This window comes from Mesoplodon densirostris, chromosome 5 (genome assembly GCF_025265405.1).
Source record: "Mesoplodon densirostris isolate mMesDen1 chromosome 5, mMesDen1 primary haplotype, whole genome shotgun sequence".
NCBI classification, from domain to species: Eukaryota; Metazoa; Chordata; class Mammalia; order Artiodactyla; family Ziphiidae; genus Mesoplodon; species Mesoplodon densirostris.
The window spans coordinates 58,713,605-58,957,397 of NC_082665.1; the positions used below are offsets into that span (position 1 = coordinate 58,713,605).

Here is a 243,793-nt window from a genome sequence, read left to right on the forward strand (position 1 = left end):
CACTCCCGGGGAGTCTAATAAACTCTCTCTAGGAGAGTCTGGAAATGCAAAGCTTGAGACTTTTTATCTCTGTGAAATATTCTGTGACCATTATAATTAAGGAAGAAAAAAAACACATGTTGGATTTTTCAAAATCTTACTCTATATTGTGACATTTTTTGCATGCCTGTACTTTTTAACATTTTTGTAAGATCCTGGAGGAAGTCTGTCACTCACATAAGCAAGGAGAAATTGTCATTGGATGACATCATTGTTGATCATCTTGGGATCAAGTTCAGAAAGCAGGACACCACAGCAGGGACAGGTTGTAACCAAGTTGTGGGTTTCACTGAAAAAAATCTGAGCGAAGTAACTCTTTGAGTTCTGAACCTTTCAAGCCACCTTTGCATAAAGAGAGCCTATGAATTATTTGGGGGTATGGCAATAAATGGATCTTCCAGATCTTTGGCGAAGAATTTCCCCCAATAGCAGGTCTAGACTGTGGAACAGGAACCTGCATTTGTAAAACTATTTATTTGATTCTTGTGCACACTCTGAGAAACACTGCTAGAGAAAGCTCACTGTGTGACATGGTCTGCAACGTTCAATTATTTTTTTTTAACACTCTGTTAACAGTCATGTAGTGATTTTCAAACTGTACTTGAGAGCCTTGTGGCTCCATAGATGTGTCTCTGGAGCCACCCACCAGAAGCCAGCAAAGAACCTAGAGGCTCTAGTTCTCTGTACCTTGATCCCACATCAGAACGTCTGAGCTTTTACTTATATATTTATTCATAAAGGGGTAGCACCTAGGAGTTCATTTGAAAAAAAAGAGTGCCCTGTTAACAGCAAAGCAGAACACCAGTGTGAGCAATAACAACATCTGAAAGCCACTGTAAGCTCTCTGAGTCAGGCTCTACCTGCCCCTCTGCCTTGTCTTTCCAGCCTGCTGAAGCGGGGTTCTCTGTGCGCCTCACCTGAAGGCCAGGCTCGCTGGTGCCACTGCCAACCCAAGCAAGGAGCTTCTCCGCTGCCTCAGCACCATCCCCTGGTGGGTACTGGATTCCATGGTGCTGCCCGCAACAGTCCCTGGGCCATGTGGTCACCAGCAGGTGACTGTGGTCCCTAATGACAGGCTTGGGTGGGTGCCCGGTTTCCTGGGGAGAGACAATGAGGCTTAAGGAAGAGAGGAAAGGCTTTGAAGTCAGACAGATTTGGAGCCTAGCCCGGACTCTGCCATTTCTTAACTCTTTGGTCTTGAGCAAACCGTCTCACATCTCAGGTCTGCTTTTCAAGTATGAGCATAAGAGTATTCACCTTTCAGGGTTGTTATGAGGATCCAATTAAATCTGTAAAGAGGCTAGCATAGAACCTGATATTAGAGGCTGCTCAATGAGGGGAAACGTCTTTTTAATCGCAGCTCAAGGTTTGTGCTGCCAAAGTATCCTTGTTGCTTGATGTAACATGACGGGGCATTCCAGACTTTCCAGGGGGTTTATATTTCGTTTCAGATTGGAATTTGAAGTTATTTGGGGGTAAAAGATATTTTGTGTGATGGCACTTAGTTAAGCGTAAAATATTTGACAAATGTCTCATCATAAAAGATCTTGAAGGAAAAAAGCTAGCTGGAGTTTGAGCAAATAATGGAGAAGTTTGGGGAAATCAGACATCAGATAAGAGTTTATTGTCTATCCTAGATTTGTAAAAACATTTCCCCAAATTAGCATCAACTCTTACCCTAGTTATAAAATACATAGTGCCAATAATACAGCATTTCAGTTTGAATTTCCTGCTTTAGCTCCTTATAAGGAATTCTGCAGTAACATTAGACTTTCAGATTTCAATTGCAAGGTGACCTACTTACTATTATCATCGTCATTATTATCTACATTTTATTGAATGCTTAGATCGCAAGGCATTGTAATGCATTTTAAACACTAATTTCATGTAAACACCAGTGACTCTCTGTACAAGGCAGTATTGCTATTTTCATTTTACAGGGTGGACCCTGTGGCCCAGTGGTAAAGAACTTGCCTAGGATAACAAAGCTAGCCAGTGGCCGCCTCCAAGTCCACATTGCAAGGTAGTTAACACGAAGCCACTGGGTTACTTTCAGTCAAGGCTTAGGCGGAAAAGGAAAAACAGGGCTCCAGCCATAGCCCCTCTGTGTCTCTTTTTCGTCTAGTCAATCTATCCTCCCAGAGAGCAACAATTCAACTCTCAGTGTTCAAGTATTTGAAAAATGAAAGAAAGGCAAAATTATTGTCAATTGATTCTGAAGCAGGGGAATGAGTGCTTATATATTCCAAGACTGAGATCATTTCCCTCAACATAAACATAATAGCCATCATTATTGAGTGCTTTCACCAAGTGGATGACATGTGTGATTGCATGTAACACTCATGTCACCCTATGAGATGTCATCACCCCCATGGGAACAGGGGCATAGAAATTTTGAGTTACTTTAGTACGGTCACTTTGTAAGTGGTGGAGCCACTAACAGGATTCTAGCCCTGTTGGATCTGATTCTGAAATTTGTGCACTTAGCCTCTATACCACACTGTCTTTAGATTTTGTAAGGGATTTGTACGTTCCGCATCACACTTGTCTTCATCAGATAAGTACCTTAAATCCTCTTTTCTTTTTTCTATTTCCTTTCGCTTTCCTGCAGGGCCCAGTTCAGAGTGGTCCACAAAGCAAAGGCTGAGTGACTTCTAAGATTTTCTGCTATCCAAAGGGGGAAGACGGAGGTACATTTATAAGCTGAATAATACCATTGGCTATATTTCTGTTGCTCTGCTGATTTTTGTGGATCAACCCTCTCCTGTGGAGCAATCTCATAAAATGTGTGATTAAGTCTTCATTGGGTGGGTAGTTTATCAGTCTGCTTTTGTATCTTTCTGATAAGTGTCAGCTGATTTACATGACTATCTCTGAGAGCAATGAGTTAACTAAGAAACCTAGAAGGTGACTTGAGTTTCTCTGGGTGGAAACACACCAGGCTATGATCCATGCCATCTTGTTTACTCTTCACTCTAAACATTCATCAGCTGAAAGGCAGTGCTCTTGCTTTATAGGATACAAATGTTAGTATCTGTCTCTGCATTCCTTGCATTTATATTGTCCTGGTTAAAAGCCACAAGGCAACAAAGGAGACTGTATAAGTGTGCCTTTTTATGGCATTGAAACACATACACAAACAGTTTAGTCTTTATATTATCTTTATACCGTTAATTAGTAAAATTTACTAAGGTTTTCTACATAAATCCTTTCTCTTAATCCTCAAAACACACAGGAAGTAGAGATTACTGCTAGACAATGTATAGATAAGGAAAATTAGGTTTTAGGGGTCAATAACTCACCCAAATAACAGAGCTAGTAAGTGGCATGATTGGGATATTAACTCACATTTTCAGCAGAAAAGTCCATTGTCCTTTCTTAGTCGAAGGTGACATCACTTTAATGTTACTTCAAACTGGTATTTACATTTTTCCTTGACTTTTAGGATCTTTTCATCTTGTTTCTCCATATTGTACTGTGTGTTTATAGATCCCTTATACATAATTGTTGACACAACACTCTGAGAGTCAAGCTAGCTAAGACTTTCATCCATTTGGATTATCCTCTATTTTCCATCTCAAAAACACACTCGCTGGAGCTTATCACAGTCCTTCTTTGTGATCCATCAAAGTCTTCTAGGACTACTTGTATGATAGTTATGTTTATAACTATCTGTGAAAAAGATTTAAACCTCTGTTGAAAGTTGTATGTTTTTAAAATGTAGTCATATGACAAAATTCTCAGGTGGATTTAACCGTGTGATAGAGATGATGGTTTTTATTTACATTTGACTCATTTAAAAATGATATTAGACTAGTCCAAAAGAAGATGTCTTTATGCAATATGAGAGCATCTGTAATGTGTTCTCTTGAGCCCTCCCTGTGCAATAGAGAAGAAGGAGAAAATAGATTGGCAGATGAAATTCTAAACACTGTGAAGGATCTTTTGAATCCTTCTAACTTGACCGTGTTTAAAAGGTCACCATTGTAGGGACTGTGTTAACATTGAGAAGAGCTTTGCTAAAATAATAGTCCAAATATTACTGAAAACTTAATAATAACTATAACACACTTAGTAACATTTAAAAAGTTACATGAAATAAATTATGTGAGGGTTCCCATGTGTTCCTGCGATGACATTTGATAACATGTACCAGTATCAGAATGAAAATATAGATTTCTGCTGCAGTCAATGCTTTTGAAGCAAGATAGATAAATAATAATTTAAAAAATTAATTTCTCTTGAAGTCAAACTGGCTAACATGCCTGATTCAGAATAGCTATTGGCTTTTTGTAGCTCATGTGGAATGAATATTCTCTAATTGGAACTTGGCATTTGAACCAGTTGATAACAAGAAACTGTTTCATAATACTGTGAATTAAGATAACTCTAGGTGATCTCAATTATTCTGAAAGGGCATCGAATTTATCAAAGTATATTTACTGTGCATCTACTATAGGCATAGATATGATGTTTTAATTGTATACAGTTTGGATATGATGTTCTTTTTATTTTTTTATTTTTTTTACATCTTTATTGGAGTATAATTGCTTTACAATGGTGTGTTAGTTTATGCTTTATAACAAAGTGAATCAGTTATACATATACATATGTTCCCATATCTCTTCCCTCTTGCCTCTCCCGCCCTCCCACCCTCCCTATCCCACCCCTCTAGGTGATCTCCCTGTGCTATGTGGCTGCTTCCCACTAGCTATCTATTTTACGTTTGGTAGTGTATATATGTCCATGCCACTCTCTCGCTTTGTCACAGCTTACCCTTCCCCCTCCCCATATCCTCAAGTCCATTCTCTAGTAGGTCTGTGTCTTTATTCCTGTCTTACGAGTAGGTCCTTAATGACATTTTTTTTCTTAAATTCCATATATATGTGTTAGCATACAGTATTTGTCTTTCTCTTTCTGACTTACTTCACTCTGTATGACAGACTCTAGGTCCATCCACCTTGTTACAAATAGCTCAATTTCGTTTCTTTTTATGGCTGAGTAATATTCCATTGTATATATGTGCCACATCTTCTTTATCCATCCATCTGATGATGGACACTTAGGTTGTTTCCATCTCTAGGCTATTGTAAATAGAGCTGCAGTGAACACTTTGGTACATGACTCTTTTTGAATTATGGTTTTCTCAGGGTATATGCCCAGTAGTGGGACTGCTGGGTCATATGGTAGTTCTATTTGTAGTTTTTTAAGGAACCTCCATACTGTTCTCCATAGCGGCTGTACCAATTCACATTCCCACCAGCAGTGCAAGAGTGTTCCCTTTTCTCCACACCCTCTCCAGCATTTATTGTTTCTAGATTTTTGGATGATGGCCTTTCTGACTGCTGTGAGATGATATCTCATTGTAGATTTGACTTGCATTTCTCTAATGATTCATGATGTTGAGCATTCTTTCATGTGTTTGTTGGCAGTCTGTATATCTTCTTTGGAGAAATGCCTATTTAAGTCTTCTGCCCATTTTTGGATTGGGTTGTTTGTTTTTTTGTTATTGAGCTGCATGAGCTGCTTATAAATTTTGGAGATTAATCCTTTGTCAGTTGCTTCATTGGCAAATATTTTCTCCCATTGTGAGGGCTGTCTTTTGGTCGTGTTTATGGTTTCCTTTGCTGTGCAAAAGCTTTGAAGTTTCATTAGGTCCCATTTGTTTATTTTTGTTTTTATTTCCATTTCTCTAGGAGGTGGGTCAAAAAGGATCTTGCTGTGATTTATATCATAGAGTGTTCTGCCTATGTTTTCCTCTAAGAGTTTGATAGTGTCTCACCTTACATTTAGGTCTTTAATCCATTTTGAGCTTATTTTTGTGTATGGTGTTAGGGAGTGATCTAATCTCATACTTTTACATGTCCCTGTCCAGTTTTCCCAGCACCACTTATTGAAGAGGCTGTCCTTTCTCCACTGTACATTCCTGCCTCCTATATCAAAGATAAGTTGAACATGTGTGCGTGGGTTTATCTCTGGGCTTTCTATCCTGTTCCATTGATCTTTCTGTTTTTGTGCCAGTACCACACTGCCTTGATTACTGTAGCTTTGTAGTATAGTCTGAAGTCAGGGAGCCTGATTCCTCCAGCTCTGTTTTTCGTTCTCAAGATTGCTTTGGCTATTCGGGGTCTTTAGTGTTTCCATGCAAATTATGAAGTTTTTTGTTCTAGTTCTGTGAAAAATGCCAGTGGTAGTTTGATAGGGATGGCATTGAATCTGTAGATTGCTTTGGGTAGTAGAGTCATTTTCACAATGTTGATTCTTCCAATCCAGGAGCATGGTATATCTCTCCATCTATTTGTATCATCTTTAATTTCTTTCATCAGTGTCTTATAATTTTCTGCATACAGGTCTTTTGTCTCCTTAGGTAGGTTTATTCCTAGGTATTTTATTCTTTTTGTTGCAGTGGTAAATGGGAATGTTTTCTTGCTTTCACTTTCAGACTTTTCATCATTAGTGTATAGGAATGCCAGAGATTTCTGTGCATTAATTTTGTATCCTGCTTCTTTACCAAATTCACTGATTAGCTCCAGTAGTTTTCTGGTAGCATCTTTAGGATTCTCTATGTATAGTGTCATGTCATCTGCAAACAGTGACAGCTTTACTTCTTCTTTTCTGATTTGGATTCCTTTTATTTCCTTTTCTTCTCTGATTGCTGTGGCTAAAACTTCCAAAACTATGTTGAAAAATAGTGGTGAGAGTGGGCAACCTTGTCTTGTTCCTGATCTAGGTGGAAATTCTTTCAGTTTTTCACCATTGAGGACAATGTTGCCTGTGGGTTTGTCATATATGGCCTTTATTATGTTGAGGAAAGTTCCCTCTATGCCTACTTTCTGCAGGGTTTTTATCATAAATGGGTATTGAATTTTGTCGAAAGCTTTCTCTGCATCTACTGAGATGATCATATGGTTTTTCTCCTTCAATTTGTTAATATGGTGTATCACGTTGATTGATTTGCATATATTGAAGAATCCTTGCATCCCTGGAATAAACCCCACTTGATCATGGTGTATGATCCTTTTAATGTGCTGTTGGATTCTGTTTGCTAGTATTTTGTTGAGGATTTTTGCATCTATGTTCATCAGTGATATTGGCCTGTAGTTTTCCTTCTTTGTGACATCCTTGCCTGGTTTTGGTATCTGGGTGATGGTGGCCTTATAGAATGAGTTTGGGAGTGTTCCTCCCTCTGCTATATTTTAGAAGAGTTTGAGAAGCAGAGGTGTTAGCTCTTCTCTAAATGCTTGATAGAATTCGCCTGTGAAGCCATCTGGTCCTGGGCTTTTGTTTGTTGGAAGGTTTTTAATCACACTTTCAATTTCAGTGCTTGTGATTGGTCTGTTCATATTTTCTGTTTCTTCCTGATTCAGTCTTGGCAGGTTGTGCATTTCTAAGAATTTGTCCATTTCTTCCAGGTTGTCCATTTTATTGGCACAGAGTTGCTTGTAGTAATCTCTTATGATCTTTTGTATTTCTGCAGTGTCAGCTGTTACTTCTCCTTTTTCATTTCTCATTCTATTGATTTGAGTCTTCTCCCTTTTTTTTCTTGATGAGTCTGGCTAATGGTTTATCAATTTTGTTTATCTTCTCAAAGAACCAGCTTTTAGTTTTATTGATCTTTGCTATCATTTCCTTCATTTCTTTTTCATTTATTTCTGATCTGATTTTATGATTTCTTTCCTTCTGCTAACTTTGGGGTTTCTTTGTTTTTCTTTCTCTAATTGTTTAGGTGCAAGGTTAGGTTGTTTATTCGAGATGTTTCCTGTTCCTTAAAGTAGGGTTGTATTGCTATAAAATTCCCTCTTAGAACTGCTTTTGCTGCATCCCATAGGTTTGGGGTCGTCGTGTCTCCATTGTCATTTTTTCTTGGTATTTTTTGATTTCCCCTTTGATTTCTTCAGTGATCACTTCGTTATTAAGTACTGTATTGTTTAGCCTCCATGTGTTTGTATTTTTTACAGCTCTTTTCCTGTAATTGATATCTAGTCTCATAGCGTTGTGGTCGGAAAAGATACTTGATACAATTTCAGTTTTCTAAATTTACCAAGGCTTGATTTGTGACCCAAGATATGATGTATCCTGGAGAATGTTCCTTGAGCACTTGAGAAAAATGTGTATTCTGTTGTTTTTGGATGGAATGTCCTATAAATATCAATTAAGTCCATCTTGCTTAACGTATCATTTAAAGCTTGTGTTTCCTTATTTATTTTCATTTTGGATGATCTGTCCATTGGGGAAAGTGGGGTGTTAAAATCCCCTACTATGAGAGTGTTACTGTCGATTTCCCCTTTTATGGCTGTTAGTATTTGCCTTATGTATTGAGGTGCTCCTATGTTGGGTGCATAATTATTTACAACTGTTATATCTTCTTCTTGCATCGATCCTTTTATCATGATGTAGTGTCCTTCTTTGTCTAATACTCTTTATTTTAAAGTCTATTTTGTCTGATATGAGAATTGCTACTCCAGCTTTCTTTTGGTTTCCATTTGCATGGAATATCTTTTTCCATCCCCTCACTTTCAGTCTGTATGTGTCTCTAGGTCTGAAGTGGGTCTCTTGTAGACAGCATATATATGGGTCTTGTTTTTGTATCCATTCAGCCAATCTGTGTCTTTTGGTGGGAGTGTTTAGTCCATTTACATTTAAGGTAATTTTCGACTTGTATGTTCCTATTCCCATTTTCTTAATTGCTTTGGGATCGTTATTGTAGGTCTTTTCCTTCTGTTGTGTTTCTTGCCTAGAGAAGTTCCTTTAGCATTTGTTGTAAAGCTGGTTTGGTGGTGCTGAACTGTCTCAGCTTTTGCTTGTCTGTAAACGTTTTAATTTCTCCATCAAATCTGAATGAGATCCTTGCTGGGTAGAGTAATCTTGGTTGCAGGTTTTTCTCCTTCATCACTTTAAATATGTCCTGCCAGTCCCTTCTGGCTTGCAGAGTTTCTGCTGAAAGATCCGCTGTTAACCGTATAGGGATTCCCTTGTGTGTTATTTGTTGTTTTTCCCTTGCTGCTATTAATGTTTTCTTTGTATTTAATTTTTGACAGTTTGATTAATATGTGTCTTGGCATATTTCTCCTTGGATTTATCCTGTATGGGACTCTCTCTGCTTCCTGGACTTGATTAACTATTTCCTTTCCCATATTAGGGAAGTTTTCAACTATAATCTCTTCAAATATTTTCTCAGTTCCTTTCTTTTTCTCTTCTTCTTCTGGGACCCCTATAATTCGAATGTTGGTGCATTTTATGTTGTCCCAGAGGTCTCTGAGACTGTCCTCAGTTCTTTTCATTCTTTTTTCTTTATTCTGCTCTGCAGTAGTTATTTCCACTCTTTTATCTTCCAGGTCACTTATCCGTTCTTCTGCCTCAGTTATTCTGCTATTGATCCCTTCTAGAGTATTTTTAGTTTCATTTATTGTGTTGTTCATCATTGCTTGTTTCATCTTTAGTTCTTCTAGGTCCTTGTTAAATATTTCTTGCATTTTCTGTATTCTATTTCCAAGATTTTGGATCATCTTTATCATTATTCTGAATTCTTTTTCAGGTAGACTGCGTATTTCCTCTTCATTTGTTAGGTCTGTTGGGTTTTTACCTTGCCTCTTTATCTGCTGTGTGTTTTTCTGTCTTCTCATTTTGCTTATGTTACTGTGTTTGAGATCTCCTTTTTGCAGGCTGCAGGTTCATAGTTCCCGTTGTTTTTGGTTTCTGTCCCCAGTGGCTAAGGTTGGTTCAGTGGGTTGCATAGGCTTCCTGGTGGAGGGGACTAGTGCTTTTGCTCTGGTGGATGAGGCTGGAACTTGTCTTTCTGGTGGGCAGGTCCACATCTGGTGGTGTGTTTTGGGGTGTCTGTGAACTTATCATGATTTTAGGCAGCCTCTCTGCTAATGGATGGGGTTGTGTTCCTGTCTTGCTTGTTGTTTAGCATAGGGTGTCCAGCACTGTAGCTTGCTCATCATTGAGTGAAGCTCTGTGCTGGTGTTGAGATGGACATCTCTGGGAGATTTTTGCCAATTGATATTATGTGGAGCTGAGAGGTCTCTTGTGGACCAGTGTCCTGAAGTTGGGTCTCCCACCTCAGAGGCACAGCACTGACTCCTGGCTGCAGCACCAAGGGCCTTTCATCCACACAGCTCAGAACAAAAGGGAGAAAAAGTAGAAAGACCAAAAAAGAAAGAAAGAGAGAGAGAGTGAGAGAGAGAGAGAGAGAGAGAGAGAGAGAGAAAGTAAAGAAAGAAAGAAAGAAAAAGGAGGGAGGGAGGAAGGAGGGAAGGAAAGAAAGGAAGAATGAAAGAAAGAAGATAAAATAAAATAAATAAGATAAAATAAAGTTATTAAAAGAAAAAATAATTATTAAGAAAAAAGAATTTTAAGAAAAAAAAAAAACGTACGGATAGAACCCTAGGACAAATGGTGGAAGCAAAGCTATACAGACAAAATCTCACACAGAAGCATACACATACACACTCAGAAAAAGAGGAAAAGGGGAAAAAATCATAAATCTTGCTCTCAAAGTCCACCTCCTCAATTTGGGATGATTCGTTGTCTATTCATGTATTCCACAGATGCAGAGTACATCAAGTTGATTGTGGAGCTTAATCCGCTGCTTCTGAGGCTGCTGGGAGAGATTTCCCTTTCTCTTCTTTGTTCTCACAGCTCCCAGGGCTCAGCTTTGGATTTGGCCCCACCTCTGCGTGTAGGTCTCCGGAGGGCGTCTGTTCTTTGCTCAGACAGGACGGGGTTAAAGGAGCAGCTGCTCCGGGGACTCTGGCTCACTCAGGCCGGTGGGAGGGAGATGCACGGAGTGCGGGGTGAGCCTGCTACGGCGTGACGTTGCACCAGCTGAGGTGCGTCTCCTGGGGAAGTTGTCCCTGGATCCCAGGACCCTGGCAGTGGCAAGCTGCACAGGCTACCCAGAAGAGGGGTGTGGATAGTGACCTGTGCTCGCACACAGGCTTCTTGGTGGCAGCAGCAGTAGCCGTAGCGTCTCATGTCCGTCTCTGGGGTCCGCCCTTTTAGCTGCAGCTCACGCCTCTCTCTGGAGCTCGTTTAAGCAGCGCTCTTAATCCCCTCTCCTCGCGCACCAGGAAACAAAGAGGGAAGAAAAAGTCTCTTGCCTCTTCGGCAGGTTCAGACTTCTTCCCGGACTCCCTCCCGACCAGCCGTGGTGCACTAACCCCCTGCAGGCTGTGTTCACGCCGCCAACCCCAGTCCTCTCCCTGCGCTCCGCTCCGAGGGAAGCCCGAGCCTCAGCTCCCAGCCCCGCCCACCCCGGCGGCCGAGCACACAAGCCTCTCGGGCTGGTGGGTGCCGGTCGGCACCAATCCTCTGTGCGGTAATCTCTCCGCTTTGCCCTCCACACCCCTGTTGCTGTGCTCTCCTCCGCGGCTCTGAAGCTTTCCCCCTCCGCCACCCACAGTCTCCGTCCACGAAGGGGCTTCTAGTGTGTGGAAACCTTTCCTCCTTCACAGCTCTCTCCCACTGGTGCAGGTCCCGTCCGTATGCTTTTGTCTCTGTTTATTCTTTTTTCTTTTGCCCTACCCAGGTACGTGGCGAGTTTTTTGCCTTTTGGGAGGTCTGATGTCTTCTGCCAGCGTTCAGTAGGTGTTCTGTAGGAGTTTTTCCACGTGTAGATGTATTTCTGGTGTATCTGTGGGGAGGAAGGTGATCTCCACGTCTTACTCTTCCGCCATCTTTGGTCACCTTCAGATACGATGTTTTAATTGCATACAGTTTGGCTGCTGCAACGACACTCACCTTCCCATTGATTTGATAAGCTATCTTTAAACTTTCTGTAGGATCAGTGCTTAGAATGTCAGCAAATCTAACCCATTATCTGTCTGGATACATTCAACTTCCTACCGACATAAGTGCAGTGTTCTTTTAAAACCAAGTAGGGGCTTTCCATGGTTATACATAGTTTCTGGTCAGAAACCCATTGGCTCCATTCTTTCCCAGTAATTGCATTCTAAAGCAACTGCAAACTTCTTCTAATTATGTGTTCTCCTGATTCCCAGATCTTGACATGTTTTACTTATACTTTCTGACTCCTTTTAGTTCTGAGTTGTAGTTTCTGTGTTTCCTCTGTATTTCTTCCTATATCACCATCCATAGCATTAAAAGGATCATTCATTTTTGACATTTGTCAACACCTTGACCAACTAATTATAACCTCATACCAAGAGTTACAACTAAAGGCTACCATTTATTGAGGGCTTATTATATGCCAAGCTGTATACCAGGGAATTACAAATTTAAATTAGTAGAAATATAATAGTAATTTAAATTATTATTTGATATTTTGTTTAATAAGTATTAAATATTATTTACTATAAATTATTATTGTTATTAATTATAAATTATTCATGTAATCTACATAGTAACCTGGTGATGTACATACTCTTATGATTCCCATTTTACAGATGAGAAAGCAGAAACTAAAAAGATTGAGGTGACCAGTTACATCACAATCACTGTGATCTCGAGAATCTGTCTAAATTTAAGGAGCTATGTGACTAGGAATCAGTTGACTGTTATCCACAACAAAAACAGCAGGAGTTCAGGTAAGAGAGAATTTGTTTGTTTGTTTGTTTTGCGATACGCAGGCCTCTTACTGTTGTGGCCTCTCCCGTTGCAGAACACAGGGTCCGGAAGCGCAGGCTCATCGGCCATGGCTCACAGGCCTAGCTGCTCCATGGCATGTGGGATCTTCCCAGACTGGGGCACAAACCCGTGTCCCCTGCATCGGCAGGCAGACTCTCAACCACTGTGCCACCAGGGAAGCCCAAGAGAGAATATTTTGACCTTGGTTTTGGAAAGCTTTTTGGAGGTGGCAGAATTAAGCTGAGTTCACAGTTCAAATTGAGTGGTGGATAAGACATAGTCCTCATTAAATTTTTGCAGATTTATTCATATAAATCCTGCACATTTCTTTTAAATCTTATTTTTATTATTATATACTTTTGAGTTATTGTGAATGATACCATTTTTTCATTATATTTTCTTCTAACTGGTAATTTCTAGTATATAGAAAATATGTTGATTTGGGGATATTTATTTTATAATCTGCAACCTTGGCGAGCTCTCTTATTCTACTACTTTTGCATCTGATTTTCTTAGGTTGTCTGAGTAGGCAACAATCATATTCTCTTCAAATTAAGATATATTTGGTTCCTCTTTGCCAAAATAGATATCTCTTAAATTCCACTACAGCATTAAATAATTTTTTAAAATTCATTTATTTATTAATTTATTTATTTTTGGCTGCATTGGGTCTTCTTTGCTGCCTGTGGGCTTTCTCTGGTTGTGGCAAGCAGGGACTACTCTTCATTGTGGTGCATGGGCTTCTCATTGTGGTGGCTTCTCTTGTTGCGGATCATGGGCTCTAGGAGCACAGGCTTCAGTAGTTGTGGCATGCAGGCTCAGTAGCTGTGGCTCACGGGCTCTAGAGTGCAGGCTCAGTAGTTGTGGTGCATGGGTTTAGTTGCTCCACGGCATGTGGGATCTTCCCGGACCAAGGACTGAACCCGTGTCCCCTCCATTGGCAGGCGTATTCTTAACTGCTGTGCCACCAGGGAAGCCCCTAAATAATATTGGTAATAGCTAGCATCCTCATCTTACTCTGGATTTTAATAGAAATATTTTATAACTCTACTATAAATATAATATTGACTATTGTTTTAAGGGGAAAGTCCTTCATCAAGTGAGGGAAGCGTCCACCTGGTCGTAGGTAACTGAAGGTTTTAACCAGTAACAGATGTTGATTTAATCCTGTTTTGTTTTTTTTTTTTTGGCATTGGTTGGGTAAGATGTAGATAAGAAAGAGTTGTTTGACTTAAAAGTAGAAGAATGGCATACACAAAGTAGTGCTGCAGTATAAATGCACATGCATACCTAAGTGGACAAATTTGGTTGAAGAGGTGAATTTATGTTGATGAAAGATACGAAGAGATCAGAGATGCAGACCTGAGTAGAAACTTTGAATTCTAGGCTGAGGAACTTGGGCTTTACTCTGTAGAATACATTGTGAGAAGATGGTGAAGAATTTTGAAGAGAGAGATGATGTGAACAGCAACGTTTTTTGTTTTTTCTTTTGGGAAGTTCGAGCTCCCATCTTTGTTCAGAATCCACTGGCTAGGAACTTGTATGAAGGCCATTATAAACATTAAGATATAAGATAATGGGGGCCTGACCAGGCAGCTACCCCATTCCTGGCAGCTGGGAAAGAGTCTGACCAGGAAACAAGTCAGTTAATTCTATGGGCATGGGGGGTTATCTACCTGGTCTACAGTACCATGCAGAAATAGAAGGATGGTATCTGCTATACGGAAATGGCAATTTGAGCCATAATAATATGTAAAGAGAGGATTATAGGAGTAGTTTTAAATCTAAAAAGCGGTCAGAGAACCAAAGAAAATAAAATCAAGGTGTAACAAGTCAGAAATAGAAAAATGAAAGGTGGTAACAAGTGTGAAATCAAATTTTCTTAAACTGATTGAACAAAACTGCGATGATCTTGAACAGAATTAAATACAATTTAACTGTGGCTTAGGAGAAAGGTACAGGCTGGAGATATAGGTCTGCAAAGAGTCCGAATAACAGCAATAACTCACATATTGAGAGTTAATGCACTTTCCAAGGGCCAGGGCCAGCTAAATGAACAATAAGCTTGAGGATGTTTTTCTCAAGAAGGTGGAGATCTGAACATTTTTGAAGATAGAGAGCCAAGAAAGAAAAATTTTGAGCAAACCAGACTTAAGGAATTATTGATAGAGAAAAATCTAGGGTTTGGAAATGGAGAAAGGAATATAGGACCAGGAGGCAGATGCAGAAGTTAATCTAGGAAAGAGGATGAGTCTGTAGAGTACATAGGAATGTACCCAAAGTATGTACATAGATATTTTCTGGGAGAGAAAAAGGAAAGTGGCCTCAAGCTTCTCAGTGAAATAAGAGATGGGGTTATCTGCTAAGAAGATGGAACTAGACATAAGGATAGAAGAAAAGCATGGCAACAACTACAGTGTGGAATTTTTCAGAGAATTAATTAGGGGAAAACAATTTCTGAACATTAATTAGGAGCAACTGTCTGAATCTATCAAGGGCTGTTGGGCTAGCAGATGAAGTTTACTCAGTGTGTGACCCTCTCTAGCTGTTTTGTGGGGCATGGGGTGATCAAGGGTTGAGGACTAGCATGGAGAATGAATGGGAAAGAAGTCCAGGGAGGCAAAGAGATCAGGGGTTCATAGTGACTCCACCATCAAAGGGCTGACCAAAGCATCAAGCCTGGGAAGAAATTCAACAACAGTGTAATAGATTATTAGAGATTACATTTATTCAGCATTTTTTTATGGCAAAGTAATAGGAGAGAAACCGACATAATGGCTAGAATCTTTAACTGGGTAGTCCCAATTTAGACACACATCAAAAAGGCTGGCCCTTGAGGTACCTAATCTCAGCAGTAGGAGTTTAGTTAACCATGGTTTGTCTTTGAGTTGACTCTCTCATGGCATTGCTATGTATATCTTTTTATCCCTGCCCAGTAAAGTGAAAGTGAAATTGAGCTAGAAATCAGTAAGTCTAGATTTTTATCCTTACCTCTACCACAGAGCTGTGTGATTTGGACAGATTGTATCACCTTTGTGGATCTCAATTCCCTCATCTGTTATAAAAAAGGGGATGGGGAGAGAGGGAAAGGGAGAGAGACAGACAAGACATTAAAGTCGATGTGTTTAAAAGGTGTCTTCCCAGTTCTAACAATCTAACCATAAACCCATGAGCATTTTCTATGGTTTAAGATCCTTTTTGAACAAGATCCTTTTCTTCCTCTTTAATTCTTCTCCATGAAAATTGTCCAGCTTGTCTCCAATCATTTTCTTCTTTATTTAAAAAACTCTTCCTCTTCCTTCTTCCCTCCTCCTCCTCTTCTTGAGCTTCTGTTTCAACAGCACTAAAAAAGATTAAGACTGTGGTTTCTCTAATTGAAATTATTTATACAACCTATTTCCATTTTTACTTCCATGGTTCCCTCTTCTTACTGGGGTATCACTTCACTATTTTAAAAAGATAGAGGAATAATTTTTATTACCATTATCATTATTACAACATTGATGCTGCTACAATACCTTGTATATGAAAATTATTCTTACCTCTAATATCTCATTTAGTTGGTTTCCTACTAGGGAGATTAGCAGAACTCTGCAGGGACCCCCAAGTTAAGCTTTTACTTCAACAGTCGCCCAGTGAATGTTGCCATTCTTCAATTAAGAGGAAAAGAAAGTGAACTGATTCCAAGTTCCAATTAAGAGCAAAAGGAATACAATGCTTATGCTGCAGATGTTTATTAATTAAGGAACCAGGGATTGATTGGTCACCTTATTGTAATGCCTCAGGCAAAATATGTTATCTTCAGTGTTATTTCAAGTTAATGGGTGACTATAGGTATATTCCTAAATGTACCTAAATGTAGAGTCTCAACGCATGTACGAAGACACAGGCACAGAATTAAGTTCACTTACGAAGTTGTAAGATCTAACCCAGTCAAAGCAAGATCAAGGACTTAAGTGTGTCTCTTTAATTTTGTTTCAACTTATTTATTTATATCTTATATCTTCCTTCCACCACACCCCCCCCAAAAAAAACCTCAAAGCAACCTAACAAAGGTAATAAAATATAACATGATAAGGTAAGTCTAGATGTTCATATGCTCATACTGCAATTATGTTACCAATGATTATCTGAGTGATGGGATAATCTTTAATTTTCTTTAAAAAAATGTTGTCTTTCTGTATTCTCTAAATTTCTCAACAATGAACACGAAGCAACACTATAATATAAATAATACATATAAAGGTTAAAATCAAAGAGCAATAACTTAAAATGTAGTCAAAAGTGAAATTATATGGGATGCGTACTTTGACGTTGTGTATACTTGTTAGATGCCAGCCACAAATTTAACTGTTTTCTGGTATCCAGTGCAAAAAGGGAAACAACCAATTCCATAATCCAGAAGGTACATTAGGTTAAAAACCCATCCCTTTCTCAAGAGAGACACACGTAATCCTGTTGTTGATACATAAGAAACATCCTATGCCTGAATTATACTGTGTAATGTGAGAAACAATAACTCCAACAGCATTCTTCTGGAAAACACAGTGATGAGTTTCATGGAGTGGTCTGTATATCCCTCAATTCAGACTAGTGACAGTTTACCAAAGAATAATTTGGTATAAAGCAGTTGTTTAGGAGGTTGGCGTGATGTCCATAATGTGTTAGATCAGATGACCTGATTCATTTCAGACTACTAGATTTTAGAGCACTAGAGGAATGGATATACTGCATATCCTTCAAGCAATCCTACCTAAATATAGTTTCTTTCATTCAAACTTTGAATAAATAAGCAATAATGAATTTGTTATTGTCCTTCCTGGCAAGCCTTAAGAAAATGATAATCTGATGAGATTAGTTAATACAGAGACATGTTTTCTTTAATAAAATAAGGTAGTGGAAGGATGAATACCTTTCTGTAAAAATTTAAGGATCTTAACAAGAACAGGTGCATGAATAGATGGCCACCCCATCTCTCTCAGATGTTGTCAGAAAGAATACCTGTGGAGAGAACCAATGGTCTGCTTACAAAAGGATCTCCCTGAAATGGGAATGTAGCTTTTTTTGAATGTGCAAAGTTAAAAACTAAGTTTAAATATGTTATTTTTTTAAGTTCAAACTTGATACTACCTTCATCCAGCGTCCCATAATGTTAACGTATTAGATAAATATTGTACATTTGTCAAAACTAAGAAATTAATCTTGTTACAATACTGTTACCTAAATGACAGACTTTATTTGTATTTCACCAGTTTTTTTCTGCTAACGTCCTTTTTCTATAGAAAGATTTGCTCCAGGATAACACATGCATTTAATCAGCATGTCACCTTAGTCACCTCTAGTCTGTGATAGTTTCTCAGTCTTTCTTCATTTTTTACGTATCGAGAATTTTGAAGAGCGCTGGTCAGATATGTTGTAGAATGTCCCTCCGGTTGGGTATGTCTGGTGTTTTCTCACGATTAGACTGGGGTTATGTGTTTGGGGGAAACATACAAGGAGGTGAAATGAACTTTTCATTGCCTCATATCATATTGGGTACATTATTATCAACATGATTTATCAGCAGTAAAGTTAACCTTGATTCCTTGGTTAACGTGGTATCTGGCTTGTCTTTCCACTTTAAAGTTACTCCTTTTTCCTTTTTATACTCTATTCTTTGGGAGTGAGTCTCTCCTAGAGGGGGCAGTATCTAGAATTCTTTTTTTTTTTTTTTTTTTTTTTTTTGCGGTACGCGGGCCTCTCACTGTTGTGGCCTCTCCCGTTGTGGAACACAGGCTCCGGACACACAGGCTCAGCGGCCATGGGTCACGGGCCTAGCCGCTCCGCGGCATGTGGGATCTTCCCGGACCAGGGCACGAACCCGTGTCCCCTGCATCGGCAGGTGGACTCTCAACCACTGCGCCACCAGGGAAGCCCTAGAATTCTTATGTAAGGAAGATTCGTCCCTTTCCTCCCATTTGTTTCTTACCCAGTTATTTACTTACATTAATATGGACACATGGATATATATGCAATACGTTGGTTTTTAATACAGGGTTATAGTTCGTTATTTTGATGCTCAAATAGTTCTAGTTTTGGCCATTAGGAGCTCTGTCCGTTTGTTCCTGTGTCCTTTTGACATGAATCCTTTTTTCCTGTTTCTTTTTCTTTCATTTTTAAAGCAGTTTCTTTCTCACACTGCAAGATGCTCCAGGCTCATCTTTTTCTCTGCCCCAGCCTAGGAATTAGCCACATCTCCAAGGAACCCTGTTAACTAATTTTTTATTCATGCACTCAGAATTTTAAAATGCAGTTTACTTTTACTTAAGTGTCTGAGGTTGATGCAAATTTGCAGATGGTCAATCTTATGCATATGGAACTTCCCTTGCTCTTTTAACTTTATAGTGTCAGAAATTGTACATGCAATTGAAAAACTTACCAGTTATCCGAAAGCTTATTGTTGTGGTTTAAGCCAGATAAATGCCATCTATACAAGAACTGAAATGGTGAATGTTATTCTTGTTCAGTCAGATCTTGGGTGACCAGGAATGATTTAGTTAAATTCTTCTCTAAGAAATAGTGCAATGGCAGTTTATACTTTTGAACTTAGTGGAGGAGATTAGTGTAAATTTCTTAGCTTGCACTTTCTAAATATTTCCTAGTTTATCCGTCCTGAAATATGTTACCAATGTTGTTGAGCTCTGGACAGCTGGTCAGAGTTAAATGCAAGTGATTTCCCTCCATGAACCATATGTTCTGGGAATCACTCTGCTGATAGATTTATAACCCTTTGCAGTGATCAGGAGGAAGGTAGGTGTGTCCCTAAAATATACTACGCACAATCTAGGCACAACCAGGGCAAGCAACGATTTATTGCCACTTCTCTGGTCTTACAAATATAAAAAGGACAGAAGGTAGATTGTCAATGTGGAAAAAGACAGATTATAGTGTTTTTTCCAGGAGACCACATTTTTCCTAAAATATTCTTTTGTTTAATCCATATCTTCCCTCAAAATATTATTGCAACCTTCCTAGATAAGTTGAATTTGCTTCTCTAATTCCCACATCAAAACATCTCACAGGGCAACATCCTAATATTGAAAACTTAAAACTAAAAATCTTTTTCTTAATAACCTTGTAGTCTCCATGATGAAGTGGTTACTTGATATATTTAGTGCTCCAATATGTTATCTTTAATGATAAGTTTCTTTGGTAATGGTCAAAAATCAGTAGTTTCATTGTCATGTATCTTAATTTTAATGGCCTGTATACTACTAGGAGACATAAACTAGACGTTTACAACAGTAAAATTATGTTGGGGAAGGAACTAACTCATGCTTATGTTTGAACATGGGGAACTAGTCTGGGCTTAAGAAAACTAATTCATCGAAATATTTGTTTCAGCAATTCTGCTTTTGCATTATTAAAAGAAATTTCTGATAATTTCATTTCCTGTGTAGTCTAAATGGGCCACACTGGTCAAGTTTGCATTCTGTCTCATCATTAACGATGTCTATAGCTCCATGGAAACAAGCAAAACACAGAAAACAAGGAAACGTAGGATGCAATAATAATGATAACTATAGGGCCTCCCTGGTGGCGCAAGTGGTTGAGAGTCCGCCTGCCGATGCAGGGGATATGGGTTCGTGCCCCGGTCTGGGAGGATCCCATATGCCGCGGAGCGGCTGGGCCCGTGAGCCATGGCCGCTGAGCCTGCGCATCCGGAGCCTGTGCTCCGCAACGGGAGAGGCCACAACAGTGAGAGGCCCACATACCGCAAAAAGAAAAAAAAAAAAAATAATGATAACTATATCACCAGGTTTTATATTATGACAGAATACCTTCTTATGCTCCATCTCTCTTTTTTCTTTTTAACATCTTTCTTGGAGTATAATTGCTTTACAAAGTTGTGTTAGTTTCTGCTGTATAACAAAGTGAATCAGCTATACGTATACATATATCCCCATATCCCTCCCACTTGTGTCTCCCTCCCACCCTCCCTATCCCACCCGTCTAGGTGGTCACAAAGCACCAAGCTGATCTCCCTGTGCTATGCGGTTATTTCCCACTAGCTATCTGTTTTGCATTTGGTAGTGTATATATGTCCATGCCACTCCCTCACTTTGTCCCAGCTTACCCTTCCCCCTCCCTGTGTCCTCAAGTCCATTCCTATCTCTACGTCTTTATTGCTGTCCTGCCCCTAGGTTCTTCAGAACCCTTTTTTTTTTTACCTTCCATATATATTTTTTAGCATACAGTATTTGTTTTTCTCTTTCTGACTTAACTTCACTCTGTATGACAGACTCTAGGTCCCTCCACCTCACTACAAATAACTCAGTTTTGTTTCTTTTTATGGCTGAGAAATATTCCATTGTATATATAAGCCACATCTTCTTTATCCTTTCATCTGTCGATGGACACTTAGGTTGCTTCCATGTCCTGTCTATTGTAAATAGAGCTGCAATGAACATTGTGGTACATGACTGTTTTTGAATTATGGTTTTCTCATGGTATATGCCCAGGAGTGGAATTGCTGGGTCATATGGTAGTTCTTTTTTTAGTTTTTTAAGGAACCTGCATACTGTTCTCCATAGTGGCTGTATCAATTTACATTCCCACCAACAGTACAAGAGGGTTCCCTTTTCTCAACACCCTCTCCAGCATTTATTGTTTGTAGATTTTTTGATGATGGCCATTCTGACTGGTGTGAGGTGATACCTCATTGCAGTTTTGATTTGCATTTCTCTAATGATTAGTGAGGTTGACCATTCTTCCATGTGTTTGTTGGCAATCTGTATATCTTCCTTGGAGAAATGTTTGTTTAGGTCTTCTGCCCATTTTTGGATTGGGTTGTTTGTTTCTTTGATATTGAGCTGTGTGTGCTGCTTGTAAATATTGGAGGTTAATCCTTTGTCAGCTGCTTCATTTGCAAATATTTTCTCCCATTCTGAGGGTTGTCTTTTCATCTTGTTTATGGTTTGCTTTGCAGTGCAAAAGCTTTGAAGTTTCATTAGGTCCCATTTGTTTATTTTTGGTTTTTTTCCATTACTCTAGGAGGTGGGTCAAAAAGGATCTTGCTGTGATTTATGTCATACAGTGTTCTTCCTATGTTTTCCTCTAAGAGTTTTATAGTGTCTGGCCTTACATTTAGGTCTTTAATCCACTTTGAGTTTATTTTTGTGTATGGTGTCAGGGAGTGTTCTAATTTCATTCTTTTACATGTAGCTGCCCAGTTTTCCCAGTACCACTTAGTGAAGAGGCTGTCTTTTCTCCATTGTATATTCTTGCCTCATTTATCAAAGATACGGTGACCATATGTGCATGGGTTTATCTCTGGGCTTTGTATCCTATTCCATTGATCTATATTTCTGTTTTTGTGCCAGTACCATGTTGTCTTGATTACTGTAGCTTTGCAGTATAGTCTGAAGTCCAGGAGCCTGATTTTCCCAGCTGCGTTTTTCTTTCTCAAAATTGCTTTGGCCATTTGGGGTCTTTCACGTTTCCATACATATTGTGCAATTTTTTGTTCTAGTTCTGTGAAAAATGCCATTGGTAGTTTGATAGGGATTGCGTTGAATCTGTAGATTGCTTTGGGTAGTAGAGTCATTTTCACAATGTTGATTCTTCCAATCCAAGAATATGGTATATCTCTCCATCTATTTGTATCATCTTTAATTTCTTACATCAGTGTCTTATAGTTTTCTGCATACAGGTCTTTTGTCTCTTTAGGCAGGTTTATTCCTAGGTATTTTATTCTTTTTGTTGCCATAGTAAATGGGACTGTTTCCTTAATTTCTCTTTCAGATTTTTCATCATAAGTGTATAGGAATGCAAGAGATTTCTGTGCATTAATTTTGTATCCTGCTACTTTACCAAATTCATTGATTAGCTCTAGTAGTTTTCTGGTGACATCTTTAGGATTCTCTACATATATTATCATGTCATCTGCAAACAGTGACAACATTACTTCTTCTTTTCCAATTTGGATTCCTTTTATTTCCTTTTCTTCTCTGATTGCTGTGGCTCAAACTTCCAAAACTATGTTGAAAAATAGTGGTGAGAGTGGGCAACCTTGTCTTGTTCCTGATCTTAGTGGAAATGGTTTCAGCTTCTCACCATTGAGAGCGATGTTGGCTCTGGGTTCATCATATATGGCCTTTATTATGTCGAGGTAATTTCCCTCTATGCCTAATTCCTGGAGGGTTTTTATCATAAATAGGTGTTGAATTTTTTTTGCATCTATTGAGATGATCATATGGTTTTTGTTCAATTTGTTAATATGGTGTATCACATTGATTGATTTGCATATATTGAAGATTCCTTGCATACCTGGGATAAACCTCACTTAGTCATGGTGTATGATCCTTTTAATGTGCTGTTGGATTCTTTTTGCTAGTATTTTGTTCAGAATTTTTGCATCTATGTTCATCAGTGATATTGGCCTGTAGTTTTCTTTCTTTGTAACATCTTTGTCTGGTTTTGGAATCAGGGCGATGGTGCCCTAGTAGAATGAGTTTGGAAGTGTTTCTCCCTCTGCTATATTTTGGAAGAGTTTGAGAAGGATAGGTGTTAGCTCTTCTCTAAATGTTTGATAGAATTCGCCTGTGAAGCTAAGCTATCTGGTCCTGGAGTGTTGTTTGTTGGAAGATTTTTTGTGTGTGTGTGATACGCAGGCCTCTCACCACTGTGGCCTCTCCCGCTGCGGAGCGCAGGCTCTGGACGTGCAGGCCCAGCGACCATGGCTCATGGGCCCAGCCATTCTGCAGCATGTGAGATCTTCCCGGACCGAGGCATGAACCCATGTCCCCTGCATTGGCAGGCGGACTCTCAACCACTGCGCCACCAGGGAAGCCCCTGTTGGGAGATTTTTAATCGCAGTTTCAATTTCAGTGCTTATGACTGGTCTGTTTATATTTTGTATTTCTTCCTGGTTCAGTCTCGGAAGGTTGTGCATTTCTAAGAATTTGTCCATTTCTTCCAGGTTGTCCATTTTATTGGCATAGAGTTGCTTGTAGTAATCTCTCATGATCCTCTGTATTTCTGCAGTGTCAGCTGTTACTTCTCCTTTTTCATTTCTCATTCTGTTGATTTGAGTCTTTTCCCTTTTTTTCTTGGTGAGTCTGGCTAATGATTTATCAATTTTATCTTCTCAAAGAACCGGCTTTTAGTTTTATTGATCTTTGCTATAGTTTCCTTCATTTCTTTTTCATTTATTTCTGATCTGATCTTTATGATTTCTTTCCTTCTGCTAACATTGGGTTTTTTTGTTCTTCTTTCTCTAATTGCTTTAGGTGTAAGTTTAGGTTGTTTATTTGGGATTTTTCTTGTTTCTTGAAGTAGGATTGTATTGTTCTAAACTTCCCTCATAGAGCTGCTTTTGCTGCATCCCATAGGTTTTGGACATTGTGTTTTCATTGTCATTTGTTTCTATGTATTTTTTGATTTCTTCTTTAATTTCTTCAGTGAACTCTTGGTTATTTAGTAGTGTATTGTTTAGCCTCCATGTGCTTGTATTTTTTACTGTTTTTTTCCTGTAACTGATACCTAGTCTCATAGCGTTGTGGTTGGAAAAGATACTTGATACAATTTCAGTTTTCTTAAATTTACCAAGGATTGATTTGTGACACAAGATATGATCTATCCTGGAGAATGTTCCATGAGCACTTGTGAAGAAAGTGTATTCTGTTGTTTTGGATGGAATACCCTATAAATATCAATTAACTCCGTCTTGTTTAATGTGTCATTTAAAGCTTCTGTTTCCTTATTTATTTTCATTTTGGATGATCTGTCCATTGGTGAAAGTGGGGTGTTGAAGTCCCCTACTATGATTGTGTTACTGTTCATTTCCCCTTTTATGGCTGTTAGCCTTTGCCTTATGTATTGAGGTGCTCCTAGTTGCATTCATAAATATTTACAATTGTTATATCTTCTTCCTGGTTAGATCCCTTGATCATTATTTAGTGTCCTTCTTTGTCTCTTCTAATAGTCTTTATTTTAAAGTCTATTTTCTGTGATATGAGAATTGTTACTCAGCTTTCTTTTGATTTCCATTTGCATGGAATATTTTCTTCCATCCCCTCACATTCAGTCTGTATGTGTCCCTAGGTCTGAAATGGCTTTCTTGTAGACAGCATATATACATGTATTTTTTCTGTATCCATTCAGCTAGTCTTTGTCATTTGGTTTGAGCATGTAATCCATTTACATTTAAAGTAATTATTGATATGTATGTTCCTATTCCCATTTTCTAAATTGTTTTGGGTTCGTTATTGTAGGTCTTTTCCTTCTCTTGTGTTTCCTGCCTAGAGAAGTTCTTTTAGCATTGTTGTAAAGCTGGTTTGGTCGTGCTGAATTCTCTTAGCTTTTGTTTGTCTGTAAAGGTTTTAATTTCTCTGTTGAATCTGAATGAGATCCTTGTTGGGTAGAGTAATCTTGGTTGTAGGTTTTTCCCTTTCATCACTTTAAATATATCCTGGCTCCATCTCTTTTGATAACTCCTAATCACTTTTGCCCGGACAATGACTTGGGCAGAGCTTCTTGGGTGTCATTTCAAACATCTAACTGCTTTCATTGAGAGCAGGACCAGAGCACCATGTAAGGATGAATCTCCAGGTCTTCTTTACACATCCAAGCAGCCTGAGGATTTCCAGGGAATACAGCACTCCCTTGACCCAGATCTCTATAAAGTGTGTTTAGTCAGAGAAACCAGCAAATAAAGTGTGCATGAATACAGTGGGGGATTACTAGGATGGCAGCACCTGCACTGAAGAACTGAAAAATAAGATGACCCAAACATAAGGATACAAAAAGTCATAGTTGCTGTTATTGTTTCCAGTTTTATCAGTTAGGAGAATAGCCCAAGGAGAGAGACTTTAGCTAGAGCAAGAAAAGTGCTGTGGTGACAGAGATCTCAGGAAGTAGCCTAAGCTCCCCCATCCCAACAGTATCAACTTCCCAAAGATACACCTAGTATGACGGAAGTATCAGTTTTCAAAGTGAGAAGGAGCCTTAGATATTTCCCCCATTTAAAAATTTTGAAATAAGTTTGAGAGTTACATAAGCTTGTCCAACCTCATTCAGGCAGATGGTCTCTCCTACATTTAAAGACTCCCCAGAAAGCTACGGAACCCTTTCCTCTGTAACCCCTTCCAGAGTTTGTCTTTGTAATTATCACAATATTTTCCCTAGTGTGTAGCTGGAATCACTCAGGCTGCCGTTTATGCCCTTTCCCTTGAGACATAGGATAAAACAAAATACATACATTCTTGTTTGTGCATTGTTCTATTTTACTGGGAAATTCTTCAATTTAAGGAGATGTGATTTGGGAGAATTTATTTTTAGAACTGACCAAAAATATATCTTCTGATTTATACCCCATTAACTCTACTTTTTCATGAAAGTTCTTTTTCTACTACTTCGCTGAAGCTGAAGCATTGCTTTTCACAAACAGACTGTTCTCCTAAAATAATATCTTTGTCGTTAAATACTAAATGTTAGTAACTATTTTCACAGACTTTTGATTGTCAAAACTATATGAAAAGTATCAAAAAATACCTAATTTTTAGGCACTTCCCTGGTGGCGCAGTGGTTAAGAATCCGCCTGCCAACACAGGGGACATGGGTTTGATCCCTGGCCCAGGAAGATTCCGTATGCCGCGGAGCAACTAAGCCCGTGCACCACAACTACTGAGCCTGTGCTCTAGAGCCCGTGAGCCACAACTACTGAAGCCCACCCGCCTAGAGCCTGTGCTCCACAGTAAGAGAAGCCACCACAATGAGAAGCACATACACCACAATGAAGAGTAGTTCCCACTCACCACAACTAGAGAAAGTCCACACACAGCATGAAGACCCAACTCAGCCAAAAATAAATAAATAAAAAATAAAATAAATTTATTTTTAAAAAAATCTAATTTCTAAAATATCTCATAAGTTTGCTGATTATCCTTCTGCAGCTTGACAACATTAACTTTATAGAACAATGGAAATTAAGACCCTACAGGGGGAAGTCACCATTGGAAAGTTCTCCTTGAAACCACATCAGCACAGGGAATGCTTGGCAAAAGTTTATCTGTGGATAACAATAGAACACAATTGTTATGCAAAGCTGTGGTTACCTAAGTTAAATTCCCCTTTTCAGGAACGTGTAAGCTAATGGATGCAGGTATTGGTTTATACGTTAGACCATATGTTTTTAGAATGGAAATAAAGAGATTTTTTTTCCCTGTGGAGATAATCTGCCAAGTTATAAAATATGTTTTTTAAAAATATATATTTGTTAAGCATTAACACATGCAGTACAGAGGACCTGCCGATTGACCCTACACACAGTAGGCATTCAATGAAGGTGTGCTGCTCAAGTTGACTTGTAGTAAGGGAAATCAAACAGCTTCCAGTTACCAAATTATCGAGGTATCCAAAAGTGGCCACTTAACCCCTTGGGTGCCTTTTTTATCCAAATTCACAGCTCTTGAGAACAGAATCTTGTTGGCTAAAAGAATGATTTTGGAGCCTTGTGGGTATTCTGTCTTTGTCATTTTCCTTCTATAGTAAAAGCTCATTATCTGGCATTATGCAGCTCATGCTAATCTGGTGCTCAAGATTATGTGCTGAGCCTTTTTGACAACTTGGATAATGAGTGGAGCTTCCCTAGGTGTGGCCATGGTTTATACTGCTGGAGGCGAAGTCCTTGCGTGACATCCAGTTCAATCATCCTTTTTCTCAGATAGGAAATTCAGGCAGATTGAGGTACTTGGTCAGGACACCTAGCTTGTTAATGGCAGAGCTTCAAAGAAAGCCCAGGTATCCTGATTATCACCTTTGTGCTATCTGACCACAGTTCACAAAACTACCCCTTGAGCCCCTAAATGGGAGGTGGGGGAACTACTACTTCAAAGTCATGATGGCACCATGTAACATTCAATGTGTTGTAACCCCAAACACTGAAGGGGGTGTGGAGTAGGACCTGGGTCTCACAATGAATGCATGCAAAACACTAGGGAGGGCTGCCCAGGAGATCCCATGGACGTGGGGGTGAGAGAAAAATAGGAAAACCCCTGGGGTTGTAGGGAACATTTGACCTAAATTTTGTTTGTTTGGGTTTTTTTTTGGTCTCATCCTTTTGTATTAAAAGTCAACCAATCCTCAAGTAAGGCCTTCAAGGTTTAAATTTCAGTGCGTTAAATAACAACAACAACAAAAACCTATCACTTATGCGTCAGAAACGATGTTAAATACTTTAATTGCCTTATTCAATTTAATCACCACAAAATTTCTGTGCAGAAGGTATGATCTATGCTGTCATCCTCAGACTGCACCTCCATCCTTCCATCCTGGAATTTGCCTTTCCAGAACTTCATCTCTAGATTCTGCCTGTTTTTCCAGCAACTGGACTGGGTTTGGCTCTTCAGTCTGGCTACATTCACTATGGATAGTCAGACTGAGGACCAATCTCTCCAATTCTGTATCCCACTCAAGCTCCAGAAACCCTTCACAGTCTGGCCTCTAGACCAGATGGAAGGTTGCAGGTACATCTTGGAGATCATAGCTGCCAGCCCTTGGAACTAGAGCATCCATTGTGAAGCTCCTTCTCCCTGAAAACTGAGAAAACCCATTTACTCCCTGGCCCCTTCTTATCTTTCAGATGAGTGTGATTTAATGTTGAGTTTTTTTTTTTTAAACCAAGAAATTCCATGTCAATTCAGGGTTAGTGATGTGATGTGATAGTACACGTTCATTAGCCTAACACTGTCATCCTGGCTTTGAGTTCCCTTTGAGTCCCAAACTAGCTCTTGAACCACAGTTCAAATGCTCCATGCTAATTTACTCCTCTGTGGCTTTGCACCTGCTGTTTTCTCCATTTAGGACACCTTTCTTCAGTCATCTACCTGGAAATGATGCACTCATCTTTCAAGGTGCAGCTCAAACATCCACTCTGTTAAGACTTCTCTGATCCTTTCCTTCCTTTCCCACTACCGGGAGGTTGTATTTATTGAGGAAGAAAAGAAATTGTGAAGACATAGAAGTCTAAAGTTGTCAGGAATCTTAGAGATCAATTAAAGTTCTAATTTTACAGGGTAAATGATCCAAGAAATACAGGAGGGCTAAAATGACCTATGAATGAAGACTTTTTGGTGCAGAACAGAAATTATGATTTAGATTTCCTTACTTCTAATCTGAAGCTGTCTTCATCACACTAGGTTGGGGCTATATTAAATTGTGAATTTAACATTCTATTCAAAGCAGATACATTTGGTTGGCTGCCTCAACACCCTTCTGTGATTGCAGTGCACAGAGCAGTATCAACTCTTAAAAATGAGGTTGAGGTGAACATTTCACTTTGCGTTTCTGAACTGAGGTACATTAATGGAGCAGCCTGAATGTTAGATTAATGTCATCAGAAAGGGGCAGCTCAGGAATATGTGCAACTTTGAAGAATCAGGGAAAAGAAAGAAGGACCAATGAGGACAGGAATCACTGAATAAGAAAGACAATGACAAATTGATCTTTTGAATGCACACCTAAATAAAGGATTTCCTGCATACCAGTTCTTCCAAGGTTGACAGGTTAAATGTCTACCTGTTGGTAGAAAAATATCCACTAGACAGTAAAGTGACCAGTAATGCTTGAGAAAATGAAAAACTATTAAAAAGGAATAATAGTATCAAACAGGCAGTGAGAGGTTCAGAGAACCTCATCAACAGAAGGAAAGCAAGCCACTTGCTACAGATAACACATTCTTGTATCCAGAGGGGGGAAAAATTGAGAACAAATTCTTTAATAATTGAATTTATGGTAATGGAATGTAAGTGCATCAGCCCACCAGGACAAAGCACTCAACAAATAGAAGAGTAGGACAAAACTAGCTTTGCCCTTCAGAAATACAGTTTTAAACTTTAGGTAGCAGGAATTGAGAGATTTCTTGATGAAAATGCCTCAAGTCCTGCTATTCCATTAGCCTTTATGGTTGGGAATTGGAGGATTCACAAAAAGCACCCTGAGATCAAAGCAGAAGGTGAATGCCCTGAGTCTGATAGAGTGTCAGACACATGAGGAGAAGCAAAGGCAAGGTTTCTGTAAATGCCAAGTGCCTGTTCCCCTGGGTAAATGGGAGGACAGCTGTTGCATTGCTCCCTGACGGGGTTAATCTTGACACGTTTTTTTTTTTTGCAGTTGTTTCATTTTATACCACAGGATAAAAATAGTAATGTCTGTTAGGGCTTCATAGTTTTTTGAATGCTTCAAATTACATGATTTTTAATAGCCTATGCTCACATCCTGTGAGTTAATGCATTTTTATTGTCTGAGCTGTTTGGTGGCAACTCACAGTCCCTTCCACTTTGTCCCCAGCAGTTACCCACTTCCAACTGATCCTGAGCCTGTTCTCTCCCACAACCCCTGTTAAGGCCTGACTTGGTCTCCAACCCTTGTCTCTGCCTCCCCATTTTCTCGCCTGCCTCTGTCTTTGAACTTTTTAAAATGCTCATGGGTGCACAGCCAGACTCTATTCCCTCCAAACGTTGAAATCACTCATTCAGTAGCTTTTCACCACCAGCCCCTCCCCCAACCCCCATCCCCCACCCAGGTAATTCTCTCCTTAACTTATCAAGTTGGTGGGAAATAAACCCTAGTACATCCCTAATTGCCCAGTATTCTAGCTGTGCCCATTTTTAGGCAATGGAATTGAAGTTGAGAGAAGTTACCATATTCCTCACAAATGCCTGAGTTACAACCCAAATTCAAGCTACCTCGAATCATCAATAGATTATACATTAACCGTCCATATTTTACTCTCCCATCACATATCACTCAATAGCAAATGCTATTTAAATGTAAATTAACAGTTCTCTAAGGATTTTAAGACTGGAGCTGCCTCCTACTTGTCAACTGTGCAGGTTTAGAGGCAGTGCCATGGGCTTGGTTGCTTTGGCTTGGTGTAAGTAATATAAAGATCCACATAGAATTATACAGTAAAACTATAACTACAGTTAGGGATGTGTGTGTGCTCATATGTGTGCATATACATGTAACTTGGAGGGGAAGTTGGGAAGGAATAACCAGTGATGAAGTTAAGAAATTGATCAAAGATCTTGTCATGGAGGGTCTGTATTCCATGTTAAATTTTGCCTTCAAGGAATTTAGGTTTTGCCTTGAAGATCTGAATGAGCCTCACAATGATTTTAGGCAAGAGAGTAATAGAATCACATTTATATTATTCATATTACATTTTATGGCTTCACCCTTCTGTGTACCACATATATACTCCCAGCAGACTTAACAGACATGGACAAAAAAGAGGTCAAAGTCCTAAGGGGCTTCTCAAACCATAAGCAAAGCCAAAGGATCATCTTTCATCAAGCAAATTAATTCCAGCATCTATGTTTATATCTTCTTGATAACTTGTAAATTTCATACAAGACAAAGATTAAATTAAATTATATGCAGAAAAGATATTTTAAATCAGATATCAGCTCCAGGATTATTGAACCATTTTCCAACTCATTTTAGAATATAATTCAAGAAAACAGATTCTGTGTTGTACACCATTTAATTTCCATTAATAACAGTACCCTTTTGGAGATGTCCTTGGCTGACCTAGTATTGTCTCCCCAAAGCAGAAGATAAATAACAAGTTGATTGTTCATCAAGTGGCATTGCTTTTGTCTAGAAACATATCCCATTGCTGTCAGAGGTTTAAATAAAAAGTTAAAAGTCCTGAGTTGCAGTTTTCTCACAAGAATATATAATAAATCATCCTCAAAGCCTGACTGTATAAACAAATAGTTTCTGTTCTAGAAAGGGCTTGCTCTGAGGCCCAGAGAATCAAAGCAACTTTCAGAGAAAATAAAATAATATTGTCAGCCTTTATAAATTATCCCTTGGTTTGTAATAATAAAATAGCAATGCTTAGACCCAGATAGTGGCATTCGCTGTGGTCTATACTTCTACCTACAAGTACCAGGGGTGTTCCATAAGGCAAATAATCAGCATCGCAGGCAACCAATCCCTGAGAAGTACAAGATGAGTAATTCCTAGTAGCTATCCAGGCTTACAAACATAGACAATTGGCCCTAGCACAGAGGGACTGCAAAAGACCTCATTAATAATGAATAAAGCAGGAAGCCACCACTGGATATATTTCAAGAGCTGTAACTTCATAAGAAACTTAAAGCAGAGTTTGATCATTGTGCTAGAAACTGAACCAGAGATCTAAGTCAGAACAACTAATGCCAGGAGATGGAGGATTTAGAGGACTTAACACTGAAAACACTTGTCTCTCATTTACTGCAGCTCCCATGTTACTGTGCAGTTTGAATAGTATCGTGATGAAGATCTGCACACGTCTTGTGCGTGTCCCAGACAAGCTGTTAATGGGGTAACCCTTAAAACTGATATATTTTTTAAAAAAAATCATGGTTCACACAACACTGTAAAGCAACTATACTCCAATAAAAATTAATTTAAAAAAATCATGGTTCACCATTTATTTGTAGGAATGACTCAGGTGTATAAAGGAAAAGAGGGCTCCATTGGCAGCCCCAATTCCATACTCCACTTGGCAAGACAGAAGGCTAGTATTAACTTGCTTGATTCTCCTTAGAACACAGTTTAGGTACCATCTGTTGATACATATCCCTTGAGGGTTTACTCCTTCACTCTAAGTGGCTTATCAACATATTCATTCCAAACACATACAAACCCGATCACCATCTCTTCCCACCCAGTAGTTCTGGTAAATAAACTTTTCTCCCTCCTTTTACATTTTATATGACATTTTAACACTCCAATCAACTGCCTAGTTGACCTGGATTTGGTCACATTTGGATGCCGTCCATCTGAAGAGCAACCACACACAGTCAATGCAGTTTATTGCTTTGTAACATATGTATAAGTTTTTCAAGCTTATTCAAATACATTTCTTCATGTTCATACCCTTCTGAGCAAAAGAGAGAGAGTAAATGGCACGCCCCAAGTCATACAGATCATAAATGGCAGTGCAAGAAACTCAAATTCATGTCCTCTGACTCTAAATTTCATACTCTTTCCATTAAATCATGCTTCTAGATTGGGCCTTAGAGCAATTCTCTGTGCCTAGTAGTCATTGCAAAAGAAAAAATATAATAGCCCTTGACTTAGGTAGTTATGGTATAAGTGAAGAAGGACTTACAATCTAGGTCAATATGTATGGTGTCTTTGATGATATTACAGAATGTGTATGATGGTATAAAACAGACTTTTTGATATTGTCATCATGTCTCTGAGAAGCAAAGATACTGAGAGGTAAAGTAAATAATCCCTGAAGTAAACTGTATAGTTTACGGGCTCCGTTAACCCCTGTGTGTCTATTGACAATAGTGGAAATTTTATTATTAACTTACTATTTACTGATATGAACAAGCTGAAAGTTTTACCATATATGTTGTGAACAATTTGGTAGAATGAACTAAAGGAAACTTTTTTGTTTTTAACATCTTTATTGGAGTATAATTCCTTTACAATGCTGTGTTAGTTTCTGCTTTATAACAAAGTGAATCAGTTATACATATGCATAAGTTCCCATATCTCTTCCCACTTGCATCTCCCTCCCTCCCACCCTCCCTATCCCACCCCTCTAGGTGGTCACAAAGCACAGAGCTGATCTCCCTGTGCTATGTGGCTGCTTCCCACTAGTTCTCTATTTTACATTTGGTAGTGTATATATGTCCATGCCACTCTCTCACTTTGTCACAGCTTACCCTTCACACTCCCCATATCCTCAAGCCCATTCTCTAGTAGGTCTGTGTCTTTATTCCCGACGTACCCCTAGGTTCTTCATGACCTGTTTTTTTTTTCTTAGATTCCATATATATGTGTTAGCATACGGTATTTGTTTTTCTCTTCTGACTTACTTCACTCTGTATGATAGACTCTAGGTCCATCCACCTCACTACACATGTCTCAATTTCGTTTTTTTTATGGCTGAGTAATATTCCATTGTATATATGTGCCACATCTTCCTTATTTTATTTTATTTTTTTACATCTTTATTGGAGTATAATTGCTTTACAATGGTGTGTTAGTTTCTGCTGTATAACAAAGTGAATCAGTTATACATATACATATGTTCCCATATCTCTTCCCTCTTGTGTCTCCCTCCCTCCCACCCTCCCTATCCCACCCCTCTAGGTGGTCACAAACCACCGAGCTGATCTCCCTGTGCTATGTGGCTGCTTCCCACTAGTTCTCTATTTTATGTTTGGTACTGTATATATGTCCATGCCACTCTCTTGCTTTGTCACAGCTTACCCTTCCCCCTCCCCATATCTTCAAGTCCATTCTCTAGTAGGTCTGTGTCTTTATTCCTGTCTTACACCTAGGTTCTTCATGACATTTTTTTTCTTAAATTCCATATATATGTGTTAGCATACGGTATTTGTATTGCACTTTCTGATTTACTTCACTCTGTATGACAGACTCTAGGTCCACCCACCTAATTAAAAATAGCTCAATTTCATTTCTTTTTATGGCTGAGTAATATTCCATTGTATATATGTGCCACATCTTCTTTATCCATTCATCCGATGATGGACACTTAGGTTGTTTCCATGTCCTGGCTATTGTAAATAGAGCTGCAATGAACATTGTGGTACATGAATGTTTTTGAATTATGGTTTTCTCAGGGTATATGCCCAGTAGTGGGATTGCTGGGTCATATGGTAGTTCTATTTGTAGTATTTTAAGGAACCTGAATACTGTTCTCCATAATGGCTGTATCAATTCACATTCCCACCAACAGTGCAAGAGTGTTCCCTTTTCTCCACATCCTCTCCAGCATTTATTGGTTGTAGATTTTTTGATGATGGCCATTATGACCGGTGTGAGATGATATTTCATTGTAGTTTTAATTTGCATTTCTCTAATGATTAATGATGTTGAGCATTCATTCATGTGTTTGTTGGCAATCTGTATATCTTCCTTGGAGGAATGTCTATTTAGGTCTTCTACCCATTTTTGGATGGGGTTGTTTGTTTCTTTAATATTGAGCTACATGATCTGCTTGTAAATCTTGGAGATTAATCTTTTGTCAGTTGCTTCATTTGCAAATATCTTCTCCCATTCTGAGGGTTGTCTTTTTGTCTTGTTTATAGTTTCCTTTGCAGTGCAAAAGCTTTTAAGTTTCATTAGGTCCCATTTGTTTATCTTTGTTTTTATTTCCATTTCTCTAGGAGGTGGGTCAAAAAGGATCTTGCTGTGATTATGTCATAGAGTGTTCTGCCTATGTTTTCCTCTAAGAGTTTGATACTGTCTGCCTTACATTTAGGTCTTTAATCCATTCTGAGTTTATTTTTGTGTATGGTGTTAGGGATTGTTCTAATTTCATACTTTTACATGTACCTGTCCAGTTTTCCCAGCACCACTTATTGAAGAGGCTGTCTTTTCTCCACTGTATATTCTTGCCTCCTTTATCAAAGATAAGGTGACTATATGTGCGTGGGTTTATCTCTGGGCTTTCTATCCTGTTCCATTGATCTATATTTCTGTTTTTGTGACAGTACCATACTGTCTTAATTACTATAGCTCTGTAGTATAGTCTGAAGTCAGGGAGCCTGATTCCTACAGCTCCATTTTTTGTTCTCAAGATTGCTTTGGCTGTTTGGGGTCTTTTGTGTTTCCATACAAATTGTGAAGTTTTTTGTTCTAGTTCTGTGAAAAATGCCAGCAGTAATTTGATAGGGATTGCATTGAATCTGTAGATTGCTTTGGGTAGTAGAGTCATTTTCACAATGTTGATTCTTCCTATCGAAGAACATGGTATATCTCTCCACCTATTTGTATCATCTTTAATTTCTTTCATCAGTGTCTTATCATTTTCTGCATACAGGTCTTTTGTCTCCTTAGGTAGGTTTATTCCTAGATATTTTATTCTTTTTGTTGCAATGGTAAATGGGAGTGTTTTCTTAATTTCACTTTCAGATTTTTCATCATTAGTGTATAGGAATGCCAGAGATTTCTGTGCATTAATTTTGTATCCTGCTATTTTACCAGATTCATTGATTAGCTCTAGTAGTTTTCTGGTAGCATCTTTAGGATTCTCTATGTAGAGTATCATGTCATCTGCAAAGAGTGACAGCTTTACTTCTTCTTTTCCAATTTGGATTCCTTTTATTTCTTTTTCTTCTCTGATTGCTGTGGCTAAAACTTCCAAAACTATGTTGAAAAATAGTGGTGAGTGTGCGCAACGTTGTCTTGTTCCTGATCTTAGTGGAAATGGTTTCAGTTTTTCACCATTGAGGATGCTGTAGGCTGTGGGTTTGTCATATATGGCCTTTATTATGTTGAGGAAAGTTCCCTCTATGCCTCCCTTCTGCAGGGTTTTTATCATAAATTGGTGTTGAATTTTCTCAAAAGTTTTCTCTGCATCTATTGAGATGATCATATGGTTTTTCTCCTTCAATTTGTTAACATGGTGTTACATGTTGATTGATTTGCATATATTGAAGAATTCTTGCATTCCTGGAATAAACCCCACTTGATCATGGTGTATGATCCTTTTAATGTGCTATTGGACTCTGTTTGCTAGTATTTTGTTGAGTATTTTTGCATCTATGTTCATCAGTGATATTGGCCTGTAGTTTTTTCTTGTGACATCGTTGTCTGGTTTTGGTATCAAGGTGATGGTGGTCCGTAGAATGTGTTTTGGAGTGTTCCTCCCTCTGCTATATTTTGGAAGAGTTTGAGAAGGATAGGTGTTAGCTCTTCTTTAAATGTTTGATAGAATTCGCCTGTGAAGCGATCTGGTCCTGGGCTTTTGTTTGTTGGAAGATTGTTAATCACAGTTTCAATTTCAGTGCTTGTGATTGGTCTGTTCATATTTCCTGTTTCTTCCTGATTCAGTCTTGGCAGGTTGTGCATTTCTAAGAATTTGTCCATTTCTTCCAGGTTGTCCATTTTATTGGCACAGAGTTGCTTGTAGTAATCTCTCATGATCTTTTGTATTTCTGCAGTGTCAGTTGTTACTTCTCCTTTTTCATTTCTCATTCTATTGATTTGAGTCTTCTCCCTTTTTTTCTTGATGAATCTGGCTAATGGTTTATCAATTTTCTTTATCTTCTCAAAGAACCAGCTTTTAGTTTTATTGATATTTGCTATTGTTTCCTTCATTTCTTTTTCATTTATTTCTGATATGATTTCTTTCCTTCTGCTAACTTTGGGGTTTTTTTTGTTCTTGTTTCTCTAATTGCTTTAGGTGCAAGGCTAGGTTGTTTATTTGAGGTTTTTCCTGTTTCTCAAGGTAGGATTGTATTGCTATAAACTTCCCTATTAGAACTGCTTTTGCTGCATCTCATAGGTTTTGGGTCATTGTGTTTCCATTGTCATTTGTTTCTAGGTATTTTTTGATTTCCCCTTTGATTTCTTCAGTGATCACTTCGTTATTAAGTAGTGTATTGTTTAGCCTCCATGTGTTTGTATTTTTTACAGACCTTTTCCTGTAATTGATACCTAGTCTCATAGCGTTATGGTCAGAAAAGATACTTGACATGATTTCAATTTTCTTAAATTTACCAAGGCTTGATTTGTGACCCAAGATAGGATCTATCCTGGAGAATGTTCCATGAGCACTTGAGAAAAATGTGTATTCTGTTGTTTTTGGATGGAATGTCCTATAAATATCAAGTAGGTCCATCTTATTTAATGTATCATTTAAAGCTTGTGTTTCCTTATTTATTTTCATTTTGGATGATCTGTCCATTGGTGAAATTGGGGTGTTAAAGTGTCCTACTATGATTGTCTTACTGTTGATTTCTCCTTTTATGGCTGTTAGTATTTGCCTTATGTATTGAGGTGCTCCTATGTTGGGTGCATAATTATTTACAATTCTTATATCTTCTTGGATCGGTCCCTTGATCATTATGTAATGTCCTTCTTTGTCTCTTGTAATAGTCTATATTTTAAAGTCTATTTTGTCTGATATGAGAATTGTTACTCCAGCTTTCTTTTGATTTCCATTTGCATGGAATATCTTTTTCCATCCCCACACTTTCAGATTGTATGTGTCTCTAGGTCTGAAGTGGGTCTCTTGTAGATAGCATATATATGGGTGTTGTGTTTGTATCCATTCAACCAGTATGTGTCTTTTGATGGGAGCATTTAATCCATTTACATTTAAAGTAATTATTGATATGTATGTTCCTATTCCCATTTTCTTAATTGTTTTTGGTTTGTTATTGTAGGTCTTTTCCTTCTCTTGTGTTTCTTCCCTAGAGAAGTTCGTATAGCATTTGTTGTAAAGCTGGTTTGGTGATGCTGAACTCTCTCAGCTTTTGCTTGTCTGTAAAGGTTTTAATTTCTCCATCAAATCTGAATGAGATCCTTACTGGGTTAGAGTAATCTTGTTTGTAGGTTTTTCTCCTTCATCACTTTAAATATGTCCTGCCACTCCCTTCTGGCTTGCAGAGTTTCTGCTGAAAGGTCAGTTGTTAACCTTACGGGGATTCCCTTGTGTGTTATTTGTTGTTTTTCACTTGCTGCTTTTAATATATTTTCTTTGTATTTAATTTTTGACAGTTTGATTAATATGTGTCTTGGCTTTTTTCTCCTTGGATTTATCCTGTATGGGACTCTCTGTGCTTCCTGGACTTGATTAACTATTTCCTTTCCCATATTAGGGAAGTTTTCAACTATAATCTCTTCAAATATTTTCTCAGTCCCTTTCTTTTTCTCTTCTTCTTCTGGGACCCCTATAATTCGAATGTTGGTGCATTTAATGTTGTCCCAGAGGTCTCTGAGAATGTCCTCAGTTCTTTTCATTCTTTTTTCTTTATACTGCTCTGCAGTATTTATTTCCACTCTTTTATCTTCCAGGTCACTTATCCGTTCTTCTGCCTCAGTTATTCTGCTATTGATCCCTTCTAGAGTATTTTTAATTTCATTTATTGTGTTTTCATCGTTGCTTGTTTCCTCTTTAGTTCTTCTAGGTCCTTGTTAAATGTTTCTTGCATTTTGTCTATTCTATTTCCAAGATTTTGCATCATCTTTACTATCGTTATTCTGAATTCTTTTTCAGGTAAACTGCCTATTTCCTCTTCATTTGTTAGGTCTGGTGGGTTTTTACCTTGCCTCTTCATCTGCTGTGTGTTTTTCTGTCTTCTCATTTTGCTTATTTTACTGTATTTGGGGTCTCCTTTTTCAGGCTGCAGGTTCGTAGTTCCCATTGTTTTTGGTGTGTTTCCCTAGTGGCTAAGGTTGGTACAGTGGGTTGCATAGACTTCCTGGTGGAGGGGACTAGTGCCTGTGTTCTCGTGGATGAGGCTGGATCTTGTCTTTCTGGTTAGCAGGTCCACGTCTGGTGGTGTGTTTTGGGGTGTCTGTGGCCTTATTATGATTTTAGGCAGCCTCTCTGCTAATGGATGGGGCTGTGTTCCTGTCTTGCTAGTTGTTTAGCATAGGGTGTCCAGCACTGTAGCTTGCTGGTAGTTGAGTGATGCTGGGTCTTGCTGTTGAGATGGAGATCTGTGGGAGATTTTCGCTATTTGATATTACGTGGAGCTGGGAGGTCTCTTGTGGACCAGTGTCCTGAAGTTGGCTCTCCCATCTCAGAGGCACAGCACTGACTCTTGGCTGCAGCACCAAGAGCCTTTCATCCACACGGCTCAGAATAAAATGGAGAAGAAGACAGAAAGAAAGTGGGGGGGAGGGAGAGAAGAAAGAAAGAAAGGAAGAAAGAAAGAAAGAAAGAAAGAAAGAAAGAAAGAAAGAAAGAAAAGAAAAGAAAAGAAAGTATGGTAAAATAAAGTTATTAAAATAAAAAAGTAATTATTAAGAAAAAAAAACGGACGGATAGAACCCTAGGAAAAATGGTGAAAGCAAAGCTATACAGACAAAATCTCACCCAGAAGCATACACATGCACACTCACAAAAAGAGGAAAAGGGGAAAAAATAATATATCTTGCTCCCAAAATCCACCTCCTCAATTTGGGATGATTCGTTGTCTATTCATGTATTCCACAGATGCAGGGTACATCAAGTTGATTGTGGAGATTTAATCCGCTGCTCCTGAGGCTTCTGGGAGAGATTTCCCTTTCTCTTCTTTGTTCGCACAGCTCCCGGGGCTCAGCTTTGGATTTGGCCCCGCCTCTGCGTGTAGGTCGCCGGAGGGCATCTGTTCTTCCCTCAGACAGTACGGGGTTAAAGGAGCCGCTGATTCAGGGCCTCTGGCTCACTCAGGCCGGAGGGAGGGATGGGCATGGAGTGCAGGGCAATTCCGCGGCAGCAGAGGCCGGTGTGACGTTGCAGCGGACTGAAGCATGCTGTGTGTTCTCCCGGGAAAGTTGTCCCTGGATCATGGGACCCTGGCAGTGGCGGGCTGCACAGGCTCCTGGCAGGGGAGGTGTGGATAGTGACCTGTGCTTGCACACAGGCTTCTTGGTGGTGGCCGCAGCAGCCTTAGCGTCTCATGCTCGTCTCTGGGTTCCGCGCTGTTAGCCGCGGCTCGCGCCCATCTCTGGAGCTCCTTTAAGCAGCGCTCTTAATCCCCTCTCCTCGCGCATCAGGAAACAAAGAGGGAAGAAAAAGTCTCTTGCTTCTTTGGCAGGTCTAGACTTTTTCCCAGACTTCCTCCCAACTAGCCGTGTTGCACTAACCCCCTGCAGGCTGTGTTCACGCCACCAACCCCAGTCCTCTCCCTGCGCTCCGACCGAAGCCCAAGCCTCAGCTCCCAGACCCCGCCCGCCCCGGTGGGTGAGCAGACAAGCCTCTCAGGCTGGTGAGTGCTGGTCGGCACCAATCCTCTGTACGGGAATCTCTCCGCTTTGCCCTCCACACCCCTGTTGCTGTGCTCTCCTCCATGGCTCTGAAGCTTCCAGCATGTGCCACCCACAGTCTCCGCCCGCGAAGGGGCTTCCTTGTGTGTGGAAACCTTTCCTCCTTCACGGCTCCCTCCCCCTGGTGCAGGTCCCGTCCCTATTCTTTTGTCTCTGTTTTTTCTTTTGCCCTACCCAGGTACGTGGGGATTTTCTTGCCTTTTGGGGGGTCTGAGGTCTTCTGCCAGTGTTCAGTGGGTGTTCTATAGGAGCAGTTCCACGTGTAGATGTATTTCTGATGTATCTGTGAAAGTCCCACGTATAAGAGTAACAAATTGAATATGGCCAGGAAACTTTATTTGCAGTTAACAAGAGCACAATTTCCACGTCTTTTAAAATTCCCATTTATTTACAAGTTACGTTTTCAACTAGAGTAAGATTTGTACAAGTTAACAAAAATCTGAAGTATAGATATATTTTTTACATGTGAGTTTTATCACTTTTATGTAATCATTGTATCCAGAACTAGGATAATGTAAAGTTCATAATTAGCATATTAAAGTAAAAACCAAGGACAGCTTCACTTTGATTTTACTCAGTTCTAAATCAAAACATGTTTATTGGGCACTTATTCAATAAAGAGCCCTGAATATGATATATGAGTCCCTGCTCTCAAGGCACTTAAGGTGTGGCTTCATTGTGCAAATATGGAAGTTATATATTATAGTAACAGGCTTGAAATGTTTATGACAGCTCTCCCAACTTCTCATTAAAATATCCATGAAAATACAAAAAAAAAAGTTTAAAAAAAAGTTTAAAAAAAATCTGGCAACATCACTGTAAACCTAAGATAAGACCATATGCCAAATCCAGGTGGAATTTCAACTAATTGCATCAGCCATGGGGATAAATTCAAGAAGTACATTCTTGAACTGCACAACACATGCTCTAATCTTTGAACCAGAACAGACCAGATGGACCTAGTAAGGTTAGAAAAGGCTGATTCACCTTCTCTGTAAGTGCTTCATTCTGAAACAGTGAAGATGAACTGACTAGAAAAATAAGTGGCCATTCTCCAATTCTAGAGAAATTAATTCTGTAGCCAGATAGAGCCAGGGTCTTAACCCTTCCCATTTATTATTTATTATTTCAAAATGGTAATTCCCAGAACAAAGCAGAGAAGAAAGTACATAGGGATAAGAGACTTGATAACCATAGGATGTTTTAAACGTCTGGACAGAGATAAGAAGAATGTTAGAAGTGCAGGCTGAAGGCTATGGTCTTTTATGGATTCTACTGTTTGATATTAAAAATTGCATTACACCTTCTTGTTTACTGAAAGAATATAACAGAACAAAAAAATTCCAGAAAACTTGCACTAAATCCCTACCTTCTAAAATGATAAATTGAGTAAGAACAAAACTTGAGATTTGACTTAAGAGAAACAAATTCCCAGACCTTCAGAAGATGGTGATGGAGTCCTAGAACTTACCATCTATCCTTTCTGATAGCAATCCTAAAACTTACTTTATATATTCCTTGACAACAAAGGATTAAAAATGACCATCATTAGGTCCGTTAAAATGTAGCAACAAAGGGCATTGTTGCAAAGGTTCACAAGGAAAAAAATCTTAATATGATTTTCTGTAATACACCTATGAAAATTTTAGAAGCCTCTACTTTGAATCCTGAAAATATGGTGAAAGGAGAGTACTTCCAGTTTTTAAATGACAATAAAAGATAGGTTTCTCCTTTCCACCCTTAGATATCACACAAAACTCAAAGAAAATGGGTAACAGAGCACTATCTCCATTATTAACAGCTATAACTTACTAAACGGGAGACTGTTAAAACTTGCTAAAATTTCTGAGAAACGATGACTAATTATAGTAAAGATCTAATGGCTTTATGGAAGGAATCTAGAACATATGCTCATATCTGTAAATGTCCGACAAAGTTTTCAGAGCATAGATCTTCAAAGTAGTTGACACCCCTAACCAATGAGCTCTGGTTTGGGATGATGAGAATGGGAATATTGTCTGGTAGCAAACACTTTTCTTGACTTTTTTTTGTCACAGTATTTCAAGCAACAAGGAAATCAAGGTTAAGTAAGAAATCACACAGAGAAGCCATATTTGTTGGAAGATATCTGTTGGTAAGGCAGGGGATGAAAGCCTTTGCATATAGTAAGCCATCCTGATAGGTTGATCCCAGCGGGTTCAACCTATCAAGAAAGTAGAGGCAACCCCCACCCACCCATGCATGCGTGTGTGCACACACACGCACACACTTCTGTGTCATAAGGTGAATTTCTACAAGCTTGAAACATGGTCTTTAAACCATAGGAAGCTTCAAAGTGAGTAGCAGGTCCAAGAATTCCTAATATGAATTACATGAATAGTAGTCAAAAGAACTAACACAGCATCATTATAAATATATTACAAATAAACAGAGGAAAGGAATACAGAAGAACTTATAGATAAAATTTACTCATTTAAAAAATTTTTGATGAAGCAAACAACAATTGTGTGCAAATGTACTCCCATAAAATAAAAATTAGAAGTCATAACCTTCATTGTCTCTTAATTATCTTTAAAGAATTTCTCTAAATTCTGTGGGAAAACGTCACAAGGCAACAGAAGGAGATAAAATTTGAGCTTTCACCAGGCAAAAAGTAAACAAAAAATATTTAAAACCTTAACAGGAGTAAAGGACACACTAGAAACAGAATATTAGAAATTGCTGAAAACACAGTAAAAGGGGTAAATGATAGGCTTCAGGAAAAGAAACAAAATGAAATAAAAATAAGTAAAATGAAACTTACTAGGTTATCTTTATGGAAAACAGACAAGGGAAATCCAACATAAGTACAATTTGTATCTCTTTCTGTGCCACCCCAACCTCATAAAAGAGATCTGAAATAATAACACAGAAAGTATTTAAAGATATTTAGAATATTGCCCCTTCCAAACCCAACCTTTAATCTATAGACTGTAAGGGCACATCATACCATGGGAAAAATGTCTACACAACCATCCAAACTAAGAAATATGGGTACAGGTATATGGGAACTCTCCATACCATCGTCTCAGTTTTTCTGTAAATCTAAAACTATTCTAAAAAACGAAGTTCATTAAAAAATTTAAAAGGCAAAAAAAAAAGAAAAACCTAAGAAATATGTTCTGGTAAAATTATCAACTTTAAGGATAAGAAAGTAGGACTTCGACCATTGAAAACTAGTCATCTGTTATGGGAAAATATAAGATTTGTTTTAGATGTTTCTGCAGCAACTTTAAAATCTAAATTCTATAAAATCCTCAAGGGAAGAAACTGCGATCCAAGGATTTTATACTTAGCTAATCTGTCATTAAGCTATAAGGGTAACAGACAAATAGTTTTAAACATGCCAAGTTTAAGATCCTTTGAGCCTGTCTTGAAGGCACTTGAAGCCACAAGGAAAATTTAAGCCAATCAAGGTATAAATGCATAATCTTACAGAAAAAGATCTACCTGTGAGCATTTGATTCATTTAGCTATAAACCTGAAACTAATGCAAATATGGAGATAATGATTACAGAACAATATATAGAGCTTTAAGCCCAGACAGTGTAGAAATGAAGAATCTAATCAATAAATTAGAAAAAGAATTGCAAAAAATATAATAATAGCCCTAAGTAAATGAGTAGGAATTAATGTGTTAGAAATCAGTAATTGGCTGAATAAATCTAAGAGCTGATTACTTGATAGTAGTGAAAACAACAATAATAAAGTAGATAAATTGGTAGACAGTTTTTTAAATGGAGATAGCACAAATTTACAAAATAATTATAATAACTATAAGGAAGATTTTATCAACTTTAAGGGACTATATTTTAAGACCTGGGTGAAATGGCTAATTTTCTAGGAAATCATAAATACCAACATTGACCTAAAAAAGAAAAAACTTGGACAGATCAATTACCAAAGGGAAAACAGAGAAAAATGTCGAGGAGGTAACCTTAAAAAAATGAACCAGTCCCTAGATGGTTTCACAAGGGAGTACTACTAAAGCTCTAAGAAAAGGATAACTTCAATGCTGTTTAATATGTTCACTAAGATAGAATAAAAAGGAAATCTACTAAATTCTTTTTACAAAGTGAGTATGATATTGATGCCTAAACCCCAGGCAGCAAAATGAAAACAAAAACGTTATTTACAAAGGAAAAGAACCAGATGAACCTTAAACTGCTTTGACACTGAACACCAGACAACCACAGAACAGTAGAAAACCTGTGACCCAAGAATTTGAGTCAGAAAATGTGGTCATTTAGGTGTGAAGGCAAGAGAAAAACAATCTTTTAGATATGCAGTGGCTCAGAAAATATACTACTTATCTACTGTGCCTGTGAAATCTATTTCAAGATATTTTAACTAACACAGGTAAATGAAATAAAGAATTAAGGAATGGAGGAAATAATGGTATAAGAAGATTATCATTAACACTGAAACCGGTTATAAGATTTAACTTCTTTATATGAGATATATGTGTTCACTTAAATGTATATCTATATATGTATATAGATGATAGATATTGTGTTTAGAAAGTCCGATGCCAAATGGAAGTATGTGTGTGTATACATAAAGTTTAATGCCAAATGTTCATCTGTGGATCTATTTAATAAGTATGGTAATAAATAAAAATTTAAATAAAGAAATGCTTTCTACCCACTGAAAATGAAAAAAAATTCTGTAAAACTTCTGGATTAAACTAAACCAAGGATACATTTATAAGCTTTAGGGTTTCTGTAGGTCAATTGCAATTTTCTAATCCAAATCTCTCCACACAATGGCAAAAAAATACAGATCCACATGGACAGTAAATAAAACCACCCACCACTCATTCTTACAGCAAAACTAGAAGATAGTGTGTAGTGCATCAAATTACATGTATATATGGGGAGTTAATAACCCCAAATATTCTAAAGCCAGCTCTAGAGTCATGCCATATTAGAGAGTACATAGAAAAACAAAATATAAATGAGAAACCAGCATAAGCAGAACACAAATAAAATCACCCTCATGAAAGAAGTCCCCATCCTGAGTTGTGAAAACAGTTAGAACTGTTTCACTGCCATCTAGGTCTAAGGCTAGATAGATCAGAGTGCGAGCTACTGGAAGATCAAAAGGAAATGATTTTGGCAGTCTTGCTAAGATACAATTTCCAGGGAAGAGGAAGCAACTTGCAAAGGAGAGGCCTCCGTTGGAGGCTTGGGGATAAATGGAAAGAAGGAAGCTGCAATACAAATTAAGATTAGAAACAAGAGAATTCCCAAATTTTCTAATGTGTTTTCTAACACATCAGCCCATCCTCTACCCCAAAAATATGCTACTAATTTAAAATATTTTGAATCACTATACCAAAAGAAGAAAGCCCTCTTGAAGCAAGAAACTTAGTAAACACCCCCAACCACTTTACCCCTTCACATTATGACTGATTAGAAAAAATTAGACATTTCAATGAACAAAAATGTCTGGTAGTATCCATACAAAACTGCTACAGGGAAATATAATGAGAAGAAAAACTGATGAAAAATTTACCCAAAGAACTAACTACAAAGTGGAGGAGACTGTGAAACAGTTCCTCACCCTGAATTAAATATCTTTAAACATTTTACAAACAGGACTTCTTTTTTTTTTTTCTGCTGCACTGTGCAGCTTATGGGATCTTAGTTCCCTGACCAGGGATTGAACCCCAGGCCCCAGAAATGAGAGCATGGGGTCCTAACCACTGGACGGCCAGGGATTCCTTTTTTTTTTTTTTTTTGGTCAGAAAAAAATTTTAATCAGAAAAGCAGAATTAAATGAACAAATAAAGTAATATATGATGAACAATAAATAAAATGTAGGAGAGAAATTGAAGAAAAAGGCAATATCATCTTATATAGGAAGAATAATTTCCAAGTCCTCAATAAAAAAAAAAATGGATTTCCCTGAAAACATAAGGAGAATTGAGAAAATAAGTAGAAAATTTCAAGAAAACAAAGAAAAAGATAAAAAATATCATAGAGAAAATAATATAGAAGGTACGTAAGAAGATTAGACATATATAATTCAGATTTCTGAAAAAGAAAAACAGAACAATGGACAACAGAACTAACATTTAAATTATAATCCAAGAAAGTTTTCTATAAATGAAAGAAAATTTGGATCTGTGATTAAGGAGGGCCCTTGTGTACACGGGGAAAATGACCCAGAATGGTTAAGTCTAAGATGTAGTCTTATAAACCTATTAGACTTTAAATATATAGAAACAAGCTTCTGGGTATCTATGCAGAAAGGCCAAGTCACTTTTTACAAAGGAAATAAGATCATAAAGCAAGAAAACAGTGGAAGAATAATTTTAAAAACTCAAAAAAAAGAAAATGTGAGCCAATGATTTTTATATATAGGCAAGCTGTCTTTTATCTATCAATCCTATGGAAAACAGTTTGATATAGACAAAAACTCAGTAAATACTCTATTCATAAACTCTTCCTTAGAAAGTTTTGAGATATAATTAAAGGAGTGATTAGAGGAAAATGCATACCTCTACACACTTGCGATGCTTAGGTAAATAAAAATTAAAAACTGAAAATAAATGAATGAAATCCCCACCTTAGAAAGGCAGGGGGAAAAAACTGAAGAAAAAGAAAATAAAGATACAGAAGTAGAAATCAATAAAATAGGAAGCTGAAAAATGGTAAAATTAATTAAAAATCAAAATGCTAGTTCTTTGGGAAAAATTAACAACAACAACAAAAAAAAATACAAACCAACTAGCTAATCTAACCCAGTAAAAAGAAGAGAAAGCACAGTTACATAAAATAAAAAATTATTTGGGGGAAATAACTTTTGAAACAGTAAATTTTAAGTCATGACAGACTGTTTGTACATCTCTATGCAAACATATTTGAAAAATTAAATGAAATAGCTTCCTACAAAAATACAGTTTGCCAAAATTGACCTCAATAGAGATAAAAGGATTAATAAGATAACTTTTCAACAGAAAAAACAGTGACCTATGAAAAAATTACCCCACAAGAAGCACCAGGTCCACATATTTTCTCAAGGATGTTTTAGCATCCTTGCTCCTGAGCATGGAAAAATCAAGGAAAATTCCAATTTTCTTAAATGGAGCAAGTATGACATTGATGTCTAAATCACATAAAATATAAAAAGGAAACTTTAAAAACAGTCTCATTTTTTAATATGGATGCCAAAATTCTATGTAAAACATCAGTAAACAGATTCCAGTGATATATTAGTAAAATATACTGTTTTAATAGCCAAAGAGAAATAATAAATGATTATTTCTCTAGACACTAAAAAGGCCTTGACAAAATTCAATCTCCATCCTGATTTTAAAATATACACTCAATAAAATAAGAATTGATTCTTCTTTAACACTAAATATATATAACTCACCTCTAAAGCCATATTTTTATTTAATAGGGAAACTTTAGATGTAGTCCCAATAGGGTCAGGAATAAGCTAAAGATGCCCACTGTCTCTTCCATTGTTTAACAACATACTATATGATTTAGCCAATACAATTAGGCAAAAGAAAATGATTCAACACATGAAAACTGGAAAAAGAAGTAAAACTACATCTTTCTTGAGACACTATGATAAAATACTTATAAAACTCAAAGGAATCATTGATAAAACTAACACAAATAATAAGAACATACGAAGATACAAAATTAATATCTGCAAAATAGCCTTCAGTTGTATAAGTAATAACAAAAGATATAATCATATAATGCAAGAGCAAACCCATTTTATATTGACAAAAAATAAAATTCTTAAGAATAAGCTTTAAAAGAAGTAAGCATATTGGTTCCAGTCCTGACATGATAGTGTAAGTCTGCTATGGTCTCCCTTTACAGCTGATTACAACTGAAAATCTTGGAAAAAATAGAAAAATTAATTACCTATGGCCTCTAAAATTAAACAAAAGCAAGCAGATTGTGGAGGAAAATCAAAACTTAAAGAAGGTACCACACAAGTGAGTTTGCCAACTTGCTTTTTGATGGGCTTTGCACTGAGTACAGAGCCCCCATTCACAGTGCAAGGTGATAAAGCACTGAAATACCAGTAGTAACCCTATCTTTCTGGCTAGAGGAATCAGGAAAAGGAGATCCAGGGGCAGGAGCACAAGAAGGGAAAAGTCTCATATCGGAAAGGGATCTCTAATTATTCATATAAATCTGCAGACCTTAAGCTCAACCCTGAGTTATGCATGTGTGAGACAGACCCAAAGCAGCATAACAAAGTCTTAGAGAACTCAACTGAGATGTGTACCACAACCAGGGAAAAGTGATAGTACTTGGGATCTGAACTTACATGGGTTGCTGCATTCTTAAACAAATCATTAACATTCACCAGAGGATTACAGCAGGTCTCACGGTCCAAAACAACATAACATTCCACAATTTACCAAATACAGTCAGAAATTGTCCAGAAAATGTGAACAATTCTCAAGAGAAAAGACAATCAACAAATGCCAACCACAAAATAACTTGGAGTTTAAAATATGAGAAAAAGATTTTAAAGCAGCTCTTATAACTGTATTCCATGAAGTCATGGAAAACACCCTTGAAAGCATAGAAAGAAGCTCATTGAACCCCAAATGGGGTAAAACAACAACAAAAGGAAAATTATCATTCCTAGACATAGCATAATCAAACTGCTGAAAAAAAACAAATATAGACAAAGACATGTAGGAAATTATGAAAGCAGCTACAAAATGATGCATTACATTGACTTTTACTTCTTACATATGCAAAACTAACAAAATAAATTATAGGACTAAACATTAAAATTAAAATTATAAAACTTTAAAGAAAACAAAGGAGAAATTCTTTGCAATTTTGGTGTAGGAAAGACACTTCTTAAATAAAACACAAAACCATAAAAAGTAATTTGGACATCTTCAAAATTAAAATCCTCTGCTCTTTGAAAATCATAATTAAGGGGGAAATAAAGGCAAGCCATAATATGGGAGGGTATATTCAGAATTCGTAAGTCAGCCAAAGGACTTGTATCCAAAATACATTTTAAAAAACCTCTTACAACTTAATAACAGAAAGACAAACAATCCCTATCTTCTTAGCTCTCCAAAAAAACTGGGCAAAAAGTATGAATGAACACCACAAATATACCAAAAGCAGATAAGCACATGAAAAGATAATCACTAATCATTATTAAAATACAAATTAAAACTACAAGATTTCACCACACGCTCATTAGAATGACTAAAATTAAAAAAACTAACCACACCAAGAATTGACAAGAACGTGAAAAAAGTAGGACTCTCATACACTGCTGGTGACACTTTAAAACAGTAAAACCACTTTGGGAAACTTTGGCAATTTAGGAAAAAGTTAAATACACACCTACCAAAAAACCTAGCCATTCCACTCCTAAGTATTGACTTAAGAAAAAAAAATGTATTCACACAAAATCTTCTATCCTTATGTTTATAGCAACTTTATTTGTAATAGTCAATAACTGAAAACAACCCAAATGTTGATCAACAGGTGAGTGGGTAAATTGTGGTTTAGCTAAACAATGGAATGCTACCCAGTAATAAAAATGAACAAACTATAGATACATGCAACATCATGGATGAATATCAAAATTATGTGAAAGAAAGGCAATATTGCTAAAATGTACATACTCCCCAAAGCCACCTATGGATTAACTGCAATTCTTATGAAAATTCCAATGCCATTTTTACAGAAATAGAAAAAAAATCCCAAAATTCATTCAGAACCATGAATAGCCAAATCAGCCTTGAGAAAAAAACAACAAAATTGGAGACATCACACTTCCTGATTTCAAAATATATTTCAAAGCTACAGTAATCAAAATGGTATGATACTGGCATGAAGATAGATATATAAACCAACAGAATAGAATAGAGAGCCCAGAAATCAACCCACACATACATGGCAAATTGATCTTTAGCAAGCGTGTCAAAAATACACAATGGGCCTAGATAGCCTCATCCACCAGAGGGCAGAGAGCAGAAGCAAGAAGAACTACAGTCCTGCAGCCTGTGGAAAAAAAAAAACACATTCACAAAAAGATAGACAAAAAGAAAAGGCAAACGGGTATGTACCAGAGGAAGGAACAAGATATAACCCCAAAAAAGCAACTAAATGAAGTGGAGATGGGCAACCTTCCCGAAAAAGAATTCAAAATAATGACAGTGAAGATGATCCAGGACCTCAGAAAAAGAATGGAGGCAAATATCGAGAAGATGCAAGAAATGTTTAACAAAGACTTAGAAGAATTAAAGAACAAACAAACAGAGATGAACAATACAATAACTGAGATGAAAACTACACTAGAAGGAATCAATAGCAGAATAACTGAGGCAGAACAATGGATAAGTGACCTGGAAGACAGAATGGTGGAATTCACTGCTGCAGAACAGAATAACGAAAAAAGAATGAAAAGAAATAAAGGCAGCCTAAGAGACCTCTGGGACAACATTAAACGCAACAACATTCACATTATAGGGGTCCCAGAAGGAGAAGAGAGAGAGAAAAGAGAGAGATTATAATCAAAAACTTCCCTAACATGGGAAAGAAAATAGCCATCCAAGTCCAGGAAGTGCAGAGACTCCCATACAGGAGAAACACAAGGAGAAACACACTGAGACACATAGTAATCAAACTGGCAAAAGTTAAAGACAAGGAAAAATTATTGAAAGCAGCAAGGGAAAAATGACAAATAACATACAAGGGAACTCCCATAAGGTTAACAGCTGATTTCTCAGCAGAAACTCTACAAGCCAGAAGGGAGTGGCATGACATACTTAAAGTGATGAAAGGGAAGAAGCTACAACCAAGATTACTCTACCCAGCAAGGATCTCATTCAGATTTGATGGAGAAATCAAAAGCTTTACAGACAAGCAAAAGCTAAGAGAATTCAGCACCACAAAACCAGCTCTACAACAAATGCTAAAGGAACTTCTCTGAGTGGGAAACACAAGAGAAGAAAAGGACCTACAAAAACAAACCCAAAACAATTAAGAAAATTGTCATAGGAACATACATATCGATAATTACCTTAAACGTGAAAGGATTAAATGCTCCAACCAAAAGACACAGGCTCGCTGAATGGACACAAAAACAAGACCCATATATATGCTGTCTACAAGAGTCCCACTTCAGACCTAGGGACACAAACAGACTGAAAGTGAGGGGATGGAAAAAGATATTCCATGCAAATGGAAAACAAAAGAAAGCTGGAGTAGCAATACTTATATCAGATAAAATAGACTTTAAAATAAAAAATGTTACAAGAGTCAAGGAAGGACACTACATAATGATCAAGGGATCAATCCAAGAAGAAGATACAACAATTATAAATATATATGCACACAACATAGGAGCACCTCAATACATAAGGCAACTGCTAACAGCTATAAAACAGGAAAACGACAGTAACACAATAATAGTGGGGGACTTTAACATCTCACTTACACCAATGGACAGATCATCCAAAATGAAAATAAATAATGAAACAGAAGCATTAAATGACACAATAGACCAGATATATTTACTTGATATTTATAGGACATTCCATCCAAAAACAACAGATTACACTTTCTTCTCAAGTGCACACGGAACATTCTCCAGGATAGAACACATCTTGGGTCACAAATCAAGCCTCAGTAAATTTAAGAAAATTGAAATCATATCAAGCATCTTTTCTGACCACAATGCTATGAGATTAGAAATGAATTACAAGGGAAAAAATGTAAAAAACAAAAACACATGGAAGCTAAATAATACAGTACTAAATAACCAAGAAATCACTGAAGAAATCAATGAGGAAAACAAAAAATACATAAAGAGGGGCTTCCCTGGTGGCACAGTGGTTGAGAATCCGCCTGCTGATGCAGGGGACACGGGTTCATGCCCCGGTCCAGGAGGATCCCGCATGACGTGGAGCGGCTGGGCCTGTGAGCCATGGCCACTGAGCCTCCGTGTCCAGAGCCTGTGCTCCGCAACGGGAGAGGCCACAGCAGTGAGAGGCCCACGTACTGCGAAAAAAAAAATACATAAAGACAAATGACAATGAAAACACGACGACCCAAAACCTATGGGATGCTGCAAAAGCAGTTCTGAGAGAGAATTTTATAGCTATACAAGCCTACCTCAAGAAGCAAGAAAAATCTCAAATAAACAATCTAACCTTACACCTAAAGGAACTAGAGAAAGAAGAACAAACAAAACCCAAAGTTAGCAGAAGGAAAGAAATCATAAAGATCAGAGCAGAAATAAATGAAATAGAAACAAAGAAAACAATAGGAAAGATCAATAAAACTAAAAGCTGGTTCTTTGAGAAGATCAACAAAATTGATAAACCATTAGCCAGACTCATCAAGAAAAAGAGGGAGAGGACTCAAATCAATAAAATTAGAAATGAAAAAGGAGACGTTACAACAGACACCACAGAAATACCAAGCATCCTAAGAGACTACTACAAGGAACTCTATGCCGATAAAATGGACAACCTGGAAGAAATGGACAAATTCTTAGAAAGGTATAACTTTCCAAGACTGAACCTGGAAGAAATAGAAAATATAAACAGATCAATCACAAGGAATGAAATTGAAACTGTGATTAAAAATTTTCCAACAAACAAAAGTCAAGGACCACATGGCTTCACAGGTGAATTCTATCAAACATTTAGAGAAGGGCTAACACCCATCCTTCTCAAACTCTTCCCAAAAATTGTGGAGGAAGGAACACTCCCAAACTCATTCTGCGAGGCCACCATCACCCTGATACCAAAACCAAACAAAGTTACTACAAAAAAAGAAAATTACAGACGAATATCACTGAGGAATATAGATGCAAAAATCTTCAACAAAATACTAGCAAACAGAATCCAACAACACATTAAAAGGGTCATACACCATGATCAAGTGGGATTTATCCCAGGGATGCAAGAATTCTTCAATATACGCAAATCAATCAATGTGATACACCATATTAACAAATTGAAGAATAAAAACCATATGATAATCTCAATAGATGCAGAAAAATCTTTTGACAGAATTCAACACCAATTTACAATAAAAACTCTCCAGAAAGTGGGCATAAAGGGAACCTACCTCAACAGAATAAAGGCCATATATGACAAGCCCATGCAAACATCATTTCAATGGTGAAAAACTGAGAGCATTTCCTCTAGGATCAGGAAGAAGACAAGGATGTCCACTCTCACCACTCTTATTCAACATAGTTTTGGAAGTCCTAACCACTGCAATCAGAGAAGAAAAAGAAATAAAAGGAATACAAATTGGAAAAGAAGAAGTAAAACTATCAGTGTTTGCAGATGACATGATACTATACATAGAGAATCCTAAAGATGGCACCAGAAAACTACGAGAGCTAATCAATGAATTTGGTAAAGTTGCAGGATACAAAATTAATGCACAGAAATCTCTTGCATTCCTATACACTAATGATGAGAATTCTGAAAGTGAAATCAAGAAAACACTCCCATTTAGCATTGCAACAAAAAGAATAAAATGCCTAGGAATAAACCTACCTAGGGAGACAAAAGACCTGTATGCAGAAAACTATAAGTCACTGATGAAAGAAATTAAAGATGATACAAACAGGTGGAGAGATATACCATGTTCTTGGATGGGAAGAATCAATATTGTGAAAATGACTCTACTACCCAAAGCAATCTACAGATTCAATGCAATCCCTATCAAATTATCAATGGCATTTTTTACGGACCTAGAACAAAAAATCTTAAAATTTGTATGGAGACACGAAAGTCCCCGAATAGCCAAAGCAGTTGTGAGGGAAAAAAACGGAGATGGAGGAATCAGACTCCCTAACTTCAGACTATACTTGAAAGCTACAGTAATCAAGACAATATGGTGCTGGCACAAAAACAGAAACATAGGTCAATGGAACAAGATAGAAAGCACAGAGATAAACCCACACACCTACTGTCAACTAATCTATGACAAAGGAGGCAAGGATATACAATGGAGAAAAGACAGTGTCTTCAGTAAGTGGTGCTGGGAAAACTGGACAGCTACATGTAAAAGAATGAAATTACAACACTCCCTAACACCATACACAAAAATAAACTCAAAATGGATTAGAGACCTCAATGTAAGGCCAGACACTATAAAACTCTTAGAGGGGGCTTCCCTTGTTGCACAGTGGTTGAGAGTCCACCTGCTGATGCAGGGGACACAGGTTTGTGCCCCGGTCTGGGAAGATCCCACATGCTGCAGAGCAGCAGGGCCCCTGAACCATGGCTACTGAGCCTGCTCATCCAGAGCCTGTGCTCTGCAATAGGAGAGGCCACAACAGTGAGAGGCCCGCATACCGCAAAAAAAAAAAAAAAAAAAACTCTTAGAGGAAAACATAGGAAGAACACTCTTTGACATAAATCATGGCAAGATCTTTTTTGATCCACCTCCTAGTGTAATGGAAATAAAAACAAAAATAAACAAATGGGACCTAATGAAACTTAAAAGCTTTTGCACCACAAAGGAAACCATAAACAAGACAAAAAGACAACCCTCAGAATGGGAGAAAATATTTGCAAATGAAGCAATGGCAAAGGATTAATCTCCAAAATTTATAAATAGGTCATGCAGCTCAATATTAAAGAAACAAACAACCCAATCCAAAAATGGGCAGAATACCTAAATAGACATTTCTCCATAGAAGACATACAAATGACCAAGAAGCACATGAAAAGCTGCTCAAGATCACTAATTATTAGAGAAATGCATATCAAAACTACAGTGAGGTTTCACCTCACCCCAGTTAGAATGGGCATCATCAGAAGATCTACAAACAACAAATGCTGGAGAGGGCGTGGAGAAAAGGCAACCCTCTTGCACTGTTGGTGGGAATGTAAATTGATACAGCCACTATGGAGAGCAGTATGGAGGTTCCTTAAAAAACTGAAAATAGCATTACCATATGATCCAGCAATCCCACTACTGGGCATATACCCAGAGAAAACCATAATTCAAAAAGACATGTGAAAAAAAAAAAGACACATGCACCCCAATGTTCATTGCAGCACTGTTTACAATAGCCAGGTCATGGAAGCAATCTAAATGCCCATCAACAGACAAATGGATAAAGAAGATGTGGTACATTTATACAATGTAATATTACTTAGCCATAAAAAGGAACGGTCTTGGGTCATTTGTTGAGACATGGGTGGGTCTAGAGACTGTCATACCGAGTGAAATAAATCAGAAAGAGAAAAACAAATACCGTATATTAATGCATATATGTTGAACCTAGAAAAATGGTACAGATGAACCAGTTTGCAGGGCACAAATTGAGACACAGAAGTAGAGAACAAACGTATGGGCAGCAAGGGGGGAAAACGGTGGGTGGTGGTGGTGGTGGTGTGATGAATTGGAAGATTGGGATTGACATATATACACTGATGTGTATAAAACTGATGACTAATAAGAATCTGCTGTATAAAAAAAAAGAATACACAATGGGGAAAGGATCAGCTCTTCAACAAATGATGGTGGCAAAACTGCATATCCACATGTAAAAGAAAGAAATTGAGCTCTTGTCTTATATCACACAAAAAAATCAACTCAATGTGGATTAAAAACCTAAAGGATAGACCTGAATCTGCAACTAGAAGAAAACATAGGGGAAAATCTTCTTGATGGTGGTCTTGGCAATGATTTCATGGATATGACACCAAAAACATAGGCAACAAAAGCAAAAGAAGTAAGTGGGAATACATCAAATTTAAAACCTTCTGCACAGCCAAAAAAACAATCAAGAGAGTGAAAAGGAAATGAACATAATGGGAAAAAATATTTGCAAACCATGTGTAATAAGGAGTTATTCTCCAATATATATAAGGAACCCCTACAGCAACTCCTATGAGCAAAAAACCTCATAACCTGATTTAAAAATGGGCTAAAGACTTGAATAGACATTTTCCCAAGGAGACATACAAATGGCCAATTGACATATGAAAAAAAAAAATCAGTGTCACTAATCATCAGGAAAATGCAAATCAAAACCAGAATGAGATGTCACCTCTTACTTATTAGAATAGCTATCATCAAAAAGACAAGAGGTACTGAGCGTTGTCAAGGATGTGAAGAGAATCCTTGTGCACCATTTGTGGATATATAAAATGGTGCAGCTGTTATGGAAAATAGCATGGAGCTTCCTCAAAAAATTAAAATTAGAAGTAGCATATGATCCAGAATCCCACTTTGCATATTTATCCACAGCAATTAAAATCAGGATCTCAAAGAGATATTAGTAGTCCCATGTTCATTGCAGCACTATTCATAATAGCCAGTATGTGGAAATAACCTAAATGCCCATGGACAGATGAATGGATAAAGTGAAGATTTATATATACAATGATATATTATTCAGCCTTTAAAAAGAAGGAAAATGTGACAACATGCAATAATCTTGAGGACATTATGCCACACGAAATAAGCCAGTCACAGAAAAGACAACTACTGCCTGTTTCTACTTATTTAAAGTATCTAAAATGGTGAAATTCACAGAACTAAAGAATAGAATAGTGGTTGCTAAGGGCTGGGGGGAGAGGGTAAGAGGGAAGCTACTAATCTACATGCATAACACTTCAAATAAGCAAGATGAACACGTTCTAGAGATCTGCCATAAATCATTGTACCTATAGTTAACTATCTGTTCAGTTAATAATCTCTTAAGGACTTCCCTGGTGGCACAGTGGTTAAGAATCCGCCTGCCAATGCAGGGGACATGGGTTCGATCCCTGGTCCGGGAAGATCCCACATGCCACAGAGCAACTAAGGCTGTGCACCACAACTACTGAGCCTGCAATCTAGAGCCTGCGTGCCACAACTACTGAAGCCTGCACTCCTAGAGCCCATGCTCCGCAACAAGAGAAGCCACCACAGTAAGCCCGCGCACTGCAATGAAGAGTAACCCCTGCTCACTGCAACTAGAGAAAGCCCACATGCAGCAATGAAGATCCAGTGCAGCCAAAAATAAAATAAATACATAATAAATAAATAAATAAATAAATAAATAAAATACATAAATAAATTTATTTTTCCAGAGTTAAAAAATACTTTTAAAAATTCCCTAATTGTTTGACTATCAATATTAGTAATGCCCATCTCTCCCAGTGACATTGGCAGGATTAAATTAGATAGATGTAAAAATGATTCCCACTACATCAACTTACGTAAAGGTGGGATAGAGAAAAGATTTGCAAGAGACTTCAAAGTATTCTTTGTTTTTCAGATTTTTTTTTCCTTTCAGATTCAGATCTTACACATCTTTAGGTTAAGAGAGGAAGGACCATGAGCTGCTTCTACTAAAATTGCTGCTCATGTCTGTCATTAGGGTCAGAAAGGAGGCTATGGCGTGGTATGATAGCATAGGACCTCCAACTTAGATCAGAAAGGAGAGAATGAGAGAATATAATGATATGTAACCAAGCTATAATAGAAAACTAAAATGAGCTCATCTTTCTCTCCCTGTGTTCCTACTAGTAGTCACAGTTTATTTGGGGTTTACTTTGAGCTTCCTGTTAAGGACATTACATTCTGTTTAGAGACTTCTCTATCTTTACCCAGGCTTTGATTTCAATGCAGAAAAATCAAACTTTGAGTTTCTTGAAGGGAATCATGTTTCATTCATTTTTTCTCTCCAGCACTTAAGAGTGATTAGCATATAGGAGACCCCATAAATGCTTAATATTTGGATAAATAAACAAGAAAAAATATTGTGAAAAATTATGCAGAGAAATCTTTGATTTTTATTTTTCACTAAGGAAAAATTTACACCTAAAATCTAAGTCTTTATTTAAACACACCTGAAGATGAGATGGAATAAATTAAGGATAGATGAGAAATAAAGGATGGTAACTTTCATTTGCAGGAAATGACATCACTCTGGAGAAGTTTTATTTTTCCTGTTCTTTATTCTTTACTTTCAATGATTGTTTCAACAAGTTATGCTGCAGAGTCCCTGATGATATAGTCAGTTACAGACTTGAGCTGTGCTAAATAAAGGAACAATTATAAATTTCATAGTGAAGGTCTCTCTGACATACCATTCTTTTTGTGGGGAGGTAGATGAGAGAGGAAGGTGGGGGAAATATCATGGTTATTTTTTCCTCATTGGCTCCTTTTTCTTCTTGCCCAGTGTGTTTTACTACCATCCATCAGAGTTATGTCAACAACAGGCTTTACCTAAAATAGCTGAAAAGTACCATAGTCTATCACTTACCCCCATCAGCAAGTCAATGTGAAACTTACTGTCTTCTACTAGGTCAAAAGGAATTGCTAATATTTTTAGAGAACATGATGGATTACAGTTAGGATTCTTACAAAATACAAAAATAAAATATCAACATTATTTTCATTTTTTAATTCAATGGAAGAAGAAAGGGAAAAGCATAGATGAAATTTCTCTCTCAACCTTATTTGCCATTTATTTTGAAAGGGAGGGAAGAGAGCAATGGGGATAAAGTCCAAGCCATCATTTAAAAATGTGGCCACAGGCAATTGTTATTGATGTGTCATTGCATCATGCTACTTGATAAAATTTAAATGCATTTTCCTTTTCCTGCATCTGATTTAAGGTTGTCTGCCCAAAACTCCTCCAGGGATGCTCTCCTCTTTGTGTCTTCATTTTTCAAGGAGTGTGAAGTTGACACAAAACTCTCATGAAATTTGGCCTTGAAATCATAGAGGAAAGAAAATTAGTGCTTTGTGGACTCAGTGCCCTCTCATATAGGGCACCACTGTGAAACTGTTGTTCTTCCTAGCTGACTCCTTAACTAACCAGAACCACTGGTACCCCAATCTTGTGCTACATTCAAGATTTGGCTTTTAGTTCATCACTTCAAGTGCACCTAGTTAGTTTCTAGGGCTTTAGTGCCCACTTCCCTAGTACCAAAGTTCATAAACTGGTGTCTATGGAACACTAAAAGGGCCAGCAGGAGGACAGAGGAGAGTACCAAGGAATTGTAAAATCTGCCTTCCACCCAAAATTCATCCATAAAACTTCTGCCTTTATTTGTTTTATATGTTAAGGTTAATCCATATACTATATGGATTAGTATAAGGAAACCACTTGTTTAAAAAGTTGGAAAACCATTGCTCAACCCAATTTAGAATAGCAGAAGAAAAGCAGAATCATAGAAATTTAGAGCTAAAAGGGATTTAAGTGACAGTATAATCCAATTCTGTGATTGCATGAATGAGAAAATTAAGTTGGGGAGAAGTGAAGAGACATATCCGAGGGCTCATGGTTATTTGCCGACATAGATCTATTGATTTGTCATCCAATATTCTTTTTGTTCTATCATGTCAGTGATACTTGAAGAATGAAAAGTGAGGAAACATCCTTCCAATGGCTAACTAAACTCCATGATGTTGTTAGCTACTTTGAAGATACTATGGAGTATTAAAACTAATTAGTCCCCATTCACTTATCCTTCCATCCTTCCTCCCATCCGTCCATTAATCTTTAGCGAAGCAAATGTAGGTTAACACTAGAAGCCTGATTCTGATTCCTGACTATATATAAATAAATAAATATATATATATATATATATATATATATATATATTTTTTTTTTTTTTTTGTGGTACGCAGGCCTCTCACTTTTGTGGCCTCTCCAGTTGTGGAGCACTGGCTCTGGACGTACAGGCTCACAGGCCCAGCCGCTCCGCAGCATGTGGGATCTTCCCAGACCGGGGCACGAACCCGTGTCCCCTGCATCGGCAGGAGAACCCTCAACCACTGCGCCACCAGGGAAGCCCTGATGCCACTTTTTGTCATGAGTAATCTGTGTGTCTTCAAGCCACTCGTTCTCTCTCTTGATGTGTGTTACTGTCTAGAAGACCATAAGACAAGGGAATTACAGTGATGTTAAAAACCTGCTTTTCACTGGCTCTTATTGTTATCTGCTATTGTTGTATCACCAACTCTCACACCAATCCCTCAGCTCTTAAGTGGTATCTCACATGTGCTTCAAATAATTCTTTTAGTGACAAAAAGGCACCTGCCCTTTTCTTGGTCTTCTGTTCCAGACTCATTCAGGGACAAGTGAGTGAGTCTGCCAAGGCATCCAGTGGGTGTGGACCCATATAAAGGTGCCCTGTATCAGCTGGCAGAGCCCACAGTGATTCTCTCTCTCACAGGGCACTCTCTATCATGGGTATTACCATCACCTCCACAGGGCCTGACGCTGCCACTGGGCATGACCTCTGCCTCTCCCAGGTACTGCTGCTTTCCAAGAGCGCTGTCAGGTGCTGCTGCCACAGTGTGCTACTAGTCTCAACATACTCCAGCCACTTGGGCTCCCATCACCTGCACTGGGGTGCTCTTGCATATAAATTCTGTCCAAAGGTATATGAGGCTCTATGGAAAACCATAAAGATTTCTTGTTTCCACCTGTGTTCCTCCCGTTAGGGTGAGATCAAAAAGGGGTTGTTTGGCTTTCAAACTCTGTGAGTTTTTCTGAAATGGCTGTGATGAAATGAAATTAACATATAGACATTCACAGCTTTTTTCCTTCCTTTCTTCCCCCACTACTTAGCTTTTTTGCCTCCCTCCTCTCTGAAGAGGTAAAGGACAAAATCTAAGTGGATTGTTTGAGAAAAGCAAAGAACCACATCCCCAGGTTGAGGAGGAGGAGCATATGGTGGAGGGATATGCCATGTCTGATGCATATTAGAATGCTCTGTACAGAGGAGAGAGGAGGCTGATGGACCAGGATGGACAAGACTGTGTGGATGGGAGAATTCTGTTAGGATGCAAGAATGAGAGACTTCCAGGTATCTGAGGATGCTCAAGAATGTGGAAAAGACAGGATGTTTTCACTAGAATAGCTATGAACTAAGTTTCTTTGTTCACCTAATGCTTGAAAGACAAAGAAATAAAGCCTTAACTTTCAACCTAGACTAGGTGCAGTTTTATATACACTGTGTAGTTACACCCGTATTTATATACCACACACCACTCTATCCCCACTCTATTTGTCTCCCCTCTATAGATTGGGACATGGGTTCATAAGGACTAGGTCAGGAGACAAATGTGAAGGAAAGACACCAAGACGTATACAGAATTCCGGCTGCCCCTTGAGGTTGAATCTTCACTGCAAAGCCAAGCTTGACTATCTCTCTTCTCCCCTAAGATGAATTCTCACCAAGGCTACTCTTAGTCTCATAAACTTCTGGTAGATCCACTGCTGAGTTGGCCAGAGTTGTCTTTCTAGCCTTTCCTGAGCCACAGCCAAAAAGGAATAGAGTTTAGGCTCAGTTGGGACCCCCACTATCCTTATTTTCAGTAAAAAGCAGAATTGTGTCTCGGACCCTGGCAAGTAACTCTTGCTCATGCACTTGAGTTCTTTGGGTGCCAGTGTAAGCTGACACTTTCATTGTTTCCTCATTCCTACATTCCAGTTTTATAAATCCCAAAATTAATTTGGAGCAGCTGAAGACGAATCTGCTTCAGAAGACTACGTACTTCCCGAAGTATACCAGTTGATTTAAGGGCTGATTTATTGGAGACTTGTGGGTTCACCAGCCTTTGACTTCATTTTGCTTCCCAGATCAGCATCTGTGTTTGTTTAACAGCCACTGGTTGACTCACTCTGAGAATCATGGATGCCATGTGGAAGGCCCAGGGGCCACATAGCTCATCTCCTGAAGTGACACTGCGGGTGTTTCTGTCACTCATCAAGTTAGGATTTGTCACGTGGAAATTGTGCTCAAGCATTGAGTCTACCAGTTCTCGGGAAAAATAAATCTCAGAATTCACAATGCCATGAAGTTTTCTCCAAGCATGTCAACATTCTTTTTTCCTAAAGCCAAAGCAGAGATGATTTCATTTCCTGATAGCAAGGAAGTTATATTTAATTCATGTTCTCACTGCATTCCTATCCTGTACCAGGCCCAGCACTAAGTACGGAGATCATGGAAGGATACACGCAGTCTCCATTCTCAACTCAAGGATGACACTGCCTACTAAGGGAGCAGATGGGTACCCCCCACAGGACAGAGTGTAATGCTAAGTAGAGGTTCACTCAAGATGAGTGGGCTATTAAGTTTGACTGTGGAGGGGGGAGCAGCTTACGGTAGAGCAGGGCAAGTTGAGGACACTTAGCTGTCATCTTTCACGTCACCTCATCTGTGCCAGGAGAGGCACTTGGTTTAGAAGCCCTCACACCTATCCTTTGTGCAAGTCCCTCCCATCTCCTGCCAATGCCCCTCCCCTGAGTTAGTGTGGTGGTTGCATATCAAAGTATTTGAGACACTTCTGAAAGGCAGAGATGCCCAAACCTCACCACGGACTGTCTGAAAGAAGATCTCCAAGGGAGGAGCCTGGGGATCTCTATTTCTTAAAGCTTTCTGTCCAGAGGATTCCCTAGTGGTGCAGCCAGCCAACCTGGCACAAGTCTTCAGACTCTTCTCTGAATACCATTGCTCTGAAAGTTTTCTCCAAAATCCCCTCAGTGGTGCTGAATGAGTATTCTCTGAAGTGTACCACATGACAAAATCTACCTTTAAAGATTTGACTGTGGGCCCAAGTTGAAGATGAGATGCCCAGGGGAAAGAAGGTATATGCTAAACTTGGAAGTCCCGCAAGTCCATTTTGATCCCATCCATCATGCCTAGACTCTCATATGCTACTGTGGGGTAGAGCTATTTAGGACATAGCCAATCAGACCACCATGGGCCATGGGGATAAGTGTATGAGGCCAGCTCTAGGTTAGATTCAAGGTTAGCTCTCATCTTTCCATAAATTCCAGAAGTATTTATTCGTTGGCCAGATCAAGTGCTCCTTTTTCTGTTGTGATTTAAGTACATGACAGGTTAGGCCATTTGCTCAGAACAAAGACTGAAAACTTGCAAGCATCCCTGTACCTTCAGGTTCCATGGGCATCCTGACCAAATGCACTTCTTATGTCCATCGGATGCGGTAGTATCAACATGGTAACAGGGGAGACTCTGGACTTGGGACAAAAGACCTGGCTTCAAGTCTTGACTGTGCTACCATGTACTTGTGTGTCTCACTTAACCCTTCTGTGTCAATTTCCTTGTCTACAAGATGAGGGAATTGATGATCATCTCAATAGATGCAGAAAAAGCTTTTGACAAAATTCAACATGAATTTATGATAAAAACCCTCCAGAAAGTAGGCATAGAGGGAACTTACCTCAACATAATAAAGGCCATATATGACAAACCCACAGCCAACATCATTCTCAATGTTGAAAAACTGAAACCATTTCCACTAAGATCAGGAAAAAGACAAGGTTGTCCACTCTCAACACTATTATTCAACATAGTTTTGGAAGTTTTAGCCACAGCAATCAGAGAAGAAAAAGAAATAAAAGGAATTCAAATCAGAAAAAAAGTAAAGCTGTCACTGTTCGCAGATGACGTGATACTATATATAGAGAATCCTAAAGATGCTACCAGAAAACTACTAGAGCTACTCAACGAATTTGGTAAAGTATCAGGATACAAAATTAATGCACAGAAATCTCTGGCATTCCTATACACTAATGATGAAAAAATGTGAAAGAGAAATTAAGGGAACACTCCCATTTACCACTGCAACAAAAAGAATAAAATACCTAGGAATAAACCTACCTAAGGAGACAAAAGACCTGTATGTAGAAAACTATAAGACACTGATGAAAGAAATTAAAGATGATACAAAGAGATGGAGAGATATACCATGTTCTTGGATTGGAAGAATCAACATTGTGAAAATGACCATAATACCCAAAGCAAACTACAGATTCAGTGCAATCCCTATCAAACTACCAATGGCATTTTTCACAGAACTAGAACAAAAAATTTCACAATTTGTATGGAAACACAAAAGACCCTGAATGGCCAGAACAATCTTGAGAAAGAAAAGCGGAGCTGGGGGAATCAGGCTCCCAGACTTCAGACCATACTACAAAGATACAGTAATCAAGAGAGTATGGTACTGGCACAAAAACAGAAATATAGATTAATGGAATAGGATACAAAGCCCAGAGATAAACCCATGCACATATAGTCACTGTATCTTTGATAAAGGAGGCAAGGATATACAATGGAGAAAAGACAGCCTCTTCAATAAGTGGTGCTGGGAAAACTGGACAGCTACATGTAAAAGAATGAAATTAGAACACTCCCTAACACCATACACAAAAATAAGCTCAAAATGGATTAAAGACCTAAATGTAAGGCCAGACACTATCAAACTCCTAGAGGAAAACGTAGGAAGAACACTGTATGACATAAATCACAGCAAGATCCTTTTTGACCCACCTCCTAGAGAAATGGAAATAAAAACAAAAATAAACAAATGGGACCTAATGAAACTTCAAAGCTTTTGCACTGCAAAGGAAACCATAAACAAGACGAAAAGACAACCGTCAGAATGGGAGAAAATATTTGCAAATGAAGCAACTGACAAAAGATTAACCTCCAAAATTTACAAGCAGCTCATGAAGCTCAATATCAAAAACACAAACAACCCAATCCAAAAATGGGCAGAAGACCTAAACAGACATTTCTCCAAAGATATACAGACTGCCAACAAACACATGAAAGAATGCTCAACATCACTAATCGTTAGAGAAATGCAAATCAAAACTACAATGAGGTATCACCTCATACTGGTGAGAATGGCCATCATCCAAAAATCTAGAAACAATAAATGCTGGAGAGGGTGTTGAGAAAAGGGAACCGTCTTGCACTGTTGGTGGGAATGTAAATTGATACAGCCACTATGGAGAACAGTATGGAGGTTCCTTAAAAAACTAAAAATAGAACTACCATATGACCCAGCAATCCCTCTACTGGGCATATACCCTGGGCAAACCATAATTCAAAATGAATCATGCACCACAATGTTCATTGAAGCACTATGTACAATAGCCAGGACATGGAAGCAACCTAAGTGTCCATCATCGGATGAATGGATAAAGAAGATGTGGCACATATATACAATGGAATATTACTCAGCCATAAAAAGAAACGAAATTGAGTTATTTTCTGTGAGGTGGATGGACCTAGAGTCTGTCATACAAGTAAGTCGGAAAGAGAAAAACAAATACCGTATTCTAACACATATATATGGAATCTAAAAAAATGGTTCTGAAGAACCTAGGGGCAGGACAGGAATAAAGATGCAGATGTAGAGAATGGACTTGAGGACACGGAGAGGGGGAAGGGTAAGCTGGGACGAAGTGAGAGAGTGGCATGGACATATATACACTACCAAATGTAAAATAGCTAGCTAGTGACAAGCAGCCACATAGCAGAGGGAGATCAGCTCGGTGCTTTGTAACCACCCAGAGGGGTGGGATAGGGAGAGTGGGAGGGAGACTCAAGAGGGAGGCGATGTGGGGATATATGTATACGTATAGCTGATTCACTTTGTTATTAAGCAGAAACTAACACACCATTGTAAAGCAATTATACTCCAATAAAGATGTTAAAATAAAAGGGGGGCGATTGGATTAGAAAATTGCCAAGATCCGACCCCTTTTCACTGGGATAGTGTATGATTGATAGGGCATTGAAAATTGTTATAAAGTAATTTACATAAATTTTTGTCTGTGCCAGTGCTCTTAGTAATTAGAAGTGCGACTTACAGAAACAATTTTTCAAAAGCTATATTTTATTAATTAAAATGGGAAGGAAGAAAATAGCCTAACACTTATTCAAGGTCTGACATGCATCAGGTATTGTCTGGAGTGTTTCTTCTTTTGTGATTTCAATCTAATCCCTGTAAAAGCCCAGGAAAATTCCTATTCCAGTCAGAAGACCCTGGAACATTCTCATTCCAGATAAGAAAGCAGACTTAGAGGTGAAATAGCTTGCCTAAGTTTAAAGCGCTAGTAAATGACACAAGTAGGGTTCAAGTTCAGGTTTTGTGATTCTAAACGCAGTGCTGTTGATAGCCGAAATTCTGTTATAATCCTGCAAATGCAAGAGCCCCTTCCCTGTAAATTAACCGGCTGGTCCACTTTAGTGGACAATGATTGAGAATAACAGCACGTGTGAGCAGGGCTGCTGTGTGCCCTTCATTTCATGCTTTTCTTCAGGGTCCTCCATACGGCTTAAGTTAGCCACTCAGTCTGACTGAATTACCAAATGAATGTCTCTCTCCTTTCTGCTCTCAGTAACTCTTCTTTCTTTGAGAGGAAAGATAAAAATAAAGCACAGTTAAGTATTAAAGCAAAATCAATGCTGTGTTTTGTTTTTGTTTTTTTTTCTTTGCGGTACGCGGGCCTCTCACTGCTGTGGCCTCTCCCGTTGCGGAGCACAGGCTCCGGACACGCAGGCCCAGCGGCCATGGCTCATGGGCCCAGCCGCTCCACAATGCTGTGTTTTTAATCAAGTAAATGCCAGCAAAAAATCCCAAGTTTAAAACCCCAAGGCAAACATATCTGAGCCCATTGTAGTGGCAGAGGAAGAAATTAAATACTATATAAGCTAATGAAAATTTTCAGGTATTTGCCAGGACATTGGATTGTAGGAGTACAGCGAGTCACCACTTTACATTTTCTGCCTTTCTCTGTGCTTAAAATACCGATCTTGAGGCTGTATGAATTTTAACCACGATTCTCTCCCAGTTTATGAAATGTTCTTTTAAAAATGCAGCATCATTATAAAGCATCATTATCAATTAATATTCATCAAAGATGAGCAGGCAGCTTGAAATGACTCTGAGGTCACACAGTAGGGCGCGTAGGTGGTCAAATCCCCATTCACACTTGGCACCTGGAAAACATTAAACCCTTAAGCAATGAGGCCTGTGAACCACTTAGCCATTCTTTTGAGTCACAGAAATGCCTCATAGGGAATCTACTCAGGCAGAGCAGGCAGCTGGGCAGGCATGCCAGATGTGCCATTCGCCGCATCGCGGCCGAGTGTTCTCCTGTGGTGTGGAAGACGCACCAGAAGTGCTTTCCAGGCTTAGCTGTCTCCTTCGCCCCAACATTCTGTCCTTTACTTAGTGTTCAATTTTCCCTCATCTCCTACCACTATCACCATCATCGTTTCCATTTCTTCTAGCTCAGAAAGAGTTGTTTTAATATTAATATCTAGATTGGTCTATTCCAGAAGCTAATAGTCCTTGCCAATTTTGATCTCAGGTAAACATATCTATCTATCCGTCTGTCTATCTATCCATCCATCTAGATTGTAAGCAGAGTTCTTTCAGTCTGGGGCTGTGAGATTTTCCAGGTATTTTACTTCCTATTTTGTTCTCTAGATTTCTCTGGTTTGGTTTCAATATAGGCTCAGGTATGGCCACTAGATAAAGTACATACAGTTATCACAGGCTTGTGAGAGTAATTGCTTTAATGAGGGGTCTGATGAGCTTCTGTTGGTCCCCCAGGAAGCATGTCAGAAGGGACTGTGTTTATAATTGACTCTAATCCGCTCTAATCTTCCACCTTAACCTCCCCAAGAATTAAGTGATTGATTTTTGGTCTCTTGAAAAGGAAATAAAGACCTCCTGGGATGAAACTTGGCAGCTGCCCAAAGACAAAGAGACTGTCCAGGGCTGGCACCATTTGTATTTGGATGTGAAGAGCTAACTGGACGTAATCAGGCAGTTTCCTCCCCCGTCCCCGTAGAATCCCAGTTTTTGGTTCCTAATTGAGCACTAGCATGATCCTGGGTCAGAGCTTAGACAGAATTTCGTAACCATTTCTTTACCTCAATGCCAGATATCCATAAGGCAAACATGGCAGAAATGGTGTCGGCAAAGGTTATTCTTTAGCACTCTGCTTCCTCTAAGAATCACCCCTCCCTCCCTGGCCCCCAAGTGCAAGGCCCGTGGTTCCCAGTTTGCTGCTCTTAGGCTGCAGGCACTACCCTTTTTCTCCTCACCCCATCAGGAAGGCCACAACTTGGGTAGTTACCCTCTAACAAAGTCCTTTTCCCCATATATTCTGGCGTCAGCTGCTACAACAATGAGCTGTTGGGATAAGGAGAAGCTAAATTTTAGATTGGATATTATTCACACAAGTTCTTCTTTTTTTAAAAAAAATCTACTAGTGAACATGGGGCCACAGTTATAAACCAATGTGAGTGGAGAACGATATATAAGCTTTGAGGGAAAGCGGACCTTCTTCTCTCTTACCTCGTGTCTTCCCTCCAGCCCTGTTCTCCCCACTCTGCAGCCATTTTTTGAGTTTCCATTTCTCCCTGTATAGACCACAGTCTGTCAGAGTCTCTTCCCTTTGTACCTCCACTCTCAACCTCCTGACATTACCACCTTGCTGGACTGCAACTTGCTGTCATGCTGACACCAAGGATTGTTGATTCTAGTCCAAAGTCAACCTGTCATCTTCTGCCACGTCCTCACGTCTGCTCAGGCATCCTTTTCCTCATTTCTTTGCCTTCCTGTCACCATCCTCCCAGTCCACAGTCCAAAACCCCATGTTCCCCTTTCCTCAGGGCTCCTCCCTCACTAATTTTCAGCAAATAACGCAACTTCTCTTCCATTTATATGTAAAGTTGAGGGCTCAGATCTGAATTTCTTCAACTTCCTTACTCTCCACATCCCGATTTTGCTATATTTCTTATCCTCCCTGTCAAAGCAGAAGCATTTCCCCCCGCCCCTTTATTCTTTGCTGTCTGATCTCTCCATCTGTGCTCTGGATCTCGGCCCTCTTAATCTTCTTCCAGACATTTTCCTGTAAATTTTCTACTCTTTCTTGAATTATTAGTCTCTTCTTCTTCATCTGCTTCCTCTCAGCCTAAAACAAATGCTATATTACCAAAAATCCTGTCGTACACATACTTAATTGCTTCCCCTCCTGCTACCAAACTTTTTTTTTCTTTTTCCCTCAAAAAAATCCTCTATTCAGTCAGCTTCCCAAATTCAAGTTTGGCCTCTGTGCACACTATTCTTCTGCCACTGCCTATCTGAGCTTTCTAGTGAGAAACAGAGCAGGGAGGAAGGATAGACAGAGAAGCAAAGAAGAAAGAAAACAGAATTTCAGGAAGACTAATATTATGGAGTGGAAGGTTGAGTGGCCTTCAAAGAAGAAGGAGAAAGGCCTGCCACAGAAGTGTGTGGCAGCGGGGGATGGGAGCAGAAGGGCACTGCCTTGGACTTGCCCACAGAAACCCGAACACATTTCACGGGGGCCCCACCCTCTGAGCAAGGGGAGTCAAGAGGGGAGAGAACCAGTGTTCCATTCCAGCCAGGTGAACCCTCAACACAGTCAGTTTGTGGGTGAGTTACTGGGACAGAACAGTGGAGTTCCCCGTGCAGCAGGTCCGGAGCTGACCTTGGCCTCTTGCTACACACTGCTGAGCAGAGGGATGAGTCAGCTGCTGATGTTCAGTCCTAGATGGAGCTGCTAGAGGGTGAGGGCATCTCCTGCTTAGGTGACCTGGTGCCCCCTCACCTCCCACCCACTAATCCACCCGTGCCGCTAGCCCCACGTACTTCAGGTTAAACAAAGCATTTACTGTTTTCCAGGTTGTGTTCTGTCTTAAGCGTGTTCACTCTTTTCTCCATGCCTGTGTCAGATGATGTTTTTTTTATTTAAATTAATGAAAAATGTTCTTGGTCTTTAACCTAACCAGCAAACTTCAGGACCTGTCATCAAACTTACGTGTACAAGAAGGAAAGCCAGACCAGGTTTGAGTATAATTCAAAGAGAAGAGGGTGTTTTATTGTTTTGTCCCACTGAGACCTTGAGCCATTCAGATCCAGTTTATGTCAGAAGATATTAAAGAACCAACTCTACAGCATGTGGATTTGGGGGCATATGCCATATTTGATATGGGAAAGAGAGGAATATCCCATGACTGGGTATAAGAGAAATGTCAAAGGCAAGTGTACTCAGCAGCAACCTAAAAGGAAATGAGAGAGAAAACCAGTGCTGAAAGAACCGTGAGTCTTTCTCAGCCAAAAGAAAAAAAAATCTCCTTGCTTAGATAGGCAATACTGAACCTGAGTAAGAATATTCATCTTTGTGTTCCTGCTTTCTTTTATGGTGTCATTATTCTAGGCAAGGATTATTCCTGTCTGGTTTCCACTGAGCCCCCAGAGTCACTGACACATAAACACTAACTTGCTTAGGGAACTCCACCAGCAGCAGAGCCCAGGGAAATTGTGTCATCCATTTGAGATGTCTCACATTCCAGACACACTGTTATCCCAGGCCATTGCTGGCTCCCTTGAAAGCAATAAGCAGACGATATAGGAAGCTGTCAGGAAATCCAATATCTAAACCCAATATGAGATTGTGGCCCCAATCTAATAAGAATAGATTCATTTTGCTTTATTCCTGTTTTGTCACCTGCTTTGTGGGGAAAGTGAAACATGATAAATCAGAACATTACGGTCAACTCGGAGTACATATTGACCCATCATTCCCTAAAATTTTTTGCCAGACATTTTGAACCATGTAAATTCATGGAGGCTGAGTTTCTTAGCGATCCCCTCCTTTCTATCACAGTATGATAACCTTCCTCTGCTAATGAAGCTAAAAGACTTCCTCAGGGTTAGCTTAAAAGACTTGATTGGGCTTCCCTGGTGGCGCAGTGGTTGAGAATCCGCCTGCCGATGCAGGGGATACGGGTTCGTGCCCTGGTCCGGAAAGATCCCACATGCCGCGGAGCAGCTGGGCCCGTGAGCCATGGCCGCTGAGCCTGCGCGCCCGGAGCCTGTGCTCCGCAATGGGAGAGGCCGCAACAGTGAGAGGCCCGCGTACCTCAAAAAAAGACTTGATTGCTGGATGATCTGGGACTAATTTAAATTCACAGACGAATTTAATAGAAACGTGCACATTCATCTGATATAGACTAAGTTGCCTCTGACCAACACCACTCCAGAAAGCAGCTGGGGCAGGTGCGTTGGCTAACTTGCCTGTGATTTTCATGGAATACACCGTTTTATTAAAACTTAAATTTGGTTTGAGAAAAATCACTAAGGAGGCAAAAGGATAGAGCAACTGAGATTTCAGACTCTTCCAATTTAGTAGTTTTTTTTAAAGTAGATTGATTTATTAATTCAATTTTAAGTATCTTTCATAGTGGCTCTATCCCCTAATCAGTACAATCTGTGTATTGGGTGGCTGTTTACTTTGGGCTTTGATGTAAGCCCTAGCAAAATCTTCCCGTTAATCCAATCACTACAACAGACTATGATTAGTTTACTGTAGCATTGATTTTTAAGGATCACAGAAAAAGCCTCCTTAGTCAGGGCATGGTGGGGGGAGGGCAGGGGAGGAGTATTAATGGATTATAGGCTGCATCTGCCAGAACACAGATATTCATCCATATAATTTATTGTAATTATTTATCATTTACATGGGCTATCATCTTCTGTATGTTTCACGAAAATCTTATATTTTATAACTTAATGGCAGGCCATGCAGACTACTGTGTTGGATCTCTAAAAGTCATTTAGTGATGACCATTAAACTTGTCTTGACTCAATAAACTTCCTAGAAGGCAGCTTTCATTTTTAGCAGTTTACTAATGAGGAAACGCCAGCCTGGAAAAGTTAAATGACCCGTCTGTCCAACCTCACTGAGTTGGAGAAGAGCTATGTCTAGAAACCATCTTCCTTCTCTTGACTCCCATCCTTTGTGTCTTATTTTTATTAGTATTACCGTGTAGCTAACCTATGGGCCAGGCTCTGTACCAAGTGCTTTCACATATGTGATCTCACTGAATTCTCACAGCAACCCTGGAGGATGGGTATTGTCATTAGCCTCATTTTATATGTAAGAAACCCAAGGCTCAAAGAACTTAAGTGACTTGGCCAAGGGCATTTAACGAATAGCTAGTGAATCCCAGACGTCAAATTAAAATTTGTTTCAATCCAAACCCTCAGTTCCTAACCATACCCCATACGTAACATTGCTTAGAAAGATGGCATTTCAGGGCTCTCTCATGCTTTTCTCATTTCCCCAGGGTCTGTCTCATGATTTGCTAAACTGCCCATGCTTGGAGCTCAAACCCTTGTCTGAAAATCATTCCCTTTGACCACCTTTTGCTCCATACATCACTGTCTGTTAGGGACTCAAAACATAGCTGGGAGCTTTAGTAATGATGGATGACACTAAACTAAGCACCAATCACTTTCCTCCAGGTCTTTAGAATCTGCAGTTGATACAAATAGAGAAAAATAAGTTAAAATTGTTTTCATCAAGGAAAGAATAAGTGCAAACTAACATTTTGACAAAAGGTTATTGTTGTCATTAGAAAAACAAAATTTAAAAAGTACTGTGCATTTTGTGTTGATAATAACTAATTTTGCAGGGGGTTTACTTTGGTGCTAGGTGCTTTACATGTCGTCACTTTGCACCCACCCTATTTTACAGACACAGCAGCTCAGAGAGGTTAAACATCTTGTTTAAGGTCACAACGGGGAAATGGCAGAGCCAAGAACTGAAGCAGATCTAACTGTAGAGCCCACATTCTACACTCAATTACTCCAAATTGGTAAAGGTATTTCTCCTTATGTCTATGTACAGGTTTAGGTGTGATAATCCTTGTGATTAGAAACATGAGGTAAGATGCTGGATACACAAAGATGAAAAGCATGAAAAAAAGTTTTTAAATAGAAATAATATTTTTCAGAAATCAAACTGAAGGCCAAATGGATGATTAGCAGTATTATGAGCAAGAGAAATTATCTTTAAAGATTAGAGAATATAGAGAAGATTTTGATTTATGATGTATTTAGTGGTATGAATGATGCCCCCCAATCCTGAAAAATACGTGCAAGTCTTAATCCCCAGTATCTGTAAATGTGACCTAATTTGAAAAAGGGTCTTTGCAGATGTAAATAAGTTAAAGATCTTGAGATGAGATCATCCTGGATTAACAGAGTGGGCCCTAAATTCAATGACTAATGTCCTTATTAGAAACAGACGAGGAGAGGACACGTTGGAGTGATGCTGACAGACCCCAGGAGCTCAAGAGCCAAGGAACAGATTGTTCCCTAGAGCCTTCGGAGGGAGAGAGGCCCTGCTGACACCTTGATTTTGGACTTCTTGTTTCCAGAATTGTTACATTGGGTTGACCAAAAAGTCCGTTCAGGTCTTTCCGTGAGATGATACAGAAAAACCCAAACAAACTTTTTGGCCAACCCAATAAAATAAGTTTCTATTGTTTTAAGCTACCAGGTTTCTGGTAATTTGTTACAGCAGCCCCAGAAAACCAATACAACATGTTATAGCATTTAATCTCTACATAAAAAACTATATTTTTTAAAAACCCATAGTCTCCAGTATCTCTGTCCAATGGATTTAGTGCAAACCATGACAACACGTCAGGATCCAGGACTGCATGGACACTCACCATTTACCTTCAGATGGTGGTACAGAATGTCTCGATAGATATTCATGGAAAAGGAGTCTTAGTTCACAGTTTGTGGCTGGGTCCTGCTACCCACTTTAAAACCAGTCAATTTCTGGTTTGCTTATTTCTCAGGTATTCATTTCCACTCCTAATAGGTCATGGGAGTATTTTCCTGGCCCCTGAGATTTCATGCCCCATATTATAAAGGTAAAGAATTCGTTGGAAAAATCCAAGGATTTTCCTAAATAAGGGTTTCAGGTTGATGCCTGTGCTCACTCTTAACTTGTCAGGGGAACTTGGTCCTACCTAGAATGTTGAGACCTAATGGAAAAAAGAAGTCTTTTAAATGGTAACACTCGTTCTCCCCAGGGAATGCTCTAGACATACAAGGAGGTGACAGAAATGGTGGAACAGAAGGGTACTGATCCTTCACCAGCCTTTAAAAGCAAGAACTAAATGCTATTCTACCACGGTTAAAATCTCAAAAGAATGCCTTAGTCACGCTATACACAGAACATAACCACGCACTCTCCTGATTGCAACTGTTTTCTTCCATGAAGTCTGGGATCCTCTTGCAGGCATTGCCAACAGGGGGAGCTCCTTCCCATGACAGAACATACCTCATTGCACAAGACTAAAGTGGCATCTTCTTTTTTTTTTTTTTTACATCTTTATTGGAGTATAATTGCTTTACAATGGTGTGTTAGTTTCTGCTTTATAACAAAGTGAATCAGTTATACATATGCATAAGTTCCCATATCTCTTCCCTCTTGCATCTCCCTCCTTCCCACCCTCCCTATCCCACCCATCTAGGTGGTCACAAAGCACCGAGCTGATCTCCCTGTGCTATGCGGCTGCTTCCCACTAGCTATCTGTTTTACGTTTGGTAGTGTATATATGTCCATGCCACTCTCTCACTTTGTCACAGCTTACCTTTTCCCCTCCCCATATCCTCAAGTCCATTCTCTAGTAGGTCTTTATTCCTGTCTTACCCCTAGGCTCTTCATGACATTTTTTTTTCTTAAATTCCATATATATGTGTTAGCATGTGGTATTTGTCTTTCTCTTTCTGACTTACTTCACTCTGTATGACAGACTCTAGGTCTATCCACCTCATTACAAATAGCTCAATTTCGTTTCTTTTTATGGCTGAGTAATATTCCATTGTATATATGTGCCACATCTTCTTTATCCATTCATCTAATGATGGATACTTAGGTTGTTTCCATCTGGCATCTTCTTAAACCCTTCTCAAAGGAGGAAAAGCTCCTCACCTGGCTTTCATCCATCATGCTGCTGAACGTTCTCTAACTGGTCGTTTCTGAGGTGCCTCCTTGCCAGTAGGCTGGGCACTCAACAGCAAGTCCTGTCCTGGTCCAGGTGGACCAGCAAAGGAAGCCTGCAGCCTTTCCTATTACAGTAACTGAGGACCATACAGCTGCTGTGCTGGATGTTGTCAGTTTGTCCCTCTGCATCCATCATGTTCATCGTCCTGGTAAGCTAAGCTGTGTGGACTGTATAAATGAGCTCCCTTGACCTCTGGGTCAGCCAGTTGGCGCACATAAATACCTTGATCTCATGCTCCTTCTCTCTATTTGACAAAATAAAAATTATATATTTGTCAAAACTACTTGAAAAAATAGAGGGAGGAAAGAGAGTGGGGTCAAGTTATTTACATCCCCAGGCCCCTTACCTGAGAGGTTGCCATGGCTTGGCTGCACTTCCGCACTGAAGGACACAATTCCTGTCAGGAGGGCCTCCCCCACAGCCATTCTCTCTGGTGATCCTCTTCCATTTCCCCTCAGTCCTAAGAAAGGAAATGGCTTCTTGGTGTTGCTAGTTCTGAGAACTGTGCCATCCCTTGTTGTTTCCCCTATACCCTACCATACCTTTATAAATAAACTGTATATTAAGCTCTACTCAGTTATCACTTTTGAGGGTGCTTTCTGTTTTCTGCTGGGAAAATGTTGGCTAACCAACTCTGGAGTAATTCAGCTCCCAGGGAGCAATTACTTCAGTAAATGCTAAGCCACCAGTGACAGCAAAAGTCACATGGTGGCTTTTCTGATATCTGAAAAATACTATGTGCCTGTATGTAAGAGACCTAGATTTTACCATGTTCATTTCCCCATAGTTACAGCATTATACCACTTAACTCTGACTATCAGAGAAAATCATTTTGTCATTGGTAGATGTAAGTTGCTCACACTTATTTCTATCTTAAGTACTGCTATTGAATTCCATGGCTCATGTAACTCGGATTTATGTATTTTCTACGGTTGATTTGAGCATTTGGCAAGTCAGCCATGAAATGTCTTTAAATTTGTATTCACTTTGTCAAGGTATATATTGTCTGCTCTTTTACGAACTGCTAATTTCCTTAGTCTAATATACTTCATAGGGGACCTAAAGGTTGTGATTTGTGGTATATCCAGTGGGGGTCCTTGAACTGCTGATTCTTAGAGTGGTCACGCCTCTCCGTGATAATCTGAAAAGACATCAGGGGAGAGAAAAGGTTCTCTATCTTTGCTCTGTAGATCAACCCTAGTGCCTGACATACATAGAGTTGGAGCCCAGTATTTGTTGAGAAGTCCATCAGGGTGAAGGATATCTTATTTTTAGGATGACTTGACTAGTCTTTTTCAATTCTGTGTATGTTGTGAGATGAATATGGGAAGTGGTATTTCTTAGTCAAGAGAGTTTCACCCAAAAACATTCATATAGTATCCATGGGGGCTGGAGATAGAACAGTGAGCAAGGAGACAGCCTTTGTACGCGTTCCTCCAAAAGCACAGCTGAGATCAGGGCCTTCTTACAGTTACTTGAGGATATTATTCTCTGGAGCAGGAATCGGGGACTGAAAAGAATAAAGTAAAGAAGGAGGGAAAGCCAATCCAAGGGTGCCTTATCAAGCAGCTAACACTGCGGACGAATGTGGCAGGGGCCCTCTGGGTGCCCTCTGAGGAGTTGGGTAGAACACCTGAGAATCATCCCCTTGAACGCCAGAAGAAGAGGGATTTATGCACCAGCCCCTGCTCCCCATTGGTCAAGTGACACCCCGTGGGGCATTAACTCCCTTGTACTGCCAACGTTGTGCATGTGTCAGAGTGGATGACATACTGTGTCCCGGCCCTGGAGATGCCCAACTCAGAAAGTAAGAGGTGTTCAGGGCAGCTGGGGAGAGGTGCCTTCAGGCTGTAGATGTGAACTGTCGGTTGCCGCCACAGCAGCTGGAGGGCAAAGGCGGATAGAGAGGACATTTGCCAAGGTACAGAGTCCCTGTCCTCACAGAGCTTGCATTCTAATGGAAAGTGACAGTATACCTACGAGAAAATAAGAAACTTAACCTACAGTGATAAGCATGATGAAGGAAACGCAGCTATTGATGTGACAGAGACCCATGGTGGGAGGAAGGCACTTGGCGGGGGAAGATTTAGTCACAGGGGTCGGGAAAGGCCTCACAGAGGAAAGGGCATTTGAACAACCCCAGAATGAAAGAATCCAGTCATGTAACAAGCCTGTGGAAGAGCGTTCCAAGCAGAGAAAATGGTAAATGCAAACATCCTGGAGTTTAATGACCATGAAGAGCCTGAGAGACAGAAAGGGAAGAGGGGGCAGGACTGTGGTGAGAGAGGGAGTGTTGAGCGGGGTGGGGGGTGTAGGCGAGCTGCGGTGAGGTGCTGGGTTCCTCTCAAGCATGTGTATGACCTAGACGCATATGAATAAAGGAGCTTGGACATTTACAGAACTGGCATTTGAGGTTTGCACCTCTCACAAGTAACTCTCAGGGGTCTCTGAGCAGTTTTCTGTCATAGAGGCATGCGTCTGAGTTACGTGTGCTGTGAGGTTGGCATGGGTGGGGATGAATTGCTTTGCTGGGAAGTGAATCTGGTTGACAACCCAGCATCCACATTTCAGCCTGGTTTTGTTGTCTTTTACTCATGGCCACGTACATAGCAACATCTGTGATATGATTAATCTTTGTTTCTGTGGGGGAAAAAAAGGTAGCCCAAGGTAAAGCCAAACCCTGGAGTTCAATATTTATGGTATAAATAACTCTGTGACTTCAAGTTCATCATTTCCCTTTCCTGGCCACCAGATTCCTCATATGCAAAATAAGGCGGTTGGTTCTTCTGAGGTTTCTTTGTTCTGTGACTGTGGTTAGAGTGTGAAATTGATACAAATACTCCTAATTTCAAGTAGACTCTAAATTTCTCAAAAGCAATGAAGCATGATTCTGTTTTAGGGGAAAGAAAGCTTTTCTAACATTCTCAAAAGTGACAAAACATGATTTTGTTTTAGGGGAAAAAAAGGTTTGAGGATCTTCAGCTTCCTTCAGAGGGCTCTCCACACACAGTGTTTTCCACATACATTTGTTTGCATCAGTGTTCTCCTAGAGATGTGCCTCCCTAGCCAGGTGCTGGGTCATTAGAGCAGCTTCCCCATTCAGCACTGGTTGAGTGTATTGGGATAAAGGAGAAACTGAAAAGAGAAAGAGAATTGCTTGGAGATGTAAATAGGAGACCTGTAGTTGTTCCCTGAGAAAAACCAGAGGGGAAAATAAATAATAAATGGCTAAAGAACAGTGAAAATAGGTTAAAACTGATGCTGAATTATATAACACCAGAGTGAGGTTAATTCAATAACTTCCATTAAAAAATAGCATGCCTGGTCTCACCCAAAGAAGTAGTCAGAATTCCTCCAGGAAATTAACTTGAAAAGCAAGCAAGCAAACAAATACACAAACAGACACTTTTAAAACAAATATATATGTATGTGTTTATATATATGTGTGTGACTATATATATATATATATATACACACACACACACACATACGTATACAAATATATACATATAAATCACTCACTATTGTTTCCTCTGTGACATACAGGTGCAGGTTAGTAGAGAAAAATGTCATGGGAATTAAAAAAAAAAAACTATGTTTTCTAGATTGTTGCTTCCTTGTCAAGATGTTGAAGTTTAATCATGTTGAAATAAGACTCAGTATAACAAGTAGTACAAGATTCTTTATAACAAAACATTTGACCTTGGTCAAGGCAATTTTACCTCTCGAGCCTCAGTTTTTTCATCTGTAAGATGAAGGGTTCTGTCTATACTGGATGATCCTACAGTTACTTCTAGCTCCAACATTTTATAGATCTTGGCAGAAAATATACAAGCTTCGTGTGCGTTCATGCCTCTGTTTTTGACTCTTCCACAAAAGAGGCAAATCTTTCGAAAGTTAGACGTCTTCTCTAGAAGAGGGAGTAGATTTTTATTTACAACTATCCTCTATATTCTATGTTCCACGCTGGGGTCTGAGGTTCAGAACAATGTCCCTGGTCTCTGTAAGAATCTCAATCACCAAATAAAATGAAATAATGTACATTACAAAGTTTTTATTGAGCCAGAAATGAGAAGGAATACCTTTTAAAAAGATGTTCAGGGGCTTCCCTGGTGGCGCAGTGGTTGAGAGTCTGCCTGCCGATGCAGGGGACACGGGTTCGTGCCCCGGTCCGGGAAGATCCCACATGCCGCGGAGCGGCTGGACCCGTGAGCCATGGCCGCTGAGCCTGCGCGTCCGGAGCCTGTGCTCCACAATGGGAGAGGCCACAACAGTGAGAGGCCCGCGTACCGCAAAAAAAAAAAAAAAAAAAAAAAAGTTCAGCAATGAGGACTATCTTTCTATCCCACCATTTCCTCTCCCCATTACAATTGTTCCTCCTCCAAGAAAATAATTTGGTTTAGCTCTCGGTTACCCTGGAAATGCTGTTAATCATAATCTCCTATTTCCCGTTAGCATTACTTAATTAAGGTTGCATTAAGCAACATCACTACAAGAAAGAGAGAAGGGAAGGGAGGGAAGGAGGGAGGGAGGAAAAACACCAGCATGGTCTCTCTCTCTCTTTCCCTTCCTCACTTACTCTCAAATTTAGAACTCCATTTAAAGACAAATTATTGGGGAAAAGGAAGAGGGGGATTACTGACAAAGGTCAGATCCAGTCCTTGGCTGGCTTTCCCTAGCCTATTGTTTTCACCAAGTGTAGCAACACAGTATCTCTACATGAATCTATAGTTGTAAAAATATAATGTGGTTAAGAATATGTTTGTAGCAGTCTACAGAAAAACCAGGGTGTGTGATTTTTGCTCCACACTATCTTTTTTTTAAGCTCTAAAATCAGTTGAACACTTCTCGGTTTTTCAAGGTGTTTTTAAATTTCTCCATTGAATGTGAAGGCACATTTGAAATAAATTTCATTGCTTTGAAACCAGGTAGAATGTAGAATTTAAAATATTTCTTCTAATGCTCACTATGCTAACTTAACCCTAGAGATGTTAATGGTTTTTCAAGTGTTTTTCTGCAAAAGTCACCATTATTGAGTTATTATTGAGTCATTAGTTTCCTAGGGCTTTGGCAAAATCAGGATCGATCTCTCTCTCTCTCTCTTTCTCTCTCTCTCTCTCCCTCCCTCTCCTTATTTCAACTTGCCACTGAAAAGAAAAATTCAAAGATTACTTACTATAATTATTCAATTGGATTTTGTAATTCTATTTCTCAAAGTAAAATATATTCTAAAATTTCTCTTACTTAAAAAATATTTTTCTGGACATCTGTAGAATAATATATTATGCAACTATTTTAAAGGAAGAAGTTTATCTTTGTTTTATAACTTGTATATGGGTCTACCATATATTATGAAGTGAAAAAAAGCACAGGTTAGAGTACATGCGGTAAAAATAGTAAAAATCCAGTTTCTTCATATAACATTTATGTAAATGTCTAGAAAGATATAAGACAAAATATAAGTCCTTTGGTTGTCTTTAGGTGGTTACGATTCCAACTGATTTTTATTTTCTTTGTTATCCTTTTAAAGTATTTTCTTGTAATGAGCAGATATTGATGCTGTCATTACAAAAATGTATTACATTAAAATCAGTCCTTACTGGATGGATTGAGCATGGTGGAAATGATGGTGATAAAACAAATTGCTGTGCGGAAAGTCTCATGAAGTTCTTTCTCTTCCATTAGATGATAATTCTTAAAATTCATAAAATTTGAGTGAAAACCAAAAGGAGGACCTTCATTCTCATGGAGGCAGGGCCTCTACCTGTACCTAATATGTCATCCCTCACTTCTAGTTCAAAGTCCAGTGATCCCTGACGATTGCTCCTGGGGTAGGGAAGAGAGCAGGAATCCATTCTTCCATCAGGAATCCAGCTCTATGATGGTTTTTCTTTCCTCCTAATTCTGATGCATGAAAATTCAGAGGAGATTTTGATTCCATGTCCAACTGGACACCAAGCCTTACCTCCTCTTTCTTTGTAATGTCCATGCCCCCATCATACTTTACCATGGCAATTGCCAGTAGGAAAGCTCCCATCCTCAGGTGCCTAAACAAATACAGAATTCCTAACAGGCCTCCTGACTCTTTTTTTCTCCCTTTTTTTGCAGTACGCGGCCCTCTCACTGTTGTGGCCTCTCTTGTTGCGGAGCACAGGCTCCAGACGCGCAGGCTCAGCGGCCATGGCTCACGCACGGGCCCAGCCGCTCCGCAGCATGTGGGATCTTCCCGGACGGGGGCACGAACCCGTGTCCCCTGCATCGGCAGGCGGACTCTCAACCACTGCGCCATCAGGGAAGCCCTTTTTCTCCTTTCTTTTATTCAATCTTCACATGTCCACCTACTAATTCACCTAATTCATCCTACTAAAATGTTACTTTTAAATATGTTACTCTTTTGTTGAAAATCCTATAACTCTCTCTGACATGAAGAAAAAAAAATCTATAGCCTAGAATTCGAAGCCCTCCAGAATCTAAGCTCATCCCTAGCATGACTTTGCCCCAAGCCCCCCAGTAAAGCCTCTGCTTCATGATAACAGCTGACTCACTGAATTGGCCTTGAACTTCAGTACTCCCAAGGGTTGGCTCTGCCTGGAATGACTTACCTCATGGTTTCCACCAGACTCACTTCTACAATATAAAGCCAAGTTAAAATTCCACGCTTGAGATGTTCCTAGCCCACCTGATCCCTAGGAGATCATCCCCTTTTCTAAAGACCTGTGCTACCTACTCATTTACTTCTGTGCTTTATGTTACCTGACTCTTTGGTGCACATGGATATTTTCTCCCCAGCAAAATGATAAGTGCCTTAAGGGCTTATTTCCTCATTTGTATTTAAAATCAATTAGAACTATGCCTCTTCAGTAATCCCTTAAGAGTTGGCACTAAATACATATTTTTTGATTAACTGAAACATCAAGCAGCATGTTTTCTAAACATTTTGGGAAAGAAACATGTACAACAGTATAACACTCCACGTTCTTATTTTTTTATATAAGCAGTTAAACAGTAAAATCCAAGACAAATCAATAATATTTGAGTTAACCTCTCTGAAAACCACAAAAATAAGATTACCTTTTGCCCAACTTCCTATTTTTGAAAATGTCCTTACTCTCATTGAGGGTAAGTGTTTAGATGGAGCATTAAAAAGTTTGTCCAAAACACACAGTTATGTCTTGCCTGTAGCAGAAATAATGTGTGCCCCTGCTTCACTTTGTCAATAATTGAATTTGCCTCTGAAGTTCAAGATTTCTTTCTGTGTGTGAAACTGGCTGCTTCTGTTTTCTCTTTATATGCAGTAGACTCTAAGGCAGAAGAAACACTATGCAGTTGGGATTTGGTGAGCAGTGAGGATAATAGAAGAGATTGACATGACTTCCATAGAAGAGTTATTTTTAAGTATAGAGAATGCCTATCCTCATGCTAAAAGGGCCTTGAGAAAATATTCCCAGGATTGAAAAGCAGTGAGGGCAATTTCCATCACTGGGCTAGCAGTACCGGTCTGTGGGGTGTTGCTGCCACCTGCTGCATGCAAACAGCCACGGAGGGGCTGGCGCTGGGCTCTTAGCTGCAGGATGCCAGGTGAGCACAATTAATATTCTGTGGGCATCTGAAACTTTTCTTCTGTTAGAGCCTGGGTGAATCTCAAAGGAAAATCAGTCCAATCTGATGACTCCAGGCCACAGAAGTATAAAAACAACACTCAGGACGGGCACCTTTGCCCAGTAGCCACTCAATGGGGCCCTGGGCATCCAAACCCCAGGCATGGATTCCATTAAAAGTTACTCTGTAGCTCTGGAAAACAAGTGAGGATTTCCCTTTTTCTGAATCTGAGGGATTTATTTGAAGAGTTGCTTCACCTTCAGGCAATAAGAGATAAGAGACCTCTAGATGATTCAAGGGAGAGGATATTTTCTTAGAGAATTCAATAAATTTAGATTCTTATTGGTTTCTACTTAGGTAGATTCCTCTTAATATGACAAGTGGAGTAAAGTAACTGAAATCCCCCCAGGCTTGTAATGTCTCCCAGTTTAATAGGGACACCAACCTACAGATCAGGGTCTTCTTACTATATCTTCTGGCCTGTTTTTGCCTCTATTACTCCATCACCGTGATTTACCAGAATTTCTAGGAGGAAAGGGGCAGAGATGAAGGCATCGAGAGCAGTGATGTTTCTTCCTGCCTTTCAATCAAAGACTTTGAACTCCCCAGCCCTCCCTGAAAATATCCCTGTCAGCCCCAACTGACCCAACACCTCCAGGGACCTGAGACCTACTGGGGAGGTGGTAGTGGGGGATAGGAATAAAAGTTTGGGAGCCCTGGAGTAGGAAATCGGTAACTCCATTTTCTGACCTTTGCAGAAAACATCATTAGCTGAGTAGTAATGAGAATGACAATTGTCATGGCAAATATTTGTAGTGGTGGTGTAGAGGGTAGCCTGGACGTCCAGGAAGACAGTAGCCCTATTTCACCATATGCAAATGTCTTCTCCCAGGTAATTCTAATCCCCTGAATGGCAAGAGTGATGCTTTATATTTTAGCATCATCCATATTCCCCCCCCAAGTCCTTGCATAGGACAGATCAGTACCCACATGATGTCATGATACATGATGACATGATACATGATGATGACCTGGTTAGAATTATCTCTCTCTGACCTCAAAAGAGTAACCATCTCAGGAATACAACTCAGTCTTCTCATTTGTCTTTAGCCTTGCTGGTAGTAATGAGATTAGGGTCACAGAATATTTCATCAATTGTTCATAAGATGGTATATATTAATTCATTTTTATTCTTTGTTCATTAAACTTATGCTGTAGTTCCAGCCTAATGTTTCTTTTCTTAGTGTTGGCCAGTAAAGACGGCCTGTTTTACCCCAAGGTAGAAAACCAATACAGTCGTATCTGACAGGGAACAGTCATCATGTCCTTCTGCGAATAACCAGGGATTTTTACCAAGGAGTCACTTCCCTGAAATCCAGTCCTCGGTAAATGGAAGTAAGTGGGTGGATGTAACAGGGCCTAGTAACCAGCTGAGGTGGGAGATTCTCTCTGCCTTTGGATTCTGATTGTTTCTGTCTTATTCTACATGATTTTTGCTGAGGCAAAGACATGATTTTCTGTCATCATCAAAACAGACCTCCCACCAGCAGGGTGGGAGAATTCCCTACTTGACTACCAGCCTATCCCGGACACAGGGTGGAAAAGGAGCCCTCGCTTCCTCACCTCCAGAGAATGTGGGTTTCCCTGAAAGAAGGGAGATGTTAAAATTTCATTTCATCTCTGGAGCTACCCTCTGTTACTTCTCAGATTTTATTAAAATTAAACGTGTTAATTCTTTGTTCTTTGACCCTGAAGCAATTCTGGAAAGAAAACGTATTTGAACAGAAAAACTGTTATGAAAGACACTGAGCTCACATTTGTTAAATGACTTTGTGCTCTTGAAAAGAAATGTATAAAAAGTAGATTATGAACTGCTCTGCATGATTTCCTTTGTTTGGATTTTAGAAGCAGCTTGACTGACACAGAGATCCTGAAGGAGAGGATCTTTGGATACTAAAAATGCTTTTAACGAAGGTGATACACAAGATTTCAGAGAACAATTTCCACATTGTTCTGTTGAAGGTTATACTTAGCTCTGAACCACATTACTTTCGTATCTACGTTTCATTTCCTGGGATGTTCCAAGTGATAAACAGACACAGGCATGTGGTAGATGTGGCGTTTTTTCAGCACGAACAGGGTGGCTGGAGTTTGCTTAGTTAAAGGCATCTATTGACTTCTGTGATCATTATGGAAATGCTGGTGTGAGGCCTTCAGGAGACTATGGGGAAAAAATGGACATACTGTGCTGTCTATTCCATCATCCAGATACATTTTGTCAGGGGTAAGGCTTCTGGTTGTCCTTTCTTGTCAGATCGGCTGCTTTGGGGGGAATGGGGCCTCTGTTTATTTAAAATGCCTTGTGACTACTGCCGAAATTGATCACCAAAGGCAGACTGTTAAGGTTTTCAGTTATGTATTTAAGTGGCAGCTCTCAGAGAAATGTTAAGAGTCTAGAAAGGATTACAAATGAGCACTAAAAACAAGAAGGAAATGGGTGGTTTGTGCCACTGCTCTGAGACATTTTCAGCCATTTTCTTTCTAAGAGGGTCTCTTGGGGAAACTGGGAAATTGTGCTTCTTGCAAATGAAATGCTCTCCAAATGGTAGTCAGAATAACTCCGGAATACTAGAAAAATCACAAGCCATCAAGACTCAGAGCTCCTGGCTCAACTTTTTCTCTTTCTCAAATACTTTCTCTTTTGGATATAGCAAGAGTTTCTCCTCCAGATACTAAGATCTTTGGGAGTTAAACATATGTTGAATTTTTTTTTTTTTTTTTTTTTTTGCGGTACGCGGGCCTCTCACTGTTGTGGCCTCTCCTGTTGCGGAGCACAGGCTCCGGACGTGCAGGCTCAGCGGCCATGGCTCACGGGCCCAGCCGCTCCACGGCATGCGGGATCTTCCCGGACCGGGGCATGAACCCATGTCCCCTGCATCGGCAGGCGGAGTCTCAACCACTGCCCCCCCAGGGAAGCCCCATATGTTGAATTTTAATGAGGCATGTGTAGGTATGGACCTGGGAGACAAAGTAGGGTCCTTATGACAGCGGAGACTAGTGCCTAAAGGGCATATTTAAAAGTAGCAGGAGGAGAGATTTGTTCTGCATTCCGTAGCACGGGGGTATTAGAGTGAGCCTGAGTGTCTTAAGAATTAACTCTGCTTTTCAGATATAGTGATGAAGATTTTAAAGGAGAATTTCTAAATCAAGGGAGACTTTGGAATATAATGCTGTAGATAGGATCAGAGATATATTACCAGGCAAAGGTGAGCTCACAGGGAGCTACATTAAACTGTACTAACCTCTGCCTACCCAAACTTTTGCATTCATAAAAGTGTAGTAACTCCCATTTGTCCAGTACCTTTGGAGCCTGGTTTTTTCTCAGTTGCTTGTCATCTTTCTATCTTTTTCCTTTGTGAGCTTCAGTGGTACTTGTCACAATAATATATCATTCCTGTAACAGTATTCCATGTTAATTCTAAAACTGAGACCTACACTACTGAAGGCATGTCAAAGGCTCAGTGCTTAACATATTGTAAGTGTCCTGTACCATTTGGTCAGAGAGCTGATGGGAGGGAATCTTCTTTTATGTCTTTCAGTGTTGATTATAGATGATGCTGACCAGTGGGTTATCTTTAGTGGAAACCTCTACCGCTGTTTTTTCCCCATCCTTTCCTCAGGCACCCTAACTACCTGGAAATGATGGCCCTTTTGATCCTCTGATATTGAATGTCAAATTTCTTACTCTTCTCAACCAATTTGGAAGGCAGTTTGGAGGTCATGAAAGTTATAGAAGGAGCACAGACTCTAGACAACCAAATTAATGTTCTTTTACTGAGGTGTGACTTTAAGCAAATCACTTAATCTCTGTGTGCCTCAGTTTCCTCTTTGATAAACAGTGTTAACAAACATCACCCTTTGGACTTCCCTGGTGGCACAGTGGTTAAGAATCCGCCTGCCAACGCAGGGGACACAGGTTCGATCCCTTTTCTGGGAAGATCCCACATATTGCAGAGCAGCTAAGCCATGTGCCACAACTACTGAACCTGCGCTCTAGAGCCCGTGAGCCACAACTACTGAGCCCGTGTGCCACAACTGCTGAAGCCCACGTGTCTATAGAGCCCATACTCCACAACAAGAGAAGCCACCACAATGAGAATCCCGCACACCTCAACAAAGAGTAGCCCATGCTCACGGCAACTAGAGAAAGCCCGCACACAGCAACAAAGACCCAACACAGCCAAAAATAAATAAATCAATTAATTAATTTAAAAAACAAACAAAAAAATCACCCTTTGGTGTGTGCAGAGGATTAAACAAGATGACCTATGTAAAATCCTCTTGTAAACATGTATTTTTAAAAACATACGCATATTAGTTATTTTTCAGTTTCAGAAAATAATATTTGTATGTTATTATATGTTATGTGCTTTTGATTCATAAACATAAAAAAGCCAATTATGGGGGCTTCCCTGGTGGCGCAGTGGTTGAGAGTCCGCCTGCCAATGCAGGGGACACGGGTTCGTGCCCCGGTCTGGGAAGATCCCACGTGCCTCGGAGCGGCTGGGCCCGTGAGCCATGGCCGCTGAGCCTGCGCGTCCGGAGCCTGTGCTCCGCAACGGGAGAGGCCACAACAGTGAGAGGCCTGCGTACCGCAAAAAAAAAAAAAAAAAAAAAAAAAGCCAATTATATTCATTGTAAGAGTAGTTGTCATAATAAACTTGCTAGTGGGCTCCAATCTTTAAATAGGCTTAATTTTATTCACAGGTAGTCAGAGAACTTACATTATTTTTTGGACAGACCAATAGACAAAGTGATAGGCATTCAAAAGTCAATAATTTCCTCTATTGTCTTTAAGCAAATGCCTCCTTATTTGTATTGAGTCTTATGTTTCTCTATCTAGATCAGGAACAAGCTCTCTCCAACCCCTAAGTCAGCCAGGGAGGAAAGTTCCAGCTGCTCCCTCACTTCACCAGAGTAACCAAGGTTTCTCATTGAGTCACTCTGTGTGAATCATACAAACTGATGGCTCATGTCCTTCCATTTCAGGAGTATTGGAAGAAACATTCAATGCAGAAGAAGACATTTATGCATTCCCTGGTTCTGATGTCAACCGGACCTGCCAAACACAGAAGAAAGGCTTCTTGGTGCAGATGCAGTGGTCCAAGGTCACTGATAAGTTGGACCTGATTCCCCTTTATCATCCCCAACGTGGCTTTTACTGTGCCAGTGGGAGCCCCTGTGAGTCGCTGGTGGCTTTCAGAGAAGCTCCCAGGAATGTGTCAAAGTAGACTCTGCAATTAAGGAACATGTCCTCCTTGCTCACTGGGAAGTGGAAGTATGAGTGTAGCTTCACTCTGTACCCAGAGGGCATTCAGACGAAAATCTACAACCTACAGATTCAGACAAATGGTAAGCATGACTGGGAGGGGGAAGGAAGCACATGCACTCATTCACCTCTCATTTGTTCAACAAGTATGTGTTCTGAGCCAGCCATGTGCCAGAATACATGTAAAATTGCACCAGTGATAAGTGGTAAAGACTACAGCGGTTTTGTGAGAGCATATAATAGAAGTCAGGAAAATTGACTCTGAGAAAGCAACACCTGAGCTGAGGTCTGAAGATTAGTAGATATTAACACCATTTGGGAGGTGGAAGGTTTGTGAGTGATCCAGAGACAGGGAACAGCTGATATGAAGGGCTGTGTCGTGTTTGAGGACATAGGAAAATGCCAGTGGGACTTTGGTACAGAATTAAGGGATGAGGTGGGAGATACGGTAAGGACCAGATCATGCTGAACTTTGTCAGCCATCTTTGAGGCTTGGATTTTTATCTGAGTGCCTTGGGAAGACATCAAAGTATTTTCAACCAAAGGATGGCATGACATTTAGAGCCTGATTGAATTTGTGTTATAAAAAGCTGGTGCTGGCTTCAGTATGAGACTGAAGTGAAGGGGGATGAGAAGGAGAAGGTGGAGACAAGTTAAGGGACCAGTAGCCCAGAGGAGACAGAGTGATAGTTTGGGTAGATGTAGAAAGAAGATGACAAATTTGAGCTTTGAGCGTTAAACAGGTAGGACTTGGTAATAGAGTGAATCTAGAACAATGGCAGTATGAGTGAGGGAGAGAGTTTTTTCATACATGTGTCTGGCAAGCACACCTGAATGGTGGTGTCATTCACTGAGATGGGAGGCAAAGGAATCAGAGCAGTTTGGGTGGGGGGCACTTATCAAAGTGGCTTTGGATATATTTAGTATAAGGCAGGGAAAGGTACCAAGGAGGCTGCTGAACGTGTAGCATTCACTCATTCTTGCTTTAGAAGGCTGTGTTTGGAGGCAGGGATCCTAGGTTAAAGTTCTAGTACCTTTCTGGCTAGAAAAGAATTTCACCTGGCATGTACATTCTCTGAGCCCATCTGGAAAATGATGACAGTCATGCCTACCCTAAATTAGTTGGTCCTAAAATAAATGATCTCCGTTTATACTAATGGAAAAGATGAAAACGAAAGCCAAATGGAAAGTGCACTGGAAATGGAATGTTTTTAACTCAGGGGCAAAGTGACCTGGTGGTATATGAAAAAAGCACAGCAAAAACTAACTCATGAACGCTATGCTAAAGAAGGCATAGAGCTGCCCGGGACAAACAACAGGTATGGATTTATTACTTCCTCTCCACTTCTCAAGAGATAAGACCACGCATGGTGTTGGGCAGTCCAGCTATAGAGCAGGACCTCTTCTACCTCTACCTTAACAATGCCCCATTCCCATTGCTGTTTTCCAGGAAAAAATACTTCATTTGGGGATAGGTTGGGATGGTGGGGTTGAGTGAAGAGAACTGAGAAGACCTGTGTAGAACAGTGTTTACCTACATATATTTTGGCGTCAGGTGGCCTGGATTTGAATGTTGGCTCTGTCATTCACTATATATTTCATCTTCACCGGGTTATTCTAAGTCCCTAAGTTTTTGTTTCCTGATATAACAAATATGGATAATTATAGGAACTCCTTCACAGGTACCATTATTTTGATGATTAGATGAGATAATCTGTGTAAAGCACTTAGCACAGTTCCTGCCCAAGAGTAAGAGTCTGGAAAATGGTACTTTTCATTATGAATAGTAAAAATAATAATGAGTGAACTCTCTATCTCAGGTCTCATTAAAAATGAATCTTCCTCCTTCTCTTTTTGTGTCTGCCTGATATGGAGCCCAACAAAACATGTGCCACACGTTAGCAAAGTACACACTGACCTTGGCTTTAGACAAAGATTTTGGGTCTTCTTCCTAAAACTGTAAACTATGCGACTGCATGTGTGAGGACCTAGTGTTTATTCCATGGAGAATTGACAACATGGATTAATGTGCCGTATAGGAAATAGGAGGTGGGAATGGCTCAACATAAAGACAGCAGTGGAGAAGAGGTACAGTGTCATTCAGAAAGGAGAGGTGTGTTGCCTTTGAGGGAAAGTGTATTTCTTAAAGGGCCAAGCTTGTAGCTACTAAAAACTGCAAATCACTGGGAAGGCAGAAGCCAAGTATACATGCTTTGTGGTTGTCAATTTCCCAGTCTTCTGACTGTAACTTTGCTCTTGATCTGCCGGACCAGAAGGAAAAAACAATGGCCTCGATGTTAGAGAAATGGTTCTGGTATTGTGTATTTGGGTACAAAGGGAGCAAAAGAGAAAAGAGAAAAAGAGAAAGGGAAATTTCACCACAGAGTGATCGAAAATGTAAGCCTGGTATAAAGCTAAGGGGCAGATACTTAGATGGGGAGTTGTCACTCAAAAGCCCTGTCAAATTCCCCCTCATGACATCTTTTTCCCCCTTATTCTTTTGATCTTCACTCCTTCTCCTCTCTCTCTTGCCATTTCCCTCTCACAACCCTGGGAGATCTTCAGGTTTACAGGCTGGTTGGGTAAGCAAAGCACACATGAGTGCAAATATGTGCAATACACGAACAAATGCAAATTGAAGTGGTGTATGAGAATCTAAATATGAAAATGCTGAGGGACCAATGATGGTTGGGACCTCTTTCTGTTTCCTTTCTGTTGTCTGCAGAGTCATTCTCCTCCCTGCCTGCTCACAAAACAGTGTGTCTAAATCCTGTCCCCATGTTCCTGGAGTGCCTAGCTGAGAAGGGACTCTTGTCTTCACTATACCTTGTTCCTTTGTGTGAGCTAGTGCTCTGAGGCTGTGGATGAGGGTAGAAATGTAACACACTGTTTGGCATTTGCTTCTTTTTTCATTTTCACTTGACAGGGTTTCCTTTTAGGTTAGTTTTAGGGTTATTCCAAGAAACGCAGTTCTCTGAGTCAAGCCTTGGGTTATTGTCATCCAGGTTTCCATCATTTGACGCTACTGGATCCCACAGTTCTTCAGACTGTAAGACTTTAATGTGTCTGAAATGTGTAGCTGTTAGGATTAGTTATAAAAAGTACAATGTGGCTTTGATTTCCCAGATTACAACAAAAGCCTTGGGGGCGGTTAATGTCGTTAGAAGCAGTAGTAGGAAAAGAAGGAGGAAAGGTAGTAGAAGGAGGAGGAGGTGTGGTAATAGAAGTAGTATAGACTATAATAACAGAGTAATAGAGCTTCCCTGGTGGTGCAGTGGTTGGGAGTCTGCCTGTCGATGCAGGGGACACGGGTTCGTGCCCCGATCCGGGAAGATCCCCCATGCCATGGAGCGGCTGGGCCCGTGAGCCATGGCGGCTGAGCCTGCACATCCGGAGCCTGTGCTCCATAACGGGAGAGGCCACAACAGTGAGAGGCCCACGTACCGCAAAAAAAAAAAAAAAAAAAAAAAAGAGTAATAGTACTGGTAATAGAATGGAATAATCTGGATAATATAATCTTGATAATCTCAGTCTAACTACATGCTACTTCCCTGTCTAAAGGCATAGTGTGTTCTTTGACCTTTTTTCCCAGTTTTATTGAGATATAATTGACATATAACATGGTATTCATTTTAGGTATACAACATGATGATTTGATATATGTATATATTGTAAAATGATCACCACAGTAAGTTCCATTAACATCCATCACTTCACACAGTTAAAATTTTTTTCTTATGATGAGAACCCTTAGTATGTGCTCTCTTAGCAACTTTTAAACACATTTTTAACTTTAGTTACCATGCTGTACATTACATCCCCAGAATTTATTTATTTTATAACTGGAAGCTTGTACCTTTTGGCCACTTTTCACTCATTTTGCCTACTCCCCACCACCTGCCTCTGACCAGTCTGTTCCCTTTTAATCTGAAGGCTGTCTTACATTTCTTATTTTTCTTTTCCAATGCATTTGTTGAGCAAATTTAATTATTTGTCCTGTAGAATTACCCACAGCCTGGGTGTTGCTTTTCCCATCTCATGGTATCTCCATGTTCCTCTTTCACCTTTTAGTTAGGTATACAGATTTGATCACATTTATTTTTATTTTCTGGCAAGAGTATTTCATAGATGATATTGTGTAGTTACATCAGAGCTACATAATGTCTGATTGTGTGATGTTAACAGCCACTGATAGGTATTGCCTAGATCCATTCATTCATTATGGGCTGCCAAAGAGTGATGTTCTAATTCTATCATTCCTTCATTTATCAGCTGAAGTGTTCTTATAAAGAGAAATTCCTCCAAAGAACCAATTATTTACTACATGTACAATTTGTATAAGAAAAGCAGAATAGACACTTGGTTCTTTCACTTTATTTACCAGATTTAAAAATAAGTTGGTTCACTAGCATTCTTAGGTCACAAATAAGTATTTGTGTTAAGTATCAAGAATTTATATGAATTTAAACATATTAATGAGTTTTAATTCATTATAGTTATTATCCTTATTAGGCTGAAAATGTCCCACATATAAAATCTATTAACCATTTATAGTATAAATTGCAAATATTTTCTCAGTTTGTCCTCTGTCCATACTTTCTTATGCTACTGTTTCCAATGCAGCATAATTCTTACTTTTATGACATAAAATCTATCACTTTTTTTCCTTATTGGTTCTAATTTTGAGTCATAGTTAAGAAAAGTTTTCCCCATTCCGAGATTATACAGAAATTCACTCATGTTATTTCTCACACTTGCATGTTTTTTTTAAATTAGCATTTAAATTTGTGATGTTAGGTTTCTAGTGTTAAAAATTGTAACTAGGGCTTCCCTGGTGGCGCAGTGGTTGAGAGTCCGCCTGCCGATGCAGGGGACACGGGTTCATGCCCCGGTCTGGGAAGATCCCACATGCCGTGGAGCGGCTGGGCCTGTGAGCCATGGCCGCTGAGCCTGCGCGTCCGGAGCCTGTGCTCCGCAACGGGAGAGGCCACAACAGTGAGAGGCCCACATACCGCAAAAAAAAAAAAAAAAAAAAAAAAAAAAATTGTAACTAAATATATTTTTTATGATGTCTAATACTTTTTTTTCTGTATTTCCTACTTTTTTTCCTTCCTGTGGTTCAGTTTAGAAATTTTCTATTGACCTATTTTCCAATTTACGAATCTTATTTTTCTTGGTATCCAGTAAGTTTTCAATCTCATCAAATTCATTCTTAATTTCTGATGTTACATTTTTAAGTTATTGGGTTTTTTTAGATTTTTAATTCTTTGATGAAATTGTTCATCTTTTCATGTAGTTCCTTCATCTTTTTGTCTATCCTTGAATATGTTAAGAAGAGTTAATGTCCTTGTTGGTTAACTCCAATTTTTCTATTTTTTCTATATATGCAGTTTATTATACGTATTACATATATAAAGAATATATATTGTGTTATTATTGTCAATAATAACAAAAGGAAGGGATGTGCTGGAGTAAGTTGTGAAAAAAGAAAAGAAAAAGTAGACAAAAAACAGACACATGGGGCTTCCCTGGTGGCGCAGTGGTTGAGAGTCCACCTGCTGATTCAGGGGACACGGGTTCGTGCCCTGGTCCGGGAAGATCCCACATGCTGCAGAGCGGCTGGGCCCGTGAGCCATGGCTGCTGAGCCTGTGCGTCCGGAGCCTGTGTTCCGCAACGGGAGAGGCCACAACAGTGAGAGGCCCGCGTACCACACAAAAAAAGAAAAAAACAAAAAAAACATACACATGAATGATCTCCTATAACGTACCCAACAGAACAGTGCCACAATTAATGGTTTAAAGAATTTCATGTTCTTAAAGAAATTGAGACGAAAAAAGAAAAAAATGTATGTATTTTATATTGACCCATATATTTACCATTTCCTATGCTCTTCTTTCCATCCCATGGAATGAAGTTACTATTTGGTGTCATTTCCTTTCAGCCTGAAGGACTTACTTTAGAATTTCATATAAGACGAATCTACTTGCCATGAATTCTGGTTTTTCTTTTTTTCATTTTTATTTTTGAATGATATTTTCAATGACTGTAGAATTCTTAGTGGACTGTTTTTTCTTTCAGTATTTTGAATATGTCTTCTGATCTCCATTGTTTCTAGTGAGATGAGAGCCATTAATTCTACTATTGGTCCCTGCATGTGATAAGTTTGGGGCTTTTTCCTTACTGATTTCAATCACTGCTTTCCTAATTTTCTCTTTGTTTTGGCTTTCAGCAGTTTGATTATGACATGCCTAGTTGGGTGTTTCTTTGTATTTATCTTATTAAGGTTTTAAAGTTCTTGAATGTGTAAATTTGGGGAAATTAAAAAAAAATCAAATATGAAGTTTTTGGTCTTTGTTTCTTCAAATATTTGTTCTGTCCCCCTCTGTTTCATCTCTCCTTCTATGACTCTAATTACATATATATTAGGACACTTGATATTGTCCTATATGGCTCTGAAACTCTTCGTTTTCCTTCAATCCTCTTTTCTCTCTGCTATTCAGATTAGATAATTTATATTAATCATCATTCAGATATACTGATTTTTTTCTTCTGCCATCTCAAATTGGCTGTTGAGAATTCCCAGTGAATTTTTTATTTTTATTATTGACTTTTCAACTCTAGAATAACCATCTGGTTCATTTTATCCTCACTAAAATTCCCTATGTATTGAGTCATTGCCATCATATTTTGCTTAATCCTTTGAACATACTTTTAATAGCTGCTTTGAAGTCTGTTAAATCCAATGTAGGATATGCTCAGAGTCAGTTTCAATGAACTGCTTTTTTCTTGAGTATGGATCACACTTTCCTGTTTCCTTCATATGTCCTCATTTTTTATTGAAAGCTAAACATAAACAAACAAACAAAAACCATAATGCAACAACTCTAGATTCTGTGGGTTTTTCAAAATTTTAGTAACTTACCCATATTTAAATTGCAAAATCTGTCTCCTCTGCAGTGTGTGGCCATTGAAATGCTTAGCTTTTTACTATAATTCTTATGTCTTTAGTTTGACTTCCAAGGAGTTACCCCTACATTGGCAAAGCCCCTTTGTTGGTCCACAAATGAATTTGGCAAAAATTGTGCTCAAATACCTCAAGCCCAATAGGCTTCCACCCTCTACACATAGATGTCTGTGGAGGCGAGGTTAGGGAGTGCATTCAAAGTTGCGACAGTAGTACCTCCCTTGGCTTTCACTTTTCACTGGGCTCTCTCAGGTCCCCCCCACTCATGTGTATACTTTCCCAGTCAGCCTGAGATATGTAGAGAATTTATGTCAGCTATTATATGACTCTCTGATTTCTAGAATCTCCATGTTAACTGTCTATCTGGTCTGCCCCTCATCCCAAATGAGACTGCAAACCCACGCTAACCAAGCGTCAGTTTTTCTCTGTTTCCTACCAAGTTTGTCCCTGTTAGCTGACAAAGTGAAGGATTTTCATGCTCAGACCTAATTTAAGTCTTCCTCTTTTGGAAGAAAAGCTGCTGGGTTTCGTAGCCAGCTCTAAGATGGTGAAACTACCTTTCTCACCGACCTAGTCGGGAAAGGGGATAGAAGAATCCCTAAGCAAGAAGGCTAAAGACTCCTACTGTTCTTATTGAAACTCTAGTGGTTTTTCAGGAAGAATTGCTTCCCAATTAAATGTTTGTCTTTGGTCAGTTTCCAGGGCCCTGAAAATTGTGATTTTTTTTTAACACATTTGCTCAGTTTTATGTATATCTTTTTTTCACTGACGTCTTCATGCCCGCAAAACCAGGAGTCAGCCCCTCAATCCCCACCTCATCCCCGTTTTTGATACTTATACTGTATCTTTATTTAAAAATACATATTCATTACTACTCTCTTATAACAATTATTTATTCTTAGTGCTAAAGGTAAATATATATTCAACACTTACTCCTAGCCTTTATGTGAATGTCTCTCCAGTTTGAAGTATATTCTATTGGAGAATCCTCAGGAAATGTTCATGGGGCAATATTCCCTGAGTTCTTGCATGACTCTAACATGTTTTTTATAGTCTTCATATTAAAGACTGAATGTAATATCCTTAACTCATATTTTCTTTCCTTGAGTATATTCGATATGTACTATATTATTTTCTGACATAAAGAATTGCTGTCCAAAAGTTAATAACAATTTGATTTTCTTTCCCCAGAACTGACTTTGCTTAATACTTTTATAAGAAAATGCTTTATGTCCACTCTGAGACTATTTTCCTACTTCTGCAGTATAATCTTTTAATATGTATTTTCTAGTCATTTTATTTTAAGAAATTGTACTTGAATTATAATTTTCAGTATTTTTTCTATTGTTTATTTCCTTGAGTATCTTCTATTAAACATACTTTTTATCTTCTTTGCCTCTTTGTCTCTTTCTTTGAATCCCTTTTACCTCTTTTTTCTTTTAAAATTCATTATTTATTAACTTATTTCATTTTAAAATTTCCCTCATTCTATTTTTTAAATTTCTTTTAATGCATTAGCTTTTGTGTTAATATGTTCTCGGTTTTGTTCTAGTTTACTCTTAATTTCTGAAATGATTTTCAAGACTTATTATTTCCAACCCTTTCCTGAATTCTCTCACTTATCTTTTATAAACTTTCTTCTCTCCAATTGACTCATTTACATCTTTCTAAATTTTTTCATAGCTTATATCATTTTCTTTATTTCTTTTAGTTCAGTTTGAATAAGTAGGCTATAGTTTTTATTTATTTTGAAGTCATGTCTTTCTAATATGCTGTTATTGTTATAGGAATGTTACTTTGTTCTCTTTTTTTTTCTTATGGTATCTTTACATGTGATTCTACCCCATTTCTTTTCTATTGCTCGATCTAAGTTTGTTTAAGTTAAATGGATTTTGATTTTTATCATGGAAGAGTGGGCCAGGCTATCTTTTCTAGAGTCTTCAGTTTCTCTAGAGCTCTTTCTTCTGTTATGTTCAAGGTAAATTATATGCCACTGTACTTTGTGAGATGTACTTCCTTTCCTCCTATCCCTCACTTTATCTAAATTGCCTCTTTGCTTTCTCCTGTTGGGCCTGTCCTGTTTAATTTGGATTCTACTCCCAGGGCTTTCTTCTCAGTATGGGATATGTCTGAAAAGTCCCCTCTGCTCTAACACTGAAAAGCCTTTTCTTCTTTCCCTAGAAGGCTCTGGTAATTTGGTGCCTACATACTTCTTTCTGCATTTCTGCTGCTATTCTCAGATTTGTCTGCCTTTTTCCCCAGTGATTGATTGCCTGTTGGTTTTTTTCTGGGGCAGGGGGAGAGTTCTCTAGTTCTAAGGGCCATCAGGAGCCCAGTTGATTTTCCTGTTTCTTTTTGCACAGTTGCTGATATCACAGTGGTCTAGTGGTTTGTCTCCACCTATTAATGGTGATATATTGTTATTTAGTGTTCCCGTAGAAAATATTGCTGTAGATATTGTGTTTAGTTTTGCTACTGTAGTTAGTCTGTTTTTATTAGGAATTTCAGGAATATTCAAAGAGTTATGCTACTTGTATTTCCAACTTCCCAGAATCTGGACAAACTTTACAAAAATTTAATACTTTTGTATTTGGGTAATGCACATTAAAATAGAGTTAATGTACCAAGTGGATTTCATAAACTACACAAATATGTGCCTAGGTCAGTCTCTGTTTAAAATAAACTGATAGGGACTTCCCTCATGGTGCATTGGTTAAGGATCCACCTGCCAATGGAGGGGACATGGGTTCGAGCCCTGGTCCTGGAAGATCCCACATGCCACAGAGCAGCTAAGCCCGTGCACCACAACTACTGAGCCTGCGCTCTAGAGCCCGTGAGCCACAACTACTAAGCCCGCATGCCACAGCTGTGCACCTCAACGAAGGGTAGCCCCCGCTCGCCACAACTAGAGAAAAGCCCGTGTGCAGCAATGAAGACCCAAAGCAGCCAAACAAATAAATAAAATAAAATAAAATTTCTCTCATTAAAAAAAATTTAAAAATAAAATAAACTATATAAGTCGAGCAATTACAATATTCTCAAAAATAAAATTAATAATATTAATGGTGGTATGCAAACATGGCAAAAAAGTTTCGTGGTGATATACAAGTAACTCCATTTGGAAGTACTGTTATAGTTAAATGCCTTTAACCATAAAAGACAAGGGTTTTGTTGTTTTGTTTTGTTTTTTCTTTTAAATTATGGGGTTGGAGTAATATTTTGAAGCGGCAATAGAAAGCAAAGAAGGCACTGATCCCATCTCCTGATCTTGAGGAAATAAGGGTATAAGAAAACACACAACCACTGTCTGAGAATGATGCAGGGAAGACGGGCCCCAATGGGGAGGCCTGGCTTCAATTAAGGAAGTGGGGGGAGGAGAGAGTTATCAGTGAAGAGGACAGCTGATACTGATGAGAGCTTGAAACACAACGAAGTTCTAAAGGCTAGGTATAACTTTCAAAATATCCAATTTAAAAAAAAATGTGCTGTTGATAATAATGAGGATGTTCATACCCCATGATCCATTAGTTATACTTCAGAGAATTTATCTTAAGTAGCTGAATGATCAAAAGAAACTGCTAGTTTAAGGATGATCCTTACTCTAAAGATTGTAATAGTTTAAATAAGGTAAAAACCCAAACTGAAAAAGCATATGCTTCAATAATTGAAAATTACTGAACAAATGATGATGTGTATATATGACATAAAGCATCTAAAAATTTCAACCACAAATAACTTAAGAATCATGCAAAACATTTTAAGTAAAAATATAGGTGACACTTTTTGGTTAATAAAATTGCAAGGTATAAAAAAATACATGCATACAAATAAGATTTGTATAGATATAGAAAAAAAGAAATAAGATTTTCAGGATATTAGGATGATAGAATTGTTTTCATTTATACATTTTTTAAATTTTTTAAAATTTATTTTTGGCTGCATTGGGTCTTCATTGCAGTGGCGTGGGCTTTCTCTAGTTGGGGCGAGTGGGGGCTAGTCTTTGCTGTGGTGCGCAGGCTTCTCATTACGGTGGCTTCCCTTGTTGCTGAGCATGGGCTCTAGAGTGCAGGCTCAGTAGTTGTGGCTCACAGGCTCTAGAGCTCAGGCTGAGTAGTTGTGGCGCACGGGCTTAGTTGCTCTGCAGCATGTGGGATCTTCCCGGCTCAGGGCTGGAACCCATGTTCCCTGCATTGGCAGGCGGATTCTTAACCACTGCACCACCAGGGAAGTCCTATAAGTTATTTCTGACATTATTATAGTTTACTTACATATGTGTGTATATATGTGTATATATATATATATATATATATATGTATATATGTATATCACCTTCCTAAAAAGAGAGACTACGAAACTATTCATCTAATACCACTTTAAAAATGAAAATAATTTATTAATGGTGCTTCCTTGGAGTTCCTTATGTGTTTTTCTGTGTCATTTCTTCTTCGGAGAAATATTTATAAGCTCTCAAATGACGATTAGGTATGAAAACAGTAAAACAATCAACATATGTCAGGAGTTTGGTAGGAGGAAGGTATGAACAGGCAGAGCACAGAGGATTTTTAGGTCAGTGAAACTATTCTATATGATACTACAATAGTGGATACATGCCAGACATTTGTCAAAATTCATGGAATGTACAGCACCAAGAATGGACCCTAATGTAAATAAACTATGGCCTTTGGGTGATGATGTGTTTGATGTCGGTTCATTGATTGTAACGAAGGCAACACTGTGGTTAGGGGTGTTAGTGATGGGGGAGGCTGTGCATGGGTGGGGCAGAGGGGATATATGGAAACTCTGTACTTCCCACTCAATTTTGCTATGAACCTAAAAGTTCTCTACAAGTAATTGTCTATTAAAAATTTTAAAAAGACAATTAGAGGCTAGATTATAACGTTTTATGTTCTACCTGATCCAGGAAGTGTGATCTGAAGCCTAAAGCACCAATTTGGGGTTAAAGCAGAGGAACATAACAAACTGTGAGCTGGATTCTGTTAGGGTAGTTTCCCTATAGTTTTTCAGTGAGAAACAACTCTGTGCTTCTCAGTGACTCTTTTGCCATTTATACGAGGACTGTAGGTGGGGTCCCCTTCATAGGTGTATCCTGAGGATAGATGAATCTCTATACTAAAACTGTTCTCATTTCTTGGATTAAAAGCACTTTACAAACCAATCACAGATCCATATCTTTTCTACCTTATGTTTTGTTACAGTTACACAGGATGAATGGAGATGCAACCATACAATAGAAATAGAGATAAATCAGACTCTGGAAATACCGTGCTTTCAAAATATCTCCTTAGAAATTTCATCTGAGCTCACCTTCGCGTGGTTGGTGGTAAGTGTTGCCCTTTTCAGTGAATAACTGCAATGATCTTTAAATATTAATGAAGTAAAAATGAATAACAAGTAACAATAGGGAAGGACACATGCTGGATGAGAGGCAGGCATTATGTGGAAGGTTGGGAAGTACCCAGGGGAGGGAAGGAAGGACACTAGGATTCCTTCCAACTCAGCAAGCCTCTGGGTCTGTGAATGCAGGAGCTTAGAAATTAGTTCCTCAAGGTTAGTTTATATTTCAAGCTATATACTAAACTGTGATTACAGAGAGAAAAAAGTGTGATGGTGCCCCCAAGAGGAGCCACATCCCACAGAAGCTCCTACTCACACATACTTGTTTACACACATGTGCAGAGGTGTAGACTACCTTTTCCCAGAACCCTTACTACTCCATTCTGGAAAATATACAACATTGCTTATATTGGGAAGCACAAACTCTAATGCTTATCAAATATAGGGAGAAAATGTGCATGAGAGAAGCAGGAGCTGAATAAGAAACAGTCACTGCCCAGCTCTATTATTGCCACAGGCCCGTAGTTGCCATGTTTCTGACTTAAAAGAATAAAACAAAACAAAACAGAAGGCAAGCCAGCCAAATGACAGCCAGCTCTTAACCAATATATACAGTAGACCTCTAGTACTACTGTTAAATCAGTTGATAACACAAGTCTTACACAATTATAAAGATAACCATAAACACACTTTGGAGAATCACGTAATAGGGTGTTTATTTAGGTGATCCAGAATATGACTATATTAATTTTTCATATCATCATCAAAATGAAAACACAAGAGTTAAAAATTCTTGCAGAACTAATAGAAGTCCGTGAATATAGCAGCTGATACCACCTGCAAAATACTGTACTCGCATGGTTGATCATTCATGTTACAAGTGAATAGATTTTTGTGGGCTGTCTTGGAAACTAGAACTTTCATATAAAAAGATTTCTCTGAGGATGTGCCAAATCCAAAATAATTGACTTGCAAGTAGGCCTTAAAATACAACCTACTGATAATTTTTTACTGTCTAGATATTTTTGGATAGTCAGTAGGATCAAAAGATATTATAAAATAACTTTCTCAAATTGTCCTAAAATCTACAATGTCTCCTTGTCATCTGTCAAAAAACACATTTTTCCCCCTTTTAGGGTTTGGTTTCCAAAATGTAAGACTTCCTGCCTGACATTATACCCATCATTTGTATAAGTCAATTGTTCTTAACAAATGTGATACAGTGTGGCTCTTAGAAAAAAAATTTTAAAGTGGAGATTATGTCAGGAAGTCAGAAACCTGCTGAACTAAACATTACTGTAATGAAAATGCAGTATCTATACCTTGTTTACATTATTAATATATACCACCAATGGGCGAAACGTTTCTACCCTAATTATCACAAATTCACTATCAATGGTAATAGTAAAATCTAATAGTAATAAATAAGACTAAAGTTTACAGAATATTGAGCAGAGTTCCCTGTGCTCAATATTCTGTAATAACCTAAGTGGGAAAAGAATTTGAAAAAGAACAGATACATGTATATATATAACTGAATCACTTTGCTGTACACCTGAAACCAACAAAACACTGTTAATCAACAATACTCCAGCATAAAATAAATTTTTTTTTTTTTTTTTTTTTTTTTTTTTTTTTTGCGGTATGTGGGCCTCTCACTGTTGTGGCCTCCCCCGTTGCGGAGCACAGGCTCCGGACGCGCAGGCTCCGGACGCGCAGGCTCAGCGGCCATGGCTCACGGGCCCAGCCGCTCCGCGGCATATGGGATCCTCCCAGACCGGGGCACGAACCCGTATCCCCTGCATCGGCAGGCGGACTCTCAACCACTTGCGCCACCAGGGAGGCCCAAATTTTTTTAAAGAATAATAATAAAAAAATAATAAAAAGTTTAAAAAGACTAAAGTTTAATAAGCTTTACTCTACAGATTTTTGCTGGCTAGTCAGTTGATCTGTAGTGGACTTGTCTTATCTGAAGGGTGTCTAATCTGTTTTTCCAAGCAATTGTTAAAGCTTTCAGTCAGCTTATGTCTTTTCTGTGACGCTGAGCTTCTCCAGGGCAAAAAGCTGCACCACTCATTTCAAAAACCCCTAGCATCTAATATACTGCCTAGAACATAGGCACTCAGTAAATATCTAATACATAATTGAATTGTTTCATTTCTCTTTGTCCCCTTCCCTCACAGTCCTATTCGTTGGCCTCATATTAAATGGATGATCAGTAAACCTCATGCTGGCTGTCTGATAGGTTAATGAGCAGCTCATTAAGTATCAATGACTAGATAACTGATAAGACATCCTCTATCTAACAGTTTTCTTCAAAGAAACTAACATCTGTGAATCCTGCCAACACATTTAGGATAAATAAGGGATGGAGAGATTGCACCTAAGGTCACACAGTGAGAGAATGAGTCCTTAACTTCTACTGGAACTTCGAGCCATGCTCTCAGTTTAAAGAATGCATCATAATTGAGACAAATTGAGGAATCTTTTTGAAAGAAACTTCTTTTCACAGGGAACATCGTATTGGCAAATGTGCTGATCAAATTCCAACTGTGCATTCCCTTTTAAAATGTCAAAATCTATTTGCTCCTCTAATTTACATCCGTACTCCATACTGCTGGCACTGTGGGATTCAGCAAGCCTGAGATGAAATCATCTAATCTCTCATTATTAAGGAATAAACTACAGTTCTTTATGTCATGACTGTTGTAGGTCTGCCGAGAACATAAATATCCCCTCAATCCATTTTTTAGTGCTTTAGTTTCTTGTTAAACTGGCAGTAGTAATCATAATGATAACTAATTGTTCTTAAGAGACATGATATAATGTGGCTTTTAGAAAAAAGTTAAAAAGTAGAGATGGTGAAGATGAGCACAGGAGGGTAGAAACCTGCTTTATTGAACTCAGTAACTCCGGGGAGCTGCAAAGTACTCCCACTTCAAGTGCTGCATTAAACCCTGGAAACAATTTGACAAACTAAAATTAGTTTAATCTAAGTCACTGGAAAGCAAAAGCCATGTCTTGTATGTGGAATTTTATAAAATCTAATTAATTCAGTTATGACCTTCATGAGAAAGGTTATTATTGGGATTCTCAGTTATCATAAAAATATTATTTGCTGTGTGTCTCTGATCCCATGCTAAGGCTGTGTTAATTGTGTTCATGGAGCAGATCCTTTGCATTTTGGAATGTTACATTCCAGGATCATGACTACACTGAAGTAGAAGGGCATCTGGTGCAAATTGTGTATCCAACATTTATCTAGAAAGAGAGGTAACTAAGTAAACACAAAGGGCTAACCCTCGGTGTCAGCTGAGGCTCCGTGTGCATGGTTGGATGATATAGAAAAAGTCATAGAATGTGTGTATTTAGATGGAATGCAGTTGGTAGAGAAAGGACAAATGATATTTTTCCTAGTTTATGTCCTGGGGCACAAGCATGCAGTCAACAGGGAAATTCTGCGGGCTTACTCTGGGAGCTTCTAAATACAGTCTAATCTGTGTTCATTCCATACTATCATCCTGATTTCCCCAGTATAAATTTCAGTTCAATCTAACAAACATATGTGAATCTGTTTTAAGTGCTAGGTCCTGCAGGGATACAAAACTATATTGAACATGTTTCCAACCATGAAATACAAGTTTAATAAAAATGTAAAAACTAGCAACATAGAGGGAAAATAATTTGATTCTGACTAAATGTACCTGGAAAAGCCTCTTAGGTTATGTCTGAGCTGGATAATTAAAGCCAGCAAACAACAGACAGGTACTACACCAAGACCCTGGGACCTGTGAGCACATAGTGGTAGTGGGAGTGGGGGAGGTGATGAGGGAATGTTTGTTCCCAAACTTGCTGGATAAAGAGAAATCCATGACTTTTCTCTTTAAAATCATGAAAAGAAAGTGAGAAGCATACCAGATTCACACAGTTCAATATTAGTGATAAAGGTATATAACTAAAACCTAGATGCTTATGCTTCTTTAAATTTTTATCTATAAATGTCTCTTTTCAATATTCTCTTCTTTATTATTTGTAATGTTTTATATGTAAACAAAAATCGAAATGGTACCATCAACAATATTGGTTTTCCATGCCTATGGGAAGCCTAGCTATTCAGAAAAGAAAGCTGTCACCTTCTACCTGATGGCAACTGACCCTAACTGTCTTCACCATAATCAAAAATGAAGTGTTAACAAATACCATATGCTAACACATATATATGGAATCTAAAAAAAAAAATGGTTATGAAGAACCTAGGGGCAAGGACGGGAATAAAGATGCAGGACTACTAGAGAATGGACTTGAGGACACGGGGAGGGGGAAGGGTAAGCTGGGACAAAGTGAGAGAGTGGCATGGACATATATACACTACCAAACGTAAAATAGATAGCTAGTGGGAAGCAGCTGCATAGCACAAGGAGATCAGCTCGGTGCTTTGTGACCACCTAGAGGGGTGGGATAGGGAGGGTGGGAGGGAGACGCAAGAGGGAGGGGATATGGGGATATATGTATATGTATAGCTGATTCACTTTGTTATACAGCAGAAACTAACACAGCATTGTAAAGCAATTATACTCCAATAAAGATGTTAAAAAAATAGTGAAGTGTTAGCCAACCTACAAAGTGTTGACCACCAATTGTGATGATTGGAAAAATATTGTTGTGGACTTCTATAAAATGGACATGGGGAGCTTTGCAAGGAGCCTACTTGGCAGCACTGAGTGGATGGAGAATAAATGGAGCAAAGTGAAGATAGGAAGCAGTTAGGAGATAAAGAAGTAGCAATCGACGCAGTTAACAGAGTTTATTGAACGGGCTCTGTACACCCAGCACCTACTTGTCCGGTGGCCACCACTGCCAGCTCTGACATGGAGCTCAGGGCAACCCGGAGATGAGGTCACCTCACTAAATCAAATGTGCCATGGTCTCTTCTCTGCATTGAAAATTCTGATTCTAGTACTAAAATAGGAACCCCTCTGCAAATTATTTTAGGGTTTGTCAGGTCATTAAGAGACATTCAGGAGGAGTTTTCCATGATTCAACATGAACTCTCCCAGCCCTCATCATGCTAATTATTCTATCCAACTTCTGATGTTATCATGCATTTATTTTTCTTCTATGGGTCCTGATTTTCTATTTGTTTTTCTTGTGAATTTTTCTTCTCCTCAAACAGACTCTCAGCAGAAAAGTCAAGGACTGTCCATTCTACTACTTTTGTGAAGCAGTATGTAGCAAAGGCATTAAATAGCATGGCTTTTCAAGGGAAATTGTTTTCAAATCCTGGCTCTACATATTTTTATTTCCCTGGCTCTACATTTAATAGCTGTGTGACCTAGGAGCTAGGATTAGGGTGAAGTGAGTAGGGTCCTCACCTTGGGTGCAAAATTTAAGGAAGTGCCCCAAGAAATCAGTAATCAAGATATATATCTTAATAAAATATTTTTAAAAATAAAAATTTAGGGAAAATCCATGATGGACAAAATGTCGAATTTTAAAATAAAGGCACAATGTTTTTTGTTTGTTTTGAGATCCTGTTGTGCTGTTCAAAGAACAGGATTTTCCAATCAGCCTGTGGTTCCTTGGTCTTCATGGCATCATGCCCCCCACGGGTGCGGGTTTGGAGGTTAACAAGGGTAGGAGAAAAGATTGAGCAATGCATGGCTTCATGGAGTCATTTTTCAAAATGTTAAATTGTAGAGAGTTTATTCATTTTTTCCACTGAGGCAAAATATGGGAGAATATTCTGATAAGTGCATTTAGGGATACACATTTTTCCTTTTGTCTCAGAATCCTATACAACCTTGGATACGTTGCCCAGCCTGAGTTTAAGTTCTATCATCCACAACAGGGGATAATTGTAGTTATATAATATAATTATAATTATATTATAATTATATAATTATAGCTTTATCATTATAATTATAGCTTTATAATTATATTATAATTATATTGTTGTAGTGCCGGCTCCATGGTGTTGTTGTGAGGTGCTAAATAACTTAGCACAGTACCTATGCTCAATGCATATTAAAAACTAATCTTTAAAGAGTTCATTTTAGGACTCTCCATAATTCTTCAGTTTAGTCGAGCAGAGAGTAAATACTCATGAATTCACAGCAGGCTGACTCAGTTGAGGCTGGAGGACAGTGATTTAGTATTAATTGAACATCTGTTGAGTGTTAGGACTCATGTAGGTGTATCATATACATTAGCTAGTTCAGTCTACATTCCTCATTCAGTTTTGTAAGGGTCTACCAAGTTGGAAATCCCATGAAGTTTTAGAAATATTTATTAATATTTTTTAAATTATCAAAAGAAGAAAAGAAAAACAGGCAAGAATAAAGGTTCTGTGCAAGATCCCCTACCGGTCTGTTTCCAGAAGAACAGGTGCCCTAAGGTCATTCCTAACAGGTAGGAGTTGAGGTGTATTCTCTGACCCCTATCACCAAAGGTAGATCAATATATCATAAAAGGCTCCTTTCAATCAGCAAATTGTCCACACCTCTAAAATCTCCAATTTATACAAAGACCTCTGGCTTCCTGGAATTTCTTATACATTTTTCAGTCGAGATAGTCCACAAAAAAAGTTTTATTTGTTTTGTGATGGCTTGGTTTTATTAAGATGTGCTGTCTCAGAGGCTTCTTTGTCCCTTTTTTGATGCTGTGACTTAAGTACCTTCTTTGTGTGACCTATGAGCAAGTTAGCTAAACTTGGTTTATTCCAGATCGTTGTAAGGAGTAAATAAGGTAAGACTTGGAAGAACTTGGCACAGTGCCTCAAACACAGTAGGTGCTAAATAAATTTATGCTATGACTAATAAGAATATAAAAATGTAGTCGTGGTCATCGTATAATGTTAGTATTGTCTCTCCCTCTCCCAGTCCTAGACATTTCATTGTTTCCCTGCATTTTGTCACCTCTCTTCCCATTTGCTCCACGAAGGCAGGTGCTCACATGCAGATTCTCGCCCCTTTATATCTGGAGACTCTGGAATCTCTCAGGCTGTCCTGATGTTGTAGATTACAGGGCACACTTTGCAACCGAATCCATCTTTCCCAATGAAGGAACAAATCCCTCCTCTACAACAGTCAAGCACCCAGAAAATCAAAAAACACTCTACATAATTTTTTTTTTTTTTTTTTTTTTTTGCTGTACGCGGGCCTCTCACTGTTGTGGCCTCTCCCGCCACGGAGCACAGGCTCCGGACGCGCAGGCTCAGCGGCCATGGCTCATGGGCCCAGCCGCTCTGCAGCATGTGGGATCTTCCCGGACCGGGGCACGAACCCGCGTCCCCTGCATCGGCAGGCGGACTCTCAACCACTGCGCCACCAGGGCAGCCCCTGCATAATTTTTTAAATATCTTTTCTCCGTCAGTTAAACTACCCTGGCCAGTCACCCCCAGCTATGCAGTAAAGGAGAAAGCCGTTTTCTCACCGATCTCCAACTTCAGCCTCTGACTGCCCTTCCACGACAGAGTGACAGATGGAAATGTTCCAAATGGCGAGTCATTTACTAAAAGATCAAGCATTTTGAAGCCCTAGATTCTCACCAAAACAGTCCCTGTGCATAAAACAAAAGCTGTAAAACGTAGCTTGTGCTGAAGAACCTGCAGGGGGAGCCTGCCTCCTTAATTACTGGCCTCCAGATCAGCAGACGCTGAGTGAAATGCCTTCCTGTTTCTTCTGCTGCCAGGGCTCCTTTTGGGGCCCCTGTCTCCAGAACATAAGTTCTCTCCCTTTAATTTTCTGTATCCTTCCTCGTTAGGAAGACAGTGGCACAGACTCCTAAGTCCTACTTTATGTGGGTATGAAGTTATGTTCTTTGCTTCAGGAGTAAGTCTGTGATTCTCTGCCGGCAGTACTACCTGTCTATCTGTAGGTAAAGCTGATCCCAATCCTCACCATGTTCACCTAAAAAATTGTCTTGCGTAAGAGTTTCTACTACGTATATTCTGGAAATACCTATATAAACTGTCTAAGAAGTCTGCCTTCCTGTTTTCCACTTCTTGCTCTGTTCCCAGCTCATACTTGAATTTTCTCCCTCACCTGGCTTCCCTTTCTTCTACCCTGAATCTGTCTCGGTTTTTAAACTAGAGATTCCAAGTCACAGACCTTTGTTTTCATTATTTCATGACTTCTTCCCCATCCGATGCATTCGTGTTCACCCTCCTCCTTTTCAGTTCCTTCCATTTTCCCCCGACCCCTACTCATAATGATTCATCTGTTGTTTGGAGTTAGACCAGTGGTTCTCAGCCCCCGGTCCTCTGAGGACCTTTTAAAAAATGTGCCCTGGGATGAGACTGATCCCAGAACATCCATTAGAACCTCCAGAGAAGAAGCTTGTGCATCAGAACGTGTTCAAAGCAAGTCAGTTGAAAATATTGAGCTATACTGAAGGAGGATAAGGACATAGCCCTTCCTCTCTGCTTATGCCCCTTAAGAGTCCCCTCCTCACTAGGCTCTTAGTCAGCACATTTACTGACCCTGCCCAACACTGTGACATCTCCGGGACCTTGTCCATGAGATTCAGGCTAAGGCAAGAATAATGAAGGCTTTTTTTCATAGACCCACAATAAGGATATGGACTAGAGGAATCAAGTACTCCAGTTAAACTCTGATCTCCAAATTCAGATGAACATTTACAGCCTATTCCTTATGTGTCCTTTTTGAAGGTCACAATCACAGAAATAAGAGCAGAAGGACAGCAACTAGGCTGAGGTAAGGAGGTAAGGAGATACCAAGGACACAAAATTTAAGGAGGCACTCACTCTCAGGTGCCCACCCTGCACTTAAAAGATCCTGGGAGTGACTGCTTCCTTAAATTTTGCATCCTAGGAGACTCTCTTTACCTCATTCTAGTCCTGGCTCCAAAGGGAGCTTAAAATGAGACCTTTTCTAAAGGAATGCTGGAATGCTGGGAAGCGAGGATGACTTTAATCATCCAGTTCAGTGAAGATTTAATAAGTCAAACTGATAGAGCCTCCTGAGCACATCTTAGCAGTAAGATTTCAGAGCTTGAAATGAGAATTATGATCTGACATTAGCTCCCAGGGCTGTACCCCACCCCCAATATGCAACTTATGGACGGTTATGAAAGGCAAGTTTTAGTCAGAAGAGCAGCAAGTTTCTATCTGTGTTAAGAGAGACTGACACTAATTTATAACTGAAAGTCAAGTGTAACGATACTTTCTCTAGTAACATACTCAGTATCTCTTAATTTCAATTCTTCATTCATCATCTCTATTGTTACAAGATACAAATGAACTACTGCCTGTGGAACATCTAGTCCAGAGCTGGCACAACTGAGTGCTCAAAGCTGGTAACCATTTTGTCTCATCAGGAGGATAATGGGACTCAGGAAACACTTCTCACCCAATATCACCCAATTTCACCCCATCAGCAATTCCACGTTATTTAAAGACAGAGTCAAGCCAGGTACAGACTACAGCCTCTACCTCTCTCCAGTCCAAATCCAGGATGATGGCCGGAAGTTCTCTTGCCAGGTTGTAGTCAGGTCTGGCAAAATCTTCAGGTGCTCCACCACGGTCAGGGTTTTTGGTAAGAGTTTCTGTTCTCTGGACTCCCTGCCGTCCTCCTGTCACTGTCTCCTGCTTTCTCTCCACTAAAGAGGAAGCACCCTGTTAGCGGGAGAGCAGCCACACAAGGGTCACTATTCTGGAGTTCTGTTTGCCTTGATACTTGTCATTCGTGTTAGGGCTGGGGACGAGGGTAGGAAGCTAAAGAGTGAGGGTTCGGGTGCCATAGATCGGTCAGTTTCCTGGGGACCACTACCTTATGTGCAATTTGAATGTTTCCTGAGAACACTGGAAGTCTCTTTAATTATAACTGGGTCTAATTGCTTAGTTGTCTAATTGCCTTAGTTGCTTTCTGGAGCAGAGTGGGATAAGGCCAGGGTGAGAAAAGGAAGATGATAAACACAGCTCCAAAGAAACTCTGCAGGACTCCTCTCACCCCTACCAAGGCCAGCTGGGGTGAGAGACTGTCCAGCTTCTCCAGCAAAAGAACCTGCTGGGATGGCCCTCTGACCCTGCATTCGCAGGAGAGTGGAGCTTAGGTGAAATATCCACTGTGGCCTCAAACGAATTGCAGAGACTCTGCAGGGTGTGAATTTAAGGGAAATGTGAAAATTCTATTTTGCTCAGTGATGCAAGGAAACATCAATAAACAGAAACCCTTGGCTTTGGATGTTTTTCATTTTTGCGACCAAGAACTGTGTTTTTTCATTTTTCATTTTAAATGAAAGGCAAAGAGGAAAACAGTGATGTGGATGAGCAATTAATTGTTTTTGAAATGCAGTAAACAAAGAGAAAATAATTCACAAAACCGAAGAGCATGGACTGGTAGATTTTTTCTCAGTTGTCTGAATGATAGGACAAGTGAAAAATCTTTGTTTTTACTTAGAATCTTATTGATAATTATTAGAGGTCACACAATTCAGTATTTTGAAGGAAATGCAAACCCTTTAGTTCATAAAGATGGGAAGAGCTACAGCCAAAATGTATTTAGTTTGAAGTCGCTTGCTTATAGCTTCTCCTGTATCTCTTTCTCCAGCTCTCACTCTCTTCCTCCTGCCCTCCCTCCCTTTCTCCTTCCTTCCCTCCCTCTTTCTCCATCTCTCCTCAGGGATGGGCTAGGAAATAATCAATTGCCCTTGATGATCAGGTTCCTTATGGAGCCTAGACAATGCCCTGTGATGAGTTGGAAAGGCTGTTCATCTCTTTTATTGACATCACCATTCACTCACTTATGGGGTATGACTGTCTTAGCACAAACATGAAGCTGACTCATCTGGCCTGACTATTGGCAAATCGATGGAGGCAGCCATCCGGGGTGTGAAAAAAAATAATTCTGCGTTAGGCAAACTGTATCCCATTTGACCAAGAGTTTTTGTACCATAACTCCATCTAATTGCCTTGTCAACATTTAAACCATGTCATGTATCTCTTTGCTGCATTAAAATACCTTCATCTTGGTCTGGAATGCTTTTTACTCTTTTACATCTCATCTTTATCACCCTGTCTCTACATCTCTCTGTCTCTATATTTCTGTTTTCTTCTTCTTTGAACTCCTTTCAGTGGATGCTTAAAAATATGAAACTCTGCCTATTTGTTCACAGACTTAGATTTTTCTGCTTCCTGGTTTTCTCCTTTAGCAAATGGGCCAGCTGTGTTGTGTTCGGACAGTCTTTAATCTATTTGGGAGTGTCACCCGAGTGTATATCATAGTGATCCTGGCAGAGGTATACACATATCATATTCAGGACCCACTCTGCGTGCCTGGCTGATTCCCCAAATAGAATAAACCAAAAACAAAAACATGAAAACCTTGAAATAAATACTCAAATGTATCACTGAACCATTCTCTAAGCCCTAAGTCCAGTTTATTTCTTCTTCCAGAACACCTTCATTCTCTGGCAGACCAGGGATCAGAAGCTTCCCCTCTGCTGCTTCCTGCATCCCTCTCACTAGCCTCCTTTGACTTTCCTTTCCTCAGTGGGGAGTCACCTGCCATCACAAGTTTGCTCTCCTGCACTCTTAAGCTCTATACGTGATTGTCCTGAGCCCCCCAAAGAATCTGTCTCTCTCAATCACCTCTGCAACTTTTAGTAATTGTTCTTTCTTTCAGGTCCTTCACTCTACTGGCATTTGTTGCTAATAGGAAATCAGAAATAGGCCCCCTCCCATAACTATTTTAGGTTGTATCTTGGTTTGGGTTCCCCTGAAAGAAAACTTTGAGACAAGAATTCGAATAAAATTAATTTATTTGACAGGTAGTCCTAGGAAACGTAGGAGTGGGAAAAATGTCAAGGAAGGGAGGAAGATAATAAAGATAATAAATGTACGTGATCAAGCCAGTTAGCACTATGGGCTTAGAGCTCATTCCCACTGGGAAACCCTGGGAGAATACACATCAGAATTACACCAAACAAAGGCGAGGAAGCTGGGGTATTATCCACCAACTCCCCACCTGTTGTCACCATTAACCCTCTGGGACTTCCAGTCTGCTCTACTTGTGGACTGAGTGTGTTTCCATAACCTCAGTAAATCTTCAGGAGAGGGTCGTATATATGCCCAGCAAGAGGCCTTCAGTAAGCAGAGGCTGAGTGGTTGTAGCAGACAGACACTGATGGCATCTGTGACAAGGGTCTTAATATTTTTTCCACTGGTTCATAGCGGGCTTTGTCTGCTATACTCAAGAACTTACTTGAGGGATTTCCCTGATGGCTCAGTGTTTAAGAATCCACCTGCCAATGCAGGGGACACGGGTTCGATCCCCGGTCTGGGAAGATCCCACATGCCGCGGAGCAACTAAGCCCGTGCGCCACAACTACTGAGCCTGTGCCCTAGAGCCCGTGAGCCACAGCTACTGAGCCCATGTGCCACAACTACTGAGCCCACGTGCCACAACTACTGAAGCCCACGTGCCACAACTACTGAAGCCTGCGTGCCTAGAGCCTGTGCTCCGCAACAAGAGAAGTCACTGCAATTTCTGGTGGGAATGAAGGAAAGCTGAGTTGACTCTAGAACCCAAATGGGAATCCTTATTTTCTGACTTAGGGCTCTCAGAACATGTGATCTTGTGATCCTTAGCCCTTAAATTTCCTGGAAAAATTGTCTCAATTGTTTAAATTTCTGTTTAATAAATATTGAAGTAGATAGTGAAGGAGAAGTAGGGGTGTGAATCCTGTTGTAAGAACGAGGTTTTTGCTCATCCTTTGACGTTTAATTTGTTCTAATCCATTTCCTATACCAGCTTTCCTAGTGTTTTTATTTTTAAGTGACAAGAGGAAATGCACCCTTCTGAACTCATTCAGAACCCTGGCTATTTCTTAGGCAGTACAAGGAAGGGCAGGAGAAAAAGGAAATTAGAATGGGGTCTTCTGACTTAAAATTCTTGTAGGTAGTTCCCAGCCTCTAGTCTCTGGGATCTGGGCTTATTTCCCAGCTCTTCCTCTTGCTGGCTGTGACCTTGAACTAATTACTTCACACCTTTGTAGTCAGTTTTCCCATCTATATGAAGGGGGTAAGGAGAGTATCAGCATGTTGTTGTTGTTTTTAGGAATTAAATGAAATAATGCATGAAAAATTCTTGGTATATTGTTTGGTATATATTAAGTGCTCAATAAGCATTTCGTTGTTATTACTACTAATGTGTGTTGATCAGCTGTCTTGTGGCATTATGACTGCATTGAAACTTTTCAAAATCCCAAGTTAAATAAATACGCTCCTAATTCTCAAACATTTCCTGTTACATGGGATGAGAGAAAATTATATTCCAGTTTCTTCTAGCCCCAAGAACATTAAATAACTTATGATTTCTTGTCATGTTTTCACTGAATATCAGTCATGTAATTTGACAGCTGCATACAAATCATAGCTCAGACTCTGTGGTATGGTTTTAGATGAGTATATTATCCAAGTCTTTTGATTTTATGAATTAGTCTCTTAGATTAATTGTTATTATAGTCCCAAGTACATAGGAAAGGTTTCCATTTTTTTGTTCTGCCACAATTAATTTTCAAGTTTATTAGTGGACTGCATTTCAATAGTTTAAGTAAAATAAATAATCTAATGATATAATGTTTGGTAGGTGTTTTGTTTCTTATCAGGATTTTTTTTGTAGGTTCTTGGGCCAATGTTTATAGGTAACATGGACTCAATCCAGTTATAGAACCACAAGGTTGGATCCAAGAATTCCAGTTTAAAAAGAAAAGGACTTTGTCTTATGTGTCATCAGATTTTCTCTTCTGCACCCATGCTTCCCTGGGCACTGACTAGAAAAACCAGAGAACTTTCCTTCCTGGGGAACTAGTTGGAATTAGTTGGTGTGGAATCACCAACTCCACATAAGCAGCTACAGGACACAGCTTGTCTGTGGATCTTTTAAGACCTTGACAAACATTGGTAATTCCTCACTCTGATATTCTTATAATCCCAATTATATTTTTCATAACTTATTAACTCTTCAAAGCCCTTTCACTTGCTTTTATCATGTGATGCTCCCAATAAGCCTCTGAAATAGGTAGAACATCTTGTTATTTCACAGATGAGAAATTGGGGCCTGGAGAGTCTAAACCATTGGCTGAGCCACTAATGAAGGGCAAAGGTGGGATGAGAATTTAGCATGCCTGTACCCAGGCAGGATGGTATAACGGAAGGAGATCATGCTTTAGGGGCAGATAGAACTCAGGTCAAATCCTAATTCAACCACCTACTAGCAACATAGCCTCATCTAGTAGTTAAGCTCTATGAGTCCCAACTAACTCATCTCCAAAACTGGGATCATAATCAATATTACACAGGGTTCTTAGGTGCATTAGATTTATGCACAGTAATGGAGTACATAGCACAGAGTGGATGTCTCAGAAATGTTTCTTCCCTTCCCACTATTTATCACTCACTCACTCTCTTTTCACTTATTCCTTCCTCTGCATGAATATTCATAAATCAGCTATGTGATTGATTCTCAGAGACAGTGGGAGTTAATGAAAAAACACAACAAGATAGGTTGTGGAATCTGATAAACCTGGGTCTGAATTCTCCTCCTTCACTATTAACTCTGGGCCTTGGACCAGATTAGATTAGATTAGATTAGATTAGATTCCTCATCAATGAACAGGGACAATGATCCCAACCTCACAATGGTGACATAAGGACCAAATGAGAGACCTGTATGCAAATTATCTACTATCTGGCAACCATTAGTGCTCAGTAATGGTAATTTCCTACCCTCTTCCCTTCATCTCTTAAAAATTAACCAAGTCAACCTGCATGTATTGATGCTTACTAGGTGCTACATGTTCACTGCACCAGCAGCCTTAAGTGTTAGAACAATAGGGGTTTGGTCAGCTGTGAACTGTGTCTTCCAGTGTTACTAGTTAAAATTACAAAGCTTATGGTTAATTTAGCTTTCCTGTAGAATAGAAAACCCCCCAGATTATTCTATCAATGATGTCTTTCAGGCTTAGACATGCTAGGGATGTCCACGGAGAGTGTCACCCCTATGGATGTCGTGTTCTTGCGTGTTTCCAAGGGCTCGGCTTTGCCAGGGCTCCAGCATGGCACACAGCCTCACCTCCACAGCTCCATGGAAAGAAAGAGTCTTTAACGTAAACTTCAGGGCCCCCCATGTAGCAGCTTTTTGCTCTAGAGCAAGAGATGCTGGGCCGAAGAGTCCCTTGGCCACAGCCCCTGGCCCTCTATACCCCTTACTCTGATGATACAGCAAAAGAAAGCACAGGAGAGATACACGAAAACTCTAGTTTACTCAACAGGGCAGTCTTTCCACGAGCCACATGTGTCTCTTTTTCCTGCCTGTGCTTTTACTAGATCATCTCCATGGGTCCTATCCTTGTCACTCTCTAGTATGTTTTACAAAATTTAGGAAAGAAACTAAAAAAACAAAACAAACAAGCAAAAAACAAAACTACCTCACATGAAATGTAGGAAACAAAAGCAGTTGGGATTAAAATGCCTAAAAAGGAAGAGAGGTTAAAATAATAAGACCCATGGAAAAAAGACGCTGTAATCTAAAAGCAAAACATCAGAGTTTAGCAGGACATTTCCAGTAGCTATTTACAGAATTTGATTGTTTCTGTTTATTTAATTTTGGTTTTGCAAAGCCTGAGTTTTTGTACATTCCTTGACCTTCTTAAGCTCCATTTCCTGTGTGTGTGTGCGTGTGTGTGTTGTGTGTGTGTGTTTAAGATTAGATATTGCAAGCTTTTTTTTCCCCTCATAGCATCTTTTGTAGCACATTAAGACTCTGAGTCCAAATCTCCAGCCGTGTGACTCCCAGCCGCCATCATCATTTGCAGCGGTGAGCCCCTGAGCCCCTGAGCTTTCACCACAGATGGAAAGGGTCCTAAAAGGGGCACCATGCCCCTGGGGGAAAACCATAAGGGAAGTGAAAGCTTTAATATCAGGCAGGTTTCTAGAAAAAAGGGGATTACAGGACTGCAATGCAGCCTGGGTTTTTCACAAGCCTGGTGTTTGGACTTGTGTCTTTTCACAAACAGCTCACAGGGAAGACAGATCTGACTGTTAGAGCTGCTGACATGTCTAAGAACAGCAGTAAAAAGGAGCCACATAGGTGGGGACCAAATAAGGCAAGACACGATTATTATACCAGGATCTTGTCTGCTTTGTCTCCTCTTGTCTTCCCCCGCTCTCACCATGCCCTCTTCCCCACTCCCAATGCAGTTTTTTTTTTTTTTTGCGGTACGCGGGCCTCTCACTGTTGTGGCCTCTCCCGCTGTGGAGCACAGGCTCTGGACGCACAGGCTCAGCGGCCATGGCTCACGGTCCTAGCCGCTCCGCGGCATGCGGGATCCTCCCAGACCGGGGCACGAACCTGTGTCCCCTGCATCGGCAGGCGGACTCTCAACCACTGTGCCACCAGGGAAGCCCCCAGTGCAGTTTTAAAAATAAATAAATAATAGGTTCTACAGGAATCATCCGAAACAAGTCAGCTCCAGCACAAAGGCCAGAGTAGTTTGTAGTTTGATTTTATTCTACTCCTGAGTTAATATTTTAAGCATATCCTCAGCAGCCCAGGGCATTTTCCTCTCCATATGGACTGCTGGATCCCTTTTCTCAAAGCATCTCTAAATATTTAAAGATGAACAGCCCTTAAAAAATCGGAGAACAAGGCATTGGCATGCAGTTAGTATCTAAAAGAGGAATATAATCTGAAACCTACTGCTCAAATGAATGAGTGGTCTGTGTGGTATGTGGGGACAAAACAAAATCTACTTATTAAAATTGACCTCAGAAGCTAAGAACATGTTCTCTGTCCTTCACTCTCTCAGACAGTCAAGGTCTCCTACCTTTCCATGGTGAATCTTCTCTAGGGAACTGTCTCTCTTACCTTCACATTTCTTCTCTATCCCTGTTTCTTTTTCGGTTTTCTGCCTCTGTTCTTTATTTCTCCTAATATACCCCAATCTCTCCACCTTTTTCTTCTTTTCTTTCTTTTTGAGGTTCTTTCATCTCTTCCTCACATACTCTTCCTTTAACAGAGCTTAAAATGAAATCAAATTATGCTTTAATATATATCCTCTATTCTTAATGTTTAATTCAAGTGAGTTGAAAAGTCTTTACTTATCTCTGTGCTAATTATGCATTAATTACTTATGTGTTAGATTGTGAGAGAGACTTACAGGATTCAGACAGGCTGTATTGATGAAACAGCTTTAATATAAGTGGGGCAATAATGGGAGAAAGATATGCATCAGAAGGGTCTGGAGATCTCAGGCTCAGGTTTCTTTGTCCTTCCACTGCTGGGTTGCACAGAACAAGCTTTGTATCCAGTTCTCAAATCAACACCAGCATGTGTGCAAACACCTCTCTCCCAGGAAGCCTAATCTCTGTTCATGGTGGGCTCTCAAGAGTGAGCTGGTCACATAGGCATATTCCAGCCACCCAACCAGCCTCAACCATCAAAACCTTCAGTTCCACCAAAACCAAGTGCTAGGCATAAATCCCATTATTTTCACTCATCAGTGCTGACACGCTGGTACATTCTGCCCCCAAATAACCCACAGACCCATGGTGGCAAGCTGACATTTCTCTTTAGTTAGTATATTTTAAACGAATCTTAATTTTTTTTTTCCCCAGTACGCGGACCTCTCACTGTTGTGGCCTCTCCCGTTGCGGGGCACAGGCTCCGGACGCGCAGGCCCAGCAACCATGGCCCACGGGCCCAGCCACCCCGCGGCACGTGGGGCTCACCCGGACCGGGGCACGAACCCGCGACCCCCGCGTCGGGAGGCGGACTCTCAACCACTGCGCCACCAGGGAAGCCGCGATCCAATGCGTTCTGGAAGCAGGAGGAGAAGCCTCAGGGTTCAGGCTGTTCAGGAGCCCCAGGGCTGGGGCCTCACTGGGTCTCCCTCAGCGTGGGTAGAAGCGAGCATAGACAGATGCTGATGTCGGAGACTCGCGTTTCCTCAGAACGGATGCAACGGGCTGTCCGGAGGCTACAAAGTCTGCCAGGGTCTGTGAAATAAAGTTCTCAATGTGAGGTTAGCTTGTCCCTAGGGAGGTCCCTCTGGGGCTGGGATTCTAGTCCACACAGCAGGCTTAGCTGTTTTCAGCGGGAGGAGCTGGCATGCCTGAAGGAGAGAGTGGTGGAGCGACTCTCCACAGACCTGGTTGTTCCTAGGTGTCCTCGGCAAGCAGCTCACCATCCTCCACCTACCCAGGCACCATTGCCTGCAAAGCCAACAGCTGATGAGAACTTCCTGACAGCAACTTACTCCAGATGTTTGGCTTATTTTAAGAGGTACCTCATTTTAAGAATAAATAAACAAAGGGAAAATTATAGTACATGTTAAAAACAGCCTGACTTCTCTGTCCTTTCTTGGGTCATTTCTTAAGTGATTGAGAGCCTATTCGTTAAGCTTTGCAACCCTGAACAGTTAGGAAGCACCTCCCAGCCACAAGTGGGTACTTACAGGCAAGCAAGGCTCTGAACTGGTCTCTGATGGCTCCGGTGCAGGGTGAGCACTCCTGCTGCCTTAGAAGGCTGTTAGCTGACTCCTATCCCTGGGAGGAGGGCACCTCCAGTTCCTGTTCCCTCCCACTTCCAGGGAAGCCTGCTTTCCAAGTGGGTGTGTCCCTGCCTGTAGGGTTTTTCTGCAACAAATGCAAAACTTTTCTCCGCCCCCCTCCACCACTGAAGAAAGTTGTCCCTGGAAAATATCATGTAGTAAAACAGTAAGTCGAGCACCTACAAGTCTTAGTTCTGTTTCCAGAAGACGAGATCATCTGGCCTGTCAAGCAAAGAAGGAGATTTAAGAGGGGGAATGGGCATATGGGCAGAGAAACCACATGCCTCAAGAATATCTGTGGTTTCAAATATTTTGTCCAATTTTCAGACCATGAGTCTCCATTTTTGGTTGGAAACTATTGATGTTATAAATACAGTCAGTAGAAAAGCCAGAGAACTTGCAGAAAGGGGAAGATTAAGTGAAAGGACTTCCCCCCCCCAATTTAGAGAAATATAGCAAATTTGGGGTTGCTTTTTATTATGTAACTAGAATTGGAAAAGCTGAGATATGTTGGCTTCTACTCTCAATTGGAATGAAATAAAGGGATAATCAACCTAAGCAAAAAATATGTATTTCAGATAGGTAGATAGATAGAGAGATAGAGAGAGAGAGAGATAGATAGATAGATAGATTTAGGAAGGAAAACCTACCAAGAGGAGACAGGCACATTTTAAAGAAGGTGTCCATGGAATAAAAAAATTTTGAGTTAATGGAAGAAAATATAGAAATGGTAGAGTAGAAAACATGTAGAGACTGAAAGTCGAATTTCAAGTGAAAAACAAATGTGTGGGGCATGGAGAGAGACCCCAAATAGAAATGAAGAGTTGGTAAACAAATAGGGAAACTTTTTTTTTTTCCTTTTTTTAGGTTTTCTCTTTCTAGACTAAACAGCTATTTTCAAACTGATTCTGTGAAAAGTCCTTTGGAAAAGGTTCTGTCCAAACTTCAGCAAACTGAATATGGGATAATTTACAAATGGTCACCATCTCAGTATTTCATCTGTGGAAATAAGGGAATGATCAGTCTTACAGCCAGATTTGGATTCATTTTTCCTGACTCATCAGTTTTATCCTGCTCCAACCTCTCCTTCCAAGACAACATCCCCAGCTCACTCCCAAGCCCATGAACCATTCCATCTGCCCATCTTTGTGAATCCCCCACTACTTTTCACCTGTAGGATCCAGGCCCAACTCTTGCCGGTCCACAAAATATAACTGCCTTCTAAGTTATTCCCAGATTTCATCCCTCTCTGTACTCCCACAGAACCCTCCAAATACTTTTTGACACTTACTGCAGAATTCTTTGTGCTACTGCTTACTTATCCCATATGTACTTAGAATAATATGCTGGAGAAACCAATAATTTACTTGTTTCATGAATGCAACAGACACACCGAGTGAGTGAATGATTTTGACTTCTCAGCAGAGTAAGGTGTGTGTGTGCGCGCGCGCGCATGCGTGCGTGTGCACGCACATGTGTGCTTATATGTATGTGTACGTAAACTCTTGTTCATATTTACTTCATTTTTTCCCCAAATTTAGCATGTTTTTCTTCTTAATTGTTTGGAAATACAGCTCTTCTTTCTCAGCAAAAACATATGTGCTTGACATTTCATAATATGTTCGACTTCAATTTGAACTAGTTTAGTCTGAAGCTTTTCAATTTTGGAGACTAAAGGAGTTTCGGGACAAGAACCATATCCCTAAACAAAATCTTGGAACACTGTCTGGAGCTGGTATAGAATATATAAAATCTGAATCATTCCATGAAATCTGAATTCAGAGAATCTACAAGAGTTAAATCTTTTTGATATTTTTATTAAGTTGACAGGAAATTTCTTCAGTGAGCCAGTTGCCTTTATGAAATAATGGAACCCCTACTTGTTCCTGATATGACCGTATCCTCATCTTTTGGTGGGTTGAATGAGCATGGAGAAAATGAATCATGAGAGGGGTTAAAGGTATGGGCATTAATACAAACCTTTACAACTTTTAAAAAACATTTTTTTCCTGTAACTCTTACATGGACGACCTGGAGATAAATATCAGTCTTTGGCACTTTATTGGATTAAATAAACTGAATTCTCTTTCCTTTACTTATTAAGAATACATTTCAGGGGACCTGGTTTTACTTTTAGGACAGAAAAAGACATAATTTCATGGGGCTGCATTCCTTTCACGTGCCTGCATCCCATTGGCAAGTGCTGAATGGGTAGGAAAGCTGGGGCTGCAGTGTTTGCTACTACCATTTTGGATACAACAGATGACCTCCTCTGAAAGTCTCATGATTTCCTTAGGGTTTTTGCCAGGATGTGATGTTGTGAGGGATGTTCAACTGCTCCTCAGTGGGATCTCACCAGAAAGATGGGACTTAGTATCCTTAGGTTTGGTTTCTCAGTTCTGCTCAAGACCAGACTCTTTGGGCATCACCATCCTGTGGGGAAATGGGCACACCAAGCATTAGATATAGTTAATTGTTCTTTACTAGTTAACTAGCATATTCATCAATATTCATGTTCATCAATGAAAAATATTTGAGAACTAAGAACTAGGGCTGGTCCTATGTAAAACACACATATCTCTGGATGAGAAAACAAGTAACTAAAAATGGGATTATAATTTTGCAGCGTCTCAGATAAAATAATGAAGATCCAATAAGTCTTATCAGATATTTTCACCAGGCTCTTGAAAAAACCACCATCTTACAAAGAACAAACACAGTGTTGAAAATAAAACATAACTAACCCTCCTCTAAGCTCCCGGGTTTTGTAACATAAGCTACCTCCTCTTCTACTTCTTTCTTATTTCAGTACAACGTGTTTTACCAGGAAATGTCTTGGACTGGGATTAAGGTAACTCTTCCAATTGTGCCATCAACTACATTCTACTCCTTTTGACCATTTTGTGATTCTGTGCCTTGATTTCCCCATCTGTCAAATGGCAATAATAAGGTGGTTCCTATCTAGCCTATAGGATTGTTTAGATGATAAAATAAAAAATTAATTAGGAAAACTCTTTACAAGTCAAAAGTGAGATGTTTATATTAAATGGTTCCTGTAACTGTTGCTACAAATAGTACTTTACATTATTTGGGGAACGAAAGCCACAAAAGTCTGGCTTTCTTTTAGCTTTCAGTCTAACAGAATATTCTTCTCTGGCTGCTGCCTGTTATAGCTTCTTCTTTCTATTCTTTGGTTTCCATTTATACAGTTTTATTCTGCCTATGTAGGGATGTAATTTTCCTTTTCCAGAACCCAGAATCCAGACTTGCAACATTAGTATAGTCCTAGATTCTTCTTAAATTGACCTTAAATTCTAACCATTAATTTATAACATCTCTATAGGAGATTGCCTGTTTATAGTTCACTCCTTAAACCTCTTAAAGGTAAACACTGCCTTGTTAAAAGTGGAAAAAATGGGCTTCCCTGGTGGCGCAGTTGTTGAGAGTCCGCCTGCCGATGCAGGGGACGTGGGTTCGTGCCCCGGTCCAGGAAGGTCCCACATGCCGGGAGCAGCTGGGTCCGTGAGCCATGGCTGCTGGGCCTGTGCGTCCAGAGCCTCTGCTCCACAATGGGAGAGGCCACAACAGTGAGAGGTCCGTGTACAGAAAAAAAAAAAAGTGGAAAAAATAACTTTGTGCCAATTCACCTTGTTTGAGGCTTGATGGAGATATAAAGGGTACCAATTCAGTTTCTTCTGAATTGGCAAATAATTCTTTCTGTATTCTGCCTTTAACCCCTTCCAGAGAATATTTACCTGCTCACTGCAGAATGTATTTCCCACAGCAAAATCTTACATGGTTTATAGAGAGAAGCTTCCCTCAAGGTGAAAGAGAAGGTAAGGAAATCAGTCAATGGAAGTGGGTTTGGCAAAGAAAGAAAACAAAGAACAACAGAAGTTGCCGCTGCCCAAGCTGATCTTGGCGTTTAAGAGCAATTCTCATTCCAAGAAAAACATCGCCTTGCCTACCAGATGCCATTTTCTGATACCTCATCTAGCTCCTCCAAGGGGTTGGGAGGTAACATTTCCCAGAATATAAGAAATATATTTGACTTGGTCCATTCGTATATAAACACTAACGTTGTATTTAACTGTCAGTAAATGCAAATCTTTTACATGAGTGCAAACAAGTTTAATTCAACATACATGAATTAATCATTTCAGTTAGTTCAGTGAACTTAGCATCACTACTTTAAACCAATAAACAAATAATTTCTACTTTTTCTTGCAAGGATCTGGGTGGGTTGGGGGTGAGGAAGTTTGGAGGAAGTGTACATAAAGGACTTGGCTCCATGGCAAGGAACATGTTTACCAAGAGGATTAAAAGTTCCTGGAGCAGGACACACGTCAAGGCAAGCTCAGGTGAGAACATACAAAGCGATATTCTCATAGGTGGTAAACATGGCAGCCTCTGCCAGAAAAATTCCAGCTGTCTCCTGCCTGGGACAGCAGCCCTTCTCCTTTCTCCTGAGTCATTTTTCCTCAGAGCTCAGTAAATTTTCAACAGTCACTGAGTCACATAGCTCTTGCTGCATTATGATCTTTAATTGATAAAATTTTAAGTCTATGTTGATGAATGATTGTATTGATCCACTTGATTCATTTTGAGACTATTACTGGTTTTGTTATTAGATCACTTTAAAAACAATTCACCCACAATCAGGACAGGATGCAATCCTGCAAATATCTTTTAAGGGTCATTATAGATATGTTCTGTTAAATAAGCTGTGATTTGATGTGCCCATTACCCTTCCAACCTTGAGGCCAGGGGCATGGCCAGAATTTTACCAGCACACAACTGCATTTAGTTATTATTTTGGCAAGTGATAACTTCAGAACTGGCATTTAGAACCCTCAGTGTCAAGAAACTGTGAGACAAAGTTCTGGCCTACAGGGATGGAGAGTTTTACATTCATTTCCTGCTACCATGTATGTATGCTATTTGGAGGTGGTACTAACAGTGGCAGTTAATATTTCTTTTCTTTTTTTTTTTTTTTTTTTGCGGTACGCGGGCCTCTCACTGCTGTGGCCTCTCCCGTTGTGGAGCACAGGCTCCGGACGCGCAGGCTCAGCGGCCATGGCTCGCGGGCCCAGCCGCTCCACGGCATGTGGGATCTTCCCGGACCGGGGCACGAACCCGTGTCCCCTGCATCGGCAGGCAGATTCTCAACCACTGCGCCACCAGGGAAGCCCAGTTAATATTTCTAAAGAAGACTTGCAGGACCCAGAATGACAGTGTTATAAGTCTACAGCTTAATTCAGGAAAAGGATATAATCTAGCAACAATATTCTTAAAGTAAGGATATGCTTCCCATGTACACATTTACAGCACTCAAAGTGGGGAGCCCAAAATGGACTCTCAGCTGAGGTTGTTTTATGTTTTCCTGGTCACTTAGGCATATTCCTGCTACTACTCACACTCCACAGAAGAGTCCTCCCAGGTTCTCACCTAGGCCAGGGGCAAATCATCAATCTCACTGTTATCAATAAGCAATGCTGATGAGCTGGGAAAACTTGTCCCTAGACCCACTAGGCCCATGGTTACAAATAAAGCAGCACTTTTAATCAATATATTTCATACCTTGACCATGGATCGATGCCATGCAGGAGCTTGAACAAAAGAGTTCAGGTTAATTCCAGGCCTTCCAGACAAACGCTCACTGCAAAGAAGCTGTGGTTTGACCACTTTAGATTCTATATCACCATAAACCACACTGCCTCTAGCCATACCTTGGCATCATTGTATGGCTCATATGGAAAACACTGGCGACTAACCTTGTTCTTATCTGCCTTGTAGAAATACACATACTAATGAAAAGAGAAAAGACAAAGGAGGATTTTGGGAACTGAAGTCTGTTTTGACAAGTGTGTATGATAATAAACCAGCCCAATCAAACAACCTAACCATCTGGTGTATGGCTCTGTCTCCGGTCCCTGGAAACAAAGTGTGGAATAGCTCATCCGAAAAGATCACGTTTTCCTTGGGTGAGTTGTCCATTTAATGAGATCAACAAGGGGTGGCCAAGACTCCCATAAGTTCAGAACATTTCTAACTGAAATGAATAGAATACTGATTATTTCCATGATATTTTTATCTCTGAAAACTCTCTCTACACAATTCAAAATTATTAGATTTCAAAGTAATGGACATTTTTTGGTTAAAGGAACTCTACTGAAAAGAATTTCTTCAAATAAAAAATAGCTGATTCCTATTTCTAAGAATTTCTGGTGAATACAGCAATTTTTTAATTCAAATTCCATTAATAATAACTCTAAACTAGCATTTTTGTTAATCTACAATATAATGAACATTAACACTAATATACTGATGATCAAGAGAGTTTTTAAATCCCTAAAATTACTTCAGAGTCTATAAAAAACATTCATTTATGTATAGGATATATAATTCTAATACTTAGGAATGGATAAACCATGTATGAGATATAATGATTTTATTTTCTTTTTATTGAAGTATAGTTGATTTACAGTGTTATGCCAACCTCTGCTGTTATAACAATTTTAGTATCCCTAGATTTGAAGCACAAAATCTGACACGGAGGATTTTTATGACTTGAAAATTTGTATGTGGGATCATTCTACTATTACAACATTAGATTAACCAGAATATTCATTACTCGGAACCAGATCAAAAAATAAAGATTTACTACATAAAAGATGTGAACAAATATCTCAACAAATACAGCAACAACAGATTGTCTATAGAATATAGAAGTGCATAATGACAACTGTCAAATATGCATATGTAACAGTAAAGTAATACCTATAAAACTTAAACAGATTTGCAAGTCATTATTATGACTCTGCAGAACCATTAACATCTTTTACCACCTTCCTAAAACTTAAACAGATTTGCAAGTCATGATCATGACTCTGCAGAACCATTAACATCTTTTACCACCTTCCTATTTTCAGAGATATTATAGTCTATAACATACTTATAAAAACCAGAATAATTTATGAGGGAAAGAGTTTCCCTTTGTTTCAAGGCTACAGTCTGCATATTGGGTCCTTCCCAGCCCTGTTACCAATGCTGTTAGTTGGTTCCTGCGAGCTTTGGATGGGGTATGTTGCTGTGTAAACCCATCCCTGTTATGCAGAAACAGGTGCCATTCAGACATGAGGACAGTAGCATCATCCCTGCAAGCCTGCAACCATGCCCGTTCACATCATTCTGTGAATTTTGAGTTCATCATTCAGAAATGGTCATGAAACATCCATACTCAACTTAGCCTAATTCCCTCAGAAATAAGTGCACCTCCTTTCCAGAAGACTCTCCAAGGTTAGGGCTGCAGTCTTGGAACAGTGTAAAGGTAACTGGTTCTCACATAGATTTACCAGTAGCTTTGGCAGAATCTAAGGACATGAGCTAAAAAGTTAACCTCAAATTCCTAAGGAGAATCCTATTCCCATCATAGACAGAGCCACGTTTGAAAAAACAATATTTTACGATGTTAAGACTGGTTCTTGTTTTTTTTTGTTGTTATTTTTTAAAGACTTTATTTTTTAGAGCAGTTTTAGATTCACGGCAAAATTAAGAGGAAGGTACAGAGATGTCTCATATACCGTCTCCCCACGCATGCATCCTCTCCCTCATTATCAACATAACTCACCAGAATGGTGCATTTGTCACCACTGATGAAGCTACATTGGCACATAGCAATCACCCAAAGTCCTTAGTTTACTTTAGGGTTTCCTCTTGGTGTTGTACATTCTACAGATTTAGGCAAATGATGTACTCATCATTATGGTTAGGTTAGGTCATTCAGCCCTATAATTTCACTGTCCTAAAATTGACTTCTTTCACTTAGTAATATGCATTTAAAGGTTCCTCCATGTCTTTTCATGGCTTGATAGATTTATTTTTTAGCACTGAATAATATTCCACTGAATGCGTATACCACAGTTTATGTATCCATTCATCTACAGAAGGACATCTTGTTTGCTTCCAAGTTTTGACAATTAAAAATAAAGCTTCTATAAACATTCATATGCAGGTTTTTGTGGGGCATGCATTTTCAACTCCTTTGAGTAAATACGAAGGAGCACAATTGCTAGACTGTAGGGTAAGAGTATGTTTAGATTTATAAGAAACCAAGAAACTGTTTTTCAAAGTGGCTGTACCATTTTGAATTCCCACCAGCAATGAATAAGAGTTCCTGTTCCTCCACATCCTTGCCAGCATTTTGTACTGTCAATATTCTGGATTTCAGCCATTCTAATAGGTGTAGCAGTATTTCATTGTTGTTTCAATTTGTGTTCTCTGATGGCATATGATGTGGAGCATGTTTTTATATGCTTATTTGACAACTGTATATTTTCTTTGGTGAGATATCTGTCTCTGGCCCATTTTTATTTTTTTAAAACTTTAAAAAAAATTTATTTATTTTTGGCTGTGTTGGGTCTTTGTTGCTGTGCGCAGGCTTTCTCTAAGTTGCAGTGTGCGGGGGCTACTCTTCGTTGCAGCGTGCGGGCTTCTCATTGCGGTGGCTTCTCTTGTTGCGGAGCACGGGCTCTAGGTGTGCGGGCTTCAGTAATTGTGGCACACGGGCTCAGTAACTGTGGCTCCTGGGGGCTCTAGAGCGCAGGCTCAGTAGTTGTGGTGCATGGGCTCAGTTGCTCTGCGGCGTGTGGGATCTTCCCAGACCAGGGCTCAAACCCGTGTCCCCTGCATTGGCAGGTGGATTCTTAACCACTGCGCCACGAGGTAAGTCCATCTGGCCCATTTTTAAATCAGGTTGTTTGTTTCCTTATTGTTAAGTTTTAAGAATTCTGGATATATTTTGATAACAGTTCTTTATCAGATATATCTTTTGCAAACATTTTCTTCCAGGCTTTCCTTCTCATTCTCTTGAACTGTGTTTGGTTTTAAGATCAGAAAGTAGTGAATTTTTTTTTTTTTTTTTTTTTTGCGGTACACGGGCCTCTCACTGTTGTGGCCTCTCCCGTTGCAGAGCACAAGCTCCGGACACGCAGGCTCAGCGGCCATCGCTCACGGGCCTAGCCGCTCCGCGGCACGTGGGATCTTCCCAGACCGGGGCATGAACCCGTGTCCCATGCATCGGCAGGCGGACTCTCAACCACTGCACCACCAGGGAAGCCTGGTAGTGAATATTTTTTAAGGTAAGAAGGAAGAGCACTGATTCTGATACTCAAAGCACACCATAATTTCAATTTTACAGGACAGCCCTGATCTAGTATAATTTTAGGCAATTTTAAATTGTCAAATGAGTCTTTATCCTTTACGATCAAATATTAAAGACAGTAAATCTCAAACAGTTCAGTTTCCCAAAATTATAGCTTATATTCTGCTCATATTCTGACATTTATCTTTTGAATGATTTAGAAGATACAGTTGAGGCTCTGCAAAGCGGTACCACTGCCATGTCCTATTTTCCTATTTGTTGTAAGTTCTTAAACATTTACTTCCAAACATGCTTTCTGCCTGCAGTAGTACTACTGCATGCTTTATAAACTCTGAGTAAAGTTCTGATGCCTTGTGTAAGAGTCATTGCCTTGTGGGACAGATATTGACATGAAAATGCAGGAGAAAAATCTGTCTCGTAGTGCTAAAGTAGAGAAATTCTAAGACTATTACAGAACAAAAAGGAGATTTAGGGAGAGAAGGGGAGGACTTTTTGCTCTCTTTTTTTCCCAGAAAAGAATAATGTTGGAAGGCTGCAAGGTAACAGCCCTCTGAGGTGCTTCTTTCCCTACCTTACCCCCCTGTCTCTCAGGACATTCAAGTGCTCAGTGATTCTTATTCTAGAAAACTCAGAAAGGGGAAGGGGTCAAGGTGAAGGTGGCTCGTCAGGCAGCTATTCGAGTACCAGGGCCTGAAAAATTGTCATGATTCAATAGTAACTTTAAAAAAGGCTCTTTCTAAAAATATTCTATCACGCCGACCTAGTCTGTCAGAATGTCTTATATTGTAGCATGGAGGAGTCAATGTTTTTGCATATACACAGAGTTGTTTTGTTTTTTTAGGGGGTAGAGGGAATAGTTTGTTTTTTTTTCAGTTCAAGAGTTGAGTGCAGGGGCTTCTGGTAGCGCAGTGGTTAAGAATCCACCTGCTAATGCAGGGGACATGGGTTCGAGCCCTGGTCCGGGAAGATCCCACATGCCGCGGAGCAACTAAGCCCATGCGCCACAACTACTGAGCCTGCGCTCTGGAGCCCACGCACCTAGAGCCCGTGCTCTGCAACAAGAGAAGCCACCGCAATGAGAAGCCTGCGCACCACAAAGAAGAGTAGCCCCCGCTCGCCGCAACTAGAGAAAGCCCGTGCACAGCAACAAAGACCCAACGCAGCCAAAAATAAAATAAATTTATAAAAAGAAAAAAAAAGAGTTGAGTGCAGATACCTCCTGGGGTGGGTAATATTCTGCCTGTCTTATTGATTAAATAGATTTTCAACTGGTTTTATGATTTCCCTCATACCATGACTGATCCCGGGAATAGTTGTGGCTCAGTAGCTCAGCAGTTGTGGCTTGTGGGCTCCAGAGCACAGGCTCAGTAGTTGTGGCGCATGGGCTTAGCTGCTCCACGACATGTGGGATCTTCCCGGCCCAGGGCTCGAACTCACGTCCCCTGCATTGGCAGGCGGATTCATAACCACTGCGCCACCAGGGAAGTCCTGAGGGTGTGATTTTAAAGAGATGTAAAAGATAATAGTCAGCATCAGGAAATGAAGATAGGAGTGTAATGCGGGATTAAATCGTGATCAGATTTGTGTGTCATGCTGAAGAGTTCAAACTTGTCCCAGATGGCATAAGGGGAAGAGAATAGTCATTCTGCTGACCTATTCACATACTCTCCATATAACTACCCCCCAACCTCCTCAGAGATTAATAGGAAAGGATCATTTATGATAGCAAGTCACAGCCAGCTGTGAGTACTACCTATAGCCAACAGCAATAACAGACTACCAATGAGAATAAAACATAGATGCATTTAGATCACAAAAACAAATTCCTTCCAATGTGCTACGTGCTATCAAGTGACATAACTTAAATTGTATATACTTATTCCTTAAAGTAAATTAAAGAATAAGAACAATAGTATAATTTCTAATTAAATGTCCACATAATTGATACAGCTCATCAGATGTGTTATACTGTACCCAGTGCCATGATATCTAGAAAAATCACAAAATCCCCTAGTCTGGAAATCATTTAATTATATTTAATCCACATATTCCTAAAGTCAATAGGTCCTTCTTACATTTGTAAATTGTTTTAAAATACTAATAGGATTATTTTACAGTACGATAACGGAGACTTATTAAGGAAATGACATGAATGTATAATGTGATAAGTAAAACAACGTATTCCAGCCTCTCTTTCATCCGAGACACCCCCCCACACACACAGAGAGAAAAGCTATAGCCAAATAAAAGTTTTATGAAAAAAATGGAAATTTTAGAAAGAGCACAATAATACCATCAGTCTTAGGTTTATTGATGTTGTGTCCCATTGGAGAGCTGTATCATTGTTTCTACTCTTAGTAATAAAAAAAGTTTGTGGGTTTATGGATATGTAAACTGTATGGTTACTTTTCAAATACCTCAAAACATTAGCTGCAGTAATTATTTTACCAGGTTTTGGTTAAATGTCTCTTTCTCCAGGAAGCTTTCCCTGACCTCTCAATGCTGGTTGGTGCCCCTCCTTTGCATTCTCGTGGCACCCTTCACTTCTGCTGTCACAGCACTAAACACAGTGCCTGGCTACCTATCTATTTTCTAGGCTGTATGCTCTTTAAAGAAAGCTCCATGTCTTTGTCATCCACCATTAAATTCCACTGCCTTGCCCATAGCAGGGCAATAATGATGGTTTTTAATCAATAATAATTTGTTAGATGAATAAGTAAAGGTTTGGGGGGAACTAAGTTAATACTTTATCTTCCTATCACAATATTTTGTTCATTACCCATGTCTATTTAATCCTTCCAGGCTCAGTGAACCCTCCAACAGATTTCTCTGCTTGATGCTACAGAATCTACCCATGGCACCCAGCCTTCTCCAGCCAACAGCATATCTCCTACAGGTAAGGATGTTTTCATACTGTTTTACTTCCCATGAGCTATTAATCCTTTAACTAAGTAGGTTGATAAAGAAAAACTTTTCAGAAAATTTGTATGATTCATGCCCTGTTCTTGCCTATGGTGTTTTAAGTAAATATGTTAAGTACTATTCTCATGGATTAAATGAATTAGCACAGTTTCCAAAGTCCTTCACTTGAAGACCTGGCAAAATCAGGGTCAATAAATCTTCAATGAGAAATTTAAGTTCTGTATTTATTACTAAATAAGTTAATAAATTGACAGTCCTCCTCCACATCTATGTTCTCAGTAGGGTGTTTAAGAAATTGGTTGTAAATGGGGATCCTGTGGGCCAGAGGTGGGTAGATAGTTTTAAATTTAAATTTCTTCTGGTTCATATTAATTTTGACAAAGTTCACTGGTGTGGACTTGAATTCAGCCTCCTAGTGGCATTATTAATAATGGAGTTCAGGCTGGGTCAGTGTTACTGTGACAAAGGGATAGCAGTGACTTTCAGAAGTTGGTATTGATGCAAACAAATCATAAATTTCCATATCTATGGCCTTTTTGTTTAACAAAGAACCAAGGTGACTTTCTCTAACACAGAAAAGGATGTTCTACATAGAGTAGAAGTATGCTTTTTATTTCTTATTTAATTAAACTATCAATTTTAGCTCAAAGTGAGAACTGAAAGTGGAATAAGACAAAGCAGTCAGTAGGAATGAACAATTCCTTTAGCCTGTAACCTTTAGCATATAGCCTGAAGTCACTGTCACAGGTTGATATTTCTCAGAAAATGAAGCATGTGGCAGGATGAGAAATGCCTGCAAATCACCCAATAGAAGTTTTACATCCATCTGATTGTTTCCTAGTTCTTTTTTTGTTTCAATTTAAAAAAAAGTTTTTTTATTGAAGTATAGTTGATTTACAGTGTTGTATTAATTTCTGCTGTACAGCAAAGTCATTCAGATATATATATATATATTCTTTTTCATTATGGTTTATAATAGGATTTTTTTTTAGATTTTTTTAAATTTTATTTTACAAATTTAATCAGTTATACATATACATATGTTCCCATATCCCCTCCCTTTTGCGTCTCCCTCCCACCCTCCCTATCCCACCCCTCCAGGCAGTCACAAAGAACCGAGCTGATCTCCCTGTGCTATGCGGCTGCTTCCCACTAGCTATCTACCTTACGTTTGGTAGTGTATATATGTCCATGCCGCTCTTTCACTTTGTCACAGCTTACACTTCCCCCTCCCCATATCCTCAAGTCCATGCTCTAGTAGGTCTGTGTCTTTATTCCTGTCTTACCCCTATGTTCTTCATGATATTTTTTTTTCTTAAATTCCATATATATGTGTCAGCATACAGTATTTGTCTTTCTCTTTCTGACTTACTTCACTCTGTATGACAGACTCTAGGTCCATCCACCTCATTACAAATAGCTCAATTTCATTTCTTTTTATGGCTGAGTAATATTCCATTGTATATATGTGCCACATCTTCTTTACCCATTCATCCGATGATGGACACTTAGGTTGTTTCCATCTCCGCGCTATTGTAAATAGGGCTGCTATGAACATTTTGGTACATGTCTCTTTTTGAATTATGATTTTCTCAGGGTATATGCCCAGTAGTGGGATTGCTGGGTCATATGGTAGTTCTATTCGTAGTTTTTTAAGGAACCTCCATACCGTTCTCCATAGTGGCTGTACCAATTCACATTCCCACCAGCAGTGCAAGAGTGTTCCCTTTTTTCCACACCCTCTCCAGCATTTATTGTTTCTAGATTTTTTGATGATGGCCATTCTGACTGGTGTGAGATGATATCTCATTGTAGTTTTGATTTGCATTTCTCTAATGAGTAAAGATGTTGAGCATCCTTTCATGTGTTTGTTGGCTGTCTGTATATCTTCTGTGGAGAAATGTCTATTTAGGTCTTCTGCCCATTTTTGGATTGGGTTGTTTGTTTTTTTGCTATTGAGCTGCATGAGCTGCTTATAAATTTTGGAGATTAAGCCTTTGTCAGTTGCTTCATTTGCAAATATTTTCTCCCATTCTGAGGGTTGTCTTTTGGTCTTGTTTATGGTTTCCTTTGCTGTGCAAAAGCTTTTAAGTTTCATTAGGTCCCATGTGTTTATTTTTGTCTTTATTTCCATTTCTCTAGGAGGTGGGTCAAAAAGGATCTTGCTGTGATTTATGTCATAGAGTGTTCTGCCTATGTTTTCCTCTAGGAGTTTGATAGTGTCTGGCCTTACATTTAGGTCTTTAATCCATTTTGAGCTTATTTTTGTGTATGGTGTTAGGGAGTGATCTAATCTCATACTTTTACATGTCCCTGTCCAGTTTTCCCAGCACCACTTATTGAAGAGACTGTCCTTTCTCCACTGTACATTCCTGCCTCCTTTATCAAAGATAAGGTGACCATATGTCCGTGGGTTTATCTCTGGGCTTTCTATCCTGTTCCATTGCTCTATATTTCTGTTTTTGTGCCAGTACCATACTGTCTTGATTACTGTAGCTTTGTAGTATAGTCTGAAGTCAGGGAGCCTGATTCCTCCAGCTCCATTTTTCGTTCTCAAGATTGCTTTGGCTATTCGGGGTCTTTTGTGTTTCCATACAAATTGTGAAATTTTTTGTTCTAGTTCTGTGAAAAATGCCATTAGTAGTTTGATAGGGATTGCATTGAATCTGTAGATTGCTTTGGGTAGTAGAGTCATTTTCACAATGTTGATTCTTCCAATCCAAGAACATGGTACATCTCTCCATCTATTTGTATCATCTTTAATTTCTTTCATCAGTGTCTTATAATTTTCTGCATACAGGTGTTTTGTCTCCTTAGGTAGGTTTATTCCTAGATATTTTATTCTTTTTGTTGCAATGGTAAATGGGAGTGTTTCCTTGATTTCACTTTCAGATTTTTCATCATTAGTATATAGGAATGCCAGAGATTTCTGTGCATTAATTTTGTATCCTGCAACTTTACCAAATTCATTGATTAGCTCTAGTAGTTTTCTGGTAGCATCTTTAGGATTCTCTATGTATAGTATCATGTCATCTACAAACAGTGACAGCTTTACTTCTTGTTTTCCCATTTGTATTCCTTTTATTTCCTTTTCTTCTCTGATTGCTGTGGCTAAAACTTCCAAAACTATGTTGAATAAGAGTGGTGAGAGTGGGCAACCTTGTCTTGTTCCTGATCTTAGTGGAAATGGTTTCAGTTTTTCACCATTGAGGACGATGCTGGCTGTGGGTTTGTCATATATGGCCTTTATTATGTTGAGGAAAGTTCCCTCTATGCCTACTTTCTGCAGGGTTTTTATCATAAATGTGTGTTGAATTTTGTCAAAAGCTTTCTCTGCATCTATTGAGATGATCATATGGTTTTTCTCCTTCAGTTTGTTAATATGGTGTATCACGTTGATTGATTTGCGTATATTGAAGAATCCTTGCATTCCTGGAATAAACCCCACTTGATCATGGTGTATGATCCTTTTAATGTGCTGTTGGATTCTGTTTGCTAGTATTTTGTTGAGGATTTTTGCATCTATGTTCATCAGTGATATTGGCCTGTAGTTTTCTTTCTTTGTGACATCCTTGTCTGGTTTTGGTATCAAGGTGATGGTGGCCTCAGAGAATGAGTTTGGGAGTATTCCTCCCTCTGCTATATTTTGGAAGAGTTTCAGAAGGATAGGTGTTAGCTCTTCTCTAAATGCTTGATAGAATTCGCCTGTGAAGCCATCTGGTCCTGGGCTTTTGTTTGTTGGAAGATTTTTTATCACAGTTTCAATTTCAGTGCTTGTGATTGGTCTGTTCATATTTTCTATTTCTTCCTGATTCAGTCTTGGCAGGTTGTGCATTTCTAAGAATTTGTCCATTTCTTCCAGGTTGTCCATTTTATTGGCATAGAGTTGCTTATAGTAATCTCTCATGATCTTTTGTATTTCTGCAGTGTCAGTTGTTACTTCTCCTTTTTCATTTCTAATTCTATTGATTTGAGTCTTCTCCCTTTTTTTCTTGATGAGTCTGGCTAATGGTTTATCAATTTTGTTTATCTTCTCAAAGAACCAGCTTTTAGTTTTATTGATCTTTGCTATCGTTTCCTTCATTTCTTTTTCATTTATTTCTGATCTGATTTTTATGCTTTCTTTCCTTCTGCTAACTTTGGGATGTTTTTGTTCTTCTTTCTCTAATTGCTTTAGGTGCAAGGTTAGGTTGTTTATTCGAGATGTTTCCTGTTTCTTAAGGTGGGATTGTATTGCCATAAACTTCCCTCTTAGAACTGCTTTTGCTGCATCCCATAGGTTTTGGGTCGTCATGTCTCCATTTTCATTTGTTTCTAGGTATTTTTAAATTTCCTCTTTGATTTCTTCAGTGATCACTTCGTTATTAAGTAGTGTATTGTTTAGCCTCCATGTGTTTGTATGTTTTACAGCTCTTTTCCTGTAATTGATATCTAGTCTCATAGCATTGTGGTTGGAAAAGATACTTGATACAATTTCAATTTTCTTAAATTTACCAAGGCTTGATTTGTGACCCAAGGTATGATCTATCCTGGAGAATGTTCCATGAGCACTTGAGAAAAATGTGTATTCTGTTGTTTTTGGATGGAATGTCCTATAAATATCAATTAAGTCCATCTTGTTTAATGTATCATTTAAAGCTTGTGTTTCCTTATTTATTTTCATTTTGGATGACCTGTCCATTGGTGAAAGTGGGGTGTTAAAGTCCCCTACTATGATTGTGTTACTGTCAATTTCTCCTTTTATGGCTGTTAATATTTCCCTTATGTATTGGGGTGCTCCTATGTTTGGTGCATAAATATTTACAATTGTTATATCTTCTTCTTGGATCGATCCCTTGATGATTATGTAGTGTCCTTCTTTGTCTCTTCTAGTAGTCTTTATTTTAAAGTCTATTTTGTCTGATATGAGAATTGCTACTCCAGCTTTCTTTTGGTTTCCATTTGCATGGAATATCTTTTTCCATCCCCTTACTTTCAGTCTGTATGTGTCTCTAGGTCTGAAGTGGGTCTCTTGTAGACAGCATATATATGGGTCTTGTTTTTGTATCCATTCAGCCAGTCTGTGTCTTTTGGTGGGAGCATTTAGTCCATTTACATTTAAGGTAATTATTGATATGTATGTTCCTATTCCCATTTTCTTAATTGTTTTGGGTTCGTTATTGTAGTTCTTTTCCTTCTGTTGTGTTTCTTGCCTAGAGAAGTTCCTTTAGCATTTGTTGTAAAGCTGGTTTGGTGGTGCTGAACTCTCTCAGCTTTTGCTTGTCTGTAAACGTTTTAATTTCTCCATTAAATCTGAATGAGATCCTTGCTGGGTAGAGTAATCTTGGTTGCAGGTTTTTCTCCTTCATCACTTTAATTATGTCCTGCCACTCCCTTCTGGCTTGTAGAGTTTCTGCTGAGAGATCAGCTGTTATCCTGATGGGGATTCCCTTCTGTGTTATTTGTTGTTTTTGCCTTGCTGCTTTTCATATGATTTCTTTGTGTTTAATTTTTGACAGTTTGATTAATATGTGTCTTGGTGTATTTCTCCTTGGATTTATTCTGTATGGGACTCTCTGTGCCTCCTGGACTTGATTAACTATTTCCTTTCCCATATTAGGGAAGTTTTCAACTATAATCTCTTCAAATATTTTCTCAGTCCCTTTCTTTTTCTCTTCTTCTTCTGGAACCCCTATAATTTGAATGTTGTTGCGTTTAATGTTGTCCCAGAGGTCTCTGAGACTGTCCTCTGTTCTTTTCATTCTTTTTTCTTTATTTTGCTCTGCAGCAGTTATTTCCACTATTTTATCTTCCAGGTCACTTATCCGTTCTTCTGCCTCAGTTATTCTGCTATTGATCCCATCTAGAGTATTTTTTATTTCATTTATTGTGTTTTTAATCGATGCTTGATTCATCTTTAGTTCTTCTAGGTCCTTGTTAACTGTTTCTTGCATTTTGTCTATTCTATTTCCAAGATTTTGGATCATCTTTACCATCATTATTCTGAATTCTTTTTCAGGTAGACTGCCTATTACCTCTTCATTTGTTAGGTCTGGTGGGTTTTTATCTTGCTCCTTCTCCTGCTGTGTGTTTTTCTGTCTTCTCATTTTGCTTATGTTACTGTGTTTGGGGTCTCCTTTTTGCAGGCTGCAGGTTTGTAGTTCCCATTGTTTTTGGTGTCTGTCCCCAGTGGCTAAGGTTGGTTTAGTGGGTTGTGTAGGCTTCTTGGTGGAGGGGACTACTGCCTGTGTTCTGGTGGATGAGGCTGGATCTTGTCTTTCTGGTGGCCAGGTCCACGTCTGGTGGTGTGTTTTGGGGTGTCTGCGGACTTTTTATGATTTTAGGCCACCTCTCTGCTAATGGGTGGCATTGTGTTCCTGTCTTGCTAGTTGTTTGGCATAGGGTGTCCAGCACTGTAGCTTGCTGGTCGTTGAGTGAAGCTGGGTGCTGGTGTTGAGATGGAGATCTCTGGAAGATTTTCGCCGTTTGATATTATGTGGAGCTGGGAGGTCTCTTGTGGACCAGTGTCCTGAAGTTGGCTCTCCCACCTCAGAGGCACAGCACTGACTCCTGGCTCCTCAATTTGGGATGATTTGTTATCTATTCATGTATTCCACAGAGGCAGGGTACATCAAGTTGATTGTGGAGCTTTAATCCGCTGCTTCTGAGGCTGCTGGGAGAGGTTTCCCTTTCTCTTCTTTGTTCTCACAGCTCCTCGGTCTCAGCTTTGGATTTGGCCCCGCCTCTGCGTGTAGGTCGCCGGAGGGCGTCTGTTCTTCGCTCAGACAGGACAGGGTTAAAAGAGCAGCCTCTTTGGTGTCTCTGGCTCACTCAGGCCGGGCGGGAGGGAGGGGCACGGAGTGCGGGGCGAGCCTGCAGCGGCAGAGGTCGGCGTGACGTTGCACCAGCCCGAGGCGCGCCGTGCGTTCTCTCAGGGAAGCCGCCCCTGCATCCCGGGACCCCGGCAGTGGCGGGCTGCACAGGCTCCCGGAAGGGCGGTGTGGACAGTGACCTGCGCTCGCACACAGGCTTCTTGGTGGCGGCAGCAGCAGCCCCAGCGTCCCACGCCCGTCTCTGGGCTCGGCGCTTTCAGCCGCGACTCGCGCCCGTCTCTGGAGCTCCTTTACGCGGCGCTCTTAATCCCCTCTCCTCGCGCACCAGGAAACCAAGAGGGAAGAAAAAGTCTCCTGCCTCTTCGGCAGCTCCAGAGTTTTCCCGGACTCCCTCCCGGCTAGCTGTGGCACATTAGCCCCCTTCAGGCTGAGTTCTCGCCGCCAGCCCCAGTCCTCTCGCTGCGCTCTGACCGAAGCCCGAGCCTCAGCTCCAGCGCCGCCCTCCCCGGCGGGGGAGCAGACAAGCCTCTCGGGCTGGTGAGTGCCGCTCGGCACCGCTCCTCTGTGTGGGAATCTCTCCGCTTTGCCCTACCCAGGTATGTGGGGAGTTTCTTGCCTTTTGGGAGGTCTGGGGTCTTCTGCCAGCGTTCAGTAGGTGTTCTGTAGGAGTTGTTCCACGTGTAGCTGTATTTCTGGTGTATCTGTGGGGAGGAAGGTGATCTCCGCGTCTTACTCTTCCGCCATCTTACCCGGAAGTGTTTCCTAGTTCTTAAAGCTTTGTAATTTTCTTTTTTTATGCTTCTTTTTCTTCCACTTTTAACTCATCATTTAGCAATAAACCATAGTAAATTATGATATTCTTCATTCAACAAATATTAGCATATTCAACATTAATACCTTAAGTCTCTTTAGTACTCTATGTATTAGCTATCCATTGCTGTATAACAAATTACCCAAACAAAAGTTAACTACTTGGGGCCTCCCCGGTGGCGCAGTGGTTGAGAGTCCGCCTGCCGATGCAGGGGATGCGGGTTCGTGCCCCGGTCCGGGAGGATCCCATATGCCGCGGAGCGGCTGGGCCCGTGAGCCATGGCCGCTGAGCCTGCGCGTCCGGAGCCTGTGTTCCGCAACGGGAGAGGCCACAACAGTGAGAGGCCTGCATACCGCAAAAAAAAAAAAAAAGTTAACTACTTATAACACATATATTGTCTCACGTGGTTTCACATGAGACAGGAGCAGCTTAGCTGAGTGGTTGGCTCAGGTTTTTTCATGAGGTGGTAGTCAAGCTGTTGATTGGAGCTCCTATCATCTGAAGGCTTGACTGGAGCTGAGGGCTCTGCTTCCAAGCTTGAACACGTTGGCAGGAAGTCTCAGCTCCTCACCACATGGGCCTCTCTACAGGGCTGCTCACAATATGGCAGCTGTCTTCCCCCAGACCAAATAATTCAAGGAATAGAGTCACCAAGACAAAACCACCCTCCCTCTTTATGACCCAGTCTGCAAAATTGCACACCATTACTTTTGCTATATTCTATCTGTTAAAAGCAAGTCACTAAGTCCAGCTTATACTCAAGAGGCAGAGAATTGGGCTCCACTTCTTGAAGGAAAAAGTGTCAAAGAATTTGTGGACAAATTAAAACAACCACATCCTATCACTTAGAAGACGTTTGCACCTAAAATTCAATGTGGTTTGATATTCTTTATTATGAGAGGTAGACAGAGTAAGCATTACCATTTCCATTTTCCAGATGGGGACACTGAGATGCTGAGAGCTTAAATAACCACATGACTAATAAGTGGCAAAGTAGTATTCACACCAAAGTCTTCTGACTATAAATCTAGTTCTCAATACATTAGATGCCATGTTTTCTCCAAATGGTCTAAACACTTCATGAGGACAGGGACCATATTTATTTCGCTTCCTCACGCATGCCTAGCACAGAGTAGGCATGCAAACATATTAGTTGAATAAATGAATGAAAAATAATAAATGAGAATAATGTTCCTTCACTATGTAGATATCATTTAATAGACTCCATGGTGTCAAAAAAAGATGATAATTTGTTTCTGCCTTGAAAAAGTTTGCCTTATACTTGGAGAGAGATGACATGCACATATGAAAATAAATCCAAATAGTAAGGTGAAAGGTGCAGTGTTTTATAGAATTAAAATGCTCAGGGAGAGATACGGACCAAGAATTCTTAAGCTTTGAGTATGGAAAGGTGCCTATGAGTTCATGGAGTCAGGAGGTGTTACAAAGAGAGATGAAATAAGCTGACCCTTGAAGGATGTATTGTATTTATTTGACTATTAAGAGCTTGAAAAAACATTTTAAACAAAGAGAACAAAATGAGCAGTTATGCATTGGTGAAGATATTCATGGGGATTTGAGAAAATTTTAGTAAGTAAGTTTGGGTCAGAGGAGTGGGGTTGTGTAGCAGAGAAGCAGGGATGAAGATTGGAAACTGCAGAATAAAGAGCCTTCAGACCCAGTCTAAGGATTCTAAATGTTATACCTTAAGAGATGGGAGGAACCTCATTAAACATTTTTTTTAGAAGGGAAGTGACATAATTCATTCACCACATGTTTATTGAGCACTTCCTATGTACCAGGTGCTCTTCTAGGTGCTAGAAATACAACAGTGAACAAAAGAGAAAAAAGAATCATGCTGTCATGCCATATCCATTCTGCTCATTGAAAGCACAAATGAATTTCTTCTAGCTCAGTTTTCTGTGGGGTTAGTTGACATATACTAAATTGTTCCATCATTTCAAACACGATTTTTATTTCTGTGAAGAAATTCAAGAAAAAGGAAAGGACATTTGTTATCCTCAAAGAGTCTACAATCTAATATAGCACTAGTATTAGAGAGGTTGAAAGAGCACAGTCAAATAAATATATTTGTTTAAAAGCAGAAAAAATGCTACCTGATCTGCTATCATACTAAGGTGATACAGTTTGGAAATTTCTGGAGAATCAAAAGACCTCCTTAAAAATAAGGCCCCATTACACTGGACCTCAGGACTGTTTTAGATCAATGGTTCTCACCAGGGTGATTTTGCCTCCGGCCCCTTCCCAGGGACATGTGCAGTGTGTGGGGACATTTTTGGTTGCCAAAATGGGGGAAGGGATAGTGCTCCTAGCATCTGTTACGCGGAGACTGAGGATGCTACAACATAAGACAGGACGAAGAATTATCAGGTCCAAAATGTCAATAGTGCTGAGGTTGAGAAACCCTGTTTTAGTTCCAGGCTCATGTATAATAAGACTAGCTATTTCTCACTTTACAAAATCTGGACCTCTGTCAAGATAGTAACAAGATAATGTTTGGAATAATTTTCAGTCTGATTTTTTTTTTTTTTTTTTTTTTTTTTTTTTTGCTGTACGCGGGCCTCTCACTGCTGTGGCCTCTCCCGTTGCGGAGCACAGGCTCCGGACACACAGGCTCCGCGGCCATGGCTCGCGGGCCCAGCCGCTCCGCGGCATGTGGGATCTTCCGGGATCGGGGCACGAACCCGTGTCCCCTGCATCGGCAGGCGGACTCTCAACCACTGCGCCACCGGGGAAGCCCTCAGTCTGATTTTTATATGTCAAAAAAACATGTTAAATCAATGGCTGCTTTATCTAAGTGAAACTTATTTGCTTAGAATAATACTGAATTACAACTGAAAAATCTAAATCTCATCTTGGCAATCTGGAGGGTAATTGTGAAATCACATGATGACTGGCTGCCTCAGAAGCTGGTAGGGTTCGCCCTTGTGTTCTTTTAAGAAAGGAAATGGGGGGCTTCCCTGGTGGCGCAGTGGTTGAGAGTCCGCCTGCCGATGCAGGGCACACGGGTTCATGCCCTGGTCCGGGAGGATCCCACATGCTGCGCAGAGGCTGGGCGTGTGGCCACGGCCGCTGAGCCTGTGCGTCCGGAGCCTGTGCTCCACAACGGGAGAGGCCACAACAGTGAGAGGCCCGCGTAACAAAAAAAAAAAAGAAAAAGAAAAAAAAAGAAATGAAATGGGGTGGAACATGTCATAGAAACCAACTTCAAAAGGCTATGGTTTTGTTCTAAATTCTAAGATGTAGTGAACTATATAATTCAGTCATAATTATTAAGCTACAGATCTTGCTGCAAACATCCAATTTGTATTCTTTTTTTTTCCTCAATGAAAGGATATTCTTGAAACAAACATAGAAAGTAATGCAAACAATGGAACCTTATAACTCACGGCCAACTTCAAGAGTTACCCAGGGAAGCCCAGCTGAATTCAACCTGAACTAACGTGTTTTCTGAGTGCCAGCTGCATTCGCAGCACTGTCCTAGGAAAAGACAGGAGGCTGACAAGCTAAGTGGTGAGATGAGACAAGCCTGCATGGAGCCATAGAGACCCCAGGCAAATCTAGGATGAGACAGTACTGGCGTAACTCCAACCTTCCATTGCCCTGAGCAGAGCCCTATGCCTTCTAACGCACTGGCCATGAATTGCCTCTAGACTATGTAGCCTCAGAGAGCAGAACCTCAGAAACCTCAGAGAGCATAGCCTCAGAAACGCCAGCCCCGACTGTAGCAGTCATCCAAGACCTTTCATTCAACAAACACTGAGTGCTGACAACAAGCCAGGAATTTTTGAGGCGCTGGGATACAGTAATGAATGAGACTGGCAGGCCCCCTGCTGCACAGAGTTTACAATCTAGCCAGACCCGCTTGCCTAGCCTCCCATTTCACTGGCTACCATGCCACAGACCTTTTGGCTTTGCCTCCTATTTTTGTGTACAACTCTTGGACCTGATGGCATTTACTTTTGCTATTAAGCCCTCTCTAAAAACTTAGATAATCCTTACAGTCTAGATCTTTCTACTCCTGGAAGCTTTGAGTGAAATACCATATCCAGTCTGATTCTAACCATTGGCCAGCTCTCCAGGTGAGCACACCTGATCCTTGGTGAGTGGGGGGAATCAGAGAGGAAGGGTACAGACTGAAGGACGTAGTTCCACAGGGGATGCAATGAAACTACTAATTTATGAGAAAGCCTGTCAGAAATGGGTGGGAGATCAACCTGGAATTAGATGAGATTAGTCCAGCACAAATACAGGGGAAGCAGATTAGATCAGTTGTAGATCTGGATATTCTAAAGTGAAGAGGGGGGGTCCCAGAGAGACTCTGCAAGGCAACGAGAAACCTATGTGATTTGTTTGTGATAGCAACTTCTGACACCTTCTCTGGTCCTGCCATACCTGTCTTCAAGGGTCAGGACACCTCTGTTGCTGTCTGATCATTTCTGCCTTTATCGTATGTATCCAAGCACCAAAAATTAAGAAAAGTAAATGAGTTCTGGGGACATGGAGAGTAGAATCAGGAAAGTTGTGCAGGGAGTCTGGAAAGAAATATAGACTCAAATAAAAGAAAGATGAGAGACAGATCTTCACATAATGGTCTTGAGCAAAGGCATAAAATAAAATGTATGCAGGACCTAGGAAGACAAGCAGGATGAGTGCTGACAGTGCTTGTTGGGAAGGTGGCTGCAAGTTGCTTAGGTGAGGTGGAACCAGGTGGAGGTGAGCTTAGGTTAATAGGCTATGGATTCGATCTGCGATCTGAACATCAACAAACACCCACTATGGTTTTTTGAGTATATAAAAAATGTAAGTAAAACAGAAGACCAAATGATGACGACCAGATGATATAGATTTAAAGTGATAATGGTCTGAACTAGAATGGGCATATGTAGAAATTGAGAGTTCTGTGTGTGACAGAAGCCTCAGCAGGGTTGTCTGCCTAAATGTGGGGGAATAAATAAAATATTTTTATAAAACTATCACACAAGGGCTTTCCAAGTTTTTTTTTCTAGTTATTACCTAAAAAATTTTCCCAACTGCCATGATTGTATTATAGTACTAAGCAATAATGTTAACAATGTTTGTTAATATTTGAGTGCCTCTGATGTGCCTGGCACTATTCTAAACTAGTAAATGTATTATCTCATTTAACCCTCCCCAAGACACAATGGTATAAGTACTGTCATTATCCCCATTTTACAGATGAAGATACTGAAGCACAAAGAGGTTAATTAACTTGCCCAAAGTCGTGCAGAAAGTGAAACAACCTAAACAGTCAGCTGCAAAGCCCAAGTCTTACTGCCTCTGAGAGTACATGATAGGTGCTCAATAAATGTCGTTAGACATTGAATAAATCCCTTCTAGTGTGAAGCTGGTATTGCTGCTATGCAAAGGTCAGTATGACAGCTATGCCTATATTAATCTTTCCTTCTCTGGACCAGTGCTTTCTGAGAAATGCTGCCTCCAGAAGTGGGGCTGACATTTCCTCAGTTGGAAATTAATTGGAGAAGAAGACCCTCCTCCATTCGTTACCCCTTTTCCCCTCAACATCATTATACTATAATTCTTATTGCTCAGAGATATGTACAGAATCTATATAAAACTCCAGTGCTCTCCCTGGAATCCTAGGGAATTCTGGATATTACATCTTTCTCACCACCATTCACCTGGGACACACTTTACAGGTTTTTAAAGAATTTCTCAATTTTTTCCACTCCTGTCACCCATAAGTCAAGGGTAGCCTCCTTGATGACTGATTTACCTTGGGTATGTGTTTATTCAGTTTTCCCCCTTTTGGGTGAGGTACGTCTGGGGAAAAGCTATCAGACGTCCTATTCAGTTTATTTCCTAATTATTGAGTGTCTGTGAACACACCACATGATGTGTGATGAGCTCTGTCCTGCCTACTGTTATCTTCCCCCAAAGGAGTCTTGCAAATCCTTTCTGGACCAGTAATCCGGCAATACACATTGCCTTTAGTCCTTCAGTGAGCACATGTTCCCCAAACTATCTGCCTCCCATGGGAAAACAGTTGTATGTAGAAATTAAGATTTCACACCACACATCTCCTTTATGTTGACCTGAGGATCAATATCCACCTTATCCTGACATTGGGGGTTGATGAGGCTGACTTGGATGTGTTTAGATGTATTTGCTGGCCTATATTCTTTTAAGTGCAGTTTTCCAGTCTATGCCATTGTGGGTTTAAAGCCTCTTTGTGCTGCAGGTGAATTACTGGAATACAATTACACATTTGTCAAGGAGACTGGGTAGTTATATCGATAAATGCTATGTCAGTAGAATGGAGGGCCCAGTGAAAATATTACTATTTGAGAAAATAAGTTAAATTTTCAAGTTTAATTTTACATAAGAATAGGCAAAGTCTTAGACAATTGAGCTTGATGAACTTGATCATTATGACAGCAGCAGCCTGAACTTACAAATAAATTTTACCTCTGTTTTTAGTTGAATAAATAAACTGAACTGGGTAGATTAGAAAAAAATAATTTTCTTTTGCCCCATCATTCTCTGTCCAAATGAGCTCTGTTGAATTTCTGCCTAGCCTCTGAAAGAAATTTTAGGTAATTTTTTTCCTTGGCTTTTTTGGTGATTTTTATATAATAAATATTATCTGGTCCCTTTCAGCCACAAGAACAGATTTGTGTCAATAATTTAAAAAGCTTGTCAATGTAATGTCAAAATTTGCAAAAGTTAATTCAGTTCAGAACTTCTCTCCCTCCTTCCCACCAAGTGTGGGTCTACCTCAGCTGTGGAAGCCTGGGATGTGAGGTTGTGTCTTTTATGTCTTGGTTGCGGGGGCGGGGTGGGGTGGTAAGAGACAGACATGGGAGATGTCTTTGAGATTTCCTGGCTCCATCCTGTTCTCCACTCCTATTTGTTGGCTTGACTCTCTCTTTGGAGATCATGAAATGGGGAAAAAAGAGGAGGGGTAGGTAAGGAAAGACCTTCCTTGTCAGGCTGACTGTAATCTGACTTAGGTGCCCTAAGGCTGGGGAAAATAAAAATTGCCATCTTGACCTCATGGGGCACTTCAGCAGATTTCAGAAATCTGTGACTGACCTGTCCCCTTGATGGGCCATGCTTCTCTTTCTGTCTCCTGCGTTCCTCCCCTCCCTGCCTGTTAGCTTCTGGGGGTTTGTCAGCTTGGGAGCTTTTTTGTTCCTCTTAGTATTTTTTCCTGGGGGAGATTTCTTTTTGTGTCATTCTATTTTGTCTGGGAAAACATGTACCTTGGCCTCCTGTTTAGGGAAGTACTCTTTTTCCCCAGTATGGCCATATCTCTCTTCTCTATGCCCATTTAACACTGCGACTTAAGCATAGGCTCCCAATGTAGCCTCTTTAGCCTGAGTAGGGCACTAGTCCCCTTTGTCCCAAACTCCAGTACACACAGGTCAAGAGCTCTGAGTGATCTCTTGAACCCACACTTCACTTGGACTAAGCTAAGGGAGCATATTCTTCTTTTCCTCATCCATGAAAAGGGACTTGACTCATAGCACCCCAACTCTCTCCAAAGAAATCCTCACCAGGGCTGCTTTCATCCCCTTACATAGCCTTGAGGTGGATGATGGACCAGAACTGATGAACCCATTCTACTCTATCTTCACATGTCCTTCCATGTCCTAGGAAAAGACAGGAGGCCAAGGTACATGTTTAGGTGTACCTAAGAGTTTAGGTGGTCTAAAACTCTACTTTAGAAGTGAGGATGACTTGCCCTGTAATATCATTCTTAGCCTTTGGGACCTCACCTAAAATGGAGGTACAAAGAGTCCCATTTGAAAATTCTGCTCTGCATTATCCGTTAAAATTAAAAGAAATTCAGTGACACCAGCAACAACAAAAAAGAAATTAAGAAAACAACCTCATTCACAATAGCATCAAAAAAGAGTAAAATACTGAGGGATAAATCTGAGCAAGAAAGTGAAATATCTGTACACTGAAAAATATAAAACATTGATGAAAGAAATTATAAGACATGCAAACATGTGAAAAGACATCTGATGTTCATGGATTGGAATAATTAATATTGTTAAATTGTCTACACTACTCAAAGCAATATACAGATTCAATTCAGTCAGTCCCTATCAAAATTCCAATGGCATTTTTCACAGAAATAGAAAAAAACAACCCTAAAATTCATATTCACAAAAGACACCAGATAGCCAAAGCAATGTTGAGAAAGAAGAACAGAGTTGGAGGTATCACACTTCCTGATTTCTCACTATACTACAAAGATGTAGTAATCAAAATAGTATGGTACATGCATAAACAGACATGTAGGCCAACGGAATAGAATAGAGAACCCAGAAATAAACCCAAGCAAATATGGTCAACTAATTTTCAACAAAGGCACCAAGAATACACACTGAGAAAGGGTAGTCTCTTCAATAAATGGTGCTTAGGAAACTCGATATCCACATGCAAAAGAATGAAATTGAACCCTTTTCTTATACCATACACAAAAATCACCTCAAAATAGATTAAAATTTTAAATATAAGACCTGAAACTGTAAAACTCCTAGAAGAAAACATAGGGAGAAAGCTCCTTGACATCACTTGGCCTCAGCAATGACTTTTTTGATATGGCACCAAAAGTTCAGGCAACAAAAGCAAAAATAAACAAGTGTACTACATCAAACTAAAAAAAATTTCTGCACAGCAAAGGAAACAATCAACAAAACAATCTATGGATTGGGAGAAAATATTTGCAAATCATATATCTGATAAGGGGTTAATATCCAAAATATATAAGGAATTTATTCAATTCAATAGCAAAACAAGAAACCACCTGCTAAAAAATGGACAAAAGACCTGAACAGACATTTTTCCAAAGAAGACATACAAATGGCCAAAAGGTATGTAAAGATGCTCAACATCACTAATCATTAGGGAAATGCAAATCAAAACCACAATGAAATATCACCTCACACCTGTTAGAATGGCTGTCATCCAAAAAATTAAAGATAAGTGTTGGCAAGGATATGGTGAAAAGAGAACCCTTGTACACTGTTGATGGGAGTGTAAATTGATGTAGCCTTTAATAGAAAACAGTATGAAAAACATGGAAAATGGTTTTCAAAGTTCCTCAAAAATTTAAATGTAGAACTATGATTTGATCCAGCAACCTGTCTTTTTGGTATATACAGAAAGGAAATGAAAGCCACCTCTAAGGGATATCTCTGCTCCCATATTCACTGCACTATTCACAGTAGCCAAGATATGGAAATAGCCTAAGTCCCCATTGATAAAAAAATATATATATTTATGTATGTGTGTGTGTATATATATATGTGTATGTATGTATATATATATATATATATATGTTATTTGACCTTAAAAAAGGAGATCCTATGATATACAACAGCATGGATGAAAGTGGCGGATATTATGCTAAGTGAAATAAGGCAGACACAGGAAAAGAACTACATGATCTCACTTATATGTGAAATCTAAAAAGAGTCAAATACATGGAAGCAAAGAGTAGAACGGTAGTTACCAGGGCTGGGGTAACTACCCCAGTGTACAAAGTGTACACTACCCCAGTGTACAAAGTGTACAAAGTGTAACTACCCCAGTGTACAAAGTGTACAAAGTTGGAGTTAAGTAGGATTAGTAAGTCTAGAGATCAAATGTAGAGCATGATGACTATAGTTAGTAATACTGTATTGAATATTGGGAATTTGCTAAGAGTAGATTTCACATGCTTTCATCACACACACACACAAAAGTAACCATGTGAAAAGAGACAACATGTTAACGGGCTGAGTATAGTAATCACTTCACTATGTATATGTATATCAAATCATCATGTGTACACATATACAATTTTATTTAAAAAGTTTGTAAGTAAAATAAAATAAATTCATTGAAAATGAAGCAAACATGATGAGGTGATGGTTTACCCACTGAGATGGTCCACAGAAAGCTGTAGTTCTTGGCAATGGTGTGATGGATTGACAAGTAATAAAGAGTTCTAAAAACATGGCCAAGGTGAGGATGCTTGAAGAAAATGGGGAAAGACAAGAGAAGGAAGAAAAGGAAGAGTGTTAGCATGGGTACTGCCTTCCTTAATGGGTTATTAAAAGCAACAGAGGACACTCGGCATGTAAAATACCAGGTAGTATAGTACCTGGTTCATAGTGTCAAAATGTTACGTTTTATTATTAGTTCCGTTAAATCCCTTTGGGAACATGGTAGGAACCCAAGGTAGGAAATAAAATGGTTGAGAAATTAACCAGTCTGTCTTCATAAATTGTTTGGTGTGTGTGTGTGTGTGTGTGTGTGTTTTAATAAAAACAAAAAAATACTAGAATTATGTGTCTACTTCTACTTGAGATGGATTCAGATGTAAATGAAACCCCCCATGATCGTGGTCTTATGAGTGGAGGAGGAAAGTGGGCAGTGAGAAAAAGCAGATATCTATAAAGTTGGCCCGAAAGGTCACATGTTACATCCAATTTATTATATTCCCACTACTCTACTCTCCCCCTCGCTCACTGGGCTCCACCCAAATCGGCCTCTTCGCTGTTCCTCCAACATGACCTGGGTGTTCCCACTTCAGGGCCTTTTCACTCATTCCCTCTTCCTGGAAATTCTTCCCCCCAAAATCCACATGGCTCACACCTCATTTTCTCCCAGTCTTTGTTCAAATGTCACCTTCTCAATGTGGGGCTTTCCATGACCAACTCATTTTAAACTGTAACACCCTCTATCTCACTTCCTGTCCTCTTTCCCTGTTTTATTTTTCTCCTTAGTATCTTTTAACATCTTGTATAATTTACTCGTCTGGCTTTTCCCCACAAGAAAGTAAATCCCATGAGGGCAGGATTTTTTGGTCTGATTGGTCTACTGATGTCTCTCCATTACCTAGAACAGTGATAACACATGGTTCTCAATAAGTATTGATAACTCCATAAACATTTGGGAGTGGGGTAAAGATATTTTCTAAAGTACAAAGAAGAAAGTGATTAACAAGGGAAGGGTTTTAGAAAGAGCAGAAGAAGGCTCCCTAAAGAAAAAGGCACCTGGTCACGGCCCAAAGACTGGGTAGTCTCATGACAGGAAACTAAGAGGTGATGATGGGAGAGAGGAGAGAGGAGAAAAGCAGAGGATATAAAGGCCTTCTGCTTTGAGTGGTTGTGTGTTAGGGACCATGACTAAGCTCTTCCATGGCTAAACCTTGGTTCTCAAAGATTTCCCCCCAATTAATCTGCCTTGGGCTCTCTAACATTTCCTTCCATGCTATTAACAAGGCTAACTATACTTTTTTTTAATTAAAAATTTTTTTTATTTTATTGAAGTATAGTTGTTTTACAATGTTGTGTTAATTTCTACTATACAGCAAAGTGATTCAGTTATACATAAATATACATTCTTTTTCATATTCTTTTTCCATTATGGTGTATCACAGGATATTGAATGCAAATAAACTTATCTACAAAACAGAAACAGACTCACAGGCATAGGGAATAGACTTGTGGGTGCCAGTGGGGAGAGGGACTGGGGGAGGGGTGGATTGGGAGTTTGGGACTAGCAGATGCAAACTATTGGGTATAATGGATAGACAACAAGGTCCTACTATATAGCACAATGAACTATATTCAATAGCCTGTGATAAACCATAAAGCCTAATTACACTTTATGGCTACCAGAGTGGATTGAATATAATCTTTGGTGTCAGACAGGCTTGGGTTCAATTCTTATCTCTGCCACCTACTAGCTCTGTTATCCAGGGCAAGTTAGTTCACTTCTCTAATACTGTTTTCTTATATTAAAAAAAAAACAGAAGTAATATTTTCCAGTTCACATGGTTATTAAGAGTATGAAATGTAAAAATGCATAAAGAGCAACTCTAAAACTAAGGCTCACACAGTCCAGTCCAAGAAGTAGGCCGGGATCAAAAGAAGGGTCCAGTGATCAAAATTAATCTTGAAATAAATCAGTACTTTTACTTGTATTTTTTAATTCCTTGAAGGAGGAAGCAATGACCAAATCAATATTTCTTTTTTGTTGTTGTCATTACCATTTTATCCTTTATTCTCCACTTACATCACAACTGCTCACCTGTCTTTTTTATTTAACACATAGTAGTCGATGTTAAATAATTAAATTGTTTGGAAAATATTTCAATATTTTCCCCAAATTAATCCACATGGGGCCTCTAGCATTTCCCTGCCTTTCCTTCTTCGGCAGTGAGAGGGATGGTCACTGGGAAGATGGCAAGAGTCCAGGTTAAGTGATTGGGTTTTGCTTCCTAATGTCATAAGGAGCCAACCAGAATTAGCTCTTATAGAACATGTCTCTGTTGCCTCCATCCAACTCAGAACTGTCTTCTGAGTTGATTGGAGCTGTCTTCTGACTTCATTGAATTTCTAGTGATAACATAAAGGAGTAATTTTTAACGTTAGTGAAAAAGCATTTTAAGTTTTGGGGGTTTTTTTGTTTTTTGTTTTCTTTAAATGTTGAGCCTTCTTTTAATTTATTTATTTTTATTTTTGGCTGTGTTGGGTCTTCATTTCTGTGCAAGGGCTTTCTCTAGCTGTGGCAAGCGGGGGCCACTCTTCATCGTGGTGCATGGGCCTCTCACTGTCGCGGCCTCTCTTGTTGCGGAGCACAGGCTCCAGACGTGCAGGCTCAGTAGTTGTGGCTCACAGGGCCAGCTGCTCTGCGGCACGTGGGATCTTCCCAGACCAGGGCTCGAACCTGTGTCCCCTGCATTAGCAGGCAGATTCTCAACCACTGCGCCACCAGGGAAGCCCCATTTTAAGTTTTAATAGAAATGGGCTTCAAAAGGTTTCAAATCTCATCTAACCTCACGGCAGTTTATGAATTAATATAGCAAGCCATTTTGTACTAAGCAGTGTTTTCCTCTAAACCCCTTCTTCTTTCCTGGAAACCAAGGATCATTATCTTGTACCTCTGGACATGTACAAGGTTAAATAACAATAAACATTCAAACTGAAGAAGAAATAAACAACCAGCAAACAAAGCAAACAACTGTCTATCATTGGGTTTGGCGTATTACTTGCCTACATGGTATTTCATAATATAAAACCAACTATTGAATTCTGAAGAGGTTTTGCCATATTGTGAGTGTAAACATAACCTTAAAACAGAAAAGACAAAAAGCAAGTATGGCTTATTTGCATACTGAAATATGTAATACAAATCTTTTAAAGACTTGACTGAAAGGAATATGAAGGCAAGTCTTTTAAAATGCTGTACTTGATGTCAAGAGATTGACAGATACATATGTCCTCTTATAGTTACAGAATCTCTAGGTCAGGCTCTAGGAAGGGATTGCTTTCAGAAACAGAAGTAAAACAAAAGAAAACAGCTCAGAGAAACAAGCAGCGTTGGCTGCCACCAGCGTGCCACAGTTTGATCACTGTTCTGCTGCTGAGGCCATGGATGTGCACTGTGACAACACTCAGTTCAGTTCAACACACAGAACAAACACTTCTGAGGGCTTGTAAAGGCCCAGCCCTGGAATAGACAAGTACCACACATTACTAATACTAAACCACAGTGTGTAGACCACCCCAGGGCCTTTGCACTTGCTGTGTCCTCTAAAGCTCCCACAGCCCCTCCCCTGCCTCCATTCTCCCTCTACATTCCTCAGGGCAGCCTTCCTGGGACTCTGACTAGGCCTTCTCTCCTTCAAATGTTCTCACGTTTGGATTGGTTTATGTGATTCTCTGGTTAATGTCCATATCCTCCATGAACTTAAACTCCAGGGAAGCTCACCACTGTATCCCCAGTGCCAATTCCAATGCCTGGAAGATAGAGGCTCCCAAATGCTTGGTGAATATATGAAAGAATGTAGGCAGGGAGTAGCAAGAGATAACAATGTTGAGATTGTCAGAGGTTGTGTCATGTAATGCCAAGAGGCCTTAACCTTTAACCATCCTGTAAAGCTATCTCTTGCTGGCTTCAGCTCTGACTTCTGCATGATAGACAAAATCCCAGATTAAAGGATTCATTCTTTCAATAACCTATGCAACTTGACACAGACCCTTAAGCCAAGACCAAAACAAAATTCAGCTGGAGACTGAATTGACCTTGGGCTCCCTCAAGATAGTGATAGCTGTCATTGATCCTTTTGTTCCCAGAAGCTATGGCACTGATTCAGCCCTCAACAAACTCCACAGGCCTGCCTGTGAGAGGAAGCATAGGGCTGTTATCTAAACCAGGCAAGAGACACAGTGAGGCAAGGATCAAGGCAACATGCATGCCCGAAGCAGTGTTCCTCTTCCCATGGTCCAGGAACAACACTCGCTAGATGGAATCAAACAAATGAATTCTTCCCCGGCAGTAAATCTGCAGTAAGTAAGGATTTATGTGACATTATTTTCTGACCTCTAGAAGAGAACATTTAGTCGGTCCTTTTAATACCAATGAAATCCCCAGTTATCATACTTCATCAGGATTCCAGTGAATCCTGCCCGAATTAAATCATATGTTACTAATCAGTGCTAGCACCCAGTGTGGGCAATTGGAAAATGTCTGTTCCTTCTAAGTAAAAAGTATTTTCAAAGGTGGCTGGCAGTTGCATATTAGACTGAGATTTCTAGGTGATGGTGGTAGCTCACAAATAAATACAAAGTTCTCTGATTTTTGCTTCCTCATTCTTTTTCTTCGTCATCATCATCACCATTGTTATGATGTATCACCACTGTAAAACCATTCCTTTCTGCTTTCACTTACTATGTCACTTGGTGAATACTATGAAGGTCAGTTCTCCCAGTGAGAGGAAGAGAGTAGGGGAGGGAGGAAGAATGAATGATGCTGGCCCATGGGAAGGGAGATAAGAGATGAGACTATGACTGACGAGACTATGACTGACAATGAAAGCCACACTTTCTCCTATACAAGGAACAGAGTTCCAGAGTAAAGGGATCATTCTTTCTTTTATCCTTCTGAGAATTGTTTAAAACGTGGATAGTCTTTGTTCTTTTTCCTTTCCCCTCCTCACTTCCTCTTTCACCTTTTCTTCCTATATTTATTAGGAGGAGCACATCATATCTCTCAGTATCCCAGAGTATCCAATGATTACTTATGGCTAGTTTTCTTCTACACATTTTTTACTTTGTCTTGTATGGTTACGAGGTAAACTTACAAAATTTTAAAAATAGATAACTGAAGAAATTACTGCAAAGAGGGACAAAGATAAAGCCATCTCGATGAGAGAAAGAAATTCAAATTCACTCTGTGATCCATAGGTTCTTAAAATCGTAATGAGCCAGTTGCAGAGGAGAAGCACAGCTGCTCTTGATGCAGAGACTTCGTGGGCCTTCCTCTAGAGGGTGTGGTGGAGCACAGCCAGCCAAATGCTCACAGGGAGTGAACAGCAGCTGACCTCCTTGCTATTCGACTGTCGGCCAGGGTGGGCCAGTGGGAGAACGCCAGGGCTCAATTCCCTAAGAGCAGTTCTGGGGTGTCCAGGAATGTGATCCCAATACTCCGTTTGAGACAATCTGAGTTCGCCCTACAGCCACTTCGTGTATCCTGCCGCCAATCTTTTGGTGCATTTTTTCCTGCCATTTGTCTTGATGAGCAGTAGGAGGCAGTGAGCTGGAAGTTACAGTGACTGCACGAGAATCTGAGCCACGGGGGCTCAGTGAGGTGGAAGAGGAGAGCTGCAGGTGACTCTGCCAGGAGGCATCAGTATGCCATCAGAGAGCTAATGCCCAGCACGCTGCCGTTCTCTTCACCCCAGACAGCCCTTTTCTGGTGCAGCCTTTTGGGATGTAGTTCTTGACTTGGGCCAGGCTGGGGAGGGAGGGATTGGTTACCTGGAATCAGAGTCCTTCTAGAAAGACCAAGGAAAGTGGGTCAATGGTAGGACTCATCAGGAGATTCATCTATTGCTACAATATGCTTGTGTTTTCAGCCCCTGAACTAAACTGCAGATGACGTGTTGTATAGCTTCTAAGATTACTTTTTAGTGCTTACCTCATGCCAGGCATTCTTCTACGAGAATTCATACAAGTGATGATTTCTCAAACATCACAGTCACCCTATAGAAAATTACTGTTATTTTAGATGTGAGGAATACAAGAAGGAGAGACAGGTCAATAGACTTTACCAAGGGCATACATTTAACTTAGAACTAAGCGAGGCTTCAGCTCACGGTATCTGGCTCTGGAATTCATGCTTTTAATAGCTAAGCCACACTGCTTTTGCACATCTCCAAGTGGTTTGCAAATGTGTCTCTCAGGCTTTGTATGCAAGTCTAACGCAATGACTTTCTAGCAGTTAAGAGCTAGAAGCGAATCTGTCTTCTTGGCGGCACTTGACTGCACTGACCCAGCGTTTGGCACACGGCGCTCACTCACAGATATTTGCTAAATTGGACTGACTGGCCCTGCGTCTGGAAACCCTCTGTCACCTTGGCTTCTCTAAGCCATAGCCCCTGGCTTTCTTCCCGCCTCCCTGGGGTCCTCCTTTTCAATCTCCTTTTCTCCTGCCAGTACCTTACATGGAAGTGGTCCTCATTGTTCCATGCTAGGCCCTCTTCTCTTCTGCCAGGACCCATCTTCTTTGGCGCTCTCAGTTACTCCAATTACCGTCTACATGCTGATGTCTCACAAATACTCATTTGCAGCCTAATTTTACTCCTAAGATTCAGACTCACATGCTCAACCCTCTGGAATTGAATGTCTCATATGCACTCAGAATCAATCTGTCCAAAATTTATTTCATCTTCATGCCTCTTGCCCTTCCAAAGCTATTTGTTCTGTTTATTTTCTCAGATAATGATGCCTTGATCCAAAAATCTGCCCAAGCTGGAAAACTAGAAGTTATTTTGACTTCTCTCTCTTCCTAATTTCCTACATTCAGCCATTTACCAAGCCTGTAGAGCCCACACTTGAAACCTGTCCACTTTTCTTCTTCCCCACAGCCTTCACGCTATAGTCCAGGCCACCCTTCACTTACCCTGGGGTCAGAACATCTGTTAAGGACTAGTTGGATATTATTCCTCCGTGGAATCTTAAGGATGTAGCTTCTTCTTACTTCTCTATCCTCATCCCTTTTCTTTTCACAGAGTGCCTTCAACATTCTGATCGGGCTTCAGTTCTCTCCCACCTTTTCTGTCCACGCTGCTTGAAACATTCTGCTCCTTGCTTGCCCGCTTTCTCCAACTTGTCTGGCTAATTCTTGTTACCCTTCAAGCCTAGTTGATACGTCACTTCCTCCAGAAAGCCTTCGCTGAGCTCACATGTCTTGGTTATTTATGTGTCCTTCCTCTGTAATCCCACAACACAGTGCATTTTCTCTACCATAGTACTTATCTTCTACTGCAATTCTCTTTATACTATTTGTGAGGGAAAGAAAACAAACTACAGTAACAACAAATTCCAACATTTCATTTTGTTCATTTATACTTGATATAATACAAATTTATTTATCCTAAAAGAAAGAACCAATAAAAGGACAAGCAAGTAGCTGAATGCTCTGTTCTGTAACCCATGCTGTGGCAGCTCTATCACATTTAAGTTGTGACTTCCAAGTCACTCTATGTCATAATACCTGGATAGCACATGAGGAAAGATCATGGAGGATCATATGTGGGATGTTTTATAGGACAAGCCTTGAAGTGACAACCATCACTCCCACTCACAGTCCATTGCCTGGGACTTGGTACACGGCCACCACACCTAACTGCACAGGAGGCTAGGAAGTGTAGTTTCTCTGTGCCGGAAAGAAGAGGACTGGGTTTGGTGGCCAACCAGTAATCTGCCATATTGACCTTTATTCTCACTAAATTGTGTACTCCATAAGGGCAGGGGCAAAAACTCTCATTCTCTGCACTTTGTCTCCAATACTAGTACATAGCGGGAACTCGATAAGTATTTGTTGAATAAATGAAGCTGTGCATATCCTGTCTTTAAAGCACTTTTTTCTGCCCATCCTGCTGCTGGCTGCCCATTTTCGTTCCTCATACAGCATCACGTGAGGCAGCCTATAACACATCTCCCCGTATCTAACTGTATTCATGGAGCTGGTGTGTAGTATGTCTTTGGTGTTCATTGCTAGGCTATATTCTAAAATGATTGTTGTTGGTCATCTCTTATGTGAGCTTCTTATGAACCACAATGCCATTTATTTATTTATCTTATATATACTTCTTTCAGAGATTTGATTACCCATGTTTTCTATTTAAGGCATGCCCTTTCCCAGAATTGAGGTACCTGGGAAGTTGCCAGGCTATTCACTACTAACTAAAGCTTGAGGGTGAATGAGCATATTGGCTGCCATACTGTAAGGATATTGTTGAGAATATTGTACACATTTTACAGTATCTTTTTTATAAAGACTGGGGAGAAAAATTTTTTAATCATAATAAAAAGAATAGCTGTGTTTCTCTTAAAAATTGACTGTATTTATCTTATAATGTTCATCAATGGCATAACATACACTTTTATATATATATATTTATAGATATTTGATTTTTAAAAAATTTTATTTATTTTTGGCTGTGTTGAGTCTGTTACTGTGTGCAGGTTTTTTCTAGTTGTGGCAAGCAAGGGCTACTCTTCGTTGCGGTGTGCAGGCTTCTCATTGCGGAGGCTTCTCTTTTTGCAGAGCACGGGTTCTAGGCATGCAGGCTTCAGTAGTTGCAGCACGTGGGCTCAGTAGTTGTGGCTCATGGGCTCTAGAGCACAGGCTCAGTAGTTGTGGTGCACAGGCTTAGTTGCTCTGCGGCATGTGGGATCTTCCCAAACCAGGGATCAAACCCATGTCCCCTGCATTGGCAGGCAGATTCTAAACCACTGCTCCACCAGGGAAGTCCAATGGCATAGCATATACTTTTTATTTCTTAACATTGTTACTAAACAGTTCTGACCAAATGTGCAGTCCATATCTACTAAGAGAACACTACATCAAGGAATGCATTTTATGTAATATCCCCAGTCAGGTTTCAACAAAACTCAACATTCTTTTTCTAACTTTATTTTTCCTTGCCCTTGTTTTCTCTTTCTATCCACTTCTTTTATCTTCTTGCACTTGCATATTTATGTAAGCCACCATGAACATGTTTTGGAACAAAGGAGAAATACATATAAATAAAAAATCTATTAAAGATTTGTCTTCCCTAGAGACATAAACATGTTTCAGTCTGCTGTGGTAGGGTATTTTTCTTCTTCAATCTACCTTGCTTTATATCCAGAGATATTTTCAAATGAATATGAATTAGTCTTTCATTTTGGGGCAAGGGAGGGAGGAGAATGGGAAATATGATGGCTTATAAAGATGGAGATGATTTTGAAAGCTAAGAATTGAAGTAAATATGAAACCATATTTAGTATGTGAAAATATTATATACAGTTGTGAAGATTCACTACAAGATAAGTTCCATGAGGGTGAGGACCTTGTCTTCATTGTTCATTGCATGTCGAATAGTCTTGCACACAGGAGACGCTAAAACAATATATTTTGAAAGTGTGAATATTGGGTGTGTAACCACAAGCATAGAACTTTTGAACTCAGTTTCCTAATTTATAAAATGAAGCCATTAGAGTATGTATTCACTAAGATTCTTTCCAACTCTTAACACTCCATGCTCTACGTACCACCCTTGTTAAGCATAGTGGCATATTTAAACATGTGAAAGTAAATACTTATGACAATTTGGGAATTTTTTTTCAGAGTAGGTTATCCAGCTCCATCTTCAACAGTCCTTGTAGATGTGACTATGTCGACTCCAAACGTCACCCCTCCAAGTGCTCAAAGTGAGTATAGCAAGGCTTTCCTCATGTGACTCAAAAGAGACAACACAACACTACAGCTATGATAATATTGAGGTTTGGGCAAAATGCTATCTTTTTTTCATTTGATGTTGATATTTTGGTTTTGAGTTACTCTGTGGCAAGTTATAATCTGGTGACTATACTAATATGCCAATCACTGTAATCTTAAAAATATGGGTTGGTGATTTGTTATTATATTGTAATTTTCATTTGTCATGGGATTTTTAAGGTAATATTAATCTTGACAATACTCCCAGTGATCTGAGTTGGTGACAAGAACAGAAAAAGAAAGAAAATCAATGACAAGTTGGCATTAAACATAAACTACAGACTTTTGCTTATTATGCCAGCTAGTGTTCCCGTGTAGCAAAGCATATTTTCAATTTCAGATTTCCCCAAAGTCATATAGTTTAAAAATTCAGCACATCAAAGTAAAATTAAATTATAGCCTTATAAGAAAGTGGAATTCTGAAAATTTTGTCTTTCAGCCAGCAATTAACGACCTGACTACCCGAAGCTTCAACTACTCCTGGACCTCCAGTGGGAAAGACGCCAAATACTGTAAGTGTAACTGTGAGTGGCTTGGAGTACTCTGGGCCTCATTCATTTACCCAATACATATATTGAACAGCTACTGTGTGCTTTGTTTATAATCATATTAACAAATATTTACAAGGCATTGACAATGTTTAAAGCATTGTTGTAGTTGCTAGGGATATATCTGTAAACAAAACAGACCTAAGTTCCAAAATCTGGTGGAAGAGAGACAGACAAATAGTGATAAGTGATACAGAAAAAATAAAGCAGAGAAGGGAGACAGTGAGAATCAAGGGTGAAGGGGCACTGCCCTTCTAAATAGAGTGGTCTTGAAAGGCCGTACTGAGGAAGGCAACATCTGAGTAAAGTAGAGATAAAAAAGCAAACTATCAGTAGATCTGGGGAAAGAGGGAACTAGCTAGAATATGCGTATCACTAAAAAAAAAAAAAAAAAAAAAGAGAGAGCCCAGTGTGAGACACAGAAATGGTTTGTTACTTGTCATCTGACCAAGTAGCAGCAGGGTCTGCTGATGCTGCTTTAGCAGGTATTGACAGGATTTGAAAAGGAAGTATACTGCCTCTTAGTGGTACAAGACAAAGATCAGCATTGTGGGAAGCATCAAAGGATGTGGCTAAAGTGAAGAAAAACCTGGATGCCACAGGTGCAGGACTTCTGAATTTAACTCCCGGGCCCTTTGCCACAGAGTAAATGTGTATGTCCCTTTTAAAAAACATTTAAGTTGTACATTGAAAACGTCTAAAAGTCTTTTATACCCACTGGCTCAGTCAGTCATCTCACTGCTGGGAACTTGTCCTTAGGAAATAAATCAAAGAGAGAAAAGGAACCTGTGTAATATCGCTCTTTGAGCATAATTTATTTATTTTATCTCTTTTATGGACCTCAGGTTCACAGATTTAGATTAATCACAATCTTTAATTCATGACACAGTTTCATTCTTAGTCTGGGCATGACGCTCTATAATTTAATGTAACGCATTTCTCTCAACAAATACGTTGGTAATATAATAGACACCCATGAACTCAGTACCCAAATACAGGAATGAAAAGGCAGTATCAGAAGAGAGAGCACACAAAGAGATCCATAAGGCAGTGTAACCTAGATGTATGTCAAAGGTGGCATGCAGAGTACTGTAAAAAGAAGAGACTGTTCAGCAAGTGGACCCAGGAACATTGATATTTTTTAAGAAAAACATGTTAAAATGCACTCCCACCATGCACAGTACACAAAAATAAACTCCATGTAGTTTAAGATATTTGTGTCAAAAAGCTAAATATTAGAACATGTAATAAAATTAGGGTGAACTTCTTCCTGGCTTTGGGGTAAGAAAGGGCTTGAAGAAGAGACATAAGACACTAGCCATAAAAACAATTGAAAAATTAGAATACAATAATATTAAGAAAATTTTTTTCATCAAAAGAGTCCTTAAAGACAGTTTTTAAAAAGGCAGACTATAATCTGGGAGAAGATATTTGCCACACATATTTGAAAAAAGATCAAGAATATATAGTTAGCAAAGGTTCAAAGCTTTATACCAAGAATATATAAAGAATGCCTACAAACCAAGTTTTAAAAAGACAAAAAGCAGTAGGAAATGAACAAATAGGCACATCACAAAAGATGAAACACAAGTAGCTAGAAAAAATCTAGAGATTCTCAGCCTCTCTAACAATCAGGACATGCCAGTGAAGACTAAATTCAGGAAGTCATTTTACACATAATCAACTTGCAAAAATTAACAAGTCTGGAATTGCCAAGTGTTATATAGGATGTAGATCAGTACAATTTGTTATATGTTGCTGGTGAGGGTATTCATTGGTACCATCTCTTTCCACCACTTAGGCGTTATGTTTTATAGCTGAAGAGTTTCATAGCAGACAATTCAACACTTCTACTCCTAGATAAATACCCCCACAAAAACAAATTATTACATGTGTCCAGGAGATATGTACACAAATGTTGGGGGGAAAACACTACTCATAATAACAAAAAAACTGTAAATTATCTAAATGGTCATAGTTAGGAGGGTGGATAAATAAACTGTAATATAGCCATATCATAAAATACTATGGAGCAATGAAAAATGAGTGAATGGCAGCCACGTATGACAGCATGAATGAATCTTAATAACACTGTATTGAGTCAAAAAAGTAAATGCCAAGTGACAATATATGGAATGATATTTTAAAGTAAATTTTATTTTTTTAAATTTAAAATTTTTTTTAAATATTGAAATAAAGTTGATTTATAATGTGTTAGCTTCAGGTGTACAGCAAAGTGATTCAGTTATACGTATATATAAATATATATTCTATTTTTACATTCATATTTTTATGAGATATTGAGTATAGTTCCCTGTGCTATTCAGTAGGTTCTTGTTGGTTATCTATTTTATATACGGTAGTGTGTATATTTTAATCCCAAACACTTAATTTATCCCTCCCCTCTCCTCCCCTTTGGTAACCATAAGTTTGTTTTCTACATCTGTAAGTCTATTTCTGTTTTGTAAATAAGTTCACTAATAAGTATCATTTTTTTAATTCCACATATAAGCTATATCATATGATGTTTGTCTTTCTCTGATGTTTGGCTGGCTTACTTCACTTAGTATGATAATCTCTAGGATTAAAAGCAAGTACAACCAAACACTATATGGCTTAGACATAATAAGTGATAAAAATTTAAAATATACATAAGTGAATAATAGACAACATTCAGAACAGCGTTTGTTTTTGAATGGGCATACAAGGGATGGGATGGGGAGTAAATATTTATAGTGTTATTTATAATAATTCCAAAATCTGTGTGTATGAGTTGGGGGTAGGATGAGATAATAACTCAATGGATATTATGAAGCCAAAAAATCAATAGCCAAAATGTACTAAGCTACATAGAAAAGGGTAGAAGCTGGAAATTTTTTAACAATCAGATATTAATTGATAATAAAAAGCATTAGACTGGGGATGAAAGTTCATACTTAATAGATTAACATTTATCCGATGTTAAACATAAATTGCTGTTAACATAAAATTGAGTTGTTTATAATAAACTATGCTAAAACTCTACGTACACTAGTTGTCACCCTTTACTCTTGATACTATAATACAAGAAAGTTCCATGAGAGTGTTTTTTTGTTTGTTTACCTGTATCCACAGTGCCTGAGATAGTGCATGGTATTGAGTTGGTGCTCAACAAATATTGTTTAATCAATAAATGAATTAATACTTCTTGGTTACAGGGAAAGTAGATCATGTAACAACGGGGATAAAAATTTATTGGACAATGTTATAGGAAAAAGCTGGACTCCAACTTAAATTTATGCTATGATTGCATATAAATTATCCCATATTTTAAGTAGCATCTGATGTTTTCCTTTGTTTATTTGAATTATTTGATTGTCTATTGAAATTATACTAGAATGTAAGATACACAAGAACAGGGACCTAAACCCTTTTCTGTTGTTCACTGTAGTATTCTAACATCTGTAATAGTGGCAGGCAACAGTAGGTGCTCAGGAAATATTTGTCGAATGATTGAAAAGGTATGTGTACATTTGGGCAAGGAAGAAAACACACACACACAGTGAAAAGAAATGATCTGTTTAATTGAAAGTTTTGAGCTTTTTATTTATTTGTTTTACTTAAATTGTTATTACAATAGCATGTGTGCCCAGAATAAAATCCTTTTTACCCCGTGCATCACATCAATATGAAGCATAGAGGCCACCCAAGGTACTTTTTGCCCCAGAAACTAGAAAATTGAAAGGGTCTTACTTGAAAGTGCTTCCTAATTTACAAAAGTATATTCTTGGTCTTTTCAGTAGATTTCCTAATGAAATGAACTCTTGTAATCCTTCACATTTTCTGTCCTTCCCCACTTGAAAACTTCATCTATCCTCAGACATCTCTTTATCATTCTTACCATAAAAATAGCCTTAGAAATTGTGAAATCTAGGAAGGGACTCTAAAACCCAACAAACAATTTTTTTTCCTGGCAGTGAAAACCCACATTTTTATTTATGCAAGAAGATCTTGTTAACCATTTGCCATTTTTCATCCATAAGCTTAGAGAAAAAATTCCCCACAGTGAGTTGCTCTGTTTACAATCATTCACAAAAACACATTAGGATCCAACAAGTTAATATTGATTGCTCAGTCCCAAACTGTTTTTGAAACATGTTTCTACTCATTGGATTGGACTGCAATATGACATCCAATATTAGATGATGCATTTGGCAAGATTCGTATCAGGCATTGGTAATGGGATTTTTTTCTTCCAATATGTTTATTTCAATAGATTTATGAAATGTTCAGAGGGAAAAAAAGAATGATAATGGATGGATTTCTAGTGAAATAAACCCACTAGCAGTGTTTCTAGGGCCCTTGCTATTTATGAACACGTTCTATGGGATATTTGCTTATACATGCATTTTGTATAGCTCATATATATTTGGATGTCACAAGAAAGTTTTGAGTACATTGCATTTACCATAAATTTATTAGTGTATGTTTTAGTATATTCTTTTGTTGTTATTTTGTTATTTATTAACTTGAAGAGGTCTTGGCTGCGATTCAAGAGTGTTGGAATCTAATCCTAGTTCAGCTTCCATATTTCCTACAGTCTAGAACAGTAATGCATATTTTACTGTAACCATCTATGAAATGGGGATACCAAATCTGAACTTCTAAATACCCAAAATGTATGAGCTTAATAACATCCTGGGACACATTTTCATCCTGACACAGGTGATCAGGCCATGGAGCAGAAAATTGAAGCTTAATTACTTTTTTCTCTCTGGTTTTTCCTGCCATCCATCTGGCCCAGTGGAGCCTAAAGCCACATTGAAATCAGTTTGTCTGTCTAAGTTAAGCAAGCAGAAAAATGATATGAGTCAATTTATCCCATTACCAAAATCATCAAGTTCACTGTCACCACATGTGCGCGCACACACACACACACACACACACACACACACACACAGGCCTCAGAGTACCTCTTATCAATCTCACGTGAGGTCTTTATTCTGTTCTTTGATCTTGCATCCCATATTCTTCAAAATTTACATATTCTTCTTAAATCGTACAAGTGCATTTCTTATCCTGTCCCTGGTCCTGGCTGTTTCTCCTCAAGTTCCTGGTAGTTTTGCCTAATAATTTCATAACAACCCCTTCTACTTTCCATAGGCAGAGGGTGATGGAGAAGCCAGAGTTGAGGAGTTGAGGGTCAATGGCAGGGACACAGCAATGCCAGGACCTATAACAATGCTGGGCCCTGTGTCAGGCTGCACCATAATCTCTTCAGTCCCTCCGTTCCCTGTTGGCCAGGATGCTGATTCTCTAAACTCACCATCCTTATTTTCAAATTCTAAAATCTTATATGTCTCAGATCACATCTCTTTCCATTTTCCTTTTATCTAAAACACTGTTCTGCTCCCATTCTGTCACCTAATGCCTCATTAGGTCAGCCTCAAATTAAAGATTTATTCCTCTGAGTTAAAATTCTATCCTCTGTTAAAATACCAATTTCTGGGGGCTCCATGTTCTTCACAGTTAGTACACAAGCCCCACACTTCCAAAGCTCATAAATGTCATCTTTGTTAGGAAGAGCATAAGGGGGTCCAATTTATGGACTAAGTGATCATGGCAAGAGTGGACACAGTAGCTGGTGCCAGTATTTGCATCCTGATGGAAGAGGTGATGCTGACCCAGTATATATTCCCCTTGAAGAAAAAGTTGAGGCAGAAGACCAAGATCAGTGAGATCTCTGTGTCCAAGCCCTGCATCTATGATTATTTCTTGCCACCCTATGCCTTTGTTCTAGGACAAAATTAAGGGCAGAAATTAAAGCGTCTTAAGGAAGATTGATTACTCAATATAAAGTCTGTACATGTAAAAATCATGCCAGAATTTTAGAAAAGTTCAGTTTGCCTCAAGAACCCTATAAGAGTACCAGAAATTCTCTGTGATGTTGTCAAAAGAGGAGCTGCCAAACCAGATAATCATGGACTTTTATATGACGGTAAGGATTTTCCTACAAAGGGAAAGATGCCTAACATGTCATAATATTATTGAGAACTGTAAGCTGGTTACAAATGAATGTCAAAAAATGTTATTGAAATTCAAGGAAAAAGACAATGCTATCAAAGTTGATCTTGTTTTTACCATAGAAGTACCCTTTTAGGGTAGAATGGTATGCTAAGTTCACAGAGTCTCCTTGTCGAATAACCTTTATCAAAAGCTAAATTTAAAGGAATTGTGGAATTGTGATGTTATGCTAAAGGAGGGATATAAGAATTTATTTGAGAAACTCTAACCACACCATATCCCTATGTTCATATTTTCAACCAATAATGGTGATGTACTTAAGGACGTTATCCATCAAGCTGGTGTTTATCATCCCAATGTCAAAGTAGTGTTCATTCATGGAGTTTGATGAAAATGTGTTCTCAAAGGAGAATTAACCTATATATTTAACAAACATGATGATACCTTGAAGAACACAGAATATTTCAATCAATTAAAGGACAATAATAATTTAACTCTGCTGAGAGATTCCCAAGGAGACTTAAGAATGGCAGATGGAGTAGCCAGTGTTTCACACATCCTAAAAATTGGATATCTAAATGATGCAGTGGGTGAGCTTTTAGAAAAAGTATTGTTTTAGTGAAAGATAAATCACTGGAGATAGCCAGCTCTATCTTACTGAGGATTCTATAAACTGGTATTCTTCAGAAAGACCTCTCTCCTATGTGAGCAGTTAATACAAGAACTGCCCATCTCTTAATCTTGCTGAAATGCTCTTAATTGTAATATATTCTTGCTCTTGAAGTTTTTCCTTTACATTACTAATATATTTTCAGATATGTTAAGTCTATCAGCTGGAAGCTTCTTTTTCTTCACCTCTCTCAACACATTTTCCTCTTTATTTTTTTTTAATTTTAAGATTTTGAAAATCAGAAAAATAACTCCCTAGTTTTCCAAAGTGGATTTTGTAATTCAATTTTATCACACATATTTTGAGATCTTTTTATACTTGAAAAGTTTACAGAAGGCCAACAAGAAATTTTATGAAATGGTCAAATCATTTACATGATTTTAAGTTAAGTATTGCCATTTTTGCAATTTGGATGGATCACGCTGATGGTATTACCATCTCCTGAAATTGTATTATGTTTGGTTTTCTTGTTTGGAGAAAATCAAAATTGACCAGAAAAGACTGGCACTCTGTATTTAATGAAAAAACAGTTGGTATCCACATGTAACTGATCATTACAAGTGTTCTATATTGACTCGCTGATAATAAACATAAAATAGAAAATCTTTTTTTAAATACCCTTTTCTCTCAAGGTGATAGCACTTGTTAAACCATTCATATGGTTTAGCATAAACTAATTTATCTAATTTATCATATCCTTTCTTGCAAACAGACATTGAAGAGATAAGAAATAAAGGCATCAGGCCCTAAAAGTAGGAAGTAAAGGAGACACCATATTGGGCAAAAAATCCGTAAGGTTATCCAGCACGAACTGCCTTCTTCATAATTTTACCTAAATCCAGGCCTGGCTCCAATTTCTTTTTAGTTGCTTTTGCTCTTTGTCAATCAAACTCCTGGCTTAATGGCTTAAACATTAAAAATTGGCATTAAAAAAGTACCCAGTCCATTGTCATCTATAGACCTTGGCATTCTGTCTAGAACAAAAAGGATCAAGATCACACGTACAGGTTCATAGAACTATATTGAAGATAAGAACATCTCCCTGACCTAGACAAACTCAAAATAGCTATATACAAAATCACCCTAACCTGGGGGGGTGACCCCAAGTGGAGCAGCTATTGCAGACTGTCCTGTGAGCAATCCCCAGAAAGCAGTGACTTTCAGTTCTTCCAAAGGGCCTGGTAACATACCTTTGTCTGCAGCTGTAACTGCCACTGGCATCTAGACAGAAAACAAGAAAGGGTCAGGCTAAGGAGGGTTTTAATGTTTGTTTTATTTTATTTTGGTTTTGCTTATTGTTTTGGTCTTGACACAAAAGAAAGCATTCAGCTGGGAAAATCATGTATACTAATGTTTTAAATAAATGAGCATAATGTTTTTCTACTGACTATAACCATATAGTATTGTAGTTATTTTACTTTACATTACATTATAGGCATGTTATCAGGTACAGATATGTGGAGTCTGCCAAGAAGTGGAACTTTCTTGCCAGAGTTGGAGAGCTAAACAAAATGAGTTGATATATCTATTTCTAAGGCCATATGGGCTGCTGGAATTTGCTGCCATCCACTCAAGGGGAAGGTTTGCCTCTGAATGTGTCAAAAGGACTCACCTAGCAGCTAACCAGTCCTGTAACCACAGGGGTCTGTTTATTCGCTGTTGACACTTCAGTTTTCATGGTCAAACAATAATGTCAGCTTACACTTCAGACTATACTACAAAGCTACAGTAATCAAGACAGTATGGTACTGGCACAAAAACAGAAATATAGATCAATGGAACAGGAGAGAAAGCCCAGAGATAAACCCACGCACATATGGTCACCTTATCTTTGATAAAGGAGGCAAGAATATACAGTGGAGAAAAGACAGCTTCTTCAATAAGTGGTGCTGGGAAAACTGGACAGCTACATATAAAAGAATGAAATTAGAACACTCCCTAACACCATACACAAAAATAAACTCAAAATGGATTAAAGACCTAAATGTAAGGCCAGACACTATTAAACTCTTAGAGGAAAACATAGGCAGAACACTCTATGACATAAATCACAGCAAGATCCTTTTGGACCCACCTCCTAGAGTAATGGAAATAAAAACAAAAATAAACAAATGGGACCTAATGAAACTTAAAAGCTTTTGTACAGCAAAGGAAACCATAAACAAGACAAAAAGACAGCCCTCAGAATGGGAGAAAATATTTGCAAATAAAGCAACTGACAAAGGATTAATCTCCAAAATATATAAGCAGCTCATGCAGCTCAATAACAAAAAAACAACCCAATCCAAAAATGGGCAGAAGACCTAAATAGACATTTCCCCAAAGAAGATATACAGATTGCCAACAAACACATGAAAGAATGCTCAACATCATTAATCATTAGAGAAATGCAAATCAAAACTACAATGTGATATCATCTCACACCAGTCAGAATGGCCATCATCAAAAAATCTACAAACAGTAAATGCTGGAGAGGGTGTGAACCCTCATGCACTGTTGGTGGGAATGTAAATTGATACAGCCACTATGGAGAACAGTATGGAGGTTCCTTAAAAAACTAAAAATAGAACTACCATATGACCCAGCAATCCCACTACTGGGCATATACCCTGAGAAAACCATAATTCAAAAAGAGTCATGTACCACAATATTCATTGCAGCTCTATTTACAATAGCCAGGACATGGAAGCAACCTAAGGGTCCATCAGCAGATGAATGGATAAAGAAGATGTGGCACATATATACAATGGAATATTACTCAGCCATAAAAAGAAACAAAATTGAGCTATTTGTAGTGAGGTGGATGGACCCAGAGTCTGTCATACAGAGTGAAGTAAGTCAGAAACAGAAAAACAAATACCGTATGCTAACACATATATATGGAATCTAAAAAAAAAGTGATTCTGAAGAACCTAGGGGCAGGACAGGAATAAAGATGCAGACGTAGAGAATGGACCTGAGGACATGGGGGGGGGAAGGGTAAGCTGGGACAAAGCGAGAGAGTGGCATGGACATATATACACTACCAAATGTACAATAGATAGCTAGTGGGAAGCAGCCGCATAGCACAGGGAGATCAGCTCGGTGCTTTGTGACCACCTAGAGGGGTGGGATAGGGAGGGTGGGAGGGAGGGAGATGCAAGAGGGAAGAGATATGGGAACAAGTGTATATGTATAACTGATTCACTTTGTTATAAAGCAGAAACTAACACAGCATTGTAAAACAATTATACTCCAATAAAGATGTTAAAAAACAAAAGTCCTATTGGTATCTTTTCTTTACTGAAGGCCACTGTAACACACCTGGGCTTTCATTCTTTTAGCTCATCTGTGGGATAGACATGACAACAGTCACAACACACTCTGTGGGGCTGGAAAAAACCTCTCCTAGTGTTTTCTTCCATTTCTTCTTCCTGCTTTAAATGGCTGTGATCAAAACCTTCCCTATTAGAAACATCTGGACCACAAGGATTCCCTCAACTCCCACTTTATTTTGGGACATTCTAATGTGTGCTGAAATTTTAGGTTCAATTAAAGGTCAAGAAGAGACAATAAAATAGTCTTATACAGATTAACTTTTCCATTATCTTCTTCCTTTAGCAGCTTCATGGATGCCCAGTGAAACGTACATTTCATCCCCCTCAAGGGCAGGTTTGACACTTCATGGTGAGCACTTAGGGAAAATTTAGTGTCAGGGAAGGTTGTGGTGTGCTTTATTTGATCAGAGGTGGAAAAATGAGAACGAAGCCAATCTCAGGCATTTAAAAGTGCATCTTGATGAAAACGACAGTGATGATAAAAATGACAATGGATGGGGGCTTCCCTGGTGGCACAGTGGTTGAGAGTCCGCCTGCCGATGCAGGGGACACGGGTTCATGCCCCGGTCTGGGAAGATCCCACGTGCCGTGGAGCGGCTGGGCCCGTGAGCCATGGTTGCTGAGCCTGCGCGTCCGGAGCCTGTGCTCCGCAACGGGAGAGGCCACAACAGTGAGAGGCCCGCATACCGCAAAAAAAAAAAAAAAAAAATTGACAATGGATGGAACCAAGATTCTTCCCAGTCACTCAAAAAAGATAGTCAGAGACCAAGTCTTAGATTTGTCTCTATTTTATTTCAAAATGAAATCTACATAATAGCATTTGGGGGCCAAATAAATCCATTAAAGTGCATTTTAAGTTTTAATTTTCCATTGGAAAATGGAATGATTTGTTGACATGGATTTGTCTACTCAGATGTTGCAAAGGAATTTTTATTGATCTTATCAAACATATTAGAGTGGGAAGAATCAGTATTTTGATTCATTGGACCTCTGATAACCTGAGCTATTATGAATAAGCCTCATCTTTCCATGACACCAACTTCAGACATTTTCCCATAACCACTTCTCATGGAGATTCTTTAGCAGATATTATTTTGTTTTATGTGTTGTATTGTTTCTCTCTCTTTTTTTTAAACCAATAGGAAGTTTCACTCTTTGGTAACTGTTAGACAGATCCTAGGATACCAGTCCTGCGTAAATTGGTCCTTAGTAAAATTTATAGATAATATTTTAGGAGCATTTAGGCCATTCAAATTGAGCCCTTGCTAATAGCAAGTGAAGTCCAATCACAATTTTACACTTCTTGACCAGGTGGAGATGGTCATTAGGATCAGTTCCGATATCCCCTTTATATCACTAGGTGACACCTTCACCAGCATAGCCAGAGCATTTTCAGAAGTTCCCACAACTGCCAATGGATCTACTAAAAATAATCATATCCATATCACTGGTGAGTCATTTACCATTTTTTTAAATTTTATGTTTTATTCACTCAATAAGTATTTACTGAGTACCTACCATTTGTCAGGTACTGTGCCAGTTGTTGGGAAAACACTTGCCTCCTGAAGATTATAATCTATTATAGAGGATATTTAGTAAATAAATAATCATACAATTAAATTTATTTGTGACACATCTTATGGTATAGTACAAGGTGTTGCCAGAGTCTAACAGAAAGCTCTGATTTTATTTTTATTTTATTCATTTATTTATTTTTTTTTTTTTGCGGTATGCAGGCCTCTCACTGCTGTGGCCTCTCCCGTTGCGGAGCACAGGCTCCGGACGCGCAGGCTCAGTGGCCATGGCTCACGGGCCCAGCCGTTCCGCAGCATGTGGGATCTTCCCAGACCGGGGCATGAACCCGTGTCCCCTGCATTGGCAGGTGGACTCTCAACCACTGTGCCACCAGGGAAGCCCGAAAGCTCTGATTTTAATTGGGGAACAAGAAAGGATTCTCTGAGGATATATTTAAAGTTAAAATCTGAAAAATGAATGAGAATTAGCCAGGTAAAAAGTAGTGAGAAACATTTCAGTTCTGTGAAAGTATAGTCTGATTGTTGGAACAAAGAGTATTCCTATAATTCAACTAATAAAATTTTGTCAATGCTAAATGTAATCCCTTGTTTCATATCATAAGAGGTCATAGTATTCAATAAAGTTCGGACCCTCCCAACTCAGATCTTGTTGTAAATTCAGAGCCATAATCAACTCTTTCCCTTCAGAAGGTATTCACTTAACTGGTGAACGTTCCACCTGGGGACTCAGTTTATTTCATATTGAGGGTCATACAGTCCTCAGTCACTGGAGCATCATCCATCCTGCACACCACATAGCAGTAGAGCTGCAAACTGACATCCTACTAACATCTTTAACTATTGGTGCCTTAAAGAACTGCCTAATTGAGAGACAGGGCAAGATTGGAGCTCTGCTTCTCCACTAAGACATTCCTGAAGTCAATGGTCTCATTTTCTATATTTGGTTGGGAGAAAATTAGTAAGCATTGATGGAAGACCTATTAGAAGACCTATTTAAAACCTTTTGTTCTTTCATTTCTCTAAAACTTTGGAGGTAAAATGTTATATTCCACCATATTACCAGTGTAGAGCTTAGAAAGTCTTGACTTTACAAAAACAGAAATTTATGTAGTCCTAAATTGACCTCTTGTGAGATTATTTCTTTTGTGATCATGATATTCCAGTGGTTTGAACTACTGTGAACTCTCTAGCCACCTGTGCATACAATGAGCCACATGGTTACGTATTATAGGACTGTGTGAGCTTGCAGGGTACCCTCAGTGTCTGCTTTGACAGGGCTAGAGTAGCGTGAGCATCAGGAAGACCTTGAATCCCTGGATACGTGTTGTAAGAGGAAAAATCTTCAGCACTGATACCCAGTGTTAACATGACATCATGTGGCTGCCATCCAAACTACGTAAAACATAGAAGAGATTTGGTAACTAATATTTTAAATCCAGTTTTTTGGCCTGTAGTTTTTGAAACTTTGCTTTATGAAAAGCAGTGTAATAAATCTGAGGCAATCAAAAAAATTAAAAAACTAGTCTCCACTTACAATCAGTTTATAATCTAGTTAAAATGATGAAAAAAAAAAACAATCCAGATAATTCTGATACAAAAATGCACTTCTTGCCCAAATAATTTATGTAATCTGAAGAGCTAATGATCTACCTGTAATGTATTAGGAATTTCACTGGAGTGTTGTAAGGAATAAGAAAAGCCTGGAAACAATTTAACCATCTAACAGTAAGAGGCCAATTAAAGAAACTATGGTAGATCCATACATTGGGGAACTAGCCAGTAATTTAATATTGTAGAATGAGGAAAACCTCTATGCACTTCTGTGAAAAGTATTCCAAGAATGTTTTTTAAGAGAAGGAAACCAGGAACAGAACAGTATGTACAGTATGCCCCCATTTGTAATAAGAAGGGATATATATTCATGGTACATATATTTGCTTATATATGCGTAAAAAATTTCTGATAGGATACATAATTAACTATTAAAAGTTATTACCTCTAGTGTGGGTAGCTGGCATCTGAATAAGTAAGGATACTTCCTTTTCATTGTAGTTTTGTATTTCTGTACTATTTGAATCTTTAACATGATCATAAAACACTTTTTAAAAAGGAAAAAATTAAGCAACTATATAATTATAAACATTCCCTTTTATTCTCTGCCAGGCAGAACCAGACAATCTTATTTCCTAAGAGAGTTTGTTTTCTTAATTTTTCCTTCATGTTAGAGAAAAAGTAAAACAGTCCAGAATATTATATTTATATTGCCTCTGGCCTTTTTGGCTTTGGACTTTCAGGCCTTTGATTTTTTATAATGCTTTTTACTCTTTCCTCCTCCTCCTAACACACGAATATTCCATAAAGCATTTAATGACTCCTTAAAGAATAAGAAAATCCAAAGCTAGACCAGTATTTCTACATATAAAGTTTTCTTTACTGAAGTGAATTTGGGAAACAAATTTACAGATGATCAGTTTTATTTATTCATTCTTACAAATACCATTTCACTGGGCACCATGTGCCAGGAATTGTCCAGGGTCTTGAGGAAATGAAAAAAAAGAAAAGATCACTTCTGGAACATTCTAACAAGAAAGACATTCATGTAAAAAAAAGCAATTGTATAAATGCAAAAACAGATATGAGAACAAGGCATAGATATGGTCCCAGGGCATGACTGTGATCAATGAACACCCCATGGCCTTTGTAGAAAACGTGTTTCAAGTAAGCAAACTAATTCAATTCATCCTGCTTTCCAGTTGCCAAACTTTGGCACTAAAGTTCATCTCTCTTTATGCCCTTTTCAGGTATTGTGGTTAATCAGTCCAAAGATGGAATGTCCTGGCCAGTGACTGTGGCAGCTTTGCTCTTTTCCTGCCTTGTATTGTTTGGTCTTGGAGTGAGAAAATAGGGTCAATACCAAAAAGAAATGTGAGTCCAGTACTAAGATATGCAGGAACAGATACTTTTTTCAGTACAAAATATTCACTCAGCACTTTAAATATCATTCCTAGCATTTATCTCATATTTAACTGAGGAAGTAAGGCTCAGAGAAGCTCAGAGAGGCTACCTAGCTTCCCCAGCACCACACAGTTGGGATTAGATGCACAACTTCTGACTTCGTCCCACCTCTCCCTGTTCAGGCTAGAGCACTCCCTGGATGGAACAAGGCAGTGGGCATGAAATGAGAACTGAAACGGATTTTTCTTTTAATCTTCATTATTTTTTTCATTTTCATGCATCTCTGAACTGCCTGGGCCCAGCTGGGCCTAGATGCTCAAGTGTGAAATTGAGTGAGAAAGATAATTTTAAGAAATTTCCAGCTGCTTTTCAGCAGAATGGGCTTTTACTGCCCTTTTCCTTTTTCCCCATGGGGAAAAGCAAGCAAGCAATGAGTTACCCCTTTTCTGTCTTGTTGAAATATTTTCTGAAACTCTCCTCCCTCCACTCTTCTTTCTGAAATGACATGGAAGGTTAAGCCTCACTTTTCTGACTCGGCTATTTTGGATCAGTCTGGATTAGGCCATGCCTAGAGGAGACCCTCAGAATACATAGAGCTGATCTTCCATGTACCTTACTACTACTGTCTGATCACATTGACCATGTGCTCTACCTTCTACTTAGAGTACCCTCAAAGGCTCTACAGCCACGTGCAAGGAGTGTTTTGTGGTGAATAAAACACCAAACAGAGTCAGAAATTCTGGATTCTTGTCCAAGTACTACACTTTGGCCACCATGCGACCTTGAGAAATTCTTCATTTCCCATAAAAGATAGAAGTGCAAATTTCTTAGAATTTTGTCCACCTTTTGATATACATTGTCTCCATTAAAGCATCAGAGAACCAGGTAATAAGTGTTGGGATGTTTATATTAAAATGAGAAAATGGGAATCTGAAAATATGAATTGATTTTTTTTATTGTTCTGTATTCAAATGTCTGTGTTATATAGAGATGAAAAACAACCTCTCCCTCTCTCTGGAGAAACTAAGGTACTATGGATTGGTAGACAAAGGGTAGAAGTATTTGAGTCACGGACATAAATCTGCTCACAGATATACCTCTATTTCCTGATATCAAGAGAGCTGGAGCATTTGTACAGCTAAATGCCACACTCACCTTTATGCTTGAGGCACTTCAGAGAGAGAGATGAATTGCGCTAACATAGAACAGTACTTTATACAAAGACAACCTTAAGAATATTCACTAAAACAAACAGAAGGGATGTGGGCATCATCCATCCAGTACCAATCAACTCAGAGACTCAGGGGAGTTTACTTCCCGCTTCCATCCTTCCCCACAGTATACACGCAGTGAGTGGATGAAGGCTGGGGGTAAGGTTGGCAAAGGGACTATTAGAAAAGCTGCCATCTTTGGTCCCAGAATTTTAAAATTTTGTCCCTGAAGGAATGTTTTAACCCACATAAGAGAAACACTTCTATTAGGAGGCAGTTGCCATGGAGAGTGTAGGTTCTGGTTAAAAGTCTTGAATTGCTGGTCTGGTTCCTTTGAACAAGTTGCTTAAAACCTCTGAGCCTCAGTTTTATCTATGGAATGGTGACAATAATATTCAATTCCTAAATACAAATTATATAATGCTGTGATTAAAATGATTTACAAATTATAAAGTATCACATAAATACTAATTAATGCTACTATCATAACAGGACTAAAAAGCAGGTTATGCCAGGAAAAAAATCTGAGAGAACCAGGGAAGCATGTCTCTTTCACTTTCTCTGTTTCCTACTTAAAAAAATATATTATACATACATACATCACCCCCTGACATTCTCAGTGTTGAAGGAGCGATGTTTTGTTCCTAGCGTGGAAAGACCTCCACCTTTCAAGCGGCCTCACCTCCCATCAAGTACACCTACATTCAAGAGTCCATTGGAGGTGATCTGCCTTGTCATGAGCTGGAGACACTCTAGTCCTCTGAGACTTTGCCACACAAGCAAAACTCTGCTAGAATCCTATCAAAAAGATAGATATTTATATTTATATTTATTAATATAGTCACCCTCTAGCCAAGTCTCTACTGCAGTTGAAATGGATGTTAGAATTGAATGACCTGTTTTCCCAGCAACTCACCCTCTTTCATCTGCACATGCTGGAAATTTAAACAAGAGTGAGAGGCTATGTGAAGCTCACACCTAATGCTATCTGCAGGGATTTTCTTGCTTATGTAAGAAGTGCAAATTAGGCTGCTGTCATTAAAAATACTTGCAGTGTTTTTATTTTTCACTTTAATTCTTTGAGGGGATGACAAGGGTTTCAAGCTTATGTCCATACCAGATCCTCTTCTCTTTGGGGCATCTGCTAACATTCTAAGCTATTTGCCAAAATTATGATAATCTCTGAGGTTTGTTGCATTCCCTAGGAAAATTACAAGAAGAAGAAAATGCGAAAGTTCTAACGAGAGTTCCAAATAATGGGAAAGTGCAATTCGTCTTTGTACTGAAATTCAGTTGTTTATTTTCACTGGAGGAAAACGGAATACCTTGCATAAGAACCCCAGTTCCAGTCTTTCCTCACTCTTCCTCCCGTCATGCTCAGCCCGGGCTTCTGCACATGGGATGAGCAAAAGGATAATCATTTGGTTTTGTTTTACTGTTTCGTTAGAAGACATAAATATGTGTAGAAGTATTGGGTAAAAAGTGGCCGAGTTGGAGGATGTTTAGATTGTTTCAATAAAGGGATAGACAGTTGTACAGTACAACATAAGTCATGTAATTGTTCAATCTATCATATGGCAAGTGTCTCATGGTGTTTTAGTCTTAGCCATCTCTTTGAAGTGGCCTCTTCTGGTTTTACGCTTAAGTTCTGGTCAACTTTTGCAAATTCATCTCCAACTTGAATAGAGTGAACAGTTGCTCATTCATGGATGGATACTCATTCCATGATTCAGAGGAATTTTCTGCAAAATAGAAGGACTCTAGATGATTTTCAGGCAGTGCTATGATCTTGACCTCTCTCATTTGACTAAAATGACACTTTCACCTACACCTTAAAATTGTGTGCAAGTAAGTTCATAGAACCTGTCTCAAACCAGCAACTCTGGACTCTAATCCCTAAGGTTTCTGTATGTCTTCATCATAGGCTTCATTTTCACTGAGAAGAAGCCATATATAAGCATTTTCATCACTCATTTCCAAAGCACAGTGTGTTATATAACATTGTTGTTCAGAAATATTCACTTCTTTACCCACCTGCATCATGAGCATCCCTTGACTTTGGGCTTGGCCATATGATTTGCTTTGGACAATGGAATGTCATGGACCTGACTCATCCAAGACTTGAAAGTATTTGTATGATTGGACTCACTCTCTTGTTCTCTGCCATTACCATAAGAAGAACATTTTAGGCTAGACTGCTGGCTCCAAGAAGAGGATGAGAGACTCATGGATTAGAGCAGAACCACCCAAGCCAGGCCCAGTTTAGACCAACCAACCTCCAGCCTAACCAAATGTGCATTATTAAATGGTGTGACGGTTACACAGCATTGTTGTAGCAAAAGTTAACCTATACGCATAAGTCAAGAGGTAGGCATATTTAGGTCTTATGCAAGTGCCTAGGGTGAGAGAGAAAATCAAACTTAATTCAATCAAAATAGTCTTTCCCTTGATTAAGCTTAAGTTTTGTTTTAACTGATGGACATATGGTCGGCTTGACCAAATTAATTTTGCAGTGTAAGTCTTTAAAATCATAAAATATTTGATTACAATGGGCATTAGAGGTCATATTACAAATAAAGAGCTAGAGACTCTGTGAGATGGACTTTCCAAGGTTACATAATTAGAAGTGATAGGGTCAAAATGATGACCCAGCTCTCTGATTTCCAGTCCAGAGTGTGATCAGTCTCCATTATATCATGGTATTTAACTGCTTTGGTATCTCCTTTTACTATATACAAGAGCTGTTTTGTGTGCACTTAAGTAAATATTGATTTTTTTAAATGCCCAGGTAGTATATTCCAAAAATTGTTGACAGAAAACAAAGAAAAGCAGAAATAATTGGCCCCTGGGGTGGGATGGCCAGGAAAGTATGCAACAAAAAAAAAAAAGAAAGAAAAAGAAAAAAAAAAGACTAGGAAATGAAAAGAGAAAAGAAACTAATCAAGATCAGAAGCTGGAAAGAAAGTTTAAAGACACTAACCAAGGCCAGAGATAGTGAAAAGGACATTGTCTCAGAGGCTCTGAGCAAGGGGAGAGGTTTTTGAAGGCAGCCCCCTTGGCACCCTGGTTTAGGAGAATGGCTTTGGCTTGAACTTGAAGGTTGAATCTGTAGAAACACAGAAACTTTGTTCTTTGAGGGATGACGGACATAGCCTGAGTTCTTGACAACAGCAGTCATGGCTGTGTCAACCAGCTGAAGCTTGAGTGTCCAACAGAGACAGCTGAAATGGTGAGTGAAAGTTACCCTCTTGAGAGAAAAAGACATTAATTGGAAGAAATGAGCTGAAGTTCCAGCCAGAAACACATGGTGAAATGGTGGGAACCGAGCATTTTATTTCTCAGCTCTGGCAAAGGGTTTTTTTTCCCCTGGATTCTGTGACTACTAGCAAGGCTGCATGCTCCAGCCAGGAAGATGTAACCAGAGAGCAAGCAAATATGAACTTAGGCAAGGTCAGGACCAAGGAACACTTTTGAAATTACTCTTAAACCCTGTCTAGTGCTTCTGTGATGGGTCTAGACATTAGTTGGGTGCAAATTAACAAAGGAATGAGAACAATAGAATCTAAATTTTTCTCCCCAACCGACATCTTTGTACCCTCCTAACCTCGGTTACATTCTTTATCTGGTTTGCTCACTCAGATCCCTCATGTTAGCTCAAAGGCTCTGTGAGATTGTGATTATAAGGAAGGATACTGAGGAAAACAAGGGGGAAGAGTAACAAAGTCAAGATCACAACATAAAGAAGAGAACATGGAGGGGGTCGCATCCAGCTACGCTTGGTAAATGACAGGAATGTGCCTGCATTTGCCCTGAGTTCTGTCAGATGACTCCCCATTTACTGTCCAAAAAAGTCATACCACCAAACTAAACTGATCACAGCATTAAAGCCATTCAGCTATTGCTAGAAGATACTCAGAGGTGCTGGGAAGGCAGGGTGGAGTGGACGGAAAAACAGTTACATGAGTTGTGGAGAGAAATTTGATGGTGGACCTGAGAACCACGTAGAGAGTTAACATTTCTTAGGCATGTGAAACTGTACTGATTATACCATAATGGCAGATATGTGCCATTATACATTTGTCAAAACCCATGAAAGGTACATCAAGGGTGAAACTTAATGTAAAGTTTGGACTTCGGGTAAAAATAATATGTCTGTGTAGGTTCCTTGATTGTAACAAACATACTGCTCTGGCACAGGATGTTGATAGTGAGGGAGACTGTGGGGTGGGGCAGGGGGAATATGGGAATTCTGTATTTTCCACTCAATTTTGCTGTGAACCTAAAAGTTATCTTAAAAAATAAAATCTATTTTTAAAAAAATGTTAACCTCTCTATTCTGCACTTTCTCTTGTGAAGACAAATACACGATAATGCTGAATGGGAAGAGAAGTGGGGATTTGAGAATTTTATCTGTGGTAGAACTGTTTTTGTACCACTGGTTTGGGATCAGCATAATTCCACTCTTGTAAGTAATTGGGTTGCATTGGATTTTTCTTGTACATAAAGCTGTTGCCCTGATTCAAATGGACATGCTTTAATGCCTAATAGATCTGAACCTGACATAATTATAAATGGGAATTTATTTTAATTTCTGCTGCTAGTTAATGGAAAAGTGTGACAAACACTGCTGAGTACCTCTTTTTTGGGGGGGGCTGCATTTGGTCTTCGTTGCAGCACGTGGGCTTTCTCCAGTTGCGGCAAGCAGGGGCTACTCTTCGTTGCTGTGCATGGGCTTCTGATTGCCGTGGCTTCTCTTGTTGCGGAGCACCGGCTCTAGGCACGCAGGCTTCAGTAGTTGTGGTGCATGGGCTTAGTTGCTCTGCGGCATGTGGGATCTTCCCAGACCAGGGATCGAACCCGTGTCCCCTGTACTGGCAGGCAGATTCTTAACCACTGCACCACCAGGGAAGTCCCCTGAGTACCTCTTTTGAATGGCCAGTTTAGGGTCTGTAGAGTTCACATTCAAGAAACTGATATAAAAAAGTTCTTAGAACCACTCCATGCCTTCAGTGAGTGTAGAGTTTAATGGGAGAAACGGATTCTAAACAAACAAATACAGTACAGAGTGATACGTCTGAAAATAAAAGTATGTACAAAGAAGTGAAAAGAATAAAGAAGAGGGTATCATTTCTAGGACAGAGTGTGAGAAATATTTTTAAAAGGCTTCAGAGAGAGGGCGTCAATAGAGCAAAGGCACTTCAGTAGAAACCTTGACACCTAAGACATAGTGATGGAACTTGAAACCTTACCTAAGGATTATACCAGGAATGCAAGGAGGGCTTACTAATAGAAAAATCTCTTAAATTAATTTACCATATAAGTAGAGTTTAGGAGGAAAGGTATAGGATTAATCTCCATAAATGCTTTAAAAGCCATTGGCAAAATTCAACACCCATTTCTAATAAAAACTCTTGAGAAAATGGGATATTTCCTTAGCTCCATATATACATGTGTGTGCCTATCTATATCTATCTATTTATATATAGCTATATCTATATTTATGTACATATATACACTGTTATAGTGTATAGATATTATAACTATATAGTTATATATATACACACATATACTATAGAATATATACATAAAGACATGTGCCATAATATATACTATACTATAATTATATACATACAATGGCAATTACTACAACTATAACTAGACATATATATATATATATATATATATATATATATATATATATATATCCAGATGTAATGAAAGGGAAGATAGATAAATCTGACTACTTAAAAATAAAAACAATTTGCATGGGAAAAAAGGCAAAGTGAAAAGGCCAATGATAAACTAGGTGAAAGTATTCACAACATATATGATGAATAAAGGGTGATAAAGAATTTACAAATTGATAAAGAACTTACAAATATTGAGGATAAAAAAGCTGAAAAATTCTGTGGAAAAATGGGTCAAAGATATGATACCAATGATTCACAAAAAAGATCTGAAAATAACACTTAAACACTTGAAAAAATTTCAAATTCATTCATATTAAAAGAAATGCAAATTTAAAATTCATTGAGACATTATTTCTTCCCCAGTCACTTGTCAAGAATTTGAAGTTTGACAGCATGCTCTGTTGTCAAGGCTATGGGGAAACAGACACTTTCCTATGTTGCTGAAGGGAATGCAAAATGGTACAACCACTGTGGAAAGGAACTGACAATATCAAACAAAACTACATATTAATTTATCCTTTGACTTAGCAATTCCTCTTCAGGAATTTGCCCTGAAGCTCCCTTCCAACAATATCAAACTATATATGCACAAGATTCTTCTTGGCAGCATTATTTGTAATTCCCAAGTACTAAAAACTAAAGTCCAAACATAGGAAATTGATTGAATAAACTATACTAAATACACAAAATGGAAACTGTACAGCAGTAAAAACAAGAAAGAAGAAAATCTCTATTGACTTATATGGAGTGATTTCCAGGAGATAGTGTTAAGGGAAAAAAGCAAAGTGCAAAGAGTGTATAATATGCTACCTTTGTGTAAGAAAGAAGGAAAGATAAGGAAAAAATTATATAAATAGAATTTATATAATATGATATCCATCTGTCCCTATTGGTGGTGGTAATTTCAATCATGTGTGTGTGTGTGCGTGTGTGTGTGTTGTATGTATATATACATACCTGTTTTTCCCAGATCTGTCTTTTGGATGGACCAAGAAGCAAAGATGTTCCAGTAGCAATAAGCACAACTGGCACTAGTATCTTGTTCACTAATACAATTTCATGCTGAAAGGAATCAGAACTTTCCAGAGAAATGTCTGATGTTGGAATATCTTGTTATGTCAGAAAACAAGAACATATTCCAAAAAAATGCTGGGGGTATGTCAGAAGGATGCAGGAATCAGCTTGAAGTCTCCTACTGGCTAAATCTAGGGCAGTTTAAGCATTAATATAATGAAGTATGCTAATGAATTAGAAGCCACTGAAAAAAAGTGAGAATTTATAAATCTGTACCTGTAATAGATGACAGATACATAGGGAGAGAGAGAGAGATTGAGAGAGAGAAAGAGAGAGAGAGAAGGGAGGAAGGAAAAAGAGAGAGCTCTTGCATACAGTAGAATGTTGGGAGCTGACTGGTAAATACAGAAGTGCTGGAGTTGGAAGTCATCATTCTGTAATCATTATAGTAAAGATTGAATCAGGCTAGATTCATCAACAAATACTAAATAAGGGGGAAACTTTGATGACAATCAGGATATTTGCATGGTCTCTAATGGTCTCCCTGAAGTATGCTTATTAGTTACAAGGGGGTAAAAAGCAGCAGTAATTATATAGTGGAGAAATTAGACAACTCAACCAAGTGGTCAAAATTAACATCTGTGAGGGACAAATGGACATCCTGCTCCTTTGGAAGGACACAATATTCCCTTTTCAGTATTAAGGCAGAGAATGAATAAACTGAATCCAGTCACAAAGCAACATCAAATAGACAAAATAAGGAATGTCTAAAGGCAAAAAAAAAAATCTTCCAGATTAAAGAAAGTTAAAAAGACATGGCAGTTAATTGCACTATCTTGCTCTAGACTGGATCCTTTACCGGAGGGGGATTAAAGCTACAAAGGAAATCTGGCAAATCAGATATGACAAATCTGGCAAATCAGACCTGACATTTGTCAGATGAGCTGACAAAACTAGAATAGGGCCAGAAGACTAGATAAAGAAGTATCGATAACTCTGCTGTGGTTAAGTAAGAGACTATTCCTATTCTTAGGAAATGCACACTGAAGTATTTAAGGTAAATGGCCATGATGTATATACATAACTTACGCCTAGTGGGTATGTGCACATGTATATGTAATACACATACACACATAGATACATGCATGCATATGTATGTATACATGCAGAGAGTGGGAAAAGCAGATGATAAAACTGTTAACAATAGATGAATCTAGGTAAAGGCAATATGTGGAGGGTTTTTTTACTCTTTTTCTTTTTGCACACTTTTTCAAAGTTTGAAATTATTTCCAAATAGAAAGTTTAAGGGAAAAAAGTACTTAAGTAAGACCCTAGTAAATATTACTTAATTGACTCAAAACCAGCCTATTTTCTTAAACATTGCAGCCCTTAATATGACAAGATGCAAAGATCTATTTATTTGGAAGAGTTTTCTTTCTCTGTCCCTGAGTGTTATTTAATCTCAAAGTTCAGGCGAAAATAAATGAGGATTAATCCTGCAAGTTCACTGTTTTTGTTTCATTTCTGGGTCTCACTTATTCTGCCTTAGGTACTGGCTGGGACCCACCAAAACTTCAATCAATTTTTCTTTCTTAAGGAAATGAAGAGAGCCCTTAGATTTCCCCAAAACTCCAGGGCAAACTTTTCCTCTCACCATTAAACTATTTTATATCAAAGGAGAGTAAGCTGTCTCTCCAGAATTCACCCAAGAAAGAAACTGCAGCTCCTACTCAAACCCTTCGGCAGTGTTTTCTGTTGACACCTTAGTAGAAATTGTGGAAACAGTTGACAGTTAAAGCAGTCCCTTCGGCAAGGTCCCACACACAGGGCAGTGGTGGATGCAAGCTCCGGGTCAGCCTTCCTACTGGGGACTCCCCAGGCAGAGTGGTGGGCAGAAGACTCAGCAATCACTTCCCCTTCTTCTCCTAGAGAACTTTATTCATCTCTCCAAATTTTTAGTAAACAGCTTGAGCAATGTGTGTTTATTCAATAAATACTTAATCTGAAGATATTCTATATTACTGAGACCAAACTTTTTAGTCTGTTGTGTTGCTTTGGTGTAATGGTCAAATCAAAACTTGCAGTTAAGGAAATGCAGGCTGTGAACTCCTCTGTTGACTGGAATGCCCTCAACCACAAGTCTCTTCTCTATGTCTGAGTCTGTTTCTGTTTCATAAATAAGTTCATCTGTATCATATTTTATATTCCATATATAAGTGATATCAAGTGGTATTTGTCATTCTCTTTCTGACTTACTTCTCTTAGTATAATAATCTCTAGGTCCATCCATGTTGCTGCAAATGATATTATTTCACTCATTTTTATGGCTGAGTAGTATTCCACTGTATATGTGTACCACATCTTCTTTATCCATTCATCTGTCAGTGGCATTTAGTTTGCTTCCATGTCTTGGCTATTGTAAATAGTGCTGCAGTGAACACTGGGGTGCATGTACCTTTTCAAATTGTGGTTTTTTCCAGATATATGCCCAGGAGTGGGATTGCTGGATCATATGGCAACTCTAGTTTTTTGAGGAATCTCCATACTGTTTTCCATAGTGGCTGCACCAACTTACATTCCCCCCAACAGTGTAGGAGGGTTCCCTTTCCTCCACACCCTCTCTAGCATTAGTTATTTGTAGACTTTTTTTTTTTTTTGATGACCATTTTGCCCAGTGTGTGGTGGTACCTCACTGTGGTTTTGATTTGCATTTCTCGAGTAATTAGCAATGTTGAGCATCTTTTCGTGTGCCTATTGGCCATCTGTATGTCTTTTTTGGATGAATGTCTTCTTAGGTCTTCTGCCCACCTTTTGATTGTTTTTTTGGTTTTTTTTGTTATTGAGTTGTATGAGCTGTCTGTATATACAACAAAATTTAAATGAATTTGTAAAAAAATTTTTAAAGTGCAACTGGAAAGAAATGCCAGGATAAGTGCTTGCCATATGGGGCTCCGGGCAGTGTGAATTTATGCTTCTCCAGGGTTAGGGCATCTCAGGTGGAGATTTGGGGAGTTCTGCCCTAGGACCACACACACACCAGTCCTACCACCGTGGAGGTGTTGGAGGCACCAAAGTGACTCCCATCTTGGCCATTCACGCTCCCCATGCTGAGAACTCCACTAAGAGTTTTCTGAGACTAGCTTCCTGAGGTCGGAGCATCTCATCCTGGGTGTTGAACGTGGGGAAGGGGGTAGAGAAAATTTTGAGCTGTCCCAGAGGCTACAGTGTATAACCAATATAAAGGCTTTATTAGAAAACTACTTCCAAAACCAAAACTCAAGTTTTTGCTGGTAGCAGCATGATTTTAGAATATCAGTTCCGTATTTATAGAAAAGATGTTCCCGTAATCCCAGGCCCAGCAAAAGAAGTCAAAGATTTGAGTAAATCAGTGTAATAAAGAGGAGAGGAAGGAATGGCTTCAGTGTGTAAAGATACAGTTTTACAGCTGGTGGAGGGAAAAAACAGAATATGGCTGGAAAGACCGTAAAGCTACGTAGTTCAGTCTTCCATCGAAGCTTCTACCACCTTACTGTCTTATTGTTACCAAACTCAGCTTGGATGCTTCCAGTCAGAGGGACTCATTTCCTCCCTACTTCATTATTATGACTAACTGTGACTTCTAGAACATTCTTTCTTATACTTGGCTGAAACAGAAGGACATGTGGGATAAACTTTACTTTCTCTACTTTTGCTACTAAAAGGAAGCAGGAGCTGTGGGCAGAGTTTAGGAAGGGTGCAGCAAGATGTGGCTGAGGTGGGGACTTACCTGCAGAGACTTAAGCAGATCAGAACTCTTTGAAACCAAATCCTCGAAAGTCCAAGAAACATACTAAGGGTTTTGACTGTAACCTAACACTGAGAGAGTGGATAAGGGAAAAACACTAACGATTCATTATTTTTATTTACTTTGAAATTTATTTCCTTTGTTTTTTTTTTTTTTTCTTTTTGCGGTATGTGGGCCTCTCACTGTTGTGGCCTCTCCCGTTGCGGAGCACAGGCTCCGGATGCGCAGGCCCAGCGGCCATGGCTCACGGGCCCAGCCGCTCCGCGGATATGGGATCCTCCCAGACCGGGGCACGAACCCGTATCCCCTGCATCGGCAGGCGGACTCTTAACCACTGCGCCACCAGGGAGGCCCATTTCCTTTGTTTTTTAAAAAAGAATTATTTGTGTTGGTGGAAGTTGTTTCTGCAAACTTGTAATTTTAATAATAAAGTTGGGAAAGAATGATAATATCTGCTCTCAATTTACATGCTATTTACTTCTTGGGTGGTGTGGCAACATGGTATTTGCAACTGGTTTCAGCAGCCCGAAATTCAGAATCAGGTCATTATTTGCTAAATGAATAACAAATGTACAGAGGTCATTCTAATTGTGATGGAAGGTCAAGTAATTATGAAGATATATGCTAGTACATACACGTTCTCCTAACAGCTGACATCACTCTCATAATTCCAAGAACCTTGGGGTGGGGTAAGTAAAGAGAGCGGTTCGTGTTCCTGCCAGTTAAATGGAAATATTTTTCTCTGATTGCTTAAACTTATACACAACATGGATAAGAACTGCCATTTTACCTATTCTTTTTTTTTTTTTTTTTTTAAGAGAAAGTGATTGACATTTCAAGGTCTTGATTTAAAGCATGTGGGGGCCTCCCTGGTGGCGCAGTGGTTAAGAGTCCGCCTGCCGATGCAGGGGATATGGGTTCGTGCCCCGGTCTGGGAGGATCCCATATGCCGCGGAGCGGCTGGGCCCGTGAGCCATGGCCGCTGGGCCTGCGCATCCGGAGCCTGTGCTCCGCAATGGGAGAGGCCACAACAGTGAGAGGCCCGCGTACCGCAAAAAAAAAATAATAATAATAATAAAAATAAAGCATGTGGGACATAAAAATTCCTCGGGGAGCTTTTTTTAAAAGACAGAAAAAAGATGCCACCCCCAGGGAATCTGATTCAGTAGGGTTGGAGTGTGACCCAGGAGTCTGTATTTACATAAGCTCCCAGCTGTTCTATTGGTGCTGGTGATGTGGAAACTTTTTTTTTTAGGGTAACGGAAGGGAAACTTACTGTGTGTGTGAAGTGTGCCTTTACTACCAGAAGGTGGCTCCATAACATATTAAATCAGGCACTTTGCAGCTGACTAGCTGGAAAAATAAAGGCCTGGAGCTTCTCTCAGTTACCTTTTTTGGTGAAAGGGGTGGGTGGGAAGGGGGAATAGAAAAGGGTGCTGGAATATGGTGTGCTAGAAGGAATAGATGTACATTAAACTAATTTTACAATCATCACTTGTTATTAGCTTCTCTCAAAAATATTATAGCAACACTGTGTTGTTAAAGGAAATCTTTAAATATACCAGAAACACTTGATGTCTAATCGCTATAAAAGGCAGAGAAGCTCCGAGGATCTTCCTGATCACCAAGCTTTCACATCTGGAGGAACAATCCTAGGGCTGTTACTGCTACATTCACTCTTGTTTCATGACAGAATCCCGGTTGTGGGCCACATATGACAACTCCCTGTTTAACCTGCTGCTGCTTTTTTCTTTTTTCTTTTTTTTTTTTTTTTTTTTTGCGGTACGCGGGCCTCTCACTGTTGTAGCCTCTCCCGTTGCGGAGCACAGGCTCCAGACGCGCAGGCTCAGCGGCCATGGCTCACGGGCCCAGCCGCTCCGCGGCATGTGGGATCTTCCCGGGGCATGAACCCGCGCCCCCTGCATCGGTAGGCGGACCCCCAACCACTGCGCCACCAGGGAAGCCCTGCTGCTGCTTTCTTACTCAGGTTCTTAAAGACACTTGGGTGTGATCAAGGTCTGGGTCACAACCACGTGGTCTCTGGCTCTAGCCCTAATCCACAAAATAACTGACCCCCAGCTCCTGACTCATTCCTGACGTCAGGAATGTCTGAGGTGTATCATATGTGTTCACAAGGCATTATGCTTGGTGACCTCCCTTTCCACGGAGGCTCCTGAATAGCCCGAGCTGCTACAATGATGTCACTCTTCCTCAGGGTAGTTGTTGCTGCTGTCATCATGTTTCCCAGCACCACCCATATTGGTGACATTTCCTCATTCTACTCTGATCCTTATCACATGGTTTGGGGGGCTTGAATTGGGGAAAGGAGGTTGGGAATGAGTAGAGATAAACTCTGCTGTTATGACGCACAAAACAAAGCAGGCTGACACTCCCATCTCATCTTTCATTGATCTGGCTCCTCATTTCAGTTCCTCACCCACCCCACACCCTCCAGCCAGGAAAAAAACTGTGAATGGGACATCGCTATGGAACTCAAAACATGGTACAAACTCTCTCATCTCCAGGCAATGTCCCTGGAACAAACATGTGTCTGGTTCTAATGCTATTCAAGGTCTGTTCCTTTCCCATCTAGCACACAGACTGGGAGGGAAGTCAGCACAGGGTCCTAGGTGTGGAGCCAGAGACAGCCCAGCCACAGTCTCATTAAGTCAGTGTGTTTCCTCTGAAGCTTTGAGGGTGCCTTCAGTCAAGCGAAATCCAGGCCATCTTGCCCTGCCGACCAGACATGTCCAGATGGAAAGCTGTTTAGGGACTTGCTCTGGGACCATCAGTACTCATTTATGAAATGATTCCGAAGAAAATGAATGATCTTAAAAATTTCCAGAATATAAGGTAGACTCCAAGAAAGGGTAAAGCCTGCAGTCACCTCTTCAGGAATTCAGTAGGGTCCTTGATCAAGTAATGGAGAAAAACATTTCCAGAAAGGAAGACAAAATTTGTAGATGTACTCATAGAAACAGGTTTGGTTGCTTATAATAAAAATGGATGAACAATTTGGTGAGACTTTCAAGTGATGAAAATAATTCCAGAGACAGTCAGGCTGTCCACTTGGACCCTAGAGTCATAGATCCTTGGAGATAAGAACTGGGAACGAAGAGGCAAGCACCATAGTTTAGAAGGCCATGCATTTAGTCTCTGTGTGCCAGACCTTCTGCATGCTTTCTCACTTTTTTCCTGCTTAGATAACCGATTTCAATGATCTACCTGAAAGACTGTATTTCTCCAACAATTCTTCATTATGCCGGAGTTGTCTTCCTAAAATACAATGTCAACATTGTACTCCCCTTCTCAAAAATCTGCAATGGCCCCTTTTATCCATAGGAAAAAAAAAGGTCCCAACTCTTTAATGTACTTTGGTCATAAACATCCTTTACCAGGTTTACAAAAATAATGGGTAACATATAATGAGAAGCCACTGGCACAATGATCAAGAGACTGGAGTCACAGCTCTGCCACTAACTAGCTATGAGCTCTTGGGCAGAGTTATGTAGCCTCTAAGCTTCAGTGTCCTTTGTAAAATGGGGATAGGAATAGTAGCTAACTCATTGGGCTCTTGTGATGGTTCAGTGAGAGTAAATGAGTTGTATTTCCCACACATCCCACGTGCTGCCACTCTTGTGTGTTTTCTGTTTCTCACATCTCCCATTCATTGTCATAGCTTTGCTTACATCTTCTCAGCTACGCAATCTCTTTGCCACGCCAAAACCCTCCACCCATTTTCCACTTGCAGAAACTTTTCTTAGAATTCTGGACCTGGCTTCAATGTCACCTCCTCTAATAATGCATCCTGTGGCCCCTCCCCCATCAAATATATACTTCCTTATTGTCCTCCACATGTACCTCTATTATCCCTTCATTCAGCTTCATGTTACACTTTGTAATTCACATATTTGATTCTCTTTTCTCCTGGATTATATATCATCTGAGGTTCATCAGTTACCAACTTTTATTTAACTTTTCTTCCATTCCTAGCACCTATCAAAATGATTTGTACATGATAAACACTCCCTTGGTGGTAAATGCTAATTAAAATGGACTTGCTTTAAAATTTCAGTCCTTCTATTAATTTAGTTTCCTCTCTGTTTGATAAATTTCATAAGACAGTATGTAAGAAAATAGTAACTATCCAAATTGTAAATATTAATTTTTATTTAAAAATTATATGGTTTTCCCTAAGCAACTGTGGCATAGTATAAACAGCCCACTCATAATTTGGTTTCCATTACATTATGTGACAGAAAAATTATTCTCTAATACTTAGAAATTCTTAGCTGGGATTTTAATGCACATTTATTTTTTCATTATAAAAGTGATATAAAAATATTATAAAACCTTGGAAAGGAGAGTGAAAACACAATACACATTCCCACCTAGCAAACGTGAGCTGTTTCCTAAGGCCTTGCTACTCAAGGTGTGGTCTGAACCAGGAGCATCAGCATCAGCTAGAATCTTGTTAGAAATGCAGAATCTCAGGCCCATCTCAGACCAACTCAATCAGAATATGGTTGCTTTGCACATTAAAGGTTAGAAAGCACTGCTCTAAGGTACTACCTAGAACCCAGCAGAGTATGTTTTACCAAGCATCTCCCTCCTTCTAACAAATATTTATAGAACACCTGCTATATGCCAAGTACTGCACTAGAGGCTGTGTTTTCACCTGGACTGTGTTTCTTCCAGGACTCACTCAAGAATATATGGAGAGCGTGCTGCCTTCTTTTGAAATGTTTTCTTAGACAAACCAAGTAGTTTTGACTGAAAGTTGTCAGGTGTGCAAAACGTCTCATTGTGAACTCGTTCCACTTCTCTTGTTTTCAAGTTCTCACACAATGATGTCTCTAAGTCTAATGTTTAATGCTTTCTTATTCTGTGCCTTCCTTCCATTAAGAGCTGAAAAATAAGAAAAAAAAGTCACTGAAATTAACATTCCACAGTAAAGCTTAAAGAACACTTTTTGTTTGCCTTAGGCAGCTTTCATAAAATTTTTTTAAGTTCAAGGGAAGCCCAGAAAGGTGACATTTCAAAAGTAAATCTTGGGATATTCCTTCATAGTGTGACTGGTGGGGGGAGGGGGTGGTGGCGCATTTCATTGACTAAAACAGCTAGGTGACATATTCCCAATATGTACAGCACTACACTGTAGTGCTCTTTAAGAATCAGAAGCTATATGATAAATAGTGTAGACGTTCTTTTTAATAACCAAGGCATACTCCTCCACGAAACAAACAAACACAACTTTTGGTAATACTTACACAGCTCAAAAGGCTGAAAAAACAGGCTTAAATGAATGTTAATAATAGCCCAGAAGAGGAAATTTAATAAGATGTCAAAAGAGGGCACTATGCGACAGGAGTTATGTGTATAGGAAAGTAGCTGCATTGCTGCTGTGTACTTACCTTGGAGATGAGGCGGGGCCATTCTGTGACAGTATCAGCGGACCTGCGGGTCTGTCTGTACATGAGCCGTCAGTCTTCTCTTGGCACACAGGCTGCTCCTTCCTTTTCCCGTTAAGCCCTCTTAAGTCACTGAGGCGCTGCCTGGCCTGAAGCCCTCCAGGGCCCCACCGTCAAGGTCAGGGTGTTTTTCTTGATTTGCCTGTTTGCCAAGGTGTTCTTATGATTATCCGTGTGCAAAGTTCTCTTATCATTAAAGACCCTATAGCTTACACCGTGGAAAGGGACCATTTGAAAGCGCAGGGAACACTGCAAAAAGCAGAGAAATGGGTTTCTATGCCTACAAGCCTCAGGGCTCGAGGATCTCATTCCAAAATGGGATTTCCAAATAGTGCCACCACATGAACTGCTCCCACAAGACCGCCGAACTTTGATTTCGTCTATGAAAAGGGGGTCATACCACCAACCCCCCCTGCCTTATAGGGATACTCTGAAGAGCAAATGGGACAAAGAACTTGGAAGAAGGTTCCAAACAACAGACAATAAAAATGCAAAGTATCATTATTTCCTTCTCTGTAAAATGGCAATAAGTGGTGTGTACGAGAATCTTAATTAGGTAAGGGTTGAAACACAAACTGTCCTTGATGTTGTCGTCCAAATATGACATACTGCACCTTTCTCAGCCTCTCAGCCTCTTTACATCTCATATTTCTGCTGCCTATGTGGTTTATTGAAAATGTAATACTCTCTGTGTAATTGTCATTGTGTGTGCGTGTGTGTGTGTGTAGGGGAAAGAAGGAAACGTATGGTTGCATTTAACCTCTGAGTGCTGACAGCGTGAAAGGCCAGTGGAAAGACCTGTCCGATCCGAGACCTGACTGGCCCAAGCGTGCAGGCTGCAGCGGCGGCCGTCTACACATTTGAAGGCGGGAGTAACAGAGCGAAGGAGACCGGGCAGCGGAGGGGTGGGCGCCGCTCAGAGGGCGCGGGCCAATCGGAGCGCTCTCCGCTAGCGGCCAATCACGAGCCGCGTCTCCCGGCAAATCTGCCCGGCAGTGTGGGGCGGGGCCGCCGGGAGCCCGGGTGCCGCAGGTTACACTTCTGAGCGCCTTCTGGCTTACACTTCTGAGCGCCTTCTGGAAGCCACAGGGCAACGGAACCTGTGCGAGGAGCCGGTGGAGGGAGAGCAGGCAGGCCCAGCTTATGTGCCAGCCCAGTGACAGACATAAAAGCGTAAATCAGGCTGAGGATGGTGCGTCCGGGCGCTCACGTGTATATAGACCCGCCGGCGTGTCTATCTGCCGTGTTGGTACCTGTAGTGTGAGTGGCTCTGGGCGTGGCTGCGCGTAGGACGTTCAGTTTCTGTAAGATTTATCTCGAGGGGCCTACCTTTCCCTGGCTCCAGAGGGGGAACGTAAGAAGTTTAACGGAGCCGAGTCTAAGCAGATTAAGGGAACAGCGGCTGGGCCGGAGAGGGTGCGGACTGCAGGTGCTGGGGGCTAGGGAACCACGTCTTTGCCCCGTCTCCCCCGGCAGAAAGGCCTTTTGGCAAGACTGGTGTGACAAAGGTGGCCCTGAAGTGCGAGAGAGCCCGGGCAATTATGATCGCTGAGTGAGTGGCCCTGGGCTGAGCCTGAGCCGTTGACTGATAGAAAGGGATGCTAGCAGTTAGGAAGGTAAGGAGGCAACTCTGGATGGGGACAATCTGTTCCCCCAGTCCCGGCGGGACAAAGACATTGGAGGTCTGCAACGCTGACTGGATGGCCTCGCTACCTCCTCTCCTCCACAACGTCCCCCTTTCCAATCTGGCAATCCCAGGTATTCTTCTATTCTTACTTGTTCCCACTGTGTTTGCTTCTGCCATTTTAGTGTTGTTAATGGGTTGGGCTGCTTTTCTATTGTGCTGAGAAAATAATTGTCAGTGACCTTAACTAAACCTCTTTCTTATTTCTAACTAAAAACTTAACACTGAAGCAGCTGCTGTAAAGAGATTTAAGTACGCTGCATGATTGGAAAAAGGGACTCGAGAATGGAAGCGCCATTTTTTGTTTGTTTGGGTCTTTTTGTTTTGTTTTGTTTTTACTTGATAGACTGATTCTAAGAACATTACCTTCTTAATGTTGGGGCCAGGGTATGTGAGGGGTGCGTTTCTTGAATCATTCAAAATAAAAAGAAGAGATCAAGGGTAATGAGTAAAAAGTCATTAACAATTGTAGATCTGGATCAACATTAACACTATAAAGTATTTCCTTTCTCATTCATTTGACCCTTCATAGCAGAGAAACAAGAAACAGATTAGCATTTAAGAAGAGGTTCAGAACTAGGACTTAGTATAAAGACACATATTATTGTTGTTGGGAAAGACAGAAATTGAGAATGCAGGTGCTCATCACAAGCAGGCATTAGGTGTGATGAGGTGGTGGTGTTTGAAGCTTTGTCTATATATATACATGTGTCTGCCTGGCTGATCTAGAACCGAAGCCTTGAAAAGCACTTCTGCACCAGCCACTCGCTCTCTCCTGGGGCTTCTGTACTGTGACATCACTCTCATTAGATTTGTTAAGTGTGTCCTCTTCCTTCCATTCAAAAGCTGGTTAAAGCTTGGTTTCTAGGGAAGCAGGTTTGGACTACAGTGATCTTGGTCTCATGTGCTGGGCAAAGTCCTAGATTCTGATGCTTGGCGAGTACTCCCAGGAGCAGGGGAATGGACCACTGCCAGTCCTTTCTCTCACCTGTAGACATAACAGTTGACTTCACCCCTAGACTACCAGAAAAACTCCCAGCCATCCCTGGGAGCAGTCTGCTTTTTGGTGGCAGACAAGACGACCTCATGCAACCCCAGGTCTTTGCTTTCTATGCATGAGGAAGAGCCATGCTGGTTTCAGATGCAGCCTTTCCTTAGTCGCCTCTTCTTTTGGAGGTCTTCCAGGTTCATTGTCCTCATGGACTCTTGTTGCTTTTGAGCAAGGAGAGGGTTGCTAAGTCTCTTTATAGGTATGATCACTTGTGTTTTATCAGCCATTGACTACAGCTCCTTGGGAAATGCCATATGGTCATGCTTCAAAACAGGTCTTTTCCATGTTTAATCGACGCCTGTGGAGTCATCGCTGAAATGATGCACAGGCGTCTTTTAACATGAGTCATATGTCTTTCTGATGGAATTGTTTTGTCAGGTGCTACAGCAAATAGTATGTGTTTGCAAACAGAATGGCATCTTAGGCAGGTGCTAAATGGCTCTATCATTGGGGCATGTCTGGGTAGGCTGGGGCTTCCTCCTTCCTGTTGTACTTTGGATAGTTCAAACCACAGCAGCAGCTCTGCCCATGGTGTGGCTGTGCACTCTGACCTCATGACTCCAGAAAGGAGCTGGGCATTTGTTCTGCAATCTATAGGGTATCTCCCGATTACTAGAATTGCCAGAGTTTGTAGATAGTGGGGCCTGCTGGAAATTCTGTGGTTAGCCACCGTGGGAACACAGGAATTTGTTCACCCTGCTTTGTGAAGTCCAGTCCTTCTAAGCAAAAAAAAAAGAAAAAAAAAGTCCTTGACTCCTCAAAAGATATGGCACTCATTTCTATGAATGCCTTTTTCCCAGCAGTGGAAGGAACATGAGTGTATGTGTGTGTGTATATATATATATATATATATATATATATATATATATATATATATATATATATATATATATATAGCTCAAGACAGGAAAATCACATATTAAGTGCCAGCCATTCCCCCTCCTCCCCCACCCCTGCACCCCTGCCTCACCACTGGCTCTCTCTTCCCTACTTCAAGCTGAATATTCCCCGGCTAAGGACTAGCAGTCGAGTTCTGCCAAGACTTACTGAGAGGTTCTGAAATACAGACAGCATTCAGGAAGTGGAGGCCACCATCTTGCTCCCTCCTCCTCTTCCCCGGCATCATCACCTTCATCATAATAGCTATTATTTCCTGAGCAGTCCCATGCAGCACCCACTGGCATACATTACCTCAAATCCTTACACCTCCAAGATGGGTAGGAATACCCTCATTTTAGAAATAAGACAATTATTGTCCAGAGAGGTTAAGTAATTTTCTCAAGATCACACAAGTAGTAAACAGCAGAGCTAATATTTAAGCCCCTATGTAGCTGGCTCCAAAACCCACGCACTGTCCCTGGGCCCCTAAGGAGGCCTTGGGAAGTGCAGAGCAGCTGGGGGGAAGGGGGCGAATTCTCTAACTGAAAACCAGTTTTCACAGACTATCCTTTGCAGCAAATGAAAGAATTTTTAAAACTAGATGTTTTTTGCCTGAGCAATTATAAATCACTATCTAGCTAGATATACACACAGATGTGTGTACATATTATATATCTGTAATATAAATATATAATTTTCATATTTGTGTATATATATATATATATATATATATATATATCCCTATATATATATATACTGGAACCCAGTAAGTTATTCCTATTTGGAATTGGAATCCAGTAAGTTTTCAATTCAAATTTAGAGCTTAGACCTATTCTGTATGTGCATGTGTGCTTGCGTGTGCCACCCCACGGTGTCTGTAAAATTGGGTCAGCTCTGTCAGGGTGGGAGTACGGTAGGAGTGATGCGGGAAAGGGCAGGGAAAAGGCAGGGGTTCTGACATTAATAGCAGAACCGGGATGGAGTAAACTATGTCAGATCTGAGTGCATCTGCTGCATTTGCCTAAGTCATGATGGGAGAGAGCAAGTGTGAACTTGCACCTCTCAACAAAGCCTTGATGTATTATTTCACTTCCACAACTGTTAAGAACACCTGTTAAAAATCACTGTCACCCAAACTTATTGGCATATCTTGGAGAAGAACCTCAGAACAATTCTCCCTGCCAACTGTGTAGAATAATTGGAGACCTTAAGGGTAAAAACATCTGGAAACTGCAAAAGTCAGATTTTTAAATTAAAGCTTTGAACTCTACAAACAATTTTGCTGATGTTAGTGAAAGCATGGTTTTCTTTATGGACCAAGGGACTGATAGGAAAAAATTTTTCAATAATATATACAGCTTTTCAATGAATTCTTCTCTGTATATTTTAGTGCTATTTCTCTCTTTTTTTAAAATCATGTTTTTTCCCTTCTTTTTAACAAAGGTAAACTGTTTGGTTTATTGGAAAGAACCTTGAATGTAAGGGTCTGGAAATTTGATATTGTTGATTCTGGCTGTGTGTCACTGTAGAAGTATCTGAATTTCTCAGGACTTAGTTTCCTCATTTGTAATTAAGATGTTGGATTAAATGAAATGTAGAGTCCTTTCCAAACTAAAAATGCTTTGATTAGTTGGAAGGGGTTTTTTTGTTTTTTGCCTATTCACCTCTAAACATAGAAGAGTGACTGGGTCATTTTTGTCTGAAGGTCATTTCTTTTATACCTCTTCAGAACAAGAAATGATTTTTGGCATGTGCAATCAAGGAATCACAATTGCCAGAAGGAAGCGAGGTCTTCTCACTTTAGCATCCTAAAATCGACTGTAGAGTAGTTCAAATCGAACAGACCCTGAGTACGTTTTAAGAAACCTCCATGCTCAGGCCTGTGGGAGACCCAAAGGTGGATCAAGCTGTCAAATGAGCTTACATCCTAGTGATAGAGAGGTTTACACACACACACATATATGTGTATACATATCTTCACCATACAGGATTTTTTTTTGCGGTACGCGAGCCTCTCACTGTTGTGGCCTCTCCCGTTGCGGAGCACAGGCTCTGGACGCGCAGGCTCAGCGGCCATGGCTCACGGACCCAGCCGCTCCACGGCATGTGGGATCTTCCCGGACCGGGGCACGAACCCGTGTCCCCTGCATCGGCAGGCGGACTCTCAACCACTGCGCCACCAGGGAAGCCCCGCCATACAGGATTTTAAAAAACTAATTGGGGTGAATATTATAACAGAGATGTAAATAAAGTGTTACAGATACACACAGAATGGAAAGATTAATTTCAGCTTTTAAGAATAGGAACGACTTTGTTGAAAAAATGGCATTTGACGTGGGATTTGAAAAATGGTCCAACATTTCAAGGAATGTGGCCTGGGGGTCAGGGTTGGGAAGGGGGCTTTCCACTTGAAATAAGCCAATTAAGCTAAGGGATGGAGATATATTGGGGAAATGGCTGAAGGACTCCCTCTGCTGCCCCTTAGTAGTGCTTTGTTAATATCTTTATCATTGCCCTTCTCCACACATTGTTATTTCTAGGTATCTGTCTTCTACATCGTCTGTGAGCAACTTGTACACAGAGAACATGGCTTATTTCCCTTTACAATTCTAAGTCCTAGTACAGGGCAGCAGCTCTGTCATTGGTAACTGCTGAGTGGATCCTTAAGTAAGGATGCTGGAGAAGTGGCTTGCAGCCACCATCATTTTCAACTGTGATCAGGGCTAAACTGAATAGATAGGTTAGGTTCTTCTTCTGGGAATGCCGTATGAAACACTCGGCATATTTTCCAATCCATTCCTTGTTATCTTTTGCATAATTTTCCCGTAGCTCTAGATAAGACGCATCCCTGAGCCCCATTAGAAATGGAAATTCTCAGGCAGAGTAAGATGGTCAGAAGGGTCAGAAGCAGATCTCTGTGTCACTTCTGCCCTAGGAACAGCTCTCTCACCCCGCATCCCTTCTGCCTGCCTTCTTCCCTTGTCAAATGTAAGCATCTCATGTTTCCCGTCTGGCTGCAGCCTCAGCCTGCTCTCATTTCTTGTTCCGCTTCCTTCCACTGACCTGGCCTGTATCCCGACCTCTCCCGTTCCAGTGCCAGCCCTTGCTCAGACCTCCTCACGACTCTCCAATTCCCGGAGCGTTCTCTGCTCTCATCTTGCTGATGACATTCCCTTCTTTCCTTTTTCACCTTTCTGGAATCCTATCCTTTTCCTATGCAGTCCTGCCTTTGACCGCTTGGCAATTTCTATAGCTCTTCTCCTGTGGTCCCTCACTCACTCCCCACATGTGTGACAGGGAGACAAAATCATTATGGGGGCAGGACGTAGGGAATCGTTACTCAAATCCTGCTTCTGGAAGTTGGATCAGGTGCATCTCACAGAGATGGGGACCCAAAAGGGTGCAAGATACATTCTGGAACAAGAAGTTTAGGTGGGCTCCACTTTGGGGATATCACGAGCCATGAGTTGGCCCTAGAAGAGGCTCATTGTCCTACAGAATCTGAGGCTGTGGAAAACCAAGGACCAAGCTAAATCTACCAGGGCTGACCCAATCAAGAAAAAAACCACACAGAACCAAAACGGCCTCTTAAGTGGGAATAGGTTTTTGTTGTTGTTTTTCATTTTTTTTTCCTCTGGGTGGTCATGGTGAGGAATAAAAAGAGGCTATGATTTAGTGTTTGCATTAGTAGGTTTCTCTTCTAAGAAGGTTCGTCACTTCCTGAGATCCTTTCCCTGCCGCAATCACACAAAAGCCACAAGGAACTCAGGAATCACCCGTGTCTGTAAGAAGCAGAATCATGGATTGGTTTAGAGTATTAATGCTAAAGCCACACTGTCTGTTTTTGAATCCCAACTCTGCCCCTTACGACTCTGTGACCTTGGGCAAATTACTTAACCTCTCTGTGCCTCAGTGTTCTCTGTAAAACAGAGCTAATAATGGCACTACCTCATTTGGTTAGTGTGAAAATTAAATTAATTCATGTTGCACACTAAGAACAGTGTCTGTCACAAAACAATGTGTCTTTTAAAAAATTAATCATGATAGTCATTTATTGAAAGCCTGTGTCTGGAATGGACAACAAAAACAGAGGTGTAAAATGCAGTCTATACCCTCAGGTAATTTGCAATCTAGTTAAGGAGCTGACCTTCCAATTAAGCCATGTGGCTCAGTGTTCTCTGATCAGATCAGGATAACTTGAATGGTCATCCCCTCAAGGGGACTTCGAGTTAAGGGAAGGCTACATGGAGGGTTGCCCAGGATGTGAGTACCAAATGAGTCTTAAATGCAATCTGAGGGCAGCTGATCAAGAGAGCCAGAAAATCCTCTTTAGCTACTTTGTCCTCCCATCCCTAGTTCAGCTGTCAAACTTTGTCATCTCCAGCCATCCAAAGCCTTTGGGAAAAATTTAAGTCTCTGTGACAGGACCATATTGCTAACTTTGCTTCTGCTCTCCTCCTGGCCCCATCACTTACCCTCTTAACCTAGTCATTTTGTTCCCAGATGAAGAGAAGGAATATTACAAAATGCTTTCCTTTAAACAAATCTTTTTACATGTATAACTCCTTCCCCAGCCGTGGAATAGCTTCATAGCCCCTCCAGATATATGCATCACCCACACATACACACAAACACACACACTACCCATCACCCAACACACACACACACACACACAATGCGCACACACTGAGCCATGACCTTAGCCTCACCCTCAAGAGATCCCAAATTCTACTGCCTGCTATTGTTTCGCCTTCATAAAGATCCTGCAAGACATGCCCACTGACGTTTCAGATCCTAGGAGCCTGCCGCTGTCACCTGCATTGCTGCTGTTTCAGACGAGCTTCTGAGGCTGAGGATTTGGTTTCTGACCCGTGCTCTGACCTGACCTCTACCCTGTGTGACAGGCTGGCTCCACATCTCTTCCCAGCCTCTAAGAGCTTATAACTGCAGGCACACTAGAGGGAATGGTGGTGAAATGCTTTAGCTCCTGTAACTTTGCCTTTGGGAAAAGCACAAACCACTTTGTGAATGCTGACTAACCCTAATTAGAGTTTCAAACCAGGCCTGTAGAGAAGGGATTATTTATGGACATTGTAATAGGTGGGTGTATTTGTGTGTTTGAAAAGAATTTGAACACATGTCAAGGACCAAATTTAGGTGGAGGAGAACTGTGACTAAATCTGAGTATTTACACGCACGTGGGTAAGTAGGAGTCCTTCCACTTTCTCACATCTATAGGAATGTGGGTTATATTGCTGAATGCCCATGATACTCAAACAGTACCTGGGAGGATGGCATTAGGAGATCTCTAGGTGGCTTCCAGGTCACATGGGTTTGGCTACAGAGGCCTGCACTGCTCTCAGGGGGGTGTCTAGCTTGTATTATCTACGAAAGATCGGCAGTCTTTTTTGGATTCATTGTCTACTAAGCAGTTGACATTTTCTAAGAGAATAACAGGGTTTTAAAAATTAATTTCCAATTATTCTAGAACTGTTGGCTGGAAGGTATTATGTATTCTCTGGGGATAGTCTGTCACTATTTTTTTCTCTGTACAGACCTAATAAAATCTAAATAAAGAAAAAATAGGAAGCAGTTGTACCTCGTAATGCAAATTTCTTGGAGTGTGAAGGCATCTGCATTAAGGATGGGACTGAGAAATCTTAGACTCTGGCAGACTGAGAGGAATATTTTATGAACATGTACGCTTTGAAGGCTTATATACTGAAAACAACATTCTTAAAATACAGTTGAAGCCAGATGAAAAAAACATGCCGAACAGATAAAGGTGAAGACAGATAAAGGTGTCCCTCTCTCCCTCCCTGGGTTTGAGTTTAAGTGATCGTCCTGGCAGGAGGTGTCCATATAGATCCTCCTAAGAATTATATGTGCACGTCGTGTCAGATTGGCTAAAAAAAATTACTGGTGCTTGTTTGCTCCTTTTGCTTCTTTTGGTTCTCATTGCCTGTACTTTAAAAACGTATTCATTTAAAGGGAAAGTATTTATTCAAAGGATATTTATCAAGTGCCCTTTTGTGTAAGGTGCTGTGTTAAATTAGGTGAATATGGAGATAAATAGGATTCTTCTCCCTGCTCTTCATGAAGTTCTGATCTTAGAGGAAAAGCCAAAATTCAAACACCATGGAGAAAAATGCATAGGGTACAGTAACACTTAGAAAACCAGTACCTATCCCATTACTGGTAGGAGGAGGAAAGCTTGGTAGATTGGGCTTCCAAGAGGAGATGACCCTTGGGTTGAATCATAAAAAGCAATTAGTGGGCTTCCCTGGTGGCGCAGTGGTTGGGAGTCCGCCTGCCGATGCAGGGGACACGGGTTCGTGCCCCGGTCCGGGAGGATCCCACATGCCGCGGAGCGGCTGGGTCCGTGAGCCATGGCTGCTGAGCCTGCGCGTCCGGAGCCTGTGCTCCGCAATGGGAGAGGCCACAGCAGTGAGAGGCCCACGTACCGCAAAAAAAAAAAAAAAAAAAAAAGCTTACAGTCTAGTTGGAGAAATGGACATTTAATCAAACAGTCATAATACAATATGCTATGTAAGATGAGAGGTAGAGATTACTGGTGGAAGAAGCCTATAGCCAGGATATCTTAAGAAGACTTGGGAGTCCAGGGAGGCCCCCAGGAGGAAGTGATGAATATACTGCAGTCTGAAGTATACATAGGAACTAGCCCCCAGGATAAGATCAGCAAGGCTAGGAGTGTCCTAGGAGAGGAAACAATCTGGGTGAAGACCTTGAAGAGAGAAAATGGCCCATTTAACAAACCCAAATGGTTCATTGTAGTTTATTTACCGTAAGCAAGGAGGAGGGGGCAAGGAGTAAAGTGGCAGATATTGAGAAGAGGTCTCATAAGCCATGTTAAAGTGATTTAGCTTTACCTTAACAGGTGAGGGCAGGGTGTTAAACAGAAGAATGACAGAGCAGCTTTGTGTTTTGGAAAGATCACTCTGGCTGCAGTCCACAAAAGGTATTTGAGTTGGGAAGTACTGTAACCAAGGAGACCACTTAGGTTGCTGATGAGGTCATCCGGGTGGGAGGTGATACTGACCTGAGGAAGATAGTGACAGTGTAGATGAAGGAAAAGGGACAGACACAGGAGATATATAGGAGGAAGTATCAGCAGGACGTGGCGACTCATTGGAGGGTAAAAGAGAAGGTATAACTGTCTTGGGTAGCTGGGAGGCAGGGGATGGCATTCCCAGAAATAGGAATACAGGAGAGGGAGCAGTTTTAGGGGTGATGGAAGGAAACAGATATGCTTAATTTGGAACATGCTGAGTTCGAGGTACCCGTGGGACATTACAGAATTGGGAGAAAGCATAGTAGCATCCAGTGGAAATGATTTCAGAGCTGAATCTTACAATTTGCCCAACCCCCTACCCTCCCTCACAGCTACTGTCATATTCAATATAAGATGATTTGAGTTTGAATTTAGTGTCTTCATTTTTTTATATATATATTTTTTGGATTTCAACTAAAATTTTACTTCTTTCAGGAAATCTGTCTTCAACTTCTGGTCCCAGATAAATGACCCTCCCAAGCTCATTTAGTGTTCTGCTTAATCGGCATGAATTCTGTCATTTGTTTCACTCTCTTCCCTACCGTATTGGCAGCTTGGGGTTGGGGCGGGGGAGGGGTTAGCTATGTGCAATACACCACAAGCCAGCTGTGAAATGGAAGCTTTTAGTTACATTACCACATTATCAAATACGATTTATTTTACACATTGACATTCAGGGTTACACCAAGAGGCTTAGTAAAAGCAGGAGAATTTTGTAATAGAATGTTTAGTGTTAACTTTTTCTTCTACCCTAAACATTTTCCTGTTTTCCCTAAACCTTCGTATTGTTCTTTCTTTTGTGTTAAAAGGAAAGGTTGTTAAAATATGATTATCCGAGAACTTAGAAGGCTCATCAGGGGATGACCAAGTGCCCTTTGTGAGGTCTTATTTTACCAAAGATGATGCCATCTGTGCAGAGACAGAGCGGGGTGATAATTAGCAAACTCGAGGAGGAATTTCTTATTAATGAATTACCTGTACAGTGTCTTATTTGGGTATTAGCATCTATTGGACATTTAAGGAAGAGAAAGTCTTTCAAAGAAAAATAGATACCCAACTATATAAAATGCCTCCCATACATGTGATTGAAAACCCTTTGACTCACATAAATCATAGGCTGTTGGGGCTGATTTGGAGACTGTCTAGGGCAATGAATTACCTTGATGCCCTGCAGAGTTCTTGGGAGGCTTGACTCCCCCTTGAGCCCCGCAAGGACACCTCTAGGCCAGAAGTGGGACTGTCTGGACAGGCCTTTAACCAGAGAAGCTCTACTTGCACTTGTTTTTATATATAAATACTTCATTTGACAACATTTCAGGTCTGAAAGCACCCTGAGAACCTCTGATTTACTTCACTTTTCTCTAGCTCATCTAGCCAGTTGGGCTAGACCAGGACCAGCTCTCCAGATTCCCAGGCTGATGTCTGTCCTCAGACAGTGGGGTGCCCCGTGGCTTCTCAGAACATGAAAAATACGTTGATCAACATCCTCTGCTTCCAAATGTTCTGCCTTGCTTCAAACCACAGTTGCTTTGTTGCACTGTGAATAATTATGAATTAAATAGGCAACTGATTAAAAATTATATTGGCCACATGGCCCTCTCAGATTTTGCTGACAGTATAATGGCTATAATTCATACTCTCCCACATGCCCCATGGAAAATAATTAAGTATGATGGGTCAAGTTTATCCCGTTGCCTTGGCAAGCTTTAAAGATATTATTCTTTGGTTTGGAAAACTGCAAAGCAGTCCCCTGATCTTGAACCTTGGATCCATGTTGGCCATATTTTGTATATCCTAAAGATGCCTCAGCCTTTCCGCACTTGTCCATATGGGGTCAAGTTCTCTACAAATGCTGATTTTTCCCAAGGACCTAATTTAGGTGCGTGAGATGGGAAGCCCCAAGGAGATGTTATTAAAAGATAATTTACATGGGCTTAAGTTGGAGGAAATCTACTCTCTAGGACTTTTCCTTTTAAATTGTTCAATGCGGTATTTTATTCTAGCTGCTCCTTTAGTCATTCTTTCTTTCTTTTTATTTTTGTCCTCTGTGTTTTCCAACACATTCCTCTTCATCGACCCAGATAACTCAAGCTAGAGGGACAAATAGAGATAAATGGAACTGGGGATGTACAGGTGCTGGGGGAGAGAAGGTGCAGGGAGTGAACTCTGCCTATTTAAAGAAGATGAATGGACCAAAGAGAAGTTTGGGAAAGGATCATGAGACCTAGGCTCATCTGCCCTAAGCAACTCTCTAAACAGCTGTACGTTTAAGTAAGCATGCTTGCACTTATTCTATATACATGTATTCAGTGCATACTGTATGCCAGAAACTTACTAAATATGGAGATATGGGCATGAATTAGACATGATCCCACCCTCAAAATCTCACAGTCAGCTGTCAGGGACAGACAGGGAGATAATTACCACCAGTGTTCCAAGCAGCACGGGGCAAAGAGCAGTTAAATCTGCTTGAGTCACAGCTCACAGACAAATGATTATGACCTGAGTCACATACAAGTAATTAAAATGGAAAGGCAAGGGACAATGAGATTGTTCCCAAGGACTCTAAGGGTTTTTTGTGGGTTTTTTTTTTAAACAAATCTTTTGCTGTATTCAATAACCATAAGGCCCAATTCTCATACATATTTTTACAAATAAGTGTGTTCTTAGCTCAGGCCATAGAGATATTTTAATATGCACAATTGCAATCTGTTGAGATCAAATTTATTGCAATATTCATAGAGATTAAATACCTGAGTCATAATATGATATGCTTTTCTACAAAAGCTGCCCTAAACATCTTCAGCCTTTAAGGACATGTTTGTTTTTATGTCTATTCTTAATATTTTTTTATCTTATATCTATCTTTAATTTTTATTCACACTGGAGGCAGTATAAAGAAGTAGTTCCGGGCTTCCCCGGTGGCGCAGTGGTTGAGAGTCCACCTGCCGATGCAGGGTACACGCGTTCGTGCCCCGGACTGGGAAGATCCCACATGCCGCGGAGCGGCTGGGCCCGTGAGCCATAGCCGCTAAGCCTGCACGTCCGGAGCCTGTGCTCCGCAACGGGAGAGGCCACAAACGGTGAGAGGCCCGCGTACCACAAAAAAAAAAAAAAAAAAAAAAAAAAGAAGTAATTCCGAATATGGGTTCTGTTTTAGTGGCCCTAGGATCAAATCCTAGCTACTAGTTATGTAACCTCAAATAAAAAGTTTAACCCTCTGTCACACAGTTTTCTCATCTGTAAAATGGATATAATTATAGTACTTATTTCACAAGTGCAAAGTAAGAGGAAGCACAGTCCACGAGACCACCCTCACTCTGACACCAGTTGCAAGTTTGGGGGTCCTCAAGGTCACTCTTAAGTTTGATAATTTGCTAGAAGGACTAACAGAACTCACTGAAAGCTGCTATACTCAATTGCTATTTATTACAGCTACAATCAGCCACATGAAGAGTCCAGGGAAATCCCAAATGTGGAGCTTCCAGTTGCCCTCTACCCTGGAGTTGTGGTCAGTGCTGCTGTCCTGGTGTTGATGTGTGATGATATGCACAAAGTATTGCTAACCCAGGAAGCTAGCCCGACCCTTGGTGTCCAGAATCTTTATTGAGGGTCCACATGGCTGATCTCAGCATCCAGCCCCCCAGAAGTCAAGCCTGTTCCCACATGACTCAAAACCCTCACCATAAATCTCATCCTTAGATTTTTTGATGTGGTCCCAAAGCTCTCAGGTAAACAAAGATACTCTTATCAGGTAGGATATTCCAAGTGTTTAAGAGATTACCTCCCAGAGGCCAAGGACAAAGACCAGACCCCTCTTTGGGCAAGGTTACATTTTTTTACTACGCAACCGATGTATTTAAGAATTAAGTAAGATGATGGTTACAATGGGCTTAGAATATTGCCTAGTACAAAACAAGCATAAATTTTTGATATATATCTATTATTATTAACAATCCTTTTTGATCCTACAGCATCATACTAGATACTATAGGAAATCTTAAAAAAAAATTAACAAGGTGTAATTTATAATCTTGGAGGAGAGATATTAAGTTTCAAGTAAAACCAACAAAAGCAGAATGAGGTTGAGTACCACAGTAAAGGAACAAGCAAACTGCTAGGGACCAGTAGAAGGGAGAGGTTACTTCCAGGCAGGGGTTAGGGGACAGCTGCTCTGGGAGGGCACCTGAGCGGCACTGAAGGATGGGGGTTCCGAAAAGGGGGGAGGGCATTCCAGACAGAGGGAACCACATGAATAAAATCAGAGATGGGAAAGCAAGGGCACCTTCGGGGAACAGAGAAGGGCTGCTATGGCCTACTGTAGAAGCAACAGGATGAAGAAATGGGAAAGCACTGGACAGACAGACTGGGAGAGCTTTTCAATGTGCTGTTGAGCACTTTATGCCTTATCTCATAGACTCTGGGGAACCAGTGGCCATCAATACAAGGCCTAAAGAACACCCTGAAGGAGAATATGCTGTCTCTTTTCATATCTCCAGTCTTTGAAACATGCTCCTTCCTCAACCGTATCACTCTCCCTCGCAATACCGCCCACTTCACTTGGCCAATTACAATTCATCCTGCAAGAAGCAGCTCAAGAACTACTTCTGTGCACACCTCCATAATGAAACACGTTATATGCCGTCAGGACCTGTTTTCCGCTATACACAACTGTATTTTGTCATCTCTGTATACTCAGTGTCTGTATACTTGTAGAGTGGTTCAAAGGAAAAAAGGGAGAGAGCGAAAGAGGAGAGAGACATGAAATCTTGAAATATCTACAAAGAATTTGAAGAACAGATATTTCTAGTTAATTTAAAGAGAAACTAGGACATACAGAGAGAATAATAGTGCCTAAAGTAAGACAAAGTCTTATAACTGCATGGCAGAGTCTTCTCAAGGTATCCCAAGGCTTTAGTAGTAATAGTAATAATAATAATAATGATAATAATACAACACTTATAAAGCACTTGCTAGGCGCCGGATATGCTCTACTTGATTTATGTGAACCCAGTTAATCTCTGCAACTCAGTGATGTAAGTACTATCATTATCTCCATTTTACAAATGAAGAAATTGAGGGACACAGTAGATAAGCGAATTGCAACAGAAATCTTGATAACAATCCTAGGATTGTAAAAACTTGGTCTTGCCAAATTCATTTAATTGCATCTGAATAAGAGACATTCGTAGAGTTGGAGATTGACCTAGAGCGTTGGGCTGTAACTTCAGTTCCTTGTGTTGGTTGGAATAAAGAGCAGTGTTCGGGCTTCCCTGGTGGCGCAGTGGTTGAGAGTCCACCTGCCGATGCAGGGGACGCGGGTTCACGCCCCGGTCTGGGAAGATCCCACATGCCGCGGAGCGGCTGGGCCCGTGAGCCATGGCTGTTGAGCCTGCGCGTCTGGAGCCTGTGCTCTGCAACGGGAGAGGCCACAACAGTGAGAGGCCCGTGTAACGCAAAAAAAAAAAAAAAAAAAAAAAAAAAAGAGCAGTGTTCTTTTCATCCGAGGCATACGTTTCCACGCCAGGCCCCCAATGCCTGAGCGCCCATGAGGATGGTTGTGTTTGAAGGACTGCCTGCTAACCTGTTCTGGCTGAACAAGGCACTTTTTTTTTTCCAAGACCAAACGTCTAGGAGGCTTTTTATTGACTGAGAACAAAAGCTGCCCAGTGGTTTAAGTGGATTGTGTAGTAATCGCCCAGCAAGGCTCCAGCAGGGAAGATGTCTTTCTGCCTCTGGGCGGCAGAAAGATCAGCAGAGGCTTTTATCAGGGTGTGCTTGTCAGAACACTCCACTTCCGGGGTGGGTGTGTTTTCCTTCTCCTTCCCCTGCTGTGTGTAATGTACAAATTTCCTTTAAACCCATCATGTGGTGTGATTTACACTGCTCCTTGTTGGATTTTCCCTCTTCCTTTTCCCTTTCCCCTGTCAGAGCTCCTGGCCTAGTCCTCCATGACCAGGAAAGAGAAAAACCCTTCTTGTTTTGAGGGGATGTAGCCGAGGAGCTTCCCTGGATCTCATCCATTCAGCAGTTTGTCAAATGAATCTTAACGTAACCCTTCTCTGTGAAAACTTTCAACCCAAGCTAGGTGATTAGGAAGGTGTTTTTTTTCCAAAGTCCCCACAATAAATTCCATAGAAATATCCCACAAAGCAATGAAATGCCAGTCATTCTGGAGTGAAGGGTACTGTCACCTAAATGCTAGACAAGAAATGAGCTACTGGCCAACGTGTTCAGTCAGCATAGTGCAGATTCATCACTGGCCAACCTGAGTCAGTGTGAAGGGAGAGAATTTCTCCAGCAATTGGACAAAATTCTCAGATGAGCCAAAAGTAAATAAATACCACTGTCAGGCTTGGGAATGATTTGCTTTTTGCAAATATGGTAAGTTAAATCTATAAGCACATATTCATCTTAAGTGTAGCAGGTATGAAAGGAACGTATCTTCTTTGCAGTGATTAATAATCCTTGTTAAAATAGGGTCATACATTCTTTTAATTCGCTGTTAATGAGTTAGAATCCTTCGATTCTTTAGATAGAAGAGACCCTAAAGCTCACTTCACCCCCCTTCCTAAATTTGCAAAGGGAGAAGTTGAGCTACAGTCTGAACCTAAAAGCTGAAGTTCATACAAGTGATCAGAGCAGAACCAGCACTGGGATTCAAGGCTCAGAGCTGTGTTAACCACAAAAAAAGAAAAAAAAAAAAATTGTGTCCTCAACTGAAAGAAGGTTAGAGTGCCCTCTTGTGTCCCTACATGGAAATTCTTCATGTCTTTACAAAATTTAAAATCACTTTAGTCTCTCCATCAATTTTACTGCATTGGGGTGAAGGTCAGACATGTAGCTCTAAAAACAAATCCTGTGATCATTATGTTATCGGAAGTAAGTGCACATTGCATTTGACCTACTTCATCAGTAAAGACAATAACATCATCCCTAGAGTAGTTTTGTGTGGATTCGGGTCTGGCTGACCTAGGTTTCTGTCCCCGGGCAGCCACTGGCAATCTTGGTAACCCTTAAACAGTTGCAAAACCAGTCTGAACCTCTGTCTCCTCATCTGTAAAATACAGATAATCACTGCCCTGCAGGACTGGCAGAGATCAAATGCTATCATATAAGTCAGCCCAGCCTGACATTTGGTAAACAACAAACAATAAATTGAAATTATTAGTTATTTTCGGACGTGAGCCGCCACGAGGGATCACCAGCAAGTTCACAATGAAGGAACTGAAGTGAGAACACTGTGGAGTGAACAGAATGTCCTTGGGATGCTTTTAGCTCTTGGATGAAGAGGTTTCCATGAGCTCTGGGGGCAGAGGAAGTACATTTTTAAAGAAATAACATGCTAAATATGTGATTCTTCCAAAATAACTTCTTCCTGTAGATGGGGAAGTTTAAACAGAGCTAGGCCTAATGGCTTTCCCACAGATGGAATCTCTTTCAGAGGTAACACCTGGTCTTTGCCACTAAGGGCCCAGCAGTCAAAAAAAAAAAAAAAAAAAAAACTCTCTGCTCTGAAAGAAAAAGTTTGAAAACCGGATCTTGTTTAGGGCATTGGGCCAGTTCTTTAAGAAGTATTTTTTTATTGAGAGGGTAACCATATTAAAATAAGTAAAGAACAGAGGTGAAAAACAATAGCTGGATGAATTCATTCTTTGATTTTCATTTTCCTTAAACTCCTTATTTTATGAAACAAGCTACCTTAGCTTAAGTGTTCCAGCAAAATGGCACTAAATTGAGTCCTTTTGCCCCAGTGAACTCTCAAAGGTTCCCTCCTCCCTCCAGCAATTCTCACAGCCGTCCTTTTCACACGTGTGGGAGGGAGATATCATTATGTACAATACAAGGAGACTTGACCTTTAAATGTCAGTGGAAGTGTGGAGTCTGGTGATGGTCTGTATCTTTCTTCCACTAGCTCATTGGAGAGTTGAGGAAGACAGTCCAATAGTGTGTAAGCACTTGGAACGTTAATTTAAGCCCACTAGGCTTAATACTTTTCAAAGGTCTTTAGTGCTGATTACCAAGGGAAACACAAAACTGGCCTGGGCTTTCCTTTTCAGATGTGGTCCTTAGTATTCCAAGTCTCTGATACAGCTCATAAGACTCCTGCAACCTGTCACAGAAGCACTTCTATTGTCATCATCCAGTGCATTTGCCATGCTTTGTTTTTCACACCAAATATTGTCAGTGACACTGTGACCCCAGATTCATCATCTCCTGGGCTCAGGAAGAGATACTGACAGAGTTCTCCCCTCCCAAGAGTTGTCCTGGTTTGTCATCTCACACCATGAACTAAGTCGTTTTCTCTGAATTTGTGATGAGGTTAAATGAATTAATAAGACAAACAGAATATGCACTCAAGTAGCTTTTAAGATGCACTCAATGCAATTTTTATTAAATTAAAATGTAATAGCCCTTAAAATTCAAGATTATGGGTAGACTTAAATCAATGTATTCCCAGTGAATACTACTATGAATATTTTGAAACAAGTTTCTGTACTTTGGTGATTACTATTTCAAGAAAAGAGGCATGTTTAAATATGGAGAGTAAGGTGGAAGGTGGGCTGCTATAAAATAGCCCGGGAGTTCTGGCCCATGCGGACCTTGAGTTTTTAAGATTTTTCATATGACTGTTTATTGGGAAGCGGGTAGGGGCGAAAGGAACCCCTCACCTGTGCCCCTCTCTTTGTTTTCACCCAACCAGGGAAAAGGAAAGGAACGCTTGGATTGGACTCTGTCATCCACATACTTATCCTAGATACCACAATCGCTGGGACGTTTATGTGGATTATCGCACCGCAAGAGCAGATAAAAAAAGGCTGCGCCTTTTGCTCGCCTCGCTCATCCTTTTGGGGAATCTGTTACTTCACATAAGACAAATGCAGCACGTGAGGCCGGGGAATTTATTACTGATGGAACGTTCATCCTCGGGCCCTCGTGTGGTTGCGGAGCAGCAGAGCTGGAGCCTCTTGGCGGCGGCAGCGTGCCCCCCCTGCTCGGCGGCGCATGCGCACGCGGCAGTGCCATAGCCGTAGACCCCCGCTGGTCGCGCTGTGCTCCCTTTGTGGACATCAGTCATCAGTCAAAGAGTGAAAAGATATCCCCTGACTCATACACGAAAGTCTCCTATTTGTGTGGATTAACTGAAAATACATTTTGTAGCTGCTGTAGTTACCTCGATAGCATTTGTGAAACAGTTTCTGATGTTCAACTCATTTTCTACTTTATGCTTTTGTCTTTTTACGCAGGGTTTTTCTCCTTAGAATGCCCCTAAATATCTCTGTGTCTTGTTTATCGATGCTTATATACTAGCCCTTGTGTTCCAGTTTTGTTTTTTTTTTAACATCTTTATTGGAGTATAATTGCTTTACAATGGTGTGTTAGTCTCTGCTTTATAACAAAGTGAATCAGCTATACATATACATATGTTCCCATATCTCTTCCCTCTTGCGTCTCCCTCCCACCCTCCCTATCCCACCCCTCTAGGTGGTCACAGAGCACCGAGCTGATCTCCCTATGCTATGCGGCTGCTTCCCACTAGCTATCTATTTTACATTTGGTAGTGTATATATGTCCATGCCACTCTCTCACTTCGTCCCAGCTTACCCTTCCTGTGTTCCAGGTTTTTTTGTTTTACTTTTTGTTTTTTGTGGTACGCGGGTCTCTCACTGTTGTGGCCTCTCCCATTGCGGAGCATAGGCTCCGGACACGCAGGCTCAGCAGCCATGGCTCACGGGCCCAGCCGCTCCGCGGCACGTGGGATCTTCCCGGACCGGGGCACGAACCCGTGTCCCCTGCATCGGCAGGCGGACTCTCAACCACTGCGCCACCAGGGAAGCCCTGTGTTCCAGTTTTAACACCAGCATACCATGAAAAAGATTTTTCATGAAGGAAGTCCATCTCAACCAGAGGGAAGCTTCCTCTTGTACGTTTCCACCTTCCCCTCATCTTTAAGTGACACCACTCCACTCCCCATCAAGGTCTGCCCCTCTGGGCCAGGCACTGGGCAAGTTGAGGCAAGGAGAGATGGTCTGGCAGAGGAGAACCCCCTGGTGTGAGGGGTCCTGAAAACTAGGATGGGCAGGACGTGTGTTTGCTCTAGACAGGTTAATATCATGGCACCCCTCACACTGTCACTTTAAAAATATGTATTCGTGATTTATAGAGAAATGTTGAGGTGAAATTTTACATCTTTGAAAACTCCGCATTAGGTTATCTCCTCTCCCAGTTCTCTCTCCTCAGCCCTGCTGCCCTAGGATTCCCTCCTTCTCTCCCCTTCCCCTCCTGGCCTCCCAAGCTCCCTCCCCTTTCTCGGCAGATCAGTTTAGGTCCTTCCAAGCTTCTGTCTGCAGACTTGCACACCCGCACCCACTGCTTAATACTGCTGCAAGTATGTCAAAAGCCATTAGTGCCAGAGATGAATATTTCATTTGTGCCGAGCAAACAAAAGATACCACACTTAGCAGGATTCTCTCTGCATGAACTGAAAATGACTTTTTTATCCTTATCACATGTTCATATTTAAGATAAAGAGTTTACTATGTGCCTTAAAGAGATCTCTCTCTCTCTCTCTCTTTTTAAACATCCTGCCTGTTTTGTAAGGAGTCACTGGTGAAAACCTACATCAACTGGCACCAAGTTTGTAGATTATCCCGCTGATACTTTTACATCCCTTGTTGACGGGTCCCTTCAGCCACCACTCTGATACTGTGCCCCTCAACATAGCTCTCCCTGGAAGCCCACAGTGCTGCCAGAGCTGCTGTCACGAGGCAGGAAGATGCCGGGGAGGGAGAGGAGCTGGTGACAGCCTCCTCGGGAAGTGAGAGCCAAGCAGCAGGGCATCTGGAGTCCAGCTGGACCCATGCTCTCTGAAGGGCCAGAGAGGGGTCCCTGTATATTCCCTGTCACCATTTGAGTCTGAGAGTGGACCCTGGTGCTGAGGGAGTGAGCAGTTCCTAAGTGGCTCTTCTTCGGAAACTCGACGTTGCTGATAAGCTCCACGTGGAACTTGAGATGTACGTTCTTAGTCATTGGTGAAATTAAGTAGTGGTCTCTCCAAACCTTAGAAGAATATCCAGACTTCTTGTTCAAATGATCTTGAGTGCGAATGTTTTGATTGCCTTAGTTTTAGAACTTTTGAAAAAAAAAATTTTAATTTCTTAAAAATCACAGGTGCATTAAAATGCAAACACTTTTAGTGAGACAGTGGGTTTGAGGGCCCAAACCTCATTTTTAAGCTCATTTTCTAAGAAATACTTTTGAAAGATTTCTTAGGAATTATATGAAGAGAGAATCTTCTGGGCTCTGTGTAAATCAAGGCATAAAATCCTCTTATTTTTTCAGAAAAATGCAACCCTTTAAAATGGATTAATACATCACCAGGCTATCTCCCAGAACTGTCCAAGGTGGGTGGACAGTGTGAGGAAGAGCTGTTGTTCAGCTAGACCTCTCAGTTTCTGATCCCAACTCCACCTGAGGGCTGTTCTCTCTTCTTTTCCTCCTTTGGAGGTGGGAGAACATTACTGTCTTTCTTTGGCTTGAACACTTATCTTTTCTCTCTCTTTATAAAGCCTGATACTGCTCTCTCTTCTGCTGTTTGCACTGACCATCATTTGATCTAGTTGACCCTTTATTCCAGCCCAGACACCTTCTGGTTATCTGAATGACCCAGCTTCATTAACATAGAGTGTAAGCAAGATTTTTGGTCTTTTGTGTTTGGGCATCTTTAATATCCTCTTGTTGTAGTTTTTGCAGCTAAGATCTTATTCATTTTCCCAGAATAATTTTTTGGTATGTATACTTTACATGAATTTAGAAAAATAAATTGGACATTCAGTACCATTTTATGCAGCATCAGCTCCACTGGGTAACTGGCAAAACGGCTGCACCTGTTTTCTTGCAAGCTGCCTGCATTATTCTGGCCTCACCTGGTATGGTATAGGCTAATAATCAGAGAAAGAATATGAAATTACAAATCATATGACCTAAAGTTCAAACTGAGATAAAATAAACAAGCCCTAACTGAACACTCTGACTATTCCTAACAGAAGATGCATGCACATTCAGTATATGTTTTAAGACCTAGCCTGCAATGGGCCAGACCATCTTAATTTTGACAGAAGTAGTATGATGAAGTCCTGACAAAAATCTGGAGTTTAGATGGCTCTTTTAAAAATAAGCTCAAAATAATAATTGTCTTTAAAAGAAATTTTGCAGAATGATGATTATGTCTATTAGAAACTCTTTATTTTTATTAGTAAAAATACTTCTGTGAAATAGTGCATTTTTTTCAATTCTTTTAAATATACTTTTCCAAGTAAATGGAGCATGTTTTTTTTTCCTCCTGAATATAAGTTTTATCTGGATTTCATTTCAGACGGACCACTCTAGTGTCAACATATACACATCGACGTGCACATAAATGCAACTGAGAGACATTAGTTCCAAACACCTCTGTAGGTATCCCTACTATGAAGTTTTGCTATTTAAACATTTGCTATAACAACTTATAATAAGATTTGTTTTACCTGGAATTCACTACCTGAATGAACAAATCTCATAGCAAATTCACACGTGTGGGCTAGCAAAAACATTCAAGTTGCAGGTACATCCAGGCCAGGAGATGGAGAAATGTGTCACATCCATGGCCCAGCTGCTCTCTCCATAGACTCAGTGGTACATTAGTGCTCTCAACTTGCCACATTACTGAGGAGAAATGTCTTCTAAGAAAGCGAAAAGGCTTTGAATAAAATCAGTGAACCCAAGAGGCCTGAAAAGCCCATACTTGCAAAGGAAAAACAAAGTGATAAAGAATGTTGAGGGAGATGATCTGACATAAAGCGGTCATGCTCACGTCCTTAAGAACTGTGCACTAGTATTTTAAATGTGCAAGAAATACAGAAAAAAACTTCTGAAAGTATGACTTCAGAATACTGAAGAAAGCTTCAGGAAGACTCTGGTGTTTGGTGTTTTAATGCTTTCTATTATAGAAAGATTCGTTGTGGATGGTTATATAAGTGTTTGAGTGTTTTACTGGTATTTATTAAAACTGATAGGGTTTTTTGAAGAGTTGGGGAAGTATTACTGTTTCTTTCCATTTCAAATAATGGATTATAGGTTTTCCTTCTCCAAAAATCAGCTATCCAACATGCCTTTAACAATAGATTGGATTTGGTTTTTTTGTGTTTGTTTTTCTATAGAAATCACTTGTGGATGTCTAATTCTATGATGTTAAAAGTAAAAAGTTCAAGAATATCCTTGGAACTTTCTTATATTTTCAAATTGCTTAGTCACTGAATTTATTCATTCCTGTTATTGACACAGGAGCAGACTAGAGATTGTTTATAATTATACTTTTAGTGCCAATTTATACTTAGCCTACATAATACTGTGACTTTAATTTATTCCTTTTGATGTTAATTTTGGATGAAACCTAAAATAAATCCCTTAAACTACAAACTTCCTTTTTCTCAGTTAACTGCCACAGCAGATCCCTGAATATGAATGTTTAATGAGGTTTCACAACATTATTTAAAAACTAGAATTATTTGTTTCTCAGGTTGTGTCATTCAAGTAGAAGAGAACACAAATTCCTTAATAATGAAATAATACTAATAATATGTTTGAGTTCATTCTGTTGGCCAAGGACTCTTCTGAATGCTTACCTGAGTTAATCACTTAACCTTCACCACAAACCATTGATGTTGGTACTATTGTTGTCCCCTGTTGACAGGTGAGAAACTGAGGCACAGCATTTCAGTCACTTAGCTAGTAAGCAGTGCAGCCAAGAGTATGTATCTAGGTAGCCTGGCACCAGACGCCATGCTCTTAACCATTGTGGGAACTCTCCATGTAACTTATCCGGAGCTACAGTGTTTCGTCAAGCTAGGGCTCAGGACTTACCATTGGTAAATCTCTTCTTGCTAAACTGGCATCTTGTACACTACAACTCTGGGTCCTTCAGGGCTATGTAGGTGGAGAAGTGACTTGCTGGGCCCGGAGAGGCCTGGTAGGAATATTTAAAAAATAACTGGCTCTCAACCCATTAGTGTTCTAGGGGCAGGGGATGAGAACAGAACCCTCCAATATCGACTCACCTTATGGATGGTGTCCAGTGGGAAACAGTCACTGGTGGCATTGACAGACATACCAGTTAAGGATAAAAGAAGTGCAGGGTCAGAGATCCAACCCAGACATGTCAGTTGTCCATTAGGCTACCAGGGAGCTCAGTCTGGAGTCATATTTCTCAGCCTTTTTTCCTTTATGGCCAAACTAAGGAGTCTTTTTAGCTATTTCTATCCTACTCCTGCTCACCATCCCCACCCCGCCAGCGATGAAATTTTAATACCACAGATACACTGTACGGTATATCTGTTTAGGTACTCTCTTTATACTTTGAACATAAAAAGAGTAAGATTTTTTCATTCCCCCGAGAACCAATTTTTTGTTCCCTTGGGGCGGAGTCACCCAGTTGAGAATACGTGGCCTAGAGACACCAATACATGGAATGGTGTGAGTAAACACAGGGTGGGAGGGTGGCCTTCAGTGAACAGACTTGGAGGGGTTAATGGGCTTCAAGGTTAAAGGGCCCACCAAGGGCAGGGTGGTACCTGAGGGAAGTGAGAAGAAGAGATTTTCTTAAACATATGAGGTCAGGTGTTCTTTTTTTTTTTTTTTTTGTGGTATGCGGGCCTCTCACTGCTGTGGCCTCCCCCGTTGCGGAGCACAGGCTCCGGACGCGCAGGCTCAGCGGCCATGGCTCACGGGCCCAGCCGCTCCGCGGCATATGGGATCCTCCCAGACCGGGGCACGAACCCGTATCCCCTGCATCGGCAGGCGGACTCTTAACCACTTGCGCCACCAGGGAGGCCCTTCTTTTTTTTTTTTTATAATTTTATTTAATATTGGTGCAGAGTTGATTTACAATGTTGTGTTAGTTTCAGGTGTACAGCAAAGTGATTCAGTCATACATATACATGTTTCTATTCTTTATCAAACCCTTTTCCCATTTAGGTTATCACAGAATATTGAGCGACTTCGTTTCTTTATGTTCTCTCTTATCCGTGAAACAGAGATACAAATTGACCTTTAAATGAAAGTTTTGAAACTCCTGGATGGAATTAATTGCCCCTACTTTCTGGCATGTATTTCTGTTTTTTTTTTTTTTCCTTATTGTTCTTTATTTTATTTTTTTTATTTTACAAATTTAATCAGTTATACATATACATATGTTCCCATATCCCCTCCCTTTTGCGTCTCCCTCCCACCCTCCCTATCCCACCCCTCCAGGCAGTCACAAAGAACCGAGCTGATCTCCCTGTGCTATGCGGCTGCTTCCCACTAGCTATCTACCTTACGTTTGGTAGTGTATATATGTCCATGCCGCTCTTTCACTTTGTCACAGCTTACCCTTCCCCCTCCCCATATCCTCAAGTCCATTCTCTAGTAGGTCTGTGTCTTTATTCCTGTCTTACTCCTAGGTTCTTGATGACATTTTTTTCTTAAATTCCATATATATGTGTCAGCATACAGTATTTGTCTTTCTCTTTCTGACTTACTTCGCTCTGTATGACAGACTCTAGGTCCATCCACCTCATTACAAATAGCTCAATTTCATTTCTTTTTATGGCTGAGTAATATTCCATTGTATATATGTGCCACATCTTCTTTACCCATTCATCCGATGATGGACACTTAGGTTGTTTCCATCTCCGGGCTATTGTAAATAGGGCTGCTATGAACATTTTGGTACATGTCTCTTTTTGAATTATGGTTTTCTCAGGGTATATACCCAGTAGTGGGATTGCTGGGTCATATGGTAGTTCTATTTGTAGTTTTTTAAGGAACCTCCATACCGTTCTCCATAATGGCTGTACCAATTCACATTCCCACCAGCAGTGCAAGAGTGTTCCCTTTTTTCCACACCCTCTCCAGCATTTATTGTTTCTAGACTTTTTGATGATGGCCATTCTGACTGGTGTGAGATGATATCTCATTGTAGTTTTGATTTGCATTTCTCTAATGAGTAAAGATGTTGATCATCCTTTCATGTGTTTGTTGGCTGTCTGTATATCTTCTGTGGAGAAATGTCTATTTAGGTCTTCTGCCCATTTTTGGATTGGGTTGTTTGTTTTTTTGCTATTGAGCTGCATGAGCTGCTTATAAATTTTGGAGATTAATCCTTTGTCAGTTGCTTCATTTGAAAATATTTTCTCCCATTCTGAGGGTTGTCTTTTGGTCTTGTTTATGGTTTCCTTTGCTGTGCAAAAGCTTTTAAGTTTCATTAGGTGCCATGTGTTTATTTTTGTCTTTATTTCCATTTCTCTAGGAGGTGGGTCAAAAAGGATCTTGCTGTGATTTATGTCATAGAGTGTTCTGCCTATGTTTTCCTCTAGGAGTTTGATAGTGTCTGGCCTTATTACATTTAGGTCTTTAATCCATTTTGAGCTTATTTTTGTGTATGGTGTTAGGGAGTGATCTAATCTCATACTTTTACATGTCCCTGTCCAGTTTTCCCAGCACCACTTATTGAAGAGACTGTCCTTTCTCCACTGTACATTCCTGCCTCCTTTATCAAAGATAAGGTGACCATATGTCCGTGGGTTTATCTCTGGGCTTTCTATCCTGTTCCATTGATCTATCTTTCTGTTTTTGTGCCAGTACCATACTGTCTTGATTACTGTAGCTTTGTAGTATAGTCTGAAGTCAGGGAGCCTGATTCCTCCAGCTCCATTTTTCGTTCTCAAGATTGCTTTGGCTATTCGGGGTCTTTTGTGTTTCCATACAAATTGTGAAATTTTTTGTTCTAGTTCTGTGAAAAATGCCATTGGTAGTTTGATAGGGATTGCATTGAATCTGTAGATTGCTTTGGGTAGTAGAGTCATTTTCACAATGTTGATTCTTCCAATCCAAGAACATGGTACATCTCTCCATCTATTTGTATCATCTTTAATTTCTTTCATCAGTGTCTTATAATTTTCTGCATACAGGTCTTTTGTCTCCTTAGGTAGGTTTATTCCTAGATATTTTATTCTTTTTGTTGCAATGGTAAATGGGAGTGTTTCCTTGATTTCAATTTCAGATTTTTCATCATTAGTATATAGGAATGCCAGAGATTTCTGTGCATTAATTTTGTATCCTGCAACTTTACCAAATTCATTGATTAGCTCTAGTAGTTTTCTGGTAGTATCTTTAGGATTCTCTATGTATAGTATCATGTCATCTGCAAACAGTGACAGCTTTACTTCTTCTTTTCCCATTTGGATTCCTTTTATTTCCTTTTCTTCTCTGATTGCTGTGGCTAAAACTTCCAAAACTATGTTGAATAAGAGTGGTGAGAGTGGGCAGCCTTGTCTTGTTCCTGATCTTAGTGGAAATGGTTTCAGTTTTTCACCATTGAGGACGATGCTGGCTGTGGGTTTGTCATATATGGCCTTTATTATGTTGAGGAAAGTTCCCTCTATGCCTACTTTCTGCAGGGTTTTTATCATAAATGGGTGTTGAATTTTGTCAAAAGCTTTCTCTGCATCTATTGAGATGATCATATGGTTTTTCTCCTTCAGTTTGTTAATATGGTATATCACGTTGATTGATTTGCATATATTGAAGAATCCTTGCATTCCTGGAATAAACCCCACTTGATCATGGTGTATGATCCTTTTAATGTGCTGTTGGATTCTGTTTGCTAGTATTTTGTTGAGGATTTTTGCATCTATGTTCATCAGTGATATTGGCCTGTAGTTTTCTTTCTTTGTGACATCCTTGTCTGGTTTTGGTATCAAGGTGATGGTGGCCTCGTAGAATGAGTTTGGGAGTGTTCCTCCCTCTGCTATATTTTGGAAGAGTTTGAGAAGGATAGGTGTTAGCTCTTCTCTAAATGCTTGATAGAATTCGCCTGTGAAGCCATCTGGTCCTGGGCTTTTGTTTGTTGGAAGATTTTTTATCACAGTTTCAATTTCAGTGCTTGTGATTGGTCTGTTCATATTTTCTATTTCTTCCTGATTCAGTCTTGGCAGGTTGTGCATTTCTAAGAATTGGTCCATTTCTTCCAGGTTGTCCATTTTATTGGCATAGAGTTGCTTATAGTAATCTCTCATGATCTTTTGTATTTCTGCAGTGTCAGTTGTTACTTCTCCTTTTTCATTTCTAATTCTATTGATTTGAGTCTTCTCCCTTTTTTTCTTGATGAGTCTGGCTAATGGTTTATCAATTTTGTTTATCTTCTCAAAGAACCAGCTTTTAGTTTTATTGATCTTTGCTATCGTTTCCTTCATTTCTTTTTCATTTATTTCTGATCTGATTTTTATGATTTCTTTCCTTCTGCTAACTTTGGGATGTTTATGTTCTTCTTTCTCTAATTGCTTTAGGTGCAAGGTTAGGTTGTTTATTCGAGATGTTTCCTGTTTTTAAGGTGGGATTGTATTGCCATAAACTTCCCTCTTAGAACTGCTTGTGCTGCATCCCATAGGTTTTGGGTCGTCGTGTCTCCATTGTCATTTGTTTCTAGGTATTTTTTAATTTCCTCTTTGATTTCTTCAGTGATCACTTCGTTATTAAGTAGTGTATTGTTTAGCCTCCATGTGTTTGTATGTTTTACAGCTCTTTTCCTGTAATTGATATCTAGTCTCATAGCATTGAGGTCGGAAAAGATACTTGATACAATTTCAATTTTCTTAAATTTACCAAGGCTTGATTTGTGACCCAAGATATGATCTATCCTGGAGAATGTTCCATGAGCACTTGAGAAAAAGGTGTATTCTGTTGCTTTTGGATGGAATGTCCTCTAAATATCAATTAAGTCCATCTTGTTTAATGTATCATTTAAAGCTTGTGTTTCCTTATTTATTTTCATTTTGGATGACCTGTCCATCGGTGAAAGTGGGGTGTTAAAGTCCCCTACTATGATTGTGTTACTGTCGATTTCTCCTTTTATGGCTGTTAATATTTCCCTTATGTATTGAGGTGCTCCTATGTTTGGTGCATAAATATTTACAATTGTTATATCTTCTTCTTGGATCGATCCTTTGATCATTATGTAGTGTCCTTCTTTGTCTCTTCTAGTAGTCTTTATTTTAAAGTCTATTTTGTCTGATATGAGAATTGCTACTCCAGCTTTCTTTTGGTTTCCATTTGCATGGAATATCTTTTTCCATCCCCTTACTTTCAGTCTGTATGTGTCTCTAGGTCTGAAGTGGGTCTCTTGTAGACAGCATATATATGGGTCTTGTTTTTGTATCCATTCAGCCAGTCTGTGTCTTTTGGTGGGAGCATTTAGTCCATTTACATTTAAGGTAATTATTGATATGTATGTTCCTATTCCCATTTTCTTAATTGTTTTGGGTTCGTTATTGTAGTTCTTTTCCTTCTGTTGTGTTTCTTGCCTAGAGAAGTTCCTTTAGCATTTGTTGTAAAGCTGGTTTGGTGGTGCTGAACTCTCTCAGCTTTTGCTTGTCTGTAAACGTTTTAATTTCTCCATCAAATCTGAATGAGATCCTTGCTGGGTAGAGTAATCTTGGTTGCAGGTTTTTCTCCTTCATCACTTTAATTATGTCCTGCCACTCCCTTCTGGCTTGTAGAGTTTCTGCTGAGAGATCAGCTGTTATCCTGATGGGGATTCCCTTGTGTGTTATTTGTTGTTTTTGCCTTGCTGCTTTTAATATGATTTCTTTGTGTTTAATTTTTGACAGTTTGATTAATATGTGTCTTGGTGTATTTCTCCTTGGATTTATTCTGTATGGGACTCTCTGTGCCTCCTGGACTTGATTAACTATTTCCTTTCCCATATTAGGGAAGTTTTCAACTATAATCTCTTCAAATATTTTCTCAGTCCCTTTCTTTTTCTCTTCTTCTTCTGGAACCCCTATAATTCGAATGTTGGTGCGTTTAATGTTGTCCCAGAGGTCTCTGAGACTGTCCTCTGTTCTTTTCATTCTTTTTTCTTTATTTTGCTCTGCATCAGTTATTTCCACTATTTTATCTTCCACCTCACTTATCCGTTCTTCTGCCTCAGTTATTCTGCTGTTGATCCCATCTAGAGTATTTTTTATTTCATTTATTGTGTTTTTAATCAATGCTTGATTCATCTTTAGTTCTTCTAGGTCCTTGTTAACTGTTTCTTGCATTTTGTCTATTCTATTTCCAAGATTTTGGATCATCTTTACCATCATTATTCTGAAGTCTTTTTCAGATAGACTGCCTATTACCTCTTCATTTGTTAGGTCTGTTGGGTTTTTATCTTGCTCCTTCTCCTGCTGTGTGTTTTTCTGTCTTCTCATTTTGCTTATGTTACTGTGTTTGGGGTCTCCTTTTTGCAGGCTGCAGGTTCGTAGTTCCTGTTGTTTTTGGTGTCTGTCTCCAGTGGCTAAGGTTGGTTTAGTGGGTTGTGTAGGCTTCTTGGTGGAGGGGACTACTGCCTGTGTTCTGGTGGATGAGGCTGGAACTTGTCTTTCTGGTGGGCAGGTCCACGTCTGGTGGTGTGTTTTGGGGTGTCTGCGGACTTTTTATGATTTTAGGCCACCTCTCTGCTAATGGGTGGCGTTGTGTTCCTGTCTTGCTAGTTTTTTGGCATAGGGTGTCCAGCACTATAGCTTGCTGGTCGTTGAGTGAAGCTGGGTGCTCGTGTTGAGATGGAGATCTCTGGAAGATTTTTGCCGTTTGATATTGTGTGGAGCTGGGAGGTCTCTTGTGGACCAGTGTCCTGAAGTTGGCTCTCCCACCTCAGAGGCACAGCACTGACTCCTGGCTCCTCAATTTGGGATGATTTGTTGTCTGTTCATGTATTCCACAGATGCAGGGTACATCAAGTTGATTGTGGAGCTTTAATCCGCTGCTTCTGAGGCTGCTGGGAGAGGTTTCCCTTTCTCTTCTTTGTTCTCACAGCTCCTGGGTCTGAGCTTTGGATTTGGCCCCGCCTTTGTGTGTAGGTCGCCGGAGGGCGTCTGTTCTTTGCTCAGACAGGACAGGGTTAAAGGAGCAGCCTCTTCGGGGACTCTGGCTCACTCAGGCCGGGCGGGAGGGAGGGGCACGGAGTGCGAGGCAAGCCTGCAGCGGCAGAGGTCGGCGTGACGTTGCACCAGCCCGAGGCGCGCCGTGCGTTCTCCCAGGGAAGCCGCCCCTGGATCCCGGGACCCCGGCAGTGGCAGGCTGCACAGGCTCCCGGAAGGGCGGTGTGGACAGTGACCTGCGCTCGCACACAGGCTTCTTGGCGGCGGCAGCAGCAGCCCCAGCGTCCCACGCCCGTCTCTGGGCTCTGCGCTTTCAGCCGCGACTCGCGCCCGTCTCTGGAGCTCCTTTACGCGGCGCTCTTAATCCCCTCTCCTCGTGCACCAGGAAACCAAGACGGAAGAAAAAGTCTCCTGCCTCTTCAGCAGCTCCAGAGTTTTCCCGGATTCCCTCCCGGCTAGCTGTGGCACATTAGCCCCCTTCAGGCTGAGTTCTCGCCGCCAGCCCCAGTCCTCTCCCTGCGCTCTGACCGAAGCCCAAGCCTCAGCTCCAGCGCCGCCCACCCCGGCGGGCGAGCAGACAATCCTCTCGGGCTGGTGAGTGCCGCTCGGCACCGCTCCTCTGTGCGGGAATCTCTCCTCTTTGCCCTACCCAGGTATGTGGGGAGTTTCTTGCCTTTTGGGAGGTCTGGGGTCTTCTGCCAGCGTTCAGTAGGTGTTCTGTAGGAGTTGTTCCACGTGTAGCTGTATTTCTGGTGTATCCGTGGGGAGGAAGGTGATCTCCGTGCCTTACTCTTCCGCCATCTTACCCGGAAGGTGGCATGTATTTCTGTTAAACCACTGGTTGCAGGATGGGGTTTGGGTCTCCTCTGCTAGGCAGCGAGTCCCGAGGAGGATTCCAGCCTCCTCCTGTCTGTATCATCGGGCCTAGCACTATGCCTGTCACACCGTGCTGTCAGTGGACATTTCCAGGGATACAGGGTTTTCCTTGGGAGCCTGTTTCCCTCACGTCCTGGTTTGACAAGTGGAGGTCAGGCGTTCTCTGACCTGGGTCACCATCCCCACCTCCCCGGATGCCACCCAGAGGTGTGATAAAGAAGATTGTCTCTCTTTCTCATGTTCTTCACTTAACTCTTGTCTCATTCTTCCCTCCGTGGCTCTAAGTATAGTCACCTCATAATCTGAAATGCCATTGTGTTGTGATGACGTGTATCCTTTCAGGGTGTGTGATTTGAATTCTCTTCGTTTTATTTAGAGACCAGCTTCCCAAGAAGCTTGCTTTAAACTCTTTTTAATTGAGTTCAGAAAAATGGCTACTATTCCAAATTGCAAGAAATGCAAGGGTAGTGAAAGTGCTTTAACTAAAAATTGTTGTGTGCTCACTTGAGGTCTCCTAACTCCCAAATAGCAAACCTAAGAGTCAAGCAGCAATTGGTATTCCGGATAAGGAGCCAACTGGCTGTCCCCAGTCCTCACAAAGCAGCTCATTTTCTCCTACTTGGTCCCTTAGATTATCTTGTAACCTAATGCTGTCTAGAAGGAAATAACCCTCACACTGGATAGACATCCTGCTAACCTTTTCTCATTCAAATATCTCTTTCCTTGTGATTTTGCTGCCTCAGTGACTTTATTCTGAACTCTGTGACCCAGTGCACGTCTGAAATGCTCTAATTAAACTTAAATATCCTCATCTATTTACTTACTAGAAGGCATGATAAAGAAGCAAGGCGCCCCAATATTTTTCTTCTCTACAAAGAAGTGGTGATTATTCAGCTGGTCAAAGAGCAGGAGTCATTCCTAGAACACAAAGGATGGTAAAGAGAGCTTCTACCCAGATATGGGAAAGGCGATCCACCAGATTATTATTTGAAGATTTGAAAGTAGTAGAAGACCCACCAGAGAAATTGATCCCCGGAAGTCAGAGAGCTTGTTAGCAAAGGATAATCTTACATTCATGGCAGTGAATGTCAAGCCTGGGTGCCTGATAGAATCACCAGGCGAGCTTTTCAAGTTTTTTATTCTCAACTCCCACTCCAGAGAGATTCTGACTCGGTGAGTCTTGGGTGGGATCTTGGGCACTGGTGTTTTTTAAAAGCTCCCCCAGGGAATTCTGATGTGCATTCAAGGTTGAGAATTACTGCTTTAGATTACAAAATGCTTTCACATACATTATCCAGGGTTTTGTATACATAAAGAGAGGAAATTGAGACATTTTAATGCCTTTTGATTGTATAAAGAAACAGGAAGAGACAAGAATGGTAATTGTGAAAATGAAAGGATTGCAGAAAAAACAGTTTTCAAAAATTGGAGGAGGGCTTCCCTGGTGGCGCAGTGGTTGAGAGTCCTCCTGCCGATGCAGGGGACACGGGTTCGTGGCCCGGTCCGGGAGGATCCCACCTGCCACGGAGCGGCTGGGCCCGTGAGCCATGGCCGCTGAGCCTGCACGTCCGGAGCCTGTGCTCCGCAACGGGAGAGGCCACAACAGTGAGAGGCCCGTGTACCACACACACAAAAAAAAATTGGAGGAAAAAAACCTTACCTTTGTAGGGCTAAAATTAGGGATGATATCAATCCATGGAGTGTAGAGCATTAAGGAGAGGCCTGTATGTCCCTATTTCCTGCTCTGTATGGAATATTCTTGAGATGACAACAAAAGTTCCCTACCCAGAAAAGTCTGAAAATAGTCATCCAACATTTGATGACTATTATTTTCTAAAACCTTATTTAGTACACTCTATAAAAGAGAAATATTAGAGAAGTAAAACATTTGTTATTAGGCAAAACGTTTGTTAGAAAATATCACGTTAATATTTCCATGTGCATTCTGGGGTTGTGCACGCGATCTGCACGTAGAGACAGACACTGAGTGCCTCAACCGTGATCCTTACAGCTTTTGAATGGTTATAATGAATAATTCTGCAGGTAAAAGTGGCAAGTAACAACCTTGGTTGTAGCTAAAGGATGAGGTAGAGCCAACTCTGGGCTCTCAGATGAGGGGGAATAGACGTCACGTCACAATGAGGCAGAAGAAAGTAAGCTGTGATCAGAAAGTAGGATATTGCGTTTTGCGATTTTAGAAGTGGGCGATGACAAAGCTGAGGCTGTGACCAAGAGAGTGAGTGACAGCTACTGTCAACAAAGCAGAGGCTAAGCTATCATCTCCATGTCAACCAATAAGATGGAGATGGAGAGGAACAGTGCTTCAGGTGCAGGAAAGAAAATCTTCCAGACCCTAAGTATTTAAGATAAGGAATTTCAGTTAATCACCCCTTCTTCCCTCTAGTTTCCAACTAACAGGGAAGGACTTATAATAAGAGTAACAGTAGTTCAGCACTTAGTGTGTATCAGCATTGTTCCAGGCACTTTGCCTGCATTCCAATGTTCACAACAATTTTTGTGACAATCGATACTATCATGCCCATTTTACAGATTAAAAAACTGAGACATTGGGTAGGCAGCTTGCCCAATTTGGGTTATAAATGCTGGTAGACAGAGTTGGGGTAAGAGAATATTTTATGGAAGCTGTCAGCAAAAATAAGTGCATAGAGTCCAGGAAGGGGCCTGGTGAGAGATGAGACTGAAATAGTACATCGGAGCCATATTGAGGAGAATCCTAAACCCCAGTGTCCAGAGTTTGAACCTGATCTGTATCTTGAGATGATTGACTTTCGAATATGAACAAATTGGAGAGAGGCTGGACTGAAAGGACAAGTTAGGGTTCTTTTGGTCCTGATTAAAGGACTGGTAATGGGGAGGGTGGCAGGTGAAGGTTAAAGGAAGAGACATGTTTGATGTCTGTTGTAAAAGTCAAATGCAAAGATTTAGTACCTGGTTGGATGAAGGGGGTGAGGGAGAGGGAAGAATTTAATTAGAATCCGAGGTTTCAAGTCTGAGTAACTGAGCAGAACTTCACGAGAGGCACTTTGTAGGGGTGAGAGGGACAGCATGAGTAGCTGGACTTTGAAAATCTGTAATTTGTTGTGTCAGCAGGCAGGCGTGGATGGAAGACCACAGGAGAAGTCGGAAACATAAATTTGGAACTTAGAAGAGTCTGAGCTAGAAATGAAACTTTTGGTGTCGTCTGCATAATGGTGCTGTGGTTAAAACTTGGGAAGTGGATGAAATCTCTGAGGGTGGGAGAAGGAAAGAATAAAGACCCTTGGAAAACATTTAAACTGGGGAACAAGAAGGAGGGAGAGGAGCCAGCAAAGGAGAGTGGTAACAGGATAGGAACACCCAAAAGTGTGCATCGTGGATCACAAGGGAATGGAAGCTTCCAGAAAAGAGCTGACTTAGCAGACCCTCAGAGAAGCTAAGAAGAATAAAGCCACTTCGAGTTGTTGATTCCAAGGTTATAAGGATCAAAAGTAGCAATAGAAGGATAGGAGGTGGCCTCCGACTGGAAGGAGGGAATAGATCAGGGGAGACAAAGGCCACACGACTGGCCTCTTTTTCAAGAATTCAACATCTGGGAAGAAAGAGAAGATAGTCACTTGAAGGGGTAAGGCGTGTAATGGAAAGTGCTTTGTTTTGTTCTTAAGATAAAGAGGACCACTTAAATCTATTTTAGACAGTGATAAAAGAGCCATGGAGAGGATGAGTGAAGATGCACAGGCGCTGCCAGGTAGTAGCAGCAAAACACTTCCCGTGGCAGAAATCACAGCAGGGTGAGGTTCTAAACTATTTTCTAACCTTATCATGAAACAAGCCAGAACTCATGGAGCAGAGATCCCTACCAACTCCACACAGCAGTTCTCTTCGAGAACAAGGCAAGGACCAATGGAGCAGGGGTTTTTCCACCTCTTCTGGGGGAAATGTGTGAATTTAACCCATACATCCCAGGGCAGAGGGGGAGAAGTAGCCCTAAAGACAATCTTTAAAGAGTGAAATAACTTCTTTCAGGTGTAGGGAGAAGAGGAAACTTTGATAATAAATCTGGAGTGCAAAATATTAGGATTTTCTTTTTGTAAGTATAACTTGTAAATATTCTGGTGAGGGTTGGGGCATTTTTATCCGGTTTTTTGGAAAAGAAATAGTTAAATGCACTTAAGTACCTGAATGTTATTCTCTCACTCTATGTGAGTGAGGCCAAACACTTCCTGGAAAAAAGTAAGTAGAAAGGCAAAAATATTGATAGTGGTTAATGAGTGAGTGCTGGCTTTGACTGCTGGAGGCCTCAGTAGGACAACTGCTGTAAACCAGTCAGCAAACGGCCTGTTCCCTTGTCCTGTCTCTTCCTATCAAGGGGACGGAAGTGGGCAGTGCTGGGCATCCAGAATGGAAAAGGGAGCAAAGAGAGAAAGAGAGACTTCCGGTTCCCAGGGATTGTGCACACCCTCCCTCTTCTGTGGGATAGGCTGGGTACCCTGTGTATTCAGAAATGGTCCCTGGGGCCCCACTGCTGTCACAGTGCCACAGAATCCTCAGACACAGAGAAAAGCCTCAGAGGTTGTTAACACATCTCCCTCTGGACATGAAACTGGACTCAGCACCAATAAGAGAATACCGGAGAGGATTTGCTCTCCTCCATGCTTGGATAATGCCTATTCCCTGATACCCAAGGAAGAATTAAGTACAATGCGAAACTCACACTATATTACACACTCAATCGCGAACAGCTGGGCTGCTGATTAAATCTAAAAAGAAGAGAGAACTGGCCGTTCTCCATCTATACATAATGTATTTGTAATAAATCTCTTGATGAGGAGGTATGAAGATCTCCTATTTCTGTGCAGCCCAAGGAAGCAGAACATTCGGCAAGTATCCAGTGAGTCTCATTAGCAGAGACAACCAGGATGGAAGCTCCAGGGGGACTTGCCCCACATTTCTATTAGTAACAGCATTTTTTTTTACCTTAAATATGCTAGGAATTCTCTTGCTTGCAAAATTCATTTTGCCTAAGGATTGATAAATATGCTTTTTCTTAATAGTTACTGAATACCCTCCATGTTCTAGAGACTACATAAAAATAAAGCATCGCTTGCCACCTTTTTTTTTTTTTTTTGCTTTATTTCTGAGAAGATAGAACAGTGAAGCCATTCCCAGAATGATTTATTTTCAAGAAAATGGAAGTAATAAAACATGAAACAGTAGAGTTGTGTAAAAACCTATATTATGTATGAAATGCCTACTCTACAATTTAGTGAAAAGGATAACTGGTGACAGTCAAGAGTATTCTATATGAATATAAGAATTTTGATTCTGGTGTGGGTGGTAGTGATTAAGAACAAGGTTGGTAGTGTCAGAACATGACACTTTCCTCCTAGGTTTTGCCTGCAAAGTGCAGCCACCTGTGTGGAGCCCCCCAGGGTCAGGGCCAGTCACCAAGCCAACCAAATAATAATGGTTGACACCAGATAGAAACCAATGACAAAACAAAAGATATTTGTTAAAGATAATTTTTACTTAAGTTTCTACTGAAATATTTTCTCACTATAGTTAGAAATGTGTCTCTCGTGGTCACTTAGACTTTATAACAATAAGATCATCTCAGTGTCTAGGAGGATCCCTACCCTCTTTAAGGAAGAGAAATACAACATGCATTTGATCATTTAATAGCAGATTTGGCTTATTTTATCATTTAATAGCAGATTTGGCTTATTCAAAAAGAGGGACGTGGGCTTCCCTGGTGGCGCAGTGGTTGAGAGTCTGCCTGCTAATGCAGGGGACACGGGTTCGTGCCCCGGTCCGGGAAGATCCCACATGCTGCAGAGCGGCTGGGCCCGTGAGCCATAGCCGCTGAGCCTGTGCGTCTGGAGCCCGTGCTCCACAACGGGAGAGGGCACAACAGTGAGAGGCCCACGTACCACAAAAAAAAAAAAAGGGTATTTATTAATTAATCAATACCTTATACCAGTAATGTATGAAAGTATAGTTTTACCCCAGGCTTGACAAGCTGCTAATAAGACTATGTTACTCTTATTTGTGTTTATTTCATCCCTAGCAAGCTTGAAAATTTTTGCAAGTATCTGTTCACAATATTCTGCATGTGTGCTTGGTTCTAAATTTTTGTTGTTGTTTTCTTATCAATTGGATTATCTGTCCCAGCTCCAGTCTCAACCGCTCTCCTCACATTTATTGCTTCGTATAGGCTCCCATGATTCATTCAGTTACTGGGTAGACGAAAAGTCCCCAGTGGGGCCTGACCAAACCCCAGCTATCAAACGCCTCGCCAGGATCTCCTTGGTAAAGAAGCTCATGAAGAAATGGTCTGTGACTCAGAACCTGACATTCCGAGAACAGCTGGACGCTGGGATCCGCTACTTCGACCTGCGTGTGTCTTCCAAACCAGGGGATGTCGACCAGGAAATCTACTTCATTCACGGGCTTTTTGGCATCAGGGTCTGGGATGGGCTGATGGAGATTGACTCGTTCCTCACACAGCACCCCCAAGAGATTGTCTTCCTGGATTTCAACCACTTCTATGCCATGGACGAGGCCCATCACAAACGCCTGATTCTCCGGATCCAGGAGGCCTTTGGGAACAAGCTGTGCTCAGCCTGCAGTGTGGAGAGTATGACGCTCCAGAGGCTGTGGGAGAAGAAGTGCCAGGTAGGAGGGAACAGAGATTAGCTTCCAAGGGCAACAATGGAACCCTTTCTGCTTTTTCTGTGTCACCAGCTCTAAGGCAGCTCACTCCAGGGCTCTTGGGCCAGAAGGCATAGATTGTTTGGGATAATAAAGATCTGCACACCAGTTCCTGGGCTCTAGGATGGCTCCAAGGGCTCCCCTGGGCACAGTTGATCTGGGATTAACTTGTTTGGCAATGGCCTGGCCAGAACCAGCTCAAGGCAGAGTTGTGAAATAGGACCAGTTGGCCATTACCATTTTTCTGTCTCCCATTGCATCTGTTTTCACACTCCTAGTTCCCCTTAGGGATCGTCTGTCCCATCCTGTCTTCAATTCAATATCAGATAATCCCTGCCAGATATTGTTTGATAGCATTAGTTGACAAAGGCACGTGAAGTGATTCGTCTCAGAGGTGTTAGTTAACATTTTGAAAGGCCATCGCCACAGAGTTTGGGTCAGTGGGGAAGACAGTTAAGGAAGGAAGAACCCGGGAAGGGATCAAGGCTGGAGGAGCATCCCTAAGTTGAGAAGAGCCCCAAACCCAGACCCATGAAGGACAGACTCAGGAAAAGGAGCGCAGGCCTCAGATATATTCTGTTCTGCTCCCAGAGGATGGTGGATAGTGAGAGAGGAGAGCTTCAGGAATGGTCAGGCTCCAACTTAGACTCTCTTTAAAAAAGAAAAAGAAAAAAAGTATCTTTCATGCACAGTTGCTCCCTTACTCATAGATGCATTAACCAAAGCATGTTAAAGAGGCAGTGATTTTTGAACTGAGGGAAGAGCTTTTAATTAGAAAGCAATGAAAGATTATTCATTTGCAAATGTATGGTGAACACTAAGTATGCGCCGAGCTCCATTCTAAGCACTTGGGATAAATCAGTAAATAAAACAAAGATCCTTGCCCTAATGGAGATTTCATTCAGGTGGACGGAGATAGATCATAGATAAGAAACATGATAAATACATCATAGAGAATGTTAGAAAGTAATAAGCAATGGAAAAAGAAAGCCAAGCACAGTAAGGGGGAACCAGGGATCTATGAGTTGGAGGGTTGGTCACAGTTTTAAATGTGTTGATCAGGGTAGCCGTCATTGAAAAGATGTCATTTGAGGGAGTGAATCTGTTGGGGGAAGAGCTTTCCCAACAGAGGAACCAGTCAGAGCAGAGCCCCAAAGCAGGAGGGTCCCTGACATGGTTGAGGAAAAGCAGGGGCCACGGGACTGGAGGGCAGAGCAGTGGAGGAGGTCAGAGAGATAATGGTTGATCGGGGGCCCTTGAAGGCACTGAAAGGACTTGGCTTTTACTCTGAGTGAGGAAGGTTCTGGGAGGGTTCTGAGCACAGGGTGTTGTGGCCTGACTTAAGTTTTGATGGTATCCCTCTGGTTACCAGGAAGAGCCCTGGAAAGACAGAAGGGAAGTACAGAAACCGGTGAGGAAACTAGTGGGAAGTGGCCAGATTTGGAATCCACCAGAAGTTAGACCTAATAGCGTGTCCTAACTGTTGGGATGTAAGGATTCCAGGATGACTCCCAGGCTCGGCCTGAGTAATGGCAAACACCAGGTTGTTTTGCACACCCCTGAAAGTGCTAAAGGTCTTTGAATCTACGAAGACTAATGAGTTAACTCTTAGTATCTGTTAAGTTTTATCTAAGCTATTTTTCTTCACTAAAACTTTTTTAAGTGATATTTTGCCAAATATTTATCACACCTCTCCCCTAAACCTAAGTTCATATCTATTCAGACTCGCAGGTCAAATTTGGAGAGATTTGGGCTCCCCTGGTGGCACAGTGGTTGAGAGTCCTCCTGCCGCTGCAGGGGACACGGGTTCGTGCCCCAGTCTGGGAAGTTCCCACATGCTGCAGAGCGGCTAGGCCCATGAGCCATGGCCGCTGAGCCTGCACATCTGGAGCCTGTGCTCCACAACGGGAGAGGCCACAACAGTGAGAGGCCTGTGTACCGCAAAAAAAAAAAAAATTTGGAGAGATTTTTCCCCAGTGGAATCTCTCACTTACAATGCTAAATAGTACTAGTAACAAGAGCAATAGCAGAACATTTATTGAGCCTTTGCAATGTACTAAGTACAAGGATTAACTCATTTAATCCTCTCAACAACACTATGACATAGGTTGTCATTATTATCCTCATTTTACAGATGAGAAAACTGAGGCAGGGAGCAATTAAGCACCTTGCCCAAGAGAACATTGTCAGTGAGCCACAAGGGCCAGGACTCAGTCACAGGCTGTTGGGCTCTACCGAGTTCCCACAGCCTTCAATGCTCTCCCAGGGCTGTTCACACATCTTGGTGATTTTCACAACTAGTGTCATAGACGATGCTACTAAAAACACTTTCTCCTTATTCAAGAGCCCTTATTATCAGAAGGTCTCAGTGGGTTAGCAGAATGGGAGACAGGGAAGATCCGTGAGAGGGCTTTTGAATACGAGGATTTAGGTAAGGTTAAATTTGAGTCCAGCTAAATTTATAAACAGGTATCTGTTACAGTTTTATAATTTTGTGCACAGATAGTATTCTGGATGGGCTGCCACATTGCCTACTAAATCATTTAGAAATTTGCAAGAGAAACAGGTAATTTCAGGAATAATGAATCATGTGGACAGTGAATGTCTAGCAGAACAGTAAAGATCTTTTATAGTTTTTAAGTATGGGCTAATCTGTGTCATTCAACAACCAATACCCCTAAAATTATGAAGGAAAGAGACTGTGATGATGTGTCAGAAAAAGGGAGTGTGTCATCAATTTGAATTCCAGGATTTCCCATTCCCCTTCCTTTTCCAGAGGTTTCCCTGCTATACCTCTTCTTAAAAGCTAAAGAGATCTCCAACAGAGCCCTCAATCCTCTGGCCCCCTGCTGGGGCAGTGCCATACTGGTGGTTAAACTTTAAATATTCATTATGTAATGAGCTGCCTTGCATGTAACCCCCAGAGTATTTTATTACTACAATTTAATAGAAAGAAGTGTACTGCCATTCAGTCACATTTCATTTACTGAATATGCAGTTATATCACAGCTCACAGGTATGTACTGTTATATTAGTGGTTATGAGTTTTGAGGGTACAGTGAATTCGAAGATTTCATCTACAACTTGGCAGTATTTAGAATCTTAATGAGAAGGTAAGAATATGTGCCACTAGTAAAATATAAGACAACTGATACATACAATTACCAGGCAAAACTGCCTCAAATGTACTGTATGAAAAAAAGGGTTTTGTAATCCATCAATTGAAAAATAGTACATAGTATAAATCTGCATCCCAGGGGCCCCTGTAAAAGAATGATCAAAATAAGAAGAGGTCAATTAAAGAATAATTCTTAAAGGAAATGAGATTTTAAGTCTGAGTCTCGAGAGAAAACCTGCATATGAATTGCTGAGCTGGAGGGAAGAATATCTCAGACAGAAAATACAGCAGAGCGAGGTCGGGAGTCAGATGCAAAACACAGGCCCTGGGCAAGACTTACTGCCCCCCAGAATTCTGTAGAATGAGGGCTGGTTTGCTAGGCCAAGCTCCTACTGTAAACAGAAATTCCCGCTATAACCTTTAGGATCAGATTACTTGAGAAGGCTCTTGAGGAAAGCCATAAAGCCCCTTTTGTAGAATGTGTCCTTTTTGTTTGTTCTCCAAGACTGAGTGAAAAACAGCGCTTTCCTTTCATCCCCTGACCCTCTGCTCAGGGGCCAGGCAGCATGGGAAATGGTCTGACAGGCCCTGTCGAAGGATCACACAGCCTCCCGCCTCTCCCACAGTCCATCTCACAGCCCAGCTTTGCACACGTACAGATGCTGGAGACCCCAGCCTTCCAAACTAGCCAGTTACAACGCCAGCAGGAAATCTTCCCCAATCTCCCAGGCAACCTGCTTACGATGAGCCTGTGATTAACCTCATTAACCCATGTGTTTACTGCCAACATCATTAGCAGACAGTCAGACATTACTCAAAGCCATTAAAAGCAACAAGAACAAATAGCCTGTTCAGTGCTTTGAGCCTGGTGCTCCCTAGCTCTAGGCCTTTAGGAGCAGTTAGGCTAAATAAACCCCGGAAACAAGACACACATTCAGAGCTCTTGCCCTTGGGTGCCAGGAGAATTATGCTGTCAGGCCAGCTAGTCGAGGATTGCAGTCCAGGTAGTGTAAATATACACAATGGACATTCCTCCAGGGAAGAATCGCTGGTACCCGGGAGGAGAAAAAACATAGTACTTCTGGAAACCTAAGCATCAGAGCTCTGAATTGGGACAATCGAAATAGCAATTCCCTGTCTCTCTGCTGCCTTCAGAAACTAATTAATGCCGTGGATGTGGCTTGCTAATTATTTGCAAAATCACCACCATCCTGAGAGGTCCCACTGGAGACCCATCCGGTACCCGAAGTCTTCCCTGCCTCACGTAGCTCACTCCCTCCCTCTCCCGGAAAGGGCAGTTTCATTCAGAGTCAGCACGCACAACTGAAAACCTACATCCTCCCAAATTCAGTTCAGTGTATTGATCTCAACCAAGAGCTAAGGGTCAATTTCGTGAGCATAGGAGTCATAACTTACAGACAGGACTAGCCGCTGTGGTTCTCCACCTGGGGTCCAGAGATTCCCAAGGGGAGTGTGTTAGGGTAGAATTTAATAAAGTCTGTGAATTTGGACGGGAAAAGCACTACATACTGACTTCTAACCTCTAACTGAATATCAGTATAACCACTGATTATGTATGAGCAGTCCCCCACGGCAGTGTTGGCACTCCCTATGACTTTGTCCCCATAGAAACCACAGATATTCCTTTAGTGCAGATATCTTGAAATATTGTGTATACTCATCATTTACTCAAAATTATGGAACTTATTAGACTTAAAACAAAATATTTTTATTTAATGTGTTTATTATGAAGCGCATACATTCATTTATTTATTACAAATTTAATTATTATGTTGATAGCTATATTTCCATCTCATTGATTTTCTTTGTAATCCTATCTATTTTATTTTAGACATTCATTTAAAACAATCTGAGAAGGGGTTCAGGAGTTTACCCTACTTCCAAAGGTGTTCATGACCCCCAAAACGTTAAAAACCTTCAATTAGGGCATATAGCAAGTGCTTAAATCTTTGCTTATTAATTTTTCTAAAAAAATATGTATATAAAATTTTTTGAATGTCCACGTATGTTTGTATTTGTGCGCCTTTCCTCCTAGCAATCAATCAGTGTAAAGCCGAGGAGTTAACACTCAGCTTGTTCATGAACTACCCTCATTTATTTGTTCTGAACGTTTCAGGTTCTCATCTTCTATCACTGTCCCTTCTACAAGCAATACCCCTTCCTATGGCCTGGAAAGAAGATCCCAGCACCCTGGGCAAATACCACAAGTGTGCGCAAGCTCATCCTCTTCTTGGAGACCACGCTGAGTGAGCGCTCTCCCCACGGATCCTTCCATGTGTCTCAAGCGATCCTCACGCCCAGAGTGAAGACCATCGCCCGGGGCCTGGTTGGCGGCCTCAAGGACACACTGGTCCATAGGTAAGAATTTGCTTCCTTTTCACAAGTGAGGGTTAAAAAAAAATGCTTTTATCTTGATTCTCTTCTGAATAAACAGCAAACAGCAGTAAAACCATATACTTTGAAGATTTAAAATAACAAAACAGGGCTTCCCTGGTGGCGCAGTGGTTGAGTCCGCCTGCCGATGCAGGGGACGCGGGTTCATGCCCTGGTTCGGGAAGATCCCACATGCCCCGGAGCGGCTGGGCCTATGAGCCATGGCCGCAGAGCCTGCGCATCCAGAGCCTGTGCTGCACAACGGGAGAGGCCACAACAGTGAGAGGCCCGCATACCGTGAAAAATAAATAAATAAATAAATAAATAAATAAAATAACAAAACAAACCCCAAAAACCTTATATTTGAAAAAGTTGTGTACTTGAGGTGTCTTGCATTAACCGTGGCCAAAGTATCTCTAAACACTCTGTTCAAATGCACGTATTATAACATAAATACCCTCTAAATTTCAATATGGAGGCAAAGCACTTTTAGCCACCACCGGTCCATTCACGTCTGGCTGGAGATGCCATCATGTTCCTGCCCCTGCCCTCGAAGCTGGCCCAAGCACTCACTCTCTTCAGCATTAAATGAGACTGCTGTGCCAGGCAGTAGGGATTCAGAGATGACCCTCCCAGGATTTAGGCTGTCCTTTCTCCCTTCCTTAGTGACAGTGAGTCCTAAGAAGCAGCTCAGGATGCCACCTACCATGCCATAGCTTCAGATACTTCCTCGGAGCAGAACTGATCCTGACTGTACAATTAGACAGGAGAAGCTCCAGAAACGTTGTGTTAGATGATGTTCTTTATCCTGGACACCAATAAATGATAGGTGTTGTCAAGGAAAAGGATGGCTTGTGTATAGGTACATGTATGTGCATATGCCTATGCCTATGTATAAAGGGAATGTTATAAACACATTTGGCTAATAGGGCATCCCTCGCAACCCAAGCTGAGGAAACCAGTATGTTTGGATAACAAGGGATATTTACAAGAATCACTTTGGTTCCTGAGTTCCAGGTGCTGAGCACCAGAGTTCAGATAATGAAAGATTCATCAAAAAACGTGTCCCTGTCTGTTTAGATAGTTTGGATAGCGTGACTTCTGATAACAGGAGTTCACCTGGCAGGAGGTTGGATAACGAACTGAGAGCTTCTGATTTTGCTGGCCATGAACAGAACCAGAAACCTCTTTCTGTGTGGCTCTACTAAGTTTTCACTGAATTACCTGTGCTTAACTTGGGAAAGAGAGTTTCATAAACCAAGACCAGAATCATGAACTTTCTTTTTTATAGTATATGCTCATATATCCATACCATTTCCTCATGCCTTTGGTAAATTTGTAGATTAACATTATTTATTTATTTATTTATTTATTCAGCGATGAATAGGAGCTAGGTCCAAAGACACAAGATGAATAATCTAGTCATTGCCCCCATAGATGTACATTCTATCGGGAAAAATAAACATGTAAATTTCTACATAACACTGTGAAAATCACTATAACAAAGTCTGTGCAGAGAGCTGTACTTGTAAGGGAGAGGAAGTCTTTAAAAATAAGGATGTGTTATATCTGTATAGTGTATATCTGTATATAGAGCACCGTCTTGCAGATGATTTCATTAGGTTCTTAAAGTAAGCCAGCCTCCAGGAGGGCACGTTGTCTAAAGCATGTTATTGTCCCCACTTCAGATGGGCCCAATGAGGTTAAGTGACCCAGACCCCCAATGCTGGTAAGAGTCAGTATTACATCCCATCCGTGGACTTCTGATTGTTGGACCATTGCCTCTTTCAGCGTCCAAGCACTGACTTGTATGTAGCACATTTCAGTGCCCTGTTCCTTTCTGCTCCACTGGTTTGTAATTGTCTCACTAGTACCTGAATCTGGTCAGCTCTTACTGGCTACAATTCTGAACCCACAAAGTCACAATGCTTTTCATACTCGTGAGTTCCTGCATCTTTAATCTGGCTGCAGATGAAGCACAAGGCTCTTCCACTGAGAGGTAATGATGGCGCACGCGCCCAAAGCCCCAGCATCCTAGCACGCCAGAGCCTTAACCTGCTGGCTGCAAGCACACATCTGGGAGATTGGGAGGATACTGGGGCATCTCGCCGCCTGCTGGTCACAAGAATATTACAGAGATGCATTAGGATTCCTAGGCCTCCACATCAGCTGCTTTGGTCAAGTTTGTTCCCAAACACCAGCACATGTGGCTGTCATTTCCCCTGGGCTATTGAACAAGCGTGTTGACTTAAAAATATATATATACACAACGTGAGAGCTGCGAGTTAAGTTTTATTGGGGGCAGAAGGAGGACTGAAACCCAGGAGACAGCGTTTCAGATAACTCTGAGAATCTGCTCCGAGGAGGCGAGGGGGGAAGCCAGGATACATAGGAGTTTTGCAACAAAGGGCAGGTAGTCGGGAACGTCAGAAGATTATTGCTAATTGAAGAAAACCAGATATCTCAGGTTAAGGAATTTAGCGCTTTTCTACGTACGGAAGATGCAAGATTCTGGGCTCACGGAAATCATTCCTTTGATATGCACCTCAGCCTGGTGCCAGTATCCTGACACATCCTGAGTTTCCTCAGGGCTCACCGCAGGGAGTGGCTGCTGTCTGATGGCTGCTAGATGGCAGGGATTCTTTTCAGCCCTGAGTTTCCTCCGCTCATGTTTGAGGGGTATAGTCATTGATGACTGTGACATCCTTTGTTTATTGATATGGCAAGAAATATTTCATTTCTCAAGCATAAGGAAGAAGCAGTTGTCACGGGCCTTCCCTGAGAGCCAACACCCAGAAGGTCTGTCGTAAGGCACACGGGGTGCTGTCAAACTTGTCCTGGGCACCAGTTATCAGCTTAACCGAGAGGAAAAGACAAGGTATATTTTCCTATAAATGGAGTGGTGGTTTTCTCAGCAGGCAGTTAACCCCCCCTTCCCGCTAATTCTTAAGTCAACTTTGGACTTGAGATTTTGTTTGCTTGAAGCCATGAAAAATATATCCATTCTTACCTCCATTTCATTAAGATCTTCTTGTGAGGTTTTGTCTTGGTCTTTCGTCTGGAACATATTTCTCTGTCTCCTCTTTTGCCTGACTCTCTGTGCCAACCACCTCCCCGGTCTTGAAGGAGTGACCTTGTGTAGGTGATGTCCCGAGGGCCCAGAGCTCGGGGCACAGGGGGTGTCCCCTGTGTGGGCTTCATGCGCCTACCTGCTGTGGTGCAGGGGTAAAACATAGCCATTCTCCCTGAATTTCTAAGATAGTTTTCCCTAGATTCTTAGAAACCTTGAACTCCCACTGAAATCAAATGGAAGCAAATTTTGCCTAAGCCTGAGGGCCCAGCAGCATGGGGCCACAGAAGGGGATACAGACTGAAACCAGAGGCCCAAGGTTGAAGCCTGACTTGGTTCCTGTTATGGACTGAATTTTGTTCCCTGGAATTTCACATGTTGAAGCCCTAATCTCCAGTACCTCAGAACATGGCTATATCTGGAGATAGGGCCTTTAAAGAGCTGGTAAAGTTAAAATGAGGCCATTCAGGTGGGCCCTAATCCAGTCTGACTGGTGTCCTTATAAGAGGAGGAAATTAGGACACACAGAGACACTGGGGATGGGTGTGCACAGAGAGCAGACCCTGTGAGGACACAGGGAGAAGGTGGCCATGTGCCGGCCAAGGAGAGAGGCCTCAGGAGAAACCAAACCTGCTGACACCTTGATCTTGGACTTCCAGCCTCTAGAGCTGTGAGGAAATAAACTTACGTTGTTTAAGCCACCCAGTCCGTGGCGTTTTCTTACAGCAGCCCTAGAAAACTAACACAGTGCCTTAAAAACAGACTGCCTGGGTTTCCCTGGTGGCGCAGAGGTTGAGAATCTGCCTGCCAATGCAGGGGACACGGGTTCGAGCCCTGGTCTGGGAGGATCCCACATGCCGTGGAGCAACTAGGCCCGTGAGCCACAGCTACTGAGCCTGCGTGTCTGGAGCCTGTGCTCCGCAACAAGAGAGGCCGCGATAATGAGAGGCCCGTGCACCGCGATGAAGAGTGGCCCCCGCTCGCCACAACTAGAGAAAGCCCTCACACAGAAACGAAGACCCAACACAGCCAAAAATAAATAAATTAATTAATAAACTCTTACCCCCAACATCTTCTTTAAAAAAAAAAAAGCAAAAACAAACAGACTGCCTTTGACAAATTTCCTGAGGTCTCTGAGCTGTGGTTTTTCTTACCAGATAAGTGGGGTTAATAGAACCGCACGAGATTGTGGAGTCTTAACAGGAAAGCGTCTCCCACAGTGCCTGGCACAAGACAGGCATGCCACACCCATCCCTGCACTGGACCAGCCCTGCTCTCAGTGGGCCTCTAAGCCAGGGGGAAGTTTCTGAGCTGCTACTCTGCAACCCTTGGGATTCAGTGCCTCACATCCCCACAGCAGTATCTGACTCAGCCGTCTGCACTGATCTCTTGGTAAAGAAATCTTGGTAAAGAGGTCTTGGTAAAGAAATCTTGGTAAAGAGGTCTTGGTAAAGAGGTCTTGGTGAAGAGGTCTTGGTAAAGGCCAAGAGTTAAGAGAATAGAGCGGCCCATGCTCACAGTGGGTTCTGCATTTCCTGGTTATTCGATCCTTGTGTGCAATCCTGGTTACTTGATCCTTGCCCTGGGGAAGGCTGACACGACAACCCGAAGCTGACACAGAGCTCTTTGTCACGAGAGGAGACCAGAGGCGCTCGCCTTTCCCTCTGCTCGGCCTCCAGGCCTCCAGGGATCCTCCACGGGCTGGCTCTGGCTGGAGTCAGCTGGAGGTGCCTTGACCAAACCTTTAATTCTCATTTCCCCGTGATGACCAGAAGGTGGTGCCAGAATTTCATACTTAAGCACGGACAAGCGGATTTTTTAAAAGAAGGCTGAAATGCATCAGGCTCAGGGCTGCTGTGGCCTTCATGTGGGCCACTCTGTGTTCCACGTCTCTGTCTCCAAGGGATGACTGCATTTGTGACCCTTCCCTCTCAGGACACATTTTGTCACCTAAGCAGCAGGATGTGACCACTTTAGGAAGTTTTCTTACCCCCACCCCCAAATCTCTACCATTTATAATTCCTTCTCTGGTCCCCAACACTTACAGAGTACTTATTATATCCCAGGCCCTCTTCTAAGCACTGTACACATATTACTTTATTTAATTCCCCCAAATCTATATGAAGTTTTATTATTATCCCCATTTTACAGGGGGAGAGACTGAGGCACAGAGAAACTGAATAACTTATGGTCAAATCAAGTGTACTATTAAGTTGTCAGGAGTCCCAGTTAAAAATGGAAGTACCCCTGTGATATTGGCTTGTTAAGTCATAATCAGCTATGAATATAAAAACGCAAATCAATTTGTGAGATGTGTTTTAGCCCATGGCTGATCATAGAGTCTGCTGAGCGAGGGAAGAGACCCAGGACTGATTACAGTTGTCACGATAAAAGGAAAAGAAAATGGAGGACAAAATGCTTCAAGGCCTTGACAGGGTTGCCTAGAGGGAGACTGAGAAGTTGAATGTACACTCAGAGGAAGGAAGGCAGCTTCAGAGGAACAAGGCAGGGAGAGGATGACAACCAAGGACAGTGTTACCAAAAGAAGAGAAAGAGGCCATTAAGAAATAAACTTAGCTTATTTTCAGTTTTTACCCAGAGAAAATCCTTCCTAAAAAAAACCTCCAGTCTCTTAACCAAAACATAAGCCCTGATTTGTGTCTTCCTTATAGCATCCTCAATGTCGCAAGTATTTAGTGAGCTATTGTTACCATGATGCAAAACTGAGTACTTCATTACTCCCTCCTCTATACCACCCATGGTATTTTACACTTACTACTAATATAGGAACTATCACATTAAACTGTCATCGTTTGTTTACATCTATGAATTGTGAGCTTCTTTGGATAACATTCTGGCTTTCACATAGAAAGCCCTCAAATTATAACATGAGACTGACAGACTACATTTGTAAGACAACTGAGCAAGCACTGGTCCAATAAGAAGCCACACGTGCTGCTGGAATAACTGTATATCCATATGGCAAAAGTGAACCTTGGCCCCTGCTTCACACCATATATAAAAATTAACTTGAGATGGATCTTAGATCTAAACATAAAAGCTAAAATTATAAAGCAGGAAAGTATCTTGTGACTTGGGAGTAGGCAAAAGTTTCTTAGACAGGTCACAGAAACCATAAAAGAAAAAAAAGATAAATTAGACTCCATCAAAATTAAGGAATTCAGCTCACCAAAATATGCCATTGAGAAAATTAATAGGCAAGCTACAGGCGGGGATAAAATATTCAAAAAGCATATCTGACAAAAGGCTAGTATCCAGAATATATAAATAACATCTACAACTCAACAATTAAAAGAAAAAGAGCAAAAGAGAGAATGGGTAAAAGAACTGAGCAGATGCTTCCCAAAGAAGATACACAAATGGCCAATAAGTACATGACAAACTGCCCAACATCATTAGTGATCAGAAAAAAGCAAACTAAAACACTGTGAGATAACTTTACACATCCACTAGAACAGCTAAAATTCAAAAGATTTATAGCACCAAATTTAAGAGGGGATGTGAAGCAAACAGAACTCGCATACTTTGTTCATGGAATGTACAATGGAACGACCTCTTTGGGTAAAGATCTGGAACTTTCTTATAAAACCAAATGTAAACCTAACATATAATAAAACAACTTCACTCTTTGGTATTTACCCAAAAGAAATGAAAATAAATGTCCACAAAAAAGACTTGTATAAGGATGACCATAACAGCTCTATTCATAATATCCAAAAACTGGAAACAGTCGATTTATCCATCAATAAGAAAATGGATTAAATTACAATATATTCATAAAATGGAAGACTATCCAGTGACTAAAAAAGAGAATAAATTGCTGATGCATGCAACAACATGGATGAATTTCAAAACCATAATCCTGAGTAAAAGCCTCACACACAAGAATGCATATTGCATGGCTTATGTGTAATTCTAGACCAGGCAAATATAATCTGTGTTTTTTTAAAAACAACAACAACAACAACAACAGTATAATTATTGCCTCTGGAAGAATGGGGGCAGGGATCGATGGGGAAGGTGAATGCAGAACCTTCTGGGGTGCTGGTAATGTTCTGTACCTTGAGATGGGTATGGGTTATATATATACATTTGTCAAAACTCAACCAGTGTTCACTTAAGATTTGTGCATTTTACTGGGTATAAACATTACGTCAAAAGGGAAACAGGTTGAAAACAAATACTGAACCCTAGATCTGCATGCTGAGATATTGAGGGGAATGTGTATAGATGTCTGAAGTTGGAATTTGTCAAAAATATAAGCTGGATTGATGGACAGATACATGGTAAGCAAGTATAGTAAAATGTTAGTGGTAGAATCTAGATGGTGGATAGGCTTACTGTAAATTTCTTTCAGTGTTGCAATATGGTTGAAAATTTTCATGATAAAAAAATTTCATGGTACAAAAAAATTAAAGAACTCACCAATAATTAGGCTCTTGATCTTAGTTTTTCAAGGTCCTGTTGACATGGTATGTCTTTGGTGATTGAGGCGAAGAATTTCTTCTTCCAGCACAGAAACCCTAAAAGTACCGTTCTCTAATGGACTAGACATCACTGGGTCCCTGAAAGAGATTTGAGCTTAAAGGGACAAATTTGGTGAGGGTGGAGCTTATGCCTCTCTTGACGCGCTTTTGTTACATTAACAGAAATGTTTTCTTTCCCGTTTCTAAACGCTACTCTCTGTTCTCTCTTGCCCCATCACTCTCCTGTGTAGGAATCTTCCTGCCATACTGGACTGGGTGAAGACTCAGAAGCCTGGAGCCCTGGGTGTCAACATCATCACGTCTGACTTCGTGGACCTGGTGGACTTTGCCACAGCTGTCATTGAACTGAATGACCTCCTACAGGAGGATAGAGCTTTGGCTAAATGCTGATTTAACTTGCTATTTAACTTAATATTGAAGTTGTTGATCCAGGCTAGAGTTCTGAAGGGTTTCTTGTTAAGTTGGCCCCTGGGCAGTGATGGTGAAGGGAGTCAGAGGAGGGGACATTTTTTTTTCCCCTCCTCACAGGGCCATTTGGATAAAATTACAGGGCTTTTAATTGCATTTTTCCCAAATGAGACTTTGTAAAAACTTAAGTCCGAGGGAAGAAAGCATGTTTCATGTGATCAAGGTCAGCATCTCCCCAATGGCATATGATGTTGAATGTAATATGGAAATGGGGTTTCCAGGTTCCACTGGGGTATTGAGTGTCCCCTAATTGGCCCAGTTCCGTGTTGTCTTCTGGGATGTTGTGTTTGAGCCAGAGAGAAGGCTGAAGCAGAAGGGCATTCCTGATCCAAAGGATGG

General features: G+C 40.2%; 2 protein-coding genes and 1 pseudogene across 2 annotated transcripts; all 3 read left to right on the forward strand.

Annotated features, from left to right (window-relative positions):
- Nucleotides 1-84,943: 84,943 nt before the first annotated feature.
- Nucleotides 84,944-175,481, forward strand: CD96 (CD96 molecule). The gene is given in 18 exon segments (XM_060098809.1): nt 84,944-85,004; nt 87,770-88,132; nt 100,231-100,355; nt 109,706-109,732; nt 109,734-109,923; nt 118,428-118,551; nt 122,686-122,725; nt 122,727-122,797; nt 124,736-124,923; nt 130,905-130,927; nt 130,929-130,998; nt 158,342-158,419; nt 158,930-158,998; nt 169,308-169,373; nt 170,385-170,474; nt 173,361-173,484; nt 175,374-175,402; nt 175,405-175,481. Coding segments are annotated over 18 exon segments (1,815 nt in total).
- On the forward strand, nt 164,618-165,709 carry LOC132491021 (cytosolic 5'-nucleotidase 3A-like; annotated as a pseudogene).
- Nucleotides 175,482-191,782: 16,301 nt separating the features above from the next.
- PLCXD2 (phosphatidylinositol specific phospholipase C X domain containing 2) lies at nt 191,783-243,528 on the forward strand. Its single transcript, XM_060099839.1, has 4 exons — nt 191,783-192,442; nt 229,400-229,860; nt 235,152-235,393; nt 243,217-243,528. The coding sequence occupies exons 1-4, from the start codon at nt 192,283-192,285 to the stop codon at nt 243,374-243,376; spliced, it is 1,023 nt and encodes a 340-aa protein (XP_059955822.1). The 5' UTR covers nt 191,783-192,282; the 3' UTR covers nt 243,377-243,528.
- Nucleotides 243,529-243,793: the final 265 nt, after the last annotated feature.

What these genes read in the sequence shown, in the direction of transcription:
- PLCXD2 (XM_060099839.1), top strand. Translation starts at nt 192,283, where the DNA reads ATGCTAGCAGTTAGGAAGGTAAGGAGGCAACTCTGGATGGGGACAATC. An exon ending in TTCCAATCTGGCAATCCCAG is followed by an intron (nt 192,443 to 229,399) that starts GTATTCTTCTAT and finishes TGCTTCGTATAG; the next exon opens with GCTCCCATGATTCATTCAGT. An exon ending in TGTGGGAGAAGAAGTGCCAG is followed by an intron (nt 229,861 to 235,151) that starts GTAGGAGGGAAC and finishes TGAACGTTTCAG; the next exon opens with GTTCTCATCTTCTATCACTG.